The sequence below is a fragment of the Brassica rapa genome, chromosome A01 (assembly GCF_000309985.2).
Source record: "Brassica rapa cultivar Chiifu-401-42 chromosome A01, CAAS_Brap_v3.01, whole genome shotgun sequence".
NCBI classification, from domain to species: domain Eukaryota; kingdom Viridiplantae; phylum Streptophyta; class Magnoliopsida; order Brassicales; family Brassicaceae; genus Brassica; species Brassica rapa.
The window spans coordinates 3269782-3543273 of NC_024795.2; the positions used below are offsets into that span (position 1 = coordinate 3269782).

At 36.1% G+C, this 273492-nt stretch overlaps 47 protein-coding genes, 2 long non-coding RNA genes, 3 other non-coding genes and 2 pseudogenes across 70 annotated transcripts; 32 read left to right on the plus strand and 22 right to left on the minus strand.

Moving 5' to 3' along the window:
- Window positions 1-6551: 6551 nt before the first annotated feature.
- Window positions 6552-9009, plus strand: LOC103852217 (omega-6 fatty acid desaturase, chloroplastic). The gene is made up of 10 exons (XM_009129140.3): window positions 6552-6780; window positions 6888-6945; window positions 7037-7275; window positions 7344-7487; window positions 7572-7723; window positions 7800-7922; window positions 7993-8170; window positions 8270-8388; window positions 8470-8584; window positions 8667-9009. Exons 1-10 carry the CDS (start codon window positions 6742-6744, stop codon window positions 8829-8831), a joined length of 1332 nt encoding a protein of 443 aa, XP_009127388.2. The 5' UTR covers window positions 6552-6741; the 3' UTR covers window positions 8832-9009.
- A 2038-nt stretch (window positions 9010-11047) lies between these two features.
- LOC103852238 (50S ribosomal protein L21, mitochondrial) lies at window positions 11048-12877 on the plus strand. The gene is made up of 5 exons (XM_009129157.3): window positions 11048-11558; window positions 11642-11722; window positions 11821-11922; window positions 12220-12294; window positions 12395-12877. Exons 1-5 carry the CDS (start codon window positions 11160-11162, stop codon window positions 12512-12514), a joined length of 777 nt encoding a protein of 258 aa, XP_009127405.1. The 5' UTR covers window positions 11048-11159; the 3' UTR covers window positions 12515-12877.
- A 297-nt stretch (window positions 12878-13174) lies between these two features.
- On the plus strand, window positions 13175-15968 carry LOC103852260 (leucine aminopeptidase 2, chloroplastic). The gene is made up of 10 exons (XM_009129176.3): window positions 13175-13414; window positions 13543-13951; window positions 14040-14234; window positions 14338-14563; window positions 14669-14795; window positions 14873-14968; window positions 15073-15150; window positions 15260-15320; window positions 15389-15576; window positions 15663-15968. The coding sequence occupies exons 1-10, from the start codon at window positions 13175-13177 to the stop codon at window positions 15792-15794; spliced, it is 1752 nt and encodes a 583-aa protein (XP_009127424.1). The 3' UTR covers window positions 15795-15968.
- A 13-nt stretch (window positions 15969-15981) lies between these two features.
- LOC103852248 lies at window positions 15982-18614 on the minus strand. Of its 2 annotated transcripts, none has more exons than XM_009129167.3 (9): window positions 18462-18614; window positions 18181-18305; window positions 17793-18053; window positions 17604-17645; window positions 17204-17286; window positions 17030-17131; window positions 16690-16904; window positions 16471-16565; window positions 15982-16384 (listed from the first exon to the last, which is right to left on the minus strand). In XM_009129167.3, the coding sequence occupies exons 3-9, from the start codon at window positions 17932-17934 to the stop codon at window positions 16110-16112; spliced, it is 954 nt and encodes a 317-aa protein (XP_009127415.1). In that variant the 5' UTR covers window positions 17935-18053; window positions 18181-18305; window positions 18462-18614; the 3' UTR covers window positions 15982-16109. The 2 variants fall into 2 exon arrangements, with proteins under 2 accessions (XP_009127415.1, XP_009127420.1); XM_009129172.3 differs by having other exon boundaries at window positions 17793-18058.
- A 2648-nt stretch (window positions 18615-21262) lies between these two features.
- Window positions 21263-24543, plus strand: LOC103852268 (ubiquitin carboxyl-terminal hydrolase 24). Its single transcript, XM_009129183.3, has 7 exons — window positions 21263-21631; window positions 22190-22963; window positions 23045-23229; window positions 23303-23553; window positions 23653-23798; window positions 23897-24073; window positions 24147-24543. The coding sequence occupies exons 1-7, from the start codon at window positions 21617-21619 to the stop codon at window positions 24333-24335; spliced, it is 1737 nt and encodes a 578-aa protein (XP_009127431.1). The 5' UTR covers window positions 21263-21616; the 3' UTR covers window positions 24336-24543.
- Window positions 24544-24590: 47 nt separating this feature from the next.
- On the minus strand, window positions 24591-25596 carry LOC103852279. The gene is made up of 2 exons (XM_009129190.2): window positions 24901-25596; window positions 24591-24793 (listed from the first exon to the last, which is right to left on the minus strand). The coding sequence occupies exons 1-2, from the start codon at window positions 25211-25213 to the stop codon at window positions 24777-24779; spliced, it is 330 nt and encodes a 109-aa protein (XP_009127438.1). The 5' UTR covers window positions 25214-25596; the 3' UTR covers window positions 24591-24776.
- Window positions 25597-30253: 4657 nt separating this feature from the next.
- Window positions 30254-34920, plus strand: LOC103852293 (heptahelical transmembrane protein 2). 3 transcript variants are annotated; one of them, XM_033279766.1, is made up of 5 exons: window positions 30254-30481; window positions 30514-31948; window positions 32029-32127; window positions 32223-32286; window positions 32808-33479. In XM_033279766.1, the coding sequence occupies exons 2-5, from the start codon at window positions 31710-31712 to the stop codon at window positions 33477-33479; spliced, it is 1074 nt and encodes a 357-aa protein (XP_033135657.1). In that variant the 5' UTR covers window positions 30254-30481; window positions 30514-31709. The 3 variants fall into 3 exon arrangements, with proteins under 3 accessions (XP_033135657.1, XP_009127459.1, XP_009127453.1); XM_009129211.3 differs by lacking the exon at window positions 30254-30481 and adding an exon at window positions 33935-34920 and having other exon boundaries at window positions 31588-31948; window positions 32808-33496; XM_009129205.3 differs by lacking the exon at window positions 30254-30481 and having other exon boundaries at window positions 31588-31948; window positions 32808-33613.
- Window positions 33950-34920, plus strand: LOC103852286 (nuclear pore complex protein NUP43; the record flags this gene model as incomplete). Its single annotated transcript, XM_009129195.3, is given in 6 exon segments — window positions 33950-34082; window positions 34085-34231; window positions 34234-34410; window positions 34413-34454; window positions 34457-34601; window positions 34712-34920. Coding segments are annotated over 5 exon segments (630 nt in total), but the record flags the coding sequence as incomplete, so codon positions are not given.
- A 255-nt stretch (window positions 34921-35175) lies between these two features.
- LOC103852309 (myosin-binding protein 7) lies at window positions 35176-37010 on the plus strand. Of its 6 annotated transcripts, none has more exons than XM_033279807.1 (4): window positions 35176-35450; window positions 35538-35603; window positions 35785-36667; window positions 36755-37010. In XM_033279807.1, exons 3-4 carry the CDS (start codon window positions 35789-35791, stop codon window positions 36776-36778), a joined length of 903 nt encoding a protein of 300 aa, XP_033135698.1. In that variant the 5' UTR covers window positions 35176-35450; window positions 35538-35603; window positions 35785-35788; the 3' UTR covers window positions 36779-37010. The 6 variants fall into 6 exon arrangements, with proteins under 6 accessions (XP_033135698.1, XP_018509236.1, XP_009127471.1 ...); XM_018653720.2 differs by having other exon boundaries at window positions 35591-35603; XM_009129223.3 differs by having other exon boundaries at window positions 35176-35267; window positions 35591-35603.
- Window positions 37011-37026: 16 nt separating this feature from the next.
- On the minus strand, window positions 37027-40097 carry LOC103852325 (pentatricopeptide repeat-containing protein At4g30825, chloroplastic). The gene has a single exon (XM_009129238.3). The coding sequence runs from the start codon at window positions 39807-39809 to the stop codon at window positions 37170-37172; it is 2640 nt and encodes an 879-aa protein (XP_009127486.1). The 5' UTR covers window positions 39810-40097; the 3' UTR covers window positions 37027-37169.
- Window positions 40098-40292: 195 nt separating this feature from the next.
- On the minus strand, window positions 40293-44566 carry LOC103852335 (serine carboxypeptidase-like 29). Its single transcript, XM_009129243.3, has 10 exons — window positions 44503-44566; window positions 42974-44404; window positions 42560-42667; window positions 42246-42341; window positions 42056-42148; window positions 41873-41958; window positions 41374-41786; window positions 41198-41293; window positions 41009-41114; window positions 40293-40629 (listed from the first exon to the last, which is right to left on the minus strand). Exons 2-10 carry the CDS (start codon window positions 43266-43268, stop codon window positions 40480-40482), a joined length of 1443 nt encoding a protein of 480 aa, XP_009127491.1. The 5' UTR covers window positions 43269-44404; window positions 44503-44566; the 3' UTR covers window positions 40293-40479.
- Window positions 44567-53048: 8482 nt separating this feature from the next.
- LOC103852355 (serine carboxypeptidase-like 29) lies at window positions 53049-55954 on the minus strand. Its single transcript, XM_009129263.3, has 10 exons — window positions 55643-55954; window positions 55055-55162; window positions 54865-54960; window positions 54680-54772; window positions 54513-54598; window positions 54151-54414; window positions 53938-54071; window positions 53759-53854; window positions 53571-53676; window positions 53049-53484 (listed from the first exon to the last, which is right to left on the minus strand). Exons 1-10 carry the CDS (start codon window positions 55911-55913, stop codon window positions 53293-53295), a joined length of 1446 nt encoding a protein of 481 aa, XP_009127511.2. The 5' UTR covers window positions 55914-55954; the 3' UTR covers window positions 53049-53292.
- Window positions 55955-66630: 10676 nt separating this feature from the next.
- On the minus strand, window positions 66631-66737 carry LOC117129071. Its single transcript, XR_004452641.1, has one exon. It is a non-coding gene; the product is annotated as a small nucleolar RNA R71 (small nucleolar RNA).
- Window positions 66738-71900: 5163 nt separating this feature from the next.
- On the plus strand, window positions 71901-76617 carry LOC103852366 (autophagy-related protein 11). Its single transcript, XM_009129272.3, has 4 exons — window positions 71901-75202; window positions 75368-75588; window positions 75686-75899; window positions 75974-76617. Exons 1-4 carry the CDS (start codon window positions 72674-72676, stop codon window positions 76394-76396), a joined length of 3387 nt encoding a protein of 1128 aa, XP_009127520.1. The 5' UTR covers window positions 71901-72673; the 3' UTR covers window positions 76397-76617.
- Window positions 76618-76664: 47 nt separating this feature from the next.
- LOC103852376 lies at window positions 76665-79249 on the minus strand. Its single transcript, XM_009129283.2, has 6 exons — window positions 78933-79249; window positions 78535-78819; window positions 78277-78450; window positions 78099-78205; window positions 77694-77995; window positions 76665-77613 (listed from the first exon to the last, which is right to left on the minus strand). Exons 1-6 carry the CDS (start codon window positions 79071-79073, stop codon window positions 76904-76906), a joined length of 1719 nt encoding a protein of 572 aa, XP_009127531.1. The 5' UTR covers window positions 79074-79249; the 3' UTR covers window positions 76665-76903.
- Window positions 79250-79499: 250 nt separating this feature from the next.
- LOC103852385 lies at window positions 79500-83471 on the plus strand. The gene has a single exon (XM_033274857.1). The coding sequence runs from the start codon at window positions 80476-80478 to the stop codon at window positions 80935-80937; it is 462 nt and encodes a 153-aa protein (XP_033130748.1). The 5' UTR covers window positions 79500-80475; the 3' UTR covers window positions 80938-83471.
- Window positions 83472-83701: 230 nt separating this feature from the next.
- LOC103852406 (AUGMIN subunit 8) lies at window positions 83702-88118 on the plus strand. Of its 2 annotated transcripts, XM_009129313.2 has the most exons (7): window positions 83702-84532; window positions 85494-86919; window positions 86990-87109; window positions 87194-87310; window positions 87382-87471; window positions 87551-87658; window positions 87743-88118. In XM_009129313.2, exons 2-7 carry the CDS (start codon window positions 85561-85563, stop codon window positions 87854-87856), a joined length of 1908 nt encoding a protein of 635 aa, XP_009127561.2. In that variant the 5' UTR covers window positions 83702-84532; window positions 85494-85560; the 3' UTR covers window positions 87857-88118. The 2 variants fall into 2 exon arrangements, with proteins under 2 accessions (XP_009127561.2, XP_033130717.1); XM_033274826.1 differs by lacking the exon at window positions 83702-84532 and having other exon boundaries at window positions 85378-86919.
- A 74-nt stretch (window positions 88119-88192) lies between these two features.
- Window positions 88193-90796, plus strand: LOC103852396 (pentatricopeptide repeat-containing protein At4g30700). Its single transcript, XM_033274804.1, has one exon. It carries the CDS (start codon window positions 88241-88243, stop codon window positions 90656-90658), a length of 2418 nt encoding a protein of 805 aa, XP_033130695.1. The 5' UTR covers window positions 88193-88240; the 3' UTR covers window positions 90659-90796.
- A 257-nt stretch (window positions 90797-91053) lies between these two features.
- Window positions 91054-94851, plus strand: LOC103854967 (eukaryotic translation initiation factor). Its single transcript, XM_018653757.2, is given in 11 exon segments — window positions 91054-91347; window positions 91455-91628; window positions 91960-92031; window positions 92144-92239; window positions 92344-92487; window positions 92585-92682; window positions 92772-92859; window positions 92939-93289; window positions 93393-93635; window positions 93720-93901; window positions 93903-94851. Coding segments are annotated over 10 exon segments (2082 nt in total). The 5' UTR covers window positions 91054-91347; window positions 91455-91505; the 3' UTR covers window positions 94588-94851.
- On the plus strand, window positions 91768-91871 carry LOC117129173. The gene has a single exon (XR_004452794.1). It is a non-coding gene; the product is annotated as a small nucleolar RNA snoR103 (small nucleolar RNA).
- A 15568-nt stretch (window positions 94852-110419) lies between the features above and the next one.
- Window positions 110420-118398, plus strand: LOC103852415. Of its 2 annotated transcripts, XM_033274836.1 has the most exons (7): window positions 110420-111045; window positions 111191-111409; window positions 111493-111812; window positions 111884-112075; window positions 112152-112350; window positions 113409-113415; window positions 118186-118398. In XM_033274836.1, exons 1-6 carry the CDS (start codon window positions 110850-110852, stop codon window positions 113411-113413), a joined length of 1131 nt encoding a protein of 376 aa, XP_033130727.1. In that variant the 5' UTR covers window positions 110420-110849; the 3' UTR covers window positions 113414-113415; window positions 118186-118398. The 2 variants fall into 2 exon arrangements, with proteins under 2 accessions (XP_033130727.1, XP_033130722.1); XM_033274831.1 differs by lacking the exons at window positions 113409-113415; window positions 118186-118398 and having other exon boundaries at window positions 112152-112545.
- On the plus strand, window positions 116896-118398 carry LOC103852439 (E3 ubiquitin-protein ligase SIRP1). The gene is made up of 2 exons (XM_009129346.3): window positions 116896-117079; window positions 117409-118398. The coding sequence occupies exon 2, from the start codon at window positions 117424-117426 to the stop codon at window positions 118120-118122; it is 699 nt and encodes a 232-aa protein (XP_009127594.1). The 5' UTR covers window positions 116896-117079; window positions 117409-117423; the 3' UTR covers window positions 118123-118398.
- A 3880-nt stretch (window positions 118399-122278) lies between these two features.
- On the minus strand, window positions 122279-128271 carry LOC103854988 (annotated as a pseudogene). The gene is made up of 7 exons (XR_004449161.1): window positions 128217-128271; window positions 126621-128125; window positions 125770-125867; window positions 125274-125667; window positions 124852-125187; window positions 123535-124773; window positions 122279-123504 (listed from the first exon to the last, which is right to left on the minus strand). The product of XR_004449161.1 is annotated as a cadmium/zinc-transporting ATPase HMA2-like (transcript).
- Window positions 128272-130226: 1955 nt separating this feature from the next.
- Window positions 130227-133942, plus strand: LOC103852474 (pentatricopeptide repeat-containing protein At4g30700). The gene is made up of 2 exons (XM_033274809.1): window positions 130227-130794; window positions 130878-133942. The coding sequence occupies exon 2, from the start codon at window positions 131434-131436 to the stop codon at window positions 133783-133785; it is 2352 nt and encodes a 783-aa protein (XP_033130700.1). The 5' UTR covers window positions 130227-130794; window positions 130878-131433; the 3' UTR covers window positions 133786-133942.
- A 250-nt stretch (window positions 133943-134192) lies between these two features.
- Window positions 134193-137855, plus strand: LOC103852492 (eukaryotic translation initiation factor). Of its 2 annotated transcripts, none has more exons than XM_033274814.1 (10): window positions 134193-134487; window positions 134595-134767; window positions 135099-135170; window positions 135283-135378; window positions 135483-135626; window positions 135724-135821; window positions 135899-135986; window positions 136065-136415; window positions 136520-136762; window positions 136860-137855. In XM_033274814.1, the coding sequence occupies exons 2-10, from the start codon at window positions 134645-134647 to the stop codon at window positions 137853-137855; spliced, it is 2211 nt and encodes a 736-aa protein (XP_033130705.1). In that variant the 5' UTR covers window positions 134193-134487; window positions 134595-134644. The 2 variants fall into 2 exon arrangements, with proteins under 2 accessions (XP_033130705.1, XP_009127643.2); XM_009129395.3 differs by having other exon boundaries at window positions 134378-134491; window positions 134597-134767.
- LOC117129177 lies at window positions 134907-135010 on the plus strand. Its single transcript, XR_004452796.1, has one exon. It is a non-coding gene; the product is annotated as a small nucleolar RNA snoR103 (small nucleolar RNA).
- A 646-nt stretch (window positions 137856-138501) lies between the features above and the next one.
- Window positions 138502-140291, minus strand: LOC103852500 (protein HEAT-INDUCED TAS1 TARGET 4). Of its 2 annotated transcripts, none has more exons than XM_033274844.1 (4): window positions 140144-140291; window positions 139630-139697; window positions 139014-139495; window positions 138502-138929 (listed from the first exon to the last, which is right to left on the minus strand). In XM_033274844.1, the coding sequence occupies exons 2-4, from the start codon at window positions 139685-139687 to the stop codon at window positions 138678-138680; spliced, it is 792 nt and encodes a 263-aa protein (XP_033130735.1). In that variant the 5' UTR covers window positions 139688-139697; window positions 140144-140291; the 3' UTR covers window positions 138502-138677. The 2 variants fall into 2 exon arrangements, with proteins under 2 accessions (XP_033130735.1, XP_009127652.1); XM_009129404.3 differs by having other exon boundaries at window positions 139002-139495.
- Window positions 140292-143060: 2769 nt separating this feature from the next.
- Window positions 143061-144278, plus strand: LOC108869451. Its single transcript, XM_018653959.2, has one exon. It carries the CDS (start codon window positions 143682-143684, stop codon window positions 144174-144176), a length of 495 nt encoding a protein of 164 aa, XP_018509475.2. The 5' UTR covers window positions 143061-143681; the 3' UTR covers window positions 144177-144278.
- Window positions 144279-144609: 331 nt separating this feature from the next.
- On the minus strand, window positions 144610-153633 carry LOC117133656. Its single transcript, XR_004457587.1, has 2 exons — window positions 153380-153633; window positions 144610-145452 (listed from the first exon to the last, which is right to left on the minus strand). It is a non-coding gene; the product is annotated as an uncharacterized LOC117133656 (long non-coding RNA).
- LOC103852510 lies at window positions 153526-154314 on the plus strand. The gene is made up of 2 exons (XM_009129411.3): window positions 153526-153882; window positions 153963-154314. The coding sequence occupies exons 1-2, from the start codon at window positions 153765-153767 to the stop codon at window positions 154166-154168; spliced, it is 324 nt and encodes a 107-aa protein (XP_009127659.1). The 5' UTR covers window positions 153526-153764; the 3' UTR covers window positions 154169-154314.
- A 1283-nt stretch (window positions 154315-155597) lies between these two features.
- Window positions 155598-156515, minus strand: LOC103852521 (UPF0057 membrane protein At4g30660). The gene is made up of 2 exons (XM_009129421.3): window positions 156188-156515; window positions 155598-155887 (listed from the first exon to the last, which is right to left on the minus strand). Exons 1-2 carry the CDS (start codon window positions 156275-156277, stop codon window positions 155750-155752), a joined length of 228 nt encoding a protein of 75 aa, XP_009127669.1. The 5' UTR covers window positions 156278-156515; the 3' UTR covers window positions 155598-155749.
- A 119-nt stretch (window positions 156516-156634) lies between these two features.
- LOC103852533 (UPF0057 membrane protein At4g30650) lies at window positions 156635-157251 on the minus strand. Its single transcript, XM_009129431.3, has 2 exons — window positions 157087-157251; window positions 156635-157003 (listed from the first exon to the last, which is right to left on the minus strand). Exons 1-2 carry the CDS (start codon window positions 157174-157176, stop codon window positions 156869-156871), a joined length of 225 nt encoding a protein of 74 aa, XP_009127679.1. The 5' UTR covers window positions 157177-157251; the 3' UTR covers window positions 156635-156868.
- A 228-nt stretch (window positions 157252-157479) lies between these two features.
- On the minus strand, window positions 157480-160787 carry LOC103852542 (putative F-box/LRR-repeat protein 19). Its single transcript, XM_009129444.2, has 2 exons — window positions 158534-160787; window positions 157480-158255 (listed from the first exon to the last, which is right to left on the minus strand). Exons 1-2 carry the CDS (start codon window positions 158887-158889, stop codon window positions 157679-157681), a joined length of 933 nt encoding a protein of 310 aa, XP_009127692.1. The 5' UTR covers window positions 158890-160787; the 3' UTR covers window positions 157480-157678.
- A 3168-nt stretch (window positions 160788-163955) lies between these two features.
- On the minus strand, window positions 163956-172773 carry LOC103852549 (putative F-box/LRR-repeat protein 19). 3 transcript variants are annotated; one of them, XM_009129462.3, is made up of 3 exons: window positions 171667-172773; window positions 171212-171543; window positions 163956-171140 (listed from the first exon to the last, which is right to left on the minus strand). In XM_009129462.3, exons 2-3 carry the CDS (start codon window positions 171541-171543, stop codon window positions 170660-170662), a joined length of 813 nt encoding a protein of 270 aa, XP_009127710.1. In that variant the 5' UTR covers window positions 171667-172773; the 3' UTR covers window positions 163956-170659. The 3 variants fall into 3 exon arrangements, with proteins under 3 accessions (XP_009127710.1, XP_009127704.1, XP_018509311.1); XM_009129456.3 differs by having other exon boundaries at window positions 171650-172773; XM_018653795.2 differs by having other exon boundaries at window positions 163956-170732; window positions 170837-171140; window positions 171212-172773.
- On the plus strand, window positions 167693-168868 carry LOC103855010 (pentatricopeptide repeat-containing protein At5g65560). The gene has a single exon (XM_009131974.1). It carries the CDS (start codon window positions 167693-167695, stop codon window positions 168866-168868), a length of 1176 nt encoding a protein of 391 aa, XP_009130222.1.
- LOC103855021 (putative F-box/LRR-repeat protein 19) lies at window positions 169134-169475 on the minus strand. Its single transcript, XM_009131985.1, has one exon. The coding sequence runs from the start codon at window positions 169473-169475 to the stop codon at window positions 169134-169136; it is 342 nt and encodes a 113-aa protein (XP_009130233.1).
- A 241-nt stretch (window positions 172774-173014) lies between the features above and the next one.
- Window positions 173015-174873, minus strand: LOC103852566. The gene is made up of 4 exons (XM_009129470.3): window positions 174082-174873; window positions 173893-173963; window positions 173523-173793; window positions 173015-173418 (listed from the first exon to the last, which is right to left on the minus strand). Exons 1-4 carry the CDS (start codon window positions 174163-174165, stop codon window positions 173221-173223), a joined length of 624 nt encoding a protein of 207 aa, XP_009127718.1. The 5' UTR covers window positions 174166-174873; the 3' UTR covers window positions 173015-173220.
- A 6738-nt stretch (window positions 174874-181611) lies between these two features.
- Window positions 181612-184748, plus strand: LOC103852575 (signal recognition particle receptor subunit alpha). Its single transcript, XM_009129481.3, has 8 exons — window positions 181612-181772; window positions 182027-183019; window positions 183107-183191; window positions 183276-183371; window positions 183476-183736; window positions 183829-184074; window positions 184160-184243; window positions 184334-184748. Exons 2-8 carry the CDS (start codon window positions 182049-182051, stop codon window positions 184457-184459), a joined length of 1869 nt encoding a protein of 622 aa, XP_009127729.1. The 5' UTR covers window positions 181612-181772; window positions 182027-182048; the 3' UTR covers window positions 184460-184748.
- A 750-nt stretch (window positions 184749-185498) lies between these two features.
- Window positions 185499-189741, plus strand: LOC103852585. The gene is made up of 6 exons (XR_004458579.1): window positions 185499-185630; window positions 186180-186371; window positions 186469-186575; window positions 186683-186817; window positions 186905-187227; window positions 187302-189741. It is a non-coding gene; the product is annotated as an uncharacterized LOC103852585 (long non-coding RNA).
- Window positions 189742-192738: 2997 nt separating this feature from the next.
- LOC103852592 (gamma-glutamyl peptidase 1) lies at window positions 192739-194239 on the minus strand. The gene is made up of 3 exons (XM_009129498.3): window positions 193845-194239; window positions 193331-193660; window positions 192739-193049 (listed from the first exon to the last, which is right to left on the minus strand). The coding sequence occupies exons 1-3, from the start codon at window positions 194154-194156 to the stop codon at window positions 192939-192941; spliced, it is 753 nt and encodes a 250-aa protein (XP_009127746.1). The 5' UTR covers window positions 194157-194239; the 3' UTR covers window positions 192739-192938.
- Window positions 194240-197490: 3251 nt separating this feature from the next.
- LOC103852620 lies at window positions 197491-206616 on the plus strand (annotated as a pseudogene).
- On the plus strand, window positions 203815-204973 carry LOC117134422 (probable serine/threonine-protein kinase At1g54610). 2 transcript variants are annotated; one of them, XM_033292806.1, is made up of 3 exons: window positions 203815-204162; window positions 204234-204522; window positions 204607-204973. In XM_033292806.1, the coding sequence occupies exons 1-3, from the start codon at window positions 204107-204109 to the stop codon at window positions 204625-204627; spliced, it is 366 nt and encodes a 121-aa protein (XP_033148697.1). In that variant the 5' UTR covers window positions 203815-204106; the 3' UTR covers window positions 204628-204973. The 2 variants fall into 2 exon arrangements, with proteins under 2 accessions (XP_033148697.1, XP_033148693.1); XM_033292802.1 differs by having other exon boundaries at window positions 204234-204973.
- Window positions 206617-211730: 5114 nt separating the features above from the next.
- Window positions 211731-213726, minus strand: LOC103852632 (transmembrane protein 208 homolog). The gene is made up of 5 exons (XM_009129530.3): window positions 212890-213726; window positions 212596-212789; window positions 212301-212385; window positions 212149-212214; window positions 211731-212042 (listed from the first exon to the last, which is right to left on the minus strand). The coding sequence occupies exons 1-5, from the start codon at window positions 212971-212973 to the stop codon at window positions 211950-211952; spliced, it is 522 nt and encodes a 173-aa protein (XP_009127778.1). The 5' UTR covers window positions 212974-213726; the 3' UTR covers window positions 211731-211949.
- A 5689-nt stretch (window positions 213727-219415) lies between these two features.
- LOC103852642 (glycine-rich protein DOT1) lies at window positions 219416-220268 on the plus strand. Its single transcript, XM_009129539.3, has one exon. The coding sequence runs from the start codon at window positions 219503-219505 to the stop codon at window positions 219995-219997; it is 495 nt and encodes a 164-aa protein (XP_009127787.1). The 5' UTR covers window positions 219416-219502; the 3' UTR covers window positions 219998-220268.
- A 1746-nt stretch (window positions 220269-222014) lies between these two features.
- LOC103852652 (counting factor 45-1) lies at window positions 222015-222692 on the plus strand. Its single transcript, XM_009129551.3, has one exon. The coding sequence runs from the start codon at window positions 222151-222153 to the stop codon at window positions 222475-222477; it is 327 nt and encodes a 108-aa protein (XP_009127799.1). The 5' UTR covers window positions 222015-222150; the 3' UTR covers window positions 222478-222692.
- A 1871-nt stretch (window positions 222693-224563) lies between these two features.
- LOC103852660 (UDP-glucuronate 4-epimerase 1) lies at window positions 224564-226189 on the plus strand. Its single transcript, XM_009129560.3, has one exon. The coding sequence runs from the start codon at window positions 224813-224815 to the stop codon at window positions 226100-226102; it is 1290 nt and encodes a 429-aa protein (XP_009127808.2). The 5' UTR covers window positions 224564-224812; the 3' UTR covers window positions 226103-226189.
- A 2751-nt stretch (window positions 226190-228940) lies between these two features.
- On the plus strand, window positions 228941-230518 carry LOC103852681 (tetraspanin-9). The gene is made up of 2 exons (XM_009129581.3): window positions 228941-229497; window positions 230034-230518. The coding sequence occupies exons 1-2, from the start codon at window positions 228988-228990 to the stop codon at window positions 230301-230303; spliced, it is 780 nt and encodes a 259-aa protein (XP_009127829.1). The 5' UTR covers window positions 228941-228987; the 3' UTR covers window positions 230304-230518.
- On the minus strand, window positions 230401-242935 carry LOC103852671 (WAT1-related protein At4g30420). The gene is made up of 8 exons (XM_033292818.1): window positions 239074-242935; window positions 238913-238981; window positions 238759-238835; window positions 236926-236986; window positions 236261-236501; window positions 236012-236174; window positions 230731-230878; window positions 230401-230650 (listed from the first exon to the last, which is right to left on the minus strand). The coding sequence occupies exons 1-8, from the start codon at window positions 239250-239252 to the stop codon at window positions 230533-230535; spliced, it is 1056 nt and encodes a 351-aa protein (XP_033148709.1). The 5' UTR covers window positions 239253-242935; the 3' UTR covers window positions 230401-230532.
- A 298-nt stretch (window positions 242936-243233) lies between these two features.
- On the plus strand, window positions 243234-244475 carry LOC103852691 (transcription factor IBH1-like 1). 2 transcript variants are annotated; one of them, XM_033292785.1, is made up of 3 exons: window positions 243242-243415; window positions 243624-244171; window positions 244252-244475. In XM_033292785.1, exons 2-3 carry the CDS (start codon window positions 243633-243635, stop codon window positions 244298-244300), a joined length of 588 nt encoding a protein of 195 aa, XP_033148676.1. In that variant the 5' UTR covers window positions 243242-243415; window positions 243624-243632; the 3' UTR covers window positions 244301-244475. The 2 variants fall into 2 exon arrangements, with proteins under 2 accessions (XP_033148679.1, XP_033148676.1); XM_033292788.1 differs by having other exon boundaries at window positions 243234-243417; window positions 243625-244447.
- A 1695-nt stretch (window positions 244476-246170) lies between these two features.
- Window positions 246171-249267, minus strand: LOC103852700 (RING-H2 finger protein ATL13). The gene has a single exon (XM_009129599.3). The coding sequence runs from the start codon at window positions 247783-247785 to the stop codon at window positions 246367-246369; it is 1419 nt and encodes a 472-aa protein (XP_009127847.1). The 5' UTR covers window positions 247786-249267; the 3' UTR covers window positions 246171-246366.
- A 2548-nt stretch (window positions 249268-251815) lies between these two features.
- On the minus strand, window positions 251816-252724 carry EXPLB2 (putative EG45-like domain containing protein 1). 2 transcript variants are annotated; one of them, XM_009129612.3, is made up of 3 exons: window positions 252537-252724; window positions 252066-252339; window positions 251816-251972 (listed from the first exon to the last, which is right to left on the minus strand). In XM_009129612.3, exons 1-3 carry the CDS (start codon window positions 252634-252636, stop codon window positions 251966-251968), a joined length of 381 nt encoding a protein of 126 aa, XP_009127860.1. In that variant the 5' UTR covers window positions 252637-252724; the 3' UTR covers window positions 251816-251965. The 2 variants fall into 2 exon arrangements, with proteins under 2 accessions (XP_009127860.1, NP_001288929.1); NM_001302000.1 differs by lacking the exon at window positions 251816-251972 and having other exon boundaries at window positions 252062-252339; window positions 252537-252636.
- Window positions 252725-252960: 236 nt separating this feature from the next.
- On the plus strand, window positions 252961-254966 carry LOC103852719 (RING-H2 finger protein ATL14). The gene has a single exon (XM_009129621.3). The coding sequence runs from the start codon at window positions 254273-254275 to the stop codon at window positions 254753-254755; it is 483 nt and encodes a 160-aa protein (XP_009127869.2). The 5' UTR covers window positions 252961-254272; the 3' UTR covers window positions 254756-254966.
- Window positions 254967-255229: 263 nt separating this feature from the next.
- LOC103852730 (cyclic nucleotide-gated ion channel 17) lies at window positions 255230-260020 on the plus strand. Its single transcript, XM_009129631.3, has 6 exons — window positions 255230-256070; window positions 256275-257040; window positions 257643-257944; window positions 258031-258142; window positions 258219-258455; window positions 259018-260020. Exons 1-6 carry the CDS (start codon window positions 256042-256044, stop codon window positions 259756-259758), a joined length of 2187 nt encoding a protein of 728 aa, XP_009127879.2. The 5' UTR covers window positions 255230-256041; the 3' UTR covers window positions 259759-260020.
- Window positions 260021-263031: 3011 nt separating this feature from the next.
- LOC103852740 (protein SMAX1-LIKE 2) lies at window positions 263032-267676 on the minus strand. Its single transcript, XM_009129640.3, has 3 exons — window positions 264959-267676; window positions 264657-264882; window positions 263032-264566 (listed from the first exon to the last, which is right to left on the minus strand). The coding sequence occupies exons 1-3, from the start codon at window positions 266110-266112 to the stop codon at window positions 263238-263240; spliced, it is 2709 nt and encodes a 902-aa protein (XP_009127888.1). The 5' UTR covers window positions 266113-267676; the 3' UTR covers window positions 263032-263237.
- Window positions 267677-273492: the final 5816 nt, after the last annotated feature.

Below are 273492 nucleotides of genomic sequence, written 5' to 3' on the forward strand. Positions count from 1 at the left end.
GGAATGTGCGCGGTCTCAATAAATACAATCACCGCAGCGGTTTTCGGAAATGGTTTAGGAATAATAATCCCTTTTTTGGTGGTCTGCTAGAAACTCATGTGAAGCAGCATAAAATTAATAAGTTTATCAGTGAGCTTCTCCCGGGATGGCTCTTTGACGACAACTATTTCTTCTCTCCTCTTGGTCGGATCTGGATTCTCTGGCATCCGTCTCTTACTGTTAATGTAGTTCAAAAATCTTCTCAGATGATCTCAGCTGAAGTGGTTTGGCCTTCTAGTCCCGAGACTGTAACTATCTCAATTGTTTACGCCTCAAATAATGTGCTTGAGAGGGAGGCTTTATGGAATGAGATATCTGCTTTGGCTGGCTCCCGGGGGCTTCTTAACAAGCCATGGATTCTTATTGGTGACTTGAATCAGATTAGGAACCCTGCGGAGCACTCAAACCCTCCTTCACTGAATGTAGATAAACGCATGCGGGACCTCAATCAGTGCCTCCAGGATGTTAATCTTGATGACCTAAACTTTCGAGGCACTACTTACACCTGGTGGAACAAGAGAAAATCTGCACCTGTAGCAAAGAAGCTGGATCGTGCGCTTGTAAATGACGATTGGTACTTTCATTTCCCAGAGTCTGTTGCTAACTTTGGTTCACCGGCTTTCTCGGATCACTCCGTCATCACCGTCACCATTGATCCTTCTCGTGTCAAAGCTGTGAAAGCTTTTAAATTCTACAACTTCCTCACGCTAAACCATGGATTCCTGGACCTTATTGCTTCAAATTGGTACTCCTTCAACACAGTTGGGTCAGCAATGTTCAGAGTTTCTACTAAGCTGAAACTGTTAAAGAATGCTATTAGAAGCTTCAGTAAGTCTAACTACTCAGAGCTGGAAAAGCGAACGGCAGAAGCTCATGAAAGCCTAGTTCAAGCTCAAGAAATGACTTTGAACTCCCCATCTCCTTTAAATGCGTCGCTGGAGCTGTCTGCTCAGAATAAATGGGAGGAACTTTCAAAAGCTGAGCAAGAATTTTTCCTTCAGAGATCAAGAATTCAATGGTCAGGTCTTGGTGACAATAACACTCGCTTCTTTCACCGCTATGCTAAATCAAGACAATCTAAGAATCACATCCACTATCTCTTCACCGAATCTGGTGAAAGGATTGATTCTCAATCAGGCATTCTGGACCTATGTGTGCAAGATTTCTCCCATTTGCTTGGGAGTCCGTTACCCCCTGCTCAGTTTGTGCAGAGTGATTTGAACCTGCTCTTTGATTTCAGATGCTCCCCTGCGCAGACTGCCCTATTTTCCAAAGGATTCTCTCATGCTGAAATTAAAGATGCTTTCTTCTCCTTACCAAGAAATAAAACGTGTGGTCCTGATGGTTATTCTGCTGAATTTTTCACTGCATCTTGGCAAGTAATAGGGCCGGAAGTCACTGATGCGATTCTAGAGTTCTTCAAATCGGGTCAATTGCTGAAGCAATGGAATGCTACTACGCTTGTGCTAATCCCAAAAAAGCCTAATGCTTCAGTTACTGCAGACTTCCGACCTATCTCGTGTCTGAATACTTTGTACAAGGTGGCCACCAAACTACTAGCGAAGAGACTCAAGGACATTCTCCCTCAGGTTATATCCAAAGCGCAGTCTGCCTTCTTGCCTGGCCGTCTCCTTGCTGAAAATGTCCTATTAGCTACTGACCTAGTTAATGGTTACAACACGGCTGCCTCTACTCCACGAGGTATGTTGAAAGTAGATCTCAGGAAAGCTTTTGACAGTGTGAGGTGGGACTTCATCTTAGCTACGCTTTTGGCTATTGGTATCCCCCAACCCTTCATCGACCTTATTGCTCAGTGTCTGTCTACAGCTTCCTTCTCAGTCTCAGTTAATGGCTCTGTTGGTGGCTTCTTCAAAAGTTCAAAGGGAATAAGGCAGGGGGACCCGTTATCTCCGTACCTCTTCGTTCTAGCAATGGAATGTTTTACCAGGCTTCTAAACTCGAGATACATCTCAGGTTCTATTCGATTTCATCCAAGAACTCAAGAGCTTGGCATCTCTCATTTGATGTTCGCAGATGATGTCATGATTTTCTTTGATGGGACCAGTGATAGTCTTCACGGAATTGCAGAATGTCTTGATGATTTTGCCTCTTGGTCAGGACTACAAATGAATCCCCAGAAAACTGAGATCTTCACCTCCGGATTAAGTCAGGCTGAGTCAGTTGCAGTAGCTTCTTATGGTTTCCCATCTGGTGCTTTCCCGATTCGCTACCTCGGTCTTCCCCTTAAGAACAACAAGCTTAAAGTAGCTGAATATACACCACTGTTAACTAAGATCTCTTCTCAGCTCCAGTCTTGGTCCGTAAAGACGCTTTCTTTTTCAGGAAGACTGCAGCTTCTGAAATCGGTGATCTTCGGTACTGTCAATTTTTGGATTTCAGCATTCATTCTACCGAAAGGGTGTTTGAGATCAATGGAAGCCTTGTGTGCCCGGTTCTTATGGGCGGGGAACATCGAAAAGAGAGGAATTGCTAAAGTTGCTTGGAATAATGTGTGTTTGCCAAAGAAGGAGGGAGGCTTAGGCCTGAGAAGCTTTGTTTCATGGAACCTAGTTCTGTGTTTGAGGTTCATCTGGATTCTCCAATCTAGAAAAGACTCTTTATGGGCAAATTGGCATTGGGAATACAGCTTAAAAAACGACATTTTCTGGGAAATTAAGGCAGGACCTCAAGACTCTTGGACTTGGAAGAATCTCCTTAAACTTCGCCCCCTTGCTTTGATATTCTGCAAAAGCTTCATTAACAATGGGAAAGATACAAGTTTTTGGCTTGACCCCTGGTCACCTTTTGGTCAGCTAATAAACTACATCGGTGCTGATGGCCCTCGAAGGCTGCGCCTCCCTCGGAACGCAATGGTGGCTGATGCCATTGATTCAAACCAATGGAGACTTCCTCACCCACGATCAAACGAGGAACTCGATCTTCATGCTCATCTAACCACTATCATGCTTCCGCTTCCATCTGATACGGTTGACATTGTTGCTTGGGTCGTTGATAACTATCGTATGGAAGAATTTAGCTCTGGGCGTCTCTGGAATGTTCTAAGACCAAGACAGAACGAACAACCTTGGGCAGACATAGTCTGGTACAAGGGTGCTGTCCCTAAGCATGCGTTCAATATGTGGGTTGCTAATCTTGATCGGCTTCCAACTAGAGCCATACTGCTATCCTGGGGCATGAACATAAACCCACTTTGCCCTTTCTGCTCGAGGGAAGTGGAGACTAGAGATCATCTTTTACTTGCGTGTGAGTATAGTAATGATGTTTGGTATTATGTTTTTCAGAGATGTGGAGCACCAGGAACCCTGATTATCAGCTGGCCGGAGCTGCTAAGTTGGATTCGAAACGCAGCCACTGGATCGCTTGCTATCACCTCTGGAAACAAAGAAATAATCTGATTCATAACCAAATCTCATTGTCTCCTCATGTGGTTTTTCAAGGCCTAGAAAGGGAAGTGAGGAATGGTATTTCGGCGAGAAGGCACTTGAAAAAGTTTTCTTCTTTGATGGTCTTATGGTTAAGATAATACTCTTACCAGTGGTGTCTTAATTCATCTCCTTTGGTTCATTCTGTTTTTTCTCGTCTTTTGCCGGGGTGTTCCAACCTTAAGGTTCTGCTTTTGTAAAAACCTTTTAATCATCTAATGATATTTACAAGTTAGCAAAAAAAAAAACAACATATGTTTCTTGATAAAAAAAAGTACAACAAAAAATACAATCACTATTCTCATTTCATTTTTTATATTATGTAACGCAGTTATATAAACATTTCTGTCAATTTAGGGAGCTGCTTAAGCAATTACGGTATACTCCCCGGCCCAAGCTATTATTTTTGAAATATTGATTATTACTCAAGGCTGTCAAGTCCCACCAAAAGTTGATAACATGCCAATGCCAAGTTACAGATTCCTTGATTAATTTTCGCACCACATGTCATTTAGCTCTTAGAAGAAAAATCAAAATTAGCAATGAGACAAGTCAACTAATTTACTAAACTGACTAATTAATTATCTTATAGCCATAATGTATAAATATATAGATATCAACTATCTACTGATATTTTACCGACATTTGTAATTTCATAGTTTGTTTTGTTATTACCTATACATAGACTATACACATATAGCACAATCTCTTTAAAGTTTGTTGATTCTGCTGCATTAACAATATTGGGATCTAATGTACTCCTTAGTTAGTACTATTGTAATGAATCAATTTTATTGTAATCATCATTGCCATCGGATCCTTTGGTCGTGGAGAGCCAGCAAAAAATGAACACGTATGACACAATATTGCACGGCAATGCCATCAAGAACATGTACGCTGCATGCAGGCATTACTAGCAGTGAATTATCAATAATTTTATACAAATTAAAGGTTATTACTTTATTTCATTTTCGATCATTATTAACATTCAACATACCATTATCCTGTCTATCTATAATTCCATTCTTCTCTTATGACAAACAAAGACGTTTCCACTGTCACAGACAACGACAAACCCGTAGAAATTCAATATAACTAATACAATGGGTTTGATTCGTATGTTTAGTGTCAAAATATTCGGAAAATGATTTGGTTAATAACATTTCATGAGATGATTCTATATTCCGTTTTGACTTTTTGGTATATTAAAAATTGTTTCCAAATCAAACTTTAGCAGATTGAAATTTAGTGTCTAATGGAGATAAATTTGGTATATTTATAAAAATTATGTTTGGACATTTACATACTCGAGTTAAAAACACATCCATCAAGTTTTTTTGTTAGGGTTTTACTTTATTAGAATATCGCAATCATTTACAGGTTTGCAATGTGCATATATGTGTGTATCTTATATATAATGTAAATGATATTTATTTTAAATATATAAATTATTTTGCTAAATAGATATAATAAACCTGAATACTAGTGAAGAAAAGGTTCGTATTAGTATGTGCTACTCTGTGCGTATAGATGGTATGAATCATGATGCATGCCTTTCACTCAATTTTGGGTTGAATTGGTTTCGTTTATTTCAGTTATTTGCTGACTCTGGAAAGTAAATGCCGAACATGGATGGAGTTTTGTACTGAGGTGGCAAAGTTTTGTTTTCAAAAGTTCTTTTATCTAACTATTGGTGGACGAAATTAGAGAGAAACTGATTGATTGGAACGGGAATAACATCGGTAACTAGCGGACAAGAGGCATTCACATGCAAGCTCTGCATAAAATCAATAATAATGTGTGTTTGGTTCGAAATACAGTATTTTATACTAGATCATTGATTGTGATGACAATTGAGACATCAAACAAACGAAAATGATTTCTAACGAACTTAACTAACAATAGTAATTAACGCGGTTAAACCTTAAAAAGTTACTTCATGCTATGGGAATATGCGAACCTCAGTCCTCAATATCATTATCATAGATTGTTCTTATTATTATTTTTGATCAAACATAGATTGTTCTCATATTAGGATTTCTAAATGCTCAGTGGGAAAACAAACTTTAGGCCTAATATTGCTGTTATGGTTGGCTAAGCAGTAACCACAGAACTATCTATCAAATTAGGGGTAAAGCATGAGTTTGAGACATGAATCGGGTTCGTGTCAAAACCTAATTTACTATCAGATTTTGATCACATCTTATATGGAGCTGTCGTGCATTTAGTGTATGATGGTTATGTGAATCGCTCAGCTTCACATGTGTTGCTACTCTGATTCAACTATTGGATTATATATTTTCTATATTTAGTTGGGCTCAGCCCATATTCTTTACAAAGACTCATTCTCTGTCTCAAGTCTCGAGTAATTAATTAGTAGGTCATGTCTTCGTAAATTGAGTTGAACTCACAATGAAGCCCACAATAATATTTTTTCTTTTGCTATAGTCAGAGGCTCAGAGCAAAGCTTCATGTTCAATTTTACTTTCAGGATAATAAAGAAATTCTCAGTGTTTGTGTTTAGTAGCCGTGGAAAACTACAAACTTGGATATTGTTTTGTAACTCGAAAATTTTGATTAGAAACGTAAATAAGACTCAGGTTATGGTGGTTTAAAAAAAAAACTCAGGTTATGAAAAGTCTTGTGTATTTTTTATCATTTAAAGCATGACAACTACGTCTGGATTGCAATGAAAACATCAAACTTTTTGCTTTTAAATTGACATTGCCAATCTTAAACGACTAAACCACCATTAGTCCAGTTTATACTCTTTCCTATATAATTAACAAAATAACAATACTATTTGACAAAACAATTTTCGTTATATATTTATTTTTCAACAAGAATTTGTTATATAGATAAATATGCACGTATCACCCGTAACGCATGTTTTCTATAAAGCTCCAAATAAACTAGTGATCCAAACAACTCGTCAGTTTAGTAACTTACGTTTGGAATTCGAATTTTTGGAATTATCGTTTAAAATTAATTAATTATCTTAACTAAATTACTTTTATTTTTGTTAAAATTGTGCCAATATTATACCCTTTTTGTTACTCAATATTACGATAGTTTTCCCAATATATACACATTTATATATTTTTGATCAATTATGCAAAAATATTGTTTCTGAAACAAAAAAAATTTAAAACCCCAAGTTAAATTGTGGAAGTCACTTGTGCTATGAGCTCGAAGAGGTGACGGCTCTTCACAACCATTCAAATTTCAATCCCCTTTGGCTTCGTCTTCTTCACCATCCATGGCGTCAAGAATTGCTGATTCTCTCTTCGCCTTCACGGTAAAAAAAAAAGTCTTCACCTTTCACATTCTTCTCTATTGCCCATCACTACTACTTTGAGTTTCCCATCATCAATTTTGTTTTTTCTTTGCTCATTGGATTCTCAGGGCCCACAACACTCTCTTCCTAGGGCTCCTAAGCTTGCTTCTGCTCGTCTTTCTCAGGGTACTCCTCAAAAACCCATCTTTTTGCTCTGCAAGTGCAAAGTTGTTGTCTTTCTTAAATGAATGCTGATGTTAGTGAACCGTTCTATCAGGTGTGTATGCTGTGAGACCAATTGGTCTTTTGTTAAAAGGAACTAGAAGAACATTCCTTGTTCCTGCAAAGAAAAGGATTGGATGCATAAAAGCTGTCTCTGTTCCTGTCGCACCTCCATCAGCTGATAGTGCAGAACATAGAGAACAGTTAGCAGACAGTTATGGATTCAAACAAATTGGACAAGATCTTCCTGATAACGTCACCTTGAAAGATATCATGGATACTCTTCCCAAAGAGGTATACAGCTTTTTCAATAAGCGTTGTGTGTGAACAGTGTGATTGATACTGAACTTCTTCTTCTTCAGGTGTTTGAGATTGATGATGTGAAAGCATGGAAGTCCGTGTTGATATCTGTGACTTCCTACGCTTTGGGGCTCTTCATGATTGCGAAAGCTCCTTGGTATCTGCTTCCTTTGGCTTGGGCTTGGACAGGAACTGCAGTTACAGGGGTAAACCTCTCATCATCCACTGTCTCTTCTCTATGTGTCCTTGTTACTTTACTTTTGTCTAAGTGCATTGTTTCTTTCTTCTAGTTCTTTGTGATAGGTCATGATTGTGCTCATAAATCATTTTCAAAGAACAAATTGGTTGAAGACATTGTGGGTACTCTAGCCTTCCTACCTCTTGTGTACCCTTATGAGCCGTGGAGGTTTAAGCACGACCGTCACCACGCCAAAACCAACATGTAACTCTTACTTGCTTACCTAGACTGTTATATATATATTCACTATAGGATATGTGATGACTTTGTTTCTCTATAGGTTAGTTCATGACACAGCATGGCAACCAGTTCCGCCAGAGGAGTTTGATTCATCACCTGTTCTGAGAAAGGCAATCATTTTTGGATATGGCCCCATTAGGCCTTGGTTGTCCATAGCTCACTGGTATATATACTCTTTAATTCTTATTTTCTCTATATACCTTTTTAGTTAATGATAGTAAGTGTTCTAACAGGGTGAACTGGCACTTCAACCTGAGAAAGTTCAGACCGAGCGAAGTGAATAGGGTGAAGATAAGTCTAGCTTGTGTTTTCGCCTTCATGGCTGTTGGATGGCCACTGATCATATACAAAGTTGGTATACTGGGATGGGTAAAGTTCTGGCTGATGCCATGGTTGGGCTATCACTTTTGGGTAAATGCTTCTATGTGTTACTCTTCTCTGTTATATCTCTTTTCATTCGATAAAGCATCAGAAGCCACAATGGTAACGCATTTACTGTTTCTTCTATAGATGAGTACGTTCACGATGGTTCATCATACGGCTCCACACATTCCTTTCAAGCCTGCTGATGAGTGGAACGCGGCTCAGGCCCAACTTAATGGAACTGTTCATTGTGATTACCCGAGTTGGTAATGCAACTTTTAAATTCTCTGCTGGCTGAGTTTTGATAGCTCTTGTTTGATTTTCATATGTTTTCAACGTTGTGACAGGATTGAGATTCTCTGCCATGATATCAACGTACACATCCCGCATCACATAAGCCCAAGGATACCGAGCTACAATCTTCGTGCGGCTCATCAGTCTATACAAGAGAACTGGGGAAAGGTAACAACCACTTTTTTTATCCCATAAAGCTTTGTGAATTTATATGACACTGGCGGAAGATTTGAGGTTTCTTTTGATGCAGTATACAAACTTGGCTACGTGGAATTGGCGGTTGATGAAGACGATAATGACTGTGTGCCATGTCTATGACAAAGAGGAGAACTACATTCCTTTTGACCGGTTAGCCCCTGAAGAATCGCAACCAATAACATTCCTCAAGAAAGCAATGCCTAACTACGCAGCCTGATTCATGGCGGGCAGCCTTTGTATTAGTATTTTTTTTAAATTGACAATGATATTCACTAGCTTGTATGCTTTTCAAGCGATAAAGCTTTTCCAACGTTTTTCTACGCTGTATCTTATAAACTTATCAAAAAAAAAGAGAGAACTGGCTGTCCGTTTGCAATTCTATGATCACTTTCTTAGCTTGAACAAGTCAGTCTATAGAGAGATACAAATCTTTTTTATATATTCTCCTGAATATTGATATCTTTGCTATTCTCTAACAAACCTACAAACATAAAATTTAATAACAGACTAAGCAAGGTAAGATACAAACTGCAAATCATCAGATGATCCTTATAAGACAGAGTCGGCTCACTCAACAATAACACACTCCTTGCACCAATGGAGCCATGATCGTCGCTTCTTTTAGTTTAACCTAGAACTCACCACCTCACACTACTCCCTCCTCCATACATTCTCATATCGATAAATCCTCAAAAAATCATTCACCACACATATTTATTCCATATCAACACCGGAGACCCTATAATCACGCGCCAAGACCAGACCATATTCTTGTCCCGTAAATCCAACAAGCTATATAATGCAACATCATATCTTTTCTTGGAAAAGAAGTTAACATCCAGCCAATTTTTTGTTGAGCAGTAAATTCATAACTTAAGGATTCTATACGGAACCAACTATAGCTTGCAGCAGTTCATGAAAATTAAATTTACACAAGAACATATCACAACGTTTGGACTTATCGCATTTATCGCTTGTTCAAAGACATTAAAAATAATAAGTTTTGTGCAATATTTGATTGAATAACCCAAGAAAATAACAACAAAGATATCGACTTGTATTATTACGCATAACATCTGATGATGGGTTTTGAAACCCTAGCAGAACATCTGCTGACAATACGAAAGGAAAGCTTGAAAAGTAAATCGGTAAACAATAAAGAGAAACAAAGACAGAGAAAAACATCAATCCTCCACATCAATTTGGCGCCGTATCTGACCATTAGCTTCTCATGCAAGTCGCCGATGTAAGTCGATTTCACCTCCTCGTTGATCACGTCATCAATATCTTCTACCTTCTTTGCATGCCAATGTTTATAAAATTCGACTATTTCACCGTCTATTTCATATGTAGTTGGCTCAAGAAAGAACCGAGCTTGTGAATGTACAACCAAAAGCAAGACGAGGAAGGCGAGGAAGATGATCTTTGGGAACCAAGCAGTCATGATCGTTGGAGAATAAGAGCTTACACTGGAGAGATCACATAGATATACGTGTTTATTTATATAGATGTTGTGATTTCCTTTTTCTAATTATTAAATTATTTCTAAAACATCTTGTGCTTTTTTTTGGATTTTGATTTCTTTTTTGTATAAGGAAAATCTTTTAAGACTATCTATATCACAAACAATATTTCGTAACTTTTTTTATGGGATGGTAATTTCCTTTTTTCTAAATGGAAACAATTTTAAACTATTTAGCACAAATAATATTTTAGAAATATTATGGGAGAAGAAGTACACTGGCCTCTCTGTCATTTTCTTTAGTGATCGACGTTGTTATTAATTTTTATCTGGTTACTGTGGACTTTATCTTAGGCTTATAATTAAATTAGTTCCCTGCAGCTTTTCATAATCTTTGTGACTAAAAGTATTAACATCCCGAACAGCGATACGTAGAAAGACTTAAAAAAATTTGATTTAGCTACATATGTTACTAAAGTTAATTTACCTTTTGCATCATGTATCCTTTTAAAATTCCAAAACTAAACGTGCTTAGACTGGAGTATAGATGACATATCGGGAAGTAATTCGCGATATTATACGAGTGAAGCCAAAATACGGAAAAAATGTTGAATGCTGATTTGCAAGGTTAATAAACATGACTTTTAGGTTTTGGAAAAATTAACATACCGACCGTTGGAACGGGATGAAGTCCATGAACCGAGTGAGCAAGCATGGATGGTCCATTAGCCGTGGACGGATCAGATCGTTATAAATGGTATCAGACCTAGTTAACCATCTCATTTCTGATCCAAAAAATGTCTTGAAACTTATAGTAGAGAGTAACGAGGAAATTGAATTCCTTAAAAATGGATGAATTATAACATCGCAAACTGTGATAATGTGATAAGTGGTAAGGTTTAAGAAAATTGATTTGCTACGTATCTCCATGTATATAATCAAACAAAACACCACTAAGACATGGTGTAATATGCATATGATGATACCCTCTGACTTGTGCGGAGGGTTTCCATAAACTTCAAGTTGACGAAACAAGGACAACAAAAACCCTCTCTAGTCTCTGTAAACCCTAAGCCTGCTCCGATGGCGAGCCTTCGATGCATTCGCGAGTTGAGCCGCCGCGCCACGACGGTTTTATCGATCAGCCAAACACGCTTGATCTCTTCAATTCGGGGATTAGAGCTTTCCGGTACTCATGCGGCCCCAATCCAGAATCGATCTCTCACTACGGACTACTTCCCTTGGTACAGCCGTTCCCAAGGTCGCCAATTCGCTTCGAAATCAAACGGTACTGATGAAAGCAGCGATGGAGAAGATGACGATGAGGAGGAGGAGGATTCGGCGGAGATGGAAGTAGAAAGGGAATATTCACCGGCGGAGAAAGTGGAGGCGGCGGCGGAGATAGGGTACAAGGTGATGGGTCCTCTCAAAACTTCCGAGCGACTCTTCAAACCATACGAGCCAGTCTTTGCCGTTGTTCAGGTTTCGTGTCTGCTCGACAAAACTCATAGTGTCATTTCAGACAAATTCTGATGTTTGACTGTTTTTTTACTGCTGTCCTATAGATTGGTTCGCATCAGTTCAAAGTGAGCAACGGGGACTCCATTTTCACAGAGAAGTTGAAGTTCTGTGACATCAATGATAAGGTATATCTTCTTCTTCATGAACATTGTTTTAACGTTTAAGATCTTTGCTATTATTTTATGATTTATAAATGTTGTTAAATCTTGTCTCTTTGCGGCAGTTGACACTGACTAAGGTTCTTCTGTTGGGATCGTCAAGCCAGACGATTATTGGTAGGCCTATCTTGCCTGAGGCGACTGTTCATGCTGTTGTGGAAGAGCATGTGAGTGTCTTTGCAAGGTGTTTTATTATATTAGTCAAGCTGTGCATAAGGGAAAAAAGGTTGACAATTGAAAACAGAACATTTACTTTCATGAGAATTTGCTTGCTGAATCCGATGATGGGTGAGAGAAACTTAATCAGCTAGTGCTAAGAGTTTGAAAGCCTTAGGAATAATGTATGGACGGACTACAAGTTATTAGATTAGTCTTCATCTATTGTTTGGTGGCCACATCATCAATGAATGTCTTGATGTAGAATAGCGTCTAACTAGTTTGAATACCTTTTGTGTGAGTGACAGGCGTTGGATGAAAAAGTGCTTATTTTCAAAAAGAAACGAAGGAAGAATTATAGGAGAACCACAGGACATCGACAGGTATCATCCCTTAAGTGTTTCAGCTTTGGCAATTACCTTGCTTCGAACTCTTTCAATATGTGTGTTTGTTGTTTTTGATCATTTAACGCTTAATGTCCAGGAATTAACAAAGTTGAGGATAACCGATATACAAGGAATAGAGAAACCAGAACCAAAGATTGTCCATAAACCTTCCAAGGCAGCTGATACAGAGCAACCAGAGGCTGAGCTTGTTGGTTAGAACGTTAGAGAGAAGAATTGCTTCCTTTTTTTTGTTGCTGATGCTTATACTTTAAAAGGTTTTCTTAGAACTAGTCGCTGAAGGGAAAGAATAAGGCCTTTGTTAGTAACTGGTAATTACTAGGCTCCTAAGATATGAACGTGATTACCTTGGTTATCTGAGATTTCTCCCCCACTGTTTCATTTTGCTTTTGCTCTTCATTTGTAATGGAACTCGCTCAAGCTTCTGCATATTGTTTGTTTTTGTTTTAAAATTCTTAAATAAAAGATTTGCGGAACAACATCAATAATGTAGCAAAAATTGTATTTAATTTTTTTTGTATTAGTTTTCTTTTGTATAGAAATAAGGTACAGATTGTAACCAGATAATACATTTTCTTTTTTCTTTTTTTATTTTGGCCGTCAACAAGCTAATACATTTTACATACTGTTGAAAAAAAAATTCTTAATCGAAATAATTTCCTAGTTAATATGATAGTCACATGACAAGCACATGATACGTCGTAGCGGGTCAGAAACGGACCCGAAACGGGTGGGCCGAGTCGGATAGTAGCAAATGGGTGAGTCAAGTAAAAATAGTGGAGTAGCCCCGTAATCAAATTCTCCAGTCATCGGATAGATAACTAACACACGGCGGCTTCGTCTCCGTGCGTTTCTCAAAATGGCCGTTACTTTAGTTACATCCGTTGCTTCTTCTTCTGCTCGATTCCATCTCCGTTCGTTCTCTTCCTCTCCTTCACCACTCTCCTCGAGTTTCCTCCGATTCCAGTTGCCGCCTCGCTTTAGACTCGCTCTCGCCGTAACGCCTCTTTACCATTCTTCCAGAGGGAGAGCCATGGCTCACACACTCGCACAAGCTACTCTCGGCCTCACTCAAGCCAACTCCACCGATCATCCTAAGGTGTGTGTTAAACTCGATTCTAGTCACTGCTTCGTGGATTCTGTGTTGATTTGTCGATTGCGTTCGAGTTTGACTTTTTTCTTATGTGGCGTTGACCTGATTTTGAATCGTCGATGTTCTGTTATTAGGTCACCTTCTCCGCGAAGGACGTCGACGTGACGGAGTGGAAAGGCGACATACTCGCTGTTGGCGTGACGGAGAAAGACATGGCCAAGGACGTGAACTCCAAGTTCCAGAACGCGATACTGAACAAGCTCGATGCTCATTTGGGTGGACTCTTAGCGGATGTCTCTTCTGAGGAAGATTTCTCCGGGAAGCCAGGGCAGTCAACAGTTCTTAGACTCCCGGGTCTCGGATCAAAGCGTGTGGGTCTGATTGGTCTTGGTAAAACTGCGTCCTCTCCTTCGGCTTTTCAGAGTCTCGGCGAGGCTGTTGCTGCAGCTGCAAAGGCTTCTCAAGCTAGCAGCGTTGCTGTTGTTCTGGCCTCTTCAGAGTCTAATGAATCGAAGCTCACTTCTGCTTCAGCTATTGCTTCAGGTGTTTGTTGTTTTGATGTAAGCAGGAGAAGGATTCTCGTTTCATTACCGTTTTGGAACTGATGGAATCGTTGTTTACTTTGTGACAGGCACGGTGCTTGGTTTGTTTGAAGATAGCAGGTATAAGTCTGAGTCAAAGAAACCATCTCTCAAATCTGTGGATATCATTGGCTTTGGAACTGGACCTGAGCTAGAGAAGAAGCTTAAGTATGCTGAAGATGTTTCTTATGGCGTCATTTTCGGGAGAGAACTCGTTAATTCTCCAGCTAACGTTCTCACCCCTGGTATGGATCGTTTTTTTTGGAGCATCATAGTTTTATATTTCCGTGTTTGTGTAATGTGAGCATTGATGATGTGTATTGAAGTCTGCGACTTTCTATCTTACAGCTGTACTAGCTGACGAGGCCTCAAAGCTAGCTTCCATGTACAGTGATGTTATGACTGCAAACATCTTGAATGAGGAGCAATGCAAAGAGTTGAAGATGGGTTCATATCTTGCTGTTGCTGCTGCTTCAGCTAATCCACCTCGTTTCATCCACCTTGTCTACAAACCTTCTAGTGGCCCTGTCAAGACCAAACTTGCTCTTGTTGGAAAAGGATTGACATTTGACAGGTAATCTCTTGAGCAGTTGTCTTCTGTTTAACTTTACCTTTACTGCATCAATCTCTTTTTATTAGTTTACTTATTGGTTATTGACCATATGCTTTTTGTTCGCAGTGGTGGCTACAACATTAAGACCGGCCCAGGTTGCTTAATTGAGCTCATGAAATTTGATATGGGAGGTTCAGCTGCTGTTCTTGGCGCTGCAAAGGCCATTGGTCAAATTAAGCCTCCCGGTGTTGAGGTAAAGTTTATCACACGAAACTTGAGCTTCTGACTTAACGAGAATGTACCTTAACAAATACCTTTTTGCACAATCAGGTGCACTTCATTGTCGCAGCCTGTGAGAATATGATAAGTGGTACTGGAATGAGACCTGGAGATGTCCTCACAGCCTCAAACGGAAAGACAATTGAGGTATCATAAACACTATTTCCTATATGAGTCCAGCTTCAAAAACTTCTGAGATTTCTATTGTTTTCTCTTTACAAAAAACTAATTTGTTGGCGGTATATGTGCAGGTTAACAACACAGATGCTGAAGGGCGACTAACACTTGCAGATGCTCTGGTTTATGCTTGCAACCAGGGAGTCGATAAGGTATTGTCTGAAATATTTTGTTCGTTTGTTGATACATAGAAGCTTGAGGAGTCTAATTCAGACATTGTTTCTATCGGTTTTTGCTAAAACTTTTGAATAATTTATGCAGGTTGTTGACCTTGCAACGTTGACTGGAGCTTGTATTGTTGCTCTTGGAAATTCCATGGCAGGTACATAGGTTTGTGTATAATTACGTTCACTCATCATGAGTGAATGTTGATTTTTTTTCTTTCTGCAGGCATATATACGCCTAGTGATGAGCTTGCAAAGGAGGTAATTGCTGCATCGGAAAGAAGCGGAGAGAAGCTATGGAGAATGCCGATGGAAGAGAGTTACTGGGAGATGATGAAATCAGGAGTTGCAGATATGGTTAACACTGGAGGCCGTGCAGGTGGATCCATCACCGCGGCTCTCTTCTTGAAACAGGTGAGAAGCGTAGAAACAAAGAGCACATTCTAATACTTGCACTTTAGTTCTCTAACGAAGAACCGGGGTTTGGTGAATGGTTGCAGTTTGTGGACGAGAAGGTAGAGTGGATGCACATAGATATGGCAGGACCGGTGTGGAACGAGAAGAAGAAAGCTGCGACTGGGTTTGGAGTTGCGACACTCGTCGAGTGGGTACAAAACAATTCTTCTTCTTAAAATGAAACCTCATGATCAGAGACCAATCATTGTGCCCCCGAATTATTGTGCTTTAGATATTGATGGGCTAATCCGTTCTCAATTGTTTCCTTTTGGCGTCTACTATGATAGATAGTGAGATAATATTTCAACGAAGCAAAACTTGGGGTTTTTTGGAGAAGAATTTTGAAGCTTCTTGTTCGTCTTATAACAAAACAAACAGAGTAGTTATTTCCTTTGAATAAGTTTAAGCTAGGCTCTGAGAAAAATCAGAGCTCATGTGCACAACAATACAATATTTTCCAAAGCTTTAAGCAAAGACAGGAACAAGCGGTTCTAGCTTTCCTCTTCTTGAGCAGAAGAAGGAACAGGAGGAGTAGGTTCAAGCATTCTTACAGAACGAGGAAGCATAAACTCAGCAAACACAGGGTAGTGAGACGACGGGTACAACTCGTCGACCTTGTCATTTACCACCTCGCACATCACGGGAACTACAGACCTACCTCTGTAGAGTATCCAATCAGTGTGTAGATCTTGTGTCTGTCGGTCCCAGCAGAGGCATAGCGCTCTGAATATTAGCTTCAGAAACTCGACCGTTCCCTGCTTGTCACCTACACAAAGTCTTCAATATGTTATGAAACTCCAGAGATAAATGATTCTAATGGCTCGTGAGAGGCGAACAATGTTTTATCCGTACCTTTGAAAGCATGATATGTTCTTATGAGGGCGACATTTTTTCGTACTCGGGCACTTGGCCATGCGTCTCTCATGTCCCCTACCACCCCATGCTCTCTGCAAGTTGGATGAATACAAAAAAAAAACACTTTGAGTTGAAACAAGTTTTGCAGTGTAGCTGTTATTGCAACACACAGAAGTTGTGAAAGGAAACTCTTTGAGTTGAGTGATAGTAAGGTACCTAGATCTGCCCAAGAGAAATCTTCCGGTTGTTGATTCCTTCTGTGTGTTGAATCCTCCACAGTAGACAACGGGCAAGCTGGGAGGTAATGATGCCATGTGTTGCCACGTGAGCAAAGCACTTCGCCTACGGGCACGAGGACTGATTTCATCCAAGTTTGTGTTGACTATCTGAAACGAAAAGCCCGGCGGCTCCACACGTTTAAGTTGGAATGTGTAGGCAGCTTTGTCAAAGAAAACACAAGACCCTGATATATATATATAGGACAATAGAATCAAGCCATTAATACTAAGCTAACAGCTGTTTAACTAACATCAATCCCACACAGTAATCAGGATATGGCCCATGTCGCTATACAGGGAACTTCAGAACCCCATGCCGTGCTTCCAGGGACCGAGGGAGACTCTGACAACCAAAATGTTCCACCCTCCAGCAGCTCTACCTTCAATTAGCATACATAGAGTATAGCATTCAATTTAATCATCATGACATTTTCATGAAAAAAGTCAATTACTTTTTCCTTGTTGTAGAAGATGGTGCAAGATTCATCAGTGGGATCCTCATGCCCTTTTCTTGATATGCCAAATTGATCATACCCTGCAATCAAAGAAGAGTATTATAGTCTATCTCTTCTAAGTTCAAGGACACAATGCAATCTGAAGTGTTGTCAAAGCATGTGGAACTAGAAGCTAGTTCATTGGTTCTTAGCTAAAGGAAGTAGTAACAAAAAACAAGATAGACAATGCCACCATCATGTGAAGAATAACGTGCACATCATTACCATACAACAGACAACTCAGAGTGCAAATCAACTGTCAGAATTAAGCAATATCAACATATATACTAAAAATAGAATCTAGATCTAGATCTCTATAGAATTCACATCATAGAAAAAAAAAAGATAATATGTATACCTGGTAAACCCTGCTGAATATAGTCTAACTGCGACTTCACACCTACACAAAGGAAACAGGAGATCAAAAACACATGAAGCAATATTACACTACAGCATTCATTCATACTCAATAAGCCAAATATGAAGAAGGAAGAGAGATCTAACAAGCTACTGATTCATCCATAGGAAGAAAGAAAAGAGAGAGAACCTTGTTGAGTGCAGAGAATAACGGGGGAGTAACTGGTGATGACACTGAGACACAAATCTTTTCTTTTATCCCATGAATTAGGACTTTCTTCAGGTTGATCATCGTGAAGATTGAATGTCATCACACTCAAAGAGACACTCATTGTTCTTGTCTCCTTCCTCTTCTATATCTCTCTCTGATGTTTTTGGCTTTGTAATAATAAACGAATAAAAAACAAAGGGTCTCTCTCTCTCTCACACATCAGGATCTCATAGTCGTGACCTACACTAATTGTTTTCAATAATTAGTCAAAGCGGTGAATTTCAAGGTGAGAAACAGCTCAGAAATCAAAATCAACATTATTAAATATTCTAATTTAATATTATAATGCGCGAATTAGATACTTAACCTTCTTCTTACAGACTCTTATCAACAGTGGGTCTTGTTGGGTCTTGCAAATTTGATGACTTTTACCAGAAAAAACCGTGAAAGTCATGTCCTTTTGATTACCAAAGTACTGTTGGAACCATTATCCTGCAAAAAATAATAATACTAATTATAAACAGTTCTTTCTCTAAGCTTACATGTATATTAACAGCATCATCAGATATCAAATCAGAAGAGGAAAAAAAGAAAGAAAGAAAGAGAGATAATAAAAACAGAAGAGGGAGAAGAAGCAAAACAACTAACCGTCGGAGGAGAAGGTAATGAACTCTTCGGCGATATTATTTTTGTTGGCCTCTCCCTCTCTCTCTCCCTCTCTATTTTATTTTTCTTTCGAAAGGGATTTTAATAAGAAAGTTGAAAAGCTTCGAACCCGAGACACAGGATCTATACTATACTAAAAGGAGATATAAGCCATGGGGTCCACATAGGATAGAAAAATCAACCAATCAGAGAACCCGAAATTGCCATGTCATCTCATTTTTTTTCGTAAAAAATAAAAAAACAATACGAAGGTGAGAATCGAACCCGGGTTAGTATGATATATATATAGGACAGTTACCACTAAGCCATTGAAACTTTCTTGGACACATATACAAGAACCACTAAGTATATAATCACAAATTCTTATGTACATTTACAATAATATGAATTCAACTTTCAAGACTCCGATACTTTGTTTTGTAAAAAAAAAATCTATACTATACTAAAAGGGGGATATAAGCCATGGAGAGGGTGTCTACATAGGATAGAAAAATCAACCAATCAGAGAACCCGAAATTGCCATGTCATCTCATTTTTTTCGTAAAAAATAAAAAAACAATGCGAAGGTGAGAATCGAACCCGGGTTAGTATGATATATATATAGGACAGTTACCACTAAGCCATTGAAACTTTCTTGGACACATATACAAGAACCACTAAGTATATAATCACAAATTCTTATGTACATTTACAATAATATGAATTCAACTTTCAAGACTCCGATACTTTGTTTTGTAAAAAAAAAATAAGTAAGTGACTAAGCTAATATATTCTTAGAAAGTGTGAGAACGTTGACAAATATGAAAAAGCATAGATTTTTGTTTTCGTGACAAAGTTAAGAATTTTGTAAAAGTAAGTTTAACATATAAATTTTCGTGACAAATATGAAAAAACATAGATTTTTGTAAAATTTTGACAAAAGAACTCATAACATACTTCTCTAATGTCTTAATAAAATATTATTTAAGGGTGCAATAATTAAATATATTAATTCAATAAATTTTGTAATTTATAGACAAAACAATAACACAACAAATTTTGAAACATTTGTTTAACCTATCGATTTTTTTTATGAGAATCCAACTAAACAAGATAAAAAAAATAATTAGATTTACAAATATTTAATTACCATTTTATTCAATTTTGATTAATTTCAAATTATCATAATGTATCTTTTGAAGTTACAAATATGAAAAAGCATAGATTTTTGTACAATTTGACAAAACAACTCAAAACATATTTTTCTAATGTCTTAATAAAATATTATTTAAGGATGCAATAATTAAATATATTAATTAAATAAATTTTATAATTTATAGACAAAACAATACCACAACAAATTTTGAAACATTTGTTTAACCAATCGATTTTTTTTTCATGAGAATCCAACTAAACAATTAGATTTACAAATATTTAATTACCATTTTATTCAATTTTGATTCATTTTAAATTGTAATAATGTATCTTTTTGAAGTTACAAAAAAATAATGTTCTTTCTTTATTACATTATCATTATATATAGATTCTATATACACAAAATAAATATAATATAACAACATAAATTTACCTTCCCCGATTCATATGAAAACTTTTTAAGTTATCCACCAAAGCAAATTAATTAAATCAATGAAATTGTTAAAATACAGCATATTAATATATAATTTTATTTTAAATTAAATTATTTAAAAAGTGTATTTTCGTTAAAACAAAATAATAAATAAGTAAAACTGATTTGATGGTAATTTTTATGATATATATATATATATATCAATTCTGTGAAAGAAATAAAAGCTTAATATGAAAAAAAATCTTAAATACAAAAACCTCTAAAAAATAACAAAAAAACTAATAAATTAAACTATGATATCACTTAAAAGCTTCTTAGACCATATTAATAAAATATTTAAGCGATAATTAGACAAATTTGATTTTTTTTCCAGCAAAACGTTTATTATTAATCAGAATCAGTTATTTCAAGATGTTTAAGAAATGGTGGACAAAAAAATAGGATGGACATTAATGATATATGAACTATGAATAGTACTTTGTGAAGCAGACTTAGATAACATATATGCACATACATTTTCAGTCCTTTTTGATGCCTAAATTCAATTTCTTCAGAGTAATTATTCCACAAATAGATCGTATGAGATATTGTTTTGATATGTAGATTTGTTTTTTCAATGTTAAGAAGATTGATAACTGTAAAAATGTCTCATTCGTATATGATATGTCTATAACCGAGTCCCCAACATGAGACAAGTTTGTTTAAAAAGTAAATAATTTTATTTTTCTTATATTATATAATAAATATATATTATTTACTGATAATAAAAATATAGTTATTCATCTATCACAAATATCTATGCAAATATGTGAATCAAGTACAACAATCAAACAACATAATGATTTTCACAAAGAAAATTTAAAAAATATATTTATGTTATGTAGTCATATTTTATATTTTTTAAATAATATAATACAATATTATATATTATTTTTTAGAATTGAGAAATACATATAATATCTTATCCGCGCGTAGCGCGGTTAAAAAATCTAGTAACTGTAAAGACAACATCTTAACCCACTACAGTAGTTAGTAAGTTGGTGACTGTGGTAAAAAGTCACGCCAGACCGTACCAAACCCGAAGAGTTGTAATGAAACAATTAGACCGGGAGTTTATTGTAAGAAGTCACATCAGACCGTACCAAACCGGAAGAGTAGTACTTTAACAATCAAACCGGGTTGTTTTATTGTAAAAGACGGAAACGACGTCGTTTGACGAAAGAACCAAGCTCCCGTCCTCTCCTCCTTCTCCTTCTCCTTCTCCCACCAAACTATCCGACAAAGAGAGAAAAGGAACCCTAAATAATATCTTTCTCAAATCTCAAAAAAGGTCTGATCTTTCTCTCTTCTCTCTCGCCCTCTCTTACTTACTTGCAGCAGAGAAGAACAGAGAAGGGGCTTTCCCTTTCTAAAAATCCTCTCTTTCTTACTCGTCTCTTTCCCCCCGTTTCATGTCTTCTCAAGTAGCCGACTCTCATCAAGGGTTGTTGCTGCCTCAAACCCTACTTTCTCAAACTTCTTCTCCGTTGGATCTCTCTCTCAATCAGATTATTACGTGTATGTGCCGAATATGAGTGACAAGAAGGTAACTTTTCCCACTTGTTCTCTGCCTCTTGTGTTTAGGGTTTAGTCCTCATTGTCTAGAATGATCCAGAGTTGCATTTGGAGCTCACACAATGACATTAGTTGTAATAGATGAGTCTATGTTTCGTGTAGATTTTGTTATTGTCGTTTATGAAGTGTTTGGTCTGATTCCGACAAGAGCTGTGAACTTTAAAGTTGTGATTTTTATGTAGCTTCCACCTTGTTGTGATTTTAAAGTTGTAATTTTTATGTAGCTCCCACTTTTGTTTTGATTTTAAAGTTGTGATTTTTATGTAAGTGAGATTAAAGTTGTGATTTTTTTTTGTAGCTTCCACTTTGTTGTGATTTTAAAGTTGTGACTATTATGTAAGTGATGTTAAAGTTGTGATTTTTGGGTAGCTTCCGCTTTGTTTATGTTGGTTGCTACTTGGTTGTTGTATAGTAGTTACTCTCTGAGGCTCAATGTGTATGCGAGAGAGACTATACTTTTCTTTCAGATTTGATTTAGTTGCTATAAATGATGTTCATTACTTTGCTATGATTGTTTTGTTGGTGGCAGGTCTTTGTGTTTGGATCCTTTACAGAACATGAAACAAGGTCATTACTTGAGCAGCAAAAACCCATCAAGGCTCCTCAGAATCATAAAGAAAAGTCTGTAGGGAGTATACAATTCGGCTCCTTTAATCTCGTTACCGGAAGCTCTCCAGTGAACACTAATGGCGAGTTGAAGAAGGCTCAGGCTGCTGATGGAGTAGTTAAATCTCGACCTTCCAGCTCTCATAAGGAAGATTCTGCTGTGTCTCAAAAGAGAGTCGATGCTCCTAGACCTTCCAGCTCTCACAAGGAAGATAGAAGTATTCAATCTGCTGTGTCTCAAAAGAGACTCGATGCTTCTAGACCTTCCAGCTCTGATAAAGTTGCAAAACTCCCTGTGAAGCACTCTTCAGGCGTTCCGGAGCATGTGGTAGAAAACGGAACAATCAAGGAGGTGTCTGAAAGAAAACCTCTCAACAATGGTGTGGCGGTGAAGGCTAGTTTGGAGAAGTTGTGTGTATCAGATGGTGAAAGTGATGCTTTGTATAAAGCTACAAGCTCAAAGTTCCAAGCCCTGGACAGCGAAATTTTCTCAAGTGATTCTTCACCTGCCAGCATACCAAGAAAGAACAACCAGATGGTTCATACTGAACCTGCACCGCCTCTTAAAGACTTTACACCAAGAGGATTAATAAACGCTGGAAACTTGTGCTTCCTCAATGCAACATTACAGGCTTTACTCTCCTGTTCTCCGTTTGTGCAGCTCCTCCAGGGAATACAACTCCAAGACATTCCAAAGGTTACTAGCCTGCTTGTTTCTCTCTATGCTTTTGATTAGATTTTCTATATATGTTGACTGATTGTGGTTGTTTATGTTCAGGCTGAGTCTCCAACCTTAGCTGCATTCTCCGAGTTCATATCTGAACTAGATGCCCCAAGCAGTTCAAGCTTCAGAAACAATGTTACCGTTGTTGAGTCGGGTAGACCTTTCACACCTGCCATGTTTGAAACGGTCCTTAGAAACTTTACTCCAGATGTACTCAACAACATGTCTGGCCGCCCAAGGTTTGTGACTATTATTACATTACATAGTTAGTCTCCCCTCTGATTCTAACGCACTGTGTGCTTGTGTCGACAGGCAGGAAGACGCTCAGGAGTTTTTGAGTTTCATAATGGACCAAATGCACGATGAGTTACTGAAACTCAGGGACGAGTCCCCTAGACTCACTGGTTCCAAGTCATCTGTTCTTTCTTCTGCCAGCGATGATGATGAATGGGAAACGGTTGGACCCAAAAACAAATCTGCTGTGACAAGAACACAAAGCTTTGTTCCTTCTCAGCTCAGTGATATCTTCGGTGGGGAGCTCAGAAGCGTAGTGAAGGCACAAGGTACTAGCATTGAAGCCATTTTATTTTTTTTCTTATTAAAATGTTAAAGATAAAGTTTCTGCTTCATTAGCAACTTATATGTTAAATTTATGGAAACAGGGAACAAAGATTCTGCTACTGTGCAGCCATATCTCTTACTCCACCTCGATATTCACCCGGAAGCCGTGTGTACAATTGAAGATGCATTGCATTTGTTTTCTGCCCCTGAAGATCTTGAAGGTTATCGAGCTTCTGTTACTGGCAAGGTAAAACTATTGAATCCGTTACTGGTTGAAGAAGATTCCTTATGAATATTGTTTTAATAATTGGCATATTTGCTTTGTTTTGAGCTCTTTTATTACAGGCTGGTGTAGTGAGTGCTAGAAAGTCGATAAAGATACAGAAGCTCTCGAAGATAATGATACTGCACCTTATGCGTTTTAGCTACGGGAACCAAGGGAGTACTAAGCTCCATAAACCTGTTCACTTCCCCCTCGAGCTCAACCTAGGCCGCTACCTTCTTGCTTCTCCTTCCAACGGGGTATTAAGTTGAAAACAAAACTGTCTAATGTGATCTTCTTTGAACTTTTACTTACTCAGGTTTCTTCTTGTAGGGTTTAAAATATGAGCTTGTGGCAACGATTACTCACCACGGAAGGGATCCATCAAAGGGGCACTACACCGCGGATGCTCGAAGAAAGAACAATCAGTGGCTTAGGTTCGATGATGCATCTGTGACTGCTATAGGGCCAAAACAGGTTTTGCACGACCAAGCCTATGTTCTGTTCTACAAACAAGTGTAAGAGAATCAAAATCAATCTCTATTTCCATTGTCAGGGAAAGGAATTCTCATATAAAAACTATGAAGCAGAGAATCTCAATAGGTAAATAGCTTTTAGAGTACCTGGATTACATGAAAGTTTTGTTTTGATTCCTCTGAGATGGAAATGTTTTAATGTTATTCAATACGTTTATTATTATTATTATTTCAGACTTATTAAGATTCAGCTGAATTAGTCTTATATATGGTCTGGAGCTCTGTTAAGTACTCTGTGGTGAACCAATCAAGATTATACTTTATTAATCCGGTTTATTCAATTTAAACAACATTGAAGCTCAATAATATTTATTTGGATCAATACATTAGAAATTGCAAGGGTAGATTTAAGTGGTAACTAGTAAGGCTCCAAAGTACAAACACTTTATTCCATAAAACCATAGCACTTAAGGTCTGGTCCCAAACCTCATGGCACAATGTAGCCTGCCACATAAGAACATTAACACATTAGGATACAGAAAAACAATTGAAAATAGTTACAAGATTAAAGCTATAAAAGCATGAAGCTGCTTAATTGATAACAGACTTACTTCCACACTTGGTACCATGAGCGAGAGGCCTCCCACAAAAGGAAGTGACAAGAACAACCTTATTCATGTCTATCATCTTTTGAACCGAGGGTGTGATACGGCCACATGCGCAAGGGATGTCTGATCTCTTAACGACTTTGCAACACGCTGCGGATGGGTTTACCTTTGGGCCAGGACGCTGGACGTAGACAGCACATTCTCTCATCAGACCCTCGATGTCTCCTTGGCACGTTCCTTGCCCTGGAACTAGCAGTTCTCCTGAGATTATGAGGATCATTGCTAGACCGATCAGAACACGAGAACCTGTCGCCATTTTGGATTGAATCTAGTGAATGTGGCTTTGAAGGAAGTTGTTTGGGGGCCAAAGGGTTTATATATTGCTTAGCTTGAGGGCTTTGGGTTTGTGCTGCATGTGAGTTTTTTTTTTTTTTTTTATGTTGAGACAGTAAGCTTACTGTTTTCTTTTCATAATAATATACTATTATTGGTGTCATGTGGCAAAAGACCTGAAAATTTGTGAGATTCTGATGAGTTTCCTCGTAACTACAATTAAATGGGCAGCCAATGCATGACCTCATATGTCTGAGAAATAAATAAGTAAATAACAAAGTAGCATTAAACCAAAAAAAATGAAAAGAAGAACCAAATTGAACAAATTAATGTGGCAGTGTGGCACTAAGCTTCTGTTACAAGCAAAAGTGTTTTTATTAGTCACTGTCCAGAATGAAAAGCCAATCACACAATAGATATGATAAGTTTTTTGGGCTTCCAACTTAAAACCAATTGGCAATTAGTGGATTGGCCCTAACCCTTTATATATTACTTAATGTCCCATTGATTTTCCAATGTGGGATACATATCCCTTAATACCCCTCCTCGAGATGATGACTCTTATCGGCCAGAAATCTCGGAACTTTAAGACAGTTATACTCGGTCGAGCGAGTCAATTACGACCTATATACCCGGTCGGATAGGGTTAATATTAATTAGGGGTTTAACTTATTAGGATCTGGGCTCTGATACCATGATAAGTTTCTTGGGCTTCCAACTTAAAACCAATTGGCAATTAGTGGATTGGTTCAAGTCCCGTATATATTACTCAAGTCCCTTTCATATATTCGATGTGGGATCTTCTCTCCAATAAGATATAGGAGTAGTATATATATATAAAATCATCAAGATTTTTCTGCTCATGAGTGTCGTGTGTGTATGTATGCTTAAGGAAATTGAAGTTATAATGATAAAACTCCATAGAGATTACTACAGAACTACAACAGATTAAATCACGTTGTGTACAGATATTCTCAAGGGTTTATTGAAGCTAATCTTGCTGCAACTTATGGGCTAAAGGTCGATGAGACACTCTTCTGAGTTTTGCTCCCCAGGAGATTTGTAGAGTTGTCATTGTTCTCTGAATTTATAGAAAACGTCTTGTATTTTTAAGTGTTCGTAAATGCCCTCAAATTTCTTGGGTTTGTTAAAAAAACTTCCCTACCACCTAAATGGCCCCCATTATATCTACCCATACTAACAGTGCTACACGCAATTAAAAATGTCATTAAAACCAAACTGAACAAACTTGCTTACATAATCAAACCATAATTTGGAAGTGTATCTGATATATGTGTTAGGTTTGTTAGTTTACAAACAAATATTATTTGGATTATATTTGGATATGGTTTTATCTGATTTAATTAGTTTACTTCCTCCAATTAAATCAAGTTTTATATGTTCCTAGCTAGTTGTTCTCGATAAGTACAGCTTGCATAATCTTAAAATACAGCTTGCATAATCTTAAAATACAGCTTGCATAATCTTAAAACACAACCGAAAAAGTATAAGTTCGTTAAATGGTTTGTTTACGTTAACAATGTAATAATATATTTCAAAGCTTTTGTCCATTTTCATACATATGATAACAATATAATAGAGCGGTGTAACTAGAAGTTTTATGATTTAAATATTTTATCATGCAAGTTCATATTTCTTCAATAAAATTTCAAAATATAATTACTGTTATCTGTAAATCTGATTAATCGTGTTTTTTAAAACATGTTAAGTTGGTGTACCCGTTGTCTATACTAAAAGTCTAAAGCTAAACCTGAAAACCCTGCAATTAAAAAGAGAGAACAAGCAAAAGAAACCATAATGAAATGAAGAAACCAAAACCGGGTTATTAATATACCGCATACGTCTTCCCAGATTAGTTGATAACCAGTTGTACTTGTCCTGTTAAATATTTGTCCATCCCTCTAACCAAAAAATTATATCATCAGTTCATCAAACATTTGTATGTCTATTGCTTTGTTAGTCAAACACTAATAATATTGATGTTTGCTTTTAAGTTTACGCAATTTATCACGTCTCCTTAATACTCACCTTTATTCATGCGCACTTCACAAAGATACTGATACTGAGTAATCTTTAACCCATCTATACAATTACTCATCTCCATGTATTGTTTATTGTTTAATCCTCTTCGCACGAAATTCATGGCGTCTAAGAATTGATTTAGTTGAAAAACGGACCAACAAAGCAAACTAGAAAATATGTTCACTCCACGACAACTTGGTGATATAATAATATACTTAATAAATAGTTTGGATTCTTATATAATTTTCAAAATATGTGTAAGTATAGTATAAACTGTATAATACTCTTGTAAGTATAGTTATTACAGTATAGTATATACATACATGTATTTCGTTAATCAGCTAATAATTGGCCAACCCCATTAACCCATAGGCATGCATGTTCTTAATTTATCGATTGGATTATTCAAGTCCCTACTAATTCAATAGTTATATCTATTCTATTAAAACACAAGTATGACCAATTGACATATGTTCAGTCTAATAATTGCTATGTTATCAAATCTAAAAAAATAAAACATAATACTTTAAAACTGAATTGAAATTAAAACTGCATTTCCATAACTACCATCTATTGGTCAAACCATGTATTTTGTAACCTCCTTTCCATAATTATCGATGGCCACACCACTTCTTTCTAATATTTATATTAGGCAACTGTTATATAAATGATAATAATTATTCTTTTCTTTTGGGTTTATATCAAAATTAAGTTTGCTTACTTCCTTTCAACAGTATTCTATCAAAATTTTCTTTTGTGTGTTATTGGATAATCTGAACCTTTTTCTTTTTAGAATTTTAACCTTTTATTTTATTAATAGAACACATTATTTTATATAATTATGTATACAGTTACATTATTGACATATCTTTCTATAATTGTATGCTAATTATTCCTTATAATCTCAGTTAAAAAGTATAAAATTTAATTTTTATATCACAGACACTTTATATTTGTTAAGAAATACAAAATAAAAACACTTATTATAGTGTCATTTTTTCACCTTTAATATTACAAAAGAAAATATATACTATTTTCACCGACTATTAAAATATAATATTTAGTTATAATAAAATTTGGTATATTTAATTATTTTAACTAATTATAACTTACATCTCACCTAAAAATTAGGATTTATTCAACTAGACATTAATTTATTCAAATTTTAAATATTTTATATAAACATTAAGTTTATCAATTAACAAAGAGCAAGATGTTAAAATAGGTTTTAACGGTTTTAATAGAAATAAACATTCATATAAAATCATTTAGTTTAACGGGATTAAAATAGGTTATTCGATCAAAAATATTTATTAAATGTTATATCTATTCTATTAAAACAGCAGTGTGACCCATTGATAAAAAGCTATGTCCAACTTAAATTTTAATAATACATACTTTTTTAATATAACTGCAATGAAATATATATATATATATTATGTAACCCCCCACTTAAAGTGCCTAATGATCGGCAACCACCACTTTTTGTAACTGTATCCATATATCTTATTTTTGTTATGTAACCACCATTATTTTTACTGTTTAAATCCCAACAATTTTTTCGATGATGTTCATGTATTTCATTTTTCCTAACATAATCCCAACTATTACTCGGATTCTTTATTTTAATTAATATTTTTTATTAAATATTTTTACTTTCACCCATAAAGTTTTGAAAATTTATTGAAATTGTTTTTATTATAAAATTTTATAATATTAATTAAAATATAATAGATATATTTTAATATTTTTATAATTTCAATTTTAAAATTTTTATTAAACATTTTTACTTTTGTATATATATTGATTTAAAAAAAGAAAAAAAATTATTCTCCCGCAACCGCAAACGGTAGCTGGAGCCAGCTTTTGAATTTATGAGATTCGGAGCGGTTTGAAGCGGTTTAGAGCGATTTGAGTGATTGTTGCAAACTGCCGACAACCGCTACCAACCGCAAAAGCAGCGTTTGCGGGTGGTAGCGGAAAAACCAGTCGCACAATTAATAGAATTTATGGTACATTTGTATTTTAATATTTTTACATAATTTAAATGAATATCCATATTTGAACTGAACCCGTAATGATCCAAACTGAATCCGAACTAAAATTTATAAATATCCAAATAGGTTTTAATCTCTCATCTAAAGACCAATATCTGAATAGTCGGAATCGAACCTGAACTCTTATCCCTACATGTAGTATATAATATGAATATATGATCACAGATAAAAACATAAATATGATTACAAAAAAAATACATATATGATATAAGGAAAGACACAAATACATATGGAACTTGATTTATTTAATATACTTACAAAAATTATCTATTCTATTAAATTCATATCATACAAAAATATGATTCTACAAACACACAACCATATAAATTATATTAGACAAAAAAATTTAAAAACAAAACATATACCCGCCCTCTCGAGGGCGGGTCAAGATCTAGTTTCTAGAGAAAGTAGAAACATAACAATAAAGAGATAATCATGTATTTCTAAACAGACATTATTATCATGCAATGTAGCACAGCACAAATAATACTCGCCGATTATCAGCCCAGTAGTCTCAGGGAATCCACAGCATGCTCCCGATACAGCATAAACTTGGGCATGGTACGTTCTGTAAAGTTAAAACTCGCAATCTTTCTCGCTTGAGATGTATCCGATATTCCGATTTGTTCAACTCTGTTGTCCAAGCTTATACACACTGTATAGCTCTTTCGTTTTCCAAACGCCATATTCTTCTTTTAATTTTAGTTTTTTTTTTCCAAACGCTAATTTAATTAGTTTTTAAACATTTGTTGATACCATATCAATTAGGTTTCATATATTTTATGTTTCTAAAGGGAATTGATGCGCGTGTGTTGTTCACGTAGCATCCAAAATATGTCGATATTGTTTCATAATATCTAATTTACTAGTCAAGTATATATAAGGTTGTCATTAGAGGAAGAAAGTAAAAATTATGATATTTGTAAGCTCTTTCTCAAAAAATTTAATGATGTTTTAAATGTTTTTTTCCCCTTGCTATAACCATTTTATTTATTTTTTGTTGCTTTCCTTTTCTCATAGGCTATGAGTGGAGTACACCCTTATGTTCATTTGGGAAAATACGAAACGCACGATGTTGTAGTTATACATAAACTATAGTGTGGACGTTTATCCCTTAATTCAAAAATATGTAAATTTGCATGAATATTCAGGTATATACTTATCAAAGAAAATGAATATTCAGGTATTCAAATAAATTAAAAAAACTAATATCATATGCACACCAAAAAAATTATTTAATTTTGCACAGTTCAATATGTAACATTGAACTATTGGAGCAACATGCCAACGTCGAATTCTGGGCCAACTGTATTTTTGTTTTGGTAAGCGAACCATCCATTCATTTTAAATCTGTATATTAAAATGTTTCACGCGTTTAGTTTGATAAACAATTTAATTTAACAGTAACCTCAACTATATATATACAATTAAGAATATAGATGTACGTGTTGTCTTGTCTTATGAAACAAATCCTCCTTGAGAATCTATAACCAATTAAAAGTTTACTTATTCATGCAATCTACCTTATTGTGGCCTATATATGTTTTAATTATTTCGATCAACACGCTCTGTCTTATAAACAAGTCTGGAAAAGGTATAAATGACACGAAAACATAGGTTTCATTACTCAAAAAGTCAAAAGTGGTTGTAATTATCGTCGTAATTGGTCTGATGTAATGTAAAATACTATATCAAGAGAGATGATTATAACAGTTTATAAGAAAACACCAAACATATTCTAACTCAGCATTGATCATAACGTGAACTACAAAGTCTATCAACTTCGTAAACGACAATTCATACGACCAGTATATATGATTAAAAACCAAACACGACAAGATACAAAGAGTTAATCACATGTTACGTTGGTTTCGAGAAATGTACATAAGAACCTTAGAGTAAAAAAACAAGGTTTTCGGGGATTAAAATAATTACGTCACTCCACTTGTGTAACTTTGAAAACACTAAATTGTTTAATGACACCACAATTTCTGCATTTCTCACCTTCCCAAACTGTAGTCCCTAACTTTATGATTTGTTTTTGTTTCAAACGGACACGGCGGGTAAAATATAAATCACCTGTAATCCTCCTCACACTAAGCAAAACAACTACACCCAACGAAATAAAGCCACGTGGAAACAAAGACCGGTCAAAGCCGCCACGTAGGTAATAATCTTCACGAAGCTTGCTCGTTTTTTAAAATCCAAAGAGGTTTCTTCTCCGTATAAGTAGGAGAGGAAGCATCCACGATGATCGCTAGACCAAAACTGATTCAAAAATATCCAAAAAAAAAAAACAAAACAGAGAGAGAAAGAGAGATAACTGGACGGTGGTTGATTCGCCGGAAGTCTCGCCGGAGCTCAATTTCTTGAACGACCATGCAGAAACGGAGACCGGTGAGGGAGTCTTCGAAGACAACACCGGAGAGAAATGGGAAAGCTTTGGATTCCGGCGAGAAGAAGAAGAGATCTGAGAGGAGGTTGATGAAGTTCGAGGAGTTGCCGAGGTATCTCAAGGACAACGAGTACATACACAATCATTACCGATGTGAATGGTCTCTCACGGAGACGTTCCTCAGCGCTTTCTCTTGGCACAATGAGACTCTCAACATTTGGACGTATGTATTTAATCACGTTTGTGATTTTCCGGTTTAGATAATATGAAATTGAGATTTGTTTCCGGTTTGCAAATGGATAGGCATTTAGGTGGGTTTCTGATATTCGGGTGGATGATGGTGGTGAGTTGCATGGAAACGACGGAGGTTGGCCTCGCCGGGTTTGTCAACGTCTTCTCCAGGTAAGAACTCTCGAGGTCAAAGTCGTCTTTTAAAGCTCTGTTTTTTGTTTTATTAGTAAAAAATTCAACTTTCTTGGTGGGTCCTCTAATGACAGAGTAACAATTCGCTGGCCGTGGCCGTCAATGGCTAAAGCTGTTTACTTCTCCAGCGATCATCACGTAAGATTCTTATAACCTTTATATTCTGTGACATTGTTTAAACTAATATAAGTAAATACTACATGCATGTCATTGTGCTCATGTAAACATATGATATGGTGATTGCATTTTGCAGTAGGTGGTAACTTTCACCCACCATGTCATGTTCATTTTGCTCACTAAATTTTGATTTTCTTTTAGATAATTAGCTCAGAATTTTAATTTTCTTTGAATATTTAGCTCAAACTTCCCTAGTAACTCAAAGTTCATGATAATATTCTAAATAAAAAGTTCTCATAGATCTGCCACTGCTTACTTGGGCTAATCTTTTTGTTTATTTACATTGGTTAATGGCTATCTTCAGATTCTTAGGCTTGCTTTATGCCCTCACCTACTTTGAAATCACATGTAACTTGCCCCCACTATTTGTTTCGGTTTTCTTGGATTCTTCTCTCTCCCTTCTTTCTCTGTGCCTACCTACCTTTCCCAAATCACATGTTTTTAAAATGATTTAAGTTTAAAAGTATGTTGTCTCTTGGCAGGACTCGAACGTGACACACACTAGCTCGTTCCTGAACCCTCAAGGAGACGTTAACTACGAAACAATCCCGAAATGGCCATGGCTAGTCTTCTTAACCGGAGCAATGACCTGCTTGATATGCAGCTCCATGTCACACCTCTTCGCTTGTCACTCAAGACGTTTCAACCTCTTCTTCTGGCGCCTAGACTACGCAGGGATCTCCCTCATGATCGTCTGCTCCTTCTTCGCACCAATCTACTACGCCTTCTCCTGCCACACTAACTGGCGTCTATTCTACCTCTCCTCAATCTCAATCCTCGGCCTCCTCGCCATCTTCGCTCTCCTCTCTCCAGCGCTCTCAGCTCCGCGTTTCAGATCTTTCAGAGCAGCGCTTTTCCTAACGATGGGATTCTCTGGCGTCATACCCGCCTCGCACGTGCTTTACCTTCATAAGGATCACCCTAACGTGGTTATCGCTCTAGTCTACGAGCTGGCGATGGCTGTGTTGTATGCAACGGGAGCAGGGTTTTACGTGAGCCGTATACCTGAGAGATGGAAGCCTGGAGCTTTCGATATTGCAGGACATAGCCATCAGATATTCCATGTGTTTGTAGTGTTAGGAGCTCTTGCTCATAGTGTTGCCTCTCTTCTTATCATGGATTTTCGACGGGCTTCACCTTCTTGTGCCTTTTGAAGCAAGTAACAAAAACTGTAAAACGATTTAGTGGTATTTCATTCAAACGTATCACAATGTATGTGTTTACATAGAAGATGCGCGTTGGTAATGTACTACACAACCCAAAATATTTAAAAGCAGTGTTCTAAAAATGGGTTTAGCAAACTTCTATTTAGGTGGCAAATTGGGCATCGTTAATTTTTTTTAAAATTTGATTTATGTAATTTAAATTAATTTAAATCGTTTTGAATCAGTTAAATCGGCTAAAATTATTTGAAATTAGTCTACATCTAATAATTTTTTTTTTGATGTAGTCTAAATTTACATATTGTCTTTTTGAATAATAATTTTTATAATTAACCAAAATAATTTTATATAAATGTAAAATATATAAAAATAAATTAATAATTAACGTTTTAATTAAGCTGAATGGTGTTTTATTAATTACAGCAAAGGAACGAGGCTAGTTATAGGTCTGAAGCTTCTAATTTTCCGACCGGAGTTCATTGTTTGGTCCTAAAACCCTTGAGACCTATGTTTCGCCATCGAGATGCAGGATTCGTTCCATCAATGTCCATAGATTACCTCAGTCAAAGTACGTAGACGGAGTTAGATGGCTTCCGCTATGAATCGTTTCTTCACAGCAGCTTTCTACGATCCAGACTATGAATCTTCATCACTCGAGATACAGTCTCTCGACCCGAACAGTAACCCTTTAGTCGAGTCGTTATCATCATGGGCTTCACCTTCTCGCGTATCGCCGCTGGAAACGACGGTGGCTCCTTCAAACCTATGGTTTCGGCGGCCACGTGTTCCGGTTCGCTCTACGTGCTGATGGTTGATCTTGTGGAAGGAGCGGAGATCGAGGAGGTTTACGCGGTGGAAGGAGAGGGGTTTCACGTGGGACGCGTGGAAGGTGTGGATTGGAGGGAAAGATCAGGAGAGTGTGTGATGATGGGAGAGTGAATGTGGTGACGGTTGAGAATGGGGAAGGGTCTTTGATGGGAATGGGCTTGTGGGTTATAGGGCTGTGAAGTGGGCTTCTCCGAGTGAGTTTGTCACTGGAGGTTATGGTTTTGGTTTGCAGTTGTGGGATCAGAGGAAGGGTGGTGAAGCTGTCTCGTAGCTCAAAGGGGACTGGTGAGTTCTTAGTTCTCTTAATGGTTTCATAACTTGCTTCTCTTAAAGTTCTAGTTTTTAGGTTAAATCTGGTTTTGAATCTTTGGCTTGTTTTGATGATAACATTGCAGGTTGTCCACTCCATTGACATTCATCCATCTCGAAAGCACACTTGCATTATAATATGTTTCTGGTTTTCTTCTCTGGCACACAACAAAGAAACTGAGATTGTGTTCATAGATGTTTGGAGACAAGTTTGAATGTGTTTATAGTCAACAAGTTATCAATTACAATATGCACAAACAGAGTTTGTATTCTTTTTTAACTAAAGTTGTGACCTCAAAGATTTGCAATTCTAGCCGGAACTTTACTAATGAATGATTGAATCCTTCCCTATCGCTGTATCAGTGTGTGTATATGTTTTCAGACACAAGTCTCCGTCTCTAACACGTGGCGGAAAGAGGTCGGCCAGACGGCCACCGTTGGTCCCACTGGAACTAATACTTGGCCCTGTAAGGAGCCGTTGAATCTTGAAATTCTCTTTTTGTATTCTTTAACATTTCTTTATAAGATTTTAGAATTTAACCCCAAAGAAGTTTTCAAACCAAATTCAAAGATAAGATGACATGCCCCACGCAAAGTTAAAGGTCACATTAAGTTTTAATCATTCAAAGATTATTTCACTAAGTACGTTCCAGCTCTTTTCTTTGAGATATTCCAGCATTTCATCATTATTTTATAAGTTTATTCACTGTATTTTTAATACCTACAGACCTTTGTTAGGTTTATGATCTGATATGTTTCTGTAACCTGTCTACTTTTGATATTGATAAGGAACCATAATGATTTGTTTTGTCTAGCCTGGCTTGTGTGAGTGATTATATTCCTTGTTTAGATAATTTCCACTTTGATTAGATAAAAGTTTGTTAATCCATCTCTTCTGTTTGAACTTTTAAGTACTTCCAAAGTCCAAGAGATTAAACTAGTCATCACTCTCATACAATCCACAGGTTCATCAATCAGGTTCCTCTTCTTCCCTTCTTTCTACAATGAGATTCTTTCTTTCCTCATTTAGATTCTGCTGCATCTTTTGGTGGAAAGAAAAACAAAATATTTTTCTTGTCTTGAACTATATATGGGATGAATGAAACTCATTACAGAACATTTATGTATAAATCTGTTTTCGATGTATGTGTGTTTGCAGAGACATGCTTGAACGAAGCCACAGCTTGAGAATACCTGGAGCTGAGATTCTTGATCTAAGAATCGCTCTTTATGAGCACAAAGAAGTAATTGAGAGGCTCCAAGATGAGTTACACGCAGAGAGAGAGGCATCTGCCACATCAGCAAGCGAGGCCTTGTCAATGATTCTTAGGCTGCAAGGAGAGAAAGCTGATCTGGCCAGAGAAGCTGGAAAGTACAAGAGGATAGCCGAAGAAGAGATATCTCACGCTGAGATGTGGTTTGCGCATTTGGAGGATTTTATTCACCAGAAAGAGAATGTAATCACTGCGCTTGAGTGCCAAGTGTATGCTTATAGAAGCCAGCTTTTGAGCTTGGGGCATAGTGACTTGACTAGCTTAGATGTGAAGCTTCAAGAGAATGATAAGAACAAGTCATTGAGTGATAGATCTCATATACCCTTTCCAGAATTGGCTAATGATCTTTCTATTCCAGTGGAGAAGGAAGTTATTGAGGAGAGCTTGGATTCAAAGAAGAGTTACTTTGATGTGTACTGGGACCATATCAAGAAGCTGGATGAGAAAGTGAAAGAGCTTAAAACTGAGGACGCTCTGAAGATGAAGGTTGCAAAGCAGACAAAGATGAAAAAGAAATCAACTAAACAGACAAGAGACAGAAGCGGCAAGAGAGACCGTGCAGAGTATCAATCTGAAATGCAGCGGTTGAGAGAAAGAGTAGAGCAGCTTGAGAAGGAAAAAACTAAGACAGAACCTGAAACTAGTGGAGTGATACTCATGGAAATGAAGGAGGAGGTAAGATCTGTTCAATCATCTGAAGAGAAGAGGTCTAATACAATGGAGAATTTACAACCCTGGATTGATCCAGCCATTGTCTCCGTTCAAGAGGTACATTCAAGCAGATCTTTCATTAGTAAAACCTATTCAGTATTTTTATTAGAACTTAGCAAACATTTGGCATGTTTACTGAAACAGGCAATGCTTAATTTCTGGCTGTGAGACAAAGAAAAGTAAGGTATAAGAAGATTTTTTTTGTTTTATTTTGAGTGTATTGTGTTCGGTTTTTGTTTGCTTCAAGCCAGAATCTGTAACTTTTTGTGTAAAAAAAGCTCAAGACCCTTCTCTGTAGATTGTCTTAAGAGTAACATATACCAAAACATCATCTTGTAATTATTTTTGTGTGCAAGTATGTATTGAAGATAAATGCAACGGTATTGACAAAGACCTGTTATACTCACTGAGTGACAGACAGACAACACTGTTTTGATTTATTCATTGACTATTAATCACTGATTAGATTGTACACGCATGCCTCAACAAAAGCACCAACTATAGACAAAAAAACATTGAAATAAAGAACCAGCTATGTGTATGGAAAACTCAGTTTTTTCTATATACCCATTTGCTTCATCCACAAGGACCACTTAATAGCCTCAAGAAACTCATCGTTCCTGCGCAAAGCTGTGACCAAATTGGTGTAAGTAACTTTATCAGGCGTTATCCCACTCACCCTCATCTCTCTCACCAACCCAACAGCTTCTTCAACCATCCCACCAATACCATACGCCTTTATCAACGTGTTGTAGCTACACAAGTCAGGACCAAGTCCAGATTCTTTCAGCTCTCTCAGCACATCCGCCACTTCATCGATCCACCCTTGCTCTCCATAGATATTGATCATAATGTTATACGTATAACGATCCGTTTTACCAGCAGAGTTCTTCATCCTCTTCAAGATGCTTCTGAACTTCTCCATCTGTTTGTCTTTCCCGTACGCATCCAGCATAGAGTTATAAGCCTCGAGAGACACAGAGAACCCGTCGAACTGCATGTTCCTAATCGCCGTCGACATGTTTTCGAAGTCCCTGTTGTGTCCATACGCGGCTATAACGGTGTTGTAAGAGATCACATCCACAACTCCGTGTCGTTTCGCCAGCAAGAACACCTCGTTGACCTTTTTGAAGCTCTTGGCTTTACCATAAACATCGAGGAGGACGTTGAACGTGACTGTGTTAGGCCTAAACCCGCAGCGAATCATCTCCTCGAAAGTTCTCGAGAGTTCATCAAGAGGAAGAGCACGCGCGCAGCAGTTTATAACGCAGTTGTACATCTCCTGATCCCAATGGATCCCGCTCTTTCGGATCCTGTAGTATAACTCCTCGAGCTTCTCCTGAAGACCACACTTCTGATACAACCTAAGCATATCTCGAAACATGAACACATCAGGAACAATGTCTTTCTGCTCATCCATGATCTTTAACACAGAGCAAGCCTCTTCCAAGGATCCTGCCTTCATGTACATCCGCATAACAATGCTGAAACCAATCCTGTCCAGCACAACTCCAGAGGATTTCATCTTCGAATAAAGCTTCTCCGCTTCACTAAACTCCCCCATCGAAGTGTAGATATCAATCATCGTGGACGTTATATGAAGATTATACTCCATAGTATGATTGTATATCTTCACAGCATCGTCAAGCCGACCAGATTCTTTGCAAGAGCAAATCAAGAGATGGTACAAGTGAGACTCAAACGCCGAGTCTCTCCATTTCTTCTCTCGCAGCAAGGCCAAGCACTCGTCAACCATGCCGTGTTTGATGTAAGCCATAGCTAGAATCGAGAAAGAAGTCTGGTTTGAACGGATATGGTTATGGAAGGAGCCTCTGAGAATGTAAGGCACTGCATCAATCTTCCCAGCCTTCTCATAAGCCTGCAGAACGATGCCGAGGATGGAAGGATATTGGCATCCGGTACTGACCATATCTTCAATAGTTTTAACAGCACCTTCGTTGTCTCCACACTTAGCCTGGAGATTGATCAAAGTAAAGAGATTTGATGAGTTTGGTTTATATCCCAACCTCTTCATCTCTTGATAGTAACGTTTTGCTTGTTCATAACTGTCAGAACGGCCCCAACCTTCAACCATTGACCTGTAAGTAGTCTCATCTGGCTTCATCCCAAGATCAAAGAAGCGGCGGAACAAACTCTCCGCAGCCTCCATTTTGGAAACCTTACCGTAACCAGTGATGAGAGTATTGTACGCAATGACATTAGGAGCAAAACCTGCTTCTTCTTCCATAGAGATCAACACAGACTCAGCTTGCTCCATCTTCCCTTGCTGACTATAAGCATTGAGCATCACCAACCAATTCTCTAGCTTCATCCTCACTCTATCCTCTTTCATCAACTCTATAACTTCCTCTGCTTTACCGTACAGTCTCAAACGAGTGTAGATAGTTATCATCGCTGAGTAAGCAGACTCACAGACAATCCCAAACATCCTCATATGAGAGAATGCGAACTCAGCTTCGTCCACGTTCCAGTTCTTTTGGTAAAGACCCATGAGCATACCTATTGTAGCCACGTTTGGTCGAACACCTAACTCCAACATCATATGAAACCACTTTGAAGTTAGCTTCACGTTCCCTTTTTTAGAACAGGCGTATATAACAGTGTTGAAGACTTGAAAGCTCTTCTGCAAGCTCTGAGATCCACAGAGCTCTTTGATGAGATCCTCGGCTCGGTCCCATTCTTCTCTCCTCGCTAAAACTCTGAGGATCAAACTGTAAGCTCCAGTGTTAGCTTCTAGTTTGCGTTTACATCTCATCCAATCAAAGAACTTGAGGGCATTAGTGTCATTGCAACTCTCAAGATGTTTCAGTATAGCGTTGTAATGGTCTAAACTCAAACCTTGCTTTAAAGCAGAGTAGTTAACATCGTTGTTCACAAACAAACCCTCAATCTCAAGGTCAAGATCATTGCTTTCTCCTCTTCTGAAGGTGAACTTTCGAGCTACGTCTTTCTTTATCCCTCTGTTTCCACCTTTCAATTTAGAACTCCAGCTTCTCCCACCACCACTAGGAGAATCAGAATGAGAATCAATGGCGTTGTCAGCCTCGGTATCGAGACGGGCGACTCTAATTTTACTGACACTGATCGGAGAACCGATGATGAAGGTTCTAGAGGCGGAAAGATGAAACCTTTTTGAGTCGAAAGGGTCCAATGGAATGGACAGTCTCAACGAACCCATCGGAGCTTCCTCTACCAAAACATCGGTGTACACCAGATGAAGTCGAAAACAGAGTGTTTCAAGTTCTTCTGGTGTTGAAAGATTCAATCTTTAGGATTTAACGGAACGATTTTGTTTCGTGAGAGGATAGAAGAAGAAGAGGACGAGCAATCTCTACCAGATTTTAGTAAACCGGAGATCAAACCGGTTCAAATCCGGTCTGACCAACTTCTCTTTTATGATAACAGAGAAATGACCTCAGACAACAGTGGAAACTAATTTTCAAGAATTCGATAAGCCTATGATTATGTGTTTTATAGATGATTATTGTTTAAGCGGGTGTATGGACCATTTTTTTAAATACTTAAAACCGTTTGATCTCTAGCTAAGAACCAAAGAAAAAGAAAGAGATTACTGAGGGTGAGAGGTTTATTACAGAAGAGAATATAAACAGTGCAGAGCCAAGAATCATTAAGGTGTGTTCAGAATTAAACATTGAAGCACTGATGCAAGTAAGTTCAATTTCTATTTCTTACCCCAAGTATTATACTCTTTAACGAGTTCTTACATACTTTTCAGAAACACAAAATGTGTTTTCTTGAATTATGTATGGACTGGGAAATGGATGGTATGACTTCTCATAAAATGGTACAAACTTAATAGAATCCAACATTAACATGTTTTAATCATATCAGAACTCGTCATGAGTCAATGGAGTTCCAGATATAAAAGCCTTGAAGAGTGCAAGAGCCTCCTTTGGTCTGTGCAAAGCAACTTCATGCCCTGATCCTCTCACAATCACAAAGTTTAGACCTGCATACTGCTGACTCCACCCTCCCACCTGTTTCAAATCATCATGACTAAATTTTCAAAAGGGTTTCATAACAATGTCTAGCAGGGCCGTCTAATAGCATGTGCTAGTGGAGCGGTCGAACAGGGCCCGAACTTAAAAATAAAAAAATACTTAAGAAAATTTCTAAAATAAATATATAAATTTGGTTTAAAATTTTAAATTTTTAATGTATTCTTAAATTTATTATCTATAATTAAAAGAAAAACGTCAAATTTATATAGATAAAATTATTAACTTTTAAAATTATTTCATTACATTGTTAAATATATAGTTAATTGTTTTTTTGAACAGGGTCTTAGTATAATTTGAGACGGCCCTCTAGACAATGGATTCTCACTTTTCTCAGTTGAGTTTGTTTGTTAATTACCTGTCCGTCTATGTACCAAGGGCCATAGGGACTAATTGTACTAAGGTTTAGAGCATTTATGCTGTACCGGGTTGATGTGACTGGTACAATAGCATCTGCATCTCCACTGTTACACCACAGAAACAAAACTTTTTTAAACCACCAAAAACGCCACAAAACTTGAAGAAAAGATATATATAGAGAAAAGACCTGAAAACCCAAATCCGTAGCCCGGCAGCTATAAGCTCGTGGTAAATGTCTAGAACCGAGGAAGGACTATCTTTCCAGTGTTCACCCACGACTTTACTGCAAAACCGAAAAAGAAACTGTTCCTATCAGAATTGTTACAAAGCCTTAAGCCCTTTTTTTTGTAGCCTCATAATTACCTGCAAGTATCCCATTTGGATGGTGCAACTTTTGGTGGGACATGGAGGGCTTTTTGAACTTTTGGAAGATTGAAATACACTTTGGAGTGTTTCTTCGTGCAAGGATCATACACGCGGCTAAGATCACTTACAAATGGTCTTTTTTTATTTAGCAACATACTTGACTGGGAAGAATTTGTAACACAGGCCGGTGTAAAGACACTGTAACGGTCTATGTTACCCATTTCCTTGTCGGCTATCTTTAGAACCTTTTTACACGCTTCAGAGGCGTAAATAAATGGTATCATAAATGGTTCCGAAGCACACTTAAGTTTCAGTAAGGTGTATGTTTGGTCGGAGATAAACCCCAACGACCACATATATTGGAAAAGACCGAGCCTATCCTGAATATCATCCATAAGCCCATTTCCTACCTTTAAAACAAACAATTATCAAAAACATTAATTTAAACCTTCTCGACTGATAAGCACACATGGATAGATAATGAGGATAGGCTCACCATGTAACCTTTCAGATTAATGGTGTTTTCACCAGAAGCTTGGTTATGTTTTACAATGGCTTGACTCAGCTGAGGAATGTAATGACCTATAACAAGCAAGCCAGATAAGATTTTTAAGACAAAACAAATATTATAGAGGATTATAAAGTAAACCAAGCTTCAATGCTTATAGTACAGTAGTACCTGCATAGCTCTCCCCAACTATATAAAACTCTCTTCCTTTGTACTCCGGATATCGCTCAACCCATTTCAGTAAAAATGTTAGTGAGTCTTGTGCTGCGCAAATCATAACACCTCAACTATAAACCCCATCCACCAACAAAAGAGTATCGAAGAAGACAGTGAGATTAAGGCAGCTAAAACAGTTAATTACCAGTTCTCTTATCACCATTTGTAAGCAAATCAGACGAGGTGTTTGAGTATGAATAACCAACTCCAACCGGTGCATCAAGGAACAAAATATTCGCAGCTGCACAAACAAGTTGCACCAAAAGCTTTAAGCTTTATCGGAATTATAGCTCTCTAAGAGATCTAAGTAAGTTATAGGAGAGATATATTAATCCAGTTATTATCAATTGTTTTTAGGTTGAAAACACATCTTATGATCTTTTCAACTACGTACGGATGTAGGAGACTTTGTATCCAATATTGCAAACATAATATGCACATCTCTCATTTCAATTTTACCTTGGTTCCAAGAATGTTGATTAAGGTAAAGAGTCTTCCCATCAGACTTAATGTGAAATGGCCCTATCTCTTCTGCCTCGCCAAATCCAACCGATGAACATCCTGGTCCTGCAAAGAGAGATAGTAAAAAAAGAACTCCATCTCAGACCAAGAAGAATCAAGATTCAAGATTAAAAATCCACTCACGTGTATCATTTACTAAAATGGGAAATAAAATCACGTGTATCATACTAAAAGGGGAAATACTATCATGTGTATCATACTAGAAGCAATAATAAAATCATAAGTAATCAAATCCAAACCAAAGTAGCTACACAACAGTAAAAATCAATGATCCATATCATATAACAATAACGCATAGTGATCGAAACATGTTTAATGAGCCAGAGAAAGTCTTAGAGGGGTTTATGTTACCTCCATTGAGCCAGAGAACGAGAGGCTTAGACGCAGGATCTTCAGCAGCTTCAAAGAGCCAGTAGAAGAGCGCTCTTCCCATTTTCTCATTCGTCGTAACGAAACCAGAATAGTGAGCAAAGTTTACATTGAAATTTTGACCAGGCAAATTCCAGACCTTGTCCTGGTCTTTCTCAGACAAGACAGCTTCACAGTTACATAAATGGGCAATCACTATAATAGCGTAGACGAAACAAGACCTGGTTTTAGCCATTTTTGTTTGGTATGTTAACACCAGAGAGCTAACGAAGATCATTTAAAGACTGAAGACTAACGCATAAAGGGCGATCACGTCACAAGCTTACTCAGCTAATTCAAAAGAATCTGACTTTTTTTAAATATATTGAATCATTTACTAAATAAGCAAATCCAAACGAATCTGACATTTTTAAAAGATATTGAATCATTTACCAAATAAGCCAATCCAAAAGAATCTGGATATTTTTTTTATATTGAGTAGTTTACGAATAAGACATTTTTGAGTTTTGACTTCTTGTGATAATAAAAACCAATATTGTCCTCTAAAAACCACAGTTTTCTAGCTTTAAGAAAAAAAAGTCAATAAGAATATTTGGGGCAAGTTCTACGAAAAATGGTAGCTTATAAACTGCCAAAGCGAGAATAAAGAATGAAATAGGGTTCAAAATAACCATGTCACATAGGGTGATTATACTTTAGCATCGACCTCTCACTTCCACGTCCTCTGGAAGAGTGTTGAGCTCCTCTGCCACGGTATGAAGATGACCCAGGGTGAAACACCTGCAAACATTGTTGATCCTTGTGCCCAAGGTTCTGTCTGCTCCTGGAATCAAGGAGCTGGTTGTTCATCATTGGCATCACTGGAGCTAGACTTGGGACTAGGTGGGGAACAACGCCAATTTGGATTTGTTGACTTGGGACTAGATTGGGCCCAATACCAAATTGGTTCTGCTGATAAGTCTCAGGTTGGTGGAAGTAGTTCTGGCCCGTTGATCCTTGTGCCCTGCTCCTCAAATGTTGATAAATTAAAGTCATTCCTGGAACCATCTTGTTACTGTTTTCTTCTTCACTACTCATCTTTGTTGTTGTACTGTCGCAGTCAATAACTTCTTCTTTTTCTTCGTCAAAGAAGTCAAACTCTTGACTTAATGGATCATGAAATCTCTTGTACAGATCCTCTTCATCAATATGCTCTGCAAATTCTTTCAAGAACGAGACATGTGGATCATCCAAAGGGAATTGGAAATCTGGAAACAGCCTCACAATGTAGTCAGGCTTCGTTACAGATCCAAAGTAGTACCCATCCACACGACCATATGGAGTTAAAGTTTCAGTTATCCACACGATAGAACCTACTTTCAAAGTTTTATGTTCTTGCCCCCTCTTAATTACCACATGTTGTAGCCCCAATACCTGTGATCAGAAATTGGGTTTTTGCTATTACCTGACTTTGTATAAAGAACATTAAAAAGATAAAAGAAAACAAAAAAGAGTAAATTCTACTGGATTACCATTTTCACAACTCAACAAATTGTGGCGTGGTGCAGCTTCTAGGGTTTTTTTTGTTTTCCTTTGTTAAATCAAGGTGATGGATGCGCTTCTAGATATATATATATATATATAGTATCTCTTGGTAAATATCCTCAAGGATCTTGCGTGTATATGAGATAACAACATACGGCTGTATATTGCTACTAGTATAGGAGAATATCTCATATTGATTCTCTCTAAAATATCCTACCACAATCTTCTATCTAATAAATAACGATGACAAATCTTTTTGGTTCAAGTACGGTTTGGTATGATTCAAAGAAACTCCTTCATTTAGTAAGTACACAATAAAAATGTGGTGCAGGGAAAACACATACTAAGCAAGTTTTTAAGTCAAAAACAAGTTCAAAAGAATATTAAACAGAGACTGATTCAGGCTTAATTAAGACTTGTCTGAGACTGATTCAAGCTCGCTTAGTAAGCAAGATCTCTTAAGCCCTCGATACTCTTTATGTTTATAGATATTTAAGAGTGTGTGTCTTCAAGAACAGAGAGCTTACCTTCTTAAATTTACGTAAACAAATTACCTAAACCCCTTTTCCTAATGATAATGATTCAGACAGGAGATCGAATTTGTCTCTTCAACACTTAAACCAGATCCAAATTCTTTAGTCTTTTTGGTGGTACACATGAACATAGTATGTTTGCATAGAATTGACCAAACCAAATACAAAGGGATGTCATAAGTTTTATAAAAAAACGACTCCCCATAATCCAAAAAGGAAATGAAAATAGACATTTTGTTGCAAAAAATGTAATGACTAAACCCTCAAATGGAGATGTAGAATCCATCTAAGTAGCCCTGGTTGCTTGCGCATCAAGAACTGAGATGAGAGCGAAGAGATGGTTGGATACGGATCAAAAATAAATAGAAACATCATCTTCAGATGACAAGAGAGATGCTAAAGCATAAACTATCCTAAGATTTTTTTAAAAACTATAACCATGAACGGAGACAAATCCATTTGATACAAAACATCAGTATTGCGATAGGTAAGAGAAAAAGATAAAAACGTCTAGACAGAGAGAAAAATGATTTACGAAAATGTATAAACCAGACTTGCTTCACGTTTATTTTTCTGATACAAACAGGAGAAGATGAGTAGTTTTCATTTTAGAACCCATGTCTAATCAAGGGTCAACGTCTTCCTCTCCCGCGACCTCCTCTTCCTTGGTTAGAATATGGAGCAGCATTAGACAGACGAGACTGCCTTCGCTGGCGAACATGTTGTGCACCATGTTGCATCCATTCTCTTTGATTTGATGGTTCTTCAGCGTTAGAACTTAGAACTCAGACTTTGAAGTTGCTGGTAAAGAGATGGGTAACCACTATCTTGATGCCGCATCATTCCTCCTTGGGTTGATGAATCTCCAATGGTAAAGCCCTGATTTTGATGCTGCATCATTCCTCCTCCTTGGGTTGAAGAATCTCCAATGCTAAAGCCCTGACTTTGATGTTGCATACTAGCTCCTTGGGTTGATGACTCTCCAATGGTAAAACCCTGTTGATATTGTAAACCACCAAAGTAATGTTGCATCATTGCTCCTTGCTCTCTATCGTTAGGTCTCAGAGTTTGCATTTGTTGGCGCAGATATGGTGCTTGATGATGCATCATTCCTCCTTGGGTTGATGACTCTCCAGCATTAAACCCCTGACTTTGCATTTGCTGCGGCAGATATTGATGCTGCAACCATGGTCTTCACCATAAGACCTCTGAGATTGCACTTGCTGGCCAAGAAACTGTGTACTATCAACGTGAGGCTGCATCCATGGTCTTTGGTCTGATGTCTCTGCAGCGTAGGACCTGTGAGTTTGAACTTGCGGGCCAAGAGACTGTGGACCACTAGAACGATGTTGCAACCATGGTCTTTGGTCTGATCGCTCTGCAGCGTAAGAGCTCTGCGTTCGAACTTGCTGATCAAGAGACTGCGTACTATCAATGTGAATTGTGAGGCTGCAACCATGGTCTTCGGGCTGATGGATCTCGAGCGTTGGACCTCCGAGCTTGACCTTGCTGATCAAGAGACTGTGTACTATCAAGATGATGCTGCATCCATGGTCCCCGGGCTGATGACTCTCGAGCGTTTGACCTCTGAGTTTGACCTTGCTGGCCAAGAGACTGTGTATTATCAAAGTGATGCTGCAACCATGGTCTCCGGGCTGATGGATCTCGAGCGTCGGACCTCTGAGTTTGACCTTGCTGGCCAAGAGACTGTGGAACACCGGAACGATGTTGCATCCATGGTCTTTGATCTGATGGATCTCCCCTTTGATCTTGAACTATCGCTGGAGCTGGACTTTGGCTAATCCCTCCTATAGTTTCCGCTTCACTCCTCTGCATGTTGTTAAATGTGATTCTTGAACTCAAGAACAACAGTTATGCGACTTTGGCGAGAGAGAAGCGACTTTGGCGAGAGAGAAAGACGATGGTAAATGGTGATGTTGCGTCGGTTATTAAGAATTGCTAACGTGGGTTTCGACTTTTTTTGAAAAAATTAAATATTATTCTCTTTGTTTCTTGTATCACAGGTTACAAAAGCAATTGAAAAAAACCCTTAAATATTGTTGTTTGAAAATTATTTTTTATATTTTAGAATTATTTTTTAAAACATTTTACAATTTTATACTCTTTACAATTTTTATATTCTTTTATAATTATTTTTTAGTTATTTTTAGAATTATATTGTTGTTAGAGATATATTCATGGTTGTGACTAAAAGAAAGGTATGTTGTTAATTTATTTTTAAGAGCAGTTAAACAATGTGAATTGTTATTTTTGGGTTTTTTGCAAAATTGACCTAGATTTCAAAGTCAAACACAAAACTAACTTCTTTTTTTTTTTTTGGAAATTAGTTTTGCCCTATTCACCCCACAAGTTCATGTAATTCATGAAAATGCCATCAATTTTTTTTTCTTTCGAAAATGACATTTTTACTCTCTCACCCTCATCATCTTTAAATAATTACAAGATTGTCATTGTCATCAATACCCCAACCACCATGAACAACCAATTTGAAGCTCTTAATGCTCCCAAAATTGATTTAGTCTTATTCTTTCTCCATTCTTATGAACTAAACACAACATCTCTCTCACTTTCTTTTCGCATTCAGCTAAAAAAGCCCAAAATTTTGATTCTACATTTTTTTATGGTTCATAGAGTCATAGAAGCTAACGATTCTGGGTGGGTCACTTTCGTTTGAGATTATGTGTGTTTGGAAAAGTCTTATGTATGCTAAGAAAGTTATCTCACCAATTTAAGGTATGAAAGTGAATTTTTTTGTATTTCCCTTCATTTGGTTGCTCAATGATGTTTCTGGACCATTAGAAAAAAAAAAGGAAATCAGTGTCCTCATTCACATAACAATGGACTTTAATATCTAGACACGCTTGCAAGTTTCCAAGAGTGTACCTCACTATTTTAAGAATCATTTTAGCACATTGGTGGCTTCACTGGAGCTGACTCTAGTTTTGAAGGCATTATCAGACGGTTAGAGATGATGGTAACAGAGTCTTGGATCCTCTGGAGATGATGGTAACAGTTCTTCATGTCTTCTCTTGTGAGGTCAATACCAATGCTGCATAGAAAATGAATTAATTATCAGTAAGCTTCTTCTTCAGAGTCAGATCTCTGTTTATTGATCAATTATTATTCTGCTAATTTTCTGGGAGAGCTCCTCTATATGACATATACCCTTTGCAAGCCTTAAAGTTTGCACTAATGTTTCCAGAGATCTTCATGTCTATAAACTGAGCTACCAAAAATTTCTCAGCAAGATAAGCAACTAAACCAGCAAATATGTTTTGCTGTGACTGAACTCTAATCCAATATCAATATAGACAATTATAAGAAATTAAATCTAGAGCAGAAAATTGCAGATTAAAAATCCATACTGGTAGTGTAACTGTCACCTTTTGGTTTATGCATATCAACGAACCACTTAAGATACAATCGGCGCGGTCCATTTGCGGCGGTTTGAGGGTAGAGGAAAAGCTACCATGGGAGCTCTTAACCTCTTGACAGAGGTTCCTGATTGTGGCGGCCATTGGTGTCACCGCCTCTGAGCGTAAAAAGAAAAGTGATTCCGCAGCTCTAGAATTCATCATCCTTTTCTTTCTGTAATGGAGGGGATTTTTAATCAAATGGGATTGCAAGCGAGCCGCATACGCCTTCTTCACCACCACCGTATATATACTAATTCACTGAATCTGCTAGGCATTGAAGTTTTAAGTATTTTGTTGCATATATCAGTATCGTTTTCTTCGGTTTATTACAGAAGAGAATAAACAGGTGCAGAGCCAAGAGTCATTGGGGTGTTTTTTATACCCTTGATGCGAGTTTCATTTATCCAATGTGATACCCTTTCATACCTACTTTTCCATTTCTCATAAACACAATGTGTTTTCTTGAATGTGGCTCATATATGGTAGAAAGAAACGTAGTAGAGCCTAACATTAAAATGTTTCAAACAAACAAACAGTAGAAGAAGAGGAAGAACCAGCGAAACCAAGACATAAAAAGCTCTTACTTATTCTCTCCCTCTCTTCTTCATTCAATGACTGAGACTGATTCAAGCTCGCTTAGTAAGCAAGATCTCTTAAGCCCTCGATACTCTTTATGTTTATAGATATTTAAGAGTGTGTGTCTTCAAGAACAGAGAGCTTACCTTCTTAAATTTACGTAAACAAATTACCTAAACCCCTTTTCCTAATGATAATGATTCAGACAGGAGATCGAATTTGTCTCTTCAACACTTAAACCAGATCCAAATTCTTTAGTCTTTTTGGTGGTACACATGAACATAGTATGTTTGCATAGAATTGACCAAACCAAATACAAAGGGATGTCATAAGTTTTATAAAAAAACGACTCCCCATAATCCAAAAAGGAAATGAAAATAGACATTTTGTTGCAAAAAATGTAATGACTAAACCCTCAAATGGAGATGTAGAATCCATCTAAGTAGCCCTGGTTGCTTGCGCATCAAGAACTGAGATGAGAGCGAAGAGATGGTTGGATACGGATCAAAAATAAATAGAAACATCATCTTCAGATGACAAGAGAGATGCTAAAGCATAAACTATCCTAAGATTTTTTAAAAACTATAACCATGAACGGAGACAAATCCATTTGATACAAAACATCAGTATTGCGATAGGTAAGAGAAAAAGATAAAAACGTCTAGACAGAGAGAAAAATGATTTACGAAAATGTATAAACCAGACTTGCTTCACGTTTATTTTTCTGATACAAACAGGAGAAGATGAGTAGTTTTCATTTTAGAACCCATGTCTAATCAAGGGTCAACGTCTTCCTCTCCCGCGACCTCCTCTTCCTTGGTTAGAATATGGAGCAGCATTAGACAGACGAGACTGCCTTCGCTGGCGAACATGTTGTGCACCATGTTGCATCCATTCTCTTTGATTTGATGGTTCTTCAGCGTTAGAACTTAGAACTCAGACTTTGAAGTTGCTGGTAAAGAGATGGGTAACCACTATCTTGATGCCGCATCATTCCTCCTTGGGTTGATGAATCTCCAATGGTAAAGCCCTGATTTTGATGCTGCATCATTCCTCCTCCTTGGGTTGAAGAATCTCCAATGCTAAAGCCCTGACTTTGATGTTGCATACTAGCTCCTTGGGTTGATGACTCTCCAATGGTAAAACCCTGTTGATATTGTAAACCACCAAAGTAATGTTGCATCATTGCTCCTTGCTCTCTATCGTTAGGTCTCAGAGTTTGCATTTGTTGGCGCAGATATGGTGCTTGATGATGCATCATTCCTCCTTGGGTTGATGACTCTCCAGCATTAAACCCCTGACTTTGCATTTGCTGCGGCAGATATTGATGCTGCAACCATGGTCTTCACCATAAGACCTCTGAGATTGCACTTGCTGGCCAAGAAACTGTGTACTATCAACGTGAGGCTGCATCCATGGTCTTTGGTCTGATGTCTCTGCAGCGTAGGACCTGTGAGTTTGAACTTGCGGGCCAAGAGACTGTGGACCACTAGAACGATGTTGCAACCATGGTCTTTGGTCTGATCGCTCTGCAGCGTAAGAGCTCTGCGTTCGAACTTGCTGATCAAGAGACTGCGTACTATCAATGTGAATTGTGAGGCTGCAACCATGGTCTTCGGGCTGATGGATCTCGAGCGTTGGACCTCCGAGCTTGACCTTGCTGATCAAGAGACTGTGTACTATCAAGATGATGCTGCATCCATGGTCCCCGGGCTGATGACTCTCGAGCGTTTGACCTCTGAGTTTGACCTTGCTGGCCAAGAGACTGTGTATTATCAAAGTGATGCTGCAACCATGGTCTCCGGGCTGATGGATCTCGAGCGTCGGACCTCTGAGTTTGACCTTGCTGGCCAAGAGACTGTGGAACACCGGAACGATGTTGCATCCATGGTCTTTGATCTGATGGATCTCCCCTTTGATCTTGAACTATCGCTGGAGCTGGACTTTGGCTAATCCCTCCTATAGTTTCCGCTTCACTCCTCTGCATGTTGTTAAATGTGATTCTTGAACTCAAGAACAACAGTTATGCGACTTTGGCGAGAGAGAAGCGACTTTGGCGAGAGAGAAAGACGATGGTAAATGGTGATGTTGCGTCGGTTATTAAGAATTGCTAACGTGGGTTTCGACTTTTTTTGAAAAAATTAAATATTATTCTCTTTGTTTCTTGTATCACAGGTTACAAAAGCAATTGAAAAAAACCCTTAAATATTGTTGTTTGAAAATTATTTTTTATATTTTAGAATTATTTTTTAAAACATTTTACAATTTTATACTCTTTACAATTTTTATATTCTTTTATAATTATTTTTTAGTTATTTTTAGAATTATATTGTTGTTAGAGATATATTCATGGTTGTGACTAAAAGAAAGGTATGTTGTTAATTTATTTTTAAGAGCAGTTAAACAATGTGAATTGTTATTTTTGGGTTTTTTGCAAAATTGACCTAGATTTCAAAGTCAAACACAAAACTAACTTCTTTTTTTTTTTTTGGAAATTAGTTTTGCCCTATTCACCCCACAAGTTCATGTAATTCATGAAAATGCCATCAATTTTTTTTTCTTTCGAAAATGACATTTTTACTCTCTCACCCTCATCATCTTTAAATAATTACAAGATTGTCATTGTCATCAATACCCCAACCACCATGAACAACCAATTTGAAGCTCTTAATGCTCCCAAAATTGATTTAGTCTTATTCTTTCTCCATTCTTATGAACTAAACACAACATCTCTCTCACTTTCTTTTCGCATTCAGCTAAAAAAGCCCAAAATTTTGATTCTACATTTTTTTATGGTTCATAGAGTCATAGAAGCTAACGATTCTGGGTGGGTCACTTTCGTTTGAGATTATGTGTGTTTGGAAAAGTCTTATGTATGCTAAGAAAGTTATCTCACCAATTTAAGGTATGAAAGTGAATTTTTTTGTATTTCCCTTCATTTGGTTGCTCAATGATGTTTCTGGACCATTAGAAAAAAAAAAGGAAATCAGTGTCCTCATTCACATAACAATGGACTTTAATATCTAGACACGCTTGCAAGTTTCCAAGAGTGTACCTCACTATTTTAAGAATCATTTTAGCACATTGGTGGCTTCACTGGAGCTGACTCTAGTTTTGAAGGCATTATCAGACGGTTAGAGATGATGGTAACAGAGTCTTGGATCCTCTGGAGATGATGGTAACAGTTCTTCATGTCTTCTCTTGTGAGGTCAATACCAATGCTGCATAGAAAATGAATTAATTATCAGTAAGCTTCTTCTTCAGAGTCAGATCTCTGTTTATTGATCAATTATTATTCTGCTAATTTTCTGGGAGAGCTCCTCTATATGACATATACCCTTTGCAAGCCTTAAAGTTTGCACTAATGTTTCCAGAGATCTTCATGTCTATAAACTGAGCTACCAAAAATTTCTCAGCAAGATAAGCAACTAAACCAGCAAATATGTTTTGCTGTGACTGAACTCTAATCCAATATCAATATAGACAATTATAAGAAATTAAATCTAGAGCAGAAAATTGCAGATTAAAAATCCATACTGGTAGTGTAACTGTCACCTTTTGGTTTATGCATATCAACGAACCACTTAAGATACAATCGGCGCGGTCCATTTGCGGCGGTTTGAGGGTAGAGGAAAAGCTACCATGGGAGCTCTTAACCTCTTGACAGAGGTTCCTGATTGTGGCGGCCATTGGTGTCACCGCCTCTGAGCGTAAAAAGAAAAGTGATTCCGCAGCTCTAGAATTCATCATCCTTTTCTTTCTGTAATGGAGGGGATTTTTAATCAAATGGGATTGCAAGCGAGCCGCATACGCCTTCTTCACCACCACCGTATATATACTAATTCACTGAATCTGCTAGGCATTGAAGTTTTAAGTATTTTGTTGCATATATCAGTATCGTTTTCTTCGGTTTATTACAGAAGAGAATAAACAGGTGCAGAGCCAAGAGTCATTGGGGTGTTTTTTATACCCTTGATGCGAGTTTCATTTATCCAATGTGATACCCTTTCATACCTACTTTTCCATTTCTCATAAACACAATGTGTTTTCTTGAATGTGGCTCATATATGGTAGAAAGAAACGTAGTAGAGCCTAACATTAAAATGTTTCAAACAAACAAACAGTAGAAGAAGAGGAAGAACCAGCGAAACCAAGACATAAAAAGCTCTTACTTATTCTCTCCCTCTCTTCTTCATTCAATGACTGAGAATCTTCATCAAGCCAGAACTCATCATGAGTCACTAACGAGTTCAGACATCTCGCTCCTGATGCTCTTCTCCGGTGTGGACAACAATGGAGTTCCAGAAATAAAAGCCTTGAAGAGCGCAAGTGCCTCCTTTGGTCTGTGCAAAGGAACTTCATGTCCTGCGCCTCTCACAGTCACAAAGTTTAGACCTGCATACTGCTGAGTCCACCCTCCCACCTGTTTCAAATCATCATCACTAACGTTTCAAAACAATGAGAAGAAAATGATTCTCACTTTCTCAGTTGAGTTTGTTTGTTAATTACCTGTCCGTCTATGTACCAAGGGCCATAGGGACTAGTTGTACTAAGGTTTAGAGCATCTATGCTGTACCGGGTTGATGTGACTGGTACAACAGCATCTGCATCTCCACTGTTACCACCAAAACAAAACTTTTATTAACCACCAAAACGCCACAAAAACTTGAAGAAAAGATATATATAGAGAAAGAGACCTGAAAACCCATATACGAATCCCAGCAGCTATAAGCTCGTGGTAAATGTCTAGAACCGAGGAAGCACAGTCGTTCCAGTTTTCATTCACCACATAACTGCAAAACCATATACATTCGGATCAGGATTGTTACAAAGCCTTAAACCGAGTTCTAAGATAATATGGTAAGGTGAATTATACTTGCAAGTATCCCATTTGGACGGTGCAACTTCTGGTGGGACATGGAGAGCTCTTTGAACCTCTGGAAGATTGAAATACACTTTGGAGTGTTTCTCCGTGCAAGGATCATATTGTTCACTCACACGGCTATTCACCTAAGCAAAAAAAAAAACAAAAGATGACATTACCTCAACACATTCTTGACTTAAGAGGGAATTTAAGATCACTACTTACTGGTCTTCTCTTTAGCAACATTCTTGACTGGGAAGCACTTGCAACACAGGCCGGTGTGAAGACACTGTAATGGTCTATGTTACCCATTTCCTTGTACGATATCTCCAGAGCGTTATTGCAGGCTTCAGAGGAGTGAATAAAGGGTTCCAAACCACACTGGAGTTTCAGTAAGGTGTATGTTTGGTCGGAGATGAAACCCAACGTCCAAATATACTGGAAAAGACCGAGCTGGTCTTGGCGATCATCCATCAACCCATTTCCTACCTGTAAAACAAACAGTCAAACACTCACCAAAGTCTTTATAAATCTCCTAGATACACATAATCACACAGGGATCGATAATGAGAAAAGAACATGCTCACCATGTAACCTTTCAGATTAACAGTGTTTTCGCCAGAAGCTTGGTTATGTCTTACAATGGCTTGGCTCAGCTGAGGAATGTAATGCCCTATAACAAACAAGGCAGAGAAGATTTCAAGACAAAATGAAAAGACTAATAAGTAAGATGAGCTTTCCAAGTTATTATTACCTGCATAGCTCTCCCCAACTATATAAAACTCTCTTCCTTTGTACTCCGGATATCTCTCAACCCATTTCAGCAGAAATGTAAGCGAGTCTTGTGCTGTGCAAATCATAAAGCCGCAACTATAAACCCCCCACCCACCAACAAAGAGTATCTAAAAAGACAATGAGCTTAAGCAGCTAAGACATTACCAGTTCTCTTATCACCATTGGTAAGCAAATCAGATGAAGTGTTTGAGTATGAAAAGCCAACTCCAACTGGTGCATCCAGGAACAATATATTCGCAGCTGCACAAATAAAAGTTGGACCAAAGTTTTAAGCTTTAATAGAATCATATCTATCTCTCTCTCTCTCAAACATAATCTCTCATTTCAATTTTACCTTGGTTCCAAGAATATTGATTAAGGTAAAGAGTCTTCCCATCAGGCTTAATGTGAAATGGTCCTATCTCTTCAGCTTCACCAAATCCAACTGATGAACATCCTGGTCCTGTACAGAGATATAGTAAAAAACAAAAACTCCATCTCAGACCAGGTTGCTATGAAGATCCATTCATTTTGTTTGAAGAATAAGAAAGTGAAAGCTTTTCCATATCAAAGTAGTGTTTAAAATCCTAGAAAAGAAAAATCCCAATTAGATTCCATTTTAGGAATCAGAACAACATAGTTGCCACTCATAGCCTACAAGAATCAACATGAAACCAAAATTGAAAATCACGTGTAACATATCAAAAGCTACAATAAAATAAGAAACAAGCAAATAATTAATCAAATCCTACAAGACATATCTCCAAAAGTAAAAAAAAAAAAAAAATCAAGATCCATATCATATAACAGTAGCTCCTAGCAATCAAAACATGTTTAATGAGTTAAAAATCCATTTAAGTCACTATTGATTAAGCAGGAAATGAGAGGTCTTTAAATAAATAAAATGGAGAAAGCTTAGGGCTTTGTTTTTTATGTAACAAACCTCCATTGAGCCATAGAACAAGAGGCTTAGACGCAGGATCTTCAGCAGCTTCAATTAGCCAGTAGAAGAGCGCTCTTCCCAGCTTCTCATTCGTTGTAACGAATCCAGAATAGTGAGCAAAATTTACATTGAAGTTCTGACCGGGCAACTTGGAGACCTTATTCTGTTCTTTCTCAGACAAGACAGATTCACAGTTGGAAAAATGGGCAATCGCTAGAACAGCGATTGCGAAGAGAGCGTTGACAAAACAAGACCATCTGGTTTTAGCCATTAATGTTTGGTATGTTCACAGTACAATGGAGATTTATTTGTGCAATTTAAAGACAGAAGATTAGAAAACATGTGGGAGATGACGTCATAAGCTTACTCGACCAATCCCAAAAGAATCTGACTTTTATTATATTTCACTCATCGTACGTTGTGTGGGTGTGGTCCTAACGAATGTAAACGTTCAAACGTAACTGCAAAGGACTCAGAATGGCGTTTTTGGTTTAGCAATTAGCTGTTATTACTTAAGTTAGATTTTTTTGCTGGATGATTGATTAATTACGAAGACCTTATCTGAATTCGTAATTAGAGATCTTTGGAATCTGTTTTGTTGTGTTGTATGTAAACTGCTGTTTTGGTATTAAATATAGCGTTACTGATTGCGTCTGCGTTTGAGATAGTTGCGTATGAGATGCGGAAACTGTATATGTGGAATAGAATTATAGAAGCAAGTGCCAAAGGGCTTCACGTGTTTTCTTCTATTGGGCCGTTTCTAAGCTACGTCATATTACTCAACTAAACTATTTCTTTCTTACAACATATAAATGAAGCAATAGCTTTTATGTTTCTTTACGTTTTGGCTTAGATAATTAAAGTATTATCAAACCATCCCATGGGAATCTTGTGCGTCATTTTCAACTTTTACTAAATAATAATTGACTCTATAATTGGAGCTTTATCTGACGACGATTTGATAAAGCTCGAGGGTCCAGCACTTTCGGACCTTGTGGCTGCACGCTCGTTGAATACGTACCAACAAAGCAAATGCTAAAAGAATCCAGCGTTTTTGAACATCATCATAATATCAAGCTTTAAGACAAGGTATGAAACAATCAGTATTGTACCTTCAGTCAGTGGCATCTCTTTGGGTTTTGAAACCAAGACCAATGTTCTTTCCATAAACGATTGCCTTCTTTTCATGCCTCTTTCTCTTACCTGGTCTCTTTGAGCTGATAAAAACGATAGGATCATATGCACAAGTGACCATATATAATCTAATCCGTGTAAGCAAATACAGAGCAACTAATCACGAGACTTTTACCATATATGTATGGGCTTTACGCATAGGCTGTGACCAATCCTTATTTGGGCTTAAAGGAGAACTTCAGAGGGGATAGTTATACTGGGCTTATATATGAAAATAGTGTTTAGTATAAGAAATATTAACTTGGATATTTTTGATGATTTTAGGTTTGGTAAACATACGAATTTATCTGGAACATAGGTTTAGGAGAAAGTAAACAAATTAATGTTTAATTTATTTTGATTGATTTTCTAATAAAACCAAATTCTCCCTAACTGATCAATGATATGGTTTTTAGTGTCTTTATCAGTGGCACTCGATAATTTCAATTTGTTAAAAGATAAGGCACTAAAATTATTTGTCCAGTATCATATAATTGTATAATCAAATTATTGATGAGCACACGTCAACTGTCGTCTTATGTTTCTCTATTTCCGGGTTTCGGGTTGGAAGATGAGTAATGGGCTGAGACAAGTTTATGTGAAGGCCCATGAGAAGATCATCTGGTTACTTAAGCCTGAAAGACTTATACTCAGCGTTTTGATGATGATCACACAGAGTGTGTGAAGGAGCACGTCATCGGTTTTCCGTTGGAGAGTAGTGAGCTGGCATGGTCAAGTGGTCAGCGAATCTACCTGAAGAGTCTGAGTATATAAGGAGTACAGGATAAGAAGAGAGAGATAGCACACATACCGTAACGTCACAAAAGATCTGGATTGAGCGAGTGAGAGAAACACGTGAGAAGGGTGAGAGCGTATCTTCACCTTTGGAGTGTTCATTGCGCTCTGAAGAACATAGATTTTTGGTTGAGAGACGTGAGATTGGTGAGTGGTGTGAGCTTGGTGAGTGATAAAGCTCTGAGTGCTATCTTGTATCCTGTTACTCACGAGATGTACCAAGAGCTTCGTTAATAGCCTTGGGAACTCTAAATCTCTCTGTGTCGTTTACTTTCTGCACAAACAAACACACACATAACAGAGTAAATGAATATGAGCTAAGAATGACCTAAATAACTTGATCGCTAAAGGATAAATCACTACAAGTGGTATCAGAGCTGTGTTATACGGTTCAGGGAGTTTCAGATCTGAGGTGATCCGTGGGTTTTCTCACTTGATCAGGTCAGTTGAGGAATCTCTCACTGATCAGATCTGTGATCGGATCATCAGTAATAGATCTGAACAATCTGTGTTGGTTGTCTTGCTGCGTTCTGGAAGTTATCTGAGGTTTTCTGGTATTCTGGTGTTCTGGTATTCTGGTGTTTCTCTGTCAAGATATATCTTTGCTGTGGGTTATCTGCGACTGGGTGTTTTTCAGGTTCTGATCAAACTTGAGAGTATTCGTCATGGAACCTACAAAAGCGAGGTTTGAGGTGGAGAAGTTTGATGGGGAAGGAGATTTTGCGTTATGGAAACACAAGATGTTGGCTCAATTTGAGATCCTTGGTTTAGATTCTGTTCTACAACCAGAGGAGGTGGATCTTAAGGGGAAGGGTGTTGCTAGTGATGATCCTGATTCAAAGTCTGCTGTTGATCCAAAACGGCTTGAGAAGGATAGGAGGGTAAGAAACTTGTTGAGTATGAGTTTATCTGATATGGTTCTGCGTAAAGTCATAAAGTCTAAAACGGCTTTAGAGATGTGGACGGCTCTAGAATCTACGTATCAAATCAAGTCTCTACCTAACCGCTTCTACCTAAAGCAGAGGTTCTACAGCTACAAGATGGATGAAGATAAGAACCTGGACAAGAATCTTGATGCATTCACTAAGCTGGTGTCTGATCTGGCAAGTCTTGATGTTGAACTAAGCGAGGAGGATCAAGCTGTGATACTCCTGAATAGCCTACCGAGAAGGTTTGAGCCGTTAGTTCACACATTGAAGTATGGACGAGATCAAGATACTATATCACTAAAGGAGATCACGAGTGCTGCTTACTCCATAGAACTTGATATGAAAGCAAAATGTGGTCAAGGGTCTTCTAGTAAGAGCAGTGAAGGTCTTTATTTTCAGTCTCGAGGACGACCTGAAAAGAAACATACGTCAAAGGGAAAGACAAATGACAGAAGCAAGTCCAGGCCAAAAACGAAGAGGACTTGTTGGATCTGTGGAGCTGAAGGTCATTTTAAAAGAGAATGTCCAAAACGAAACCATCAAGGAAGTTTAGTGAAGGGGGAAGCAAGTATTGGAAAGGCTCAAGATAATGAGCCAGTTATGTTAACTGCTTCAAGTCAAGTAAATCGAGAGGGTTGGGTTTTGGACTCCGGGTGTTCTTATCATATGACGTTCAGAAGGGACTTAATGTTTGACGTATAAGAGATTAATGGAGGGAAGATCTTAATGGGAAATGATACCTATTGCGAAGTGACTGCTATTGGGAAAATAAAGCTGATGAACTATAACAGGACCGAAGTTGTATTAACTGGTGTAAGGTACTCTGCTACTGCAAGGAGGAATCTAATCTCATTAGGACAACTGGAAACTCTTGGCTGTTGGTTTCAGTCTAAAGACTACAGATTGAAAGTTTTCAAAGGAGAAATCGAGGTCCTAGCAGCAGACTACAAAGACACGCTTTACTTTCTCGATGGCACTCCAGTCAAGGAAGAGGTAAATGCGGCAGAAGAGGTTTTGAATGATACCTTGCTATGGCACAGTCGTCTGGGACATATGAGTGTCAGAGGTATCAAGTGTCTTGTGAAGGCTGGTTTTCTGGATGTTCCTGATATCAAAGAAATGGAAACTTGTGAGCATTGTATTCTCGGGAAATTTCATAAGATATCATTTAAGAAAGGTAAACACAACTCAGAAGAACCATTGGCTTATGTTCATTCAGACCTGTGGGGATCACCGAATGTAACTCCAAGCCTATCTAAGTGTCAGTACTATATCTCCTTTGTGGATGATTTCTCTCGGAAGGTTTGGGTGTATTTTCTAAAGACGAAAGATGAAGCCTTCTCAAAATTTGTGGAATGGCTAGCGTTAGTAGAGAATCAAAGTGGAAAGAGTCTCAAAGCACTAAGGACAGATAATGGTCTTGAATACTGTAACAAAGTATTTGATGATTTCTGTAAGGGAAAAGGAATTCTAAGACACAAGACTTGTCCTTATACCCCGCAACAAAATGGAGTAGCTGAGAGGCTTAACAGAACCGTTTTGGAGAAGGTAAGAAGTCTCCTAAGTGAGACTGGTCTTGGAGAATCTTTCTGGGCTGAGGCGTCTTCAACTGTGGTGTATATGATTAACAGGACTCCTTCCATTCCGATTGGTCTGAAGGTTCCTGAAGAAGTTTGGTCTGGGAAGGCACCAGAGTATGGTCATATGAAACGGTTTGGATGTTTGGTGTATTATCATGTAGATCAAGGGAAGTTGAAGCCAAGGGCAAAGAAAGGTGTATTTTTGGGATATCCTCAGGGGGTTAAAGGTTACAGAATCTGGAACCTAGAAGAGAAGAAGATAGTCATCAGTCGAAATGTTGCATTCCATGAGAATGTGGTTTTCAAGGATATTGAAAAGGAGGAGGCTATTGAATCTGTTCAACCTGATGCTAGAAGAAAGCAGGTAAAGTTTATTCTCCCTGGAGATGAATTGATGGAAGAACAGGCTGAGATTTCCACTGAAGGTGGAGCTTCTTTGGGTGATGATCAAGAGGCTGAGCCATCTCAAGAAGTGTCACCTGGAGGTCTAACAGATTACATGTTAGCCCGGGACAGGAAGAAGAGGATCATTAAGCCTCCAAGTCGATATGATGATGGAGATGTTGCTGCTTATGCCCTGGTGATGGCAGACTTGATTGAAGAAGAAGAACCACTGACTTTCAGTGAAGCTATTCGAAGTAAAAATGGTAAGAAGTGGCGAGTAGCTTCAGATGAGGAGATGGAGTCTTTAGAAAAGAATCATACATGGATTCTGATTGATAGACCAGAAGGAGAAAGAACTATTGGCTGCAAGTGGATATATAAGATCAAACCTGGAGTTCCAGGTGGAGAAGATAAAAGATACAAAGGAAGGGCTGTAGCTAAAGGTTATTCTCAGATTGAGGGAATTGATTATCACGAGGTTTTCTCACCGGTAGTGAAACATGTTACAATAAGGCTTCTTCTGTCTATGGTTGTTCATCAGAATCTGGAGCTCGAACAGTTAGATGTAAAAACGGCATTTTTACATGGGAATCTAGATGAAAGAATTTTGATGGAACAGCCAGAGGGTTACAAAAAGGGAGACAAAGTGTGTTTATTGAAGAGATCACTTTATGGCTTAAAGCAATCTCCAAGACAATGGAACCTCAGGTTCAACGATTTTATGAAGTCTCAAGGTTTTGAAAGGAGTCTATATGACTCATGTGCTTACTTTAAGTCATATGGAGGTGGAGAAGTGATCTACTTGCTACTATACGTGGATGATATGCTAGTGGCAGCTAGAGATATGAAGGAGATCAAAAGCTTGAAAGAGTTACTAGGAAGCGAGTTTGAGATGAAGGATCTAGGTTCTGCCAAGAGAATTCTGGGAATGGACATACGCAGAGACAGGGAAAAGGGAGTTCTTACTTTGTCTCAAGAGTCGTATCTATGCAAAGTGTTAAGGAATTTCATGATGGAAGAATCTAAACCAGTGTCTACTCCTATGGGATCACATTTCAAGTTGACTAGTACTCAGCAAGATCTACGTTCTGAAGTTCAAAAGATGATGGAAAGCGTACCGTATTCAAGTGCTGTAGGCAGTCTTATGTATTCAATGATCGGGACACGGCCTGACATTGCTTACGGAGTGGGGCTGGTGAGTCGTTTCATGAGTGCTCCAGGACAAGACCACTGGAATGCGGTTAAGTGGTTAATGCGCTACATAAGAGGTACTACAGACATGAGTTTAACATTCAAGAAAGGAGATAGTTTTGAAGTGAAAGGCTACTGTGATAGTGACTATGCATCTGACCTAGATCGGAGAAGGTCTATCACCGGTTACGTTTTTCAGGTTGGAGGAAATACCGTGAGCTGGCGCTCAGGTCTTCAACATATTGTTGCCTTATCTACAACGGAAGCGGAGTATATGGCATTAGTAGAAGCAACAAAAGAAGCGTTGTGGCTTAAGGGAATTACCTCAGAGTTTGGTATTGAACAGAAGAAGGTGGAGATCTTCTGTGATTCTCAAAGCGCGTTGTGCCTAGCTCGGAACAGTGTCTTCCACGAGAGGACGAAACACATCGATGTAAGGTTGCACTTCATCAGAGATGTTGTGGCTGATGGATCGATAATTGTTACGAAGATTGGAACTCTTGAGAATCCAGCTGATATTCTCACAAAAGCAGTTCCAGTGAAGAAGTTTGAAGAAGGTAGAAGTTGTCTGAGAGTTCTCAGCAACGGGAACTAGATCGGTTCAGATCAAGGTTATTTTCCGACAAGTTTATGATCGGAAAGGTGAAGCTGCTCCAAGTGGCTGTCGGAAATTGGAAACAAGGTGGAGATTTGTCGTCTTATGTTTCTCTATTTCCGGGTTTCGGGTTGGAAGATGAGTAATGGGCTGAGACAAGTTTATGTGAAGGCCCATGAGAAGATCATCTGGTTACTTAAGCCTGAAAGACTTATACTCAGCGTTTTGATGATGATCACACAGAGTGTGTGAAGGAGCACGTCATCGGTTTTCCGTTGGAGAGTAGTGAGCTGGCATGGTCAAGTGGTCAGCGAATCTACCTGAAGAGTCTGAGTATATAAGGAGTACAGGATAAGAAGAGAGAGATAGCACACATACCGTAACGTCACAAAAGATCTGGATTGAGCGAGTGAGAGAAACACGTGAGAAGGGTGAGAGCGTATCTTCACCTTTGGAGTGTTCATTGCGCTCTGAAGAACATAGATTTTTGGTTGAGAGACGTGAGATTGGTGAGTGGTGTGAGCTTGGTGAGTGATAAAGCTCTGAGTGCTATCTTGTATCCTGTTACTCACGAGATGTACCAAGAGCTTCGTTAATAGCCTTGGGAACTCTAAATCTCTCTGTGTCGTTTACTTTCTGCACAAACAAACACACACATAACAGAGTAAATGAATATGAGCTAAGAATGACCTAAATAACTTGATCGCTAAAGGATAAATCACTACATCAACAAATTCAAGAATGGTACCTTATGTCATGACATCATTGACATGACATATTATATAACTAGTAGGTCCAATATGATGGGAGCTTTGTTACTTTACCATATCCACATAACTCAACCACTTATTAACAACGACGACCCTCTCAAAATTAGACAAGGTGACTAGGTGAGAAGATACATAAATAATTGAAATAATTGGTAATAAAATTTAACATTTTTACCAAAAAAAATAATAATAATTGAAATGACAGAGGAAATAACACATGTGTTAAGAATTAAACTAAACTGGAAAAGGTGATTCAAAGATCGGCCATGTGCATGTATAACAATTTACAAAGTCAACGACGGCAACTGTTACCAAGGATTAACATGAGTTTGCAAAGTTACAAGAAGTACAACTAAACACACAAAAAATATATATGGAAAAGTGAAGAGTGTGGATTCCATGTTATCCTATTATCATTTGTGTGGGGTTGCGATGGCTCTATTTGATTCCGAATCCAAAGCTAAGTTGTCAAATACGAATCTCACGAGATTCTCTTTAATGTCAATCATATATTTTATGTTTGTTTCAGATGGCAGCACATCATGAATGTATTAATTTTGTTAAGAGTGTAATGAATTTCTATATATTTAAATTTTTTATTTCAAGTTATTGGTTTACCATAACAAGCTTTAAATTCAAACTAAAGATATGTGTTTAGCATTCTCGTAACTTTAGTTTAGTAGAGGTAAAAATGTTATAAAATGGCATTAGGATCTCTTAAGATGTTACACCCGTTCTCTATCACATTTATAAAGCTAAAACAAAAGCTTTCATGCTTTTATGTCTAAGTAAGCTTCAGCTACTTTATGTGTTTTATATCCTTATAGATATAGAATATATTTTCATGTTTGTTAACAAACACAGCAGAAGCAGTTGGCTATTTACTTTAATTCCTTCTATTGTTTCTCTAATATCACTTTATAAGATTTTGATATGTAATTGTATTATATTTTTGTTTCACATTTCGATGTATGATATACATATCTCTCTTAGTGTATAGAAGAATACACACCTTCAAAGACTCCCATGTGGAAGCTCAACCATTCTGATGCTAACTACTAGCCTTTGAAATAATGTGAGGTGTTACCTCTTTCTCCACCACAAGTATCTTTTTGTCCATAGCTATTCATAATTAATCAAAAAGGTGGTCCAATTTTACACCTTAGTGCTGTGACTATCTTTCATACATCTCTAGAGTGGAACATATGATACTGCTAATTGCAGTTATATTTACATAAACTAAAACAAAGCGCCCAAACGAGGAAAAAAAAAAACAGTTTCTTTTGCCTCCTAATTTCTTAAAAAATAATGCAAAACTCATTTTTTAATAAAATGTTTTCCTAAACAATGCAACCAATCACGGCCAAAAATGTAAAGAAACATTGAAATATCACTTTCAAAAGATCGTTTTCAATGTCAAGCTGCTTGCATACTGATATCTTGCATATTTAGATTGTTTTATCCATTCATTCATAAACATTTTCATCATATAGATTAGGATTTAGACATGTTTAGGTTGCATTTTGCATACATATGTCTCTATCAGGTATTTGAGTACCACATGGAGTTTCTGGAGACATTTGGGTGCATTTGGAGCTCAAAAAGGAGTGTTTAGAGTGGTCATTGGGCGAGCAAGGCATGGAGCGACCAGTCCGGAGCGACACCACCAAGTCGCTCTGACCTCCCTATTGGAGCGACCTTACCAGAGCGACAGGGAGAAGTCGCTCGCGGTTTCATCACTCGGAAACGCGAGAACGAGCCGGAGCGACCTCCCGGAGCGACACCACGAAGTCGCTCGCATCTCACACCCCTCTCGGAGCGACCTCCCAAAGCGACACCCCGAGGTCGCTCGCGTCTCTATGGCGAGACGACACGAAGCGAAGCCTGGAGCGACCTCTCAGAGCGACCCACTGAGGTCGCTCCCGAAGGCCGGAGCGACGTGCCGGAGCGATGCGAGGTCGCTCCGCGCCTATTATCTGCTCGATTTCTATTTTACTTAAGGGTCTTTTGGTCATTTCATTATGCACGTTTTACATTTCTAAAACCTATGTTTTAAACATCTTTTGTAGCCACGAGAGGCAGATTATCTTTTATCTTTGATCTATTGAGAAAGACACAAGAACTCTCTTGAGAAGTTCATCTCTTGGATTTTGATTGTTATGTTCTTGTGTTATTGTTGATTTCTTATCTATTTCTCTACATGATTAATCTGAAATCCAATATGGGTTTAAGAGGAATCATGGAGATTAGTGAGTAATCACCTTTGGAATTCATGGGTTAGGGAGATTAAGGGTGATTAGGTTAGAGCTAGGATGTTTTAGTGTAGATCATTCATATTTCCTTGCTAGTAGAGTAATCATAATGCATCTTCTGAGTTGGCCACTCAGTTGTTGATCCTTAGGCATTTCTCACCCGAAAGGTGTTCGATGAAATGCCCGAGACAACTCTCCTAGGCTTTTAGTATACTTTGCCAAAGACATTTGTTGTTAAAGATGCTAAGATAGCTAATAGACTTGTTAGTAATGATTGCTTTCATATTATTCAACCAAAGACATTTGATGTTTGAGATATGTTAGCAAATGAGCATTCATCTAGACATAGAGCTTGCTTAGAATTGTGTCTAGGCTTAAGGTTGATAGTTTGATTGATCATTTGCCATCCTTAGTTCGATACTTGATCACCCAAGGTCTAATCCCTATGCCCATGAATTCTCTTTTCCCTTAGTCAAGAAAGTATCATTCTGTTATTGCTTTTTAGTTTTAGTCATAGCTTAAAACCCATCTAAATCATTGGTTGCACTTAGATTAAGTGAGTACTTGCATTCTCAGTGCTTTGATATCCCTCAGAACTGGTTCGACAATCTTTTATACTACAACATTTGTTTTAGGAGCCTTGAAAACTCCTAACATCAAATTGGCGCCGTTGCCAAATTCTGAGTAGATTTGAACATTGAGATTTAGTCACTTGGTTGAGACTAAGTCATTTTTATTTTCTTTTGTTACTGATTCTCTTTCTTCACCTCCCTTTAATCTACAGGTGTATGAACTTGAGGAGCAGGGGTCCATCAAACCTAGTTCCAATAGCTGCAGACATCAGAGCTTTAGAGAGAGAGTGTGCTAGAAATAGAAGAGAAGAAGAGCAACAGGCTCACTTGCAGAGATTGAGTACTGATATGGGAGACATACCTCAAAACCAACAGCGAGCAGCTCGACCCATTGGCACTTACGACCGCCCCAACATTCATGGTCATAGATTGGGAATCCGAGCACCCGCTGTGGCAGCCAACAACTTTGAGATCAAATCAGGACTCCTCAACGTGATCGAGAACAACAAGTATCATGGCTTGGCTCTAGAGGATCCATTTGATCACTTGGACAGGTTCGACAGCTACTGTGGGTTGTCAAAAACCAATGGTGTGTCCGAAGATGCCTTAAAGCTCAAGCTATTCCCTTTCTCTTTGGGGGATAAGGCGCGTCAGTGGGAGAAGTCTCTACCCAGTGACTCCATCACTACTTGGGATGACTGCAAGAAAGCATTCTTGGAGAAGTTCTTCTCTACTTCAAGAACTGCTAAGCTGAGAAACGAGATTTCCAGCTTCCAACAGAAGAACTTGGAAGGCTTCAGTGAAGCCTGGGAGAGATTCAAGGGCTACCAAGCTCAATGCCCACACCATGGCTTTTCTAAGGAGAGCTTGCTGAGCACATTCTACCGTGGTGCTCTTCCTAAGTACAGAGCCAGACTGGATACAGCTAGCAATGGGTTCTTCTTGGGGAGAACTGAAGAGGATGCAGAAGAACTGGTTGACAACATGGTAAAGAGTGATGCAGTCTACAGTGGAGACCACGACAGAGGCAGTAGAACAGATGATAAGCAGACGAGGAAAGAGATCAAAGCTTTGGAAGACAAGATCGACCTACTCATTGCTGAAAAAGCAACCCAAGAGCAAGCTGAAGTTTGTTGGTAACTCCAAGCAGGAAGATCCACTTGCTGTCAATGAGGTTGAAGGTTTGGAAGGTCAAGAGGAGTTGTGTTTCATCAACAACAATGGTAGCTGGTACAAAAAGGAGCCCAACTTTCAGTACAACAACTACCAACAGAAATCCTATCCAAACAACCAACAGAGTGGCTATCCGCCAAGAAACAACCAGCAAGGCAGCTATCAGCCTCAGCAAAACCCCTCGTCTGGTTCCTCTGCTCCTCAAGAGAGCAGCACTGATACCTTACTGAAGCAAATCTTGGAGTCTCAGACTAGAAGTGAGAAGCAAGTTGGTTATGAGTTGAAGAACCTTCATTCCAAGATTGATGGGAGCTACAATGAGCTCAACAACAAATTCTCACACCTTGCTTCTACAGTCAGGAATTTAGAGAATCAATTTGCTTCCATGAACACTCACCAGAATCGCCAGCAAGGATCTCTACCTGGAAAGTCTGACCAAAATCCCAAGGAGGCCAAAGCTATCACCCTTAGGAGTGGTAAGCAGTTACCTCCTAGAACCCTCACCAAGGATGCTGAGAAATTAGGTGAGGGGGTTGCCATCAACATAGATGATGAAGTGGTGATTGTTGATGAGAAGATCAATGACGAGATCTTGGAGAAGATAGTGGAAGCCAAAGGTAAAGGAAAGGTTGGAGAGGAGAAGAAGACAGTAAAGGATGGTGAAGTTGTTACTCCAGCAAGTGAAAGTTCTTTTGTTCCTCCTCCCTATGAACCCAAACTTCCATTCCCTGGTAGATTCAAGAAGCAGCTGCTAGAGAAATACAAAGCTCTGTTTGAGAAGCAAATGAGTGAAGCTCAGGTTGCAATGCCCATCATCGATGCTTTCATGTTGATTCCTCAATACAACAAGTTCCTGAAAGATGTTGTAGCTGCAAAGAAGAAGGAGATGGAAGGCATGATGATTCTTACCCATGAGTGCAATGCCATCATCCAGAGGCTTGATGTTCCAGAGAAATTAGAGGATCCAGGAAGCTTCACACTACCTTGTGCTCTTGGACCTATGGTATTTGAGAAAAGTCTCTGCGATTTGGGAGCTAGTGTCAGCTTAATGCCTTTGTCTGTTGCAAAGAAGCTCGGATTCACTGAGTACAAGAAGTGCAGACTCTCTCTGGTGTTAGCTGATCGTTCAGTGAAGTACCCTGTGGGCATCTTAGAGGACCTCCCTGTGAAGATTGGAAGGTATGAGATACCTACAGATTTTGTGGTACTTGAGATGGGTGAGGAGGCTCAAGATCCATTGATTCTAGGAAGGCCATTCTTAGCTACAGCAGGAGCTATTGTTAATGTGAAGGAGGGCACGATTGATCTCCATTTGGGTAAAGAGAACATCCTCCACTTTGACATCAAGGGGAAAATGAGGAAACCAACTGTGTTCGGGCAAGCCTTCTACATTGAAGAGATGGACACTCCTGCTGATGAGCACCTTGAAGAGTTACCACCTGAGGACGACGAGGAGGGAGCATCTCCCTCTACTCATTCCCTATAGAAGGTAACCCACCACACTCCCTTGTATATACCATTTCATTTTTGCATATTAGTCTTCTTTTCGGTATCTCTCTCTACTTGACGACACAGAGACTGTGTAACTCAAGTTTGGGGGAGGTACCAAGTATTTGATCATGTTTGCTTTGATGTTGTTTCATTGAGTCATGCATGGCATACCTATTTGCATAGATAAAAAAAAAAAAATCAATCATTTAGTTTGCATCATTTGCATTTTTAGGAGAGTCTAGAGCATATAGGTTGCATTCACTTGCATTGGGAGCAATGATTTTGAATGCCTTGTAAAGAACACTACGTTGCACTTGACTAGCTTTTGCACCTCTCAAAAAGACTTGTATGTTTCGAGCCTTGAAAACTCTTCCTGAAACTTGTTGATTGATGAAACTCAGTCTTTGAAGCCAACTACAACCTTATTTGAACTGAACGAACTTAATGCTTCTTGCTCATGGTCCCTTGTGTACTGAGTCATGGCTATACACACTTGAGTTGTCACATCTTTTATACCAATCTTTTTTGACAAACTCCAGTGGTAGACCACTCCCAAAACCTTTTCCTCCTTTTAAGCTTTCATTGTTTGATGAGTGAGGCCTTTTTCGGAAAGTCTTACATGTGCATAATGTTGAGAGTATCGGGAACGACAATGCTTGATCTTCATTCTTGCTAGATTGGACACTCTATTGTCTAGCTATAGGTGGGGGTGAGTGTTGTGATTATGATTTGGGAGAAATGAAAAAGGAAAAGAATAGACTCTTTGTGCTTAAGTGAATTGTTTTATTGGGACCAGTATATAAGCCTCTAGCTCAAGTTTTGAAAAGTCTTGGCCCCAAGCCTAAAAAAAAAAAAAAAAAAAAAAAAAAGAGAAAAAGAAAGAAAAGGGGGCTAGCAAAGTTGTTAGGAGCTAAGAAATGTTTTGAGGTTGTGAAAAATCCCTTGTAGATTTCAAAGAGAAGGAGTTAAAGTTCTTAGGATCTTTTGGTGATAGATGTGAGTTGGGTTTGACATTTGGAAATGATTGTGTGATTTGTATGTTTGAGAAAAGGGTTGAACAATGGAGATTGAGCATTGTATGCATGAGTTGGTCCCTTTCTTAGATATATTATGTGCAATGTCAAGGCTACTTGTTTTGAGAGTAAACCACCTTAAAGATCATATGTTTTGAACCTCTTGAATCACTTGAATAAAAGCCTTCCCTTACCCAACCAAATGACTTAGACCAACTGACCATTTGCAAGAATTCACCTGATGTTTTGTGCTTAATGAATGTGAGAGTTGGTTGATTTGAATGTGTGGATGCTTGATGATGAGTGTAAGAACAAAAAGAGTTAAGATAGGCCTAGAGAAGCTAGAGTGTAATAAGAGAGTGTGCTAGTTGTGTTTCTTTTGGCTATGTGCTCCCTCCTTCAACCTCTCTCCCTATGAGTTCTAGAAAGTTCACTTGTGAACAAGTAAAAGAACAAGTTTGGGGGAGTTGATATCTTGCATATTTAGATTGTTTTATCCATTCATTCATAAACATTTTCATCATATAGATTAGGATTTAGACATGTTTAGGTTGCATTTTGCATACATATGTCTCTATCAGGTATTTGAGTACCACATGGAGTTTCTGGAGACATTTGGGTGCATTTGGAGCTCAAAAAGGAGTGTTTAGAGTGGTCATTGGGCGAGCAAGGCATGGAGCGACCAGTCCGGAGCGACACCACCAAGTCGCTCTGACCTCCCTATTGGAGCGATCTTACCAGAGCGACAGGGAGAAGTCGCTCGCGGTTTCATCACTCGGAGACGCGAGAACGAGCCCGGAGCGACCTCCCGGAGCGACACCACGAAGTCGCTCGCATCTCACACCCCTCTCGGAGCGACCTCCCAAATCGACACCCCGAGGTCGCTCGCGTCTCTATGGCGAGACGACACGAAGCGAAGCCTGGAGCGACCTCTCAGAGCGACCCACTGAGGTCGCTCCCGAAGGCCGGAGCGACGTGCCGGAGCGACATGCCGAGGTCGCTCCGCGCCTATTATCTGCTCGATTTCTATTTTACTTAAGGGTCTTTTGGTCATTTCATTATGCACGTTTTACATTTCTAAAACCTATGTTTTAAACATCTTTTGTAGCCACGAGAGGCAGATTATCTTTTATCTTTGATTATTGAGAAAGACACAAGAACTCTCTTGAGAAGTTCATCTCTTGGATTTTGATTGTTATGTTCTTGTGTTATTGTTGATTTCTTATCTATTTCTCTACATGATTAATCTGAAATCCAATATGGGTTTAAGAGGAATCATGGAGATTAGTGAGTAATCACCTTTGGAATTCATGGGTTAGGGAGATTAAGGGTGATTAGGTTAGAGCTAGGATGTTTTAGTGTAGATCATTCATATTTCCTTGCTAGTAGAGTAATCATAATGCATCTTCTGAGTTGGCCACTCAGTTGTTGATCCTTAGGCATTTCTCACCCGAAAGGTGTTCGATGAAATGCCCGAGACAACTCTCCTAGGCTTTTAGTATACTTTGCCAAAGACATTTGTTGTTAAAGATGCTAAGATAGCTAATAGACTTGTTAGTAATGATTGCTTTCATATTATTCAACCAAAGACATTTGATGTTTGAGATATGTTAGCAAATGAGCATTCATCTAGACATAGAGCTTGCTTAGAATTGTGTCTAGGCTTAAGGTTGATAGTTTGATTGATCATTTGCCATCCTTAGTTCGATACTTGATCACCCAAGGTCTAATCCCTATGCCCATGAATTCTCTTTTCCCTTAGTCAAGAAAGTATCATTCTGTTATTGCTTTTTAGTTTTAGTCATAGCTTAAAACCCATCTAAATCATTGGTTGCACTTAGATTAAGTGAGTACTTGCATTCTCAGTGCTTTGATATCCCTCAGAACTGGTTCGACAATCTTTTATACTACAACATTTATTTTAGGAGCCTTGAAAACTCCTAACATCACATACTTAATTTAATCATCTTTCTCTGCAATAATAATGGACCCCTACGGCCATTTTTGTGTGTAGGTGGTCCAATTCACATCACATGCCAATCAAGCTGATCATATGATATGAAAATGCTAAAATTACTTTATACATAGTAACATCGATAAGCTTATCATATGATCATCATACGTATAAACATTGTGATTCAGATTATGGCCACAATTGTGTTACGTTATGACTTATGTACGTAGTGTTGATTTGGAGGTTGCTCTAAGATCTGGTGTCAAAAGAAAAGAAACCAATTAATTACTGAATATGGCCGAGATTCAGAATTAATTATATTAGCTTTTGTGTTTTGTTGTTATTTTTGTGTTATTATTCATTTCTTGATTCGTTATAAGTTATAACGTTTCTTACTGTAAATAGAACAAAAATAAACTAATCCAAACTAACATTAACACGTTTATTAAGTTGATAACACTATTGGATATGAATTGACAATTGAGGATATAGAAGGTTTATATTTTAATATATCTAACTATTGGGGTGAAATCGATATAAATAAAGAGTTACTGTCCCTCCCCGTGAAAACAAGGCTCTATCTGTTCTTCTCTTCTACAGAGGAAGAAGAAAAAAAACAAAACAAAAGGGTTTCCTCCGTCTCTGTCTTGCGTGAGAGACTAAACTTACATCCGAAGCTTCTCCGTAACTTTCCATTAATTAAAAAAAACGTGTAAAATTATCGAAAAAAGAAAAAAAAATTCGTTGTAGAAGCTCAGAGGAGGAGGAGAAGAAGAAGAAGGCTTCGAGGTTTCGTAGAAGAAAAATTGAGGAATATTAATTGTTTAAATCTAGTGGGTTTTCGTGAAGAGAAGTTCGACTTTGACACTCGTCTCTTCACGCAATCGTCGTATCACGTCTTCTAGGGCTTGCTTCAATTTTTGATTTAAAAAAAAAAAAGTAATTTTTCTGGGTAAGGAAGGCGAAAGTTGGAGAATTTGAGGATATCTCGTGGTGGGTACTTTGGAAAACATCGAAAGGTTTAGTCTTTGATGAATCTGTAGTCTGGTCAAAGGATCGAAGATTTAGATAGAAAGAAAGCCTTAGTCTTTGTTGGTTTGGTTTGGTTTGGTTTGGTTTGGTTTGGTTGCCTTGTCTCTATCTCTCTAGGTTGGCTACGATGAGCGCAAGCTTCACTTGTGATGACGGGAAGCTGATTCTCTGCGTGGCGGAGAACGGCCATACATTTGAATTCAATTGCAGCGAGACGACTCCAGTTGAATCCGTGATGCGTTTTGTTGAATCTGTGTCCGGGATCAGCTTCTCTGACCAGCTTCTCCTCTCGCTGGACATGAAGCTCGAGCCTCAGAAGCTGCTCTCTGCTTACGGACTTCCTTCAAGCGATCGAGAAGTGTTTGTTTTCAACAAGTCTATGCTTCAAAGCAGCTCTCATCCTCCGTCGCCTGAAGATGTAGATTTACAGGAGGTTGATGATGCTTTGCCTCCTGCTCCAGTCCATGAGCATCATCCCTTGGACGACGCGTTGGATCCGGCTCTAAAGGCTTTGCCTTTGTACGAGAGGCAGTTTCGTTACCATTTCCATAAAGGCCGAGCCTTTTATAATTGTACGGCTGTGAGGCTTGAGAGCTGCGAGAGGCTGACGAGAGAGCAGAAGGTACAGCAGAGAGCTGTTGAAGTCGCTACGAGGAACCTGGAGCAGTATTACAGGGTGATCTTTCAGAACTTTCTCGAGTTCATGAAGCGGTATAAGCACCAGCACCGCCTCCACTCTGATCTGCTGATGAATTTCGGAAGGGATGTTGAGAAACTGAGGTCGGTTAAGGTTCACCCTTGTCTGCAAACGGATTCGAGGAGATGCTTGTTGGACTTTGTCAAGGAAGATAGCCTCAAAAAGGCTGCGGAGAGTTGCGGAATCTCTCACAAGCAGTTTGAGAACAAGATCGCTCAGTTTCAGCAGATGTTTGTGGAGGTCAAGCGCAAGGTTGAGGAGCTGTTTGCTTGCAGAGACTCCTTAACGATGAAGAGCTTAGAAGCGGCTGTTAAGGACCACGAACGATTCATTAACGAGCAGAAGAGCATAATGCAGTCTCTAAGCAAAGATGTCGATACGGTTAAGAAGCTTGTGGATGACTGCATGTCTAGCCAATCGTCATCATCTCTCCGACCTCATGACGCTGTTTCAGCGCTTGGTCCTATGTACGAAGTGCACGACAAGAATCACCTCCCTAAGATGCAGGCTTGTTACAACTCCATTTCAGAGTTGCTGGCGTTTTGCAAGAGCAAGAAGAATGAGATGAATGGCTTTGTGCACAGCTACATGCAAAAGATAACGTACGTCACATATATCATCAAAGATGCGAAGTTGCAGTTTCCTGTTTTCAGAGAGGCGATGGTGCGTCAGGACGACTTGTTCGCTGACCTGAAGCTGGTCCGTGGTGTTGGCCCCGCTTATAGAGCCTGCCTCGCAGAGGCTGTGAGGAGGAGATCCTCTATGAAGCTTTACATGGGAATGGCTGGGCAATTGGCAGAGAAGCTTGCTATGAAGAGGGAGACAGAGGTCAGGAGACGCGAGGAGTTTCTCAAAACTCATGGTCCTTTCTTACCGCGTGATGTGTTGTCCTCAATGGGTTTATATGATACTCCCACTCAGTGTGATGTCAATGTATCTCCTTATGATACTAGTTTGATCAATATTGAAATGGCAGACGTTGATCGATATGCTCCTGAGTATCTGGTTGGGTTACATTCAAAGGTTGCGTCCTCAAGGAGTTCACTGGGGATGTCTAGTGATAGCTCGCTTTCCGCTGAAGCTGAGGAGACAAGCTTGGACAGTTTTGAAGATATCCTAGAGGCCTCTGAGTTAGTGGAGATAGCAGGGACCAGCAAGATGGAAGTTGAGAACGCGAAACTAAAAGCAGACCTTGCTTCTGCAATCTCTCGGATATGTTCCTTAGGCCCACAAGTTGAATACGATGTGCTGGAGGATGGAAGCGAAGTGGAAAATCTGTTGAAAAATGCAGCAGAGAAAACAGCAGAGGCGCTGCAGGCGAAAGATGAGTATGAGAAACATCTCTTGTCCATGCTCAAGGAGAAACAAAGGCATTGTGATTCATATGAGAAACGCATCCGTGAACTGGAACAACGTCTCAATGATGAGTATCTACAGGGAAAGAGATATGTTAATAGTAAAGATGTGTCTGGCTTGAACCTTATGGACAAAGCAGACGCTTCAGGTGACGTGGAAGGCAACAAAGCACATGTATCTGGTTCAGAGCCCATGGATGAGGTCTCATGTGTTTCAAATCTTTCTAGCAAGCAGCCATGTAAAGCTAGGGAAGGTATGGATGAGAACATGGTGGATTCCTCTCAGGTGCTCAGTCATCATCCGCTTGATTCATCGATGCTGGAAAGCCAGCAAAACAATGAGAAAGGTGGAAAGGATAACGTGTTTCTAAGTGACAGTTCGACAGCCGAGAGCCCAACAAAATCTTTGGGTAATAATGTGGTAACTAACATAGGTTTAGATACCAAACACAGTGATGGTATTATCTTGGAACTTAAGAATGAGCTGATGGAGAAGTCCGATAAACTGAGTGAAACAGAGTCCAAGCTAAATGGTGCTATGGAAGAGGTAGCCAGCCTGAGCAGAGAGTTGGAAATGAATCAGAAAATTCTCGAAGAATCCCAGGTTTTTCAGCTATTTCATTATTTTTATTTATTTATTTATTTATTTTTATTAATCGCATTGGGTGAGATTAGGAGCTAGTCTTTACTTTTTGGTATGTTATCTTTAGCCATTATATGAGCCTTTTCCCTTGAGTTCATGTGGTACGTATGGCTGTCTTGGTTGTAGATGAACTGTGCGCATTTGGAGAACTGCTTACATGAAGCAAGAGAAGAAGCCCAGACCCATCTTTGTGCTGCTGATCGTAGAGCTTCTGAGTACACTGCACTCCGTGCGTCAGCTGTGAAGATGCGAGGTCTCTTTGAAAGATTCCGGAGCTCTGTGTGTGCTGGTGGTGGGGTCGCTGGTTTTGCTGACTCCTTGCGTACTTTGGCTCAAGCTTTAGACAAGTAAGTTCCTATCATTGTTCTTCCTCTCTTGTTATATCCACTTTTAAAGCTCTTGGTTTCTCATATATTTCTTTGGATTTGCATCTCTCTTTCACAGCTCGATTAATGACAATGAGGATGATGGCACTGTTGAGTTCCGGAAGTGCATCCGAGTTCTGGCAGACAAAGTTAGCTACCTCTCCCAAAACCGGGAGGAGTTATTTGAGAAGTGCCGGAATCTTGAATCCACAAGTGAAGAGACAATAAAGGAGTTGAAGGAAAAGAAAGAGCTGGTGAAAACATTGTACACCAAGCACCAACTTGGGAAGCAGGTAAGAATATGCGTTTTTGTTATTTCATTTGTGTGGGATGCATCTTAAAACTTTTTTGAACATTTTGTGGACAGGCGAATAAGGAAAAGATATCATTTGGTCGTCTTGAAGTCCATGAGATAGCAGCATTTGTGTTAAACCAAGCAGGGCATTACGAGGCAATCAACAGGAACTGCCCAAACTACTACTTGTCCTCTGAATCCGAGGCGTTGTTCACAGATCACCTCCCGAACCGGCCTACATACATCGTTGGACAGATTGTCCACATCGAGCGCCAAGCAGTGAAGCAGGCACAGACACTTTCAGCTTCTGCGTCTCCTGAGGCTGGTAAGAGAGATTATCTCGGCTCAAGAAACCTGGCATCAAGTTCAATGTCTTCAACATCGTCTTCAGGAGCAACGACAACAAACCCTTATGGCCTCTCATCAGGATGTGAATACTTCATAGTGACAATAGCAATGCTTCCTGACACTGCTATTCATCAACAAGCTTCCTGATCCTTTTGCTTGTTCCTGCGGCAGATTGATATGATGGAAGAAACCTCTCCCCAGAAAAGAACAAAAATGTAAATAGTTAAATAACCATCAATAACCAGACAGCCGCTCGTTTGATTTGTGGATGTTGGGTTTCATTTGTCTCTAAAGTATGTTATTTCATATCTTCTTTCTTTCTGTACAGCTGATGATCACTGATCTTAGTTTAATCTGTTATCCTTGTACATACTCTGCTTTATTAAAATGTTGTAATAAAAGAACAATTTAAATATATAAAAATGATAAATTTAGGATAAATAATGGAATGCCTACGTCTCCTGAGACATTGTTTTATGATTAGGGTGATCTACACAAATTCATTATCAAAACGTCTTTCTTCATATCCCTGTGGGGTTTAGTAACCAAGAGATGAATTTGATTTACATGAGAAAAAAAAACAGCAAAGCTAATAGTACAGGTCTCCTATACTTGCCAAATCCTGAAAAGAGAGGCAGAGTTTATAAAAGTTATCTATTTATATGCATCACCATCTTCTTCTGAAATGTTGGACAAGAACTTTGGCAAGGATGTGATCCGGGGAAGGTGTAAGAGCAAATCGCTGAACGAGTCTTTCCTTAACATGCCCCCCTGTGGTTTGCTGCTGGAAGCCGGATCAAGAACTCTGTTGTTGTTGTTGGCAGACACTGTCCCATTCAGATCATTGAGTTCAGACTTCAATCCAACTGGGATCTCAGTATTGAGCTGTGAGTTTGCAGCTACGTTGGGATCCTTGTACAACAGGTTGAATAAAGAATTAACCCTTGGCATGAGAGACTTCTCATCTGGTGTATCGAACTGGATATTATCACTTAGCAGTTGCTGTTTCAAGCTCTCAAACTTCTCCAGATGCTCCGGATGATTTCCACCAGCAGAATCAGAGAGAAGTCCAACGAAATCGCTCACTGATATGGATTGCTGTAGTCCAGGTACTTTTAGCTGACTCGAATCAGTTGATAAGAACGCAACGAGATCACTCACTGACATAGACGGGTGTACTCCAGCTGCATTTTCAACCTGATTCGGATGCGTTGTGTTGTCTGAATCACAGAGAACTGCAAGGAAATCGTTCAGTGACATAGATTGGCGTAGTCCAGGAGCTCCCATCTGACCACAATCCGTTGTGTTTCTTGAGTTGACTGTTTCAACACCCCCAGTTCCTTCGTTTCCGCGAGCATCTATCACTAGAGATGAATGAAGCAAAAAATCAAAATTTGGCTCAGTAGAAGTGAAAAGGAAAAGAACACTCCGGCAATGAAAATACCTGAGCTGGGAGATGGTGCTTCATGCGACAGATACATATGCTCAGATGATGACTGAGCCCCAACGGGAGATGCTAAATTATGAGTCCCGGATATTGAAGGACCTGTGCTAAGATTCAGATTCCCATAAGGATATCCCTTTGATTCACTTGGATCCTCAAAGATAGATGGCCGTGCATCAAAGCAGGGGGAGTCCATTTTTATCTCTGGCTCACGGCTAAGATGAAACAGGCGATGATCACACTGAACGAGCTTTTCGAAATGTTTGTTCATTATCCCTTGAGCACATTGCAGAAAATGCAGCCTAACAGATCAGAAGAAGACTATCATCAATCAGCTCAAGCTATAACATAAACATTATTCAGCCACAAAATGCTAATGTATCAAACCACAAGAAGTGTCTATACCTGTACATGCTGGCTTGTCCATCGGTAAAATCCGATGTTGCCTGCCACAAAGTATGTTTCCTAGGCTGTGGGTTTGTTTCCCGGAAAAACAATGGCTGCCTAGAAAGCTGAAACAGAAAATAACAGGATATTAGAGTTGAAAAACAGCATTTAATGCAAAAATGAGTGAATATTGTACCAGGAGAGTCAATGTTCCAGGTCCATCCTCAGGACACTTTGCCTGTAACCCCACAATATCTGACCATTGGATCTCGATCTTGCTCTTAAGACCTTGTTCCAACACTTCCCAAACAAGTTTGTGTTTAGCGAAGTAACACTTCGCCACCAAATCACCTTCATACCTTGATTTATACTACCAAAAAAAGAAAAAAAAACAGAACCATATCAAGTCAGATCTTTGAAAGCACCATGAAAGCAAAAATCTCTCAAGGCTCACCTCCCACTTCCCAATCTTCAAAACAGTGGCGGGAAAGTTCGAAGCTTTAAGCTTCTCAATGCTTCCTGACGCTAACGTAGCTCCAGCTGATGCAGCAGTGATGCATTTACTCTCTTTCTTAACACCAGAGCCAACAGCATCGGCGGCCTTTTGCGTAAGCCTCATCTGAATCAAATCCAACAAAGAAGGACTCTTCCTAAGGCTTAATCCAAGAGGACTCGGCTCATCAAGAGGATTATACTTAGCCGGTGCCATCGACGACGAGCTAGTCCCTGAGCTCCATAGCTAAAAAAAAAAAAAGAGATACATCACGAAAACATAAAAAAAAACACAAAACCTAATCGAAAAACAGAGACTTTTCAATTGAATTCTCGCAGAGCATAAGAGGAAGAACAAACCTTAGATCGCTTGTTGAGAGGCCCATGCGCTTCTTCCAAATCATCCTCAGCGATCTCCAGCTTCACCGGGAGCTCATCACGGCACTTGGACGCCAATTCAGAGTCAGGTTTCGTAACCCCAGATTTCCTCATTTCCACCATCAAAACACGAAACCCTTTCTCCCTGATCAAACCCCAGATTCAGAGAAACCAATTCGATAGCGAAATCACGAATACGAAAGAAAAAGTTTGGATCTTTTTTTTTCTCCCACAGAGGATTATCCAGAACGCGAAAGAGAATCAGCAAACCCTAGAAAATCAGATCTATTTGATTGAAAAGGAGGATTCTTTTGGCGGCTAGCGACGCGAGTTTTACGCTTTGTACGCCACGCGCTATTGTGATTTGACGGGAAAGGGTTTGAAAAGTCCGACACAGCCACCGTTTTGTGTGTGTGTGAGGAGGGCTGAGATGGTCATTTCGTATTTTTTAGTAAATGTTAAAATTAATTCGCTGGCGGACAGCCAGTAGTTCTTGATATATCGGGTGGGTCCCGTAATTTGCTTATTCTTGTGACGGCTATAGATAGAGATTTTGCCACGTGTTACTCGTTTTCACTGCCTAATTTGTTAGGCTTTTTTTTTGTAGTCACTGGTCAATGATGTTGTCTTAAGCCACGTAAGGTTAGTCAGGACTCAACAAAATACAATCTTGTTGTCTTAAGCTACTTAAGGTAGCCAGGACTAAGTTAAATAGAAATCTTCTTTTAAATTGCAAGTAAAGTCTCATTCTAATTGTGGTTGAGAATAGACCAGGACTTCAAAATTTTCTTTTAGAAAAAAAGCATAATGAAATAAAATTTCTTGAATTTGTGCTTCAAATTAATGTTAACAAAATACATTATCAAATAAAATAATGAATATCATAAAAATACAAATCTATAAAATTGGAACATACTCATTTTAAATCTTGTCTCATTTGGATTTTAAACATATAGTTAGAATGAGTTTAGTTGCAAGAATTACCGTCACTCCCACGTCTCATGTTTAATATAGAAAGCAAATCTCAAGATGATAACATTTTGATGATAAAAATAGTAAACTAAGGTTTTCGGTATAATATTATAATTAGTTTACACGTACACATGAGTACATATCATCTCTCAAGTTAATTTAGATTGCAAAAAGCTTGAATCCACGCTATTCAGTGTTACAAGTCCTTTATCTACGGACATCCCTCTCCTCTGGAATGGCAAATGGAGAAAACGAAATGAAAAAATGACTGATGGCTCAAATTATAAGTCGCACACAAACAAAACAGAAATATTATCTTTGTTTTCTTTCTCCTCAACGCTCTTTTCCTTGCGTGTGTGGGATTTATTCTGTTCATCTTGTTACAAGCTGATATTCATCAACCTATCAACCTCATTTGGAAAAAAAAAGTTTTGAAAGAAGAAGAAAAAGAAGAAAGAGAAATTTCGTAAATGGAGGATGATATATATAGTAACCACTAAGCGTTTTCTTGATCCTTCATCATCTTTAAGATTGGTCTTTCTTTAAAAGAACAATGCCTGTGCCAGATCCACGAGCGGGGCAGGCATTCATCTGTCTCATTACCTTATTTCTTTTCTTGTCGATTGCTGTCGGAGGAGGTTGTCTCATTGCATACACAGTCCTTCCTTACCCTTCAATCTGGCTCGCTTACATCGGCATTTTCTTTGTTTGTCTTCCTTGGTTCTTTTGGATCTTAACATTTTCATACCGCATTGTTTCACGCACTTTTGGATTCAGGATGGTCATTGGATCTGGTGGTAACAATAACAGTGCCAATGGAGAGGCCAAGCCACGCGAACTTGACCCTCCCGAGCAATCGTTAGAGTCTCCTAAAGATGAACCTGAGGCAATGGCTCGTCCGCAAGGCCATATTCTAATGTCAATGGAAGGGAACCAATCCAAGAAACGAATGTCAACATCCAGCGTCGGTTCACATGAAAGTGAGATGCCACTAGCCATTTCTATGGGCTCATGATGATCATATATGCTTCCTTTGATGATATATAATGAGATCTTGACATTGATAGCATCAGGACGGAGATGCTAACCAGATGCTTAGCCTCTTGAAAACATGGATATATATTTGCTGTTTTTACTTTGTATCTTATACAGATAGATTTGTAGATTCAACAAAAGAAAGTTTTACACCTTTTACTACTACCAAAGTTTTTCCCTCAAGCCCAAACCCCAACAAAGTTTTTTTTTTTTTTTTGGTAAAAAAACCCCAACAAAGTTGAGGTGGTTTTCCGGTTTATGTTTAGAAATCGAGAGAAATGTTTGTTACAAAGGGGAACAGTCTGAGATGTTTCACGTGGTGCATGTAATGCGGATTTTAATTTATAGGATAGATAAACATTTTAGATTCATAAAATTTATGTAATTTTGTATATATCTATAACTAGTTATGTAATATAGCTCTGCTGTGAAGCCTTTGATTTTGGGGCTAAGACTTAGAGGTTCTTTAACTTGACATACAAGCCATGATATCAGATTGTTAAGTACCAAATGCTGGAATCCGCAAATGGGTCACTTTATGTTCTGACATGTTTGAACTAGTTATAACACTAGAGGATTTGGTAAAATTACAAACATTTTTGATTTCCTGATCACTCTTGAGCTTTCCTCGGGAAAATTGTCACAGTTTGGTTCTTAAAACAATACTGTTCGTGTGTTATCCTTATATTACGTTAACTGATTCTAACATCAAATCATTTTTATTATCTATCAAACGTGTATATCATCATATCCATCATCCATGCAAACAGTTTGCTGAACATTGAACAACGCTAAAAACTATGGCATCATACTGGCTCTACATGTTTAAGAATTTGCAGTCTATTGTTTTTCACTACTTTTCATATTATAACAGAAAGTAGAAGAAGAGAATTTTTTTTCTTTTGACTAAACAACTAAGCGACAAGCCTTAGACAAACGAAGAAACATTGCAAAGACATGTCATTTACAATAACTCTAGTTTCTAGTGTGGTCAACATAATGGTGTTAAGCACGTGAATATCCATCATTTGACTCTTGCTTGCCATACATAATCACACCAGGAAACAACGATTTATCTTTCATTTCTGCATATACTTAATATATGAGGATTACCGTTGTAGCTTTATAACAGTAGTTACTAATGATAATAACATACATATATATAAAATATATATATAATCTTCATCAGTCATTGTTATCTAGTACTCTTCTTCAGAAAAGTATGATTGACTTCCTTTGTTTTCTTTCTATCTGGAGTACTCCACATGAGCAATTAGGTGTACTGTGAGTATATTTAGATGTTATTCGGATTCTTAGCTGATAGATTTGTATCCAAGTATCATATTTCATTTGTAGACGCGTATAAAATCATACAATAACAATTACATAAACAATATTTCGGTAAGCAACGTGAGATTCAATAACTTTTGTTCATATGTATGAAACGTTAATCTTATGATTTCTGGAGAAATTGAAGCCACGAACGGACCACGGACGACTAGACGAGTAAGAGACGTGTGCTAGGTTCAATGATTCTGAATAATTTGGCAGTACGTACATGTGTAGCCAACACAAAAGAAAGAAAAATACATCTACACAATATTAATATTTGAAACTAATAAAAGTCCAAGTGGACGTAAAGTGGGAGCAAGACATCACACGGCAAGGGACACACAACTGAAAGAGAGACAAAGGTATATAGAAAGCTTAAGATCATATGATATGTCCGAATCATCTCATGTGCAAACTTCTTTTTTAAAACGGGTTTGTTGATTTTTTTATTATTATGAAAATTGTGTTGGTATTAATGTTCTAAACATCATCATACTCATTACAGAGTTTATAATGTCGTCATCGCTTACCAGACTCGACCAAAATAGTGAAATTTATTGATAAGAAAATCAAGATATTGAGGCAATTGTTTTTCTAACTGTTTTATGGATGAACGCTTAGAAAAAAAAACCTGTGTAGCGATTTTGAGGGTAATCAACATACATAACCCTTTAAGAGAATAAACAATGCAATTAGCAATTAATTAGAATCTTGATGTGTCAAGTGAAATAATATCCCATACAAAAATATATCTTAGCAAAAAAAGTGAAATATATAACATACAATCCATGTGGTTTCAGATTCTTAATATGTTTGATATGAAAGACATCTATTGTAACTATATAAATAGATACATATATGTAGAGAAAGTTAGTTGGGGGCTAACCAGTAGCCATCGTAAGTGTTTGGTAAATATTATTTTCTGAAGTAGAAGAAGAAACAAAAGAAAAAAATAGAAGAGACCAAACACTTATCATGATTCATGAGTAACCATCATAGTTCTCATTTCTCCAAGAAAATTTATTGTTTACTTTCAATTTTTTTTCCTTGAAGAAGAGCTTTTCCTTGTAGCTCTTATGATTATAGTTAAGGTTAGGTGTGAAAAAGTAACCGAATGTAAATCAAGCTTTCGGCGAAAATGCTACTTGTATGCAACAAAAAGTGTTACAAAAAAAAAAAAAACGAAAACAATCATTAGTTTGATAAACTTTGTCACTTTTGATCTCGATTGTTTCCCATTTCAGTTCTTTTTTATCTCCTTATAATTAACCTCCATCAAAGAAACAAAAAAGGAGATACAAACTCATGATCACTATTATGATATGTTTGAAGTAATTTGGGAACGTATGCGTGACATAAGGGAGGTGCAGACAACCTATCAGACGTTGACAATCACCTAAATGTAACGCTATCTATCTCGTCTTTGAGAGCTGTTTATATGCGAGCTTCTTTGATTTAATTAATATTATTGTATCGGCATTTCTAATCCTACTTTATTTTCTCTCTAAAATAGAGTTTAAAGTAAAAATACTTCAATAGTACTCTATTTTCTACTCTATAATAGTGTAAATCTATTTTTTACTCTATATATAGAGTAATTTTTTTTTGTTCATCATTCTATTTCTCACTATAAAATAAAGTATAATTGGAGCAACATTCAACTCTATTATAGAATTACTTTATTTTAGAGAAAAAAATAGATGGTCTTACATGATGGTTACTAATTATATACTGAACCTGATAAACCAACTATTAATAAAGATATTGAAGTTGTTTGATACTACTATTTTAATTTTGATTCAGAGTAGTTAAACACAAGAATGAATGATGACTTTACTGGGAAACTAAAGTTAACTCAAAACCAAATGATTTCAAAAACTATATAAATAAGAGGAAAAATACGGAAATTCATAATGACTACTTATTAGTACTAATATAAAAACTAAATGATTTGGTCTCCTTTGTTACTGACCTCTCTACGAGCAAAAGAGAGAAGAAGAAAACTCTTTTAATTATCAAAATTAGGTGGCGCGAAAATAACGCCCTCTCTCTCTCTCTTACTATTAATCTTTATCTCTCTCTGATCTTTCAATCGCCCGATCAAATTCTTCTACCTCTGGCGTTTTTTTTAATTGTTCACGAGCATTCCTCATCATCGCCGGCGGCAATAGACTTGTGATTCCGATCGCGTTTGTATTCCTCATTACGAATCTCGAAAGGCATTGAAGATTGTATCTTTCCTGGTAAGATAATTTTCTAATTCCCGAGCTCGAGATTCCTTGGATCTTCGCATTTTGGTTTATCAATTCCCAATTTTTGATTCTACCCAAAATCTAAAGAACCCTAAAAATCATGAATTTTCATTACTTGCGATCTGAGATTTCATGAGTTAGGACAAAGAATGTTTTTTTTTGTGTGGTTTGATTATTGATACAAATCTATGTTTGGTTTAAGACACGTAATTCCTGTTTCGGCTTTTCGTGAATTTGCTTAGAAAAAAATGTTTTGTTTGTTTCTTAGGAAAATTACTAAATTTGATTAACGAAGAGTCTGTGTCATGAGAGACACAAGTCGGTCTGTAAACAGACAAATCTTCCATTTTTATTTTTTTTTGGATTTTTCGTCTTAAACACTGAATAATAATAGTGTTTTCTTGTTTTCTTTTGTGAGTTTCCTTCACTTTCTCAAATTGGTCAATGTTTTCAAACACCACGAATCATCACTCTTACTGCATTTCATCATACAATCCCTGGTTCTTACACAAACGTGGTCCCCTAACTGGAGAAACATCATAATCTGCAAAATGTCCTTATGTGTTTGTTGTTATATAAGTTTCTTATTGTCAAATATTGTCACACAGATTATTAAAATCTCTCAAGCTGCTTAGTTTCAGTAAGTTTCTTTTGTTCTTTTTCTTCTCTCTTTATTGGAAAGACGAAGAAGAAGATTGGTCCCCTTAATTTTTTTTTCCAGCCAGTCTGATAATGGCACTTCTGTGATAAGGACACTGCAGCAGATTCTTCTTTCAGAAAATCTTCCATTAAAAAATATTTTCTTGATATTGTTAAACTGCAACTAACTAGTTAGAACTAAACCCACCTTTCTCTCTTGTTTACTGTTCTTTTTTAAAAATATATATCTTTCTTGCACTGTCTATCTGCGAGGTATCTTACTTTTTCCTCATGTGTTTTGACTTTCTTGCAGTATAAAGAAACTAGAGGCATGAGCTCCTGAATCCAATCAATGCAAGTTTGTTTCATTAAAGCTTTGAATGGATGTAGCAACAGATACTACAAGACGGAGACTTGTTCCATCAGATAAGAACAATGCGTCCACTGCCACTCGCCGTCCTCGAACAGCAACAGAGGTCAGTTCAAGATACAGATCACCTACACCAACCAGAACCACTCGATGCCCTTCCCCAAGCCTCACAAGGCCTACTGTTTCTTCCACCTCTCAATCCGTATCCGCCAAAAGAGCTGTTTCCGCTGAGAGGAAGCGTCGTCCTTCAACACCTCCATCTCCCACTAGTCCATCCACGCCTAACGTGTCTATAGACTTACCAGCTTCATCTAGGCGGTTATCCACAGGTCGTTTGCCTGAGAGCTTATGGCCTTCTACTATGAGAAGCCTCAGCGCTTCGTTTCAGTCGGATTCTTCTGTCTCAGTCCCTGTTGGTAAGAAGGAGAGACCGGTTAGTAGCTCTTCATCTGACCGAACGTTGAGACCTTCTTCTAATATAGCTCAGAAGCAGAAGGCTGAAACGGTATCTGTGTCAAGGAAACCTACGCCGGAGAGGAAAGTAAGTCCGTTGAAAGGGAAGAACAATGCATCTGATCGTTCAGAGAATTCGAAACCTGTGGATGGTCAGCACAGTAGGTTAATAGAACAGCACCGGTGGCCTAGTAGAATCGGTGGAAGGAACTCACTAAACAGAAGTTTGGATCTTGGAGACAAGGCTTCAAGGGGTCTGTCTACTTCAGGACCTGGAATGAGACCGTCTCCTAGGAGAATGTCACTGCCTTTGTCCAACGGCTCGAAACCTTTGCATAAAACTTCTACAAACGGTGATGTACTGTCTCCAACGAAGTCGGAAGATAATAACATAGGGCGAAGTTCAGGAGCTCAAAGACTTTTGTCTGCAAGTTCGTTAGATAGAGCGTCCTTAGCAACGGCTGTAGCCAAGCTGCATCCATTATCTCGCCCTGCTTCACCAAGTAGAACTTCTTTTTCGTCGTCTCTCTCCCGAGGCATGAGTACTTCGAGAGGAGTGAGTCCTTCAAGAGGACTAAGCCCTGCAAGAGGGTTGAGTCCTGCACGAGGTGTAAGTCCTGCTAGAGGGTTGAGTCCTTCGCGTGTGACAAGCTCTTCTTCTTTTGCGAGACCATCAACTCCACCTTCAAGAGGGGTAAGTCCTTCCCGGATAAGACAAAGCAGCGATTCTACACAATCAATCAGTACCACCGCAACTTCGGTTCTCAGCTTCATCACGGATGTGAAGAAAGGCAAAAAGGCAAACTACATCGAAGACGTTCATCAACTGCGTCTGCTCCACAATAGGTATTTACAGTGGCGGTTTGTACTTGCGCGTGCTGAAGCTGCCATGTACATTCAACGTTTAACTTCCGAGGTAGATAATACTACTCTCTAACGGTTCCACAACTGATTGATCTCTGAAAATTCAAGTTTTGATATTTCAGGAAACACTATTTAATGTGTGGCATGCGATATCAGAACTACAAGATGATGTGACCAGCCAAAGGATTGGCCTACAACAGCTGAAGCTAGAGATCAAACTCAACTCACTATTAAACGATCAAGTACGTTTTCCCTCTTTCTCTGTGTTGTATACTGGCTTTGTATACATCAGATTAAACCATGCTGATGTATAAGTATGTGCGTAGATGGTGAGCCTTGAAGAATGGGCCACACTTGAAAGAGAGCATGTTAGTTCTCTAGTTGGAGCCATAGCAGATTTAGAAGCAAATACTCTCCGCCTTCCAGCTACTGGAGGAACAAAGGTATGCATTGTTACTATTCCTTCAGAAAGATCAAGAATATAGTTATCATTTTATAACTTCTCTTCCTACAGGCGGACGTAGAGTCTTTGAAAGCAGCTATGTCCTCGGCACTCGATGTAATGCAGGCTATGGGATCGTCCATTTGGTCTTTACTCTCCAAGGTGAGAGACCTTTTTAGTAAATCTACTGTCCAATGTTTATCCTCTTCATAACTCTCACTGCTCTTTATAATTGTTACAGGTGGAGGAGATGAACAAAATGGTCTCAGAACTCGCTGTAGTAGTTGCAAAAGAGAGTTCTATGCAAGGAAAATGCGAAGATCTTCTGGCCTCCACTGGCATCATGCAGGTAACAAAAACAATCCAGTAGTTTAGTGTAGAATGAATTTTGAAAAAAAATGAACTGAAACCGAGTTTTGGTGGCATGGAACAGATAAAAGAGTGTAGCCTAAGGACTCATCTGATACAAACTAGGAGAGAAGGAGAAGAAGATGCAGAGGAGGAGACTCCTCCAGTGTTGCCACAAAGCAAGTTTCCATGGCCATAAATAACACACTTACAGTTCCACTCCCTCAACACTGATGACTAATCATCACCTGTAAATTGCTCTTTGATGCCCTCACATTTTTCTTTTTGATCTTTCCTTGTTTTTTTTTTTTTGTGTATGAAACATTAGCATAGGGAAAGAAGGAAGTGAAAGATCGAGAGTTCGAAAGTCGTAGGAAGAGGAAAAAACCAATTTAATTGTAAACTCTGATGTAAGGTTTCTTTGAGGCGTTTTATTTATATAGAGTCGATTAGTTTAAACTTTAAACTTTAAACGATTCATAACAAAAACTAACTTTAGGATTGTTCATAAATCATAACTAATCGCATCATGTAATCGTTTGATGCAAAACGTTTAAATAAATAAAAATGTAAGAAACGCAAAATGAGTCGTTTCCTTTTCACTCAAACGCAAATGTTACTACGGACAGTAACAGCCGCCACCGCCGAGACAACCGTTGCAGTGATAAACAACAACAAGAACAGCTTCTTCGATCTCTTCAAAACATCAACTTCACTCTCTCACCTCGCCCAAACCCACGCTCAGATCATTCTCCATGGCCACCAAAACGACATCCAACTACTCACAAAACTCACCCAACGTCTCTCCGACCTCGGCGCCATCCCTTACGCTCGCGACCTCGTCCTCTCCTTCCATAAACCCGACGTCTTCCTCTTCAACGTCCTCATGCTCGGCTTCTCCAAGAACGGATCGCCTCACTCTTCTCTCTCTCTCTTCTCCCACTTGAGGAAACACACTGACCTCAAACCCAATAGCTCCACTTACACGTACGCTATCTCCGCCGCTTCGAGTATTCATGACGAGAGAGCTGGCCGTTCTGTTCATGGTCAAGCGGTCGTTGATGGGTTTGACTCGGAACTACACGTCGGGTCCAATACCGTCAAGATGTACTTCAAGTTTTCGCGGGTGGATGATGCACGGAAGGTGTTCGACAGAATGTCTGAGAGAGACGTGGTTTTGTGGAATACTATGTTATGTGGATACAGAGAGAATGAGATGTATGAGGAGTCTGTTAAGGTTTTTAGGGATTTGATTAACGAGAGCTGTACTCGTTGGGACTCGACGACTGTGTTGAATATACTCCCTGCTGTTGCGGAGTTGCAGGAGCTGAGGGTTGGGATGCTAATCCATAGTCTCGCGATGAAGACAGGGTGTTATTCCCACGATTTTGTTCTCACGGGTTTCATCTCGTTGTACTCGAAATGTGGAAAGGTTGAAGCTTTGGATGCTCTGTTTCGAGAGTTTTGTGCACCGGATGTGGTGGCTTACAATGCGATGATTCACGGGTATGCTTCTAACGGCGAGACTGAGCTCTCGTTAAGGCTGTTTAGAAAGCTGGTGTTGTCGGGGGAAAGGTTGAACTCAAGCACGCTGGTGAGTTTGATCCCTGTCTCTGGTGGTCATCTTATGCTTGTATATGCCATTCACGGTTACAGCTTGAAATCAGGTTTCTTGTCTCATGAATCTGTCCCAACCGCGTTAACAACGGTTTACAGTAAAATGGACGAGATGGAATCAGCACGGAAGGCTTTTGATGAGTGTACGCACAAAAGCTTGGCGTCTTGGAACGCAATGATCTCGGGTTATACACAAAACGGGTTGACAGAGGACGCGATATCTCTGTTCAGAGAAATGCAGAAGTCTGAGTTTCGTCCGAACCCGATCACGATAACTTGTATTCTATCGGCTTGTGCGCAGTTAGGAACGTTGAGCTTGGGGAAATGGGTGCATGGTTTAGTAAGGGGTAGCGATTTTGAGTCTAGCATATATGTGTCTACTGCTTTGATTGGTATGTATGCAAAGTGCGGAAGCATTGAAGAAGCACGCCGGTTGTTTGACTTGATGCCGAAGAAGAATGAAGTTACATGGAACACAATGATCTCCGGTTATGGGCTCCATGGACATGGACATGAAGCTCTGAATATCTTCACTGAGATGTTGAACTCCAGCGTTGCACCGTCGCCAGTCACTTTCCTCTGTGTTCTCTACGCTTGTAGTCATGCTGGCCTGGTCAAGGAAGGTGATGAGATTTTCAGTTCCATGATCCACCAGTATGGTTTTGAACCAACGGTGAAGCATTACGCTTGCATGGTTGATATTCTTGGCCGAGCAGGACATTTGCAGAGAGCGTTGCAGTTCATAGAGGCAATGCCAGTTGAGCCGGATCCTTCCGTGTGGCAGACACTGCTTGGAGCTTGTAGGATTCACAAAGACACAAACCTTGCACGTACCGTCTCCGAGAAGCTCTTTGAGCTGGATCCAGACGATGTTGGATACCATGTTTTGCTGTCAAATATTCACTCGGCTGATAGAAACTATCCACAGGCTGCTACGGTCAGACAAGAAGCAAAGAAGAGGAAACTAGCCAAGGCTCCTGGTTATACCTTGATAGAAATTGGTGAGACGCCTCATGTGTTTACCTCGGGTGATCAGTCACATCCACAGGTAAAAGCAATATATGAGAAGCTAGAGGAGCTCGAAGGGAAGATGAGGGAAGCTGGGTATCAACCGGAGACTGAATTGGCCTTGCACGACGTGGAGGAGGAAGAAAGGGAGCTGATGGTGAAATTTCATAGTGAGAGGCTAGCCATTGCCTTTGGACTCATTGTCACCGAACCAGGAACTGAAATTCGGATCATAAAGAATCTCAGGGTCTGTTTAGACTGTCATGCCGTAACCAAACTCATCTCGAAGATCACAGAGAGAGTGATAGTTGTAAGAGACGCCAACCGCTTCCACCATTTCAAAGATGGTGCTTGTTCTTGCGGAGATTATTGGTAGTGACTTGTTTTGGCCGCAAGACAAGTCATCTTGTACTCATAATGTAACATTACATCACTCATAAGTGATTATTCTTTAAGTCTTGGTTTCTTGTTATTCAAATAATCTTCACATACATGGAAATAAAAGGAACTATACCGAAACTTATCAAACTCACTGTTATTACCAGATAATATATCTTCAGACAATTGTGCATCATGTATCCTTAAGTTGCAGTCCCGTCGCTGAAACTTCATCATCAGCTGACTTTTTCTTCTTTTTTAGGGAGTGGTTCTTGAGCTTTCCGAAGAACTTCCTTGTTTGGTACCAAGACAATAAAACAAGTTTCTGTCTCTGAAGTATTTACTTTCCTCAGTCGCAAGCTTTAGATGTTGACAAGTTTCAGCGACTCAAGTAACAAGAGCAATGCAGATGCCAATCCAATTTCAATTAGAAAAGACTAAAGAGGTTAGAGTACACAATACACAGACCTCTCCAATTTCAGTCTGGAAATATCTTATAATTAAATTACGTATTTAAAACAATGGACCGTATGAGTACTATCAGGCCCAATAAATAAAAGGCCCAAACCCTAAAAACGCCTGAGGGGGAGAAGCTGATAACGAAAATAAAAAGAAGCATCAATACGCTTCTCCGCCGCGTTCGTTCCTTCATTCTTTCTCACACAAACTCTCTCCCTCTCTCTCTCTCTCAGGTAACGCTTCTTCAATTTTGTCTCTTTCATTTCAAATACTCCTTTCTCATCTCACTCCTCTGGTTACGTAGCCTCCGCCATTGATCGTTTGCGTCTATTGTGCAGCCCTACTAACAACCATCCTAGCTTTTACCGCGAAAGATTCCGAGAGTGATGTTGAGCTTGAGGCCAGGAGGAGGTCGTGGAGGAAGCATCTTCGCCCCACGCTCTGCCTTGTCTTCCTCTTCCTCCTCTGATCTTACCAATGCCGAAGACGCTCCTTCTTTTGCCGTTAAGGTTGTTCATTCGTTTGCTCTTCTTCTAGAACTTTTAGCTGTAAATTCGATTCCGTTTTTTATTTCTCTCGTTTTGGATTGAATCTGAGTTTTGGAATCTGAGACACAACAATGCAATGTCCTAATTCTTGGTGGGGCGCTTAAGCAATGCGGCCTTGCTGTAAATATGGACAGAGATTGATTACTTTTTAGGTGGGCACTCTTTTAAGTTCTTTGATGCTCATAAAGGACCCTACGTACATGTTATTGATTTGAGAACACATGCGTGTTGAGTCTAGCCATGTTTTTAATTCTGAAGTTGACGTTTTAATGGATTTTTTTTTGTTTTGTAGAGAGGAGACTCGAGATTTGAGGGTCATGAGATTGTGCGGTTCACTCGCGAACAGCTTCTTCAGCTTAAAGAGGTAGACATGCGTCCCTTTCTTTTGTTTTCTTTTTTTTTTTGTGTTTGTTCAAATAAATTGTATTGCTCTGGTTTAAATATTCGCTTAGTTATTCATCATTTTGGTTCTGCAGGGTAGCCAAGTCTCTGATGAAGTTCTGAAGCTCGGTAAGGATATTGCATCTGATCTTTTTGGCGAAGAGCAGAGCTGGGGCCGTTCGGAAAACAAGGTGACTGTCTTACTGCTTTGTTGAATGCTTTGCGAGTTTTCTTGATTATGTCAATTGTTTCAGATTAATTTTTTTTAATTCCCTTTCTTGTTTACTCTTTTCAGCCTGCAGCTCAAGTTCAAAACCGTTACTCGGAGACTGATAACCGTGATTGGCATACTCGTGCACCAATTCCTTCCCCGAGTAAAGACAGGTCAAGGGAGGACCAACGCGAATCTAGAGATGCGTATTCTGGATCAATCCAAGGGGTGAGTGTTGACTTCTGACATTTTATTTTTTGACAATAACTTGGGTTGCTTTTAGGTGGTTATTGCTTGTAACTAACGTCATAACTTGCTGAAACAGTCTGGCCCTCCTCCTGCCCTTGTGAAAGCAGAGGTCCCATGGTCAGCTAAAAGAGGAACTCTTTCAGAAAAGGATCAAGTTCTCAAGACCGTGAAAGGGTATTGCATTCTTCATTACTTTATCTTTGTGTGTTGGGGTTATTTGCTTTATATAGTTGATTGAGTCTTATAGTTCTGCTTCTCTGCAGTATTCTGAACAAGATGACTCCTGAGAAGTATGATCTTCTTAAGGGTCAACTAATTGACTCTGGCATCACATCTGCGGATATTCTAAAGGTATCTCCAGTTCTGTCTGCATTAGCTTGTTTGTAGTGATCTCTTCATGGCATGATTTGGTTTTATTCTTAAATTTCAGGGAGTGATCCAGCTGATTTTTGAGAAGGCCGTACTAGAGCCCACATTTTGCCAGATGTATGCTCTTTTGTGTTTTGATATCAACGGAAAGCTGCCTTCGTTCCCATCAGAGGAAGCCGGAGGAAAAGAAATAACATTCAAAAGAGTGCTTTTGAATAATTGCCAAGAACAATTTGAAGGCGCTGACAAGTTGAAGGAAGAAGTCAGACTGATGACTGATCCATCGCAAGAAATGGAGCGCAAGGACAAGGAAAGGATGGCCAAGCTCAGGACATTAGGAAACATCCGTTTAATTGGTGAACTTCTGAAGCAGAAGATGGTGCCTGAGAAGATCGTTCATCACATCGTCCAGGTATTATTATAACTACTCACGCTCTGCTTTTGTACCGCTAAAAGTTAGTTTCATGTAATACTTTTTTCTGTAGAGCTCATGGTAAGTTTGTGTCTGGTCGCAGGAGCTTTTAGGATCCGACGATAAAGATTGCCCAGCAGAGGAAGATGTTGAGGCTCTTTGTCAAGTTTTCATCACCATTGGAAAACAACTCGATGAGAGCCTAAGATCACGAAGCATAAACGACATGTACTTCACCCGTTTGAAGGAACTAGCAGTGCACCCGATGTTAGAGCCACGCTTGAGATTTATGGTCCGTAATGTTGTTGATCTGCGAGCTAACAAGTGGGTACCAAGGCGTGAGGAGGTAAGAATTTACAGAGCTCGTTTCTATATGTAAGAGATTTATCTATGTTTGCTTATGTTTTGTTCGTGCTTTGTGAAATGGCAGATGAAAGCCAAGAAAATCACTGAGATTCATTCAGAGGCAGAAAAGACTCTTGGGTTGCGCCCTGGTGCAATGTCGAATATGAGGAATAACAACAGCCGCGCCGGTGCGGATGCTGATATTCTTGGCTCTGGAAACTTCCTTGGACGCTCTGGCATTGGAGGAATGATGCCTGGTATGCCAGGGGAACAAGTCGCTGTCGGTTAATTCAAGGCTCCTACCTCAGGGAAGCGGTGGTATCTTGAATGGTAAACCAAGTGCCCTATTGCAAGGCAACAGTGCTGAACCGGCTAAAGCTGTTGTTGCCCCGGCCAAACCAGCCGTGGAGAAGCCACAGCCACAGGTGGCGGCTCCTCCTATGGCTGCTACTAGCTTGAACTCAGAAGTGCTCAGCAGGAAGACCAAGTCGCTTTTGGAAGAGTATTTCAATGTCCGTCTGTTGGATGAGGCATTGCAATGCGTAGAGGAACTGAAATCCCCATCTTACCATCCCGAGCTCGTCAAGGAAGCTATCTCCCTCGGATTGGAGAAAAACCCACCGTGCGTTACACCAGTTGCAAATCTCTTGGCACATTTGGTCTCTAAGAACGTTCTAACTCCTAAAGACATAGGGAGTGGTTGTCTGCTTTACGGGTCTATGCTTGATGACATTGGAATCGATCTGCCAAAGGCGCCAAACAACTTTGGGGAGATCCTTGGGAGTTTGGTTATGGCCAGTGCGTCTGGTTTCGAGGTGGTCAAAGAGATTCTAATGAAAATGGAGGATGAGTGGTTCAAGAAAGCAGTCTTGGATGCTGTGATCAAGAGTGTAAGCGACTCTCTGTTGGTTACGCATGCAGCTGATGTCGAGGCGTGCCGTAGTTTGGTGTAGATCAGTTTAAGACCCCAAACTCGCTGGAAAACCAGGTGAGATCTTTCCTCAAAACCTTTTCTAAAAAACTTGTTGAGTTAATACCAATACTAGTCATCGAGATTAGTTTCAATCTTGATACATGGTTTTGTTTTTCTTTATTTGTGTATGTTCTCTTTGGTGCTACATCTTGGTTTTGATTAGTTCAAGATGCGCAAGACGTTGATACTATTGTTTAATGGTAGTGTTTTAACATTTGTGGAATGAAATTTTATTTTTAATAAAGCATGTCATTTAAACTAATAGAAAATGAAAGCTTGTAATACACAGACCAAGTTATGACCAAGTAAGATATGGAACATGACAAAATTTACGTGGGCAGTTCGAGATTACACTCTCATGAACGTGACAAAATGTATGTTGAAAGCTCTCGATATTCCAATTTTTTTTTTGGTTGTGTGCACGAAGTTGAGGGTGATTCTCACAAATCTCTAAATGCCATTGCAAACATTGGCTAAATTAATGTTACGAGTTGAGGGTGACCTCTCCTCAAACCTAGACTTTGGAACATTTTAAGCCGAACCAGCCAGAATCTAATGTTACGAGTTTAAAAATCATTCGTCTAAATTAGTAAACTATTGCACGCAAACGGCATGTTCTATTAGTAATAAAGAAGATTGAGACTTTTGTGGAAAAAGTATGAAATCTGTAATGTTTGAGATCTAAAAAGTCTAATGAAAGAAACCAGCGCGAGTTGGACTAGTGGTCTTGAGGGAGATTCGGCCCCGATACGGATTCGGCTTCGATTCACGTTGGCCACCAGGGAATTTACATGCGGACTTGCTCTAGCGTCCAAGACCGAACACCGCTGCCTGGCCATGACCCACCCTCGGGTGAGCGCCGCTAAGGATTCGGTCTCTAGTCTGGACCACCACGGTGGAACCAGGACACTCGGTTACAAAAAAAAAAAAATCTAATGAAGAAAGACAAGGACTGTATAACGTGACTGTGTCACTGTGACATGTGCATTGTAATCTATGTTTTCTCTATTTGGTCAACTGGGCCGGCCCTGATATAAAATAAATAATTGGGCCGCTTATTTTTATAAAAATGTAGTAAACAAAATGTTCCTGCTACATTGTTACACATTCACCACTAAGGTTAACAAATAATGTCGCACAAAAAAAAAAAAAAAAAAAGGTTAACAAATAATTAGAGAGAAATGTAGTACTCCTAGGGGTTCTCACTTGAAAACTCATGACGGTCACACTTTCTCAATTCTACTAATGGAAAAACTAGATTTGATCTTGAGATGTTTGAATCTACTCATCAACTTTTGTACCAATTGGTTCCTTCAGATTAGTAGTTCACGTGCTTTGATAACTTTTCTTATAAATATCCAATTCTCAAAAGTCAAAATGTTTATAGATAAAAGTTAAAAGCTGTTTGAAAAAGTGCCTTTTGGTTCGGACACAAAAATGTCTTGAAGTGAAACTCTTGTTAGTTCACAAGCAAGGCCGGCTTATGAGGGAGGGCGGTCCTGGGGCCCGCTCCAAATCAAGTTATATTTAAAGGCTTTGGCACGTTTGGTTTAGATTTACAGTATGAAAACATAAATATTACAGAACTTTCTAACTGAGAAATCAAATAGAAATACTTGTTTTATGTTATATGTGAGTTGAAAAACTCGAGAAGGAAACATAATATCTGATATCTACCTAATTTTGGGCCCCATTTTGCCCGTGGGCCTCCGGTAACGTTAAGCCGGCCCTGTTCACAAGATTCTCTTTCTCTTCTATTCCTCCCCATTCTCTTATCCTCTCTTCTGCCAGTGCAGCCTACAAACATATCACTCAACGGATTAGAACAAATATTCTTTTTTTATATTTTTTTGAAAATGATTAGAACAATATTCAGTGAGTAGTATCTTGTTTACTAACTCTACTATGTCTTTTGGTTCTTCACTTCTTTGTCCCAATTGGTTTTGCATATCATCCAAGTCAAAACTATCGACTGAACAAATGTTCCCGTCATCATCCCCCACCAGATTCCCTGATCGATATAATATGTTTCCATAAAATCAAAAACTCTGGTCTTTTGTCCCATTTATTAAGGGTTTTAGAAAGGATGTGGAATTTCATCTATATTTTTAAAAGAGAAGTACCCATTTGAAAATGTTTTTACTTCATTAATTAAACTCTTTTTTTTTGCTTGTCTTTTTCAGTTGCATTTATGAAATATCCATAAACGAATAAAACTGCCTAATTTATTACTTGTCTTTCCGGTTACATAAATGAAATATGCTTAAATGAATTTAAACTTCCTATTTTATTGTTTGTCTTTTTCAGTTACCTTAATGAAATATCCTTAAATAAATTTGGACATAATGTCATTTAATCAACCAAAAAACTCATGAGTTATCCTTACGTGCATAATTTTAATAATGGAGATTTTTAAGAACGTGCATCATTAAAATGTTACCTAAAACATGCAGCACTAATATATAACATGCATCAATAAAACTAGAATTTGACTCACACAATTGTACAGATATTATTTTCAGTTGATTAAATTTAAAAATAATTATTTATTCAAAAAATATTTAAGAATGGCTATGTTTTTAAAAATTATATGGTATTATTTGCTCATAACTCATTTGTCATTTGATAAATTGTTAGAAAAATTTTTTTAGCATAATATAACTCAGTTGTCATTTGCTAAATTTATGGTTTTTATTTATATTTTTTAATATTTAATTATAATATTTTCATTTTATATTTGAAAGATAAATGAATTTTCTTTCAGACAATATTTTTGTAAATGTATTTTTTAAAAAATAATCAATTAGAATTGTTATTATCATTGAATATCATTATTTTTGACATAATTTGAGTTTTCGTTTACATCAAAACTTATCATATTTTAGGATAATTTTCATTTAAAATTTAATTTTCATATTTTTCAAACAAATTCTAAAAATATTTTTTAAATATTTTGTTATAATTATTAAAAAAATATTGAGTTGCATTTCAAATAAAAAGGTAAAGATATTAAAAATATTCTAATTAAAATATGTAAAATTTAATATAGTTTTAAGGAAATGGTCAAAATAAAAAAAATTACACATAAAATAATCATGATTTTTGTTAACAGGACGGATCATTATTTATATGATATCGCACACGAAAGAAAAAATTATGTTTTTAAAATTATCTAATTAACTCTATATTCATTTTTTTTTATTTTATATGATATCACACATTCGTAAAAAAAAATAGATAGTTTAAGATGCAAAAAAAAAAAATTTACTTAATGAATATACTATGAACGAATATTACAAATACATCATTTAATCAAATAAATAATTAAAAACTAAAAATTCATATCCGCGCTGGCGCGCGGGTCAGGGTCTAGTTACCGTTACTCCATATATATTCAAGCTTAAATCCCAACAACAGACCAAACGGGACTCCAAACATGTAATAGCAAGATATGTTCACATACGCAACAACCGCTTGCCATCCCGCTCCCACAGCCACTGCGTAACCAAGTTTTATTTACCATAATTAATGTCACATCCAACAAAAATTTAAACTCCATATAAAATTAACATATAAATGTCATTAATCCATTTCACTTGAATCCAGTTAATATTGAGTTACAAGTTTATGTAGTATTAGAGTTCAATAAGCAAATGTCAGCAATCATAAAAATGTGATGAGAAACTACCAGACAAGACAGGCTGTTGATGACAATGCAGAAGGCAAGCATTGGTGTGAGTTCTTTAACTACATTCCTAACCACTTCATCTTCCGCAAACAAAACCGGGTACTCGTCTTGGAAGATGAGTAGGACTGCGGCTATAGTCATTCCCATCACTGTCGATAATATCACGGCAACAACTAGTGAGAACTTGGCCGCTCTTGGGTGGCTAGCTCCTAGCTAATTTGACACTCTCACACTGCCAAAACAAAACAAGAACGTATTTTATTAGCTTGGCACTTATAAGATGTGTTGAAGCTGCAAAGAGTTAGTTTTCACACACGTGGTTACCTTAATGCAGCGTTTATCCCAACTGAAACCATCGCAGCCCATCCCACAATGTTCATGCTTCATTTTAGAAGGTATATAGTTAGAGAATATTTTGTAATGAAAATCTATTCTATTAAATTAGGATCATGACGACCAATTGATACTGTTATGTCCAATCTTATATATTAAAACAGAAGTTACAACTTTGATTCATGTGTGATTTTTTTTTAAAATAGACCTATTGGACATATTCCTAGAAAGTCATGTTATATTTAATCTCTAATTTTATCATTTAATCTCTAATTTTATCATTTAAATTTTGGACTTACATAAATTTTTATTGGGCTATCAATAATTGGATTTAAACAATAGATGATCCATTGGATTTATAGACAGTATAAATTAAATAGATATAATTTAATGTTGTAATATTATACCTCCATATGTTAAATATTTAAATATTTGTCGATGTTAACTTTTAAAATTATAAAGATTTTTTTTTAAATAACAAAAATCATATTATCTAACAATGATTAATCTTTACTACTTTAAACCAATGAATTTTTTTAAAACTATATAGTTTATTTTTAAAATTAAACAAAAACTAAATGTTTAATTATTTACTCGATAATATAAATTTATGACAATACAATAATATTTTACTAATCTTTATATATATAGTTACGATTTTGATAATGAAATAATAATCCGAAAATATTTATATAGAAGAAGATACAAATACATGTGAAATCTTGAAACAATCTATTCAATAAAAAAATATACCGTATGCTTATTATGTTTAAAAAATTGATAGACACATCCCCTATATATTATTTGAGAAGCATTACAACTTTTTTTTATAGCCACATGTCATCACTAGGATGATTCTTAGAATCCCCTATATATTATTTGAGAAGCATTACAACTTTTTTTTATAGCCACATGTCATCACTATGATGATTCTTAGAACCAATAGAGAAATATGTTGTTCCATCTAATTATATAATAAGCGTTTTATTAAATTAACAATAAATTCATCATTAATGTACTTTATTATTTCCTTAAATAAAATTTACGGAATTGTCTAATGTAGCTAAAGTATATATGGCAATTAATGATTTTGAATAATAAAGATTTGATAAAAAAATAGTGTATCTTCTATCATATTTATTTAATTTTATACTATTAAATAAATTAAACAACCATAATAACCATATAATAAAAATTTAGATTTTTATGTATATGTTATAATTTAAATTTTTACAAACGGCTATAAATTACTAAAACTGTTAAAAGTCTCACATTCAAATTTTATGATCCATGGTTTAAATTTTTTTTTATGACAAAAGGCAAATGATTATAAAAATTATATAAGTAAAAAGTCTTTTATTAATTATTTAGATTAATATATATATATATATATATATATATATATATCGTTTTAAATTAAACTATAAACCATATAAAATACAATATTTTAGTTTCAAAATTTACTTTGAACAATTTTTTTGATAAAAGTTTTGAACGATCATTGACAACTTATTTTTTTTTAAATGATAAATTACTAAAACTATTAATCCTACAATAAAAAAAAAATTTATCAGTAATTTAATTTTTTTTCTATAAAAGATACCAATGATAAAAAAAAACTATATGAGTAGAAGTCATCATTTAATAGACATTAATATTAAAAATATACTAAAATATATTATCTATGTTAGTATCATTTAAATTTAATTACATATCCTATCAAATATAAAAAAAAAGTTTGGATTAATAAAATTGATTTATATGTGCATATCAATTTAATTATATATTTAATAGTTACTGACTTTTAATTATTTAATATATATTTAGTATTTCATAATATGTAAAAATATTTAATATATAAAATAATTTATATATGTAATGTTTATCCCGCGCCTTCCTAGTATATATTATAATATATACCAATTTAGAATTGAAAACAAAATGTTTATATAAAAATAAATTAAAACAAAAATGAACGAGATCTAGTTATTTTATATCACAAGTTCACAACTCTAACTGTATGTCACCTACTAACTAACTATGCACGTTTAATATCTTTAGTTCCAAAATAATCAAGCCCATTTCTTCGTATTTTAATTTGAAAACCTAACATATTTTTTCCCACGTCAATATCCTGTACATGAATCTTCTGCATAGGTTAAATTATTATTTTATAGGGATACATATACTTGTTTTTTTAGTTTGAATAAATATAAACACCAATCGGTTGCCTTCTTCTACCATGTATGTAAAGGATATATTGTCAGAATATAAAAATTGGAGATTATGATCCTGTAAGATTGTAATGCAGTGGTTATATTTTTTTATAAACTTGTACCTGATTGAGTTTAATTTGAATATAAAGATGGTGCAAATCACATTTAACGAATTTTAAACAGGTTATTCAATTAAAAATATTTATTATATCTGATTTTACATAAATTTAGTGAAGACTATATTAACCCATTTACACACACACATATTATAGAATATATTTAAAAAAAATACAACTTTTTTTTTGTAAAAATTGTTTGGTTTTCGGTGCGACTTGGATTTTATATCAACTTTGGATATAACATTTCAAGAACCATTCGAATATATAGGTCAAGTGTAGTATGAAACTTTGATTTTCGGGTCGATCCCGAGTCAGATTTTTTGGATACGAATATTTTTTACTAATTATGATAGGTAACTAATAAGAAAATATAATACGTTGCAAACTTTAAGAATATAACTTAAAATAATTTCTAAAATACATATGACACAAGTGTATAGTTAACAACTTAACATATTTAATATAGTTACCAAATATTATATTAAATTAACATTAAACCAAAATATGATTACAAAAAAAATTACATAAACATAAAAATTAAATTTCTTAAAAAAAATTAAAACAAAAAATATATCCGCCCTTTTAAAAATACAGGTCAAAATCTAGTAGAGAAATTAGTTTCGAATTGCCTATTCATTATTATAATTTTATATTACAAGTTAATGAATAAACGTGTGTGTATGTCAGTGCAGTCCAGCAAAATAACATTATAAACTATCGTATGGAAAAATATTTATATTATTGATCGAATTAATATATTTGGCCCTTAAACAATTTTTTTAAATTTTTTTTGTTAATTATATAATTTGTTTACTAATGAACTGATCCCATTTTTAAAAATATTTTAGGTCAAAAAATTATTTATCGCATAAAAACCTAATGTTTAGGCTGAAATATCTCATGACTATTTTTTGGTTACAATGAAACTATGTCAGCTTGGTTTTATATCATGATTTAGCAATTTAAAAGTTAATTATGGTTATGAGAAGTTTACGTTCACATGTCAATCCTATCTATCAATATTTTTTTGCTTTTTGTGTCATTTGTTTCTTTTCTTTTGGCCTCAGATTTAAAAAATATTTAAAATTCAAATTTATTAAAGAGATACATACTTAGGTTAAGATATGCGCCTTGTGCATAATAAATATTTAATTTATATTTTTTTGCATAATATGAAACAATAAAATAATAATAATATATTAAATAACTAAGAAATCACTTACTATTATGTAATAAATTTCCTTGCACGTATAAATCAAATGACCGCTCTTGTTTATTCGCAACCATTTTAGAATAGATAAATCAAAACAATCAAACTTATCTATCGTATATGATATATAATTAAATTTAAACTATATGAAGTATATATATATATATATATATATTAACATAAGCACCTATTAAAATTAAATTATTTATTTATATAATTTTATTATCATTGTATCTTATTATAAAAAAAATTAAATATTGATCACAAAAGTTTATGTGAGACTTTTAGTAATTTATACTCGTTTTGAAAAATTCAAAATACAACATATACAAAAAAATCTAAATTTTTAATATATGATTAATTTAATTGTGTAATTTATATTAATAGTAAAGAATTAAACAAACATGATAGAAAACATACAGATTATTAGCAAATATTCATTATTTAAAATCATTAATTACTATATATATCATAATCACATTAGGTAATTGCGTAGGTTTTATTTAAGGAAATTATATATAATAAAATAATCACATTGCTTTAGTTAGTATCCCTGTTCGAAAACGCGGGTACTACGGGTGATTAGTCGGCGAGGAGGCGCTCGGCGGTGCTTGGCCGTGGCGAGTTGGCTGTAGTCGGCCAATTAATCGGCAACAACAAATTTTTTTTTTTTTTGGGTTTTGAATGCTTAAAATCTTGTATTTTTATGACAGATGTATAAGTTTTAAGTATAAAAACATGAAAACGCACCAAAATCTGATGTTATGTGTGATTATAAACGTTTTACGGCCATGGAAAACCTGTAAAATTGAAAACCCTAAAGGCAGATGGGGAAGATGAAGACGAAATGACGATAATACCCTTCATTAAAGGCAAAAAAAATTAAAAAGAAGAAAAACACGTGGATCCAGGGTCGAACCGGGGTTTCTTACGCTGGGCAAAGATTATGTAACCACCAGGCTACTTCAATTAATTGTATATTGTCATGCAAATTGACTAATGATGCATAATATATTTATAAAAATAAAAATAAAAATAAAAACTAGGTCCCGATTAATCCCCGATTACTCCCCGATTAATTGTTAACTCGCTAGGCCCATATCGTCCGCCCGACTAGCGCCTACCGTAGTTTCGAACAGGGGTTAGTATCATATGATATCATATAATTGGTATTAAATGTTTCTAGTGAGATATAAAAATCGAATTGGACCAACATGTTTTTCAATTTCAATGTGAGGTTTACACGTAGGATTAATTAATTATCTAACTGATTGACATGTAAACAATGAGTTTTTTTTAATTATTACAAAATTAAGGTTACATTCTTCAATTGATATATAGGGGATGTGTGAAATACTTAATTTGAATATTAGACTTATTGACCACAAAGAACAAAACATGTAGACTACTACGCACGTTGTTTCTACCTTGGTTTAGAGAATCTTTGTGATTATTTAAGTAAATTAATTCAAAAAAAAATCATGTATGCTTAAGTCGTGAAAAAATGATTAGTTTAAGAAAAATGTTAGTTATGTTTTAAGAATAGACTAGATTTTGACCCGTGCAACCGCACGGGTGTTTGTTTTCACTTTTCTATACATAAATTATTGTTTTAGAACATAAGTGGTATATATTTTTAATGTTAATCATATATTTAAATATTTATATAACTATTTCAAATACAATAATTTTATAATTTACATGTTATAATTAATTAATTGTTTAAACCGTATGTATTTACCACTTCTTATTATATATTATTGTATTTGTATTTAGTTATTAAGCAAATTAATATATTAATGAAAAAATATATTTAAAACTTATTTTATATTTAATTTATGCTAAATTCTGACCCGTCTTTCAAAACTGGATTTCTTTTTACCAATATTTTTATGCTTATTCATTTTAAAAGTCTAAGATATGTTAATTTTTAGACATGTATTATATAGTTTGTTAATTTTAAGCTGTTCTATCATCATATTATATTTTAAATAAATAGTTTATATTTATGAAAATAAAATTTATAAATTTATCAATTGAATATAATTTTATCATATTTATTTTAGTATAATAATTATATTTTAACATGATCATGACTATAAAGTAAATAAAATATGATATAATTATTTATTTTCATTTTTAAACGATAACTTAAATACATTAAGTTATTGCTTAAATATTTTTTACACAGATTTATTAGAATTTTTAAAATATAATATATAAATATATATTATATTTAAAATGAAAATATATTATGAGTAAAGTAGTTACAAAATTTTTATATTATTAACTTTAAAGAAATACATGTTAATTTTTATACATGTATTATATAGTTTGATAATTTTAACCCATATTACCAACATATTAGATTTTATTTTTGAACATAAATATTTTTATAATTACGAAAATAAAATATATAAATATATAAATTTAATACAATTTTTTTATATTTAGCTCAATATAATAATTTTATTCTAATATGATTGATTATGATTATAATAAATAAAATATTTAGATTTTTTATTTTTTATTTTATATAACTGAATATATTAATGTATAATAATATTTTAAACTAATTTCGAAATTAGCAAAAATATTTAAATATAATTTTGAAAATGAAGATCTTGTAAAAATCTTTTTAAACAGATTTGTTAGAATTTTAAAATAAATATATTTATATTTAAAATGAAAAGATATCAAAAGATATTATGATTAAAATATTTTAAAAAATTCTATTTATTATTAGTCTGAACTAAAATGTAATATGAATTTCTATGAATAGGTTCATTAGGTCCATTTTTAAAAAAATCACACATGAATCAAGGTTGTGACTTCTGTTTTAATATATAAGATGTATACTAAATTTTACCTTATAGAGAGTGCAGCTACGGAGACTTCAGCATTCTTCAAATTTCCAGCAAATAATATGAGTGCCATGAAATACCAAATCTCCAAACTACAAAGGTAATAATATATTAAAGGGTTGGATCAAGTCTGGACCAAACTAACCGGGAAAACCGGTTTGAAACTCACCAAAGCATGACAGCAGAAGCCAAAGACAATTTGACGAAACCCCACAAATTGTGAAAAGCCTCCCACGTGAATCCAGACCAAGCTTCTCCACAAGTACCACTAAAAATATACACGAATTGTGCCACAACAATGAACCACCACGACTTGTTAAGCACAAAATCTAAACCGGGAAGTCCCCAGTGTATAACTTAGACATGACTACCGAACCAGAATTTAACATTGCATTTTTGGGGCTGTGGACGTCGGTAGCTGGACACTTCGGTAAAATCAAAAAAAAAAAAACTTAGACATGACTAGCCATGCATGTTAGCAACGTGTGGATCACAAGAGCCACACCAGAGATTGCTGCCATGACCATGATCTTGCTTTGCGACTGCAAAAACTTTGCGGTAGGAAAATTTATAGCATAGGCAAAGATCTGTGGGATCATGTAGATGGAGAAAACTCCAGCCATGGCCGAGATCGCCGCGGTTTGGCATATGAAGGTTAGGATTGGAGCGGCGAAGATATAGAGCAGAGAAAGGATGAGAGCGGTTACGGTTAGAATCACCCATGAACGTTGTAAGTAAACGCCAAACATTGATATTTTGCCCGCTCCAAACGCTTGTCCGCATAGCGTTTCCAACGCGCTTCCCGTTCCAAGCTAGCCACGTTTGCAATTGCGCCATACATGGATTAATAGACGTAACAGCATCATCAATGGGTAAACACTAAATAAGTTTCTAAATTAACTTTTTGGAAAATCTAATTATATATTTATTTTTATTTTATTTTAAAATAATAATTGAATCACTATATAAGTGACATATGCATGATGACTTGCTCATAAAATATGTCTCTCTGAGATAAAAATCTCTCTACCTTCTCTCTTACTTTTTTTACTATTTTTGTTTATTTTAATTGTGAGAGATTATGAGAGTTCATGCTCTAAAAATCTTTATTTATGACATACTATTGATATAGCCAGTATGAAATAACACATCAACTTGTTCCCTTTATATATAACTACTCTAGATTCTAAAATAAATTTGAAATTTAATTAATTTGCAAAACATAGTTTATACATAATACATCAATTTTACATCTATGCAAATGAAAAACATAGCTCAAATGCACTAAAACTATTACAATGATCGTATGATATTTAACCTAATAATAAATAGTTTTTGTTTTGTTTTCAAATATGAAAAAGGCATACCATGATACCGAAGAAGAAACCGGCGATGACAGAGTTCTCGATGGAGACGGCGGCTAAGGCGATGGTGCTAATATGTCCAGCGAAAACCTGAGTGATGGCTCCGAGAGAGAATTGAGCCATCGATGTGAAAATGGCCGGGCCGGCTAGTTTCTACAGCTTCTTAGACTCAATTCTAAACTCTCTGGCAAAGTCTTTGACGTTGGAGAACGGAGGGATATCAACGGCGGTAGAGGAGAAGGAGACAAGAGAAGATGCTCTGCTTCCTACTCCTAGTTAAATAAAATTAAATACTTACGGTGACACCTGCACACACGTTAAATAAAATTAAATACTCCTAGTTATGTAACCAACGACGAATCGTTCTTCAAACCTGTATTATCATAATATCCTAAAGTAAAACCTATGATAAATGATGTATGTCTCCACAATTAGACAATCATCCTGAGGTCTTTCATTGCTGATCAATAACATCCTAATTCCGACAGCTTGAAATCTTCCCTGGCTTGCGTGAGCTCAAATTTCATCTTCTCCGCAGAGGGGATAGGTTATCGGTGCGGGAGGACTTAGCAGAAAAAGGTCAACAGAGAATTGTTTAAAAACATCAGACGAAAAAATACCACCAAAAAAAACCTTTCGTTTCCAAGTAAATAGACTAACCGCTGATAGCTTAAAGATGTAAGAGCGAGAAAAACATACAGTCTCCAACTAGATTAATGCTTGTATTCAGGGGTACCATTCAGACAGCCTAGAACGTCGAGATTCTGCTTGAGAGAGGCCATGACGTCGGTGATGGGAGAGGAGTAGGAGGAGTTCAGGCGAGGTTTCTCGACGGATGCGTTCACTGCTTTGGGAGTAATTGGAGAAGAAGCGAATCAAAGATGGGGTTGTTGGGAGTCTTCGTTTGCGTCTGGCGGGAGGAAGCGCCATGGGTTTTGGCTGCGGGTTGATGATGACGAGTTGACGACCATGTTCGCAGATTTACACTTAATGCGGTTTAATTGAAATGCAATGCTTCGGTTATTGTTCAAGCGGTCAACCGAGTGCAATTCTGAAACAAACCGGACGGCATGTCTCGCGTGGCACATTGTAAAGGACCATTTAGAAGAACAAAACTTTTTACTTTTTACTCTATTTTTTTAACGCCAAACCTAAAATTTTATTTATCATAGTACAAAATTTAGAGTTAACCAATCTAGAAAATAAAAGTTACAATTTATGAAAACATTATTAAGTGATCCTCAACCAATCTTGATCATCATATCACTGTTAATAGATATTTTGAAAAATGAAATCGAACTCGGCATTTACAGATTCCCAATGTGTGACATTTTCAAGCAGATTGTTAACTGAAACATTAGACCCTTTTTTATTAATGGCACGAACCAAAATCAATCTCTGAATCCCCTTTAAAATGAACATTTGAAAATCCCGCCGCCCAGACATTTTGCATTGCAATGATTAAACCATTTTGTCTCTGGCCATCACTTACAATAGCTGAACCCTCACAGTTGAATGTTTCAGATCTTATAGTTAAATTTTGAAGTACTATTCTCCTAAACCCAAGATGACAATCCAATTGGCCCTTCTCCCATTCTATTGTTAAACATGATTGGGCTTCGATGTAACTGATCGATACCATGTCAGCCCATTTTGTCAATATTAATGTAATCTTGTTGCCGACAAAAAAAAAAAAGAATTGATTGGAAAGCGTGCTGTCGGTGGTCCCCCGTAACGTGATTTTTTGAGTAGTCAGTAAGGAAAATAGACGTAACTTAAGAAAAACATTTTTATAATATCAACAATTATTATTATTCTTTTTTTTTTGTCTAAAAGTCAACAATTATTAATTGTGATAATCCTACTTATAATATTTTAAAACTATATAATTCAAATCTATACCCGACCCGGACGATTTACCGAATCGTTGGATCACTAGATCGACCGCAGTTCACTCGCAGATAAGAAAATGAATTAATTTATTTTTATATAATAATATATTATCTATGAAAATAAATATATAAAAACTAAAGTTTAATATTTTCTAAATATTTTTTAAAAACATGAAATAATAATTTAGATATGTATATATTTTATGTTTAAAAAGTATTTTTTAAACTTTTTTTATCGGTAAATAATTCATTCAAATAAAGCCAAACGGCTAGGTTCACAACCAAAGAAGAGTTCAAAATCAAAATAAGACAAAACCATCAGTAGATGTATTAAAATAGCAGGACCTTCATGAGAAGACAAAGAATAAAAACCCTTGACGCTCCGGTGCACCGAAGGTTCACTGAGCTTTATTGTCCAGCTTGAGATCTGATCACTGAAGCTAGCCAACTAGGGCCACATATAAGACTGATAACGCTTAAAAGTATTTAGAAAACATGTAATTTTAGTTTTTATATTTATATTTTTATTTGACATACAAAATATCAAAAAATTATTTAGATTATTTAAAATTTTATGTAATAAAGTAAGAGTTATAATATCTAAAAAATTAAGATATAAAAATTATAAATATTTAAATATCTAATGTAAATAATAAACTAAACTTCAAATTCAAAATAATCTAAAAGTTAAAGATTATTATAATAAATTGTCAATAATGAAAATAAACGAACACCAAATCACATCAACTAATTTTGGTTTTCTCTACCATCGTTTACTTCATTTTCTTCGAGTAGCATAGCGAAATCTTCATCAAAATCTAAAAATCACAATATAAAACTGAAAAAGAAAAACCTAACTTTTTTTATCGGCACATAACTTCTTAATTGTAAACTTAAAATATAAAACATAATTTAAAAATTAAAAAAAAAAGCTATTTATTGGTTCAACCGGTTTCAGGTTTTAGTGGGTTTTTGCGGGTTTCTAAATATTGAGTTTTTCACAAAATTCACACTTGATTTTTTTTGGGTCACGACCGCGGATCCGGGTCGGGTTTCAAAACACCGATATAAACTCATACACATGATATATATTGAAGATATATCTATCTATAAAATATTTTTCTGTACTAAAGAAGAGGTATGTTGAATGAGATCTAGATAATATAATAAATACAGACGCCTAAAATGTGAGATATCAGATTTATGCCATCAGGCATTAATTGTGATAGCACAGGTTTTTTTTTTCTAGCAAGGCCGTAATAAATGTAAAAAGATATAGTAACGTTTTGGGAAAGAAGATATTGAGAGGGGCGTGAAATCCGGGGAGAATAAATACATTTGAACGCTCACGTAATCTCTTTTAAATAAAGTAAATATTTTTTTCAAAATTGTAAATTGTTCTATTTTCTAAATAAATAAATAAATAAATATATGATATTGTTTAAACTTATAAACATCTACTTTTTAAAATATAATAATTACTAGTAATAGATTACTCAGTAAACTAGATCTTTTTCTTTTGCATTAAATAGAAAAGTAAGAAGAAGATAATCCTCCATTTAGAATGATAAATATTTTGACAAAAAAACAATGATAATTTATATAAATAAAAAGTATTAAAAAATTACTATTATTAAATACCGACGCGTAAGATGTGAGATTTACGAGATGCGCCACCAGACATTTTTATCAAAATATCTGCTAAGTAATAAATATAAAAGCACGGACGTTTCGGAAAGGCCGTAAACTCCGAGAATTTACTGTTATTTCCTCTTTTTAAACATTGACCTAATTTTAAATGCATGGAGAAGATATCGAGAGGAGCGTGAATACGAATGAACCGCTCTCTAATACTAATATCTGGAAAGTAATAAATATAAAAGCACAGACGTTGTTGGCAAGACCGTAAAATCCGGGAATTTACTGTTATCTCCTCTTTTTAAGCAAAGTCTATGTAGACGTAATTTTAAATATAGGTAATAAATAAAAGAGACGTATTAGGAAATGGCAAGTAGATATTGAGAGGCGCGTGAAATCCGGGGAGAGTTAATACATTGAACCCCTCACCTAATCTCTTTTATATAAAGAAACATCGAAGTGTTCGGTGCTTAACATTTTCTTCTTAAGACTTATCTAAGGTCTCACTTTTTATCCTCTCTTTCTCTCTCTCTCTCTCTCTTATTTTTTGGATGTTGATCCGATTGAATTTGTTTCTTTATCTCTTTGATGCTCATCCGCTTGCCCGTTTCATTGGAGTTAAGCCCCGCTTGCCGGTTTCATGGGAGTTATACCCTGTTCATCCGCTTGCCCGTTTCATGGGAATTTGTTTTGTGCTTCATATTTTCTTCTTAAGACTTATCTGATGTTTCACTTTTTATTCTCTCTTTCTCTCTCTCTCTCTCTCTCTCTCTTTTTTGGCTGGTTGATCCGGTTTAAATTGTATCTTTTTCTCTCTGATGTCTCATCCGTTTGCCCGTTTCGTGGGAGTTAAGCCCAAACGAACAGGGTTTTATTCAATTGATTAATTCCAAACCCTTTTCATTAAGAAACCCGGCCATGATAGTTTTAGCCCATACCAAGACTCTTTTTTTTTTTTATCGTTTTTTCACTTTTAGGCCCATTCATTTATTTACCCTAGCCCATGCATATAAAATGAAAAACCCTTTTTCTAAACCTTTAAACCATCTACGAACGGCGTCTGTTCTTGCCGATCCACTTCTCAGTTCTTGCCGATTCACTTTCGGTTTCACAGGTTCTTTCTGATTCCGATGTATTTTGAATCTTTTTGTTACTAATTTTTAGATTTGTTTTCTTTCTCCATTGCTGAGTTTGAATCTTAGATAGAATCTTTCCTATGGAATATGGTTCTTACGCTTTTTTCTTTCTCTTCTTTTAAGGTTGTATGGATTTTTCATGGATCACGAGAATGCCTCATTTGCTTTTCCCCGCAATGAGGCAATTTGATATTTGTTGGGAGACAGTGTCCGTCAGACATCTTGAGTCTGTCATGATGAACATTTGTTTGATTCCCCTCACCAGACAGGACATCATCGTCTACGTTCCCAATGATTGTTTCCTGTCGGATGGACCTGCCATTTGTTTATCTGACATATCAGGTTTTTGTTACTTGCGATTTTATTTCTTTCTTCATTGTTGAATATGGTGCTTGCTCATTAACCAACCGTGTTCTCTTCTATAGATTCCATGGAGTTTACATGGTTAAAGGAAAAGCCTTATTTGCTTTGTGCTGTTATCAAACAAATAATGGCGATTTGCTGGGCAATAGCGTTTGTCAGACAGCTTGAATCGGTGTTGAAGAACAAATGGTTGATGCCTCTCACCGAACACCTTTCAATACAGGATTTCATCGACCGCATCCCTAAGCGACGGCTTCGCTCGGATGGAGCAGCCATAAGTTTACGAGAGGTTGGTTTTTACCTTCAAAAGTTTGGAGTTCTCCTTGAAAGTGAATGTCGTCTGGCCTCTCCTGAGCGTATTTTTGGTGTCATTAATCGACGGGTAAGCAATATCCAATATCATACATGTCATAATTTTTTCCTTTGCTTATTTAACATTATCATTATTTCCAGGATAAACGTTTAAGGCGGTGCCCTAAGACAGTAGAAGTTCACTCCCTGCGTGTGTACCTTTACAAGTATAAAGAAGATGCTTTTAAGGGGTATGGTATCTTCCACTCTCGTCTTCAAACTCTGATTAAAGAGAGTGGTCTTGTTTCAGTAAATTTTTTGAGTTATGAGAGCTACTGGCAAGAAAAAGGAAAGGTAATGTTAGCTTTCATCTATATTCATTTTTTCTGGATTTTAGCGTCTAATCCTACTTTTTTTTTTCCTATGGTAGGGTATTTTCTTCCCTACTGACGAGGAAATGAATTCTCCTCTGCCGACATGTGGATATGTAATTCTCGCCGCAGGTTCCTCTCATGATGAGAATGGGAACTTGTATTATCTATGCCAAGAGTCCGGTGGCACTGAATTTGGTTTTGATGGCTACTCTAGAGTCTACGCAAATTTAATAAATGCTTATGTTGAGATGTCTGGAACAACTTTGTGGCTTTGTCTTTACTTGGTTGAATGGCTACTACTACTACCTCTCATCATTTTGTGATGTTTTTTTTTTGGTTTTCAAGACTTGTCTACCTTTTGGAGAATTCTGTTAGTCGCTTTGTGTTTTTTTTTATTTGTCGGTTTAGTTCAGTCTTCTTCGGTTGATGAAATTGATGGTTAATGGTGCATATGGTGAAATAACAAAACAATGCGGCTTAGAGCGACACAAAAATTAATTAGAAATATAACAACAAACGTTTACTTCAAGACAAAAAGGTTTTGTTTAATGTCGATCAATTTGTTTAAAACATGCCTATCCCAGGACTATAATACTCACTAATCTAAAGCTGTTCCTTCTTTGTTATTAGATCTAGTCCAAAGTTAAAATTTACGTGGGTTTTACAAAAAGAAAATTTCTCCAATTTTTTTTGTATTAATAGATTTTATAACTTTTTTTTTTGGCTCAAATCAAATGGTAGTCCTTAAACATTAAACCGGACTTTGAATAGACTAAAGTCACTAATAAGACAACGATAGCCCAAGATAATGTATCTCTGGTTTGAAAACAAGTCACATAGATAAACATACCCCTATAGTTCTAAATTAGAAGAACGTTTTCACTTTTGTTGATTGTTCTTAGGGCCACCACAACAACGAGAGCAGCAACTCTTGTTACAATTGTCTCCTCACTCTACTCTTCTGTAACAATCCCACTTCTAAATCCTTTTTTTCCGTCCTCTTCAAGCTTCAGTAGCGAGGGAGTACAAGACGAAGGAGAAGCACGGTAACATGCACACACAGCTTCGCGCTCGTCATGTAGAAGCATCATACTATTGAGTATCACAAGCAAACAAGTTCCTGCATCTGCAAGAACAGCTGCCCAAATCAGAGGGTAACCAGCAAAACCAAGCACCATGATCGCTCCTTTTATGCTCACAGACAACACAACATTCTCAATCACTTTCTTATGACTTCTCCTCGCTAGTCTCATCCCTTCCTTATGTCGTTGGACATAAGAATGATATCTCCCGTCTCTGTCGCAAGTGCTGAACCTGAGATCCCCATAGAAATGCCAATGTCTGCTTTAGCTAAGGCGGGTGCATCGTTGAGTCCATCTCCCACCATCATCGTAGGCCCTTAGCTCTTGAACTCATCTATGATTCTTGCTTTGTCTTGTGGAAGAAGTTCAGTGTGAAGTGTGAACAATATCCAAAGCATTCCCTAGCTGTAATAATGATAAGGTTTTAATTACAGTATAGAAGTATGCTATCACACAAGCTGATCTCTTAGAGTTCTTTGTCTTCTTCGATCTCTTTTGAAAATTGGTTGAGAGACAAAGATCAGGTAAGTTTTGAGAAGACAAAACTATTAACTTTTTCAAACATCAATCATTATTTTCTGGTGGTTTATACAGGAAATGCATCATTGACAAGAACTCTCATGGAGTTTCAGCGCATCTTTGAACTGAAGGTGATAATAGTACTCAGATTCTCTAAAAACCAATTAGGTTGAACACATAGTGATGTTCACAATATCATCTGTTTGAAAGCCATCTTTAATACATAGAAATGTATATATTAATATTTGGACTGCCGGACACTAACTCTGAACGGTTTTGTGGTGTTGATGCAGGGTCTTAAGAAAGCTGATCAGCAGAGCATACTTGATGATTTCAACAAGCATGGCCCAGGGTTTACAGAGCCCTCTGTTTCAGGGGCAATGCCACAAGTGGTTCCAACCCACCTGCACTGCCGCTGGTAATCACTAATCTGGGTACAACAGCTAGGTTTATAGAAAACAGCAAGGATGTGTTGACGAGGCAGAAGCTCTTGACAGAGGAGCTGCAACCATTAGCTTTAATAATTTCATTGCACTTACTGAAGTTGCCAAAGACCTCAAAGATGGAAGTTTATCACAGTGAATGCTTAACTCATTCTCTCTCTCTCTCTCTCTCTCTCTCTCTCTCTCTCTCTCTCACTTTTAAAAGGACAAACAAGCTTTCTTCAGGACTTTCTTCACGTGGCTTAAACCAGAGGCTCATCAGCGACTGCTGTAGGAGCTTGAAAGCTCCATCTCCTGAGTTTTCAGAGTACATCAAACAGAGAAGATACGATCTCCATGATGTTCAAACATATGGGAAGGTTTGTTTCCTTTGTCAATGATGTGTTTCTGTGTGTCAAAACTCTTTGTCAAATTCTAATCTCTGGAACACAAATATTCATTGTATATGCTAAAGACGCAGGTTTTAACGATGTGATATTATGACCGTATTTTGATCAAGTTTGGCTTATCTTTTTTTTTTTAAATTACTACATGATATATACCTATAAGAACAAAGTGAGGCCTGAGCCGTTCGGCCAATCACTTTTTTTTGTATTATGAACCTTTTGGTGATCCATTTTTATTATTAAAAATTAGCCTTTACTTTTCACAAAAAAATCACGAAGTATTAATTCAAACAAGTTAATTTCTAATTTTAAAATACAGCCACATCCACTCAAATATCAAATACAACAGTTCAACCCAAATTTAACTACAATCAAATTATAACTCACACTTTAAAAAGACGGAAATATATATATATTTTTTAAAATATAATTTAATAAAAATATAAGTTTTTGGGTATATGATACTATATATAATTTTATTTCTTTTTATTTACATAAAATATAAAATTTATATTTAAGATATTATTTTATTTCGTAATAAAATGTTTGTTAATTTATATTTTATTTAAAAATCTGATATCAAATATATTATAAAGTTGAATGTCAATTTATTGATTTTAACATCTTTTTATATACAGTATTTATTAAAATGAAATTTTGTTATGTTTAAATGAATGTGTTTTATATATGAAAATACAACTAAATTAATATATTAACTTAATTTATTTCATATTTTTGGTATTAAAACCTGAAAAAATGTTTTTATAAATCATTTGAATGTTATTATAAATTTTAAATTTATCAAATAATTTGTATCAAGATTAATAAGAAAATGACTAAAAATTGAAATTTAATGTTTTATATGGCATGGACACAAATTTAGTTATTATATTGCTTGGTAACAGTATTATTACCTTTCATGAATTCATTGTTTTTTAATTAGTTACATAATTACTCAACTATATTTTAATTTTCTTATCAAAAAAGGGAACATTTAGCTACATAATTTCAATACATCAACTGGTGGAATAAAATAACATGAAATTTGCATTTGTAAAATTTAATTAATAAATATACTTTAATTTTTTTGGGATAAATATATAATTCAAAATATATAAATCTATAAAATCCTAAAACTAAAATTCTATAAACTAATAAAATATTTTAATTTGTAGTATTAATGTATATAAAACTCTAGATATGGAAACAACCCTTATCATATAGTTTACCCCCTAACATATACCCCACACATTAGGTTATTTATCAATTTTATATGATAAAATTTATAATATATTAAAACAATATAGATAGTAATGTATTTATGAAATTTTAACTGTTATTTATTTAAGAGAGATAAATTTGATGACTGAATGTTATTAATCCAAATATATAGTAATATTTTAACCCGACTGAAAATAATACAATAAACATTTTGACGAAAGAAGTCTCAACTGGTAGACCCGCAAGGTCAGCAATCGAGAGAACAATAACTAAAAACTGAATATAATTGAACCTATAAAAATATAGATATGAAAGAATTAAAGACAATAATAACTAAAAACTGAATATAATTGAACCTATAAAAATATAGATATGAAAAGAATTGAAGACAACAATAACTAAAAACTGAATATAATTGAACCTACTCAATTTATGATTTTGAACTTTTTTTCTACGATGCAACTTCTTATTGTTTATGCAAGCCGGTCATACATATTATTTTTATTGGGTTAGTTTAAAGCTTAGGAGTTGAAGATATCTGAAACTAGCTTTTGGATTTATTTAATTAACAAGAAAATAAGCAGAAAAATAGAGGAAAGAGACGATATGAAAAAACAGAGAACAAAGAAAATCTCCGAACTAAATCAATAATATAAATGCTTTGTTATTATTATTTTTCAAGAGTAAGATATTTGTATATATTAATATTGTTGTTTTAAAGAGAAAAAATGAATAAAACTTTAGATTGTATAATTTAGTCAATGTACATAAATATTTAACTGTAAATTTTCCAAAAGAAATAAATAAAGAATGTTTTCAAACAAATCCAATATAAGAATATTTTTTTAAATTTTATACAATTAGAAAATATAAACCGCACGTAGTGCGGTTAAGAGCTCTAGTACTTCTAAAACGGGTGTCTCTTTGAATGCTATTCCTTGATAAAATAATAACGTGTAGTAAAGCCGAACCAATAAAACTATGAAATAATAACGTGTAGTAAAGCCGAACCAATAAAACTATGTATTCTATCCGAAAAAGCCCACGAGCTAAAAAAAAAAAAGGATAGTTAACTAATCGACTGACCAGCTGATCTAATTAGTTTAGTTAGTTAATAAATGGATCAGTTGATTAATGATTAGTTAACGGTAGAGACACGTAAAAGGCAGAAGGAAGGATCTAGAATCATCCTCCTCCACCTCCTTCTCACTCGTCCCCCTTTCCTAGTACTAGTATAAATACAAACCTTAAACTTCTTTATCGCTCTACATTTCTCGTTCGTTGGTTTGTAGCCGAAGAGAACTGTCCACTCGAAGGGTTTAAAGAAAGAAAGGTGCTCACTTTCTCTTGCGTTTTGTTGTTTCATGGCTGTTCGTAGTTATAATCTCATGTACCTGGGCTTGCTTTAGTTTAAGAGATTGGATTCTAGATTCGCAGGAATAATAATAATAATAAAAAAAAAAAAAAATCTTTCGTTTCTTTTCCTTTGAATTTGTTTCTGCCTTGGTAGCTCACATAATGTTCATTATTTGGATTTAATTAATCTGTGAGTTTGAGAAATGGGTTTAGGCTTTTGATGTAACTTTGTCTGTACAAAGAGATTTGCTGTTTTGTTTTGGTTTCAAAAAAGCTGACTTCTTTGTTATTTTTGGATTTGAACAGTAGGAATCATCCGCCATGGACGAGGAGGAGAACAATGCTTACAGACCAATTGATTCCGTCTTGGCTCCCCGCTTCATCCAAATGATGAAGAACTCCGCAAGGAACGGAACCACCGATATGGATTCTCAGCTTCAAGAGATTCTCAGGAGAAGAGGAAGACGTCCCGTTTCCATCGAGCAGCTGCTTCAGGGCATACGCACTGGCTTAACACTTGCACCTGCTGATGACGACACCAACAACGCACGTGATGATGATGCTGGCAGAGAGAGAGGACGCGTGATCGTCACCAATCCTTTCAATCAGATCGTCGCTGTCCCGAGCTCTGCTGTTTCCGACACTCTGCGTCCCGTTGCTGGTTCTCTCAGCGAGTACTTCATCGGTCCTGAGTTCGAAGCGTTGAGGTATGGAACACCTCCTGCTCGGAGAGATGCTGTTGAGGCTCTGGCTGATGATCTGCTCGTCCTGAATCCGGGGATCCAGTGTTTGGTTTGTTTGGATTATATTGAGATGAACACTACTGGGAAACAGATGCCTTGTCAGCACAAATTTCACAGTTACTGCTTGCTCTACTGGCTTCAGCTTCATAGCTCGTGTCCGGTTTGTAGGTGTCAGCTACGCACTGCCAAGGATGAGGCAGATGGTGGGTCTTTTTCTTCTTCAAGTCAGGGATCTGAGAACAACGACCAGGAGGAGGAGGGTCCCATGGCTGCTTAGCCAAGCCCCAACCTGGTTCTCTAGATAGCAGCAAATCCATAGGAGCAACCATAAGAGTATCATGAGACCAACTTAAATAAGAACTTCTTTGTGGCTTTGTCTTTACTTGGTTGAATGGCTACTACTACTACCTCTCATCATTTTGTGATGTTTTTTTTTTGGTTTTCGAGACTTGTCTACCTTTTGGAGAATTCTGTTAGTCGCTTTGTGTTTTTTTTTTATTTGTCGGTTTAGTTCAGTCTTCTTCGGTTGATGAAATTGATGGTTAATGGTGCATATGGTGAAATAACAAAACAATGCGGCTTAGAGCGACACAAAAATTAATTAGAAATATAACAACAAACATGCCTATCCCAGGACTATAATACTCACTAATCTAAAGCTGTTCCTTCTTTGTTAATTCCATTGTCGCGTTACTATTTCTTTTTTTGTTTACGCGTTAAGATTAGTTGGAAATTCATAAAAGCTAGTGTAAAAGCAATGGAACTTTCAAACCAAGGGTGGTGCGGCTTTAACAAATTCAATTTTTTTTTTTTTTAACAAATTCGAATTTAATATATTATTACACGAGGGCTCTTTACCAAATCTCATTGTCTATATAACAACATTACCTCTCTCTCTCTCAAATTAATCTTAGCAAGAAAAAAGAAAAGGAATACTGGAATGAATCGTCAAGATTTCTCTCCCAGGCACTTTAACCAAGAGTAATCTTTATCCTCTAGTCTCTTTGGTGCTTACGAAGTTGACTTACCATATCGAACGATATTCCCTCCACCTTTCTCTACCTTTTTGAAAAAACTACCATTTACGGGAATTTCCATCGGTCCATAGCTAGACTCCAGCTCTTACACAACAGTCACTAACTTTCCGATTCACCGATATACGCCTTCTGCTCCAACCAAAATCTCCAGAGTCACCACCCTACACCTTTCTGAACAAGATGACATAGTTTTGGAAGAAGTACTCTACAAACCCTACTGGCTAAACGTCGCTGAAAACCTCGGATTAGACCTTGGCGAACTGGAAGATTACCAACTAACAAAAACGTCTGCTCGAGTCCGAGTACTACTGGATGGCCTACAGCCAATCATCAAGGAATATATTCTAGAACTCCCAGCTGGTGATGAAGCTCTGCTCACCTTTGATTATGAAAAACTGGGGAACCACTGCAGCATCTGCAACCGCCTCTCCCATCTACGTTCTCACTGCCCTGATAGAACTGATGCAACAATGCAAAACCCACGAAACCTTGAAACCGTTCTCCCTCAAGAGACCACGAGAAGCACTAGAGGATCAGCTCCACGTTGCGAACCCCCTCAGGACACAAGGGCATACGATCCAAATAGAAGGGTTGAGCCAGAGCGGGATCCATTTCAACAACGAGTAGACAGACATGGAAGACCTTTTGGACAAAGAGTGGCCACCACCTCCACAACAAGATTACTCCTGCTTCGTCTACTCGAGTCTCCAGAGATGAAAGAGACGTACAAACCAATCAACTGCAAACGGCTTACCCTCACAGAGCTTACTACGGCCACTCTCCCTCCTACTCCACAAGAAGGGAGAACAGAAACAAGTATGGGAGCAACGACCAAATTACGAGAGAGACGTCACCTAGGAGATCACCCAAAGAACATCAAAACCGGCGAGGGAGAACTCTAACTACATCAGGGACCGATCCAGAGGACAACATTAACACACCCCCACCTGCAACGCAGACCAACATCTTGCCTGTGAGCAGAAACCTCGAATCCCATGATTTCCTTCCATTACCACCACTACAACGGATGAGGTGATGGGGGAACTACGTGAAGCCACTCTCCAATACATCAACTGTGCTGATCCCACGGAGAGCGTAGCGCGCAAACACAGAGTACAACAGAGTGATGAGCATGGTCTCATGGAGGAAACAGCTCGGAACATTGTCGAAGGAGCGGCCCACTCTCAAGCAGTAAAGAAAACAGAACCATGTAAAATCAGATCTTGAAAGCACAATGAAACAACATGATATACCAAAATTTACAGGGCTCACCTCCCACTTCCCAATCTTCAAAACAGTTGCGGCAAAGTTCGAAGCTTTAAGCTTCTCAATACTTCCTGGCGCTAACGTAGCTCCAGCGGATGCAGCAGCAGTGATGCATTTACTTTCTTTCTTAACACCAGAGCCAACTGCATCAACGGCTTTTTGCGTAAGCCTCATCTGAATCAAATCCGACAAAGATGGACTCTTCCTAAGGCTTAATCCAAGAGGACTCGGCTCATCAAGAGGGTTGTACTTAGCCGGTGCCATCGACGACGAGCTAGTCCCTGAGCTCCATAACTACGAAAAGAGATATTCAACTCGACGAAAAAAACACAAAACCTAATCGAAAAACAGAGACTTTTCAATCGAATTCTAAACAGATGAGCTAATTGGGTGAATAAGAGGAAGACCAAACCTTATATCGCTTGTTGAGAGGCCCATGCGCTTCTTCTAAATCATCCTCAGCGATCTCCAGCTTCACCGGGAGGTCATCTCGGGACTTGGACGCCAATTCAGAGTCAGGTCTCGTAACCCCAGATTTCCTCATTTCCACCATCAAAACACGAAACCCTTTCTCCCTGATCAAATCCCAGATTCAGATTTAACCAATTCGATAGCGAAATCACGATTACGAAAGAAAAAGTTTGGATCTTTTTTTTCTCTTCACAGAGGATTATCCAGAACGCGAAAGAGAATCAGCAAACCCTAGAAAATCAGATCTATTTGATTGAAAAGGAGGATTCTTTTGGCGGCTAGCGACGCGAGTTTTACGCTTTGTACGCCACGCGCTATTGTGATTTGACGGGAAAGGGTTTGAAAAGTCCAAAACAGCCCACCGCTTTGTGTGTGTGAGAGGAGGGCTGAGATAGTCATTTCGTTTTTTAGTAAATGTTATAATTAATTCGCTGGCGGACAGCCAGTAGTTCTTGATATATTGGGTGGGTCCCGCAATTGCTTATTCTTGTGACGGCTATAGATAGTGAATTTGCCACGTGTTACTCGTTTTCACTGCCTAATTTGTTTTTTTTTTGTCACAGAAACTTTTAATTAGAAACTAAGAAAGAGATTTGAGCCTAAAGATGGCCTAAACCCAAAGTCATTACACAGATAAGCCATCGGCTTTTGAGTTTTCCAATCTAGATAAATGCAAGAAATAAACAGATGCAAAACCAGAGGAGATCGATCGGATGTTGCTAACGATGCCGATGATTTCTTTTGACTGGAGGTTGCCGGAGATAGCTCTAACGAGCGTTGGATTGGTGGAGAGAAACCTGAGTGATGAAACACAAGGTTTAGCGCCATGAAGAGTCGCATCAAGAATAAACTCTTCAAACGAATGAGAACGGCTCTAGAACCGACTATATTGACCCGGGAGACTAGGTGAATCTCAACTGATCCGGAAAGCAACACAATCGATAAGCAAGATGTGGAGGTCGTTGAAACAATTTTCTTCTCCGAAACCATAGTTGGATTTGGCACTGAACCGAACAGAATGGTTGACTTTGTCGGAGGGAGTTGTCGGAGGGAGACGCTTGGCAAGATGGAGTCTAGTGATGTAGCGGATGGTATAATCGAGTCAGAACCACACACCTCGACATTACCGTGTCGGAGGCAGCTAGTACTAACCGGAAGAGACTTCAGCCAACAATCAGCAGACTCAATAACGTTTAGGGAAAATGCAGGAAGCGAAGCTAACATGGTTATGAGACCCATTACCCAATTTGTTAGCTTTTATTTTTGTAGTCACTGGTCAACAATGTTGTCTTGAGCCACGTAAGATTAGTCAGGACTCAACAAAATACAATCTTGTTGTCTTAAGCCACTTAAGGTAGTCAGGAATAAGTTAAATAGAAATCTTCTTTTAAATTGCAAGTAAAGTCCCATTCTGATTGTGGTTTGAGAATAGACCAGGACCTCAAAATTTTCTTTTAGAAACAAGCATAATGGAATAAAATTTCTTGAATTTGTGCTTTAAATGTTAACAAAATACATTATCAAATAAAATAATGAATATCCTGAAAATACAAATCCATAAAATTGGAACATACTCATTTTAAATCTTGTTTCATTTAGATTTTAAACATATAGTTAGAATGAGTTTAGTTGCAAGAATTACAGTCTCTTCCACTCCCCATGTTTAATATAGAAAGCAAATCTCAAGAACTAGCGAAGTCTATAATATTTTGATGATAAAAATAGTAAAGTAAAGTTTTGGGTATAATATAAGTTTACACGTACACATGAGTACATATCATCTTTCAAATTAATTTAGATTGCAAAAAGCTTGAATCCAACGACATTCAGTGTTATAGGTCCTTTATCTACGGACGTCCCTCTTCTCTCATACATATCAGAGAGAACTTTCATGAGCCCTTCTGTGGTCTTCTCCTTCGCAACGTTGTGAGCAACGTTTTTTGACAGTGTTAACCTTATAACACCCAGAACTTGTCTATCAAGGAGCTCCCACTCATCCTGATCCATCTTCTCGGGTTTCTTGCTCAGCGGTTGATGAAGCTTCTTTCCGTACAGATAATCTTCAATTTGCATTCTCCAAAATGCATAATCTGTACCTCAAATTTCCCGATACTGTGCGCCGAACCGTCTTCGCCTCCCATCGTTTCTGGAACCACCGTGTATTAGAACACCTACGTCGACAAACCGATGTTACCGACAAAATTTACTATTCACGAATTACTGTTCACGTGAATAGTAACTCCGCAAAATTTTTTTTGACCGATCACCGTAACTCAAGCTCTGATACCAGTTGTTAGGAAATATGCGGTCAAATTTTTGCGGAAAACCGAATTTATGGGAGCGGAAAAACACACACACAATTGTTAACGGAGTTCGGCCAATCTTGCCTACGTCTCCGGACCTGCTACAGATCTTTTATTATCAACCCGAGAAATTTTTACAAGCTCTCAACTCACACCCGACCCCAAATACACTCAAGAAATTACACTTAATTTCTTATAGAGAAAGATTTTCTCACAAGAAAGATTTTTTTTTTTTTCTCTCTTGCTCACTCTCTTTTTCTCTTGTTTTCTCTTTGTTTTGGGATGGATTTCTTCTTCCCCTTGTGTGTTATTTATAGGAGATTATGAGGAGTTGGTGAAACTTCTTGTTGCACCTACCAAAAACACAAAAGAAATGTGTTGTTGAATTAATCAACAAACATGTTCTTGATACAACTTCTTGTTGTACCTACCAAAAACATGTTCTTTACAGTTTTCACCTCACAACATGCCTCTTCGTTATTACCTTTCCTTGAACTTTCACTGCAGCTCCCATCACTCTTCACTTTCAAGCTAGCTACCACGGGATCAGCATCAGGCCTTGAGCAACAACCTTTGACCAATGGTGAACCCGACTTGCAATCACTATCACCAAGGTCCAGCCTTATCTCCTTCAACTCACCAGCCTTGTTGTGACAGCTCTGTTTCACCTCGTCTTGGTTTGGTTGCTGCTGAATCTTGTCACCACAACACCTTGATTCACAGCTCTTTCTCACAATCATCACATCAACTTTATGTTTCTTGTCACAACAACCAGAGTGACCATGTCCCGAAATAGTTTTAGCCGGTTTCATCACTACCTCTTGCTTCTCCTTTCCACAACAGCCTGACTTGCAATGCTTCGGTAACAAACCTGCTTCCATGTCTCCAACAACATCCCCTTCATGTTTCTCTGCCCTATGACATTTGTCTCCAGGAACGTGCGCATCTCGAAGCAACAACATGCTATTGAGTATCACAAGCAAACAAGTCCCCACATCCGCAAGCACAGCCGCCCAAATCAGAGGATTACCAGCAAAAGCCAAAGCAAGAATCGCTCCTTTCATAGTAATAGACAAAACCACATTCTCCACCACTTTCCTTTTACCCCTACGTGCAAGCCTTATCGCTTGCGGTATCCTCCTGATGTCATTAGACATCAAGATTATATGACCGGTCTCCGTTGCAAGCGCAGAGCCGGAAACACCCATCGAGATACCAATATCAGCTGTAGCCAAAGCCGGTGCATCATTCAAACCGTCTCCTACCATAGCCCTTGGACCTTCTCTCTTAAACTCTTTGATGATTTGGGACTTGCCTTCTGGAAGAAGCGCCGCATGTACAACGTCCATAACATTCCCTAGCTGTTCTTGAGCATACATTGCTGCAGCTTGGTTATCTCCGGTTAGCATTGCAGTCTTTATTCCCATTGATTTGAGTTCTTTCATCGCTTGAGCTACACCTGATCTACAAGCATCTGAGAGGTTGAATAATCCAGCTAATGTCTCTCCAACATAGACGTATCCAACAGTCTTTCCTCCTTTAGTATCAACATCTATATCTGGAAATTTTTACACAAACCAAAGCAGAGAACCATTAGCATGTAAACAAAACCAAAAAAAAAAAAAAATTACATTCATTTGATATGCACCTGATGAACGCCCAGCTCTTGAAGCAATCCTTTTGTTCCCAATATAGACTTTTTTGCCATCAATGTTTCCGTGAATGCCTTCTCCTGGAAAGTTCTGGTCGTCTACAACAGCTTCAGGCTCAGGTTCAACAGAGACAGATTTTGCGTAGTCCACGAGTGCAGCAGCCATTGGATGGCTTGACTTGCTCTCCACGCTTGATACCCTAACAGAAGTCACATTCCAAAACTCACAGAAAAGTTCTCCTAAAGTGGTTAAAAGATCAGAATCAGATGTTTCTCACCAGTAAAGCAAGCTGTTGAGGCTTATATCTCTGGAGAGTGACTTGAAATCAATGACGATGAACTCTCCTCTAGTGATGGACTTATGGTCCCGGTTTTGTCAAAAGCAACGGTTTTGATCTTGGCTAAGGTCTCAAGATAATCAGCTCCTTTGATCAGAAGTCCTGATGTGGCTGCTTTAGTGAGGGCACAGAAAGTGGCTACTGGTGTTGAGAGAATAAGCCCACAAGGACAAGCACTTACTAGCACAACTAGTGCTAAGTGCAGCTAATGTTTCATGTTGTGAACCTTCGATGCGAATGGGATAACCACAAAACAGAGCGATATGAGGATGATCGCTGCATGTAAGGCAAGATAATATGAGGTCTCAATCAAGAACACAAACAACGTGTAACACTAACCAGTGGCTGATTCGGTTACTAACCTGGAGTATACTACTTAGAACATTCGTCTATGAATCTCTGAGTTTCTGTTTTGCTGTTCTGAGCTTCTTCCACTAGCTTTGCCATCTTAGCAACCACGCAATCCTCAGCTAGAGCAGTTGTTTTCACAGTTATGTAACCATTTAAATTAATGGTACCAGCCCAAACAGTTGAATCTCTCAGTTTAGGCACAGGGAATGCTTCACCAGTCAAGGTTTTCTCATCAACCTCACAGTTTCCATCCACAACAACTCCATCAATAGGTATGGTTTCACCAGCTTTGACAGCTATAACAGTGTTGATCTTGAGCTCATCCACTCCAACTTCTTCTCCAGTTTCTGCAATCACCGCCTTCTGTGGAGCTAAACTCATCAGCGACTGCATCACCGCACTTGCCTGAAAAATTATTTACAGCAAAATCAATGCTTGAATCAATCAATTACAGTAGTATCTTTGGAAACTTGCATGACAAGAAAAGGAAAACGGTGGAAATAAAACCTTGTAGCTAGCCCTAGACTGGAGCCATTCAGCGATTGTGAATAAGAAGACAACTGCTGCGGCTTCTGTGTAGTCTCTCATACCGAGTGTTGCTCCCACTGTTTGATACAAAGAAGAGTATTAGCTTTAAAGCCTCAAATGATTCACAAGAACTGAGTTTAAATTCATATTTTGAGTAATTATTTGACTTTTTAACATTTTAGCTAATGAGCAATTATTGCTAATCTAACGTCCATTATGATTTTTTAGAAATAGAAGAAACTCTATTTTAAAAATGGTTTTAGCGAAAAACAAAAGTTGCAAGAAAGCAGCTTTCATTTTTTCTTTTTTCTTTTCTTCTCTTCTTTTCTTGTGATTTCAAAGTACCATTAAAAATGCCAAATGCAGAGGAAAAGAAACACAAAAACTACCGAACAGAACTGCCATATGTTGACCATTATATTCTAAATTGACCCATCACAATGTTATATAGACACATACTTATATCTACCATCTACTATAACCTTTTTGATGGTATATATAAGTATGTGTCTATATAACATTATGATGGGTCAATTTAGAATATAATGATCAACATATAGCAGTTCTGTTCGGTAGTTTTTGTGTTTCTTTTCCTCTGCATTTGGCCTTTTTTAATGCTACTTTGAAATCACAAGAAAATATTCACCATCTACTATAACCATTTTTAAAAAAAATATTCACCTTAGTTAATGTTGTAAGAATTGTGATTCGCATATAAGAAAATTGGAGACTCACTCCTCATAAATCATAGCACTTCTTAATTAAGGGTAAATAATTAAGCAGAAAAGAAGCAAAGAAAAGCTTAAAAAAAAAAGAAGCTAAAACATTACCGGTTATTACAACAAGAATGTTGATGTCGATTCTAGCCCTTGCAATGGATGCTACAGATTTAGCTAGTATTGGATATATTCCGGCGACGACGGCTGCAACGGCAAGCCAACGGAACGGAGAGTAAACGTATTTGAAGAATGAAAGGAGGAGAAGTACGCCGGAAACAACCGCGAATGGACTTGGCCATTTATTTTTAAAGTTGGTTTCTCCGGTTACGCTCACATTTGCTTCTAACCTCGCTTGGTTAAGTGCCTTAACTGCAACCATGCACATAATTATTTAATAAATTAAATACATTAATATGTGTTAAAAAAAAAGTATTGCATTGTCTTTCTGATTTAATGGAAAGATAATGTTTTCAGTAATTATACAAAAGGAAAAAGATATAATAAACGTTAGTCATGTGAATGATGCGTTACGCAATACGCTCACAAATATGACGTTTGCAACGCCAAACCGATCATTTGTTTGAGTGGGACATTTATTAAAGTATGATACAGAGAAAAGGTACATAGTATACAAATTAAAATATATATCTTAATTAATAAATTATTACAGCTGGTTATAAACCCAATATGGCAAAAGAATGCTCATCAGCTTCCTCAGAGGCAAAAAGCTTTTTAAACTTCGTTTTCACTTTAGCAAACCGAGTTACCATAATGATTATTGATTGGACAACCAAGTTTGTCATAGTGTTTTTACAGAGATTTATCATAAAAAACAAATAAAAACACATTCAACATCCAGACAAGAGAAAAGAAGGAGGCATTGCATGACACAAGTTAATAACACGAGACAGCATTTGAGAGAGAAAGAGAGCGAGAGATTTCTAGTCCGCAGTCTTGATCTTCTGATTGGTTTTAGAATTATCCACGAAAGCCAAAGCTACGTACAGTTGCGAGAGAGATGCCAGTCTCTATCACAGTTTCTGGGAGGACCTCAGTAACTGCAAATTTAAAGCCTTCCACAGAACCTCCGCTAAGTTTCAGAGCCTCGTCCATAGCATAATGTCCACGGAGATAAAGCAAAACTGAGCTGCAAAAACTCAAACAAGGCTTTAGGTAGCGCAAACTGATAAAATTAACCAGTAAACTTGGTGGGAGGAAGAAAACACACCCGTCGCAGAGAGGAAAACAATCGGATCCGGGGAAAACCCTAAGTAGCATCTTCTCGATATCATTCAGAGAGAGGGAAGTATCAAATCCTCTAACTTTCAACCTAAATATGGCAGGAGATGGTATTATCAACATGACAAGAAAGATTCTCGACTAATAAATAAGAAAGGAAAAAAAAATCAATTTACGTGTGCTGTCGGTATTCGTCTATGACACTGGTAGGAGCAAAGAGATGCTCAAGGCTATTGTCGTCAAAAGGGTAAGCCGTAATTGTTAAAATACGTCCTCCCACGTTACTTTTTTTTTTTGAAACAAGTCCTCCCACGTAACTTCCATCAAGCTTCAACGCCTCTGCTTCACATTCTCCATTAACATAGATTAAGGCGCGTCTGTCAAAAAAAAAAAAAAAAAAAAACACAAAGATTATTATAGACTAAGCAGCATGGCGATCAAGCTGGAGGAAGAAGAAGTCACAAAAACCTGCGATTACGACATTTGTAGTCTACGGGAACAGAGACATGCATTAAATTTATTCCACGTGATGCGAAGTGTTTTTTCAGAGCCTCTTCGACATCCTCCCTAGGAGGGGAGGTGTCGTATCCCTCAACCACCATCCTGCTAATAATACTGTTTCAAAGGGTAATTAACACATGATCTCTATCTTATTAAGATATATACAAATCTCAAAAAGAAACAAAACCTGCTATTTCGAATCCCACCGTTCAATTCCAGACCCTAAAGTAAATAAGATCTAATCAGATCTGAAGAAACAACATAATTCAATCAACAGATAAGGATCGAAGAATAATTACTTCGTCCAAGGCGACTTCCCTAGGTTTCGCGTGGATTCTCAACGTGCTGTTGCAAAGAATTTTTTTTATTAATCACCGTGAGATAACAACACATGATCTAATCTTAATTCGAGATACAAAGAAAACGAACCTGGAGCTAATTAGGATCTCTGCATCACGACCGTTCAATTCCAGACCCTAAGGTACAAAAGATTTAATCAGAAACTATTCATTGAGAAAGCGATAAGGATCGCAAGAAGAATTACTTTGTTCGCGGATACGTCCATGGGGACTGGTGCGCTAGGTAGGTTTTTCGAGAGGCGATGAAATATTTTCTTCTTCAGATCTAGGGATTTTTGGTCTTTATAGAGAGTCTCCCTCGACCTTGTTTTGGGCCGTAACTATCCTTCTCGTTGGGTCTGCAGTTTAGCTTAGGCCTGTACTAGGCCCATTCATCGATATCCTTCCTCCGAAGCATTAACTAGTGCTGGGAATATGAATCATTATCCGCGGGCCCCGTCCCATTTGATCCGCTGCGGGACGGGTGCGGGTCGAGTGATTTGAAAAATTTGGTTGGCGGGTGCGGGTGCGGGTTGAGTGATTTTTATGCGGAGCAGATGCGGATCAGCCAAAATTCAGTGCGGGTACCCGCCAACCCGCAAAAACTAAAATTTTTTTTTTTTTTAATATTATTTTTAAATAGATTTTTAAAAAAAAATAATTTAATTTTAATTATAAATAGATTAATATTTATTATTTTTAATAAAAATTATTTAAAATATTAAATTTTATTGTTATTTTTTTAAAAAGTATTTAAATTAATAATTTTTAATATTATTAATATTATCCGCGGGTCTAGCGGATCACCCGCGGGTTTAAGCGGGGCGAGTGCAGATTTCATATTTTTTTCTTGCGGGTCAAGCGGGTCAAATTTTTTGAGTAAAAAAATCAGTTTATCCGTGGGTTGGCGGGTCAGCGGGGCGGGTTTGACCCGCAACCCAGCTCTAGCATTAACATACGTACGTACTGTTGCGTTGCGCCGATTTTTGTTTTCATTTATTTTTATATAAATATTTTATTTTTAATTCTAAATTGGTATATATTACTCCTTCCATTTCATAATAGGATGTTTTGAAGAGTTATTGATGTTTCAAAATACATGATGTTTGATATTTTTTTAATTAGTTTAAAAATCATTGAAAACTGTGTGACCAATGATGTTTTATAGTATTTTTCATGATTGGCTGGATTAGATTTATTTAATATTTTTAGTGTTACTTTTTAAGAAAATATGTATGTATTAATTCTTGTGCATTCATCCAAAACATCAACTATTTTGAAACAGAGGAAGTATAATATATATATATCTATCAATTTTTAAAATATAATAAGTTTACGGTATTTTTTTTATTAAATAAATTGTTTCAAACTTTCACATGTATTTGTATCTTCTTCTATATATATATATATATATATATATATTTGGATTATTATTTCATTATTAAAATCGTAACTATATATATATATATAAATTAGTAAAATATTGTTTCATTGTCATATTCAAAGATATTGTAACATTTCACAAATTTAGAAAGTTTTAAAAAAATTAAATTTTTCGCTTCATAAATTTATATTATCGAGTAAATAATTAAACATTTAGTTTTTGTTTAATTTTTAAAATAAACTATGTATTTTTAGTTTTTTTCATTGATTTAAGGTAGCCAAGATTAATCATTGTTAGATAATATGATTTTTCTTATTTAAAAAAAATCTTTATAATTTTAAAAGTTAACATCGACAAATATTTAAATAATTTACATATGGAAGTATAGTATTACAACATTAAATTATATCTATTTAATTTATACTATCTATAAATCCAATGGATCATCTACTGTTTAAATCTAGTTATTAATGGCCTAATAAAAATTTATGGTATTTGTATCTTCTTCTATATATATATACTTAGATTATTATTTCATTATTAAAATCGTAACTATATATATAAAGATTAGTAAAATATTATTTTATTATCATACTCAAAGATATTGTAACATTTCACAAATTTAAAAGTTTTTTAAAAATTAAACTTTTTAGTAAATCTACTGTCCAATGTTTATCCTCTTCATAACTCTCCCTGCTCTTTATAATTGTTACAGGTGGAGGAGATGAACAAAATGGTCTCAGAACTCGCTGTAGTAGTTGCAAAAGAGAGTTCTATGCAAGGAAAATGCGAAGATCTTCTGGCCTCCACTGGCATCATGCAGGTAACAAAAACAATCCAGTAGTTTAGTGTAGAATGAATTTTGAAAAAATTGAACTGAAACCGAGTTTTGGTGGCATGGAACAGATAAAAGAGTGTAGCCTAAGGACTCATCTGATACAAACTAGGAGAGAAGAAGGAGAAGAAGATGCAGAGGAGGAGACTCCTCCACTGTTGCCACCAAGAAAGTTTCCATGGCCATAAATAACACACTTACAGTTCCACTCCCTCAACACTGATGACTAATCATCACCTGTAAATTGCTCTTTGATGCCCTCACATATCTCCTTTTGATTGTTAGAAGTCTTTTTTTTTTCCTTTTGTATGAATCACTAGCATAGGAAAGAAGTGAAAGATCGCGAGTTCGAATCGTAGGAAGAGGAAAAAAGCAATTTAATTGTTTAACATGTAAACTCTAATGTGAGGTGTCTTTGAGGCGTTTTACTTATATAGAGTCGATTAGTTTTACGGTTTATAACAGAAAAATAACTTAGGATTGTTTTTGACTTTTTATTTAAATTAATTTATCAAAAATCTAACCGCTTCATGTAATCGTTTTATCATACGATGCAAAACGTTTAAATAATAATAACGGAAGAACACAAAATGAGTCGTTTTGCTTTCACTCAAAAAAGGCCAACAAATGTTACTACGGACAGTAACAGCCGCCACCGCCGAGACAGCCGTTGCAGTGATAAACAACAAGAACAGCTTCTTCGATCTCTTCAAAGCTTCAACTTCACTCTCTCACCTCGCCCAAACCCACGCTCAGATCATTCTCCATGGCCACCAAAACGACATCCAACTACTCACAAAACTCACCCAACGTCTCTCCGACCTCGGCGCCATCCCTTACGCTCGCGACCTCGTCCTCTCCTTCCATAAACCCGACGTCTTCCTCTTCAACGTCCTCATGCTCGGCTTCTCCAAGAACGGATCGCCTCACTCTTCTCTCTCTCTCTTCTCCCACTTGAGGAAACACACTGACCTCAAACCCAATAGCTCCACTTACACGTACGCTATCTCCGCCGCTTCGAGTATTCATGACGAGAGAGCTGGCCGTTCTGTTCATGGTCAAGCGGTCGTTGATGGGTTTGACTCGGAACTACACGTCGGGTCCAATACCGTCAAGATGTACTTCAAGTTTTCGCGGGTGGATGATGCACGGAAGGTGTTCGACAGAATGTCTGAGAGAGACGTGGTTTTGTGGAATACTATGTTATGTGGATACAGAGAGAATGAGATGTATGAGGAGTCTGTTAAGGTTTTTAGGGATTTGATTAACGAGAGCTGTACTCGTTGGGACTCGACGACTGTGTTGAATATACTCCCCGCTGTTGCGGAGTTGCAGGAGCTGAGGGTTGGGATGCTAATCCATAGTCTTGCGATGAAGACAGGGTGCTACTCCCACGATTTTGTTCTCACGGGTTTCATCTCGTTGTACTCGAAATGTGGAAAGGTTGAAGCTTTGAGTGCTCTGTTTCGAGAGTTTTGTGCACCGGATGTTGTAGCTTACAATGCGATGATTCACGGGTATGCTTCTAACGAAGAGACTGAGCTCTCTGTAAGCTTGTTTAGAAAGCTGGTGTTGTCGGGGGAAAGGTTGAACTCAAGCACGCTGGTGAGTTTGATCCCTGTCTCTGGTGGTCATCTTATGCTTGTATATGCCATTCACGGTTACAGCTTGAAATCAGGTTTCTTGTCTCATGAATCTGTCCCAACCGCGTTAACAACGGTTTACAGTAAAATGGACGAGATGGAATCAGCACGGAAGGCTTTTGATGAGTGTACGCACAAAAGCTTGGCGTCTTGGAACGCAATGATCTCGGGTTATACACAAAACGGGTTGACAGAGGACGCGATATCTCTGTTCAGAGAAATGCAGAAGTCTGAGTTTCGTCCGAACCCGATCACGATAACTTGTATTCTATCGGCTTGTGCGCAGTTAGGAACGTTGAGCTTGGGGAAATGGGTGCATGGTTTAGTAAGGGGTAGCGATTTTGAGTCTAGCATATATGTGTCTACTGCTTTGATTGGTATGTATGCAAAGTGCGGAAGCATTGAAGAAGCACGCCGGTTGTTTGACTTGATGCCGAAGAAGAATGAAGTTACATGGAACACAATGATCTCCGGTTATGGGCTCCATGGACATGGACATGAAGCTCTGAATATCTTCTCTGAGATGTTGAGTTCCAGCGTTGCACCGTCCCCAGTCACTTTCCTCTGTGTTCTCTACGCTTGTAGTCATGCTGGTCTTGTCAAGGAAGGTAATGAGATATTCAATTCCATGATCCACCGGTATGGTTTCGAACCAACGGTCAAGCATTACGCATGCATGGTTGATATTCTTGGCCGAGCAGGACATTTGCAGAGAGCACTGCAGTTTATAGAGGCAATGCCAGTTGAGCCGGATCCTTCCGTGTGGCAAACACTGCTTGGAGCTTGTAAGATTCACAAAGACACAAACCTTGCACGTACCGTCTCCGAGAAGCTTTTTGAGCTGGATCCAGACGATGCAGCTGATAGAAACTATCCACAGGCTGCTACGGTCGGACAAGAAGCAAAGAAGAGGAAACTAGCCAAGGCTCCTGGTTATACCTTGATAGAAATTGGTGAGACGCCTCATGTGTTTACCTCGGGTGATCAGTCACATCCACAGGTAAAAGCAATATATGAGAAGCTAGAGGAGCTCGAAGGGAAGATGAGGGAAGCTGGGTATCAACCGGAGACTGAATTGGCCTTGCACGACGTGGAGGAGGAAGAAAGGGAGCTGATGGTGAAATTTCATAGTGAGAGGCTAGCCATTGCCTTTGGACTCATTGTCACCGAACCAGGAACTGAAATTCGGATCATAAAGAATCTCAGGGTCTGTTTAGACTGTCATGCCGTAACCAAACTCATCTCGAAGATCACAGAGAGAGTGATAGTTGTAAGAGACGCCAACCGCTTCCACCATTTCAAAGATGGTGCTTGTTCTTGCGGAGATTATTGGTAGTGACTTGTTTTGGCCGCAAGACAAGTCATCTTGTACTCATAATGTAACATTACATCACTCATAAGTGATTATTCTTTAAGTCTTGGTTTCTTGTTATTCAAATAATCTACTTCTATGGTTTCACATACATGGAAATAAAAGGAACTATACCGAAACTTATCAAACTCACTGTTATTACCAGATAATATATCTTCAGACAATTGTGCATCATGTATCCTTAAGTTGCAGTCCCGTCGCTGAAACTTCATCATCAGCTGACTTTTTCTTCTTTTTTAGGGAGTGGTTCTTGAGCTTTCCGAAGAACTTCCTTGTTTGGTACCAAGACAATAAAACAAGTTTCTGTCTCTGAAGTATTTACTTTCCTCAGTCGCAAGCTTTAGATGTTGACAAGTTTCAGCGACTCAAGTAACAAGAGCAATGCAGATGCCAATCCAATTTCAATTAGAAAAGACTAAAGAGGTTAGAGTACACAATACACAGACCTCTCCAATTTCAGTCTGGAAATATCTTATAATTAAATTACGTATTTAAAACAATGGACCGTATGAGTACTATCAGGCCCAATAAATAAAAGGCCCAAACCCTAAAAACGCCTGAGGGGGAGAAGCTGATAACGAAAATAAAAAGAAGCATCAATACGCTTCTCCGCCGCGTTCGTTCCTTCATTCTTTCTCACACAAACTCTCTCCCTCTCTCTCTCTCTCAGGTAACGCTTCTTCAATTTTGTCTCTTTCATTTCAAATACTCCTTTCTCATCTCACTCCTCTGGTTACGTAGCCTCCGCCATTGATCGTTTGCGTCTATTGTGCAGCCCTACTAACAACCATCCTAGCTTTTACCGCGAAAGATTCCGAGAGTGATGTTGAGCTTGAGGCCAGGAGGAGGTCGTGGAGGAAGCATCTTCGCCCCACGCTCTGCCTTGTCTTCCTCTTCCTCCTCTGATCTTACCAATGCCGAAGACGCTCCTTCTTTTGCCGTTAAGGTTGTTCATTCGTTTGCTCTTCTTCTAGAACTTTTAGCTGTAAATTCGATTCCGTTTTTTATTTCTCTCGTTTTGGATTGAATCTGAGTTTTGGAATCTGAGACACAACAATGCAATGTCCTAATTCTTGGTGGGGCGCTTAAGCAATGCGGCCTTGCTGTAAATATGGACAGAGATTGATTACTTTTTAGGTGGGCACTCTTTTAAGTTCTTTGATGCTCATAAAGGACCCTACGTACATGTTATTGATTTGAGAACACATGCGTGTTGAGTCTAGCCATGTTTTTAATTCTGAAGTTGACGTTTTAATGGATTTTTTTTTGTTTTGTAGAGAGGAGACTCGAGATTTGAGGGTCATGAGATTGTGCGGTTCACTCGCGAACAGCTTCTTCAGCTTAAAGAGGTAGACATGCGTCCCTTTCTTTTGTTTTCTTTTTTTTTTTGTGTTTGTTCAAATAAATTGTATTGCTCTGGTTTAAATATTCGCTTAGTTATTCATCATTTTGGTTCTGCAGGGTAGCCAAGTCTCTGATGAAGTTCTGAAGCTCGGTAAGGATATTGCATCTGATCTTTTTGGCGAAGAGCAGAGCTGGGGCCGTTCGGAAAACAAGGTGACTGTCTTACTGCTTTGTTGAATGCTTTGCGAGTTTTCTTGATTATGTCAATTGTTTCAGATTAATTTTTTTTAATTCCCTTTCTTGTTTACTCTTTTCAGCCTGCAGCTCAAGTTCAAAACCGTTACTCGGAGACTGATAACCGTGATTGGCATACTCGTGCACCAATTCCTTCCCCGAGTAAAGACAGGTCAAGGGAGGACCAACGCGAATCTAGAGATGCGTATTCTGGATCAATCCAAGGGGTGAGTGTTGACTTCTGACATTTTATTTTTTGACAATGTCTTGGGTTGCTTTTAGGTGGTTATTGCTTGTAACTAACGTCATAACTTGCTGAAACAGTCTGGCCCTCCTCCTGCCCTTGTGAAAGCAGAGGTCCCATGGTCAGCTAAAAGAGGAACTCTCTCAGAAAAGGATCAAGTTCTCAAGACCGTGAAAGGGTATTGTATACTTCATGGCTTTTATGAATGTTTGTGTTTTGGTGTTTATTGAATTTTATAGTTCTGTTTCTCTGCAGTATTCTGAACAAGATGACTCCTGAGAAGTATGATCTTCTTAAAGGTCAATTAATTGACTCTGGTATCACTTCTGCGGATATTCTAAAGGTATCCCCAGTTCTGTCTGGATTTGATTGTTTGTAGTTCTCTCTTCATGGCATGATTTGGTTTTATTCTTAAATTCAGGGAGTGATCCAGCTGATTTTTGAGAAGGCCGTTCTTGAGCCCACATTTTGTCAGATGTATGCTCTTTTGTGTTTTGATATCAACGGAAAGCTGCCTTCGTTCCCATCAGAGGAAGCCGGAGGAAAAGAAATAACCTTCAAAAGAGTGCTTTTGAATAATTGCCAAGAACAGTTTGAAGGCGCTGACAAGTTGAAGGAAGAAGTCAGACTGATGACTGATCCAGCGCAAGAAATGGAGCGCAAGGACAAGGAAAGGATGGCCAAGCTCAGGACATTAGGAAACATCCGTTTAATTGGTGAACTTCTGAAGCAGAAGATGGTCCCTGAGAAGATCCTTCATCACATCGTCCAGGTATTATTATAACTACTCACGCTCTGCTTTTGTACCGCTAAAAGTTAGTTTCATGTAATACTTTTTTTCTGTAGAGCTCATGGTAAGTTTGTGTCTGGTCGCAGGAGCTTTTAGGATCCGACGATAAAGATTGCCCAGCAGAGGAAGATGTTGAGGCTCTTTGTCAAGTTTTCATCACCATTGGAAAACAACTCGATGAGAGCCTAAGATCACGAAGCATAAACGACATGTACTTCACCCGTTTGAAGGAACTAGCAGTGCACCCGATGTTAGAGCCACGCTTGAGATTTATGGTCCGTAATGTTGTTGATCTGCGAGCTGACAAGTGGATACCAAGGCGTGAGGAGGTAAGAATTTACAGAGCTCGTTTCTATATGTATAGTAATTACTCATAGATTAATCTGTATTTACTTATGTTTTGTTCTTGCTGTGTAAAACTGGCAGATGAAAGCCAAGAAAATCACTGAGATTCACTCCGAGGCAGAAAAGACTCTTGGGTTGCGCCCTGGTGCAATGGCGAATATGAGGAATAACAACAACCGTGGTGGTGCGGATGCTGATATTCTTGGCTCTGGAAACTTCCTTGGACGTTCTGGTACTGGAGGAATGATGCCTGGTATGCCAGGGGCAAGGAAGATGCCGGGGATGCCTGTAACGGATGACGACGGCTGGGAGATGGCACGGTCCCGCTCCATGCCCAGAGGGAACAGGCAGAATCCTCAGCCCGCAGGGCGTGTTCAGTCTCCTGCTATCATTAACAAGTCACTGTCAGTTAATTCAAGGCTCCTACCTCAGGGAAGCGGTGGTATCTTGAATGGTAAACCAAGTGCCCTACTGCAAGGCAACAGTGGCGAACCGGCTAAAGCTGTTATTGCTCCGAGCAAACCAGCTGTTGAGAAGCCACAGCCACAGGTGGCGGCTCCTCCTATGGCTGCTACTAGCTTGAACTCAGAAGTGCTCAGCAGGAAGACCAAGTCGCTTTTGGAAGAATACTTCAACGTCCGTCTGTTGGATGAGGCATTGCAATGCGTAGAGGAACTGAAATCTCCATCTTACCATCCCGAGCTCGTCAAGGAAGCCATCTCCCTCGGATTGGAGAAAAACCCACCGTGCGTTACACCAGTTGCGAATCTCTTGGCACATTTGGTCTCGAAGAACGTTCTAACTCCTAAAGACATAGGGAGTGGCTGTCTGCTTTACGGGTCTATGCTTGATGACATTGGAATCGATCTGCCAAAGGCGCCAAACAACTTTGGGGAGATCCTTGGGAGTTTGGTTATGGCCAGTGCGTCTGGTTTCGAGGTGGTCAAGGACATTCTAATGAAAATGGAGGATGAGTGGTTCAAGAAAGCAGTATTGGATGCTGTTATCAAGAGTGTAAGCGACTCTCTGTTGGCTACGCATGCAGCTGATGTCGAGGCGTGCCGTAGTTTGGTGTAGATCAGTTTAAGACCCCAAACTCGCTGGAAAAACAGGTGAGATCTTTCCTCAAAACCTTTTCTAAAAAACTTGTTGAGTTAATACCAATACTAGTCATCGAGATTAGTTTCAATCTTGTTACATGGTTTTGTTTTTCTTTATTTGTGTATGTTCTCTTTGCTGCTACATCTTGGTTTTGATTAGTTCAAGATGCGCAAGACGTTGATACTATTGTTTAATGGTAGTGTTTTAACATTTGTGGAATGAAATTTTATTTTTAATAGAGCATGTCATTTAAACTAATAGAAAATGAAAGCTAATACACAGACCATCGAGATTACACTCTCATGAACGTGACAAAATGTATGTTGAAAAAGGTTTCGATTTCCAGTTTTTTTTTTTGGTTGTGTGCACGAAGTAGAGGGTGATTCTCACGAATCTCTAGATGCCATTGCAAACATTGGTTTGACCTCTCCTTAAACGTAGACTTTGGAGCATTTTAAGCCGAACCAGCCAGAATCTAAATTAGTAAATCATGCTTCTAAATTAGTAAATTATTGCATGCAAAACGGCATGTTCTATTGTATCTCTCCGATTAGTTTAATAGTCTTTTAAGAAGCGGTTAAAAAAACTAACATGCAACGAAAAATATTAAAAGGGATGATGATTAGTAGACATAACTTCATTACACATAGATAAAAGTCTTGGGACTACAAACGAGTTCCACAACTAGCATACGGTTTTCATGATACTTAGCAACTTACATCATACTTGACTCTTATTAACCGACACATTGTTCTCTAGATACTTACTCAACCAAGACCATTCCACGATCTAGTTTATTTACTTAGAGAAGCGAGGGATGATGAAATCAACAAGCAGACCCGTTGGCTCCACCTCACACTCCTCGCCGCTGTCATTTGGGAGTGAGGTGAGCACACGAGTGCAAGACACTTTGAGGAACGTCTCCTTCTTCTTGTAGACTATCTTCACCTCCAAAAACGGACCTCCCTTCATCGTCCCGTTTCCAGTTATCATCACGTCTCTTAGCCCAACGTAGCGTGATTCAGGACCTGACGGGCCTTCGTAAAAACCCTGCCGCACAATAAGACAACTTTAACATACATATATAGTAATCAGTGAGATAGAGAAAAGCTAGCACTGTACCTCATCTCTAACACGCTCGAAATCAGGATTGAACACGTGGAGTTTCGCTCCCACCGGTTGCTTCCTCAGCAACTTAGACGCCTCTTCCGACGTCTTAGCCTCGATCAGCTCTCCTTTCATGGGCACACGAGGAATGAGAGACGCAAACGGGGGAGGCTTGTGCACACATCCCACATGTGTCCAGTCCTCGAGCTTCGGCAACCCTTCTTTCAAAGCGTATTCGAGGCAGTCTTTGAGAGTCCGCGTGCTGCGTCGCTCGTCCACTTCTCTTGGCTCGGACTCAGGCTTGGGAGTAGCGATCTCCACCAAGTACTGGAGGCAGTCTTGGATGGTGAACGTGGAGGGCTGCGGATCCTGAGCAGACTCGTTTTTGCGACCGGCGTTGTCAACCAAGAACTGAGCAGAGTAGGAAGTGTACTCTCTGTCCAGGTTAGCTACCATACGAGCACTGCTTATCAGACTAACCGCCATCATTGCGGCTCTTTCAGCTGCATCTGCAACACAAAAAACAAACCTTTAATCATTTGAAATGTTTCTTCTTTAAACGAGAGTAACAACAAGGTATCAGTCAAAAACCAAATCACACTCTTTCATTAATGACAGTAAAGAAAGTAACTTTTTTTTTTACCATGCTCTTCTTGGGCATCCATGGCTCGCTGGCAATCTGCGTGACAGTGTTGAGACATCTTCTTAGATCTGAAAAAATTGCATGACAAAAATTGTTCAATAACACATTCTCAGAGTAAAAGCTAATAAAGATGAACCATTTTTCATAAAGTTGATAACTTTTTCTTAAGAGGCGTTTCAGATGGGAAGTAAAAGCAGACAACTTTTTAAGTATGGAGACTGTTGGTTCCTACAAGTAAAGAGAAGAGACCAACAAAACAAGACCTAACATTGTTTCAAGTTCGGACATAAACAAAACCCTAATCGATCGAGCGAGAAGTCAGAGAATAACACAACAGCTTATTTAAACCAAACTAAAGAAGGATTAAGCAGCATCATTCATTTCAAGTTAAAACCCTAATACGTAACTAAAGGTTCATCCTTTTGTTCTAAACAAGTCACAAAGCATAATCCTTGAACAAAACAAAGCAAGCTTAACAGATCAAGAAGAGAAACACATTGAGAACGTAAGTTACCGGAGACGTGAAAGAGAGAGACAACAAGCGGCGGGGTTGAGTGAGAAGGTAATGACAGCTACAAAATTGCACTTGGCGTAACAATTTATAGAAAGTTCTAGAAACCTCCACTTCACCTCTTATCACTCTCAAAACGACGACGAATTAGGGAGCTTCTTTAATACGCTGCCGTTTAGATGCGGCCAAATCTTGTCTTTGATCCTTACTTTCTAAAATCAACCGAAGACTGCCAAGTGGGCGATGCATTATAAGTACTAAATAATACACTCCGGTTTAAAGACAAAGACATGCATTTTTTTAAGCGATAATAATGATTAATACATTATACTTCCCTCTGTAGACATTTTATTATTTTCAGAGATATTAAAAAACACATTAAATTATAATAATAAATGCAACTTTTTCTGTAATTTTCAATTTTCAATAACTTTTAATTAATAATAATTTAATAAAATCAATTAATTTTTTTAATATTTTTGAAACAAACTTTTTAGAAAAAGTAAGGGAGGGAGTAATATACACTCTGGTTTAAAGACAGAGTCACGCATTATGAAGCCATGATCTCATTACTCTTTAGCGTTATAAATAGTAATTAGATTTTGACCGGCGCGCTCATTACTCTTTAGCGTTATAAATAGTAACTAGATTTTGACCCGCGCAGGCGCGCGGGTGTATATTTTGAAAAATATGTTGATATTTGTTTTTCATGTAATTATTAGGATTTGGAAAAATGAATTCGAGAAACATAACCGATACCGATCCAAAAATATAGTACCAAATCCGAACATAAATTGATTAAATATTCTAATTATTCAAAATTTTGTTATTTAAAGAACCGAATCTGATCCGAACCGAAGTATTTGAGTATCTGAATTTATCTAAAAATAGATTTATATACTTATATATATTAATTATTTTAAGATTTAACGTATATAAAACATCAAAATGATACTTTTAAATTGGTTTAAATACTTGAAAATATATATAGATAGTCAAAAGTAAATATCTGAAATAGTTAAAGTATACTCAAATCACCAAAAATACTTAAAATAATTATTGATTCCGTATCCAAAATTTTAAATCAAGCCAATTGATATGTTAAGCTTAAGTATTATGACATATGTTATTCAAATTTATACGTAATATATTATTTTATTTATACATTTTGAGAAATTTAAAATATATAATAATTTAAGACTTTAAAAATAATTTAAATTAGTTATCAAAACCCAAACCAAACCCGCAAAGATCCAAATCGAACTCAAACCAAAATTTAGAAACATTCTAATAAGGCTGAAATCTTTGACCCCGAAAACCCGAAATACAAACCGATCAGAACCAAACCCGTATGGGTACCCAAAAGCCCATCCCTAGTCATTATTATATATCGTATTTTATCATCATATAATTAATCGTATTTTATATGTACCATCATATAAGTAATCATATAATTAATAGTATTTTATACATACCATCATATAAATAATTAGATAGATTATACTTTTAAAACTTAATATGAAATATAAAAACCATAATTTGAGTTGGTATTTCAAATTGGGCTTTGTATTATATTTTTATTATATATATTGACAATATTTTTTTATAATGGTTATTGAAAAATAGTTTAGTAAAAATCCATTTTTGAATATATATATATATATATATATATATATATATTTTTGAATCAATTTTTGATATAAATCAAATTTGAATTATTATTTTGATTTGAAATATGTATATAAAGTTTAAATTTTGTTTTATGGTTAGTTTAGAAAAAAAAAATTTAGGCAATTAGATTGACCCATTTTGGTATATTTTAAAAGTGGCCTAGATAATTTTCAATTTTTTTAAAAAAACATAAGCCCATTATTTTTTTTCTTAATATTACTATCCTTGTTTTCAAACAAAAATAATTTTTTTTAAAAGACTGCAATCCATGTTTCCAAACACTCCAAATTTTTTAATAGTCCTATTCAAGTCTCCAAACACTCCAATTTTGTACTTGAGTTTTAATAAGATAGATTACTAATTTTTTGCGCCATTATACAACTCATTAATTTTGTAAATAAAATCCCATTTTGTTCTCCGATTTGTTTGGATCAAATACAGGATGATGAGGAGGAGTTCATTGGCTTTATATTCTTCATTGATTATGTTCCTTCTCTTAATCTCTCGGCCTTTGCCAATTTCATCTCATGAAAATCATGGAAACACAGCCCAAACGTTAATGACGACATCCTGGAGACGAGGTTTTGGACAAAACCGCGAGTCCCTTCGAATTTTCATTAGGAAAGGTGGACGTGGTGGTGGTGGTGGTGGTGGTAAGGGTCGCGGTCTCGTCCCTAAGTCGGCTTCCACTCGACCTTATCTTTCGATAACATTTGGTTTCGGTTCCACGGTCACGAGCTTGATTTTGTTTATGTTCTTCACCTTCTAGTTTCGAAATTTGTGAGCTTCAAGCTTTGTGAAGTTTTTATACATTGTAATATGGTGTATTGTTTTTTTTTTTTTCAAATCATGTGAGCTGATCATTGTAAAATCCGGGAAACACACACAAAAGTTATCGTGGCTTATATATGTAATTGTTAATTTTAATCGAAAACAAAGAAATTCTCCTTTTTGAGTTATATTTAGACTTTGAATTCTCTATTAATTGTTACGACTTATGGTGATAATCTTCAGATAATCGTACTTATTCATATCTTACTACTTGTAAGATTGGGGTATGTCTCAATTTGATTTAGTCCAATCAAATTGTACTTATGATGAATTTGATATGTACAACAGTATACGACTACAAGAAACAATACATCAAATTTGCAATCTACGATATAATATTATTATGTAATCTTTCTCGATCTTAATGCATGCGTTTTCTTCGGCAAACAAACGCATTAAGAAATTCGTGAAAAGTTACCGGATGGAGACATTTTTAAACTAAGAAAGATTGAAGCTTTATAAAGCTTTATTGATGCAAAAGATGAATAGCTCAAAGGAGCTTTATTATGAAAATGTAAAGAAACGGGAAGAGATTAAGTTTGTCACCAAGAACAAAGAGATTTATGAAAATGATATTTGATATTCCAAAAGTTGAGGTTTTCATTACATAGCATGACTATTTATATGGGAACTCATGTGGCAAACCCTAGTTACATGGGCTAATGGACTTCTCACAAGATATAAAATGGGCTTTCAATTGGATCTTCTAATACCGGAGACGTGACTCGTGAGTCGTGAGCGAGATAACAACAACGGTTGGGCTGAGTGAGCAGGCAGTGATACCCACAAATTGCACTTGGCCTAGCATTTTGTAGAAAGTTTTAGAAACCCTCCGAAGCTCCACTTCACCTTTATCACTTTTAAAACGACGAAGATTTGAAATTTTCTTCACACGCTGCCGTTTATTTGCTGCCAAATCTTTTCTTTTTTTCATATTTTTCGTAATCAACCGAAGACTGCGAAGTGGCGGTACATTAATAGTTTAGTAATCCACTAATATACACTCCGGTTTAAAGACAAAGTCACGCATTTTGAAGCCATGATCTCATTATTCTTTAGCGTTATAAATACAGCAGTAAATACTAATTCTTTGCCCCCCATTACACATCTCGTTCATTTTCTGGAATATCCCATTTTGTTCTCCGATTTGTTTGGATCAAATACATTATCCACACCTATTATTTTGATAAACACACAAATGAGGATTTCACTGGCTTTATATTGTTCATTGATTATGTTCCTTCTGTTTTTTTCTCTGCCTTCACCAGTTTCATCTGAAAATCAAGAAAGTAAAGCCCAAACGACGACGACCTCTTGGAGACGAAGTCTTGCACAACACGGTGACTCTCTTCGTGTTTTCATTAGGAAACGTGGTGGTGGTGGTGGTGGAAGGGGTCGTAGTAGCCGCCGTCCTGTCCCTACTGGTGGTGGTGGTGGTGGTTCGTCAGCTACCACTCGACCTTCTCTTTCCATCACATTCGGTTTAGGTTCCACCGTCGCGAGCTTGATGTTGTTGATGTTCTTCCCCTTCTAGTTTCATACTTGTGAGCTTCAAGCCTTGTGAAGCTTTTTATAAATTGTAATGGTGTGTTTTTTTTTACTAATCGTGTGAGCTGATCAAATATTGTAAAATCAGGAAAACACAAAATTCATCGTGACTTGTATATGAAACTGTTAATTTTAATCGAAAGCAAACAAATTCCTTTGAGGTATATATATATCGACTTTGTAATATATATGTATGGGTATATATACTGCGACTTTGTTTTGGCTAAAAATATATTTCGACTTTGAATACTCTGATTAATTGTTACGACTTAAAATGATTATCTTCAGACAACTATTCATACGTATCTTGCTAATTATATCATTTGGAGTATGTTTCGAATGGAGTTCAATATGATTTAGTCCAATCAAATTGTACTTATGATGAATTTGATATGTACAACTGTATACGACCATGAGAAACAATAATAATAGGTCTACATCAAATTTTCAACCTATGATATATCTGAATATTATGTAATCTTTCTCAATTTTGGACTAGGCAATGAGATTTGGAGATGGAGAATAATTTCTGACGTCGTGTGCACCAACTAGAAACTAAACGTTTGACCATAAATAAGAATTTCAGATAATTAAAATATATTAGTTTCATTAGTTTTAACCTATATGTAAGAAAAAAATCTCATTCTTCTGTCAAACAAGAAGAGTTCTTGGTGTGTCTTCTATACTTGTATTGTATAGAATTATTACACGTGTGCAATTCCCAGCCTCCTTGTCGCGACCCGAGGGCAAGCTGTTCGGGTTAATTGTTTGGGCTTTTGGGCCGTCTGCTTTTCTTGGGCTTCGGCCGTTATTGCTGTAGCCCATTTCGTTTGTGGGTCGTTTTTTTGTTAGCTCTTTGTGTAATTGGGCTTCGGACGTCTGGGCTTGGCCCGTTGGATTAATTTAAACAACACCTTGGCGGAAAAAAAAAAAGATGAAAATCATTTTTACAACCACATCTTGACATTGTAATCTTTTAGGTATAGTTGGAAACAGCTTGTCTTGACATTGTAATCTTTTTCAACCACTAATTATTATTTTTTGTTGGGTCAAAAGTCTTAAACTAGTTCTTAATTATTGGTTTTCTCTATTGGTGATATATATATATATATATATATATATATATATATATATAATCATTTTCGACCTGTTGGTACTACATATATACACTGAATGCCACAAGAAGGGTACCTCATTTTTCTTTAGATCAAACTTTGACTCGCGCGTGGAATGAGGTTTGGGATGGTTACTTGTAACGTGGTCTCACTACAAGAAAACAGCGGTATTCTGACGGACGTTCCGACGGAAAATGAATTCCTCGGAATATACCGAGGAATTTCCGAGGCAATTCCGAGGAAACACAAAATTTGGCTTCCTCGGAATTTCCTCGGAATATTCCGACGGAATTCCGAGGAAAATTCATCTCGTCGGAATATTCCGACGGAATACCGAGGAAACTAGTATTCCTCGGAAAAAACCGATGAATTCCGAGGAAATATTATAGACGTTAGAGAGCCGTTGGAGAGCCGTTGGGGGATTTTAAAAATTCCGAGGAAATTCCGACGAACTAGCCGTTTGCATCGGAATTCCGTCGGAATTTCCTCGGACTGTCGGCAGGATTTCAACTATAAATACAAGCACCCCTCTTCCTCTTCATTCACTCCATATCTTCATCCTCCCTCTCACTTTCTTTACACACGAATTTGATTCATAAAAAACATGTCTTCTTCAAATTATTTTCGTTCTTGGATCGATCGACCTCATTTGGATCCGAACACGAGATTGCTTACGGAAGAATACCAACAAGGTATAACCGAATTCATGGGGTTAGTTCACCGACAACCGGAAGCAAAAACAGGTATGTTAAGATGTCCTTGCTCTAATTGTAAAAATAAAAAAGTTATTAAACAATGGGATGTTTGGACTCATCTATATTTGAGTGGGTTTACACGAAGTTACAAAATTTGGTATCATCATGGAGAAACTGATTATGAACATGGTAGTACTAGCGAACCTCAGCCAGCGGTTAGATTAGAAGATCCAATTAGAACGGATGTAGATTACGGTGTAGGTACTGAGCAGATGGTAAATGATCATTTTAGAGGGGAAGATTTACCCAATGCCGAAGCTAGGAGATTTTATGATATGTTGGATGCTGGAAAGCAACCATTGTACGAAGGTTGCAGAGATGGTCATTCAGCTTTATCATCTGCTACAAGATTGATGGGCATTAAGACGGATTATAATTTGGCTGAAGACTGTGTGGATGCGATTGCTGATTATGTAAAAGGTATTCTACCCGAAGATAATGTAGCTCCTGGCTCATACTACGAGGTTCAGAAACTCGTAGCTGGTCTTGGTTTATCGTATCAGGTAATAGATGTATGCAGAGACAACTGCATGATTTATTGGAGGGCGGATGAACAGCGGGTTTCATGCAAATTTTGTGGGAAGCCTCGTTATAAAGATACGAGTGGAAGAGTTCCAGTACCATATAAAAGGATGTGGTATTTGCCTTTGACGGAAAGGTTGCAGAGGCTGTATCTGTCTGAACGCACAGCGCAACCAATGAGATGGCATGCGGAGCACTCAACAGATGGTGAGATCAGACATCCTTCAGATGCAAAAGCGTGGAAGCATTTCCAATCAAAGTATCCCGACTTTGCGTATGAGAGAAGAAATGTCTACCTTGGATTATGTACTGATGGTTTCAGCCCGTTTGGCAAGAGTGGAAGACAGTATTCTCTATGGCCAGTCATTCTTACACCATACAACCTACCCCCAAACTTGTGCTTGCGACGAGAGTTTTTGTTTCTCTCGATTCTCGTTCCCGGACCAGAGCATCCTAAGAGATCACTTGATGTGTTTCTTCAGCCACTAATATATGAGTTGCAACAACTATGGGCTCAAGGTGCTGAAACATACGATGTTTCGTGTAAAGAAAACTTTCAAATGCGGGCAGTACTAATGTGGACAATAAGTGATTTTCCAGCATATGGTATGTTATCTGGATGGACAACGCATGGAAGGCTATCATGTCCATATTGTCAAGATAACACTGATGCTTTCCAACTAAAACACGGAAGGAAAACGTGTTGGTTTGACTGTCACAGGAGATTTCTACCACCAGATCATCCATATCGTAGAAGTAGGAATTTGTTTACGAAGAACAAGAGGGTGTTTGACAGTCCACCTCCGGAAATTCGTGGAAAAGATTTGAAGACACAACTTAGAGATTTTGGTGCAGAAAGGACGCCAGACGTCGGTGGACATGAGCGTTTTCCGGTAGATGGTGTTGGAAACCTACATAACTGGCACAAAAAAAGTATTTTTTGGGATCTGCCATACTGGGAGGATCATCTACTAAGGCATAATTTAGATGTCATGCATATTGAGAAGAACTTTTTTGACAATCACATGAACACGATCCTTAATGTTCAAGGTAAAACAAAGGATAATTTGAAGTCAAGACTCGATTTAGTCGATATATGTGATCGTTCAGAACTTCATGTTGATGAGAGTGGTAGGGCTCCTTTTCCCATATACCGACTTGATGCAGCGGGAAAGGATGCGTTCTTTGATTGGATTTCAAACGATGTGGAATTTCCAGACGGTTACGCATCTAATTTGCGTAACTGTATCGACAGAAAGGAAGGAAAGTTTACTGGCTTGAAAAGCCATGATTGCCATGTAATGATGCAGCGCCTCCTTCCGTTTGCCTTCAAGGAACTATTACCACGAAATGTTCATGAAGCAATTGCAGGGATAAGTGGTTTCTTCCGCGATTTATGCACAAGATCAGTGACTCTTGAAGGTATTGAAAATTTGAAGACTAACATAGCTGTGATTCAGTGCAACCTTGAGAAGATATTTCCTCCCTCATTTTTTGATGTTATGGAGCATCTTGTTATTCACCTGGTAAGAGAATTGGAACTTGGTGGTCCTGTGCAGTATAGATGGATGTATCTGTATGAGCGGTATATGTTCCATTTGAAGAAGATGGTGAAAAATTTAAGTAGGGTGGAAGGGTCTATAGTCGCACAGATGATCAATGAAGAAACTTCAAACTTTGCCGAGTACTACTTTCCAGCAGAAGTTCAGACCAAAAACAGAAGACCTGCTCGGCATGATGATAGAGGCGAACGGGCAACATATCATTGGAAGGTTCCAGACATTTTCACAGACGTTGGACGACTTAGCGGAAAACCAAAGGACCGTCGACTTACTGATCAGGAGCGCAGTCATTTGCAAACATATTTACTCACCAACTGCGAAGATGTTCTTCAATATGAAAGGATTTTCATGGCAGAAAAGCGGTTCGAATATAGATACGCCACAGAGGACGAACTAGAAGAAATGAAGCAGAGAGAATTTGGTGGATGGATGTTTACTTATGTGAGTGATGGTTTGGCAAGAGGTGAAACATTTGACGATTGGATACGCGAGATGGTCGTTGGACCAAACTTTGTTGTGAAGTCATATCCGAGATTTTGTACTCGAGGATATGCATTCACAACTCAGAAGAGGAGACGTTCGAGTACGACTTACGATGCTGGTGTTTGTTCTGCATCAGGAGATGATGTATACTACGGACACATAAATGAGATTTTGGAAATCAAGTATTTGGGCATGGTTGGATTGCGCTGTACTGTTTTCTATTGTGATTGGCACGACAACACTCCAGATCGAGGTGTGAGAACAGATGCATTTGGTGTTACATCAGTAAATTCAAGACGGAAGCTGCAATATTATGATCCTTTCATTCTTGCTTCTCAGGCCGATCAGGTTTGTTATATCAAGTACCCCCGGGTAAGGAACAGAGATGATCCATGGGTTACTGTTACAAGACTCAACCCGAGAGGCCGAGTTCAGGGAAGTTCTGAGCTGGAAGACCCACTACAACCAAGCACATCCGGCAACTTAAGTGCAGCAGAAGATTTAGGTGGAGTTGGCCTTGTAGTCGATTTAACCGACTTCGGAGAGGAAGCCGCCGTTCACGTAGAGGATGAACCAGTGATTGGAGAGTTTCACCAAGATCCAGATTCAGATTCATCTGGTGATGACGACTCGGAAACAGACTAGCGTCGACTTTTTTTTTTTTTTTTTTAAATATAAATACCGAGGAAATTCCGAGGACAGATAGGTTTTCCTCGGAATTTCCTCGGAATAGATCTTCTCGATTTAGGGACTTGATTATAGATTCCTTTTCCTCGGAATCTCCTCGGAATTTCCGAGGAAATTCCGACGAAGTAAGGAATTCCTCGGAATTTCCTCGAAAATTCCGAGGAAATCCCGAGGAACATGGGCATTTGATTATAGATTCTTTTTCCTCGGAATCTCCTCGGAATTTTCCGAGGAAATCCCGACGAAGATCGGAATTCCCTCGGTTTCCTCCGAGGAACTTGGGTTTTAAACCGAAAACAACGTTTTACGGATTGAATAACATGTATATAACCTTCATTAAGTGTCTTAACCAGATTATGATGTTTGGAACTAGGAACTTTGGTGTTTTATCCAATAACAAACACTTTTACGATTCCATGAACGAAAACCACACAACATAAGAGAAACACTTATACACTTTAATAAACGGTAAAGGGAATACTTACAATTATTTTTGAAATTGTGTTATTTCATGGTTTATGATCATCTATACAAAGAATCCTCAATGGTATGCATTATAATTGTATAAGAAATGAAATACGGCGAAAATAATCGATGTTTTAAAACCCCAAACCCTGGTTCCTCAGAATTTCCTCGGTAATTACCGAGGGTATTCCGAGGAATCATGGTTCCTCGGAATATTTTCATTTAACCGGGTAAACCAAGCCGCCAAATATTTCGCGAAAATTGAATCAAAGAATTCCGAGGAAATTCCGACGGATCCATTAAATAATTCCGATGAAATTCCGACGGATAGTTTCCGTCGGACGCGTCATTTTATTAGGTCGAACGCGATCTTCTTCCCCATTTCTCTCCGCCTCACTTTCTCTCCCTTGCGATTTCCGCCGACTCCTCTCTTCTCCCTTGCGATTTCCGGCGATTTCTCTCTTCTCCCTCGCGATTTCCACTCCCATAATCATGTAAGAACCCTATCCCACTCTCTTAGGGTAGATTTGTATGGTTTTGAAGTAGATTTGATGATTTTGGAATGAGATTTATAGATTTTTGTTAGGTTGAATGGTAGGATTGTGTAAAATCGAGTTTGATTATGTATTTCACTTGATTTGGATTTTTTTTTGGTTTTTATTGATTTTGTGGTTATAAAAATCGAATTTGTAATTATATATGTATATATTCAAAACGTTTTTTGTATATAAAATCTATTTTTTGCATTTTAAAATCATTTATATATTTATTAATGATTTTTAAAATCTATAAAACTTTTTTGTGATTAAAAATCATATATATATATATTCAAAATCATTTTTTTGTGGTAATAAAACGTTTTATGTATTTTATATATAAAATATAAATTTTTATATTTATTTAACATTTTTAATATTATTAAAACTATTTTTTGTAATTATTAAACATTTTAAATATTTTTAAAACTATTTTTTGTAATTATTAAACTGTTTTTGGGGTTTATTAAAACTATTTTTTTAATTTTTAAACTATTTTTTATTTATAAAAATTTTTTTGTTAATTATTAAACTATTTATATTTTTGTGATTAAAAATTATTTTTAATTAAAACTATTTTTTTTTTAATTTACAGGTCTAATGATGATCAGATCCGGCCTCGCCAGCGTCGTAGCCGGGGTGGTATGGGGAGCCAGTCTCGGGGTTCGTCCAGCCATGTTCAGGATTCCGTTTCGCCCCACAGCTCCTACCATACATCTCCTTCTCCATTACCCGCTCCTGCTGCTCCCGCTCCCGCTGCTATACCCGCTCCTGCTCCTACGGGTCCTCCGGGAGTGATGAGTGTTGCGGAGTTGGTTCGACAGCCCGGTCGTGACCATCTTCCCTATCTCACTGAGTATCCACATGGACATGGTCAAACATGGTAATTAAACTTTTATTTTTTTTCCTTAAAATTTGATTGATTATTAATAATTTGTTCTTTTTATTAGGTTCAACCGATCCGGGAACGGGATCAGCGCATGGATCAACCGTATGATGTACTCTGCCCTCGACAAGGGACATCCGACTTTCACTCACTTCCCCGTCGAGAAGCAGCATCTGTGGTTTCGTCAGTTTGCGGTAAGTATTCAAATTTTTTACTTATATTTTTTATTTATTAAAACTATTTTTTGTGATTATTAAACTATTTTCTATATTTATTAAACATTTTAAATATTTTAAAAACTATTTTTTTAATTATTAAACTATTTTTTATTTATTAAAACTTTTTTTTTGTAATTATTAAACTATTTTCTATATTTATTAAACTATTTTTTATTTATTAAAACTATTTTTGTAATTATTAAACTATTTATATTTTTGTGCTTAAAAACTATTTTTAAACTATTTCAGCAAGAATTCAACTGGAATTCCGATGATACGCTCTCTATCTATAACCATTTTGTCCATAAAGTTATGGACAACTATGGGAAGCAGATGTACGAGTGGAAGAAGAAGTGGGAAGTAAACAAGGTAGTTTTTAATTTATTAACAATTTTTAATTTATTAAACTATTTTTTAAATTATTAAACTTTTTTTTTTTAAATTAAAAGGTCCCAAAGTCGATGAACGACACGGTATGGAAGAAGTTGTGTGAGCATTGGGATAAGGAAGAGACGAAAGAAACTTCTTCCACCAACTCCAACAACCGCAGGAGCGACCGTAAAGGGAAGGGCATCTACAAGCATAACTTGGGGGCCCAATCTATTGCCACTCTCGCGGATCGCATGGTAAGTTCAACCGCTTTTTCTTTAATTATTTAAGTTTCAGAATTTTATTTTTTATGCATTTTTTCAAATTTCTAATGTTTGTTTTATTTATTTTTTTGTCAAGGCGGAAGAAAATGAGGGCGAGCCGGTTGATGATCTCGCCCTAATGAAAAGGGCGTATACCAACAAGAAGACCGGTGAGATTGATGATGGTCTTGTGAGGGACGTGGTCGACCTGGTCCAAACTCAGGTGTACGACGAAGTGTCTCAGCTTCAAACCGATGATGACGATTCGACGGCTTCGACCAACTTGTCCCGGGTTCGAATCAACGAAATCGTTGAATCGGTAAGTTTTTTTTTTAAAAGTTCAATTTATTTATTTCTTGATTTTTATTTTATCATCAATTTATATTATCTAAATTTGGTTTTTTATATTTCAGTCGGTTCCAAAGAAGAAGGGACGTATGGTCGGTTTGGGTCGTCGCTCCCGGTCGGCTGCTCCTTCTTCTGCACCACCGCCATATGTTGATCCGGAAGTTCTTACGGCTCAGCTGAAGGACAAGGATGATCGGATATCTGCGTTGGAGACCCAGATGGCAGCTCAACAGGCGGGCTATGAGACCCAGAAGAGGCTCAACGAGCAGATGATGGAGATGATGAAGAGGATGTACCCGAACGAGGTGTTCCCGAACATCCAAGACCCGTAGTTTTTTTTTTTTTACCAAAAACTCTGAATGTTTTATTTAACTTTGAATATTATCTACTATGTTTTATTTAATGTTTTATTCAATTTTAATTTTAATTTTAAATTTTTAAATTTAAATTTAAAAAATTTAAATTTTTTTAAAAAAAATAAATTTTTTCGAAATTCCGAGGGAATGGAGTTCCTCGGAAAATTCCGAGGAACTTTCTTCCCTCGGAAAATTCCGAGGAACATATTTCCCTCGGAATTTTCCGAGGGAATTGAGTCCTCGGAAAATTCCGAGGGAGTTTTGTCCCTCGGAATTTTCCGAGGAACTCCATTCCCTCGGAAAATTCCGAGGAAAATATGTTCCTCGGAATTTTCCGATAAACATTCCGAGGAATGTTTTGTCGAAACTTCCGAGGATTTGACCATCGGAATTCCATCGGTATATTCCGAGGAACCATCCGACGAACATATGTTTCTCGGAGTTTCCTCGGAATTTTGTTTCCTCGGAATTCCGTCGGAAATTTCCGACGGAATTCCGAGGAAGTATGAATTTCCGAGGAGATATTTCGAGGACTTTTTTCGTCGGTATGTCGTCGGAATAGCGTTATTCCGACGACATACCGACGATTTTTTCCCTCAGTATCCCGATGTTATCCCTCTGCACGTTACATATAAACGGATTAGGGTATTTCAGAGTAATCACGATCTAATGTAGCATTACTGGCCACGCTAATAAGAAAGCAAGAGTGAATCAGCTTTTTTTTTTTTTTTTATCAAAGCAGATTAGACTGCTCATTACTCAGAGAACATATTCCTTCCACTATTCACTACCGTTCATGTGGGGAGAATCTAACTTTACCCGACAATGGCTGCTTTTGCTTTTTGTTCCATCAGATTTTTCAAATCTTTGTTTCTGTTTATGAGTTGTAATCTTTCACCTTTAGGTTTTCATCTCTCTTTTTCTTTGTGCAGATAATAGTCCTATATATATTCACTTCCTCAGTGGTTATACATACAGAATCAATCTTATCTTTTCATTACCGTCTGCAATGAAGAAATGCTATAGAGTTTTGTTTCTCATCAGCATCATCTTCTTCTTCATCTCCTTTGCTTTTGCTGAAGAATTTCAATGTTGTTCAGACAAAACAGACTACTTGGTTCACAAAGGCAAATAGTTTGCTTTCAATACTTGCTGTACAACTTCTTTCATAATATTTTAACTGACATTTTTTGTTTTGCTGTTGCAGAGAGACCAGCCGTTGGAGTAACTAGCAGCAAGAGAAATCATGGAAGAATTTCGGAGGTGAGCAAGGCAAGAGGCGTTTATGGAGGAGGATCACTTGTCAGACCTACAGGAAAGAAGAACAGAGCCATGTCCTCCATGACCAAATCTGCTTCACTCGCTGTGATTCAAGTAACAGTTGCAATTCTCCTCCAGCTTTTCTTGTGCTGAAATGCATACTCCTACTCTATGTGTAAACTGGTTTTGTTGCAAAGATCCAAAATTTATAAATTTGATCTGAATCATCTGATCCACATCCATTAAATATATAGGGGTTTGCATGTTTAATAAGGATATGGAGAGTTCTGTTCTCTCTCTCTCAAATGAATCTAATTATGTGTATAACATAACCTTATCTATCATAAGAACATCTCTAAAAGAAACTCTATAACTCCAAATATTGAGTTTTTTACTCTCCAAAAAGAAACTTCAAAACTTCAAATTTGAAGTTTTGAAAAGTGAAACTTCAAATATAGAGTTTTACTTTTCAAAACTTCAAATTTGAAGTTTCATCTTTTTATTTGCATTTTGGTCCTTACAATTATAGATCATATTTATAATTCTTAAATATTTTTTTGTTTATTGTTTTAATCCGTAAAACTTTTATATCTCATAAATATTTTAAATTTGTTTTGTAAATTTAAGTTTTACACATTAAATTAAATAAAAAATTTTGAAAAAGATTTATAATATTTTAAAACTAGAATTAAACAGTAAGAATATTACAAAACACCATAATAAAAATTTATTAAAAAGACACAAGAAGACATAATTATTACTCAAATTTAAATATTATAACAACACTAATAGTCTGGTAAATTTGCTCCAAAACCTCTCAAATCTCCAAAATATTGCCCAAACAAATTTTGTGTAACCGAAGATGATTGTTGTTGTTGCTCTTGACGCCTTTTTCGTACGATTCTTTCTTGTTCAGATCGAATGTATTCACGAATATTAACATCATCGATAGAAGCTAAGTTTTTTAGAAATATTTTATTTTCCTCTTTTACTTCTTTAAAAGCTAATTTTTTGCTTCATTTTTGCAGTCGTAATTCAATCATCTCATGACATTTTTCCCTGCTTGTTGTATTTTCGTTTAAAAGATCAAGGATTTTTTCATTTGATGATATCAAACTATCAGTGGGTATAAGAAATGCACTAGTTGATCATATATAGAAGCATTACGAAAATAATTTTATGGAATAATGTAGTATTTGATTACAGTTTAATATTTAATTATGTACTTTTATTTATAATTTTATATTTAGTGTAAGATTTTTTTAATTAATATTTCTGTAATATTTATATATAAGTACTAGTTATTTATAGAAGTTTTATGAATTTACATCAACTATGACAAATATAAGGACTATAGTGTAAAATATAAATAATTTTGAAGTTAGGTTTGAAATTTTACTTTTGGAGAAGAATACATTAAAACTTCAAATATAGAGTTTTGAAAACTTCAAAATAGAGTTCCTTTTTGGAGATGCTCTAATATGTTGGTCCTTTGCATCAACACAACTTATGTGAATATAACAACTTTGATGCATAAACATTTTGCAGCGCTAATAACCCGAACACAGTATCCAACAACAAGTGTATAATCTCACCTTCAATTTTGCATATTATAACAAAAGGAACAGTCGAACCATACACACACAGTTTTAAAATCTCTTTAAACACATTACAAATTAACTTATTTGTTGGATACAAAGATTGAACAGTTTTCAAAGAACAAACAGATTCTGATCAAGCGGAGTAGTAGAGAGGGCGTCTGGCTTCATCGAAATACTCTTCTTGGTTCTGGAACACTATCACGTAAAGCGCATAGATTATCCCTGGTACGTATCCTAAGATAGTCAGAATCAAGCAAGCCAAGAACTCCACCTGCAACCACATCCAAGCTCCATCAATCCCTTTATTAGGTCAGAGAGTTTGAGTGATCAAACAGAAACTGATCATTCCCTTTTAGCTTCACTCCAACCGTTCAGTTTTCATGGAATCACCAAATTCTAACAAGCCTACAAGCGAATCTAATTTAACTACAGAGACTTCTTAAGAGACTGAACACAAAGTGACGCATCCAACAATAACAGTCTTTCAAGAAGTTCTGCGATGTTACTTTAAGGTAGATAAGCAGAAAGTGAAGGGACTCTTCTAACTTGAGAGTTGAAAGAGAAAGCTTACAGTGCAACAGCCACGCCTGAGGCAAACTCCTAGAGGAGGAAGAAGGATGGCGATTAAGATCTCGCACAAGATTTCGCACTTGCTCGGCATTTTTCTCAGAAGATGTACAACAAAACGTTTAAGAGATAAAGACTTTTTATCTTTATTATAATGAAGTTTGACGGAGATCTTGAAGAGACAGAACACTGATAGTTGTTTGTGGTTACAAAGTCAATAACGAGATCTGAACCGTTCATTTATAGATGTTTTTAATCGTACGGCTACTGTTTACTTGTCGTGGTATCACTTCTAGATACTCCTTTATTTTCCAGCCTCCACGTGGATTATATAAGTAACACGTACAGACTAATATTCTGTAACGTAACACACACGATCACTTCTAGATATTTTGAACTCTCCCCTCAACCGTGTGACATGCGTAACTAGAGTGGGCCTAAAAGGCCCGTCTTAAGTTTAAATCTGGACTTTGATTACAAAAGATTATACATGTGATGAGAGATCTGTGATGCATCTCCGTGCGTGCGTCGGTGCGTGCCAATAGTGAAAAAAATAATCAGTACATGAAATTGCCATACTTGAATTACATATAAGAAGGAATCAGATAGATTGCAACTTTATTGAGTGGTTCCATAAGTAAACAGTTTCAAGTGAAAGACATGTTGTATGGACCGACAGATAATCTCAAGCTGAGTTGAGTGGAGCACTGTAATCCTGAGTTTCCCCTTCACGGTTCTGGAACACGATCACGTAAAGCGCATAGATTATCCCTGGGATGTAGCCTAAGATAGTCAACACCAAGCATATCAAGAACTCTACCTGCAACACCAAACAAAACCAGAGTGAACACAAAACCATTCAAAACTCGGTTACCAAAACAAAAGGAAAAGGAGAACTCTTACAGTGCAACAGCCACGCTTGAGGCAGACTCCAAGAGGTGGAAGAAGGATCGCTATTAAGATCTCGCAGAAAACTTCCATATTGCTAGCCATTTTTTCTCAGAGATGACAAGAAACTGTTAAAGATTATTTGATCTTTTATAATGAAATAATGGAGAAGAGAGAACATTAAAAGTTGCCTCTACAGGGATCCAGTGAAGCGCAATCCACGCTCCTGAAAAGTCAGCTACGAGATCTTCACCGTTCATTTATCGAAATTAATTTTAAATCGTGTGGCTTCAGATACATACCGACATCCCGTGAATCACCTTACCCTACCTTCTTTAGATATTTTTCATCCCAACGTGGTTTAGTTTAGACAGACTGGGATTTGTTTGAAACGTTGTCGTAGCAATAAGCTATGCTTGGGTTACTTGGGTTGAAAGCTACTTTTATTTGGCAATCGAAATGGCCTCTTTTTCATTGCTTTAAGTAGAGAAATACAAGAAGCAAGTCGTTACAACAAGAGAATTATAGGAAAGCAGAAGAGGTGGTTTCTTAGCACACAAGGAAAACCAACTCTCTTCTCATCAACAACAATAAGCAAATAACATCATCAAAATAACACAAAAGGAACCATAAACAAGTAAAGTTTAGCATCACCATTATTTTCTTCAATTTGGAAGGAGTAAAATATCAACCGGCGGTTGAAGTCAGGCTTCTTGATCTCCAACAAATTCTTCAAGCTCGAGGCACATCTCGTTATCTCACTGTTTGTCAATGATATACACCCGGATAAGTCCAAGTACTCTAGGTCGGAACATCCTTTACAAACCGAGGTAAGGCCTTTAACAGTCAGTGTACAGTATTGAAGCTCCAAGTGCTTCAGCCTAGGCATGTGTCTCCCTATTATTTGAGCCTCGATGTTACCGTATCTTGGAAATGCAAGTATATAATCAACCGGCGCTACAATTATAGACACGTTGGGACCTTGCCGAGGAAACAGGTTCCGTTTTAAGATCTCTAGGTTCGGGCAATGCCTCCCCAACATGGACAGAGCCTCGTGAGATATACAATAAGAGTAGCTTACATCAAGCTCTCTAAGATTTGGACAGTTTGAAGCTATCTTTGCCATTGATGCATCAGTGACGTGAGGGCAGCTATTAATCCAAAGCACCTCTAGTTTAGGGCACCTGCAAATGCAAATCACATGACAAAGCATATGAATTATGAGCATAGTCAAGTGAAATATAGACATATAGCTCCCAAAATTTAAAAAATAATTTACATAAAAATAGCTCTAATTTGGAAAAGTTTATTTTTTTTATTAAAAAATAGTTTCTAAATTGTATAAAAATACTTTCTAAATTGTTTATAGCCCCAAAATCTCAAAGACCACTCATTATTATGAATACTCATATGTTCTAACTTCTAAACGTAATTAAGCAACAAAGTTCATATCTAAATTAACCTCTCAGCAACGTAAGATAGAGAGCGATCTGTGCAGTGTCTGACACGAATCTCTGTGAGGCCTCCTTCGCTCCAGTCAACGACGGATCTGAGGAAGGCATCAACCTTGTCTTCAAACTCGGGAATCCACCAGTTGATGGACTCCGGGAATGACTGAAACCGAGTTTCGAGATCGAAGATCGTGTTGAGTGACGGTTCATGGCATGTGTTCATCCAAGTCTTGCAGACAAGCATCGGTCCCATCCATCTTTCTTCCTGGCTAAGGCGTGAGAAGATGTCCAGAAGACATTCCCGAGTCATCTCAGCCCAGTTAGGACCGAGTGTCAGTGCCATCCCGCCACCGTGGTTGACTTCCATTAGATTTAAAGCCTGAATAGAGACTTTCTTCAGGCCGAGAAAAGCAGTTTAGAACTCAAATGTTTATTTAGACTTTTATTGAAGCTACTCTTATTTTAACATACTTCCAGTTGACAATTATTTTACGTTAACCAATAAACATTTCTTGAAGGGAGAAACACTAGTTCCAATAAAATAAAATATTATAAACTTAAGAATAAAATACGTGCAGCCAATGACTATTTTCTTTATTAATTTCCATGGATGATCTTTATAGATTAAAAAGATACTATCAGAAGTTGACCCCCCAAAAAATATATTAATACAAGATATGAACCCGTTGCAATATTGTTTGATTTTTAATTTAATAAAAATTTATTTTATGATTGTTTTTGGCTATGTTGTTTGAAATTTAATTTATAATTAAAACTTGTTTTCATACATAAGTTCAAATTAATATTTATATTTTATAATTATAGTACAAATATGAATTGTTATGAACTTTGTACTTAGGATTATAGAAAATATTATACATAAACGTTTAAACTGAACACAACCCAAAATAAAAAATTGAACGAAAAAGTAAAAATAAATGAAAGTCAAATACACCAATCAAGTCAAAACATTATACATGTTCTTATGTACTAAACTAATGTTTTATTAAATAAGTCTTTAAAATTTTATTTTGTTAGGATTTTTTTAAAAAGGAAAAAATTCTATTTAATAAATCTCCTTTTTATTTGCAATTAAAAAAATAAAACAAACTAATATTAAATACTATTTTACAACATTTTTAAATATTTTAGAACACATAACCTATTACAATGATCTTCTCTTTAGCATTTCGGAAAAAACAATTGCTATCGAATAATTATTTTTAGTTATTAATAAATAATTCTAAAATTACTATTTTTTACGATTTGTATCAATACTAATTTTACACTTCTTTTGTTGATTAAATAATATTTAGTATCATGTTCATCCTCAAATACTCTATTAAAAATAATATCAAATAAATGTTTACGATTCTCTTTTGGTTAGAACTTAAAAATATGATACAAATTTCTTTTGTTAAGAATTTTTTTTATAAAAAAAAAAAGAAAACAACTATCAAATATTATTTTACAGTTTTTTTTGGGGTTTTAGAAAAGGAAGTTCATATTACATATCTTTTACAATTATATTTTGTATAGGATTTAAAAAAAAAAAATTTCTATCAAATAATTATTTTAAGTTAATATTAACTATTTTAAATGTTGCCATTTTAAGCATTCATTTTTTTCAATATCACTAATATTTTTACATTTTTTTGTTAATTAAATATTTGTTACTATCATGTTTTCATCATTAACTATTTTGAGTAAAAGTTACTATTAAATAAAATTTTCAATTTTCTCTTTCAAGATTTTTTTAAAAAATAATAATAATTGGTTAAATCTCTTTTATTTAGGATATTAGGAAAAGAAGAATTTATTTTCACGTAATGGCAATTTTTATTGACACATTCACAATCTAATTTTTTAATTGACACAATGTCACAATCATATAAGGTAAAATATTTGAAGTTAATTTTGGTTTATATTTTTTAACACAAAATTATAAAAAAGTAAAGTTATTTAATTATAAGAAAAATAAGATTATTTTATATTTTCATTTTATTTAGACTTTTAAAAAGGAAATTAATTATTTTATAATTAGTTTTTTCTTTTAGATTTTTATACAACTATTTTATTTTTAATAGAAAAAGTTCTGTTTAATTATTTATATTTTTTGTTTTATACATACAAACGCATATTCATCATATTCACACATAATCATGTACGACAACAACTTCAAAATTAAAAGTTACTAGATCTTGACCCGCGCCTCCGCGCAGGTGTTGGATTTAACTTGCGTTCAATGTAAATTTATAAAGCATTGATTTTATAAAATGTCCATTTATATTTTTATGTTTTATAAAATATATTTAGAGTAGAATATATTATATTATAATATAGATGTTCGATAATAGTTTTTTATTTGTACGTAATATTATATTTATAATTTTATAACTTGATGCAATTTGATGTAATTGTAATATTCTTTTTTTTGATGAAATTTGAAATTTATTGATACTGTAAAAAGAATGAACATATAGATTATGAGAGCATATAGATTTTCATCGAACATTTTGATACGACCCTGATTTTGGTTTAGTAGCCCATGGTTTAATTTAATTATTTGATTGAACCTAACCATATCCAAGTGGTAGACAAGTGGTCTTAGCTTCAGTAATTTTCTCCATATCCACGACCCCCTTTGATCCTCTTTTACATCCCAAAATGAATTCTGCCGAAGTAAGTACTGCTGTATCCAAGAGACCCAGAGGGAACTTGTTCTCGATAGGATCCTCCAAATTAAACTCATAGCAAACACTTTCGACGAGTCCCGAAGCTTCCTTATTCCTAGTCCTCCTTCTTCTTTGGGACAGCAGAGATCATCCCACGCCACCTTAGCCTTGTGAGTCTGATTTGGTGATCCGGACCAGAGGAAAGCACTACACATGCTCTCTATCTCATCTAGACAAGCTTTGGGGAGGATGAACGCTTGACTCCAAAAATTCACAATGCTTGCAATGACAGATTTGATCAATTGAAGCCTGCCTGCATAGGATAGACATTTGTTCCTCCAAGACAGCATTCTTCCACGTACCTTGTCCAGTAAAGGCGCATAGTCTTGTTTAGACAGAGCTTTTGTAGTTAAAGGCATGCCCAAATACTTCACAGGCAAGCAACCAATCTTAATACCAATCCTCTCTGCATCCTCTAGCATAGGAGAGACACTGCCCCCGGTTGCAAATACTGATGATTTAGTGGCATTGATGTACAGACCCGAGATATTAGCAAACTGCTCCATTACTTCCAAGATACCCCTTAATGAACTGAGAGAGCCATCGCTGAAAACTAGGATGTCATCGGCGAAGCTGAGATGTGTGAGCCTCACTTCCCGACATTGCGGGTGGTAATCAAACTTCCTTGTCGCTGCAGCCTTATTCAACATCTTCGAGAGAACATTATTTAAGATAACATACAGGTACGGAGAAAGGGAACAACCCTGTCTGATACCTCTAGCGCTGGTAAAGAAGCCTTCCAAGCTACCATTCACTGAGACTGAGAAAGCCGCTGTAGAGATACATACCCTTATCCAGAGAATAAACTGCGCAGGCAGACCCATCGCTCGCAACACAGACGTGATAAATGACCATTTAACCGTGTCAAATGCCTTGGAGATGTCAAACTTAACGGCAGCTCTATTGGAATTTGATTGCTTATGATACCCATTAACAAGCTCAGAAGCTAGCAGAACGTTTTCCAGCAGCAACCTCCCTTTGATAAACGCACTCTGATTCTGTTCAATAGCCTCGGGGAGAATAGTCTTAAGCCGACGAGCGAGCACTTTCGAGATAACCTTATAGAGAAAGTTACAGCATGCTATAGGTCTATAATCTCTCATGGTCTGTGCCTCCTCTGTCTTCGGGATGAGTGAAAGGATAGTAGCATTAACTCCAGTGGGTAAGAATCCAAATATAAAGAAGGATTGCACTGAGATGATGAACTCGGCTCCTACAACAGGCCAAGCCGCTACAAAGAATTCCTTGGTGAACCCGTCTGGCCCTGATACCTTGTCGTTCGGCAGAGCTTGCAGTGCAGAGATGATCTCCTCAGCGGAAACAGGGGCTACCAGCCCCGCAGCAGAGCCTTCAGAGCATCGATAGGTTAGTAAATCTTGCAGGAAGGGAAGGGAATCTTCTTCGGTGCCCTGATCTTGTACTTGTAAAAATTTCTGAAAGTACATGACCGCTTCCTTCTTGATATCTGCAAGGTCTGTGAGTGTTTCTCCAGCTTCATTAACCAGACTTTTGATGGTATTTTTTGATGATCTTGTCTGAACAGCTCGGTGGAAGAATACCGTATTCTGATCTCCTGCACCCAGCCACCTGACGCAAGACTTTTGTCGGAAGAATTTTTCCTCAATGGCTGCCAATTTGTTCCATCGTTCAGTTGCCTCTGCTGCTGCTGCAAAGGTTGCAGGAGATGGATCTTGTAGTGCCATATTTTGCAAATGACACATCTCATCATAAGCCAGTTTAGTTCGAACAGGCAAATCCCCATAGTGGGTCTTGTTTAACATCCGTAAATCATATTTGAGAAGCTTCAGTTTAGCTTGGAATCTACTCAGAGCTGCTCGAGAATGATGAATAACCTGAGTAGAGTCCCAAACACGCTTGACCGTTGGGAGGAAATCAGTGTGTTCCGTGAGATAGTTGAAAAACCGGAAAGGCTTTCGCGCATCATTTGGAGAGCCTGATAGCTGAACAACACACCTAGCATGATCTGAGATGCCCCCTGCCTCAAAACGTGAAGATGAAAGAGGAAAATCTCTGAACCAAGCCGCGTTGATAAGAGCACGATCCAGCTTCTTACCTATCGGATCCTCATCCCGCTTATTCCACCATGTAAATAATGCACCTGAGGAAGCCATATCCACTAGATTACAGTCTCCCACCAAATCTTGAAACTGCCGCATCCCTAGCTGCGATGCTTGACTACTTCCTCCTCTCGAGTGCTCAATTAGGGATAACGTTGTATTGAAGTCTCCAATGACAATCCAAGGAAGATTAAGATGCATATAAGCTGCCTGAGTTCCACGCAAATCTTCCCACAGACTTCGTCTCTCCACTTCACAGTTAGAAGCATACACTGCAGAACATATAAATTGCTCTCTACTCTCTGGAATTTGAACAGCACACGTGATGACCTGTGCACTGCTATGTAGCTTGGTAACAACCGCCCTCTCCGACCAACAAAACCAGATACGGCCCAGGGGATTGAACTCGTAGTTGGCTATGGAAGCCCAACCTGGTAATGCCTCTTATATTAACCTATTGATGTTTTTGTTTATTTATTTAAAAATGATTTCATTTTTTACAGTAAGTTTTTATGAATTATTATTAATTTTATGATATTTGGTTAATTGGTTTTCTTGAAAATTGTATTGTAGCAGATTAATATATACTATATATTACTGTTTGTGTTTTTATTTTCAGCAAAAAATAACAACAATTCATTGTAATTAATTTAATTTTTTTTATTTTAAGTGAAGTGGAAGATTTGTAAATAAGAAAGAAATGCAATGGCTAAATGTGTAAATAAAAAGAAATATTTAATCTGCTATCCGTGTTTCCAAACAATTCTCATTTAATCTGCTATCCAAGTTTTCAAACGACATAATCGGTAAATGAGAAAGAAATACAGTGACTAAATATGTAAATAAAAAAAAATATTTAATCTGCTATCGTTGTTTCCAAACAACTTTCATTTAATCTACTATCTAAGTTTCCAAACAGTACTGAAAAGTACTTCAGTTTTAATAATATAGATGTTATCATCATAAGATGTAATAAGGATAATAAAAAAATGAATTGTATCAAGAAATTAAAAGAAAATATTCAGGTAATACTTTTTTGTAAATACTATTGTGTATTGTAAAAATAATATGTCGAAGCTTAACCTAAATATATATGTGAAATAAATAATATACAATTAATATATATATGTGGTCATAATTTTTTAATATACAATTATTTATTAAAAAAGAAAGTTAGTTACTTATACGAAAATAATAAGAGTACTTTTACTATTTTCTTTTAATTATGCTTTAAAAAGCTAATATCATTTATTTTAAAGTTAGTTTTTCTTCATGCTTTTATTAAATAATTTATTATACTTCTAGGATTTTACAATTTGTTTTTTTCTAGCATTTGTTTCTTAAAAGTTAATATTTATTTTTTATAATTCTATATCTTTAGTATCTTTTAAAACAAACATTATAATAAAAATAATAATAATAATAAGACTATTAACTAATATATATAATTAATTTTGAAGGAAAATCCTTTTTATTATTAGGAAGAAATATTCATAGATATTGTTTTGTTTAAAATTATAAACTAATAATAACTTCAATATTTCACTTGATATGATTGCAACATGTGTCAATAAAAAAAATTTAAAATTTGAAATGTGTTTAATAAAAAGAAGCCACTTTTAAAATGTGTTTAACATCTTATGATTAGGATTTAAAAAAGGATAATTACTATTAAGAAATATTATTTTCTTATTTTAGTGTATATATTTTTGATTATGAGATAGGTTAACACATATCACATTTTTAAATATATAAATAACATGTGTCACAATCATGTTAATTAGCAATTTTGAAGAACCAAGCTCAATATAATCTTTTATAATTATATTTCCATTAAAGTTTAGAAAAAGAAAATTATATTAAATAAATTACTTTCAAATCTTTTTTTCAGGATTTTGAAAAATGAAAATTTCCAAAAGCATTACTACTAAATATTTTTTAAAGATTATTTTTAAAAGTAGTTTATATACATGTGTTTAAATAATTTTTAAAAGTAGTTTATTTAATTCGTTTTAATTATCTTATTATATATTTTTAACATTATATATTTAAACACATGTCCCAATATTTAGAAAGAAAATTACTATCAAATAATATTTTGCAATTATCTTTTGATTAAGATTTTACAAAAGGAAAGTTACTATTAAATAATATTTAGAATTACTTTTAATAAAATTCATTTTTGTTAATATCTTAGTATATATATTTGTAATTATGAGATTGATTAACACATGTCACAATCTTAAAATATATAATTGTCATGTGTCGCGATCATGTTAATTAGCAATTTTGAAAAACCCAAGCTTTATATAATAAGATATGTGTCATGAAAAAAAAAAGAATTTCAACATATATCATGAAATGTGAATGAATTTATCTTAAAAAAACGAATAACAGAATGTTTGTATAAAAGTAGAAAATACCAAAAAAAGTTAGTGCTCAATCCACAGATTAAACTGGGAAAGATTAAATTTAATGCAATATATCATTCATTTTCTGACCTTTCACAAGTATGATTAATAATTTTGTTTGGCAAAATATCTAATAACTCAGAAAATAGAAAAATAGTTTCAAAATAACATTAAACAAGTGTTTGTGACAAAATAGTACATAAATATAAACAAAACTGTATCGAGAACAGTTGCAACATGATCTATTTGATTTGAGAGTTGATAATGACATCACTTTGTTTAAAGAGTGATTGAGTCTCAGGCCGTTCCAAGTAATAGAGATTTTAATAAGATCATTGGAGGTAATTGTTTGCCAATGAGATAAACATCATTATCAACTGATTGCATAGTAAGAGATGAAGAGTTTTTTTTTTTCAGATGCTTCGATTGCAAAGATTGCCAGAGAAATGGTAAATAACAGTTTATTGGACAAGAGTTATAAAATCTTTTTCTCATCGTAAACTTTTTCTATTGTGTTGAATCTTTTTTTTCATATGTAAACTCTTACTCTTCTAATTTGGTATCTTCTATGGCAAACACTAGTTTGGTTTTGTTCTTTTCTTCTCGTAGATTTGGTCGTTTGACGCAATGTCAAGGAAAATGAAATCATGATGTAGATATTCCAAGAGAAACGGAAGATTTAATGAGTGGAAAGATAACAATCTTTGGTGAAAATACAATTTAATGTCAAAGGCAATTTTGTCTAGGTAAATTTAGAAGGTTGGAAGATAATCAACTTCAAAGATCTTCGTAATAACAAAAAAATCATTAAAAATAATGATATTTTGACCAAAATCTATAATAATTAATACATTTTAAAAGAATTTGTAATTTACATTTTAATAATTAACTTATTGACCAAAATCTATAATAATTAATAATTAACTTATTTTGCAAAATCGAGAAAGTGTTATTGCAGTTGTAACCCTCAAACTAATTTTTAAAAGAATTTGTAATTTACATTTTAATTAATGAATGAACTTTTTTGAGAAATATTTACTATTAATATTAATTAATAAGGGTTGGAGTTTTTTTTATAGTTGTAACAGTAACAATACAAGTCCCTTCAGAAAATCACATAATAGTGAAACTTATATCAAGAACTAACCCAAATAAAGGTAAACGTAGATGACTTCTAGACCCATTTAGCGACTAAAGCCGAAGTGGTAGAAGGGGAAATAGAAGCAAAGAGCAGGAAGGATTCTCTTCCCAGTAGAATATAGGTAAGAAAGTAGCCAAAATTTGAGAAACTAATTGGAGACCACATGAAATGGCCCAGTCGTATTAGGTCATACTTGTGGAACAACCCAGCCGGAAAAAGAATTAAAGAAGATGGCATTCAATGACCAAAAGATGGAGCAACGATAAAAAACACGATTAATCTTGCTTGTCGTTTGTTTCAGTGGACAAATCGGAGATCCCACAGGAGGGCTATTGTCAAACTAGAGAGAGCTAGAGCCTCAGTCTAGCACTTGCTTCAGTTGGATTCTGGTACCTAGAAGCCGTGATTCGGTTCTTGAACATGAGCTCCCTTCAAATTGGAATACTTTAAAGGTACTTTTAAAAAAAAAATCATTTAATAATATGATTTTAAATAATTATTATAAAAAATTATATAATTTAATCGGCCATACAATACTTAATAAATACAAAATTGCATTAAAATAATAAAACTATTTTTATTTTAAAACAAAAAAAATTCCTTCTAAGACTACGAATTAATCCTTTTTTTTTGTACAAAAATATCAATTATCCAGTTTCTTTTTGTTCTAATGAAATTTTATTGCCAACAAAATAAAAATTAATTAATGAATAAAGTAGGGTTTTTTTAGCTCTTTACACAAGTATGACTCGAATGCCCTAGCTAGTGCAGCTGGAACCACCAGACGATGAGATTCCCGGTGCACATGGCGCTCCGTCGACAGTTCTTCAGCACATCGGTGAAAAGTGCAACATGTGAGAGGTTGCTCTCCGCTCTCTCCGAATTTTATAGGCAGAAGAATATTAATTTGTCACCAAAGCCGTCCCATAAGATCTCTCCACACGTCAAACCCGTTACTATACCAATCTCATTACGTTCCATTTTCTCCGAGTTTAGGTGGCAGAACAATCCTTCCCTGGTATCATTCCTACAGTATGCTACGTCTGTCGATGTATCCTCACTTTCCTCGCTCAGTCTTAATCCCAACTTTAAAGATACTGTGTCCTGCCATGCAGCTGTCCTCCATGTTTTGACATCACATGGAATCTCGTGTCACGTCCCTAGGATCTTCATATCCATGACAAAGATGTGCCGTTCGGTGCAAGAATCTATGTTAGTTGCTGATTTCTATAGGAGGTTTAAGTCTCAGCTTACCCCCAAATACTGCCACGCATTGTTGGATTTATTGGCAAAATATGATGTGGTCGTTGAGATGAAGAAAGTTTATACAGAAATTTTGGAGAAAGGTATGGTCTCTTCTCGGGGTACTTACACACCCAATCTCATGATTGAGTCATATTGTAAGCGTGGATATGTGGTTGAGTCGAGACAGTATCTCTGTAAGATGATTCAAGCTGGCTTGGCTCCTGATCTTGTCACGTTTACATCTTTGGTTCTTGGTCATTGTAGAAGACACCATGTGGAAGCTGCTTTTCATGTTTTCAATGAGATGGTAGATCATGGGTGTGCACAATGCTATGAGAAGCTCATATTAGAGATCTGTGAAGTTAGGAATCTTGAAATGGCGGAGAGGGTGTTGGATCAAATGCTTAAAGAAGGAATAGTTCCAAGTGATAGTATTTTTATTACCCTTGTTAACCGTTGCTGCATGCTTCAAGAGTATGGAGAAGCTGTGAAGATTGTGGAAGATATGATTCGTTGTGGTCACTTACTGCCATTTGAGTATTGCAAAACGTTGGTTTACAGGTTGTATGACGTAGGAGATAAAAGGAGAGCAGGATCACTTATAAAGAAGCTGCTTTGCTCTGGCTTTTACCATGATGAACTTGCTTGTGAAAACTGGCTTAACATAGGGCAGAGCGGCTCGTTGCTACACCTTCTCTTTTATGAGTTGCAACCATCTTCTGCTTTGTTTTTGTAACGTTGACGAAGAAACTATATGTTAAATAATTGTTTTCTTACGAGTTTAAAATGTGAGCACTAATTGAGTTTAAAATTTTTGTTATTGAATTTATTTTCCACAGTTGTTGACACTAAAAACAAATCACAAAAACATCCAACATCAAGTAACTATGGTAGCCTCTTGTACGCCCAACAACTAAGAAGAAGAAGAAGATAGTTGTTAGATTATTGCGTCTCAAGTGGAGGAGAACGTGTGAAGGCGGTGCAACTAGGAAAAAGTTAACTCAACCATCCGGTCTGTTGTCGAAAAAGAGAGATTGATCCGTACAATGCCTGACTCGAATCTCCTTGAGACCGCCTTCGCTCTGATCGACAACAGACCGGATGGTTGAGTTAACTTTTTCCTCGGACTCTGGACTCCACCAGTAGATGGAATCTGCGGAAGATAGAAACTCAGCTTTGAGGTCCAAGATAGTGTTGAGGGACGGGTCTTGGCATAGGTTTTTCCACGTTTTGCAGACCAGCATTTGTCCGTTCCGTCGTTGTCCCATGCTCAGACGTGAGAAGATGCCGAGGAGACATTCCGGAGGCAACTCTGTCCAGTCAGGGTGGACTCTAGATCCCATCTGATCTGGAATGAAGAAGAATGTACTGAAAAAATAAAATTGTGAGATCCAAGTGATTGCATATGGTTGTGACGGATACCTTACAACAAAGAAGAAAGAAGAAGATATGTTAAGATAAATAGTCCCATTAAGCAAATGTTAAGAACAGATGAAATTATTTTGATGCGTGTAGTAGAACAGTCAATCATATATTATGTTCATTGAATTTAGAGAGAGAGAGAGAGCTTCCTCGTTTCGGTATGGAAAAAGTCTTTGGTCAGACTTTTCTATTAGAGGTCAGCCATTTCTAGGCCATTTTAAACAATAAACAATTATTGGATTAGAGATTTTAGAAGATTTTGATTTCATTTTAAAATCTCTTTTTATTCAACAATGATTTTTAAACTAGAAAATTATTTGTAAATTACATTGTATTATTGAACATAGAATTTTCTTACATGCGTGTGGATACTTTACATCCATCTTTATTTAAAAAAAATTCGAGAATGAATCTTATACCTCTAAACATGTTACTTGGTAAAGAAGAAACATATGAAGAGAGAAATCGGCAACTTCGTTCCGCCATGTAGATCATCGTTTCCTTTAGGACCATTACCAAGCATTTCCTTCTTTGTTGCTTCGTCGATCATTTGTTTACCAGATCTGGTTTAGGTCAATGCCCTGGACTTTGTCAGTGACAAACGAAGAAGATAGTTAAATCTCAGGAAATTAGCTAGCTGTTGGAGTTCTTGCGTCTCAAGTTACCTAACATGATATTCAGACAGCTTCGTTATTTCGATTAGTTTGTTATATGAAACCTGTTCTATTTATTAAAAACGACACAAAGTAGTATACATGTTGGCGGCACTTCTGCAATTATTCCTGCAAAACTCATTATTTTCGATTATTTGTTTTTATTGGTGGCCATTATCAACTGATTAGTCTGATTAGTTTTGCAGCACTAAATTAGTAAATTACACAAGAGACAATATTTTGGTTTCGGTAAACGGCGTTGCATATTTAAAATCTAAATGTACACTATTGTAAAATCCCAGTGGTTTTAACTTGTGATGATACCTTATACAAACCAACATATATAACAAATATTTTCTTACAAATTAAAATCAGAAAAGCAAATTAAAAGAAACTGACACTTTAAATACAATCTACATGCGTCTCCTTGGTCGCAAGGTTGGAGGATTTGGTTATCCTAGCTTGATCTCTTTCAAATTCCTTAACGTTGAGGTACTTGTTGTAATACAATCGCTAGTCAAGTAACTGCACCCGAACAAGTCCAAGTACTCTAGATTTGAACATTGTTTACATAGTTTTGAAAGGGCTCTATCAGTCAATGTGGAGAATCGAAGTTCCAGGTGCTTTACCTGACTCATGTATTTAAGAATACTTTGTGCATCAGCATTCCCTAAAGTTTCGAAACTTAGACCCTGCACATATATGCATTGCCGCTTCAACCTCGTGATCTCCAAAGGCCGCATCAAATTGCGTTTCAGAATATGAATATTCTTGCAACTCGTACCAACTAGTTCGATACAATAACCAGATATTTCATAAGAGCAGCTTATATCAAGCTCTATAAGCTTCGTGCAGTTTGATGCTATCTTCCTCATAGACTCAACAGTAATCTTGGGGCTATATGTAACCCCAAGTACTTCAAGATTAGGACACCTACAAATCAAGATTTGATCAATCTTATGCAATCAATCTCAGCGGATCTAGGCAAACAGAAACGTAGGTACCTTTCGGCGACGTAGGAGAGAGATTGATCTGTACAATGCCTGACTCGAATCTCCTTGAGACCGCCTTTGCTCCGGTCGACAACAGACCGGATGGTTGAGTCAACTTTTTCCTCAAATTCAGGACTCCACCAGTGGTTTGAATCTTCGGAAGATAGAAACTCAGCTTCCAAGTCCAAGGTAATGTTTAGGGATGGGTCGTGGCATAGCTTCGTCCATGTTTTGCAGACCAGCATGGGTCCGTTCCATAGTTGACCAATGCTCAGACGTGAGAAGATGTCGAGGAGACATTCCGGAGTCAACTCTGTCCAGTCAGGGAGGACTCTAGATCCCATCTGATCGAGAACGAAGAAGATTGTTAGACTAGTGATTGAATATGTTTGCGACGAATATCTTACAACAAAGAACCGATCAAATTATATATATTAGTTTTCAGAATACTTGTTTCTTGATTTAACTTTTATATTAAGAAAGCAACTCCGCGTTTCCGTGATCGCTGACTTCTTCGAGGGAGAGAGAGCTTCGTTGTTTCGTTTGGTCTTTGTTTAGAGTTTTTAGAGTTTTAAAACTCTCCAGCTATTTGAGCTTAGCCATTTCTAGGTCATTTAAAACACAAATGATTAAAAGAAGATTACCTTGACTAGAGATTTTACAAGATTTTGTTTTTGTTTATAAAATCTCTTGTTATTCAACTAATATTTTTCAAAAACTTTTAAAACTGTGTTATCGAACGTGAAATTTATGTAATTAACTATTTATAAGAACATGTATCAAAATCATTGTTATTCCTTTTTTTTGAAAAAAAAAATAATTGTTATTCACATCTAAACGTGAAATGATTTCTTTTATAAATAAAATTTGCTTCTCTATAATCAATTGCTTCTTTCTATAAACAATAGTTTTCCTTCTCAAACGGAATTATTTATTTTCTCTACCAGTCCTTGCATGGTGGAGTGGGCCGAGTGGCCCTCCTAAGATTTATCGCTAGTCGAGCCATAAGCTCTCAATCGAATCACCGCTTCAAATTAGCGGGTCCATAATCAATCTTTCAACAACTTCTTTGTGGCTGACACAAAAAATAAAGAATCTGTGACCACATTCTAACCGGCTCACAGAGACATGGACCAGAACACAAGACCTATTTGTGCTTAGCCATTTAAAGGTCATTTAAAATACAAATGATTAAAGGAGATGATGTGCTAAAAAAAAGATTAAAGGAGATGAACTGGACTAGATATTTTACAAGATTTTATATTATTCAGCTAATAAATTTGAAAACATTTTAAATTATGGGTTAAATTTTCAATAATTCCTGCTTCAAATTAGCGGGGTATATGATCAGTCAAATTGTCAACAATTTCTTTGTGGCTCATAAAAAGAACTGTGATCTGTGACCACATAGTGTAAGCGGCTCACAGACAAATGGACCAGAGCACAAGAGACATAATTACTGGCCCTTGGCTCGTGGTACCGATGTCCGACAAGTCTTTCAGGTTATCAACTTTGATGTGCAAAATAAAGGTGGCTATCAAGTAAAACAGTTCAAATCATTTATTAAAATAATATACAATTTCATCTAAAACTATAATATTCGGATTTACTTTTTTTTTTAAATCAAGAAATTAGAACAAAACATCCTAAACTTGCAAAGAATCTAAAAATTTATTGCTTAAAATATTTTTGACAAAAAATAAATTTTAAATGACTAGTTTTTGTTTTCTCAAACAAATTATAAGTTTAATAACACTATTTTAATTAGAAACAGAAACTGCACGCAGATTTATTATGGCATATGAAGAGAATATGTAAAAGAACATTCAACACATAAAATGAGATTCTGTAATCACCAAATTGGATGTTGAGACATATGAAAATTATGATTTCAAACCGTTCAAATCTTTATATAGCTACACTTGTGCATGTATATAAAAAACCCTTTGAAGCATATGTGCATACTGGGCCAAATCACAGTATCTCAAAACCCTAGTTGCTATTCTTACTTGAAAACCCTCTCAAACACTTAAAGCCACTGGATCTTGCCATGAAACCTTCCTCTTCACTGCTGCTCTGTTTAACTCTTTCTCCACGTCTCTGCAAATCGGCAACTTCATCTCGCAACGTAGATCATCGTTTCCACTACCAAGCATTGCCTTTTTTGTTGCTTCAACGACCACTTGTCCACCATTCGCTTCCGGTTCCTCTTCTTCTCTCTACAACCAAAACACACAAAATCAAGCTCTGATCAGTTTCTCAATTCTCAAGACACCAACCAAGGAAGAACCTAAAAACATGAGAAGCTGTTCTGTCTTTTTACCGAGATCTTGTTTAGGTCAAAGGCCGGGACTTTGAAAGTGCTCCCACCTCCGTTAAGATCAGGAAGTGGAGATGAGTCAGTCAGAAACTCGTCTCCTCTCCTCCTTTTCGAATTCTTCTCTAATGCCAATTCCTCCTTCTCTCTCAGAGAAGAGCTCTTTCTTTTACTCGGCACCTTCACATCTCCAGACTCAGACAATCTCAACAAGTTGGGAGATGATGTTTCAAGAGTTTGCTCTTGCTTCAAGTGTTTGTATCTACGTCTCAAGAACCTATACCGTTTTGATCAAAACATACTCAGTAAGAGCTACACCAATGTACCCATCATCACAAAGCCAATTAAACGTTAAGAGATGAGAGGGTTAATATACCTAACTTCAGCGTCAAGGTTTGATCGTCTCTGTTTCATCACCTCCAGTTTCCTCATCTTAAACTCTGTTTCCTGAAAATAACAAAAAAAGTTCAAAGCTTTATCTTATATCTGCTCGATCAGAATCAACCCAACACCAACAATTCCAAATCGCCAGATCCAGATGGAATCGAAGAGGAACCCTAATTACCTTTCGCAATTCGTGATAATCCTGCAGAAGGGATTGATGCTTGAACATGATCCTGGGATCGACGGAATCAGTAATCTCCTTCATCGGATCGGATCAGAGAATCGCAGATACGAGCGAAGAAGAAGGAAAAAGTAGAGAGGAAGAAGAAGAGAGAAGGAAGGAGAAAAGGGGATTAGGTTTAAATGGTGGCGAGAGAGTCTTATTCCTTGTATGAAACTCCTTTCTTCTTGACCAATGACTTATGAACCCACAAAGAAGAAGCCACCACATCATTACAATTTCTAGATTGTTATTGTAAGTAATTAAATTTTTGGATTTTCCTTCTTTTTTTTTTTTAGTTGAGAGGAGTTTATGAGACAGACCAGACAAGCAAACAGAAAAAATAGGAGTAGTCATCAAGATGGTAAAGGAAGATGAAGGAAATAAAATTGAAAACTTTTCTTGTTTTTTTTTTTCTTCTGTGTTGTGTCTTTTTGGAAAGTTGCAGAAGGGCATTGAAATGCTGACTAGTACACAGGAAAAAAGGTTCTTTCTTTATTGTGTTTGTTTTATGATTTATAGGTTTATGTCTTTGTGAGTTGGGTTTGATGATTGGTGGAGGGTTGAATTTAAAAAAGCACATATGGATGGGTCATTGAAGAGATAAAGAAATGAAATTTTGTGGACAGATAATTAATTAAAAGAGATGGGGTCTAGAGAGAGACATCAAAAATTAAAGAATTGGGAAAGATGAAAAGAAATAAAAGATAAAACAGGAGGAGAAGAAAACTATGGAGGAGGAGACTGAAAAGAGAGATGACTGCTCTGGTGTGTATGTATGTGTATATGAACTGGACCCATCCTGATAGACTTACCATTATACCCTTTGAATTATTTTTTTGTTAAAAATACTGACTAATAAAATTATTTTTTGACAAAAAATTGTTTGTTGACCAAAAAACAAAATTTTTATATTAATTATAGGTTCCTTGGGTTTTCTCATCCTAACCCATCTTATATATTAAAATAGAAGTCACAACCTTGATTCATGTGTGATTTTTTTTAAAATAGACTTAATGGACATATTCCTAGAAAGTCATGTTACATTTAATATCTAACTTTATCACTTAAATTTTGAGCCTACAAAATTTTTTTATTGGGCTATCAATAATTAAATTTAAAAATAGATGGTCCATTAGATTTATATATAGTATAAATAAAATAAATATAATTTAATGTTGTAATACTATACTTCTATATGCAGAATATTTAAATATTTTTCGAAGTTAACTTTTAAAATTATAAAGATTTTTTTGTTAAATAACAAAAATCATATTATCTAACAATGATTAATCTTTAATACCTTAAACCAATGAAAACAAATTTTAAACTATATAGTTTATTTTAAAAACTAAACAAAAATTAAATGTTTAATTATTTACTCGATAATATAAATCTTTGAAACAAAAATTTTAATTTCTTAAAAACTTTCTAAATTTGTGAAATATTACAATATCTTTGAATATGACAACAAAACAATATTTTACTAATCTTTATATATATAGTTATGATTTTAATAATGAAATAATAATCCGAAAATATATATATAGAAGAAGATACAAATACATGTGAAAGTATGAAACAATCTATTCAATGGAAAAAAAATATACAATAAGCTTATTATGTTTTAAAAATTGATAGGCACATATATATTATAATATTTACTAATCTTATATATTAAAACATGAGTCACAACTTTGATTCATGTAGGATTTTTTAAAAAATTGACCCTCCCTAAAAATCAGTTATCATTCATTTATTACTAATAAGATGGATTAATAATATCATTCATAATATAACATCGACTCCTAAAAACCCGGATTGGTTAACAAACTCACCTTGATTCATGTGTGATATTTTTATTTGAATCATCATTTAAAATTTGTAGTAAATGTATTTCTTTAATGCTAATATATAATCTTTTAACTGCTGAAATCATAATATAATTTGATATCTTTTAATTTAAAATATAAATATAAATATTTAATTTTCTTAACAAATGTGTTGAAAAACGTTATAGCAATATCTTAATTATCAAAAATTGTATATAAATATTTTCTCTAATTTTGTAATTAGTAATAAAATTAATGTTACTATACATTAATATATATATTTTATTATATATTAATGTTATTATACAAATAATCAGTTATCTTTTATAAAATGAAAAACACTATATCAAAGTTTACTATTTTATAGTTATATCTATCATTTTAAAATAAAAAAATTGTATTTAACTAAATATGATAAAATTATTTTAAATTGATAAATTAATATATTTTATTTTGACAAACATTAAAAATTTATGCTAGAAATATAATATGTTGGTAGAACGGGTTAACATTAGTAAATTAGATAATTCATGTATAAAATTAACTTATTTTAAACTTTTTTTTATATATATATATATAGTTATTATCTTAAATGAATAAACATACAAAAATACTGATAAAGGAAATCTAGCGCTTTGAATTACGGATCAGGATCATAATAATTGAATAAAAAATAATTTTAAAATATATATAATAAAAGATACCAAATATATATGTGATGATTTAAAATAATCAATTAACTTACAACATGAAAACTATCAAATTGTTATATTTAAGATAGTTATATATAAACATTTAAATATATAATTAACTTTAAAAATATATTCTAATTATGTAATATATATATATAAACATGAAAATTAATACCCGCACTGTTGTGCGGGTCCAAATCTAGTTTGTATTGATGGCCAAGTATAAAATATAAGCATCAACTAAAGCCCATTAAACTCATTATCCTACAATAGTTTTTCTTTAGACCATCTGGTTTATCGATTGAGTGTGAGCCAAAAGACCAATAACTTCTTAGTATATCGTAGCTAAAGGCTTCTTTTACAAAGAACAAAAGCATGCATCAAAAGTTGCCGCGTTCATGTCGTGTGTCGTTTACTCGCAGTCAATGGGGACATCGTCACATCGACACCGTCCGTGACCATTACACCGGCTTCCACGAAGCAAAGTGCGGTTCCCACTTTCATTTTGTTTTGTTTTGTTTGTTTTTTCTTATTTTTTTCTTACCTAAACAAAATTTGTAGGTCGTGTCTGAAACTGGGGTTACAAAGCTTACAATATCCATTTATTTCTTTTGTGATAAGCTAAATTCAGATTTAGATTTTTTTTTTCTTTCTAAATATTCATATTCCAACTAAGAGTATGATTACTGAAAGTTCTCTCTAAATATAACACCAAAAATATTATATTAAATTAGTGAATATATTAAAAACTTGAAAATCCACACTAAATCCATTAAAATTTCTCAAATAAGAGAATTTCGTTGTGAATTTATCAAGTTTTCGAAATACTTATCAACTTAATATAAATATATTGTGGTTTAACATTTCTATGAAAATTAAATAAATTCAAGAAATAAATCCTAATTAGGAGAAATAATCAAATTTATTTACCAACAAAAAAAAATCTCCTCACCCCGGGAAAAAAATTAATGTTAACCCTATATATAACAGGAAAATCAATTTAGAGATACATAATTGGGATTTTTGCAAAATTGACCTATAACTTAAAGTCAAACACAAAACTAACCTCCTTTTTTTTTGAAAATTGGTTTTGCCCTATTCACCCCACAAGTTCATATAATTTACGAAAATGCCATCCATTTTTTTTTTATTTTTTTTTTCGAAAATGACATTTTTACTCTCTCACCCTCATCATCTTCAAGTAATTACAAGATTGCCATTGTCATCAATACCACAACCACCATGAACAACCAATTTGAAGCTCTTAGTGCTCCTAAAATCGATTTACCCTTCTTCTTTTTCCATTCTTGTGACCTAAACACAACATATCTCTCACTTTCTCTCCACAATGAGCTAAAAAAACTCAAGATTTTGATTCTAAAATTTTTATGGTTCATAGAGTCATAGAAGCTAACGATTATGGGTGGGTGACTTCCGTTTGTGATTCTGTGTGCTTGGAGAAGCCTTATGTATGCTAAGGAACTTATCTCACTAATTTAAGGTATGACATCGAGTTTTTTTCCAGATCTGTTCGTCAGACGACTTACTTGGGAAGTCGTCTGGCTGTAGACGACTTACCTTTCAGTCGTCTGGCTGTAGACGACTTACCTGGAAGTCGTCTGGTCAACGCAGAGGTTATTTTTGCAATTGACTTTGAAATCTGTAACCTGAGACGACTGAAAGTTAAGTCGTCTACTATTGTTTGGTTTCAAAAAAAATTCCAAAGAACCTAGACGACTTACATTTCAGTCGTCATAGGTTAGTTTTGTATTTGACTGGATAATTTCAGAAGTTTGACTTCCCCAGACGACTTACATTTCAGTCGTCTGGCGAAAATTAAAATAATAATATTTTTTTTAAAGTAAACGACTTACAATTAAGTAGTCATAGGTTAGTTTTGCAATTGAAAAAAAAAACTTCAAGATTTAATTATACACAGACGACTTATAATTCAGTCGTCCACCAGACGACTTAATTGTAAGTCGTCCAGGATTTTTTTCCGAGATTCTGGTCAAACCTCGTAAATCCTGGACGACTTACATTTCAGTCGTCTCGTGGACGACTGAATTATAAGTCGTCTGTATATAATTAAATCTTGAAGTTTTTTTTTTCAATTGCAAAACTAACCTATGACGACTTAACTTTAAGTCGTCTACTTTTAAAAAAATATTATTATTTTAATTTTCACTAGACGACTGAAACGTAAGTCGTCCAAAAAGTCAAACTTCTGAAATAATCCAGTCAAATGCAAAACTAACCTCTGACGACTGAAATGTAAGTCGTCTAGCTTTTTTGGAGTTTTTTTTTTAACCAAACAATAGTAGACGACTTAACTTTCAGTCGTCCGAAATAACAGATTTCAAAGTCAATTGCAAAAATAACCTCTGCGTTGACCAGACGACATATAGTTTAGTCGTCTAGACAACTTAGATTGAAGTCGTCCGCGTCTTCTCCACTAGTTTTTAAGTCTTCTACGTTAGTTTATGAATAACTTGTATTTTTAAGAGTGATAAGTAACTTCAAGATATGTAAAACTCATATTTACAAAATATGTTCTCTCCCTTAGTTTTACTAAATTTGACTAAGTTTTTCAATGCAAACTTATAAAAAATATGATATGCTTTGACTAGTTACTATTGTTTGTTTCCATCTCTTACCAACATTCTTGTTTATTAAGATGAGAAAAAGGCCATTGGAGTTTATTATTGCATATGAGAGATCCAAAGATAAGAAAAAGGCTACTGAAGTCTATTATTTCATTGATTTGTAAATATGTAAACACATTGTTAGCACATTTAATACATCTTGGAAAACATTATTACTGATTTTACAAAAAATTCACAACTAAAAGAGTATACATGCAATTCATAAAACAGATCACAAACAAAACTATTATAGATCATTCATCTACAAAGACAAGCTTGGATTCCACTTGAGTAGACAAGACCAGACAACTTTTAAGAAGTTCAGACGACTTCTAAGAAGTCCAGACGACTTCCAGGAAGTTCAGACGACTTTGCCAGAAGACTTTTAGGAAGTTCAGACGACTTCCAGACGACTTCCAGATGACTTCCAGACGACTAACAAGTAAGTCGTCCCAGAAGTTTTCCAGATCTGAAAAACCTGCATATTAAATCCAGATCTGAAAAACCTGCATATTCAAAAACGTTCAAATGGCTTAAAAACAGAAAAAAATGAGTGGAAGATTATATAAATCTACCTTTACAGAACACACAAAAATACATATCTAAAAATAATAGATCTACCTTTAAATTAGTGGAAGATGAGTACCAAATAATTAAAAACCTGCAAAAAAAAATAGATTAGTAACAAAGACATGAGACAAAATTGAAAAATTCATATAAAGTTTGGTGTTTTAAAGTCAAAGAGATTAGAGTGGGTTTGGAGAGTTTTAGTTTGGGAAAAAAGTAAGAACTTTATACAACAAGAAGTTACCAAATGAAGAAAAATCAGACATAAGAACTTACCAAAACGCTCAGAAAAATCCAGACGACTTCCTAGAAGTCCAGACGACTTCCTGGAAGTCCAGACGACTTCCTGGAAGTCCAGACGACTTCCTGGAAGTCCAGACGACTTCCTGGAAGTCCAGACGACTTCCTGGAAGTCCAGACGACTTTGTCAGAAGACTTCCAGATGACTTCCAGACGACTTCCAGACGACTAACAGGTAAGTCGTCCCAGAAGTCTTCCAGATCTGAAAAACCTGCACATCAAATCCAGATCTGAAAAACCTGCATATTCAAAAACGTTCAAATGACTTAAAAATAGAGAAAATGAGTGGAAGATTAGATAAATCTACATTTATAGAACACACAAAAATACATATCTAAAACTAATAGATCTACCTCTAAATTAGTGGAAGATGAGTACCATTTGATTAAAAACCTGCAAAAGAGATAGATTAGTAAGAAATACATGAGACAAAACTGAAAAATTCATATAAAGTTTGGTGTTTTCAAGTCAAAGAGATTAGAGAGAGGTTGGAGAGTTTTAGAATGATGAACATTACATTTTTGTTGCAGCCATTTGAGAGGAGGAGAGAGAATGTGTAAATTTTTCTTTATATAGGGAGACAAAAAATCCAATTAGATTAAATATTTTTGACTCAGACGACTTCCTGGACGACTTACATTTCAGTCGTCTGGTGAAGAAATTAAAACAGACGACTTACATGTAAGTCGTCCAGAAGAGTTTAATATTTTTAGCGGGAAATTAAATATTTTTAGCGGGAAACTAAAATAGAAGATTTTCCAAACGACTTACAAGTAAGTCGTCTGGACGACTGAAATATACGTCGTCCGGGTAAATTATTTAACAGACGACTGAAATATAAGTCGTCCACACCCTAAACATAACCCCTAAACTTAATTATCTAATTAAACACTTCATAAAACCAAATCAAACTTGAAAAGTGTTTACTATACACAGAAATAAACACATATAGGTGAAAACTAATTTTTGAAAAAAACATTTTAGTTTTCCAAAATCTAACCCTAACAATACGTACAATACTACAACATATGTTTGCCAAACTCCTAAACCAAAGTATTTCATGATTCACTACTTCCACTCATATATCTTCAAAACAAATCAATTTTATCATATCTTAATTTATATCAGTTAAAACTGTTTATAATTACTTGATTTTTATTTTTTACGCATCTAAATATTTTTTTACAAGATTTATAAATTATTTTTAAAATAAACTGGTACCAGACGACTTACACTTCAGTCGTCCAGACGACTTACACTTCAGTCGTCCAGACGACTTACACTTCAGTCGTCCAGACGACTTCCAACATCTCAGACGACTCAGACGATTTACTGGGGCTATATTCGTAAAAATGGCTTCTGTTTTTTTGTTTGGTCACAAGGGGCTGAGCTGTAATTTCACTAGGCTTTTAGGTTAGTTTTGCATTTGATTCAAGTTTGGGTATAGGTTTGGAATTAAAATCAAGTTGTGGGTTAGTTTTGGCAAAAACCCCTACATAATTTTCACGTTTCTTTTTTTTCGTCGTCGTCGTCTCTCTCTCTCTCGCGCCCCGTAAAGTTATTATTTTTCTTATTCGTTTTGGTCAATTGCACCAAGAAAACAACAGGAATCAAAGGTTCGTATCCTCCTCCTCCTCCTCTCTTGCTTGTGATTGTCAATTCCGAATCGAATCACGAGATCTGTCTCCTCGGATTCAGTAACAATTATTCTTAGATCGTAGGCTCCTCGATGAACGCTTTCTCTTTAGGATCTGTTCTCTGCGTTTCCTGATCCGATTGCTTCATTGACTTAGACCAGATCTGTTTCTCGATCAATTTCTTCAATTTAAGCATCATCTCCACGATCTGATTTCAAAGTATTGTTTTTTAGGGCACGAATTTGAAGATCGAAGATGTTAGAACAGCTTCTGATCTTCACACGAGGAGGATTAATCCTCTGGACATGCAAGGAGCTCGGAAAGGCTCTCAAAAGCTCACCAATCGACACTCTGATCCGCTCCTGCCTCCTCGAGGAGCGATCTGGTGAAGTCTCCTTCAACTACGAGGCCTACACTCTCAAGTGGACCTTCCACAACGATCTCGGACTCGTCTTCGTCGCGGTTTATCAGCGGATCCTCCACTTGCTCTACGTGGACGACTTGCTTTCGATGGTGAAGGAAAGCTTCTCTGAGATTTATGATCCTAAGCGGATGAGTTACGGTGATTTTGATGAGACGTTTAGGCAGCTTAGGATGGAGGCTGAGGCTCGGGGGGAGGAGCTGAGGAAGGTGAAGGTTGTGAGCAGTGTTAAGAAGCAAGGGCAGGTGTCAAAGTCTGGTCTTGATGGAGGAATCAAAAGTGGTGGTGGTGGATCGAAGAAGGATGATGGAGATGGGGATAAGGATAAAGTCGGTAGCTTGATGACTAATGGTAATCATAAAGATGATGACAAGACTGATCTTGCTAACGGGAAAGAGAACACGGCTGATAATGTTGTACTTGATCCGAGTAAGCTTATGAAGCTGAGGAGTAAAGGTGTAAGAGGTAGAGGAGGTGTGAGGAAAACTGACAGTATAGGTAATAAGAGTTCCAAGGTTAGTGCTGCGGAACCGCCGAAGAAGGCGACGAAGAAGAATAGGGTTTGGGATGATGCGGCTCCTAAGCAAGTGAAGCTGGACTTTACTGATTCCGTTGGTGAGAATGGAAATGGGAACCACGATCATGTAGATATTGCGGCTGCTGACCAGGGAGAGAGTATGATGGACAAGGAAGAGGTTTTTAGCAGTGATGATGAAAGTGAAGATGATGATGATGACGAACCAAGAAGTGATGAGAAGAAGCCTGAGGCTAAGAAGAAGGGATGGTTTTCTTCTGTTTTCCAGAGGTTAGCGTTTCTCTTGTTGAATTTTTTGCTAATTTACTTATATATTACATCATCTGGTATTAAACGTGTACTGCAATCTTTGTTCAGTATTACTGGGAAGGCGAATCTTGAAAGGACAGACCTTGAACCGGCCTTGAAAGCTCTGAAGGAACGGCTCATGACCAAGAATGTGGTATGTGCCTTTACAGTGCATCGTTTCTTATGTTTGGGTTTGGTTATGGCTTTTAATTGAGAGTGTGCTTTTTTTCATTCACAGGCTGAAGAGATAGCGGAGAAGCTTTGCGAATCAGTGGAAGCAAGTCTTGAAGGAAAGAAGCTGGCATCGTTCACGAGGATCTCTTCAACCGTTCAGGTGTTGTGTGCTTTGTCCTTGTGGCTCTAATTGAATCTAGATAACGTTTCACTGTGCAATCTCTAGATTGTTTTAACTGTGGTGTGAAATATATATGACTTCAGGGAGCGATGGAGGATGCTCTGATTCGCATATTGACTCCGAGACGCTCCATTGATATAATGAGAGACGTTCATGCTGCCAAAGAACAGAGGAGACCTTATGTGGTCGTGTTTGTTGGAGTCAACGGAGTTGGGAAATCCACCAATCTGGCCAAAGTGGCGTATTGGCTTCAGCAGCATAAGGTCAGTGTAATGATGGCTGCTTGTGACACATTCCGTTCTGGAGCTGTTGAGCAGTTGAGAACTCATGCTCGTAGGTTACAGGTAATGAAATAATCAAGTAGTCGTTGACTAATGGTGTAGATACTGAGTTAACGAATATTGATGTGAAATACTAATTTTGATTTTGGCAACAGATACCAATATTTGAGAAGGGTTATGAGAAGGATCCAGCAGTAGTTGCTAAGGAAGCCATACAGGAAGCAACGCGAAACGGATCCGATGTTGTTCTTGTTGACACAGCTGGGCGGATGCAGGATAATGAACCTTTGATGAGAGCTCTCTCGAAGCTCATTAACCTCAATAAACCGGACTTGGTCTTGTTTGTTGGTGAAGCTCTTGTTGGAAACGATGCTGTTGATCAGCTCTCAAAGTTTAATCAGGTTCAGTTTCTTACCCGCCAAAGAGTCTCGTTAGATGTTTGATAAAACCTTTATTAACTGTTTTTTTTTTCTTTCTAAACTCCAGAAACTTTCGGATCTCTCCAATTCTGGGACCACGAGATTGATTGATGGAATCTTACTGACAAAGTTCGATACCATTGACGATAAGGTACAGTAAAACATTGATAATAATGATTTATGTTGGCTTGATCTTATAGTATGAAAATTTTAAACCGAGTGTTTGGGACGGGCTCTGTAGGTTGGGGCAGCATTATCTATGGTTTACATATCGGGAGCACCGGTTATGTTCGTGGGTTGTGGCCAGTCTTACACTGACCTGAAGAAGCTCAATGTCAAGGCCATAGTCAAGACACTTCTCAAATGATCTTCTCATAAACATCATCATCACTATCTTCATCACTACCATCATCAATCAATGTCTTATCTTTCATACTTTGTCTTGAGTTCTTGTTTTTTTTTTTTTTTTTTTAGACTTGGAGACGATTTCTTTCTCTTTGGCTGTGTTGTTGTTTCCTTAAAACTCCAAAAGACTATTTCGTTGGAGTCGCTACTATCCCATCCCATGTCTTTGTATGTTGCAACTTTTGTATTGAACTAAATGTTCTTTCCTTTTTTTCTCCTGTTTTTATCATTCACCATGATTATGTTGCTTATTGTAACGGGTTAAGATAAGTAACCAAGGCCGTGTGACTAGCTGGCTGTTTCAGTTAGTAGAGAGGCCTAGGCCATTAGGTTAAGATTAAGTCTAAGATTAATACTTTAAGATTTGGATTCTATCATCTAGCAAACATGGTGTGGTTTGCTCTTGATAACTGGAGACTAGTTGAATAAAAAGTTCTGTATGTATCTTGATTATCATCTCTCTTGGTCATGTATATTACGAGAGAGATAATAACGGTCATTTTTTAGTTATCTTGATAATTAGAATTTATCGTTTTTTCATAATTGGAAGAGCGTGATTCTCTTCTCAGCAGAACACGTCAGAAAATAGGAGTACCAAGGATCGACACGTGTCTAAACACAAAGCCATGTTGCGTTTCATTTAAATCTGGTTTCGTGGGTTTTAATTTGTTATGGGCTTCATATTTGTTAAATTTGGCGATTCCATCAGTTTAGGTTTCTTCTCCGACAATCGATGTCGACACAGAACCAGCGTTTCCCTTCTGGGGCAGCCGATCTTTCACCTTCTTCCTGTCTGTTGCGAGATGAAACCAGAAGCCGAATTCTGACATAAAGCCCTCCATCAATCGAGCATCCATGATCTATATTCAATGCGTCTCCTGGGACTGCAAGTCGGTGAAAGTTCTACTATAAAAGGGTATGATTTCCTGCTTTCAGAATCATCCTCTCCTTCGTTTTAATCTAAACAGTATAACAGTGTGAGTTATGGTTAAAGCTTTCGTCTTCCTTTCTGATTTCTAGAACGGCCGCTCTTCCTCCACCGTTCAATAAGCCTGCTCCGTTTCTGGGAGGCCATGAATATACGCCGTGGTGGAGATCTCATGGGAGTCGACATGCTCCTTATTGATTCTCAGGTTATTTATTTAACTCCAATTTTAGTTCATAGGTTGAGTAATATCGCCGGTTAATTCTACACACGTCTCCGTCTCTTTGATTCCAGATTATAATTTTTCATGGTGTTTTGGAGTTCCTGTTGTAGATTTTTAGTATATGATTTGATTAGTATCTCCGTCTAAAATCTATACACATCTCCGCCTTCTTGATTCCAGAGTTTTATTTCTCATTGTGTTTTTGAGTTTCTGTTGTAGATTTGTTTTGAGTTTCTGTCGTCCATTTTTTAGTTCATAGTTTGAATAATATCTCCGGTTAAAAACTATGCACATCTCCACCTTCTTGATTCCATATTGTAATTTTCCATTGTGTTAGTTTCTATGAATGTTATTTTTTTTAAAAATTGATTGTGTTAGTTTTTATGATTGCTATTTTAAAAAAACAATTGATGTTCGTTCATAGTTCGATCTTTTTTGATGTTCATAGTTCGATGTTTTTAAAAAGATGTTCCTATTTTATAAATGTCCATGATTTAGCTAAGAAACTCTCAAATTTGTTGTTTATGGTTTCAGGCGACCATGATGCCGGCAACCCGAAGATGGTGGGAGGTAATCAACCCATTAAGACTTACAAGATCAGTGGTATAATGGATTACATTACATAAACTCTTTTCTTCATGCATGTCGCCTATTTTTGAATGCCACTTCCGGCACACATGTTTACTTCGGCAAAGAGACATCAGCAGGAGAGAGTTTTTTCAACATGTACCATATTGACGATGATTGGCGTTAAACAGTCACGAATACTGATGGATTCAAAATGTATACAATAAGTTTAACAATGTTGCATTCTAAAATGAAGGCTGGTTGAAGAAGACACTGGAGTTACGCCAGCTACTCCATTGCTAAGGGGCTATGCAAAGGTGGAAGCACTGAGCATAGCTGAGCTTTGTCACCACTCCCTCTCAGGTATGCAGCCAGAGTTATATTCTTATATTTTTCACAGCTAGATGTGTTAGTTTACTTGAGCAATCTGATTTCCAACCCATGTAGGACATTGATTTTATCTGTAACAGGAGAGTGACTGAAATCAAGATAGATAAGTGGTGGTGCTACGTTTCTTGCTCAAATTGTGGTAAGAAACTCCAACACACGGCGTCATCTTTCACATGTGTGCCTTGCAATAATACTAGCGTAGTTGGTGTGCTCCGGTATGTTCTACCTCTCAGCAGCATATTCACTTCAATTACCACGCAGTGACCTTTGAGCTTTGATACATCTTTCCTGTTTGCCTGCAGACGAAACTGGTGAAGGGTTGTTTGTTTGCTTCGATGGGTCATGACGAAGCTCCATAACATGAGGGCCTATGAGGCTGGCCATCTTCTATCCATTCTCTGTGTTGACTACTTATTCATTCAGTCACATTCATCCAATTTAGCGCAGGCTGGTGATGGTGTCAACCCCGAGGAAACTGAGGCCCCTCCTTTTGTTAAAGACATGGAGGGAAAGACATACAAGTTACAGGTGAGAGTGAGTTCATACAATTTCACAGCGAATCATCAGACCTTCACTATCTCCCACATACTCAGCGAGGGTGCCACCTCCTGAATTCGTTGACAACGTAAGCCTTATATAGTTCCCAGTAACGTATCTGCTTTGTATTCATATGTATATGATTTTTTTTGATTTGATTAGGGGGGTGACAGTGGAGATAACAACCACGGTGGCAACTCAGTGCCTGTTAAGGTGGAAGCTGCTGGTAGTACCAATGTTGATGGAGCTACTGGGAAGGTGAAGAAGGCACGCAAGGCCTAGATGAAGCCGGTTGATGTTGAGGATGCTGTTTTCCAGCTTTTTAAATGAATAAGCTGTTTTGTTTGGTTGTCTTTTTTTTTCTGTTTTTTTGGTCTTCATGAACAATTTTGTGTGTTTTGATTTTTGCTTTTCCAAACTTCTAATTTGAGTTATTGCTTATCAGTTATAAAATCTATTCCATCTCAGAAACTTTTCGCATTAAGTTATATACTTTCAAAATTAGCAACAATATATATTTAAAATCTACGTAGAGAATCTGCATGCTAAAAAGAATTGAAGGTGCAGACGTTCTTGGAAATGATAATCTGATCATAGCAATCAACCCAGCCCGAAGATCCGTTAGCTCGCACGTCTTTGTTTCTGCTTTTATTTTACAGTTTCTGCTTTTGTTGAACTATGATTGTTCCCAATTCCTTTAATTAACTATGAACTGATCTTGAATTGAATGTCTAGAAAAAAAAACTAAGTTCATACACAGTCAGCATTGGTTATACGTACTGTCATTTCTTGCAATGCAAGTTAAAATCATAACGTGGAATACCGCAACACACGTCCTCACCGAACAGCATGAGCCCATGCATCACTGTCATAATATATAAACATCAAGTTCCACAAACCAGACATCTAATCTCTGACCATACTATACAAGTTACTCCTAAGTCTCGAGACAAACATCAAATACACAAATAATAAGAACACTTAAACACACGAACAACAAAACTAAACAAAAATATAAAATATAACAAAAATATAACAACACAACTCAACCAATACTCAAATTATTAAAAAGATAACATTTTTCTCATGTTAATACTTCGCCATCTCAAGATTCTAAGAAAAAAAAGTAACTCTAAAGCAGTTTCTAATAATGCAAACACAAGGCTACGAGTAGTTAAATTTTGTTCAATGTGTGGAATATTAAACTAAATCATGTTCATTGTTCATACCAAATCTAATAAGTAGTCAAATGACAGCTGAAACATTTAAGAAACTATAAAAAAGTTATGAAAATAAATAAATTTAATGGAAACACTACTTAATGAAAGTTGATGTTAATTCAATTTAGACAAAAAAATAAAACGAAAAACTATTTTCATTAATAAAAACTATAATAAAAAGAGTAAATAATATTTAAAATAATAAAATGTTACAAATATATTTAATAATAAATAAAATAAATTATATTTCAGAAATATAAATATATATCAAATTAGACTAAATAATATAATATCCCGCGAAAGAAATCTGAGCTGAGTTTATACTATAAGCAACTTTGGGAAGCAAAAACACGAGAGCTCAAAATAAACCTATATTTAAATTTCTTAATATGTTTTAATCAGTCATAATTAAACTACAACCAATATTTTTGAAAAATATACAAAATATATAAATAAACCTTTGAATCTATGTAGTAAAGTGTATGTTAGAATATCTTATAAAAATTTTAGGCCTTCATCACCATTAGCAACTATATATAGAAAAACAACACCAAACTTCAATACATTTTGTTATGTATAAACTGCGTAAAAATGTAAAAGAAATTATATAGAAAATGATTTTGAAACAATCAAAATATGAATTAATAATTTAGAACGGTTTTGGTTTGTACTGAGTTTTTTTTTGTAAAAAATAATATAGATTGCTTTCGTATGCTATAGCCTATAGGGTTACGTGGATTTTGGTTTGGACTAAAGTCAAAGAGAAACCAAAAGTATATTCAAAAACAAAAGTATAAAAGTGAGAAATATATAACCAAATATAACCAAAATAATATCACACAAAAGAAACATAGAAAGGCAAAAAAAAAAACAACGGTTAATAATATCAGTTACTAACATTCTCCAAAAAACTATAATAACTTTGATAAAGAATTTCTCTAAATAAAAACTCCATTCCCCGCTATTTTATAAACCCTCACAAAAGGGGTATTAGAAAACTCGATCTTATTCTCTTTTGATCGAATCCAATTGATTTTTGTATTTTATAGTTATATAAAATTTAAAACACAATAAAAGTTACAATTCGGGATTAACACAACAATAATACTAAGAAATTGATCATTTTTAATTATATAATTGAAATTTGGTGTAGGCAACATAATCGTACTCACATCCAACTTAACATAAAATAAATTTACACAAAATTATATTTTTTTATAAAAACCAATCCATCAAAAAATAAAAATAAAGAATTTTAGTTAGACATATGCGAAAAATGACATAAAAATGTGTTCTCAGTATAAAAAACATAACAAGAAAGAAAGAAAGATAATAATTAAAATAGTATAATGTCATAAAATATATTTGACAACAAATAAAAACAAAAAAAAAGCTAGAAAAATAAACGAACATCAAACGTTAAGTAAAATGAATGTAATATCCCTTTTCATTGGAAATTTTCTAAAAGACAATATATATCTTTTGCAAATGCAAGCCTAAAATACAAACCACAAAATCATACAAAAATAAAAATCTAGATCACAAATAAAGTATATTCCGCCCATAGGGCGAGCCTACCCTAGTTATATATATAAAATATATTTTTTTAAAAAGTAATTATTTTAATATTTGTACACTAAGACAAAACATTCCCTATATATTAATTGAGAAACATTTAAAAAGATGTAACCTCAAGTTTGTAATATTTAAAAAAAGTCTCCGCTTAGGTGTCAATCAATTAAGTACTCAATTAATCCTATGTGGCAGCATTATATTCAATTGGAAAACTAGTAGGTCCAAATTCGATTTTTATTTTTTCGCTAGATAACATTAACTACAAACTATATGAGATTAATTAAAGCAAGGTATTATAATCATACGAAAGGAGCATATGAATAATGGTCGTCTCTTTTATATCTAATAATAATAATAAGTGCAAATATTAGATTCAATGGTAATTATCGACAAAGTTAACCTAATATACAAGCCTATATAAATGATTTTTATCACCTTTACAAGACCATCATATTTCAATCGAGCAACTAAGCCACAGAAACACGAGAAAAAGAATCCCAACGTTCGATTGTTTTCTTGCAAAATCGTTCTTTCAATTCTGAAGCTTTCAGAAACGTTCGATTGTTTTCTGAAGCTTTCTGTAGATTCTAAGCTCACAGTTTCGTGTAACCGAGAATCGTTTGTTCTGAAACGTTCGATTGTTTTCTGAAGATTTCTATGAGGGTTTAAGTAATCATTTCTTTGCCAAGTATTATTTTGACCGAGAAAGATGAGTGGCTGTAGGTTTGTCAAAGGGCTTTGTCTCATTGTATGCCAAGGAATAATTCCATTATAATGCAACAAAGCAAACAACGTGTGAAGTACCAAAACAGAGAGCAACTCAAAAAAAACAGAGTATAAAAGTAATGATCAAAAAGTTTGTCAAGGATACATTTCGGAAATAAAAACATCATGGCGACAATAAAAACTGGTTTTATACCGGGTAACTAACTGGTTCTTTTTCTCAGATCACAATTGGTTCTGAACCTATAAGTCCAAACTACTTTAGCATGTCTGCATGTGTTTGAATTCATGTTCATTAATGTTAGATGTTGCTATTATCAGATCATTTTAGGTGGAAATCGCCTTTTTGGTTTTTGTTTTTTTTTTTGTTTCATCAGTTTTGAAAAATGATTAGACAGTTTTCTGGTTCAAGTTAGAAAAGATTTGGTTTGGTTTTGGGTTTGGGTTCGTCTTTCATCAGTCGGTTGATAATTGCTATCATCACATGTGTTGGTCAGTAATGCACATTTGTTTTTTTTTGTTTATATTTTTAAAATTATCTAAAATAAGCCAAAAAATCACGATTAGGTAAAATACTGAAACAGAATTGTATTTACTCCATTTGAGTTTGACTTTTGAAAAAAAAAATATAAAGTTTGGTTTTTACCCACTTCCAGTTTTGATTTTTTTTTTTTACTTTAATTACAGATTTTATAATATTAAAATTGTATGGAATAACTATAGTTTTCAAATAAATGTGGGACGTGAAAGGAAATAAAATATATGTAGGGCTGTGATATATTACTACATTAATATAAATCATTGGCATTTGTGACTTTCTTAAAATGCAAATTGGTAAATTTATATAAATCGTTCTTAAGTGAAACTTTCTTAAAAATCAAATATGCATATTTATTCTAAATTACTTAGACATAAATGACAATTTGTCATTGGTATGTATTATAAAGAAATATGCTAGATTTTATACCATGATTTAGGAAATTAAAAGTTAATTACATACTATTTTCTTTAAGTTTCTCTATATTTTTCTAAATATTGCACATACCCACAAGTTTTGGTAAGTATCTATCTCTTTAATAAATGTAAGATCTTGAATATTTTCTAAATCTCACGTCAAAACAAAATAAAAAATGATAATGAACTCAAAAGTCACTGATAAAACAATAATAAAACGATACAAAGGAAAATAGAATTGTTGAAGAAATATAAGATAGACACCTCAACGTGAACTTCTCATAATTATAATTAATTTTTAATTTTCTAAATCATGGTATAAAATCTAGCATAATTCTTTATATTACTCTCTAATCCATAACGAATGTCCATGTTCTCTTTTTCCCAAAACAATGCTAGCAACTATCAAGTGACTATTATACTAGCAACTATCCATTTCAAATATATATTCTACAATGTTAACTATAACATTAGAATACGTGGATTTCTATTGTTACATGGCCTAATCCATTTTTCAATCGAGTTTGAAAATTAAAACATCTTCATCATTGTAATCAAATGAATGATTTGGATTTTCGTTCTAACAAAAAAAATTGAACATATATAAATCTTAACTTCTTTAATTTTTTTTTTCGCAACAAGCCATCATATATAAGTTGGATTTTAGCCTAAAACTTATATAAAACAAACTAGGCCAACCATTCGCTAAACAAATTATATAATTACCAGAATATTGTATATGGACTAAAATATTAATTCATTAAATATATAAATTTTATTTTTTAATATAATATCTTTTAGAGAATTTTATTTTTTAGTATAATATATAAATATTAATTCATTAAATATATAAATATTAAACAGATTATATAAATTTTATTTTTTAGTATAATAATTTTCATATAAACTCACCCTGCGCAAAGCGCAGGTCTTATCCTAGTCAAGTATTATAAAAAGAACTAAGTATTTTACCGGCTTTAAATGTTAAAAGAAGTGTATGAGGTCAAATTTACATAACTGGTACCTGCTACGTCTCATTGTATACCCCTTATTTATTAGAAGATACAATAAATCGTAATTTTACATCAAAATTGTCAAACAAAGTGACAAGAATAAAGACGCTAGGATGATATGCAAAACTATAGCTTTTATTGAATTATTTTACTTGCAACACATAAATGTGACATTGAGATTAATATGAGTTTTTGTTTTCCTGACAAGGATGAGAATAATAGGTTATATATTGAATAAGAATACAGCAAGATGATAAATCCATAAGTGCTCAGATATAACAAGAGCCAAATAGATAATTTGGGAGAGAAACTAATTAATTAGCTGGAACTCTGCCTTTGAGGAAATTCTTGCAAATCGTCTCCAAGAGTTTCCTGTCTGCTCCCCTATTCTCCATCGAGGCCTTTGCCGCATCAGCAAAATCTTGCTGCAAAATTAATTTATGGTTTATCAAATAAATACTATATTTCAAAAACAAACAAAAATAATATAAATAATGTTAAATGTTTTTTCTATAATGAGCAAGGCAACAACGGTATCCACATACAAAAAAAAAACGGTATCCACATACAGTAGATAATGTATTCTTGGTTCAACTAACACCTACTATGATGTGTACTAAAACTGAAGTCACTAAACCATTCTAGTTTTGTACGTTTTCTACATAATTGTTCTACGTAAATGGGGATGAAAGGAAATAAAGCTAACCTTGATGAAGCCAAGACGAAGAACACGATCAACGATCTCGTGGAGAATCTCTTTGTTATACTCGGGATGTCCTTGAATACAGAATAAATGATCCTCAATGGAGAACATCTCCACCTCGTACTTTTCGGAATAAGCTAGTACTTTAGCAGATTCAGGCAACACTAACACTTCGTCCTGATGTAACTTTAGGATGGCTATGCTATCCGGAATCTCATTTCCGAAGAAACTTCCCGGTTTAATCGCATCCTTCACGATGGTTATGTCTGTAAGCTTAAGTTCTGGTCCCTTCCTTGCTCTTCCCACTGTTCCTCCTCTTACTCTGGCTATTATCTAAGGGAATACAAATTTTTCGATAATTGAAGAAATCTTTTAATCTTAATCCAAATCATTATACTTAATGGAAAGTGTTAGTAGAATTAATTGTATAGTTAATATGATAATATTTTAGTAATTATATGGTCCCTAGAGTTGGGTTTAAGACCAATGTAAAGTTAGTTTGGTAAGAAGAGAGAACCTGGTGACCAAAGCAGATGCCAAGAATTTTCTTCTTCATCTCATCAAGTTTCTTGACGATCTCACACAGCCTAAGGATCCATGGATCGTTCTCAAAGGAATCGTGAGAGCTTCCGCTAATAACGAAACCATCGTACTTGTCAAGATCATTCTCATCGGGAAACTCTCCCTCTACGACTCTAAACGAGTCCCAATGCTCTCCTTCGTCTCCGAACGTGGAGACAAACACGTTATGGTATCCACCGTACTCTTTCTTTACGAACTCTGAATCAGGAGTTGCAAGAAACAGTGCAAACCTTTTCTGATCAACCATTTTTCGGCTAAAGAAAATAGGGAGAGTGGTTGATTAGAAGAGAGAGAAAGAGATAACAGAGATAGAGGTACAATGGAAAAGAAACACGTATGCATCTGTGTATTTATATGAGATTTGATTTGGTCGACCCACCTACTTGGTTTTGTATTTTCCACGTTTTGAAATAGTATTGTAATGGAGACAATCGACAGCTAGCAAACCATTATTGACCGTTTGTGTCCATACGTGATTCACATTATTCTGGAGGATGTCATTATTATAATAATACTACATTGATTGTAATTGGGCAGAAAAATAAAAGATCTCATTGACTCCCATGTCAAAAGCAGTTAATAACGTGCAACTTATGTTTCGGTTATTCTATTGTATCTTATTCTCATATTATCAACTTTACCTTATTTGAAAAGGTGTTACAAAAAAACTTACATTAGTAGCCCCAGACTTATATTTGAAAGATCTTGAGAAGTTACTTCTGTGATGGCCAAAATAAATTACCTGAGAAAATGTGTTTATAAAAAAACATTTACGTGCGAATTACATTTTAAAAAAGGACAATTCATCAAGAACAATTATTCCATTTTTTATTAAATAAGATTTTCTACACAGAAAAAAGAATTATTATTGACAACTTTTTGACTATATTGTGGCTTGTAAAATGTACTTAACTGGAATTTGAATTTTCTGTTTTTTGTCTAATTGTATCCTTATTTCTTGCATGCTTTTGACCAAGAATTAAAAGTATCATAATGAAGGGGGGGAGGGTGGGGAGACATAGCCGGATCTGAGATTTAGTGATATATATACTGATATACACTTTTAGAAGTTGAAAGCTAATGTGAACGTTTCGTCCGGCTGTGTATGGAACCGGTTTTAGGAGGAAATGCATGAAAGCTCACTTGGCTTTTTCTTTTAGTATATCTCTTCTTGACCAGAACCATTATATAATTCGCAAGTCCCAGGTCTTATGTAACGCCGGTTTTTATATTTTGTTGCAGACTATTGTCTTTTCTAACATGTTGAAAACATATTCTAGACGGGCTTTCTTAAATAATTTTTATACTGGACATTTTTTAGATTCGTACTTTAAAATCAAATAGGTTTGCGTAATCAATCTCGGCTTTGATCGAGTGTCTTCTTTAACGTACTGTATGGAAGTTAGTCATTATTGAAATTAGTAATTAGCGATGTTAGAATAATAATACTTTGAATGTATGTTATAACACTCGTAAATCTTACAAAGAAAATGATATGTTGCGTGCACCGACTCTTGCAAACGATTTGGATTCCTTTCACCATCGCATAATATGTAGACACCCGATCTTGTGTTTCTTTTTTTGGAGTAAAATAATATTCAAGGTTCGTTTGCAGAAAAATAAAACACGCATATACAAATGTACTTCTTTATAATGTTCGTTACAAGAAAATATACCTTAAAAAAAAAAATAGACATTACGGCACTTTTAAATTCCGTTCCTTAATTCTTATGGGTACAAACAACACATAAAAATGAAATGAAGAGATTGATATATGTTATTTTTTTGTTGACGGGATGAGACTAATAAGGTTACATTGAATAGGAATAAAAGCAAGATAATAAATGTTGCAATATAACAAGAGCCCAATAGATAGTTTGGGAGACTAATTAGTTGGAAGCGAGAGCTGGCTTGACCACAAGCTGATCAAGCTTAGGCGTAAGGCCTGGCTAGTACGTTTATCAATTTGTCGGCGGCCAAGTTTAGAATATTGCCGTTAGACCAATTGGTCAAACTTGTGTTTAGGGCTGGGACTTGATGTGCTCTATTTTTATTTTCCCTTATACCAAGGACCTCAAAGTGATCAGATCAAACCTGGTGACCAAAGCAGATGCGGAGAACTTTCTTCGCATAGTTTAAGGATCCACTCGTCATTCTTGAAGGAGAGAGAGAGAGCAGTTGGTGAGAAACACGTTTATGAAATTTGTAATGGTACACTGGACAGCAGCTAACCGTTATTGTCCGGACGAGATTCACGCTATTAGATTCTGAAGGAGATATCATTATAATAATATTACACTGATTGTAGTTGTCGAAAATATATTATGACATCAGATTGATTCCCCTGCCCAAAGCAACTGATTTTTTTTTTTGCTAAATTGCAAATGTCATGAAAATGAAATGAAGGTTTGGTTACAATGGAAATTGAAACCAGAATCTGCTATAAAACCATTCTGTTTCTAAAGACTGCAAAAAAGTTTTTAAAAAATCTTTAGAAAACATAAAAATTAGTCCAAGACATTGATGAACTTGGAACTAATAGAAGATAAGATCAATCAACTACATTACTTCCCACACACTAAACACTTCTCGATCCGTAGTGGAACTAGCAAATCAAGGGTATAGCTCATACCAGTAGCTCGAACCCTCACCCAAAGCATCTGTTTTTCCTTATGTATTATGTTATTTATCGTATATCATTCTCATATTAAAAACTTAAAGTTACTTTTAAAAGCTCCGATATGCTCTTTGAAAAGTCTAATCAAGTTCTTTGTCAAAAAAGAAAGAAAGATCTAGACAAGTTACTTTACAAATTTGTTTATATGATGTCTACCGCTATTTGTTGGGTTTGATTATTGGGGTTTAATTGTATGTATTGGTAATTAAAATTTGTATTTCTAAGCTTATGTAGTTTTGGTAGGATTCAGGTCTTACGAAAATTTTCAAATAGTTTGAAAAAATGATCGTTAAAACTTAATTAAAATGTTTAATTATGGTTGCATGATCGGATGATATAAAGTAAAAATGAATGATTCAATCAACAATCCACTTAGGGGTGTTTTCCAGTCACAAATTTGCATATAATAGAAAATGTAAGTTAATAGGTTGTTATTCAATTCTTTTAGTGTAAATTATGCATTTAAATAGTAAGAGTGGTGTTGTAGATTGGTTAGCTTCTAAATGGCCCTCATATACTGTTGAAAAATATGGGTCATGGAATTTTGGAAGAGTATTATTGGAGTTACTCAATAATTCAACTTCGCCAACATGTCACTCTTATGATTAACAGATAAATTAGTTTTATAATTTTAACCTTAAAAGACCATATCATACTTGATGGTTTACTCAATCCCACCATTCCATGCAGATCCAAATATTTTTGTTTAAATTTATGAAACAAATCTACAGAAAAGGTTTTGAGTAGGCATGGGCATTCGGGGTCCCAATCGGATTTCGGTTTAATCCAATCGGGTCTCAGTTTTTCGGGTTTATCAAAATCAGCCCTATTCGGATTATATGAAAGTTCGGTTCGGAATTGGTTCGGGTTCTCTCGAGTTCAGATCGGAGTTAGTAAATCTTCAAAGAACATGTACAACCCGATGTACTTTCGGGTTCGGATTCCAATCGGTTCTTTGATTTAAAAGTACGTAATTTGTATCTACTTTGTAATCAAAACATAAGTAAAATCGGTTCTTCGGTTTTAAAATACATGATTTATATCTATTTTGTAACCAAAACATAAGTAAAATAAATTCAAAAATAAGAAAGGAACATCAAACACAATCATTCAAAAATCAAACCAAAGGTAAACATAGTTATTGATAGAAAAAAAAAACCAAATAAAAGAAAGCATAAAGCAAAAACCTAGTTCTTTTGAAATGAGAAACATTGTTCAACGAAAACAAAACCAAATCTAAAAACTTCAAGCTTCAACCGCCAACTTCAACCATTAACCTTAATGTAATAAATATTATTTTAGATGTTCAATAATATCTTAGTGTATTTTGGATACATATTAAGAATTAAGATCATGTTTAGTACAAGATATTTTAGGAGTTTTTAAATATTTCGGATTATATCGGGTACCCATTTAAGTTCGGGTTCGGTTCGGATAATATACCCATAACCCAAAATACCATAAAACAAAATCCAATCGGTATTTACGTCGGGTTCGGATCGGTCCGGGTTCATTTTTATCGGATCGGGTTTAATTCGGATTTTTGGATTCGGTTTATTTGTCCAGCCCTAATTTTGAGAGGTAAAACAGTGTTACAAAGGACAGAAACAAGCTGACGTTTCCTCAGACATTCTGTCTCATTGGTAACTCCTTCTCTTGTTTTTTCCCTTTCCTCTGTCATTTCACCTCACAAGTCACAAGTCATTTTACCTCTCTGTCTCTGCTCTTTCAGCTTTACTCTTACCATTTGCATACACGTGTAACTCTTTTATACCGTTAGATCTTTTTCCACTGCAAACATAAACAACACCTACCACAAATCTTCAATTCCGGTTCGGTTCAACTAGTATATACATATGTTTTTTTTCTATATCATGTATTGGATATGTAAAAAACTAAAAATTATGGGTATTTGGGAAAGTGTATAGTGTTTGGTGGTGGACCTGGTGGCAGTCTCGATAAAATGTAGCTTCGACTAGGGAGCACATGTTTTTGGTCAGACCATCCCTAAAGCTTATATTATATCAACAAAAAAGGTTCATTTATATCAGTTGTGAAGCAGCCGTAAATAATATACCTAAAATATGTTGCCAAAAGAAACCGTACATATGGTAAAATAATAGTAACACCAAATAATTTGATTATTGATTAAAAGAATAAAGACACTAGTTCACGTCCGAACATGGAATACGGCGAGTTTATGTTTACGACGTCATTGTTATATTTGAGAAAACAAATAAGTTTTCAAGAATTTCTGATTACTAATCTCACTCCTATATGTCATGTTTGCCTTCTAATGATGTTTTGAATGGTAATGCATGTGTGTTTGTTGCAGTTGAGCTTCAAACGATACAATCGCGTGAAACACATGTAATCACATTCACATAATTTTGCACTAACATCACATTTTTCTTCTTCTTGTACATGTGAAATGTACTTAGACACATTTTGATCGGATACAGCCATACGTCATCATAGAACTGGATTTCTAATTGCTTAGAATTAAATTCTAAAGGTAACTACCAAAGTTTTTAAACTAAATGAAGTGCTTTATGACAGTTGTATTTAGTGCCCACAGAAATAACTTTGGAGAGAGGGAGAGAGAGAGAGAGAGAGAGAGAGACTGAAGCTGAGGTTTGCAAGGAGGCTTCTCTCAGACGAAACGAATAAAGAACAAAAAACAAAGATGAGAGAAATCCACAAAAGGTGAAAAACGCAAGCAAGAAGCAATAATGTATTCTAGTCTCATCTTCTGATTCACACACCACTCTTCTTCTTCTTCATCACCAAAATCCATTCCTCACTTGTTCGAGTTCTTAATGTTTTATCTGATTTTTTGTTTGCTCTTATCTTGATTTTTTTTAATAGAAGAAATCAAACAATGGAGGGTACTGAGCATTACTGCAACAATGGTGGGGTTTCAAGAAGAGCATTTTTTGTTAGGGAAGAAGAAAAATGAGCCTCAAGACTCTTCCATGTTGTTGATCAAATTCATTTCCTCAGTATGCCTTGAATCTGTTTCTTTTATTGATAAAGATTAGTGTAGTGGTATTGGCAGAATGGCTCAATCTCCTTGTCAGTTGTCACACATTATCACGTCACGTGATACACTCTTCTTTCCCTCTCTTTAATTTTATTTTTGATGTATGGTTTTCATACCTCATTTATCAAGAAAACAACTTGTTTTGCTTTATGCCGAAAGCAAATTTAAGAACTAAATAAAAATAGCTTTCTCATATTTACTTGTTACAATTATGCAAGAACTTGGCTCTAAAAATAGGTTCCCCATTTAAAAATCAACCTATTGCATACATATTACCTCTATTTATTCTGCTTTCTCGCGTGTCATCTTCCAAGGATTTAATATGTGTGTGGGTATAATATACTTAGGCCCTAAATAGGGTGATGTAATTATTTTTCAATGTCTGTAGATATTGCATCATTGCATGTATGTCTGTAAATTTCCTCTTAATTATTTAATTCGATGTGTAAGGGGCTGAGGTAGTGCAGTGGGAGTGGGGTCAGCTGACCCCACTTATTTTTAAAATTTAGGTATTTTGTCTATTAAAATTATTTTGTGACTCCATTAAAAGTTTTTAGATGACCCCACAAAACAAGATAAACCCTGAAACAAAAACATAATTAATGCATAAATCATCATTTTTACCAAACAAAAAATTATTTGGTAAATATTTTTAAGTAAAAATCATAACACAAAAATAAAAAGTGACTTTACCATGTATTATTTAATCATTTCTAAATTAAGCATGTATTATTTAGCTGTATTTGACTAATGTACGTAATAGTTGAGGGAAAGCCCTAACATCTGGTTTTATGAAGGCACGTGAAAAATTCACGATAGAAGTAGTCACAAAGCATAACACAAAAATAAAAAGTGACTTTGATGGAAAAAAGCAGATATAATTGGTGCATATGAGAGAATATATATGATTCCGTGAATAAAAAGACGAAACAAACATTACTGAAGGAAATTAAATAGAGATGAACATATCCAATTTTTTTATGTGGTGCAAATTATTAGGAAGAGATTTTACTTTATATAATCACATCATGAAAATTTATAAGTTCCCATTTTTCGTATGTGTTTGCATTATTCGTATAATTAATAATATTGATCTGCAGCTAGATTTGTCCCATCATTCAGTTTCTCTCCACTTTGGCGAAAGAGCAATTATAAGTCTTACGAATCCAATTATAATGTTACATTATTCGTCAAACATTCTGCAATATTTCTCTTGTAAAAAATATAGGTTTTAATTTCTCGAGCGTAGGGAATAAATGTGTAGAACAAGTACAAAGATGCATGTAATATGAAACAAGTACAAAGATGCATGCATGCGTGACGTAAGGATGGAGGATCATTGATAATATGCATGTGATGCGAAAATAAGGTGATTGGTTGCGAAGCATCTCGCTGCTTATCCTGCTGATCAGCCTAATTCGGCATCTTGGCCACTTCCATCTCGTGCTTTTCCTTTCTATCTTGTTCTTTTAGTAATTTCATTCTATAAACCAAGATCAAATTGATAAATTTCATGATTTTAGTCATCAAGGCGAAAACATTTTATTTGACAATTCGATGTAATACACCAGGTGAATGCATTATTTGATATTTCCGTGAATGGAAGATTGGGGATAGATATCAAGATGATATACAATATTAGTTCAATCTCGATGTTACCGGTTTCAACTTTGGATTTAGTGTTATGCTTAGACAAAATGATTACGTTATAAAGAGAAACAAAATCATCTCTTCGGTCAATATAGTTGAAATTATTATTATTATTATACGATCACAACATTTTTCATCCCACTAGTTTTGGATCTTAATTTTGTACGATATCAATCTAGACCTACGAATCACAATGTCTGAGTGATGACAACATATATATTTTTAATTAAATTATTATTCAAAATCAGAACATAATGATATTTTTTTTTTAAATCTATATACTAACATATACATACGAAAATGTAAAGTGGGCAATGAATGATTGATTATTTATTAGTCCAAATGTACATCTTAACAAAAACTTGATTATTTTGTAGCATTTTATACGAACACTCTATTAAAAACATACATTCGAAACGTGGGGGTCATGAATGTTCTTGCAGTCAAGTAAAGACGTGATTGAAAGGGGAAAAAAAGGTATGTTAAAAAAAAAAGGGGGAAAAAAGTTCAAAAGTAATAAAATAAGAAAAAGAAAGATAAAGATGTAATTATTAGAGGAGGGCTTTAGATTAAATTAACACGAAAGGAGGAAAAAGGTGGGACAAAAGAAGAAGTAATCAAAAGCACAGGGACTAATCATACATAAATAACGTAACGTAACATCACAGAGCACACCTCAATGGCAAGTGTGGATTCTCTCCCTATTGCAAGGCGACATTTTCTCTTCGTACCGACGCTCACTATCTCTTGTTGTTGCGTTTTGACATATTCAAACAATAATCTCTATATACTCGAATCATTAAATATATCACTTATGATTAAATTTCAAATTTAGGTAGGGAGTACATCAAATTTTTCTATGTGTGTTTGTGGCCACAACCTTATGTTGTCTGTCTTTCTTTCTTCTCTTCGGAGTGTATGTTTACTATATCTTAGCTAAACTTAAAAAACTTCTCAATGGTGTTAACTATGTTGAATCAACTTCATCTTCTCCACCTGTTCGTGATGTTTCCCTAGTCTTACTCCCTCTTCTGAGCCAAGAAAACCTGAAGGTAACATTTTACAACAGCAAAATCAAAGAGTTTCTTTATGGTTCCTTTTGGTTTTAATGTTTGGAATTGTTTTTATATTTTTGTTAAATGGTTATACAGTGGAGGCGTTGATAAATATAAAGAACGGTTTGCATGATCCTCATGGAGCTTTGAACAACTGGGACGAGTTTTCAGTTGATCCTTGTAGCTGGGCTATGATCACTTGTTCCTCCGACAACCTCGTCATTGGCCTGTGAGTTTACTTTCCTTTTTTTGGAGTTCATTAATGGCGACAAGTCTCACTCTTTCTCTCTATCTCTCTCCATTTGTGTAGAGTAGCTCCAAGCCAATCTCTCTCGGGAAGTTTATCTGAATCCATCGGAAACCTCACAAATCTCCGACAAGTGTACGGTTATCACAACCTCGGATCCCCCATCCACTCTTGTCTTGTCTTTTTCAGTTTCTAAACTATTATTTTTTTGTCTCTTTTTGTTTGCTTTCTCTAACCTCTGTTTCCTACATGTGAAGGTCACTGCAGAGTAACAACATCTCCGGGAAAATCCCACCGGAGATCGGTTTACTTTTAAAGTTACAAACTTTGGATATCTCCAACAACAGATTAACCGGTCAAATTTCTGTTTCTGTCGAGAAGCTAAGCAGTCTTCAGTATCTGTGAGTGTCTTCGCTTACTCTCGAATCCTGTTCACTGATGTAATGATTTGATCAGTTCATACGTATTGGTTTTTCCAATAGGAGACTGAACAACAACTCATTGTCTGGGCCCTTCCCTGCCTCTCTGTCCCAAATTCATCATCTCTCCTTCTTGTATTGATTTTGTCTTTTATTACTTAATTGTTCTATTAACTTATTTGAGCTTATGGAGATTTGCCTTTGGCTTTGTCTGAATTGTCTTGTTTTGAAAATTAGGGACTTATCTTACAATAATCTCAGTGGCCCTGTTCCTAAATTCCCAGCCAAGACTTTCAGTAATTATGTTTTATAATGTCAAGATTTTCACAAATCTTTTATATTTAATCAGGAATAATTCTTGTTCTTGAATTGTAGTGTTGCTGGGAATCCTTTGATTTGTAGAAGCAGCCCACCTGAGTTTTGTTCTGGATCGATCAGTTCAAGTCCTCTTTCTGTTTCTTTGAGATGAGGTAAAAGTTCTCCTTCTTGCGATGTATTGTTTTACACATCTAGATCCTTTCATTCATCATATTCTTTTTACTTGAGTGTGTGTAGGACGCAGGTCTAATAGACTGGCGATAGCACTCGGTGTAAGCTTTGGCTTTGTTGTTTTAATAACCGTTGCTCTCGGGTCTTTTTGTTGGTACCGAAAGAAACAAACAAGGCTACTGATCCTTAACTTAAACCGTTAGTCGATTTGAGCTTTCTGCTTTTTTATACATTTTTGTATCATGAAGATGTTTAAAGTTTTTCCTTATTAGCAGACAAAAAAAGAGGAAGGGCTACAAGGACTTGGGAATCTAAGAGGGTGTTATTGGTTTATGTATTTTAATAGATTTGAAAATCCAACCCAAATCAAGTGTTATTGGTTCTATCATTTTAAAACCTAATTTCAAATCTGTTGTTATTGGTTTTATGATTTTAAAACAGATTTTAAAATCAACTGTTATTCAATACTAATAATTTGTTTGAGGATTTGATTTTGATTTAGATTTGAGTGGATTTGAGAATATTTTTAAGAGTAAAATACAAAGGATCAAATATTGAGTTAAACCATTGGATTTGCATAATTGTTTTTTCTTTTCCAATTCCTTATATTTTTGTGTATGGTCCCGTGGGTTGGACTCCACAACGTGCTAGTTCCTTTGACAAACTTGACAAAGTAAAAGTTACTTTTTCTTCAGATATTATTATTATTATATGATTCAGTCTCCTTGTTCTTCTTGGATGCAGATTGGTCAAGGTACTTATAGCAGTGTATACAAGGCTCGTGATCTTCTCAACAACAACAAGATCGTTGCACTTAAAAAGAGTCCGGTTCGATCTTAACGATTTAGAAAGCGTTAAGTTTATGGCTAGAGAGATCATTGTCATGAGGAAGCTTGATCATCCCAATGTACTTAAGTTACAAGGCTTGATCACCGCCTCTCTTTTGTCTTCTCTTTACTTGGTTTTCCAGTACATGGATCATGATCTCGTTGGACTTGCCTCCATTCCCGGTATCAAGTTCTCTCAGCCTCAGGTACTCACTGGTTTGTGGTATAATATAATGTTTCTTAGGTGGAACAACTGCAAAAAATATTCAAGCTGTGTGGTTCACCAACAGAGGATTACTGGAGGAAACTGAAGCTACCACCTTCAGCTGCGTTTAAATCCGCGCTTCCTTACGGACGACGTGTAGCAGAGATGTTTAAGGACTTGCCTATGAATGTGCTTTCTCTTTTGGAGGCTTTACTCTCCATAGATCCTGAGCAGAGAGGCTCTGCAGCTATAGTTCTTGAGACTGAGTAGCTGGTTTTTAACTTTATGTTAGACACCGCTATCTTTACTTTTGTGTGATTTGATGATAACACATGGTTATTGTGTAGAGAGGCTCTGCAGCTATAGTTCTTGAGACTGAGTAGCTGGCTTTTTGTCAAATGTATACATTATCAAATATGAAGGCAGAATTTTTTGGACATCAATAAACTTCAGAAGAAAGAAATATATAGATATCGCATGAAGATGATGATACTTGCAAATCCATTTCATTCATTTATAAAAATCCACTTATTTTGATTTTGAAACTTATCATTGATTTTGAAATCTGTTTGTTTGATTTTGAAATCAAGAGATTTGTAGATGATTTGTAAATCCAAAACTTTTTTCAAAATCCACTACAATTCTAGAACCAATAACCCCCACTAAGAAGCTTCACGTTCAGAGAACTCCATGTATCTACAGATGGTTTCAGTTCCAAGAACATTCTGGGCGCTGGAGGATTCGGTAATGTCTACAGAGGAAATCTAGGGGAGGGGACTATGGTTGCAGTGAAACGGTTAAAGGATGTTAATGGAACTACAGGGGACTCACAGTTTCGAACCGAGCTAGAGATGATTAGCTTAGCTGTTCACAGGAATCTCCTTCGGTTAATTGGTTACTGCAAAACTTCTAGTGAAAGGCTTCTTGTTTACCCTTACATGCCCAATGGCAGTGTCGCGTTGAAGCTGAAATGTTAGTATAAGTTTTGGTCCAAATCTCATTTTCTAGTGACTACTTTGAACTAATTGTTATTCACTGTTGTAGCTAAACTGGAATTGGACTGGACCATGAGGAAGAAGATTGCGATTGGAGCAGCAAGAGGTTTGTTGTATCTTCACGAGCAATGTGATCCCAAGATTATTCACAGAGATGTCAAAGCGGCTAATATACTCTTGGACGAGTGCTTTGAAGCGGTTGTTGGTGACTTTGGGCTTGTGAAGCTCCTCAACCACGAGGATTCTCATGTCACGACTGGTCCGTGGCACGGTTGGACACATTGCCCCTGAATATCTCTCCACGGGCAGTCTTCTGAGAAGACCGATGTGTTTGGGTTTGGTATACTCTTGCTTGAGCTCATAACCGGATTGAGAGCTCTTGAGTTTGGTAAAACCGCTAGCCAAAAGGGAGCTATACTTGAATGGGTAAGCAATGAGAGACTCATAATCACAGTTTCTTGATTACTATCAACTGAACGAAACTTAGGTTTAGGTGGGGAAACTGCATGAAGAAATGAAGGTAGAGGAACTGGTGGACCGAGTACTAGGGAAAAACTACGATAAGATTGAAGAGGGAGAGATGATGCAAGTGGCTTTGCTATGCACACAGTATCTTCCAGCTCATCGTCCTAAAATGTCTGAAGTGGTTTTGATGCTGGAGGGAGATGGTTTAGCTTAGAGATGGGCTGTTTCTCATAACCATTCACATCTCTACCATGCCACTATCTCTTTCAAGACAATCTCATCTTTGTCTACTACTTCTTTCTTAAGGCTTAATGAAGCACATTGCAATGATCCAACTTACCAAATGTTTGGGTCTTCGGCTTTCGACGATGATGATGATCAACAACCTTTAGATCTGCTAGCCATGGAACTATCATGTCCAAGATAACACACAAAAAGAAAGATAATCAATTTTTGTATCAGACTTTCTAAGGAAGAAGCTCTACAATTATTACAATATAAACATGTATGATAAAAAAAAAAATTCTCTGCAGTTTAATATTCTGTGAGGATTCTACAATCAATCTTCAAAAAATGAAGAATCAAAATTTGAAGAAAAGAAATGAATACACTAAAGAAGTAAATAAAGCAGAAATTGAAAAATAAAACACCATTAAAATGCGTTATAGATTATGTCTTGCGGATTTTGTTAAACTTCGACTCCCGTGTGTCAATTTTCAGTTCTTATCACTAACCATCAAGTTATATGAGTCATATTTTACCTCACTCAATCGTAACAACATTCATTAGACCCAACATGGTTATACTATAACTTATATGAAGCTGAAGCTTATATGTGCATTAGATGTGCATTTGATCTTGGCTAGTCATTATATTGCATGAGAGAACACATTACATACCAAAGTAATCTATATTATTTCGTGATAATGACAAGTGTAAGCTATTGGATTTGAACCACAAGTAATCTATATCAAATCTTCGAAAAATGAAGAATCAAAATTTGAAGAAGAAAATGAAAATACTAAAGAAGTAATTGAAGCAAAAAATAAAAAAAAGTTAAAAATAAAGCACAATAAAAATGCTCTACCTATCTTGCGTAGCATATTGTTGCAAGTTAAGAAGACTTGATATTTATACTCATCATGCTTAAGCTCATACTTTCTGGCAACAATCTCATAGCAGATGTTTCTGCATAGCACAACATCTAGAGTTTCGAACCTCCTGATAACACTTTGATGAACATAGTTTCTTGCATAGCACAACATCCAAAGTTTCTTGCATAGCACATCATACTCCCGTAACATCTACAACATCGTTTCTTTGGCCACAGTCGACTTCAATCACACGTTTTTGGATTGATAAAAGATCATCTGCTGGAAATCTGTTAATTAGCTGAAGGGTTTGTTTGTTTTTGGCATTCATTTTATTTGTTCACACTCAAGATTTAGACTTATTAGACTGTTTATAACGCAGGAATCAAATTGTGCAGTCTCTTGTCTCTTTTTCTTTTGACTTCTCGGATATGGTTGTGGAATCTCTGAAAGGGAAGCTGGTTCTGCTCTCAACCACAGCTTATGCTAGGTTCGTTGTTCAGAGAGTTTTTGATTCGGGGAGTGATGCGAGTGTGAGAAAGGTCTATAGTGAGATTGTGAACTCGGATGGTGGTCTTGATGTGCTGATCATTGACCCGTATGGTCATTACGTTGTTAAAGCCCCTCTGAGAAGGCTTACCGAACTCAACTCCACTCTCTTCAAGATAATTGCCTTAAAAGTTTTGGAAAGGGCTGCTGAACATGAAAAACATGAGTTTGCAGTTCATGTGTTGCGTGAATGCAGGTACTCTTTTACTCTTTACTTTTCTCCTTTTTATTTGTTGTGTTTGATGTTCATGACTGATTGTTTCAGGTCACCAGTGAACAAGATGTAAGTAACAATGCAATAAATACATTGTGAATGCAGGTATTAATTTTATTACTTTCTAGTGTTCTCATAATGTTGTTTTGATGTACATTATTTGGTTTGTTTATTTCAGGTACATACTATACTACTGAAGAAGAAGACATACTGAACATTTCTCTTATGTGTTTTGTGATTTTGTAAATAACAACAAAACAAAAGTCATTTCATTTCTAAAGGATAGCATGTTTCTTCTCTCCTCTGTATCCTTGTTAGCTTGTTGAATGGTCTCTCAGTCTCGGTTGGTCTTTTAGTGCTTCAACTTTGTTTTGTTTCGGTTTCCTAGGTAGCATACTCTGTTTATCACCGGATATGCTTCTTTGACCATCCTGTTTTGCGACGTGTCTTGGTTCATTGCTTTGTTCAGTCATCGTGGTGATGTCTCCTTGAAACTTTTGGTTGTTTTAGCCCAGCGTTTTGGGGCTCTTCTATTAGCTCTTGTCAAGTTCGTTTTGTGATGCAAGGTTGACCTCTCATGTGCTTAACTTTATTTTGTTTTTCTTGCGTCCCGCTTATTTGGATGCTGATGAATGAGGCTTACTTGTTCTTTAAGTTTTTTGGAAGTAGTGTTATGTCTTCAAATGGGATCCTGAGATGCTCATGAATGAGGCTTTTTCTTGTTCTTTAAGTTTTGTGGCGGAAATGTTATGTCTTCGGTCTTGAGCTTTTGTTGAAGGTTGGTTAGTCTATATGTCATGTGGTATAGTGATGTTCTCTTTGTTTCCGGTGGTTTCCGGCTTGTGTCTTCGTTCTTGTCTTATTGTCTCCTATATCTTTCGGTTGTGTATGTTCTGTTGATTTTGTCTTACATAGACAATCTCCGTTCTTGTTAAAATTGGTTGAAATTCGTTCAACCAAAAGTAACATTCGATGGGCCAAGACTGGGCCTGAGATTGTCTAAAGCAGACGCAATTAAAAAAGCTCTATAACTAACTAAGTTGAATACAGCTGAATACTGTACGTTCAATCTAGATGAACCATTCCGAATATAATTATCAAAATTTTGATATTAAAGTGCAACTGTGAAATTCATTTATTTATGTATGTATCAAAACAATGGACACAAAACCCATATAAAACGTTGTAATCTTGGCGTCTCCGGGTACATCTTGTTCTAGAAAACCTAATAAATTGATAAAACTGTTAAAAGTATTCAAGTTTTTATCAATATTAATTATTGATATTATAGTTTCAGATTTACGAAAAAATAAATGAAGGAATCTTATATGATTTAAGCATGTTACATAGCTTCAAGACAAAGACTCCAATACTAGTTAACTAGTGCTATGAAAAGTACTAAAAACTTTGTCTACCATAATCACTTACTCCGTTATTTTAAAAATAAACTAGATTTTGATCCGCGCAACCGCGCGGGTGTTTGTTTTCATTTTTCTATACATAAATTATCATCTTAGAACATAAGTGGTATATATTTTTAACATTAATCATATACTTCAATGTTTATATAACTATTTCAAATACAATAATTTTATAATTTATATTTTATAATTAATCAATTGTGTAAAACCGTATATATTCACCAGTTCTCATTATATATTTTTCTTATTGTATTTGCATTTAGTTATTAAGAAAATTAATATATTCATGAGAAAACATATTTGAAAATTATTTTGTATTTAGTTTACGCTAAATTCTGACCCGTTTTCAAAGCTGGATTTCTTTCTACTAATATTTTTTATGCTTATTCATTTTAGATAATATATTATTGTATATACAAAATTCTAACATATGTTAATTTTTAAACATGTATTATATAGCTTGCCAACATATGTTAATTTTTAGACATGTATCATCATATTATATTTAAAAAAAATACTTTATATTTATGAAAATAAAATTTACAAATTTATCAGTTGAATATAATTTTATCATATTTATTTAAGTATAATAATTGTATTTTAACATGATCATGACTAGTAGATAAAATATGATATAATTTATTTATTTTTCATTTTATAAACGATAACTTAAAATACATTAAGTTATGGTTAAAATATTTTACACAGATTTATAAGAATTTTTAAATTATAATATATAAATATATAAATATAAATATATATTATACATAAAATGAAAATATATGATTAAAGTAGTTATAAAGATTTTATATTATTAGCTTTAAAGAAATACATGTTAATTTTTATACATGTATTAAATAGTTTGCTAATGTTAACCCATATTACCAACGTATTAGATTTTATTTTTGAACATAAATTTTTTATACTTACGAAAATTAAATTCGTAAATTTATAAATTTAATACAATTTTATTATATTTGGCTCAATATAATAATTTCTTTTAATATGATTATATAATAGATAAAATACTATAGATTTCTAATAATATTTCAAACAAATTTCAAAATTAGTGAAAATATTTAAATATAATTTCGAAAATGAACATCTTGTAAAAATATTTTAAAACAGATTTGTTAAAATTTTAAAATAGATATATTTATATTTAAAATGAAAAGATATCAAAAGATTTTATGATTAAAGTATTTTAAAGATTCTATGTATTATTGGTCTTAATAAAATACATTTAGTAAGATTTCTAAGTAATGGTCCAAATTAAAAAAATCACACATGAAAGAAGTCATGACTTCTATTTTAATATATAAGATATATAATTTGTAACTCTAGTAGCATCTAGCAAATATTTTCTTGCTCAAATTCAATCTTAGTTTGGATGCAAAGAATCTTCCCAAAAACAATGAATATGCTTGAAGTAAATAATCTGTTTAAAAAGATGTAGTAAGAGGTGGCCCCATCCATACCATCTCTTTTATGGTGAAACCGTGACTTGTGGAAGCGGTAGTGCTAGAGAAACATGGAAACGGCACGCAGTTATTATTGCCATTCTCTCATCGCTTTCCCCAAAACAGCCAATGGTGAATGCCATGGTCAGCACGTCCTCTCTCTGCATTATCCTGTTTGAAAAAAAGTAGAGTTTGGTCTCATCATCAATCGCACTGCTTATCCATATCTCGATCTCTTTTCCAAGTATATCACGGTAATAACATTGCAAGCTTCTCTTCTCTAACAACCGACAGGGACACAGTTTGACATCTACGATACGGATCAGGAAGGCACATGCGTGCAAATCTCTCTGTTGTATTATCAAAACTTAGTAAGTATAGGACCGCGCCATACTCTCCTGAATCCGAAGCACACCAGTAGGTTTTTCCCTTCAAATAAACGCTGGAATGGTCAAACTGTAATATGAAGTCATGGGGAATCCTCCTCCATAAATCGGAGTTGATCTCAGAGATTTCAAATGTTCGCTTCTCGTTACTAGGCATGTGTCTCAACAATTTATAGCTATAATTATTGTTTTGGTAGCATCTTCCAAGAGTATAAGTTACGCGGATTTTTTCTCTCTTCATCGACCAACAAGTTCGAGATATGAAAATCGCTATATGTCGTGAAAGGTGGCCAGGTCAATACCACGAGCTACGTCGTGTTGCAATACATTGTTGGAGAGGATAATCAAGTCACGCAACCGGATTTTGCACTATCTTATTGTTTGCATCGGCACTCGCAACTTTTGTTTAATTACGTACCAAGTCTGGTTCAAATCCAGTGATGAGACCTTGGCTTGGAGAAAAGAATCATTTATTTCAAGCAGCGCTTATAATTTTATTTGTTCAGATTTTCTGATTTTTTTTTAAATGTTAGATTACTTCAAATTACTCGATTACACTCCCAGCAGACTCTGCATTGAACGAAGCAAGTTTAATAATCCATACACTTGGTATGAGCTGATGATGATGGGTTTGAAATAAAATTTGCTAACCCTTAAGTAGAAATCTCAATCTTAACAACATCCATTTAACTAAAAGTCTAAAACAGTGTAAAGTCAGCTACACGTCCGTACAGCAAAGGATTTCGCAAAGCCAAAGAGTGAGCATTGTTGCTCGTTAGATTTGCAGTTTTACATGTTTAAAGAAAGCTTTTCCCAAGTTATGTTGCTAAAGACATTGTTAATACGTTTACCGTGTTCTTGTCCTGACGGCTTGCCCTCTAGAAGCTTTTCTCTCCATCTTCTCCCTCTTTTTGCGAGTTTTCTCATCTTCTACACCTCCCTATAAGTTCAGTCACAGAGTCAAAATACAGTCCATCTTATTAATAACGCTTAAGTTCTCCCTCTTGATCAAAAGCACGTTGAGAGTATCCAACAAAAATGATTACCTCTGATCCTTGTGACATGAATCCTCTAATAAGTCCAGAAGCTTTGTACGCTCCAAATGCAGGAATCTAACAAAAAAGAAAAAAACGATGGCATCATTGCTTTCTATGCCTAAACAAGTATTCAGATTTTGCCAAAACTAAGATGAGCGTACCACTAGATACGCGTACCAAAACTTTCCAGAGATGATAGATGCTAGCTGCACGAAGCAAGTGATGTAGAGTACATCGTGCAAATATCTACAGGAAAGGACAAGATATCATTAGGCTTGGTGATATACAAAAAAAACTCTACCATCAGAATCCTAGCCACCACAAAAATGATCATCAGTACATAGCAATTTTCAATCAAACAATAAAAGAAATATCAAATTCTTTTACAAAAGCAATTTTCAATCAAACAATAAAAGAAATATCAAAATTCTTTTACAAATAGAGACGGATACGTACCCACAAATACCACCACTGCTCATGTCAAACCCACCATCAATAAGCTCACCATCATCACTCACACTAGGCTTCGCCATCCCATCGAGAAACTTGTAAGGAACGGCGTAACCTAACGACGTAACCACAAGGCCTATCCAATGTCTCCAGGTAAAGCTTGAATAGAAAACCACCATCCTCACTATCACGTACACAACCTATTAATTAAAATCAATCCTCAAAGTTATCGAATTGAAGACTCAAAGTCTTTAATTATATCGAAAGTCAACGCCTTTATGCTCGAGGATCAGGAAGTACATTGCAAGCGATGATGATCCGACGGAGCTTGGCCATGTGTCGAGCGTTTTCATCTTTCCGCTTCTTAGCTCCTTGATTCGCCATTACAGTATCTTCGATTCTTCTAGCTCCCCGGATGTTTCGATCTCTGGTCGGCGAACAACAGAGCTCACCGGCAAGGTAAAATCGATCGAAGAAGATGACAGTCGTTAGCTGCTCCGATGAATACAATAAAGAAAACAGTAAAAGACATATAATTCATGGGCCTAGGCCCAATGTTCTACTTGAGCCCATCTTTGTTTCAATTTTAGACACCGGATATTATTATACTGTCTGAATCAAATTTAAAATGTCCATAGACTTATGTCAAACAAGGAGTTAGATTTCGTCAAAGATAGAACCATCAGTAGGCTGTAGGTAATGTAACTGAAACCAAGTCTCCCGATAAGAGGATAAACCTAAAAGCTTTATTGAATTTCTTGCTCATCAAATTAATTTATTTCTGACGTGCAGATTAACAGAAATGAACAGCAAAGAGTGCATGCTCATAATACATAATCTGTAAAAAAAAACAAAAACAAATACTAATGAACTTACCCGTGACAGCTTCTTCAAAGTGTTCAAGCTTCTCGTGTGCTTCTGCCCTACGAACCAAGGCCTTAGTGTAAGTTGGATTATTAGCATCTTCAATCGAGTTTCAAGAGGTCACTCAACCTAAAGAACATACCAATTTTAGGAAACATACACCTCTGTTTAAACATACTTCTCTGTCATAATTGGTGTGGACACAACTATCTCGTTTGTAGGATTTTCACTACCATATTAATAAGCTCTGAATCGCCTATAAATACCTTCAACATCTTGTATCATTATTCATCAAGAGCACTACCAAAATACTCTAAGATAAAAAAGCATTACCAAATACAAAACAATAGATAGAACTTTTGCAAATAGTTTCAAAAATAAAACACAAGTCGCAGGCATAGTTTTTTTTATAAAGAATCATGAAGAGCTTCTGCAGTCTCTATGGCGAGCAAAATGGTTGACTCAATGAAATTTGTGCCAGCCCAAGTAATCTTCTTCTGCAGTCTGTTGGATTTTATCTGTTACTTTTCTCTTTCTTCTGAACATTTTTTACTCTCGTCTTTAGACACGCATCTATGAAGGTAAGGAACCTGTTCAATTCTTCGTCATTATACAAAGCTTTATGATTTTCAAGGTTTGGCGAAAATTGTTTAATTCTACAGTTTTGTTTTTATCAATCATGTTCATCTTTGTTTGAGATGGTTGCATCTTTACAGGGTGGGATTAGGGATGTCAAATAGGTGGGTAGTCCACTGACGGCCCATGTTCAAATTATTTTGAATTAATATGGACACACCTATATTAGACCAAATTTAAATGAGTTTGAAAGAACAAATCCAACTGGACATATGGACAAAACCCGGCAAGACCATATGGATATCAAGCAGTCCAAATATTTAAAATATCTAGGTTTAAGAAATTAGGAAAAAAATATAGTTTTAATTTATTTTACCAAAATCATAAAATTGAGCTTTTGTCAAAACTGAAAAATCGTATTTTTCCTTAAAAATTGCATTTTCTCTATCATAACCATAAAATCGTATTTTCGGCCAAAATTGCAAAATCGCAATTTCCTGTTAAAATTCTATTTTTCGGTCAAAACCGCAAAATCACGTTTCCTGAAACCAAAAGTCATATTTTTCATCAAAATTAAAGTTTTTCGTCAAAAATTCAAATTGCAAAATAATAAAGTTTAAGTCTATAATATATACGAAATTTTGTATATTTTCATCTTTTACAATAAAAATTAAGTTATTTATATTAAATTGGTGTCTAGACCCCAAGGGCAACCCAACAAATCATGGTCTTTTTTTGGTATGATCTTATTTGGACATAGTCCTATTTGGGTGTCGACCAAAACTGTCCAGCAAAAAAACATGTCCATGTGGACACGCCCAAATTGGCCCAACCCAACCATTTGACATCTCTAGGTGGGATTAGCAGTGGCTACAAGAAATACATATCAGAGAAAGAAGTTGATGGATGATACATACAATGAGAATGGTCTTGCTCTGTTCCGCAAATTCCTTAACCTATCTTTTACTTGTCTTTGGCTTTTGTCTGAATTGTCTTATTTTGTAATGTAGGGACTTGTCTTACAACAATCTCAGTGGCCATGTTCCTAAATTCCCAGCCAGAAGTAATTATATATTTTTGGAAATGTAACTCCTAAATTTAATCCGGATTGATTCTGGCGTTGTCCTTCAACTGTGGTGTTGCTGGGAACCCTTTGATAGGTAGAAGCAGCCCACATGAGATTTGTTCTGGATATGTTTCTTTTGAGTTCCTCATCTGGTAAAACTCTCCTTCTTGCATTGTATTGTTGAACCTATTCCCAATTGTAATTGATCCTTTCACTAAACGGTTTGTTGATTTGAGCTTTGTGCTTTTTACAGTTTTGTATCATGAAGACGTTTAAATTTTTGCTTTTTTAGCAGACAAACAAACGTGAGGAAGGGCTAAAAGGACTTGGGACTTGCAGAAAGCTACGAGACGTGGACTATGGTTGCAGTGAAACGGTTAAACTCCAGGGGATTCATAATGAGCTAGAGATGACCAGCTTAGCTGTTCATAAGTGAAAGGTTTCTTGTTTATTCAAAAAAGTGCACCAGCTTCACTTCTCCCTAGCTTCCAAAACATAAATTATACCTAAATCATCAACAACATTAATGTATGCGAGCTGCAATTTTCTGCTTTTGTCTTTTATTGTTCAAAGCAGAAGAAAACTCATAAACTAGGTGTCAAAAGCAAAATAGAAAAGCATAGCATAAAGCAAAACCCAAGCATAGCAGAAAGCAGAACAGTCGAAAATGATTAGATTCCAAAATAAGGCTCTCAACGTTGTGAACTGTAACATGTCAAAGAAATGTATTTACAACAAGAATATATGCAGAAAAATGAAAGAGATAGTATTTAGCAACATGTCCAATCTTGCTTAGCAATTTCCTGCAGGTTATGAACACTTAAGAACATCAGTGGCATAACATCATCAGAAGTCATCAACAAGCTCATTAACACTGAAAAGCGTGGAATTGAACTCTCTCTGTTGCAACGAAAGCCATCAGTGGCTTTACATCATCGGAAGTCTTCAACAATCTCATGAACAAATCGCATTTAATCAAGAGAGCAAACTGTATGTTCTTGACATCATAGTCAGTCAATATAGTTTTGGATGAACAAAATTTGTGCAACTGTAACTCTCAGAAAAACTTTTCATATCCATGAATGTTTATTTCCGGAATTGATTGTGAGATTCTTGATTCTTAACATCTCAATGATTCAATAAAGATTTGTAGGTAACAAATATAATGCATATATCATGTAATTATGTATCACTATTGTTTTTAAAATGAAGATTAAAAACAAAATAAAAACATTAAACAACAATTAATATCCTTCATCACATGGATGAATCGGATTTCATCTATCGGATAGATTTCAATAAACGGCTGAGATTAAGTGTTTTTGTCGAAATTCGATTTTGAGTTCATTGTTTATCGCTTAAATGTTTGCTTCTAATTTTATAAATACAATAAGTCCTGAAAACATTGGAGGTTTGAAATTTTTTATATTTCTAGATAAAACCACAATAGATCGAAGCTCATGGGTTATTTTTTTTAAGTGATCCAATTGGATCCTATAGTAACTTGTCCTATTTTTTGTATCATGTGTGGATAATATGTTGTAAAATCATCCTTGTAAATTGAATTTGAAATTTACAAATCCAAAAGGGTGCACATCTTTTCATCACCAATGCATCATGAACATAGTACATTGCAATACTAACCAAAATGTTGCTAAACATCAAGTGGTTGAAAGAAAACTTATTGGTTTGTATATTTTAATGGATTTGGAAATCCAAACCAAATCTAGTGTTATTAGTTTTATAATTTTAAAATTCATATTCAAATCTAGTGTTATTAATTTTATGATTTTAAAATCAAGTGTTATTCAGTTACAAGGATTTGTTTAAAGATTTAATTTGAAACTGAGGTGAACCTTGTTATTTTACTTGGATTTGTATTAGAGCTACAACCTCATCAAGTTTTACTGTGACATTAATAAGTTCTTTCCCAACAAAAATACGAGTGGATCCACCAACAAGGATCACTTCGTCAAATATCATTGAAGCTGATATTTGCATCCTCCTCTGAGTGAATCCTCAATGGGACTCTTACAAAAATGTGTTGAGTTTACGTAATGGTTAGTTTTTTTCTTGGATGTGCTCTAATTAAAGTTGTTGGTAAAGTTACATGTCAAGTAAATCTAAACACAATTCTTGAAGTTTAATTTTTTTGTTGTCTTTGTAAAACCTATGTTGTGTTTGACTGCCTTTTCAAAATATCAGTGTTTTCATCCTTTTTGAAATTTAAAATAAGCCAATCATTAACTTGTATTGCAAAACTCAAAATCTGTCAAACAAAGTACGAAAGGGAGAATAAACAAGATTCAAACAACTGATCGGCTACACTAGCACAACTACAACTACAAATACTATTAATTCAAGCTTGACGTTCTATGCCTCGGCGAAAAATTGTTTGTTAATGGGAGGACACTCAAGCTTGACGTTCCCGTTCTCTTCCTTGACAACTCTATCCGAAACCTGCTTAGACTCCAACCAATAAATCTCTTCACATAGAACAAACTGTTTTCTGGATTACTAAGCCTAATTCGGTTTCTAGAGATGATGATTGATTGGTTGCTAATTCTGGAATACATGCTTTTCCTGAGAATCGTATTGTAAAATATGTTAGTAAATGTGAGACACGAGGAGTACACGTTGATGCTGTTTCTAACAATAGCAGTGTCTTGAAACCTAGGCAGGTTACTGAATCTGTTGTTAGTACTCCGTGAGATTATTTGGTTTCAATTCCTTTTCAGATGTATAGTGCAGCGGGTTCATTGGAAAAAGTTAGATTCTATGCGGTGGTGGATGGAAATGAAGTGAAATGGTTTTCTCTCGGGTCCTTTAGGTGGTACTCATGTTGAAGTATCTACGTCAAAGCAGCGAAAGGGTAATAGGAGAGGTGTTTCATTCAAGAAGAGAAACGAAGTCCCTAAATTTCACGAGCTGATAATAGCTCTTTTAAATTCATTTGGCTGATTTATAATAATCTACTTATCTGATTTTAACATCCATCTGAATTCTTGTTGAAATCCATATTTTGATTTTAAAAATCAATGGATTTATCAAACATTTTCAAACCTAGAATTTTTTAAAAAATCCAATAAAATACCACCACAACCAATAACTCCCACTAAGACCGAATCGATATAGTGACTAGTTTTGGAAAGAAAGAGAGTAGGAGCCAGTGTTGGGATCTTTAACAGCCTTGAAGTTGTCCACACTCATCCCAAACCGACCCAAAATCGAGTTTTCCATCTCCTTCAGCTTAGCTACAGACACAAAAACAAATTCAGACTACTTTGAGTAACAAATGAAATAATTCCCGAACCATATTTAATATTCTAAGGAAGGATATGTGATCACAAAGAATCACACTTGGTTTGATTGCAATAGATTTCAAAAGGTTTATGATAGGAAACTATCATAACTTACTTATAGCCTCTTCTTTCATCTTTTCTCGCTTCTCAGCAGCAAGAGGTTCAAGGCGTTGAATCGCTTTCCTAGCTTGGTCATTTGGAGGATTCAGTTCTAAGATCTTCTTCAAGTCTGCATATGAGAAAAGAGAGGCTTAGTGTGAACTCTTCCATTAAACATATACTATAGCCAAAAGCTTAGCTATCCTGTCAAAGTTTCAGATACTAATAACTCCGGTGGCTTTTGTTCGTCTTTGATGAGGATCACTTCTTCTTTCTCACTTGACTCGATCAACACCATCTTCCAGTTCAGTGATGCTCCCACTAAAACGGCAGCGACTTAGTTAGAGGGCTTTTTTATTGGGTCTGCTTTAGGCAATCTCAGGCCCAGTCTTGACCCATCTAATATTACTTTTGGTTGAACCTATTTCATCACTAAACCAGACTAATGCATGATTTCGGTTTGACGCTAATTTCACATGATATTTAACGTGAGAGGTTAGATGGAGGTCGATAAGAAAAAGAAAAGAAGATGATAAACGTGTAATGATTGTTTTTGCACGAAAATAAACATGTGGGTGTAAGAGTGTACAACGCTGCAACGAACACACTTCGGTGCATGCTCCACTAACAATCTCTGTAAGTGGACCTCTCTCTTATAGGTCGGTCATGCCTCCCAATTTTAACAAAGATTTTAAAATTTGGTTTGGAGATGACGTGCTTATCAAGGTTGTGACCACTAGTATGTTTTAATCATTATCAATACATATTCACAAGGGGATGCCTATTCACAAGTCACAACCTATGGTATGATTCATCTCAAATGAAATTATTTACTTATATACCATAGTTGGTGTGTGGACACAACTTTGACTTGTAAGATTTTCACTACCATTTTAGTAAGCCCTGGAACGCCTATAAATACCTTCAACATCTTGTATCATATATTCATCAAGAGAAAAGAAAAAGAAAGAAAAAACATTACCAAATACAAAACAATAGATATAATATGTCTGTGAGTAACTCATCATCACTGGTTCTAATCACCTTGATATTGGCCACGTCGTGCCTAGTCTCCGAGAGCCGGATTGCAAGAAAGGATTTGGGTTTGGACCTTGGCGGGATAGGTATAGGGATCGGTACTGGTATCGGCATAGGTCTCGGTGGAGGTGGTTCCGGGTCCGGAGCTGGTGCCGGGTCAGGATCAGGAGGAGGAGGAGGTTCAAGCTCTTCTTCCTCATCTAGCTCCAGCAGTTCTTCGAGCTCTGGTGGTGGTGGAGGTGATGCGGGATCCGAGGCTGGATCATACGCGGGGTCACGTGCCGGGTCTGGTTCGGGCGGGAGTTCCGGGTCTGGCCGTGGAAGAGGAGGTGGTGGTGGAGGGGGTCACGGTGGAGGTGGTGGAGGAGGAGGGGGTCAAGGTGGAGTAGGTGGATCCGGTAACGGAGGAGGGTACGGTGAAGGCGGTGGATATGGAGGAGGATACGGTGAAGGCGGCGACTGAATGAAGAATATTGCATGCATGCAATATCTTGTCCGTGCTATGTGTTTAACGTAATTATTATTATTAGTAGGAAAAAATGCTAGAATAAAAATAATTTCCTAAAGTGTGTGAATAAAGGAGATGGAAAAAGCCTCTGACGTGTTTGGTTAATTATGTACTCTTCCATTTTCTTGATGTTATTGATGTTTTAACTTTATGTACTATAAGTTGTAATTTTTCAGTTTGATTGTTGAGAAAAATGAATAATGCATGCACGTGTGTTCTTTTTCTTCTTTTCCATCTAAGAGCATATTCAACACAACTGCATAATTTACTGCAAAATAAAATCAAAAATACTATCATGAACAAACAAAAAATTATTAAAAATTATAAAGTTGGAATGGAGTTGTTCTAAGCATGTAGATGTAAACAGTAGTTGATTAAAAATCAAAAATAGCAAATACGATAAAATGAAAAGTTTGCATTCATTTTTAATTTAAAACGACTCTGTATCACTAATTCATATCTATTATTTTTAGTATTCGAACGATTTGCCTTCATTTTTTTGGTAAAATTGCCTTTATTTTGTTGTTGTGAAGTGTTACATTCAGTATGTCAAATAACAACAGAGATATGTCAAAAAAAAAAAATAACAAATCAATATATATGATACATAATTTAGATATGTAACAAAAAAAAACATAATAATAAGAAAAGACCTCTTTATAAATTTGCTTCAAAGTCAAACCTAAGATTTACAAGTGGTTTATCATTAATGTATTTAACACTAAGAAAATGTTTTCTATAGATTTAATTTTGTCTTCGTGTTGGTTAGGCCTAGTGTTGGTATTGATTTAGATTATAGCTCATAAGCAAATTACGACTACCTTTAGAATTAATCTAGATCCAAAGAATTAAACACCTGTCATCATACAAAAATTAAGAATACAGCATGTAGTTTCTTAAGAATATAGCATGAAAAGATCGTTACCGTGATAAGAATACTATACAAAAGACTTATAAATGGTTGAATCCTTAAATTGCAATGATTATAGTCTTACCTTTGGAGTTCAGAATAGTTCAAAATATATTTTTTAAAAATATGAAATCATACAATATTTTAAGAAAATAGTGTTTTAAAAGTTTTTTTTCATAGTGAGAACCATATAATTAATACTCACAGAGGGATTAGTTTCTGTGCTTAAAATAATCTTATTTTTATAATAAAGTAATAGTGGTTCAGAATCGAAAACAGAGTTTTTATGTTAAAACTAATCAAATAAGTATTGGTCTAAAAAAAGTATTGGTCAAAAATATGCTTCTGTAGGGTAATAGGCGCCTGATTGAGAAAAAAAAAATGTCATTCATAGTAATAAAAACATAACCATTGTGAACGATCTTTCTCGAGCAATGATTTAAGCACGTGCATGTGCCTTCAACAATAATTCATAGTGGGGACTGGGGACTATAGATTAGTGACCATTAATATATATGGGGGATTAGTTTCTGCGTGTATAAACCATTACCACTCCACTAAGCTCAGTGGACCGTCGACTCTCTGGTGGGTTGGTGGCAGCAAACGATAATGCACACATCACATGCATCCGTACTTAAATTATGTGCACTAATTAACCATTTCTATTTAATTTATCGTTTCGTTGGGACTAAATTTTGGTAATAATAACCTCGCTATGCATTTTGGATAGTAACGATGATGTGAGACCACAACAATCTTTGGTTCTTTGAACGTCTTATACCCCCACGGGTGAAAAACCTCACGAATTAACTGGGGTTAAGTTCGTTTCTTTTTATATAATTTCAAATCATTTTGCATGTATTGCCGATCAAAGATTTTTTTTTTTGAGCAAAGATTATATTTAGTCAGACTACCATGTGTTTGATTACTTTAAAACATGTGTTTAATTGGTACTCGTGGCTCTTTAGTTGAGAGTATGATCGTAAACTATGAATACAAAATGATAAAGTAGTGGAAATATATTTGGTGATGAACACGTAATAGCTCACTCTATCGCAAAGCTTCTATAAATACCCGAACATGTTATTCTCTCTTGTATCCAACTAAGTTACACTACAAGTCTACAAACTCAATACACATTGACTGGCAAGTCCACAGACTATTTTTTTTAAAGGTTTCACACACGAAGAATTCCAAAATGGCTAGGGTCCAAGGTTTAGCTCTTCTTGGTTTTTTAGTGATTTCAAGTTTGGTTATGTTAACCGAGAGCCGAGTCGCAAGAAAAGACTTGGGGCTTGACCTAGGTGGGATTGGGGTCGGTCTGGGCGTTGGATTGGGGATTGGTATTGGCGGCGGTTCAGGCTCTGGTGCTGGTGCTGGTGCAGGTTCAGGATCAGGTTCATCATCTAGTTCTAGCTCTAGCTCGTCATCAAGTTCGAGTTCTAGTGGTTCGGGTCGATCAGGAGCCGGATCATCTGCTGGTTCATTTGCTGGATCTAGAGCTGGATCAGGATCTGGTAACTAAATAATAAGTAACGATGTATTTCCTACTTAAAGTGTGAACCAAAAAGTGTGTGTTTATGTTGTTGGTTTGTCGTGTGTATATACGAAGTTGGATGAATAAAATGTCGTCATAAGTTATGTTTGTTTGAGTCTGTATGTTTTTTTTTTGGGTGCAATTTGAGTCTGTATGTTCCATACAAGTCTAGATTGTTATATAATCTCTTTAAATTTGGATCAGTGCATGTGCAATCGTAATTAGGTAATTCGAATTTGGAACCAAAGAAAACAAGCTTCAAACGATATCAATAAATCAAATCATATGATCACAAATTATAGTTCTTTTACTTCAAATGGTTAAACTCTTAAATTTCAAAGAATCAGTGCAGTGGTCTGTCACTTACGAAAGAGTTTCGTTTTTTTTTTTTTTTTTGAAAAAGGACTTTCAAGAGTTTCGTATTTCGTTAATCCTAAATCTCTAAATTGAATATTACTGTATATTTAATCGAGTTAGTCCACCTACCTTATGATAGTACATAATATTAACTTTATTTTTTCCATAATTGTGTCTGTATTAGACACTATTAATAGACAAAGTTGATGTGTTCCTTGTAATCCCAAGTAAATAGATATGAGCGTCTGGATATACATAGTTTTGAATATAAATGAATACGTTCAATTTAGATGAACCATTCCGAATATAATGATCAATATTTTTACACTAAATCGCAACTGTAATTAAATCATTTATTTCTATATGTATCAAAACAATCGACACAAAACTCATACAAAACGTTGTAATATTGGCGTCTCCAGGTACATCTTGTTCTAGAAACCTAATACATTGATTAAATTTTTAAAGGATCCTAGTTTTTGCTAATTATTGTTAATATAGTTTCAAATTTACGAAAAGTAAATGAACCAATGTATAAGATTTAAGCATGTTACGTCGCTTCTAGACAAAGACTCTAATAATAGCTAACTAGTGCTGTGAAAAGTCCTAAAAACTTTGTCTACCATAATCGCTTACTCCATTATTTTAAAAATAAATATATAATTTGAGATTCTAGCAGGATTTCGCAAATCTTTTCTTTCTCAAATTCAATCTTAGTCTGGATTCAAAGAATCCTCCCAAAAACTATGAATAGGCTTGAAGTAAGTGATCTGTTTAAAAAAAATGTAGTAAGAGGTGGCCCCCCATGCCTTCTCTTTTATGGTGAAACCGTGACTTGTGGAAGCGGTAGTGCTAGAGAAACATGGAAGCGGCACGCAGTTATTATTGCCATTCTCTTATCGCTTTCCCAAAACAGCCAATGGTGAATGCTATGGTCAGCACGTCCTCTCTCTGCATTATCCTGTTTGAAAAAGTAGAGTTTTATTCTCTCAAATTATAAAAACTTTGTTATATGATTATAACATATTTTCATTGGTTCCAAATTATAGTAAAACTGATAAATGCACTCACACGTCTTTGTGCTAAAATTTGACTCAGTGCGGGCCAGTGCCAGTCAGTCGAGTTAATCATATAAAGAGCAGTAATTAGTAGTTCTAAATTTACTTTGCTAATTGAGTAATTACAATATCAAGAGAAATTTTATTATGTTCTTTTGCTATCTGGAATCCGAAGCCACACTCCTCTGAATGCATTCACCATTTACATATCACAAGATTTACAACTTATGGAGCTCTTTTTAGTGCTGATTGTATACGAATTGGATACGTTAAATGAACTCTATAAAATTTATCTAGACTTTTCAAATATGAATCTCAAATGAACTCTTTCAATTTAAATAGACATAATATTCTCGCATATTTATACTAAAAACACTCGATGCTAATTTACCATGGCATAGTGGAATTAAAATGGCTGAAGATAAGTTGGATAACCCACAAGGCCACAATTATTACAGTGATGAGTCCACTATTGTTTTGCTAGTTTACCCAAATAAATCGTTTATCTATATTTACTTCATCTACCTTGCTGTATTTAAAGATTCCTCCCTAAATCGCGGTAAATTGGTAAAAAATAGAGATTACGGTAGATCCTCACTAGATTTAAAACACTAATCCAGATCATTTAATAAAAAAACTATTAGCGATATCGTTTTTTTCTTCTGTAAACAAATAATAACAAGTTAAAAAAGAAAATGCCAATCTTTAAATCAGAATTAACGCGGCTCCTTGTCCCCTGAGTCATCTGTATATATACTCCTCCGTCTCTCCCTCTCCTCCTTAGCAGATGCTTTTGGAAAATAACCAAAAAAAAAAAAAAAAATCTGCATATTTCTTCTCTCTTTTAAATTTTAAAATCATTTTCGTTTTTCAATTCGATAAATCTTTCCGTCAAAACGCCGTTAACCATGCCTTCTATCGAAGATGAGCTGTTCCCGTCAACTCCGGGTAAATTCAAAATCGACCGTTCAAACCGTCAGCTCCACCGCTGCTTCGCCTCCACGAGCACCATGTTCCTCTGGGCTCTCTTCCTCATCGCCCTCACCGCCTCCTACCTGAGCTTCCAGAGCTTCGTCGACTCCGGCAGCCGCTACCTCACCGCCTCCTGGGGCGGCATCCAGTGGGAGAAACAAGTCCGAACCTCCGCTCAGATCCACCGCTCCGGCGGAATCTCCGTCCTCGTCACCGGCGCCACCGGATTCGTCGGCAGCCACGTGTCCCTCGCGCTTAGGAAGCGAGGAGACGGCGTCGTCGGGCTCGATAACTTCAACAACTACTACGATCCTTCGCTCAAGCGCGCGAGGAGGTCTCTGTTATCTTCCCGAGGGATCTTCGTCGTGGAAGGAGATCTCAACGACGCGAAGCTCTTGGCCAAGCTCTTCGACGTCGTCGCCTTCACTCACGTGATGCACCTCGCGGCGCAAGCCGGGGTTCGATACGCGCTGGAGAATCCTCAGTCGTATGTTCACAGCAACATCGCCGGACTAGTCAACCTCCTCGAGACCTGCAAATCGGCGAATCCTCAGCCGGCGATCGTCTGGGCTTCGTCGAGCTCGGTGTACGGACTCAACGAGAAAGTCCCCTTCTCGGAATCTGATCGAACTGATCAACCGGCGAGTCTCTACGCGGCGACGAAGAAAGCAGGAGAGGAAATCACCCACACTTATAACCATATTTACGGTCTTGCCATCACCGGTTTAAGATTCTTCACGGTTTACGGGCCATGGGGTAGACCGGACATGGCTTACTTCTCCTTCACGAGGAATATTCTCCAAGGTAAACCGATCACGATATACCGGGGGAAAAACCGGGTCGATTTGGCGCGTGATTTCACTTACATCGACGATATAGTCAAAGGCTGTTTAGGATCTCTCGATTCGTCGGGTAAGAGTACCGGGTCGGGTGGGAAGAAACGCGGATCCGCACCGTACCGGATATTCAATTTAGGGAACACGTCACCGGTTACGGTTCCGATTCTGGTGGATATATTGGAGAAGCATCTCAAGGTGAAGGCGAAGAGGAACTTCGTGGAGATGCCTGGAAACGGCGACGTTCCGTTCACGCACGCGAATATTAGCTCCGCCCGAAAGGAATTCGGGTATAAACCGACAACCGATTTGGAAACCGGGTTAAGAAAGTTCGTTAGATGGTATCTTTCTTATTACGGATACAATACTAAAGCGAAGCTTGTACATTAATGGTGAATTATTTTTGTTGTACGAATTAATTTTTTTTTAATATACCCAACATTATTATTATTATGATGATGATGATTCGTTTCTTAATTACTCATTCTAGGTAATTACTCCCAACACTATATATTCTTTTCTATTACGACAGTCGAAAACTAAAAAGACAGCGAATAAATTTGTTATATTAATATAACAAATTTGTTATATTTGTTCATAGCAAATAATTACCTGCCAAAAATGTTGGTTACGGGATCTACGGTATATATAATCAGTGATATAATCTGGGGGAAATAAAATAAATAGTTTAAAATAGGAAAATAGTTAGCTGGAAGATTGTGACAGCAGAGAAAGTGGGCTTTTAGTGGTGGGTGGGGTCAATCAGACTTTTATTTTTATAAAGAGGAAGACCTAAGCTGTACGGTTACCGTTGGATCCGATGAAGAATTTAATTTTTGAGTCGTAATCTTACGGTCCACCTGTGAAGTACTCATGCGACGTTATCTTCTCCACCGACACTAACGAGGACTAAACCAATTCATCATTTTGTATTTTGGAGGTAGCAAAGAATAGGAAGTGGAAGAAAAGGTGTAGAAGTTTTTAAAATATTCACGAAAAATTTTGAGTAATGTCTTTTCGGTCTATAGGTTTTCTAGAAGTTTTTTTTTCATGTATGTGTATAAATGTATTTCAAGAACTTGATTTTCTTCGAACAAATCTTTGTATTTTTTTGTTCAAGCAAACCAGTTATAGCATGGATAGAATATTGACATTTTGTGGGTCAGTAAGTGAAAACAAGTACATTGTTTAAGAATGATATATTTATTTAATTAGTTAGTTGTGTTTGTAGGCCAAAACATATAGACAAGTTATAAGATATTACCAACAATTTTATCAAAATAACAATAATAAAATATCTTAGCATTTAGAGACCTTGTGACGGCAATCGGCCAACCAAGACATTTTGTACCGAGTCTTTATTTGATCCAACAAAAAGAATATAGATGAGCAATTGGTGAATTGTGAATTTTATGATTAATCGAGTGGTAACGTGGTGGAGAGACCAAACTATATCATTACTAATGAAACTATAAATGTAGAAATGATTAAATTCTGTAAATACAAAATTATATATTGGCTTTTGTATTTGGGTATTAATGCTCGTTTGTATATGTTTTAAGACAAACATAGAATTTGATAAAGCGGAGAATACGAACATATAGGAACACTTTATTTTAGTACCTTATAGGCAGCAAAATTAACCGAAAATCGGTCAGTGCTCAGACCTCGGCCAAATGAAAATTTTGATGTCTACACACATGTTATGACATGGGTGTTCCGTTTCCTGTTATTGAGAAAGCTAGTTCGGTTTGGTTGATAAAAACCTATCCGAGCTTTTACTTAATTTTTAGGTTCATTGATCTTGGCTCTAGAATTAAGTAAAGATTAGTCTTTTGTTAATGTATGGTGAAAAACTACGAAGATAGAAAACGAGTTTATCAAAGATTGTTTAGAAAGACGATAGTCTAATTTAACTGTAGTGACCAGACTCCTAACAAAACTGCTAACTGATGTGCTTTTCTACTAAGCTACTTGAATTGTTATTTATGTTGAACACTGATTATTTGGAGTTTGAGTATATCTATGGGTATCTTCACGGATGTTTTTTTCAACCAAAATGTTGATACAACTTACAAAATCCTTTTAAATGCTCACAAATCATCTACAACAATGGTTTTTAGAATTTTGGTAGTACTTCCATAAACACGAAACGTAATTTACCCTGGGCGGATGCAGAATCATTATATCTAAGTGTAGGATTAGGAAACATTTCTTAACATAATAGTATTTACTGAAGAAAAAAAAATAGATGGGGCACGTCCTCACCTACATCCGCCACTGAACAACATCCGACATGGTGTAAAAGAAACCATAACAACAGAGAATGCATGAAAGCCCTTAGTTCAAAAAAAAAAAAACAGAGAATGCATGTCACTAGTTATTTGATTTTAATATTGTTGATTTCTTTCCCAAGATATTGTTGATTTTTGAATATTGTTCAAAGTTAAATTGATGGCCTAATGGTGGTGGTTACTTAATATCTATTACCTATATACAAAAACACGTTTTCATCAAATTAGCTTATGTGTGTATCAGCATCTCTTTCCTTTTTTGATAATGTTCTGTATATGTAGAAGAAATTATGGCAAAAATTATCATTACTCTATTATGTGCAAAATATACATTTAAAACAAATCAAAAGTTTTTATATTTTAAATGAAATGATATTTTTAATCAATAATTTTTTGACCTCTCAACAATGTAATTTCATTCTTAAATTGCTATTAAGAGCATCTCCAATGTAAAACTCCATTTTTTCCTCCAAAATGGAGTAAAAGTGAAAATGAAGTAAAATTGCTCCAACCCTATTCCATTTCTCACTCCATAATGGAGTGATGAACAAACAAAAAATAAATTACTCCATTTATGGAGTAAATTTCATTATGGAGTGAGATATGAACTTGGGTTGAAGTATTCCTTATTCCATATTCACTTTTATTCCATTTTAGAGGAAAAAATGGAGTAGAGATGGAGATGCCCTAAGCAAGATAATTAACTAATCAGATTTTAAAATTTGAAAACTTTAAATCTCTAGCTGAGAAACCGCGTGATAATTAAGGGTCATTCCTTAATGGTATTACTCAAAAACATTTTGAAATAGAAACAACATCTGCATTACATTAAATTACATTGCATATTCGTCGTGTAGTCGCATAAGGAAATTTCTTGACAAATCTTCTTACCTTCGTCTACGCGTTTTACTTTCACTATATAAACCTTATTTTGTTCCATGCTGATTACATCTATTCTTCTTCATCACCAAACATCACAACATGGTTCGTTGCCGTAACAGCCTCGTAGCCATATTCAACTTCTTTGTCTTCCTCTTATCCATTCCCATTCTCTTCAGCGGGATCTGGCTCAGCCTTCATGGCAGTACGCAGTGCGAGAGGTTTCTCGACATGCCCATGATCGCTCTCGGCGCTGTCCTCATGGTTGTCGCCATCGCAGGAGTCGTGGGATCTTGCTGCAGAGTTACGTGGCTCCTATGGTTTTACCTTTGCGCGATGTTCTTGTTGTTCGTCATCGTCGTTTGTTTCACCATATTCGCCTTTCTCGTCACTAATAAAGGCTCTGGTGAAACTATCCCCGGAAAGGCTTATAAGGAGTATAGACTCGGTGACTACTCTGAGTGGTTGCAGAAGCGTATGAACGACAATCATCATTGGAAAAGCATCAGAAGCTGTCTTTACGATGACAAGTTCTGTAATCGCTTGGAGCTCTTCTCTGATATATATCGTAATGCTTCTGCATTCTCCAAGAAGGATCTCAATTCTCTTGAGGTAACCATTTTTGAAAATTCAATAACGCTAATCTGATTAGAAAGGTTCGATCATTTCAGAGATATGTAAAGAACTTGTACTTTTTAGGGTTTTACTCTGACGATCCTTTTTTCTTCGTCATGAATCATCTTTTCATTATACTATTCTCTAATTTTTTTGTTCATTCACAAAGTGTTTATTGATCATTGGTTACAATGAATCTAAACTTTTTAATAATAATAATTGATTGAATTTGACTGGTTCTCTTAACAGTCTTGAGGTAATAATTATGAGTTGTTTTAGGCCAATTTGACTAGAATCTGAATCAGTGGTTAAAAAGATTTTATCCTTTTAGGGATTTTCAACTTAATATTTTAAAATTCTAATTAGTGGATTTCAATCCTCTTTTCCCAATCTCTTGAGCTAGAAAAGAATATCTAAAAATCTAAAACAAATCACAATGGCTTCCCCTTATTAGAATGTATATGAATCTTGATTTTAATAGTATTGATATTATTATGATTGTTTTTATTTATTTGCTTTTGTTGTGTTTACAGTCTGGTTGCTGCAAGCCTTCTAATGACTGTAACTTCACCTACGTAAGCCCAACAACTTGGAACAAAACATCAGGACCATATAAGAACCCAGATTGCAATACTTGGGACAACGATAAGGAGAAGCTCTGCTACGATTGCCAAGCATGCAAGGCCGGTTTTATAGACAACCTCAAGACCTCATGGAAAGTAGTTGCTATTGTCAACATCATCTTCATTGTAGCCCTCATGATTGTCTATGCTATGGCATGTTGCGCCGCCAGAAACAACTAAGAAAGACAAAAATACCTATGCGTCGTTCTAAAGACTGGGAGTTTGATTTTTCTTTTTATTAGAGTAAAAATCTTTCAAATAATTCTAGAATCAGAAGAAATAAAATATTCTTGAATCAGTTTAGTTGTTGATGTTTTGGATTTCTTCAGTTGATTTATGTTTGGACAGAAGGGGATTCTCTAAATCTTTATTACAGTTTGTTGTGTTTGAAGATTCTTCGATATGAATCTTAATTTACTTCTGAGTTGTTTTTATTGTCTCTCTGTTCTTTATTCGTCATGGCATCTTTTGCTTTACCCCAGAGTACAATGTAAAGTCCCATTATCACACACAATCCTCCGATTAAGCTAAAAAGGATGAAAAAAAAATATAATGATGATGTTTATTGACTGTAGTAAACTTATATTAAGGAAAAATTATTATTTACCTTCCGGTGAAAATCTCTTCTTGGAGGAACAGAGAAGCCAAGATTGTGACAATGACTGTACAGAGTGGGTTAAACATTGAAGAGAACAAAGGGCCTCTTTTGGATATAACCCAAGCTTGGACGGTAAAAGAAAGCGCTGACGCTACAACTTATGAGAGTGATGAGTTCATGAGAGAAATGAATAAAATGGTTGTTACACCAAACTCGTTAACTGTACAAAATGTGATTTACACGTATATATAGATAACCTAAACCGGACTAAACCATCTTAAATATATATACAATCAAACCAATCTAAACCGGCTGATACCCCCCCTCAAGATGGAGGTGTGTACAAATCCAGAACTCCCATCTTGGAAATGAGATCTCTGAAAAGCGCAGGGTATAATGCCTTTGTCAGAACATCTGCAAGTTGGTTATGTGTTCTAACATGCATTGTTTTGATCATTCCTGCATCAATACGCTCCCTGATCGTGTAGCAATCAAGCTCAACATACTTGGTTCGCTCATGATAGACAGAGTTATTGGCAATGTAAAGAGAGGCTGTGTTATCCCCATAAAGATGTGCAGGCATAGATATAGGTAGTAAGAGATCAGCCATGATTCGTATTACCCACTCTATCTCGCAAGATGCATCAGCCAATGCACGAAACTCTGCTTCTGCTGTGCTTCTCGACACAGTCCTCTGCTTCTTCGATCTCCAAGAGACTAGAGAATCTCCCAAAAACATCATGTAACCAGTGATAGACTTCCGTGAATCAAGACACGCACCCCAATCAGCATCAGCAAAACCACAGAGATCAAAGCTTCCATCAGCTGCATAGAAAATCCCTTGACCAACCGTGCCTTTAAGATAACGCAATAGTTTGTGAGCTGCCTGTAAATGAGCTTCGCGTGGGAATGAAGAGTACTGACAGAGCTTTGTCAAAGTGTAAGTGATGTCAGGACGCGTAATAGCCAAGTACATGAGTCTGCCCATCAATTTTCTATAAACCTTCGGCTCCGGTATCAACTCTCCCATCTCATGAATCACTTTCGATCCATCCTTAGGTATTATCGTTTCCTTGGAGAGCTTCACAGTTGGATCCAATGGAATAGTAGAAGGCTTGCATCCAAGGAAACCTGCATCATCCAACAACTCGAGAGTATACTTTCGCTGGCAAACAGAGATACCTTTTGAAGACCGAGCTATCTCCAACCCTAGAAAATACTTCGCATGACCAAGATTCCTCAATTTGAAATGAGACTCTAGTTCTGTAACAAACATCTTCACAGCATCATCATTGTTACTTGCGACAAGTATATCATCAACATATACTAAGACTGCAACATACTTCCCTCCAGTGTTCTTCACAAACAAAGTATGATCATGATGAGACTTCTTGAACCCCATGTTCAACAAAGTTCGAGACAGCTTCAAATACCATTGTCGTGATGCCTGTTTAAGTCCATAAAGGGACTTGTGAAGACGACAGACAGAGTTAGGCGGACAAGACACACCTGTTATCTCTTCATAACCAGGAGGAAGCTTCATGTAAATCTCCTCATCAAGATCACCATTCAAAAATGCATTTGATATATCCAACTGTGTAAGAGACCACTTAATCTTAGCTGCAATGTCTATAAGAATGCGCACAGTGGATAGTTTTGCAACAGGAGAGAAATTTTCTTGGTAATCCACTCCTTCTTCCTGTGTATAACCCTGCCCAACACAGCGACTTTTATATCTCTCCACAGTGCCATCTGGATTATATTTCACCTTGTTAATCCATTTGCACCCAATCGCTGTCTTACCAGGAGGTAAAGAACAGATACTCCAAGTCTTTGTTCTCTCTTGTGATCCTATTTCCTCTCGCATAGCATCACGCCACAACTGATCAAGCAAAGCCTCTTTATACTTATGCGGTTCTTTTATTTTGGTAATGGCATTGATGAAAGCTTGAAAAGGAGAAGATAATGAGGAATAAGAAACAAAGTTGGCTATAGGGTAAGGTGTAGATTGATCAGGAGAGAGATTATAACAATGAAAGTCCTGCAAATTTGCGGGTTGTTTCTTGTTTCGAACAGGTCGAGTTCCAGAAGGAGGAGAACCCGAGGATGATGCCACATCAGGATTGTGATGTGTATCAGAAGATGTTTGTTCAGGGAACAAATCATCAGATTTAGCAGGAGAATGAAAATGAGGAAAGAAGGTTTTGACTTCATCACGAAGGGTTGATGAAGCAAATGGGAAAATATCCTCATGAAACATGACATGCCTTGAAATAGAAACAGAATGTGTCTCTATATCTAATAGTTTGTAACCTTTATAACCTGAGGGGTAACCTAGAAAAACACACGCCCGAGCTCTAGGATCAAACTTAGTCCTATGTTTAGTAGAGGTGCTCGCATAACACAGGCATCCAAAGGTTTTCAAAGCTTCATACTCAGGTTGTTTACGGGTTAATCTTTCAAAAGGAGTAACATCTCCTATAACAGGGGAAGGTAATCTATTTATCAAGAACACTGCAGTTAACACACAATCACCCCAAAATTTTAAAGGAACATGAGACTGAAATAGCAATGCACGAGCAACATTTAAGATGTGTTGATGCTTTCTTTCTACCACAGAATTTTGTTCAGGAGTTTCAGGACATGAATGATATGATATGATTCCACGAGCAGCATAAAATTCAGTGAATTTTAGTTCATTTGCATTATCTGATCTAACCGCTTTCACCTTTGTGTTATACTGGTTTTCAACCATTTTGATAAAATCAGGAAAGATATTTATGACATCAGATTTAGCATGCATTAAGAAAACCCATGTTGCTCGACTATAGTCATCTACAATGGTCAGAAAATATTTTGAATCATCTATGGTAGGTTCAGCAAAGGGACCCCAAGTATCAATGTGAAGCAGTTCAAAAGCATTTTTACACATATTCTGTCTAATCGGAAATGGTTTATGCTTTTGTTTAGCTAAATGGCAAACATGACAATGGTCAGTATGAATTTTATTTGCTTTTGAAATTGCTAATACATCAGATAATAGATCAACTTTAGACTGAGCAGGATGACCTAGACGTTTGTGCCAAGTTTGAGAATCTACAACAATGGAAACAGACGACATACCTTTGAAAGACAAAGACTTATGCGTATTATTATGAACATCCAACAGATACAAATTCCCAACTTGACTACCTTGACCAATCATCAATGCCTGAGTAAGTTCCTGAATGAAACAATCATTTGCAGTAAAGGAAACTTCAGTATTCAATGTCTTTGTTAAAACACTCACACTCAAGAGATTGAATTTGAAATCCGGAATGTACAGAACATCAAACAAGATTATAGAATCAGTCAAACGAATGCATCCTATACCCTTTATAGTAACAGTATAACCATTGGGAAGGGTTACGTAAGTGTGATCTAAAGGTTTATAATCCGTGAAAAGGGTCCTATCATGACTAACGTGGTGTGTGGCTCCTGAGTCTATAATCCAAGCTCTAAGAGACACATCTGTTTCTTTAGCAGTGGAAGAAACAAGCATGTCATGTTAAGAATGATTGTATAGAGAAATGAATTTACCAGAAAGGCTGCCTGTTATCTGAGAAATCACATGAGCACTGATCGATGAAGAGGTGTTTGCTGTTTCAGTTGTGGAAGTGACACTATGCGATTGAAGTTGGGAACTCAAGTAAGAGATCATTGACTGAATCTGATCCTTCGACATTTGATCTCCAGAAACTTCATCAAACTTGTCCTTCTCAGTGGTAAACGACGGCTGTGACACAATCATGTTGGCAGAAGCAACAGGAGATGGTTTCCTTCCTCTGAAACCAGGTGGATAACCGTGCTTCTTGTAACACTTGTCAACAGTGTGACCAAGCCGAGAGCAGTGTGAACACTTAACCTTGTGGTAACCTCCTTGAGCTAGCAAGATTTGATTGGGATCTGAAACCATCGAGTCCTGAACCTGAAAAGCTGCTGGAGGTGGATTCTGGCGTTGATTAGAACCAACAATCCTTTGGCTTTCATCTTGATCCAGCATGTTATATATCTCAGGTAAGCTTGGACGAGGTTTCAAGTTGAGGATTTGACCACGTATGTTCGCAAAGTTCTCATTCAAACCCATGAGAAACTGAATGATTCTGCTAGTCTCTGCCTCTTCAAGAAGTTCTTTCACATGATCACAATTGCATCTACGGGCAGTGGTGATTCGCGTGTTGGAGAGCTGTTCCCAAAGAGTCTTCTTCTTTGTATAATACGCAGAAAGATCCATGTTCCCTTGCTTCAGTGTTGCAATGGACTGCTCTAGCTGATACTTTCGAGGGAGATTGCTCACTCTGAACCTCGAATACAAGTCGTTCCACATCTCAACAGCATCCTCATAATACAAAATACTATCATAGATCTCCCTATTGACAGTATTAAGTAACCAAGATTTGACCATGCTATTGCATCGACTCCAAATCTTGAAAAGAGAATCACTCACATCTGGTCTAACCAACGATCCGTCCACAAAGCCAATCTTGTTCTTAGCATCTAAACTCATCCGCATCGCAATGTACCAGTTATTGTAATTCGTTCCATCAAGAGTTTGATTCGCAATAACTAGTCCTGGATGATCTGCTGAATGCAAGAAGTAAGGACTATGAGTGTCGATCGAAGTTATACCAGAATGTGTCGATCCTTGAGTAGTGCGGTTAACCAGAACAGTCGGAGGCGGATTAACATCAGCATCAAGATCGTCGTTGCCATTGACAGAGCTTCGCGATCGAGTCCTCAATGCTGGTGTCTCCGAGTCTGATACCGTGTTGCGTGTCCTCATCTTTCTTCCTTGTTTCACCATGACGAAGATCGAATCTGAGCGCGATGAGAAGCTCGAATCGAGAAGAAAATCACCGATAACGATGAATCGTGATTCGAAAAATCAACCGAAGCTCAGATATAGCTAGATCCGTGACGAAATCGAAGATCAGAGAGGAGAATCAGAGAGAAACGAGCAAAAGAAATGCTCTGATACCATATGAGAGTGATGAGTTCATGAGAGAAATGAATAAAATGGTTGTTACACCAAACTCGTTAACTGTACAAAATGTGATTTACAGGTATATATAGATAACCTAAACCGGACTAAACCATCTTAAATATATATACAATCAAACCAATCTAAACCGGCTGATACAACTCCCTAACAATCGCATTTTACAACTAGAGCTGATCAGTTTATGTTAATATTATGATTAATAGACTGCTGAAAGTGAAAGAAAATATAACTGGAGAATGTTTTATGTACGTACAGCGTAGAGACATGTAGCAAACTCGGAAAAAGAATGGAGAATCCAAGCGTTTGGGTCTTTCTCAAGGAAGAAAGTGACGACTGCACATTGTATCGTTCCCAACAAACACATCCATGCAGATAAAGAGAGGTGATCTGGGTAGTAGGCAGAGATTGGAACCTAGGGTGTTGTTGAAACAAAGTTCACTTTCTTGTGAAGCAAGAAACATTACCAAGGACAAAAGTAATGATCTTACCGAAGTTTACCTGAAGTGTAAGCCAAAAAGACCAGCAAAGATTGCTAGAGAACAAGAACAAACAACCAATCAGCCACATGTTCTGGTCCTTAACATCTCCTAGCAACGATTTCGCTATGGAGAAATCAGATTCTGAGTTGAGAATCTTTGGTCCACGAAGCAGAGTCATGGAGATCGCTCCTAGTACACATAAGACCGTCCCTGCTATCTTCGCTAAGCCTCTGATATTCTTAATATTCACCTTCTCGTATCTAAAGATCAGCAGTAATAGTTACAATTAAATGAATCTTGTTTTCCAAAAAAAAAAAAATTCATATAAAAAGAGATGTACAAATGTAGTTTATGTATACCCGGCTGCGGTCATGAGGGTGTGGAGGTCATGGATTAGGCTGATCACAGTGTTGCATGTACCTGTAATGGCCGGTGAGACGCGTCCTTTCCGACGTCGGTGCTCCAGGTGGTGGCGACGATGCGGGTTTGGGCCTTGAGATAGGGAGAACCGTTGTTTGTCGGGAATGGGTTGTTGGGTAATGGGCTTGGGCCTAATTTGTCTGGTTTCCTTTCATGGGCCTTGGATTTGGGCCTTCAGGTGTTTGTAAGGTTTCGATGGGCTTCGGCCTTTTTCAATAAATAAAAAACTACTTAGACGGAAAAAAAAAAGTAGTTTATGTATACCCGACTAGAAATGAAATTAGGAAGGTGACAGCAGGGTTGATGTTACCGAATTTTTTACTCTCTAGGACACATTATGACTTATGAATTACACATACAGACACTTGATGCTGGAGAGGCACTTTATTGATGTGCATTGTCCTTCTTGCCCTCAAATAAGATCCAACTACACAATCTCTCTCTTCTCATTCTAACTAGAAAGTAGAAACTAACCGATTACTTTACTTCCACAAAAACTAATTAGGCAATAAAAATAAGTAATTCAAAAACTATTTCTTATTTTTTTGAAAAGTCACATATTCCCTATATTCTCTCTCCAATACCTATTTTGGATCTCAGATTTACTTTCTCAAATTTTCTAACCCTAATTTTCCCAAAACTCTCTCCTCCTTCATAATTTGTCGAAGAAAACAAAGAACCCAGAATTATCAGGCTGGTTTTGATTATGTGATTTCCTCTCCACGTCTTTATTCATCTTTCTCCACTTTCCGATAATTCTCATCTACCTTTTTACTCTCTTTAGTGAACGATGACGAAATCTAAGCCAAAGAAGAAAGGCAAGACTACTGAAGAACTAACCCCATCGCAAACCTATATCGGAGTCGAGAAAGCATGGCAAAATTGAAGAAGCTCAATTGTCAACCTTAGAGATTTTGTGGACGGGAGAGATGACGGAGCTCCGGTGTGGAGAAGGTGACATGACAGCGAGCAGGTCCGAGCTCCGTTGTGGAGAGGAAGACGGGAAATCGAGCAGGTCCGAGCTCCGGTGTGGAGAGGACGCGATGACGAGCAGGTCCGAGCTCCATTGATTATTTTGTTCATTGTTTGGTTGTTGTAGTCACTTTTGTGAGTCTTAAAATAAAGTGTGTATGATTACTCAGTTTATTGAGAATTCAAATTGAATGATGTATTCACTAAAACATCAAAAAGGTAATGTTGTTCTATAATTGTTGCATTGATCTGTGTTAACAATTAGTTTATTTGCATGGGTTCTTTTGTTCTGTTTCTGTTACTGGGTTCTTAAGCCAAGCTTAAAAAACATGTTTTTATGTGGTTGATAGCATACTTATACTGAAATCCATCTAATATCTTAAAAACTGTAAAAACAATTTGTTGCATAAATATGTGTTTGAACTTTTTCTTTATAATCTTTATTACAATGTTACGAGCCTTTCAAGTTCTTTATCCCTTTTATTAAAAAAATTAGTCCAAAATCATCCATCCACAAATGTTTTTTTCTTAAACATATCTTGTCCACACAAATCATGTATGTGTTTAATATGAAAGTATCATGATCTATTCTGTACTCTTAATAATTAAGTTAATATGAAATCACTTTTCTCTAATCAACACTAAATCATGTCCACTTTTTTTTGTAAATATTTACTATGTCCATATCCACATCTTTTTTTTCTATAGATGCAATATTTATAATATTGTCCATATTTTATTTGTCCACAAACATTTAATCCACAATTTGTATTTGTTCAAAAATATACTAATATGGATCTTAAAATGTAGAGAACAAAAATATATAATTTATGATATCAAATTATTTATTTATATACTCTAATATGTTCAAATAATCACATAAAGAAATAAAGGGGATAAATAAAGTAGTACTAGAAAAGTTTAAATAACTCTAACCATACGATCTAGTTGCACTCCTCAGACCAACGATTCAGAAAACGCCAAACCTCTCTTCCATGTCCCAGTTAAGCCAGCGAGGGGTATATATGTCCAGCAGTTGCCACCTGTGTGGAGAAAGTGCCTCTCCAGCGTAAAGTGTCATATTGTGAAAGTAAAGATACAAATGTGTCTCATTAGGTAATGCACTCCTCCCCATGGCACTTCCCATCGACGATGAAGCTAAGTAAAGACCTTCAAAATACAGATTCTGATTGATTGTAATGCTGCAACAACAACATAAAAAGAGTCCAAGATTCATCAAATTAGAGGTCTTAAGAAATAAAACACTAAATACACTTACCCTATAAGCGAGACCATGAATATTAACGAAAAGCTCTTTAGATCCAAAGAAGATATCCTCGATTTTCGCCTAAAATCCAAAAACATATACACATACGAATTAGCAAGAATTAGTTACAAATTCATATCCGGATATAGAGATAGATATGTGAGTTGTAAAACCTTGAGAAGTAGAGAAATGGGAAGATGGAAATGGTGGCCAAGGCTTGCCTATAGAGGATAAAAACTCGAGGGCTTGTTCCATGAACCAAAGTAGCTCTCGAAGAAAGAGTCACTCCTGCGTAACATAGTTGCAGCCCAATCATCGCCATCACCGGCTTATACTCCTCTACCTTCCCCATCTCCCCTCTCTCTCTTTAGATGTTTATGTCATGAAGTATACACTACTAGGACGATCTTGCTAATTATATAACTATAATCATCCAATAATAGACTAGATGCTAAGAGAATATTATTATGCCAAAAGGATTCGTTCGACAATACGTACTTCTTTGTCTAGTGAAAAGATCTTAGACGAGAGACTAAACCAGTTCAGATAGTTTCTCGTGTATTAACTCGTGTTAAAATCGAACTTGTACATAAGTTTACAATCGAACTTTGGTTCGATCTTTTGTTTTGGTAAAAATTGGTTCAATTTGTTTCTGGTTTCTAAGTTTTTGTCACCGCAACAATGTGTTATATGGTTTTCTTGGTTTAAATGTTTTTTTTTGTAAAAGGGCTTCTTGGTTTAAATGTTAAATAATGTGTTTTATGATTATTTTCAAGTACATACAGTTGTGATCGTCCAAAAAAATAACATTTACACATTGAATCTTAAATAATTTTCCGAGGTTAAACTAAGTCTTAGTACAAGAGATCCGATCATCTTAACATGACAGCTTTTCCTGAGGTACTCTTAGGATAGTGCAGACGAGTGAGTCCATGGGTTATCACTAATTTCTTGTTTTTGTTTGATCAATTGTTATAGTCTTGCTTGCCAAAGTGCAGGCGCTTATTTAGATCTGTCTAATAACAATATCTGCTTCCACGAATCTAAAAATGAATTAAATTAATATTTAAGTACAATATTTATCGTGGAAGATATATAACTTCCAACTGGCCATTCTTTAATTATATTTTCACAAACCTTCGTTTTGTCAAATTTGGTGAAATTGCTTAAGAACAACACTAATATCACTTCAATCTGGTCTACGACCTTATATAACTCTAAAATTTTGTTTTTCCTAATTAACTTGAAACTGCGAGAAAAATATTGTAAAGCTGATACTTTAATTTTTGTTTATTAAATATTATATAGTATAAATATAGATTTTTGAATTTCAACAATTCAACCTGATATGAAATTCGATACATTGCTATTAGACTATGTTTAAGAGATGCAGACAATTTTTTAAACTAATATAATGATTACATGTATTACTAACAACCTCTCTAATAGATAGAATAGAATAAATGTTCGACCAAAAAAAAGATAGACTAAATGAAGCCCCAACCTTCTCCAGTCCATGGGATAATCATATTAAAATACACAGCATGTGAAAAGGGGACTTATGAGGTCTGAAGCCTTGATCACTAACAAAAGTTTGCACATGGGAGCAATCAGTCAACTAGGCCCATAATAATATTTGCAGGTCATATATATGCATGGTATGATTATTCCATTGAAGCTATATACGGCATGTTTCATAACCGTCTCAAAATTGTTACATTACCATAAAATTACCATATGTCTAACGGTCTCATAAATCTCTGATGACTTGGGCAAACGACCCCAAGTCAACCTTTTGTTAGCTTTCCTTAACGAGAGAAGATTCGTAAATGAAGACATCCCACACCTTCAAGTCAACCTTTTGTTAGCTTCCCTTAACGAGAGAAGAGTCGTAAAGACATCCCACACCTTCAAGGTCCTGCTCTAAAAACTTGTTTTTAACATGCTCTACGACCATTGTAAACATTCATGTATCAGTTCACCAGTTTACATATATAACTTATGATTACATGTATTTTTTTCTTTCTTTTTTGGTCAAATGATTACATGTATATAATGGCATCATTTTGTTACTTAAAATGTATAGCTTCATAGTGAAGTCTTAATTAAGCTTTTTGACCTTTCAAACTTCACCTATAAACAACTAATTTAAGTAATCAGGGAGGGAGAGTTTTTACTTGTCCTCGGAAGCGTACGGCAGAAGCCCCTGCTAATATTCCCTTGATTTAAGGGGACATTAAAAGGAGATTATATTTGTTGATTCTAGATTATACCCAAAGCATTATCCAACTATATATTAAAAGAGAAACAGTTATATTAAAAGAAATGTTCGAATACAAAAACAATCTTATTTAGTGAGCTAAGAGTGAACAGAACTGAATGGTCCGTCAGTCCCTGGTGGACAAGGGTCCCTCCATGTGTGCACATGCGCTTGCGGTGGACGCGTGCGTGCAAGAACGTTGCCCCTCCCCCAGTGGCCAAGCTAAGGGAATATGTTAGGAGGGTCAATTCATAATCAACATATATGGGTTAATTAACTAAGTTTTTTTTTTGAAAAAAGGCTTTTAATTAACTAAATTTTGCACTATTTTCCCAAGTTTTCAAAGAAATACACATGTAACTGACCCGCATGCTCCAAGCTGGCTCCACCACTGCCCCCCCCCCCCCCCCCCCCCTTCACCTTGACAACGTCGTTTCAGTGTGTGTGTTTTTTCTGTAACGCCAGTGTGTTTTTATTTTGAATATGTATGTCTGTGCATCCGGATGTTAAGTTAAAGGATACAAAGCAATTTCTCGTATATATTTGCCTGTACGATAATATTTAAATCAAATAAAATCAGATTAGATTAGATGGTGACGACATGAGATGGTGGGCGTGTAGAGTTCGGAGAATGATTGTGGAAAGGTTCCCGTAAATTACGGAGGTCCATTGGATAAGAAATTCTCGCGTACACGATCCACGTTCGATGTATTTTGTTGGAGAAAACTTATAATTTGATATTATAAGAAAATGGTATATTACTGCAAATTTTATGAATGTACATCCATCAATATCAATATCATTCATGTGTAACGTTGTACAGCGTCTATCAAATCATTTTTTTCGTGTTCTAGATGGAATTGCCCAAATAATAAAACGATTTAGTTATATATACCTTTATATTATTATTGCTTTTTTCTCTTTTCGACCAGGCTTTCCCAAAGTTTGCGGGTCGCCACGTTTCACCACTAAAACCATTGATGTTCTTTGTTGTATGTTTATAAGAAGTTGTAGCAAGCACAGATAATGTGGTGATGTTAATATATATACGTTTATATTTGATACATAGTAAGTGAATTGATCACTATTTCAAGAAAATATGAAGAAGTGATTCACCGTATAACACGGCCTGGTGCAGTTGCAGCATAAAGTTTTCAATTTTTCCTTTTTATTTATGCAGAGATTATTAATCTATAATACATAAATTATTTAATCACTATAATAATACGTCAAAATCACCAAAACAATACAATTCTTTTTAGAATAAGTTACAATTTTTTTTTGAAAAAGGGCTAAGTTACAATAGTTTCAGCTATAAATTCACTATAAGCTCGTTAATTAACTAGTTAAAGAATAGAAATACATTTAATTCATGGATAATATTTTTGAACTTTAATATGGATAATATTATTAGTCTTGTAACATTATATATTTGTTTGCGCATTTTATTTGTTATGATGGACGGATCTTAATAATTTATAAATAAAAGAGTTAACCGACGTAAGTGTATATATATAAACATGGATGGATGCCTCAATCTACAACATTGGATAACTACTACAAATTTCTGTTTGTCCACTATATATTAGCCACTTTTTCTTATTAATAAACTTAACACCGATGATAACCACGAGGTTTGGTGGTCTGGTAGATGATTCTGGTGAATTAAGCGACTCGGATTTTTCATTACGCTTTATCTCGTGACCACGCAGATATGATATCATACTTTTAAATATCCGAAGTGTAAATCTATGCGTGAACTGTAACACATTTTTAGAAATTAGTCAGAACATCCATTTAGAGATTATTTAGCCCTTTTCATGAACCTAGATACCTCAAAATTAAAAGACAACATTGACGATGTCAAAAAAACTTTATCATTAACCAAAAAATATCGGCATTAACAAAGATTAATTTTTTTTTGAAACAGCATAAACATATATCATCACAAATTTTCGGCGGAAACAAATAATAATCGACAAAAGTTTCCTAAATTATAGGGTAATACAAAAGGGTACGTGGGGCCATACACAGCATGTGCATGCATGTGCTTCTCTATCTCCAATTGCCCCCACCATTTTCCCTCTCCTTTTGAAACAAATAAAATGGTCCATCTTCTCCTTTCTTCCTTACCTCTCTCTCTCTCTCTCTCTCTCCCTCTCGTCAATTTCAAGAACTCGTGAGGTGACCGCAGATATCCTCTAACTAATCTTTGAAACTCAACCAAAAGAAGAAGAACAAAAATTCTACAAAAAAGGTATTTGTTCATGTCTCTTTCTATTTTGATAAGGAACCCTAAACGGAATATATCATGTGATTATGATTTGATGTATATTACATGTCTCCCTTTGATGCATACTTTGACCTATAAAGGCAACATGGATGAATTACTTTCTTATAATTTGTTTATTTTTTGAAAAGAATTATTCAGAATTTTGAGTATTAATTAATTTTACTTGATTAGGATTTAAGATGCAACCCACGAGCTCAATGAAGGAAGAATTCCTAAAGAAATGGCAAATGGGCCTTCAGATATACCGTCCTTTGATAGACAACACCAGTGTCTCCGAGAGAAGGAAAGCGATAAAGCTCTCTGCAGACGTTGCAATGGCATCTCTAAGGAAAGGAACAACTTGTTGGAGCCGAGCCCTAATCCAGAAAACCGCCACCGAGGACAATTTCCTCGTACGTCAGATGCTCTCTGGTATAAAAGCGGAAACGTTAATCAACAAGAAGTTGCCTAAGGTTATGTGTCACAGAAAGATAGTGAGAAGAAGCAAGATGATCTTGAGGAGGAGGCAATCTAGATCAGCAATCGAAGAGGTCGCAGCAAAAGCTAGGAAGCTCATCAAGAAAAAGACTCAAGGATTAAGAAACGTTGTCCCCGGTGGAGAGTTTATGAGCAATGACGTCTTGCTTATACAAGAAACCTTAGATTACATTGTCTCGCTTCAGACACAAGTGAATGTCATGAGGAGTATTGTTGATGCTGCTGAGGCCGGAAGTGAACGGTAAATGTTTTTGTTTGTTTTTGTGGAGATAATTTGTGAAAGCATGTTACTGATCGGATGAGATCATTGCTGGTTGATAGGACCGCGTATTATTTGGGGAAACTGAAATTTGCGATCGAGGATGGATAGAATTTTATAGTAAGTCGTATTGTACAAAACAGAATTTATACACGCTTATGTGAATTTTTCTATTTACTTAATGGCGATTTTAATTGAAACATTTTGCTAGCATGCTTTTTATTGTTTGTGTATAGTTATGGTTGTCGTTCGATTGCATTTAATTTACTGATATCATTTTGATATATTTTTATGCTTCAATTGCTTTTCTTGGAAATATTATAGACATAAGATTCAAACCACGATTTTAAAGCAAAAAAAATTGATCAGATTTTAACTTACTAGAGGAAATGGTATTAGCTCATATGAGTTGTCACTATAAGAGTAAATTTGACTTGTTATGAAAGGTTATGTTTCAGCTTTCAAAAAGGATAGTAGCACGGGACAAACAATAATTTCAATTTCAACCTGTGAAAGAATCAGTTATTTGGCTTTTATATACATACTCCATGTTCCATCAATCAGCCTCAATTAATAGGGAAGAAATGACAACGAGAAAATCCAAAAAACATACATAGTTTTTCATATATATGTGTATGCATTTGATTCTCAATTAAATCTTCAATTTAACTTTGCTTGGTTCGGATTCCTTATGTGCTCAAATCTTTTCAGCTAGAGTGTAGCTAACATTTTCACTATAGAGTATTGGACGAAAATTAAATAAAAATATTTGGATGTCCATATCATATTACCCTTGCATATTTTAAGAAACATGTGTATTTCTTGTTAGGCCCAGCAGCCCAGTTAGTCACTGAGTGGATTCTTATGTATTCTGTTTAACAGTTGGACTCTTGTTAACCAGTCTAACTGAAAATGTCCATACACACGCACATAGAAAACGAGGACATGTAGTCTTCTCCTTTTACCGTCTTGTGGAGAGACGTGGAGCAGTGAGTTCTGATCTATGTGATATACATAATATATTTTCAACTAGTTACTGGCAATGGCATATGGTCCTATTTGAAAATATATTGTGGCTCATGTGTGTAAATGTTTGAGACGATAGACCCACTCGAGAAGTAAATGAAAGAAACAAGACTCACTTTCACAAAATAAATGCATCTCACTAAAACTGAAAAGAGGCTATAGTATATATCTTCTTTTTTTTACACTATAGTATATATAACTATATAATATATGTTCACTTATTCTTCTTCTTTTCAATTCAAAATTGAGCTGAATTTATTCGCACATAACCCAATGTTATTAACGTTATAAAACTAGTATATGTTGTCACGCAATAAAGACCAAGTGACTAGTGGGCATGTAAGCCAACAGCTTCCATGGCTATTATTAATTCACCAATTAATGCAAAACTTATTCATTCAACATTAAAACATGTATACGTATATCATACACGCCCACATTTAATATAGAACGGATCACAAGAATCAAAATGTCACTCTTTTGTCGTATGACGAATTGCCTCACTTCAATGCAACTGTCTTACCACCACACCAAATTCTTATCTAATGCTCTATAAGAAAGAAAAATCCAAATAAACAAAGAGAAGATTATTCCTTCAAAATTCTTAGAATTATCGTTTGTATCTCAAGTGAAACGTATATGATTAATTGGTTATAGTTGTTTTTAATTAGACAGAAAATATATTAGTAACTGTTCTGCTGAACAGATTTTGTTGCTGTTGGCTAAGCTAGTATGATTTTTTAACCTAACAAGATATTTAGTTGTTGCTGACTATATAGTCATAGAGAGACTTTTATACGGTTTCTTCAACAAACATTCAAATGGTTTAAAATCTTTGGCAATTTTATTTTCCGTCTCTAATTGACTAATACAATCATTTCATTACATTTAATTGTGTCGTTTTCTGGTTAGATGGGAAGCTTTAATCGACAATTAATTGTTTTGGGCCAAATAATTAAGAACTGAAAAAGATTTGCAAAAACATGACGCACCAAAATGTTTAACAATCTATGCCTACCAATATTTATATTTCAACACACGTTTCTACAATGATTCATCTGTTTTTGAACTTATGGGGACTAACACAAAATAACAATTGAAAAAGAAATTTAAATATGGAAAAAGAAGAAAAAGAAAAAAAGATATAGAAACTAGACATTAGCAGCAGAAGAAGAATGAACAACCCTGTTTTGTCTCCCTGCAAGCCAAAGCATAGTCCTCCTAGCAAAAGATGGTGTTTTCACCTCCAAAGATGATGCATTTTCGACCTTTTGATTATCTTCCTCACAACCATTCTCGCTTTTCGCATTCTCTTTCGGGTTATCAAACCCGAAAGAGAATGCTCTTCCCGAATACAAAGAAACCAATGAACTATCTTCTTTTCCTTGAATCTTACCCTGTCTCTCCTTCTTACCCCTTAGCCAAGTTTTTGATACCGAAAAGCTCTCTCTTTCTACTACGCTCTTCTCGGTCGCTTCTTCCATGATCCTCATCGAGCCGCTCCCATTAAACTTCACTCTCCCACTAGAATCAAACCCGCATTCGGACATGGCGGTCCTGTGGCCGGGCAAGCGAGGGTTCTTGCTTGATACTTTCTTGGTTGAAACATGAACCTCAAGAGCGGTTTCTTCATCCATAATATACTCATATGATCCCATTGAAAAACATCTCCTTTCAACTATAATGCTGCTAGTACCAATGTCATTGTTGATATTACTTCCTTCTCCAACATCCGTGTTCCTAAATTTCCCTAGCTTAACCGCAAAGGGAACAACCTTTTCGACCGAACCACCCAGTTCACCATCTTGGTACTGATCTTTACGACCCGAATCCACACGGGTCGATCCAAGATCATTGCCCAGATGAGAACTGGATCGTGAATGAGCATTAGGTTGCACATCATCAGCATCCCTCGCAGCCACACAAGCTGCACCATCTCTATCTCCAACAATCTCTCTCGAGCTATGATCACTCGCCGACTCAAGAACGAGGAGGAAAGAGGGACGAGGGTCTTGTCGAGGAGAGAGGTCGGAGAGGAGACTCGATCTGCACAAGGGACAAGTAGAGTGAGAGAGAAGCCACGTGTCGATACAATCCATGTGAAAGGCGTGGCTGCATTTAGGCAAAAGCCTGAGCTTGTCCTCTGTTTCGAACTCAGAGAGACAGACCGCGCAATCGAAAGGGTAGTTCTTAAGACCGATGATGGATTTGTAGTGGAAGACAGGTAACGTGTCGATGAAGGATTGGTCGACTCCTGAGTCGTGGAGGTGGAAAAGCTGCTGAAGCTGGCCTTGAAGTGCAGTGACGTTGTCGAAGTAATCTTCTCTGTCTCTTCTACGCGGTGTGAGGAGGAATCTGACTAAGAGATGAAGGAGACCTGAGAGGAAGAAGATGATAGAGAGGATGATGATTATCAGGAGAATGCTCGGATTGATCTTGTTTATGTCGGAGTTTGTGTTTGGTCGGATGGTTAATGGTGGTGGTCGGGGAAGTGATGAAGGAGAGAGGAGGTTCTGAGTTGTTTTGATTTCTGAGAAAACCCAATTCATATTTTCCCGAGAAAACTTCATGGGTTTGCAAGAAAGAGGAGACTTGAGGGGAAAGAGTCAAGCTTTGTTGGTTTCAGACATGGAAGCTCTCAGAGAGAGATGTTCTGTTTCTTTTTTCTTATGAGATTTGTTTTGTAAGGGGAAAAGAGATAGAGAGAGTTATGAATAAGAGAATTACAGGTTGGACCATTGATGATGACAGGAGAGAAAATTTTCACTTAAGATTTTTTTTTAACAGTTACACCAAGAAGAGTGGTGCCTCTTGAATCTCCAGATTTTCCGAGACTGTAATTAATTGATTATAAACCTTCAGACATGCAAAGTCAATCAAGATTAGTTTAAAAGAAGAAACGAATCAGAGGTAATGAAGCAAATTAATTAAATGAGTTTCCATGAATAATATATTTGTGATCTCGCCAAATCCCATGCATCCCCATTTAAATCAACAAGACAAAGAACACCACCACTAACTTCACGGGTATTTTCAAATACATAAAGTAACAGTTCATTACTTGTCTTCGTATACAATTTTTTTTTGAGCAACAAATTAAATAAATAAATAATAGTATCATGAATATAACATGACTCCTATTTTTTAGCTAGACAACCAAATCCCAAACTATTATTCCCATTTCAAGATTGAACTTTACTTATATATTTATGCAGTATTTTAATTTGTATTAACAAAAGAAAACATTTTATATCTTGCATTATTGTTTGTAAAATAGTTTTATAAAATATTGGAAAAATGGAAAGTTCAGGAACGGAAACATAGGGCAAGAGGACACGGAAGCGAGAAGCAGAGAGCAACTCTGTTTATCGAGATTTAGTGGGGTCCAACTTATTAAGTCAAACCAGAAGAAAACACTTTCCTTTTCCTTTTGTTCATTTCTTAAAACTGTTTATACTAGTAGTATATTTTAATTTTACACAAAAACCTATTTCAATTTGTTTACACGAATCTCTCAAAAGGCTGTTCTAGTTACTAGACGTCTACAAATAGTGGTATTATCTTTTTGGGGCAGTGGGTTAACTTTTAACTCTGCTGACAAGGAGACTGGTCAGGGACGAAACAAGAGATCAGCATTATGAGAAGGTTCGATGCCTTTATGTTATGACTCGAGGTGAAATTTTTGTCCTATCTTATGCACTTTAACCAGTAGTAAACATATTTCCCCCAAAAAGTTCAAAAGAAAATACTATTCTTATTGTAATCAACTAATCATATTACTTTCATTGTCTACATTGACTTTTTATTTTCTTTCGGATTCACCTGCTTCCATTGACCAATAAAACCGAGTTAGTGACATAACAACTACATGAAATGTTTTAATTATTCACATGTCAAATTTATCATAAACATAATTAAATTTTAGTGAAACATGATAATGTACTCCTTCAGCCCTTCCTAATGTACGCATTCATGTATTTTTAGAAACTTATAATACTACTTCATAACAAACAATTTTTAAATATAAACTAAATTTTACATACTTAAATTGATTTTGTAGAACAACAAAGAATCGATTGTTTGCAAAATACCTAACCTATAAGAATTACAGAGACTTATAAGTCACTTTTATGTTGGCTCTCATCTGTGTGACGCTTTTTTCTTACTAGGCAGGTTTGCAAGATCCAACACGTTGACTTTAAGTTATTTTGTAAGCGTCTCTACTTCTTCCTATAAATAAATGAATTACTAGTTCGATAAATATAATCATGATCCTGTAGTGATGCAACTCCTCTATCGACATATATATTTTGCATATTGTTTTTCTTCCTTTTTTCTCTAAATGGACCGAGGCAAGCCACATGATATCTGATACTGTATTCATGTATACTAATCTAAGGACTACCAGTCTACCAAGTACCAACAAGGCAACACAAACTCAAAAGAAACTCATCCATACAAAACATGATGGTTAATTTTTTTATACAGGAAACATGTACAGAAAGAAAACCAAGAAATGAATTTAAATCAAAGGTTACATAATTTTTTTGAGTGACAACGTTCAGCCAAATACATAAAAAACTGGTAGACTTCATATACAAGAGAGTGGAGGAAAATGTAGATCAGTTAGTTCAGCATCTTTCCAATGATACTATTACTGTGAAAATAGTGGCAAAGAGTTCAGGGTTGGGATCAATGGGACAATGAACTTTCAAGTTAAATCTCCCACGATCTTGTAACCACTAATTTGTCATTACGTGCTTTTAAATGCATTTAATAATTTCGACCTAAATTTGAATTCATGAGTTCAGTCTATCGTTGAAATTTTCTCCATTCAACTTTTCTCACGAAACAATATTAAAATGTGTCACGATACACGTATTGGAGATATATTTAATAAGAAATTGAACCTTATAAACAGGAAAAGAATCCCCATGTGCATGTGCTATATTATACATTTATTGCTTTGCCAATTAATTTAAGACCCTTGCTTAACTGTCCATCTTTATAAAATCTGTAAAATAGAGATGGCAAATATCATAAAGAAAAACCCTCAGGAAAGTACTTTGACATATCAAAGTATCATTGAAATGAAGACTTCGCATTATGTTTAGAACTCGAACACCACTGTACATCTACGTACACATTCACCTAGGTCAAACCTCAAGAAGGTTTTCTCCACTGCAACTCACTTAACCGGTTTTATGCACATAACATCATCTTAACTCGCCACTGATCAATTTTTAGCGACTAGCTTACATAAAATTTTAAACAAAAGCGTTAGTGTTTTCATGGATTACGCAGTATCGAAGTCACCTCAGAAGTAAAGAAAATCTACAATAATAAATATTTCTAATCTCGAAATTTTCAATTCTACGGTTCGCTGATTCAAATATTTTTCTTACAATTCTACGGTTCGCTGATTCAAATCATTTTTTGGTGTGGGTGTTAAAGGTATCCAAGATTAGCTCCTAGTGGGCTCCAGAGTGCAGTTCGTGTATATGCCTATTAACAAGTTGATTATTAATCTCGGCCAATTATTTCTATTAATCTCGGCCCATCGTTAGCGAATGTTTTTTCAATATATATTTTATTCACTTCTGATTAAAGCCCGATTTAAACAAACTTTTATAATTCAATATAATACAATAAATCATAAAATATATAAGATACGATATTTTGTTTTAGTAATGATCATATAATATTTTCCCACAAATATTTAACTAATATATTTCGTAATGAACAATGAGATTTTTTTTTCTTTGATTTTTCTAAATTGAAAAAAAAAAAATCTGAAATCGGACATTTCATCTTATGTAATTTCAATGTCTACGGATATTCTCATCCGACTTCTGGTACAATTTTCATCATATGCAATTTTCGTAGTTCAAAAGAAAAATTATGCATTAAAAAGAACATAAAGAAGAAAAAAAATTTGTTTTGTAGTTTGAATTTCATATATGATCCAAATATTTGTGCATATATCAAAAGCTCACCAAGTACAAATATTAACAAATCAAAATGTTGACCCACAAGATAAACAAATTCATCTATTCTGTTTGAACAATATTTCAGCAATCTTGGTAGTTCCAAAAAAAATTTACCGGATTATTAAATCAAATATTTTATATTATATTTTATTTTATATTTTTTATATTTAGTTTATATTTTTATTAGTTTATGCATATTTTTATGTAAAATTATTAAATAATATTTTTTGGAATATCTTTTTTGAAATGTCATATTTATTTTCATGTTATTGTATCATTTTACATAATATTTAAGTATAAAATAAAAACATTCAAAATGAAAAAGATCATTTCATAAATTAAAAGTTCAATTCCAAAATGGAGTAATTGGTAGAATTACTCCATAAAATAGAGTAACTTTAGTCTTTACTTTATTTTGAAGTTAGATATGGAGTTGAGTTGGAAAAAATTTACTCCAAAATAAAGTTTGGAGTCAAAAATAGAGTAGAGTTGAAGATGTTTTTAATAAACATGTTTTTTTTTTAACATTAATAAACATGTTAACAACTTGGATGTGTTATGCATACCTCCTAATCGTCTATCTTTAAAATCATGTTATGCAAACTATAAATATAGGGAAAATATGCAATCTTATTTTTTGTATGAACCTCGGGGATTTTATTAGTACTTTGAATACAATTACAAATCTCTAATGGCAATACAATACTTATTACGGTTTTCTAGATCCGAGCATTATTTTCCTTGAGAACTCCATCGACATTTAGGCCCTGAAATACAAACACACAATCTCATCATTAAAATCCCGTATACAAATTATTCTAATGTAACATAAAATATGTATTAGGTTGTCGAATAATTACGGCGTATAATCAATGTTAATGATCCCAGCGACAGGATTAGCGATCTGAGAAAAAGCTTCAAAGGAGAGATCGATAGTAGAAGCACAGCCAGCGGGACAATGGTCAACGATTTTAACTGTCACAGTTTTACCGGTACAGGGATGAGGCACGGGGTTACGAGGTCCGGTGCATGTCACATGGAACATTTTGCCACAAACTCGACCATTGTCCCATAATGTATCACTCGCTGCAGCTATCATCACTCCTTCTGGCGTATCTTTGTAACATGCCGATGCTATCAAAACACATAATTAAACAACATAGATCGTTATAAAGTATTAGCAGTTCGCTTTAGTTAGATATCAAAAGGTACATATAAGTAAAAAATAAGAGGAACATATATAAAGTTTGTTTTTTCTATGTTCTTATAATATGGGTTACAATCAACTAATACGTACTGTACACAAAACAGTGTAAAAATAATATTCTTACGAGTGTAAGTTGTGTAGAAAGTTCCGATTCCAGAAGTTGCATATGCAATAGAAAAGAGAGAAACAATAACGACAGAGGATACCAAAATACATTTACCCATGGCTCGTTTTTTCTTCTTATTTTCTTAAGCAAAAAAGATATTTAAGATTGTTTTTATATTTGATATGCGGAATACCTATTTGTATGTGTTATGTTATTTGTAACCACTTTATATAAGTGTTATGTTATATGTTAAATCTCCTGATAAGCATGCATTAATTATAATATCTTACCATATAGAATTTTTGACTACTCTATATTTTGGTCAAAGTCAAATTGACTTCTCTATTTTGTTTATCTTGACTACTCCCACTTTTGCTTTCGTGTCGATTCCCAATTGACAGACATTAAGAGCAAAAAAAGAAAGACATGAAGAACTGTTTATCCTCTGTGTTGAGAGGTATAGACATATATTTCCATGTCAATTCGATCGAACCAAATTCGGAGTAAACCGAACGGTTTTGTTAGACGAAGAATGGAGAGAAGCCATCATTTGACAGCCCAAATAAACTGCAACCTCTGCAGATTAGAATCCGAATGCTAATGGGCCGAACGGCAATATATGAGACATTATTCTAAACCAAGCTCAACCGTAGATAACCGGATTCAAATCGCAAAGGGAAATGTCTAAAAAAAGCTAGGAGATAATATAAAAAAAGCTGCAAAGTAACAATGTTAAAAGGTGGTGGCTTGGTATGGTGACATAGAGAAAGCCTGTTACCGAGGAAGCTGCCATTGTCGGCCTGTCTCTATCTCTTCCTACTCGGTCTTACCACATAGGAGAGTTCAGAGATAATAATAATAACTGGAACAAAATCATATTTTTTTCTTTTAATTCGTAATATCTGTCATATGGCTGGTTAACTTATTTTATAATTGGGACCAAAATAATTTATTCTTTTAAATCCGTATTATTTATCATAAGGCTAATTTGCACTTTTTAATCCTTAAATTTAAATATGGTCAGTTCGTTTGTTTTATGTCTGATCTAGTTTTTTTTTTTCGGAAAACATTATGTATTATACGTATGATAAGCTTTGGTAAGGACCGCAAGGTAATCTATTTTCTGATATTGCTTCCAAACGTTTCTATGCTATTTCTTTATTAACGTATTTAATCTCAAAAAATTAATCAATCATGAAAAATAAATTAAATATTAAATATATACGTAAAAATATCACGAATAATTCCTCAAGATATTTCACAAAGAACACTTCTATTTGCATCACAAACTAAAAAAAGTAATAATAAACGGCTTTGCTTCATTGTACCCAAAATATACGGTACGACCTTTAACTTGCAAGCTACAACCTTTTGTGTTTCTGCAATTATGCTGCACCATTTTGTAACGTAAATTCTAATTTAAAAAAAAAAAACATATTTTCAAAGAAATTAAAAAAGACACTTTCCTAGCGAAGTCACAGGGAGAGAAGAGAACTAGTTAAAATGTCCGAATATTCCCTCATATCCATAATTAATTAATTACAAATAATGAATAAAATAATACAATACAAACACCCCTTGTATTGTTGTTTGTATCCACAGTTTTCGATCCGAATCACAAACTTCATCAATATGGAATCCTTCTGATCGTAATAACCCTTCTCCTTATTTATCTTTCAAACAGAGTTTTCATTATTTAAGAGATTCAAAAACAAAAACAAAAATAAAAAAGAGAAGATTTTTATCTCCGTCCGATGTCGATACCTATTCCTTACGATGACCCACTCACCACCACCGGCGAACAAACGCCGTATCCGGCGCCACCGAAGGGCGGCAACACGACGAATCTTCCAACGAAGATCCTCTCCAAAATCCTCGTGGGTTTCATCATGATCCCCGTAGCTTTAACCGCCCTGCTCTTCATCCTCATGTCTCTCGGCTTCTCTGTCTTCTTCTTCGCTCTCTACTGGTTTCTCCACCGTAACTACCGCCGCCGCCGCCACCTCCGTCACGAATCCTCAGACGGGTTGTCTCCCAGATGCGTGAAGAGCCTTCCGCAGTTCAAGTTCTGCGAGCCGACAAAGTACGGAAGCGAGTGCGTGGTGTGTATCGATGGGTTCAGACAAGGGCAGTGGTGTCGGAGGTTGCCTGGATGCGGGCATGTGTTTCATAGGAAGTGTGTGGACTTTTGGTTGGTGAAAGTTGGGACTTGTCCGATTTGTAGGGATAGGGTTTAAGATTGGAAAGACCGAAAGAGGCAAAGAAAGGTGAGAATTTTTTGATGGGTGAAGTAGTTTCTCTAGTAGTAGATTTGTTGTTTAAAGTTTGTTGGTTTACTTTAGTTTATTACGATGATGTTAAAACAAATTTGGTTTTCATCAATAATCAATCATGTACAGTTTATTTATTTATTACAGAGCTCAACAAATTGAAAGCTTGTTCCTTTCTTTCAACTGTTTTGATTTTGAGCCAATATTGAGTGATGAATTGGCTATCCAACTAGTTTCAAGATTGGATCCGAAGAATTTGAATATCATGCCTATTGTTAAGCTCAATCGGGTCAAGTTACAGATTGGGGAGTTGAAGTAACTAGCAATGTTTGCACTCCTTGTTTTGTAGAGAATCCCTTTAGCTCACTAGTAAGCTTACTACTCGAATATTTCCAGCTTTCTGATGAGATTCGGCAGAGCATTTTTTGCTGATTCAGATGTTTTATATCATCTAAAAAGTTCCAATCTTTCACATGAGACTCAATTGATATACAGATCAATTCAAACAAAAGTGTTGTTGGTTGTCACTGTAAGTTGTTGCTTCTGTTATAACTTGATGATATACTGTAATTCACTTGAGATTTGTCCATTGTAAAGTGAAGTTTAGTCTTTTTCATCAATGTTTCTGCTTCAAATTGTCTATTTAATGAAGTATAACTTGGAAGCTGTGACTTCTGTTTACCAGTTTCATATCCTGAGTTATGTCAAATGTTTTGTTTTATGAGGGCGATCGAAAGTTGTAATTTAGTTAGATGAGTGTGATTGGATCTAACGACAAGCCTATGAAAGTGTTCTTTTGTGACGTAGCGTTTCATAGTCTAATACCTTTAATTGGTTCAATAACAAGGCAACACACATAAACAAAGCTATAAAAGTCATTAATTCCCCCACTAATAATGCCTCTGATTAGCTAATTAAGTCATGTGGTCAAATATGTTGACTTTCTTGTTTTATTACATCGATGAGCTCTAAATATTCCTAAAAACACACAAATATCCTCTTCGATCTTCCTTTTTTTTTTTATCTCTCTTAAAGGTGAGAAAAAAAAAGGAAAGACGATACGCTCTCTGACTCGTCCCGTGACTCCCTCGTTTCAATTCCCCCCAGGAGGAATTAACAGAGCTTCCTCAGATTTAGAGAGAGACACATCAAAGAGTGAGAGTGTCAGAGTTTGCACGAATCAAAGAAAGCCTCTTTCTTTAATTCGTTTCGATCAAAAGGGTTCTTCTTTCTCGAGCTCAAAGCTTCTTCTAATGGAGTTGAGAAAGGACAAGATTCTTATGTAAGTTCTTCTACTTCAATTTCACTGTCTTTTAGTTAGATTTAATGTTCCGGCTCATATTAGTTCTCCTCAAAGTCGTGAACTTTTTTCCCAGCTCTCTGATTGGTTGCCCAGAAATAAAAATCTAGACTTTGCTTTAGTTGGTGTTTCTATTACATCAAAGCTCCAAGCTTGTCCCTAAGAGTAAAGTTTCTATCTTTGTAGGTTGTATTCAGATAAAAAAGAACCCAAAGAAGCCATATGGGCAGTGAATGATCCAATGTCCAAATCATACAAACTCTCTCTACCTTCAGCACTCAAACCTCCTGATAACAACCTCTTGTCTGGAAACAGAATCAGTAGATACACTGACAACAACAAGTCCAAATCCTCCAAACCCTCATGGTACAAAACCATCCTCGACCCAGGGAGTGAGATCGTCTTGAAATGGAACTGGGTCTTCATCATCTCCTGCATGCTCGCTCTCTTCATCGACCCTCTCTACTTCTTCGTCCCAGCCATCGGTGGAAACAAAGACTACCCCTGCGCCAAGACCGACACTAACTTGCGAATCCTCGTCACCTTCTTCAGAACCATTGCGGATCTTTTCTACCTGCTCCACATTTTCATCAAGTTCAGGACAGGCTTCATCGCTCCAAACTCCAGCACTCGTGTGTTCGGTAGAGGCGAGCTTGTGATGGATCCCAAGGCTATTGCTTGGAGGTATCTTAAGTCTGACTTCATCATTGATCTCGTTGCGACGTTGCCGCTTCCTCAGATAGTTATATGGTTTGTTATGCCGGCTACGAGAAGCTACCGGTTTGATCATAGCAACAATGATCTTGCGTTGATTGTGCTCTTACAGTACATTCCTAGATTCTATCTGATAATACCGTTGAGTTCTCAGATCGTTAAAGCTACTGGTGTGGTTACGAAGACTGCTTGGGCTGGAGCTGCTTATAATCTCTTGCTATACATGCTTGCTAGTCATGTATGTGATCACGTTCCTTTATTATTCTCATGTTTCATTCTTGGCCTCTGTTTATTTCGGTTTTCGTTTTTTTTTTTTCGGTTCTAGAGATATAGGATCCGTAAGGGTATTTAGGAGGGTAACAAAGTTGAGAACCGGCTAATATCTGAAATAATCGGGCCAAGTTCGGTTCTGGTTTTTGGTTAATTTGGGTTAAGAAAGTTAGAACAGAGTTTTCGTATTAGATATCAGTTTTGTTTTAGATTTTCGGATAAAATTGGATAATCTTAGATATTGTAAATAAAAAAGTATTCGGATACTTTGTTTTCCGGGTAATTCGGTTTATAAATAGTCTTTTTAAAATATTTGATTGTTTTAAAACCAAATGTGGTTAACGTTTATAATTATATAAACTATATTGTAGAAATTTGGGTACTTATTTGTTTTCCGTTCGGTTTCGGTTTCCGGTTTTAGAGATATATGATCCGCTTAGGTCATTGATAGGATACGCGACCTGAACTGATTTTTTTCTGAGGTTCGGTTCCGGATAAATGTGCCCAGACTTATTTCATTTTGTATAATGATTATAATCTAGATAGGTTGTTTTTTTTGTTTTGGCACAGGTGCTTGGTGCGGCGTGGTATATACTATCGTTTGATAGATACACGTCATGCTGGAAAACGAGATGCAACAAAGAACATGGTGGAGTCAACTGTTATCTCTATTACCTAGACTGTGATTCACCACTCTATGACGCCAGGCAGCAACAATGGGCAAATGTCACAAACGTGTTTAAGCTCTGCGATGCACGAAAGGGGGAGTTCAAGTATGGAATGTTCGAGAACGCAATCACTAAAAAGGTTGTGTCTTCAAACTTTAACGAGAGATATTTCTACTGCTTGTGGTGGGGGCTTCAACAGCTTAGGTAATTAATTACATAGATCATCAAAACTCAGTCTTTAGATTTGTCATAATCTAATGGCTTTTTCTGTTACTATCATCATGTCTCAGTTCCTATGGACAGAATCTGTCCACGACCACATTCATTGGTGAAACCACGTTTGCTGTGCTCATTGCAATCTTTGGTCTTGTACTCTTTGCTCATCTCATTGGGAATATGCAGGTATGGATTCCAGAAAATGGTTGTAGAAGTCTCTACTTTTGTTCTTAAATCTCATGTTTCTTGGTTTGTTTGTCAGACATATTTGCAATCTTTGACGGTACGGCTTGAGGAATGGAGGTTGAAGAAGAGAGACACGGAGGAGTGGATGAGACATCGCCAACTTCCTGAAGATTTGAGAGACCGTGTGAGGCGATATGAGCAGTATAAGTGGCTTGCAGCAAGAGGAGTCGACGAAGAGGTTCTCCTACAAAGTCTACCCACTGATCTTCGCCGTGATATCCAACGTCACCTATGCTTAGACCTTGTTCGACGAGTAAGTTTTTCAGTTGTTTTGGTTAGGCCTGCGGGTTTGGGTATTTCAAGTAATTCGGTTTGGTTAGGTCGGTTCAACATAAATCTTAGCAAATTAGTTCAATATAAAGTTCGACTTGGTATTTGGTTAGTTCTGTTTTTGAAAATCCTACCGAAGTTTTTGATTTGGTTATGTTGGTTTAATTTTGTCAATATTTCAGATAAGTTTGGTTAAATTCGGTTATTTCGGTTGGTTAGTTCGGTACAGGTTTTTGGTATGGTTTGGTTATAATTTACTTTTTAAGAAAATCAATGTAACCGATTGCCGAACCAAACCGAAAACCAAATTTAAAAAAAAACTACCCAATCGAACCAAACTCCTATCCGAACTAACCAAAATTTTTGCTTCGGTTTGGCGAGTTCAGTTTGAAATCCCAGCCCTACTTTTGGTTGTCCTACAAATGGTTTAACTCTACAGTTCAGAGCTGGTTTGGTTTTAGTTTCTCGAGTGTGGTGTTAGTTGCAAGCCATTTACACTGTAAAATATTTTGTAACTCCATAATGTGTTTGTCTGAATCATGCAGGTTCCATTTTTCTCCCAAATGGATGATCAGTTGCTCGATGCAATATGCGAGCGTCTAGTCTCTTCTCTGTGTACGGAAGGGACTTACCTTGTGCGTGAAGGTGACTTAATCACAGAGATGCTCTTTATCATCAGAGGTAGGCTCGAGAGTTCCACAACCAATGGAGGCAGAACCGGTTTCTTCAACTCGATCATACTAAGACCTGGAGATTTCTGCGGGGAGGAGCTTCTTTCATGGGCTTTGCTTCCAAAATCAACTCTGAATCTACCCTCTTCCACAAGAACAGTTAGGGCCTTAGTTGAAGTTGAAGCATTCGCTCTTCGAGCTGAAGATTTAAAGTTTGTTGCCAATCAGTTTAGGAGGCTACACAGCAAGAAGCTTCAACATACTTTCAGATTCTACTCTCACCATTGGAGGACTTGGGCTGCTTGCTTCATACAAGCCGCTTGGCGCAGGTACAAGAGAAGAGCTATGGAGAATCATCTCACTGCGGTTGAATCAAAGCAAAGTGATGAAGATGATGAAGAAGAAGAAGTAGTGGTTAGAAAAGTAGTAGAAGAAGAGGAAGAGGGTGTAGGGTCGAGTCCAAAGACAAAGATGAACATTGGAGTTATGGTTTTGGCTTCACGTTTTGCAGCTAATACAAGACGTGGTGTTGCAGCTCAGAGAGTTAAGGATGTGGAGATGCCTCGGTTCAAGAAACCTGAAGAGCCTGATTTCTCTGCTGAGCCTGATGATTGACTGCATTCATATAAACATAAAAGAAGCTGACTTGGTTTTTAGTTATACTGGTGATTTTTATGATTAAGTAACGCTACATATTTGAGCTTTCCTGGTTATTGGGGAGTTATAAATTAAGAAATCTAGTGTGTTTTGGTTTTTGTACATGAAAACATCTTTTGTAATCTAAGCTTTGGAACAAAAGATTCACTGGAATTATATCTTCTGTAGAAGCATTCTCGTACGTTGATTGTTTTTATTTTGACTGAGACTTGAGTCTGTCCTTTCAACCTTCACATTCTTATAAAGGTTCTTTTAGCGTCGAGATATTAACTCCATGGTAAGAAAGGTTGTTTTCTTTCGCATCTTCTGCATATTGCTAAAGAAGCAATTTCTTATTAGTCGATGGGAGCCAAAGACTATGAGAGGGCCACGGAAACATGGTTTTCTTTTAGATGAAAAGGGTGTTTTTTTAACTTTTTTCAGTATCATTTCAATACACTTAAACTAGAGTAACATGTATTGTAAAAAGGGTGTTCAAAACACATAAACTAGTGTAACACATTGTAAAAAAGGTGTTTGTTTTTGTTGAATAAATTTAATATTCAAAAAAATAAAAAATAAATGAAAGGAAGATCTATTGACAATTTTGACTTGGTATCTACACATAAACACAAATGATGACCGAGATGTCGGGACAAATCATAATCTATATTACACGATTACATACATATTGGGCTTTTCTTTTCATGATGGCAACATGACCGACTCATTGTAATCATGGATTCTGAGCATACGATTAAATCATTTACTATATTGAAAGCTTTCTAGAAATTTCGAGTTCCAGATATTAATAGAAAATTAAGGATCTCTTGCATAAGAAGTTAGTCATGCATATAACAGGTCCTGAAATTATCAGCCTTCTTAAAAACGGAGAAAATGCATTTTTTTTTGAACTGAGAAAATGCATTTTAGTTGAATAGTTATTCTATCTTTTTTTTTTTTAATTTACAGCAACTTGAACCTTAGTGTGTAAGTTGCTCACTGAAGAAGTTAAGTTCATGCCCCCTTTCCAAAAAGCTCAAATTCAACATGAGGTTTCAATCATGTAAGGTGCAGATTTGTGACCCCTTTTGGTTATAATATAATACATATCTTATATTCCTAAATGATTATCTTCACGCCCTTTTCATTGTTATGATAAAAGAAAGAAAGACTGGAAAATATATTAAATATGAAACGGGTCTTTGAGTAAAGTTGCAGCATTTGCTGCATTATTTTAGTTTCCACTTGAAGATTATTCAATTACACTCTCAGGTTGGTCTGTTATTATGAGTTTATTTTTGTCACTTCAAGATCAAGTATTGGCATGGTGTATGATGAATCTTTTGTTTGAGATAAACTGAATCTATCTAAACTTTAAGAACTTTCAACTACTGCAGTGTCTAATGCGTATAATCTTTCTTACTTTTGGCTGATGATATATTTAACAATGAAATGAGGAGACATAATGCAAATCCACCAAAAGATAAAAGAGGCCATAAGGTCCATATATATAACTAAATAATTGAATGATATAAAGGCATGTTTTGGTTTGTCTTCTCCTTGTTCTAGTGCTTCTCTTTGGCTAAAATCCTTCATTTTAAAATAATATTAAAGTAATATCTCCACTAATTATTTTTTGTCAATAATTAGGTTAAAGACTGCTTTATATATAACAAATCCATATTTGATGACAATGAAAGGTATTGGACATGCTTTTATTAGTTATGTTATCATGTATAAACAAGTACCAAAAACGTCAACCTTATCTTCCACTCTTAAGTATTAATACTATAATGTAATATCTTAAAAAGTGAAAGAAAAATAAATATATTTTGAAAGCTTTGTCTTCAAGTGTGTAGCAAAAAACGGAGTTATCTATGAAAAAAAAACAGATATCTATAACTAATGACTTGTAGCAAAAGAAAGTTTATAGAGTAAATATTAAAATATCATTTTTGATTACTAAGTGGTTGAGACATTAAACCAATAAAATGACATTACAATTTGTGCACTTTGTGTCTAGCGATTTTCAATTTTTGTGCATTAAGATCGATTTTCAGTAGATATATGTACTATCACAACAATATTTGTATTTAGTTTGAAAACAATCTGAATTTTGATAGATAAATAATATATAAATACATATGCATATTGATTGAACACATGAAGTCACTTGGCATGCATATCCTTGCTAATAACTACTCCTCTCATAATAGCTTATATATAAAAAGAATTGTGGATGTTCCCAATGTAGTTTTTAAATTCGAGCTAGAGTCTATATTGAACAAGAAAATTCATGGTGTCATGTAGTTTAGATCATTGGACCGAATGTCTAATCGTTTTTTGTTATCATACGTTAGTTAGGTTTAAATTTCATATCGGACCGGTTTGCAGATTGAGGCTTAGAATCAATGGTCATAAATGATAAAATCAAATTAGATAAAATCAAATTGTGGCCTTAAAAACCCAAAGAGACCGATCACTACGTATGTATGGTCCGACCGACAATTTTACGTTCTGAATTTTTAAACATGTTTTCATTATAAGCCGATAGTTTTTAACTTTGTTTTGAAGTCCCTCTAAATCGTGTACTGACCAAAGTGAAACTCTATTTAAAATAGACGTCAAGATGTTAATCAAGATCCTAATTTAAACACTTGTAAAAACATGCTAAGTGTAAATCTTGTTGTCAATACACTACTCACTAGAAAGACTTCAATATTTGCTACTTGAATTAAATATATTTAGCCCAATGCTTAATTCAAATACATAAAACCGGAAAATAAAATTGCATTAAAGAAAAGCCTGTGAGGCTGTGAGTTATTGAGTCTGATATTTGCAATTTTTTAAATAAATATTTGGTCCATGAGAGTGGTTGGATTTGCTGCTTTCATTCTAAAAAGGTGATATAAAGACAAGCCACATACTAGCCCAACCACTTAGTACTTTTAAAAGTATAACTTTCTACTGAAATAAATGTCTTCTGAATATTATAAAAGTATATAATAGTAGTATAGTTTTTCTAAAATTCAGTATGTTACGAGAGACTACAATATACTCCATTAAACTCCAAGAAGAAACATACGAAAGAATAATCAAATATAACCCTGAACAAAATATTATAAATCCACTATGTCACCAGTAACATCTCTGTATGTTAATTAATTTCGTATTTGTTTTCATATGTATAAGAAGATTCCTCATTTTCTTTTTGTGGATGTATCAGCTTTCTACTTTCATTTTTTCAAAAGAAACAAAAAATTATACTTTCATATCATATCTAAAGGCTGTAAGTTATTCTGAGCCGTTGATAACTCTTTTTTACTGTAATGTTTTAACCGAACTTTTCTCTCCCCGCCAAAGACGGTTTGGAGACATAACACTATTTACATCTTTCCCCTTCCCCAATTCAATAATTACGAATCTACCCCTCACCGGAAAAAAACAAAAACTACTCAAACGACCACCGTTCTTATACTACTCGGAAGATACCCTCCGGATGATCGATCACTTACATCATCTTCAAGCTCAATCCTAATCACAGAATCTTCTAACGAAGAAGACACTCGAGACTTCACGCTATTCAAGCTCGAACTCATTGCTTCCTCAAGCCACTCCTCTAAGCTAATCTTGCTAAGCCAAATCGCGCCAGCGATTCTCTCCAGAGCATCGTCTTCAATCTCCACCGTTAGACCGTCAGAGAAACGTTTATTTAAAGATTCTTTGGTCTTATTCTTGATCGAACCAAAATCAACCGATCTAAAGACTATAGCGTCGTCAGCTAACGCCACTAGCTTGTGAAGGAAGTTACTATTGTCTTCTTGATCGTTGTGCTCGACCGTTACATCACTAGACGAATCAAACTCGGCCGCTTCGTTCAAGTCGAAACAAATCTCTTTCCTCTGCTTTGTTTGGTCGTTACAACGCCAGTTTGGTTTTCGTTTCCGTGTATTGCTTCTGTTACAAACCGAGAGTTTTAGCTTCCATCCTCTCCTCACCAGACTCTCTAGTCTTGTCTCGTCAATAGGAACAACTTGTTCAGCTAAACCGTGCGACGAATCTGTAGTCAGGATTATAATAACGTTCCCTAGACTAACCTCACGTCCATACGAATCACAGATCCTCCCTCGTTCCATCGCTAGCTTCACGTTGTTACGCAGCAACAAATCAGCTTCGTCGATGTCTTCCATCACAATAACCGCGAACGGGTTTCTCCTAACGGTTTCCGCTAACCTATCCAACGCCGTTTTGCCACGGAGGCTTAAACCATCGTCGGTCCGTGAACCGGAGCCGAGGCTGATGGTTATCGGTTGGCTTCCCGAGACGAGATCGGACAGCGCCGAGGCCATTTTGGTCTTCCCGGTTCTGTCTGGACCGGTGAACATTAACCAAATATCACCTTTTGATCTCCCGTTTCCGTGTTTGCATTCGGTGATCGCTGATGCTACCGAAGAGGCTGCGTCGTGCTGCCACCAGACGGTTTTCGCTAAGCCCTTGAGTAGCTTTTTGAATAGATCGATGTCGAATGAGTCTCCTAGCTTTCCGGAAAGGGCTTCACTAGTCTTCTTTTTCTCCGGTGATGATACAATTCTGTTGTTGGAACGTCCGAGAACCAAATCTGTAGCGATTGGACTTCCAGGTGGAGTTATGTCCGATCTTGGGTTTGGTTTCAACATAGACAAGGACGAAGGAGCCGTTATTTCAGACAGAGATGGTTTTGGATGTAAACGCAAACACAAGTCATTCCATTTATTCTGCAACTCCACTATCTCTTGATCTTTCGTCTACAAGTAAAAAGAAAAAACAAAACAAAAATTAATATTCAATGCAAAAACGGTTTCTTATGTTGGAATCAATTCACCAATAAGACTTACAGGTTTCTTGTCACCGACGTTGTCGGCTTTAGCGTTCTGCAGCCACTGTGGCAAGACCGACCGGTTATCTCCGGTTAATGATTTTTCCAATTTAGCGACGTCGTTTTCATAACTCTGCAAACACAGAGAGCAACAGCCCATTTTACTCGTCGGAATCTGGGAGCTTCTCGTCGGAGATATGATATTACTGCTTAATAAGAAGTTATTATTGTAGTTGCTCCCAAGCCTGAGCATAACAAAAAAAAACTGAGACTTTGTCCGAAAATTAATAGCGAAACTCAACAATTAAATAAAAGACAAACCTTTGGAACATGGTCGGGAGAATAGATTTAGCGGCGATCGGAATCGCTTGAAGATCACAATCATTCTCCATCGAAGGGTAATAAACTTGACATCGTAGATAAGTCTCACACGTAGCCGTACCAATAAAACATAACCTCCCTTCGTACCTCTCCAAAAGCTTCCTCATCTCCGCCAAAGCTCCTCCTCCGCCGCCGCCGCCGCCCGCCGCTAACCATTTCAAATCTCCGAGATCAAGAACAACACCGCCGGTCAAACCCGAATTCCCGATCCGGGTCTCCACCAACCCGGAGATTTCACCGAACCTCGTCGCCATTTGCGCAGCTGACTCATTCTCCAACCGGATCACCTGAAAATTGCGAAGCGGACCGTCGGAAAATTCTCCGCTCTCGATCTTGGCGAGAATCTCTTTAACGAGAATCTGAGGCTCCGAGTCTCCGACGAGAACCGGGTTTCTTCTCCGGGTCCGGGTCATTACATCGATGACCCGTTTAACTTCGTCTGTCCTCTGTATCACCCCCGAGGAACCGTTATGGTGTAACCGGGGGTTAACGTAAGGATTCCGGTTAACCGGAACCGGTACAGGTCGATAACCGAATCCAATTGAAGACGGGTTAACCATCCCGCCTTGTCTAACGGAATTACCAGAAAGAGACTGTTCGATCGCGGACTTCACGGCGGGGCTAGAGAAGCTAGCCTCTCGCATGACCCGGCTTACGCTCGGGTCATCGAGAATCGAAATGATAAGCTGCTCGAGCTCGACTTTAACCGCCAAAAGCGGTTGCTGCTGCTGCTCCGGGCAACCGCGCCGCTGGTGAGCCTGCGCGCGTTTCAAAGCCGCGGTTAGAGCGTTTGAAAGAAGAGGAGGCTCCTGCGTTTGCGATGGGGAAGAAGTTGTAGTAGTAGGGAGGCGTTCGAGGGCGACGCTGAAACATAGCTCGAGAGCTCGGCACTGGAGTGGGTGAGAGGAGTTTGGGTGGGACTTGATGCAAGCTTGTCGGAGAAAACCAGAGGAGGATGATAAGAGAGTGGCCGCCACGTGGAGGGGCGTCGTGTGGCCATGGTTGCGACGTGTCGCCTCGGCGATGGACTGGTTGAGAACAGTCGCTGCTTCGGGCGTCAGCGTTTGCTGTATTGTAATCAAATCTGCTCTCATCTCAACGAGAAGAAAGAAAAAGTCTTGGCTGCTGTTTTTCTTTTCTTTCTCTTTGTTATCTTAATAAGGAGAAACCTTTGCATTAAGAGCTTTCTGGACCGGCCAAGATATTAAATTTAAAAAGAAGTGAAAGAAAGTTTTGGCAGAGAAAAATTGTTTATCAGGTAAAAAAGGAGCAACACAAAAGATGGCTTTTTACAGAAAAACAAAAGCGATCAACAGAAAGGTAAAATAGGAGCTTTTTCAAAAAGTTATCTCTGTCTCTGTTCTTGAGTTACTGTGGACTTTCATTGTATCTGTCTTGTTAGTGTGAGCGCGTGTGAAAAAAGAAGATTGGTAAAGAAAAAGAAAGATGGAATCATCTGCTTCACAACAACTTCAAAAACTTTCTCATAGCTTTTCAATGTCTAATCTATCTATTTTGTGCCAAAAAAAAAAAAAAATCATCTATCTATTTGAATTTATTTGACGCCAAATATTATAACATCATTAGAAATGACCAAGTTATTGTGTCTGCAGCTATAATGGGACGAAAGCCTCAAAGTCATTAAACTTGGTTTGAAAGTACCTTTTTAGACAATAAACATCCAACTAATATACGTAATTTGTAAGACTAAAATATTTGCTTTGACAGAGTTGCAGTGTTTTCGAATTTTTTAATGAGCGTTATTTTTTGGAGTGTAAACCATTATATGATTAACTTATTTGACGATTAATTGATTTGTTAAGCATTTTTATGTATCCACTAGTTCATCTACAAGATAAAATATTAATCTTTGTAATTTGCTATACGGTTGCGAAATATATTTTTTATGAATATTATTAGAATTTGTGTATTTGATACTATTGTGGAAAACAAAACAGACTAATTATACTACTTTTGGATGAGTGTGGAAAAAAGGTTACCAACTAGTAATAAAGTTTTGATGACGCAATAAAAGTTGAATCTAGTCAGAGAAATAGGACAAACTAGTTTCGCGCGTCTGAAACTAGCGCGTGTACGAGATCGCTTGAGTGTTTCGTTCCTGAACGTGAAGAGCGGTGTGCTCACGTGCCATCGAAAACGTGTTGGTGAAAAAACGTTGGTTACTTTTTATTTCTTTTATCATTCTTGGGTTTTACCTTTTTAAACGAAATATCTGTATTTCACACGCAATCCCTGCAAAAGGAATCACAAAAAAAAAAAAACTTTCACCTTTTCGTATTTGCCTTTTTACTCTCTTCTGACTCATTTCCGCCGTTACAAAAGTTATTCCTTTTCAACCTTTTTGTTAGAATTTAGCAATTAATATAATAAATACTAAATATTAATCTCAGTTTAGTAAATGTTGTGTATAGAACTATACTTGTATATCTTTAATTTATTTTAAAAGTGCCACCACAATGAATGGTCGTAATCCGATATCTGTATATTAATAATATCACATGTGATTCCGACGATTTTATTTTGATTCATAATTTTGTAAGAAATGTAATGGATTTGGCTAAAGGTTATATTTTACACAGCACCAAAAAAGAAAAAAAATTACACAACACTCGTTCTAAAACAGAAAAATATTCCCAAAACCACATTTATATTGAGAAGGGGAGCGTAGACAGGAGTCAAGCCATGAAAAGCTAATAAATGATTTGAAACAAATGAAATACATCTGAACTTCTCATAATGAACGACGATCCCAACGAACATATAACTTAGCTTTGAAGCTAATAGACTCGAGAATAATGATTAATAGATACAACACGAACATTTTTATGAGTTGCTATTTTGACTCGAAGATCATAATGTTTATAACATACCCAAAACTTTTAAAAGTAAGATTTCCCCTAGACCAATTTGATATAAACTTGAATTTCAGTAACCAAATGCTTGGCGACAGCTTGACATCCTTTTGGAACAAGGACCAAATCACAAAGATCATAACATTGATTGTGTTACCAACTCAACAATAACAATTCATTTTTTCATTGTTTGGATAGAGAATATTAAATGTATAGACAAGAATTGTAAGGTCATCACATGTGCCGATGTGCGAGCCGACCCAATAAATTCAGAGACCATTTAATACACAATCTATTTTGTGCAAAAAGACTCATACTTCTACACCAAACTCATTGTCTTTTCATAATTTGTTACCCTTCATAACTTGTCACATTTCATTTGTCAGAACCAATAATGCAAGGAAACTCAAATACATATTCATGTTTTTTTTGACTAAACATATATTCATGTCTCAATAAAATAATTAGTGTAGGTATTGATTTGCCATAAGATCCATCTAGTTCAAGATGAATAAATTAGTTAATTTAAGTTGTTGACAACTCCAAAAAGGTAGAAAGAGAGAAAAAATCGTCCAAGCAGTCGATCAAACTACTTGCATGCAATTTACGAGCGTAACCTTTATTTAATTTACCAGCGTAAAGTAGAAAATATAAAAAGTAACTGGGTAAGAGTAGCGCACGCTTTGCCTTTGGGTTACGCGTTTATCGAGTTAACTCACTTTTTAACCAACTAGTCCTTTGCAGCCTTTTTACACTAAACTTTTCTCTGTTATACTCTTCCCTTGTCAAAAAAAAAAACTCTCTTCTCTTGTCCATACTCCACACACCTCTTATTTTAACTTCCGAATATTTCATTAAAATTATTTATGTTTTATGATTAGGACTAACTAAATAGGAGTACTGCATACATCGATAAAAGATATATCCTAATCCCTTGTTTCCAAAAAACGAAAGGTTAACTAGGTAAACATCTGCAGTCAGAATACTCCCAGGTGTTACATTCTATATTAGATATTATCACATCAGATACTATATGCATGTACAATTTAGTGAGTTTTGGTTAGTACCGATTCTTATATTATCTTAGCAAAATCCATAATCACCGCCCAAATATCATATACGCTCCTAACAAAACACACAAATAAAAATGAGTTTCAAATCTGTAAGTGAAGGGCTAAATTAAGATTTGGACTATCTTTGGATATCCTAATTGTTTCGGAGTCATTCTGTACAAGTCTACGATGGGGTCTTTGGGTTCTTGGACGAGGCGGAAATTGTCGTGTAGCGATGGAATAAAAAGAGAAAAAAAAAAGCTGACGCAGAAGAATAGTTTTATCGTAAAGGCCGATGAACATAAAAGTGCAAGTTTGAAAAGAGTTGAGAGTTTCAGCTTTCTGCATTTATTACAACTATACGTACAATTCTTGTCGACCTACTGTTTCTACGCAATGACAACTTTGCCTTTTAATTATGCTTTAAATACCACTTTTTCATATGGTATATATATGAATCCTGGACAGATGAAAAAAACTTTCTCAAAGATCACTTATAAAACTTATTATTATTATGATGTTCAATACTATAAATTCACCAAAGTATTGAACATCATAATAATAATACTAAGAAAAAAATACTAACGAAATATAGATTAAGAAACAATAGATCAACGTTAAACCGAATCATAAATTATTCAAAATAAAAATAAAGTTCTTGTTTTGTTATTTTACTTTTTTCCCCCTCTAATAATGTTTTTGGTGTATAATTTGTCCAAAAATGTATTTAAAATATCGAAACATTTTTGCCAAAAAATATAACATTTTCGAGAGTTAATAATTGCGGTGTCAGAATAATTCTATCAAATTTCCGACCGAACTGAACTAAAAAAAGCGGATTGAGCTTTTGGTTATCATTTCACGAAGTTAACCATCTCACGAGACATTTCAATAAGATTTATCGACCACAGAAAAAAATTTAATGGGATTTTCTTTTTGTTCAGCTATTTTAGACATTTTGGAGTTCATAGGAACATTACACCTAACAAAAAAAGTCCCCACGTTTACATAGTTAAAGAATAATAACATCGCTGTTCCAAACCCCATTGTTCTTCCACGATGGTGGCATAAACCCCTCTATTTTCTCTGACAAAACATATTCGTTCAAAAGCCTGCAAATATATAATTATAGAATGATGATTTCATCTTTTTTTTTGTAACACTGATGATTTCATCTTTATTTCTTTACTAGATTTTGACCCGCGCTTTAAAAGCGCGGAATTTTTAAAAAAATATTATTTTAAAAAATATTATTTTAAAATGACAAAATATTTATAATTATAAAAGTATGTGGTTTAATATTTGATTATCTAATACAATTATAGTTTTGCTGATTTTTTAAGTTAAAAATATTAATAGATATTTAAAATGATATAAAAGTTGGAAATTTATTTTCATATATTTTTGAGAAATAAACACTTTATTCCCAACAGAAAGCAGTTATCACAACCCATGCAGTCGCTGTTCACACAAAGTTAGAGAAAAACAAAGGTATAGATATATCCATATCTTTATTCAGATATCTAAATGCAAGAATCCTTGCAAAGTCTCAGACGATGAATGCATGAAGTTATGGTGACATAGTAGGAGCCATAGGGTTTTGATTCTGGAGTGTAATGGTTTGTGCTAGAAAGCGTTCGACTGCGTTTGACGCAGTCATATTTATAATAACAATAGGAAAACGATTTAGGTGTTTAGGTTAATAGTATTTAAGGAATCACGTGCAGCATATTCTAAAATATAAACTTGATAGATATTCTGAATCAAAATATAGATAGTGTCGTTATTGATTCAAATATTTGCGGATCCTATTTTAATGATGAGCAAATTCGGTGAGATTATTTTGGAAACATGTATTATATATTTTTCTACTTTTCGATGCTGTTTTAAGAGAAATTGATAGAGATTATTTTCGAAGTTAATATCTATATTATACAATATATTGTGTCTCCCTATATTGTATCATACAAATTGTGTATCTTTTATTTTTTTCTCAAGTTTGAAACTCATGAATTGACCACTCTCAAAAATATCTAAAAAATATGAATTTAGATGAGAAACTTTACGTAAAAATATAGATGAAGATGGGCGTTCACTATTTCTAAAAAAATGAGATTCTTTTGTTATGAATTTGTAAACCGAAGTGTAATTCTGTTGCTTTTTGAAAAAATTATTCAAATATATAGAATGTTGGATAACACGTATAGTACACATCTGTAAGAATGATATTCGGAAATGACTATATGCATTACAATATGCAGTTTTGATGTATGATATGAAAACGTAGACACATTCTTAATGCCTTAATACGAAAGAGAAGTGTGTATGAACCTAACATTGATGTTGAGAAGTGTGTATGAAACTTTGAATTACTTATGTAGTATGAGGATCAAACTCAATAACACATTAACACACTGGTTGGTTTTGAAAAATATGTTAAGTGGAGAATACGTTTGATTTTGGTCCCACGAGCTGTATGGATGGTTCTGAAAAATATGTTAAGTGGAGAATACGTTAGATTTTTCCTTTGGAATATAGTCCTTTATTTATTTGTTTTATTAATTCATTATTGAAAAAAAATGCAGTGGCATATCATTGTAATTAACTTTAAAAGGCAGGGGCAGAATCCTATTAGGGATTCTGCTTTAATAGTATAGATAAGCGATGCTAGCGTTAATAAGAGGCACTGTAAGTTTGTTACCTGCTTTATAATATTACTGAATTAAAAAATTGTGTCAATGACGTTATTAGATATCCCCTCAAATGGAGTAAGAAGTCTAGTCCCCTGATTTTGAGGCTGCTTTATTAAGAAGGGTGAGAAAATTCATTTAAAGATTGACTCCAGATAAGGAAGACTACGTACAGTCTAGGTCACAAATGTATTTGTCAAATACAGTACATGATACCCGCGTAAGGCGCAACAAATGCGAAACACGTCTGATTACTACTGATGAATATAACAATAGAGTCAAAATTGCTAACGAGAAGATTGACTAACCTGATATTAAGATTGTAAACCCCAATTTTTAATATAAGCTAAACCCATTAAGTTCATTAGTTGGTAGGGGCGAATCACATTGATGGCTCACTTTTCTTTTGTTATAGGAGTAATAAATACAAATTCTTGGTGTACTTTGAGTGATTCAAGTATCACATGATACCACGCTTACTTGTTTCAAAATATCCTTAATTGAAATATTTTATGCATTTCTTATGATCAAGTTTTTTTATAGTAATTAATTAGACTAATCTATTGGATTACGTATTAGAGAGTAGAGTCGAACTTTATTGCCGAATGCAGAGTGCTATAAGCAAAACGTATTTGATTCAATTCAAAATAACGAATTGAAAACAAGTTGAATCATAATTTTTTTTTATTTTTTTGACGCGGTTTCGAAACTTTGACGCTAAGAAAATGTGAATATGTACATGATGACTACATGTCCACCTTTCCCTCTCAAGGCGACGGTCCACAACAATTTGGCAGACTTCCAATTTCCATTTCTATCACTGTATGGCTCTTTTTTCTTTTGGCAGCCACTAATATTACTTTTCTTTTGGGGGTCCAAACCAGTTATATCACTATATGCTAATCTACACATTTTATATGATTTTCACTAATATCCAAATTCAGATTAATTTGAAAGACACCAAAAATCGTTTATGGTGTGAAAATGATGCATTACCAATAACAAGGATGATTCTGATAAGAAAATTGGTTTATTAAAATATTGAAAATAGTAATGCTGGTTTAAGATTCAAAACTAATTAAAATAAGTCATTGCAAAATCAGATAGGTTATGATTCAACCTTTCCTGTTCTATAAATTTCCAACCAATATGAAGGGGATATAAAAAGTGATTTTGATAATTATCTGATGTGTGGTTGAAACATCTCCGCAAATTTGAATTTTAGTTTGGTTTAAATTTGTTTTAAAAGTTTTAGATACATAAAAGTGTACAAATTTTAAACCAACTTGGTTTTGATCGGTTTCTTCAGTTATGCGGGGTTGGGTCGATTTCGTTTATTCGGATTTTTACATAGTTAATTAACTAATTGAATTCTTTTCAAGGTGAGTTAGTAAACTATGAGAATTAAGTGTATAGGGGCCCTTTACACCACTAGTGGGCTATAAAACCATGCACCCAAAGCTATTATGGGCTTTAGTTAGACATGGATCCAAAAAACCGCTCCATATTACTTCTGTTGAATTGAAGACGCCAACACCATGTAATCAATTGAATATACCTTTTTCTTCTTTTCGTCTACTCTTAGGTTCAAATGTTTTGATGATTTTTGCTTTTTAACGAATCATTTTCACAGGCTGCCTCTCTTGTCTTTGGGAGTGACAGTTTATCAAATGAGATATAAAGTGAAACTTGGTTAGGGTTTAGGTAATTTCACAAATTATCTCTCTCAGCTCTAGGAAGTTTTTTTTTTGTTTACACACTCTCAACTTATGGTATCTAGACTCTTGCTAGATTTTGTCTGAAAATCAGACGTGGTTGTACTTGTGGTAATGTTTTTGACAGTTAAAAGAGAAAATCAA

Coding starts and splice junctions, on each gene's coding strand:
- LOC103852217 (XM_009129140.3), top strand. CDS start 6,742: ATGGCGTCAAGAATTGCTGATTCTCTCTTCGCCTTCACG. Junction 6,946..7,036: donor TTCTGCTCGTCTTTCTCAGG/GTACTCCTCAAA, acceptor CCGTTCTATCAG/GTGTGTATGCTGTGAGACCA. Junction 8,389..8,469: donor CATTGTGATTACCCGAGTTG/GTAATGCAACTT, acceptor ACGTTGTGACAG/GATTGAGATTCTCTGCCATG.
- LOC103852238 (XM_009129157.3), top strand. CDS start 11,160: ATGGCGAGCCTTCGATGCATTCGCGAGTTGAGCCGCCGCGCCACGACG. Junction 11,723..11,820: donor TCTGTGACATCAATGATAAG/GTATATCTTCTT, acceptor TCTTTGCGGCAG/TTGACACTGACTAAGGTTCT. Junction 12,295..12,394: donor GAACCACAGGACATCGACAG/GTATCATCCCTT, acceptor CTTAATGTCCAG/GAATTAACAAAGTTGAGGAT.
- LOC103852260 (XM_009129176.3), top strand. CDS start 13,175: ATGGCCGTTACTTTAGTTACATCCGTTGCTTCTTCTTCTGCTCGATTC. Junction 14,235..14,337: donor AGCTAACGTTCTCACCCCTG/GTATGGATCGTT, acceptor TCTATCTTACAG/CTGTACTAGCTGACGAGGCC. Junction 15,577..15,662: donor CGGCTCTCTTCTTGAAACAG/GTGAGAAGCGTA, acceptor GAATGGTTGCAG/TTTGTGGACGAGAAGGTAGA.
- LOC103852248 (XM_009129167.3), bottom strand. CDS start 17,934: ATGAGTGTCTCTTTGAGTGTGATGACATTCAATCTTCACGATGATCAA. Junction 16,905..17,029: donor CCTGTATAGCGACATGGGCC/ATATCCTGATTA, acceptor AAAGCTGCCTAC/ACATTCCAACTTAAACGTGT. Junction 16,566..16,689: donor TTTCTCTTGGGCAGATCTAG/GTACCTTACTAT, acceptor TCCAACTTGCAG/AGAGCATGGGGTGGTAGGGG.
- LOC103852268 (XM_009129183.3), top strand. Junction 23,230..23,302: donor AACATGTCTGGCCGCCCAAG/GTTTGTGACTAT, acceptor TTGTGTCGACAG/GCAGGAAGACGCTCAGGAGT. Junction 23,799..23,896: donor GAGCTTCTGTTACTGGCAAG/GTAAAACTATTG, acceptor CTTTTATTACAG/GCTGGTGTAGTGAGTGCTAG.
- LOC103852279 (XM_009129190.2), bottom strand. CDS start 25,213: ATGGCGACAGGTTCTCGTGTTCTGATCGGTCTAGCAATGATCCTCATA.
- LOC103852293 (XM_033279766.1), top strand. CDS start 31,710: ATGCAGAAACGGAGACCGGTGAGGGAGTCTTCGAAGACAACACCGGAG. Junction 32,128..32,222: donor TTTGTCAACGTCTTCTCCAG/GTAAGAACTCTC, acceptor CTCTAATGACAG/AGTAACAATTCGCTGGCCGT. Junction 32,287..32,807: donor ACTTCTCCAGCGATCATCAC/GTAAGATTCTTA, acceptor GTCTCTTGGCAG/GACTCGAACGTGACACACAC.
- LOC103852309 (XM_009129223.3), top strand. CDS start 35,207: ATGCCCCACGCAAAGTTAAAGGTCACATTAAGTTTTAATCATTCAAAG. Junction 36,668..36,754: donor CCATTGTCTCCGTTCAAGAG/GTACATTCAAGC, acceptor TTACTGAAACAG/GCAATGCTTAATTTCTGGCT.
- LOC103852325 (XM_009129238.3), bottom strand. CDS start 39,809: ATGGGTTCGTTGAGACTGTCCATTCCATTGGACCCTTTCGACTCAAAA.
- LOC103852335 (XM_009129243.3), bottom strand. CDS start 43,268: ATGATCTTCGTTAGCTCTCTGGTGTTAACATACCAAACAAAAATGGCT. Junction 42,342..42,559: donor TCAACATTCTTGGAACCAAG/GTAAAATTGAAA, acceptor TTGTTTGTGCAG/CTGCGAATATTTTGTTCCTT. Junction 41,959..42,055: donor AGTTGGGGAGAGCTATGCAG/GTACTACTGTAC, acceptor TGCTTGTTATAG/GTCATTACATTCCTCAGCTG.
- LOC103852355 (XM_009129263.3), bottom strand. CDS start 55,913: ATGGCTAAAACCAGATGGTCTTGTTTTGTCAACGCTCTCTTCGCAATC. Junction 54,773..54,864: donor CAATGGTGATAAGAGAACTG/GTAATGTCTTAG, acceptor TGATTTGCACAG/CACAAGACTCGCTTACATTT. Junction 54,599..54,679: donor AGTTGGGGAGAGCTATGCAG/GTAATAATAACT, acceptor TGTTTGTTATAG/GGCATTACATTCCTCAGCTG.
- LOC103852366 (XM_009129272.3), top strand. CDS start 72,674: ATGAGCGCAAGCTTCACTTGTGATGACGGGAAGCTGATTCTCTGCGTG. Junction 75,203..75,367: donor AAATTCTCGAAGAATCCCAG/GTTTTTCAGCTA, acceptor TCTTGGTTGTAG/ATGAACTGTGCGCATTTGGA. Junction 75,589..75,685: donor TTGGCTCAAGCTTTAGACAA/GTAAGTTCCTAT, acceptor TCTCTTTCACAG/CTCGATTAATGACAATGAGG.
- LOC103852376 (XM_009129283.2), bottom strand. CDS start 79,073: ATGGTGGAAATGAGGAAATCTGGGGTTACGAAACCTGACTCTGAATTG. Junction 78,820..78,932: donor CTCTCAACAAGCGATCTAAG/GTTTGTTCTTCC, acceptor TTTTTTTTTTAG/CTATGGAGCTCAGGGACTAG. Junction 78,206..78,276: donor CTGGAACATTGACTCTCCTG/GTACAATATTCA, acceptor TTTCTGTTTCAG/CTTTCTAGGCAGCCATTGTT.
- LOC103852385 (XM_033274857.1), top strand. CDS start 80,476: ATGCCTGTGCCAGATCCACGAGCGGGGCAGGCATTCATCTGTCTCATT.
- LOC103852406 (XM_009129313.2), top strand. CDS start 85,561: ATGGATGTAGCAACAGATACTACAAGACGGAGACTTGTTCCATCAGAT. Junction 87,311..87,381: donor CAGCTACTGGAGGAACAAAG/GTATGCATTGTT, acceptor CTCTTCCTACAG/GCGGACGTAGAGTCTTTGAA. Junction 87,659..87,742: donor CCTCCACTGGCATCATGCAG/GTAACAAAAACA, acceptor GGCATGGAACAG/ATAAAAGAGTGTAGCCTAAG.
- LOC103852396 (XM_033274804.1), top strand. CDS start 88,241: ATGAGTCGTTTCCTTTTCACTCAAACGCAAATGTTACTACGGACAGTA.
- LOC103852415 (XM_033274831.1), top strand. CDS start 110,850: ATGATAGTTTTAGCCCATACCAAGACTCTTTTTTTTTTTTATCGTTTT. Junction 111,046..111,190: donor ATTCACTTTCGGTTTCACAG/GTTCTTTCTGAT, acceptor TCTTCTTTTAAG/GTTGTATGGATTTTTCATGG. Junction 112,076..112,151: donor ACTGGCAAGAAAAAGGAAAG/GTAATGTTAGCT, acceptor TTCCTATGGTAG/GGTATTTTCTTCCCTACTGA.
- LOC103852439 (XM_009129346.3), top strand. CDS start 117,424: ATGGACGAGGAGGAGAACAATGCTTACAGACCAATTGATTCCGTCTTG.
- LOC103852474 (XM_033274809.1), top strand. CDS start 131,434: ATGTTACTACGGACAGTAACAGCCGCCACCGCCGAGACAGCCGTTGCA.
- LOC103852492 (XM_033274814.1), top strand. CDS start 134,645: ATGTTGAGCTTGAGGCCAGGAGGAGGTCGTGGAGGAAGCATCTTCGCC. Junction 135,822..135,898: donor GTTCTCAAGACCGTGAAAGG/GTATTGTATACT, acceptor GTTTCTCTGCAG/TATTCTGAACAAGATGACTC. Junction 135,987..136,064: donor CTTCTGCGGATATTCTAAAG/GTATCCCCAGTT, acceptor TCTTAAATTCAG/GGAGTGATCCAGCTGATTTT.
- LOC103852500 (XM_009129404.3), bottom strand. CDS start 139,687: ATGTCTCAACACTGTCACGCAGATTGCCAGCGAGCCATGGATGCCCAA. Junction 139,496..139,629: donor GGATGCCCAAGAAGAGCATG/GTAAAAAAAAAA, acceptor TTTGTGTTGCAG/ATGCAGCTGAAAGAGCCGCA. Junction 138,930..139,001: donor TCGAGCGTGTTAGAGATGAG/GTACAGTGCTAG, acceptor ATTGTGCGGCAG/GGTTTTTACGAAGGCCCGTC.
- LOC108869451 (XM_018653959.2), top strand. CDS start 143,682: ATGATCTCATTATTCTTTAGCGTTATAAATACAGCAGTAAATACTAAT.
- LOC103852510 (XM_009129411.3), top strand. CDS start 153,765: ATGAAGAAATGCTATAGAGTTTTGTTTCTCATCAGCATCATCTTCTTC. Junction 153,883..153,962: donor AGACTACTTGGTTCACAAAG/GCAAATAGTTTG, acceptor TTGCTGTTGCAG/AGAGACCAGCCGTTGGAGTA.
- LOC103852521 (XM_009129421.3), bottom strand. CDS start 156,277: ATGCCGAGCAAGTGCGAAATCTTGTGCGAGATCTTAATCGCCATCCTT. Junction 155,888..156,187: donor TCAGGCGTGGCTGTTGCACT/GTAAGCTTTCTC, acceptor ATGTGGTTGCAG/GTGGAGTTCTTGGCTTGCTT.
- LOC103852533 (XM_009129431.3), bottom strand. CDS start 157,176: ATGGCTAGCAATATGGAAGTTTTCTGCGAGATCTTAATAGCGATCCTT. Junction 157,004..157,086: donor TCAAGCGTGGCTGTTGCACT/GTAAGAGTTCTC, acceptor TTGGTGTTGCAG/GTAGAGTTCTTGATATGCTT.
- LOC103852542 (XM_009129444.2), bottom strand. CDS start 158,889: ATGGAAGTCAACCACGGTGGCGGGATGGCACTGACACTCGGTCCTAAC. Junction 158,256..158,533: donor CTATCTTACGTTGCTGAGAG/GTTAATTTAGAT, acceptor TTGCATTTGCAG/GTGCCCTAAACTAGAGGTGC.
- LOC103855010 (XM_009131974.1), top strand. CDS start 167,693: ATGGCGCTCCGTCGACAGTTCTTCAGCACATCGGTGAAAAGTGCAACA.
- LOC103855021 (XM_009131985.1), bottom strand. CDS start 169,475: ATGGGATCTAGAGTCCACCCTGACTGGACAGAGTTGCCTCCGGAATGT.
- LOC103852549 (XM_009129462.3), bottom strand. CDS start 171,543: ATGGGATCTAGAGTCCTCCCTGACTGGACAGAGTTGACTCCGGAATGT. Junction 171,141..171,211: donor CTCTCCTACGTCGCCGAAAG/GTACCTACGTTT, acceptor CTTGATTTGTAG/GTGTCCTAATCTTGAAGTAC.
- LOC103852566 (XM_009129470.3), bottom strand. CDS start 174,165: ATGAAGGAGATTACTGATTCCGTCGATCCCAGGATCATGTTCAAGCAT. Junction 173,964..174,081: donor ATTATCACGAATTGCGAAAG/GTAATTAGGGTT, acceptor TGTTATTTTCAG/GAAACAGAGTTTAAGATGAG. Junction 173,794..173,892: donor AACCTTGACGCTGAAGTTAG/GTATATTAACCC, acceptor AAAACGGTATAG/GTTCTTGAGACGTAGATACA.
- LOC103852575 (XM_009129481.3), top strand. CDS start 182,049: ATGTTAGAACAGCTTCTGATCTTCACACGAGGAGGATTAATCCTCTGG. Junction 183,372..183,475: donor GGATCTCTTCAACCGTTCAG/GTGTTGTGTGCT, acceptor ATATGACTTCAG/GGAGCGATGGAGGATGCTCT. Junction 183,737..183,828: donor CTCATGCTCGTAGGTTACAG/GTAATGAAATAA, acceptor TTTTGGCAACAG/ATACCAATATTTGAGAAGGG.
- LOC103852592 (XM_009129498.3), bottom strand. CDS start 194,156: ATGGTTGATCAGAAAAGGTTTGCACTGTTTCTTGCAACTCCTGATTCA. Junction 193,661..193,844: donor GCATCTGCTTTGGTCACCAG/GTTCTCTCTTCT, acceptor GTATTCCCTTAG/ATAATAGCCAGAGTAAGAGG. Junction 193,050..193,330: donor TTCGTCTTGGCTTCATCAAG/GTTAGCTTTATT, acceptor TTAATTTTGCAG/CAAGATTTTGCTGATGCGGC.
- LOC117134422 (XM_033292802.1), top strand. CDS start 204,107: ATGGTCCCGTGGGTTGGACTCCACAACGTGCTAGTTCCTTTGACAAAC. Junction 204,163..204,233: donor CCTTTGACAAACTTGACAAA/GTAAAAGTTACT, acceptor TCTTGGATGCAG/ATTGGTCAAGGTACTTATAG.
- LOC103852632 (XM_009129530.3), bottom strand. CDS start 212,973: ATGGCGAATCAAGGAGCTAAGAAGCGGAAAGATGAAAACGCTCGACAC. Junction 212,790..212,889: donor GGATCATCATCGCTTGCAAT/GTACTTCCTGAT, acceptor TTTAATTAATAG/GTTGTGTACGTGATAGTGAG. Junction 212,386..212,595: donor AGCAGTGGTGGTATTTGTGG/GTACGTATCCGT, acceptor CCTTTCCTGTAG/ATATTTGCACGATGTACTCT.
- LOC103852642 (XM_009129539.3), top strand. CDS start 219,503: ATGTCTGTGAGTAACTCATCATCACTGGTTCTAATCACCTTGATATTG.
- LOC103852652 (XM_009129551.3), top strand. CDS start 222,151: ATGGCTAGGGTCCAAGGTTTAGCTCTTCTTGGTTTTTTAGTGATTTCA.
- LOC103852660 (XM_009129560.3), top strand. CDS start 224,813: ATGCCTTCTATCGAAGATGAGCTGTTCCCGTCAACTCCGGGTAAATTC.
- LOC103852681 (XM_009129581.3), top strand. CDS start 228,988: ATGGTTCGTTGCCGTAACAGCCTCGTAGCCATATTCAACTTCTTTGTC. Junction 229,498..230,033: donor AGGATCTCAATTCTCTTGAG/GTAACCATTTTT, acceptor TTGTGTTTACAG/TCTGGTTGCTGCAAGCCTTC.
- LOC103852671 (XM_033292818.1), bottom strand. CDS start 239,252: ATGGGGAAGGTAGAGGAGTATAAGCCGGTGATGGCGATGATTGGGCTG. Junction 238,836..238,912: donor TTCATGGTCTCGCTTATAGG/GTAAGTGTATTT, acceptor TTGTTGTTGCAG/CATTACAATCAATCAGAATC. Junction 236,175..236,260: donor CTTTTTGGCTTACACTTCAG/GTAAACTTCGGT, acceptor ACAACACCCTAG/GTTCCAATCTCTGCCTACTA.
- LOC103852691 (XM_033292785.1), top strand. CDS start 243,633: ATGCAACCCACGAGCTCAATGAAGGAAGAATTCCTAAAGAAATGGCAA. Junction 244,172..244,251: donor GCTGAGGCCGGAAGTGAACG/GTAAATGTTTTT, acceptor GCTGGTTGATAG/GACCGCGTATTATTTGGGGA.
- LOC103852700 (XM_009129599.3), bottom strand. CDS start 247,785: ATGAAGTTTTCTCGGGAAAATATGAATTGGGTTTTCTCAGAAATCAAA.
- EXPLB2 (XM_009129612.3), bottom strand. CDS start 252,636: ATGGGTAAATGTATTTTGGTATCCTCTGTCGTTATTGTTTCTCTCTTT. Junction 252,340..252,536: donor TTTCTACACAACTTACACTC/GTAAGAATATTA, acceptor GTGTTTTGATAG/CATCGGCATGTTACAAAGAT.
- LOC103852719 (XM_009129621.3), top strand. CDS start 254,273: ATGTCGATACCTATTCCTTACGATGACCCACTCACCACCACCGGCGAA.
- LOC103852730 (XM_009129631.3), top strand. CDS start 256,042: ATGGAGTTGAGAAAGGACAAGATTCTTAT. Junction 257,945..258,030: donor TGGGGGCTTCAACAGCTTAG/GTAATTAATTAC, acceptor ATCATGTCTCAG/TTCCTATGGACAGAATCTGT. Junction 258,143..258,218: donor ATCTCATTGGGAATATGCAG/GTATGGATTCCA, acceptor TTTGTTTGTCAG/ACATATTTGCAATCTTTGAC.
- LOC103852740 (XM_009129640.3), bottom strand. CDS start 266,112: ATGAGAGCAGATTTGATTACAATACAGCAAACGCTGACGCCCGAAGCA. Junction 264,883..264,958: donor CTCCCGACCATGTTCCAAAG/GTTTGTCTTTTA, acceptor TGTTATGCTCAG/GCTTGGGAGCAACTACAATA. Junction 264,567..264,656: donor ACGTCGGTGACAAGAAACCT/GTAAGTCTTATT, acceptor TTTTACTTGTAG/ACGAAAGATCAAGAGATAGT.